The sequence below is a fragment of the Hemibagrus wyckioides genome, linkage group LG10 (assembly GCF_019097595.1).
Source record: "Hemibagrus wyckioides isolate EC202008001 linkage group LG10, SWU_Hwy_1.0, whole genome shotgun sequence".
Taxonomy (NCBI): Eukaryota; Metazoa; Chordata; class Actinopteri; order Siluriformes; family Bagridae; genus Hemibagrus; species Hemibagrus wyckioides.
Genome location: NC_080719.1, coordinates 15,910,492 through 16,155,745, shown reverse-complemented (window position 1 = coordinate 16,155,745; position 245,254 = coordinate 15,910,492). Strand labels below are relative to the sequence as shown.

General features: G+C 38.8%; 10 protein-coding genes across 16 annotated transcripts; 4 read left to right on the top strand and 6 right to left on the bottom strand.

Annotated features, from left to right (window-relative positions):
- Positions 1–6,440: 6,440 nt before the first annotated feature.
- Positions 6,441–9,631, bottom strand: LOC131360686 (protein kinase C epsilon type-like). Its single transcript, XM_058401335.1, has 3 exons — positions 9,593–9,631; positions 9,338–9,396; positions 6,441–7,650 (listed from the first exon to the last, which is right to left on the bottom strand). Exons 1-3 carry the CDS (start codon positions 9,629–9,631, stop codon positions 6,441–6,443), a joined length of 1,308 nt encoding a protein of 435 aa, XP_058257318.1.
- Positions 9,632–23,295: 13,664 nt separating this feature from the next.
- Positions 23,296–26,733, top strand: LOC131360536 (zinc finger protein 239-like). 2 transcript variants are annotated; one of them, XM_058401108.1, is made up of 5 exons: positions 23,296–23,421; positions 23,846–23,910; positions 24,215–24,344; positions 24,686–24,942; positions 25,356–26,733. In XM_058401108.1, exons 2-5 carry the CDS (start codon positions 23,866–23,868, stop codon positions 25,983–25,985), a joined length of 1,062 nt encoding a protein of 353 aa, XP_058257091.1. In that variant the 5' UTR covers positions 23,296–23,421; positions 23,846–23,865; the 3' UTR covers positions 25,986–26,733. The 2 variants fall into 2 exon arrangements, with proteins under 2 accessions (XP_058257091.1, XP_058257090.1); XM_058401107.1 differs by lacking the exon at positions 23,296–23,421 and having other exon boundaries at positions 23,621–23,910.
- A 21,814-nt stretch (positions 26,734–48,547) lies between these two features.
- On the bottom strand, positions 48,548–62,604 carry LOC131360538 (zinc finger protein 239-like). The gene is made up of 5 exons (XM_058401109.1): positions 62,443–62,604; positions 50,807–50,871; positions 50,368–50,497; positions 49,693–49,949; positions 48,548–49,235 (listed from the first exon to the last, which is right to left on the bottom strand). Exons 2-5 carry the CDS (start codon positions 50,849–50,851, stop codon positions 48,579–48,581), a joined length of 1,089 nt encoding a protein of 362 aa, XP_058257092.1. The 5' UTR covers positions 50,852–50,871; positions 62,443–62,604; the 3' UTR covers positions 48,548–48,578.
- A 2,157-nt stretch (positions 62,605–64,761) lies between these two features.
- On the top strand, positions 64,762–72,142 carry LOC131360535 (zinc finger protein 239-like). Of its 4 annotated transcripts, XM_058401104.1 has the most exons (7): positions 64,762–66,773; positions 67,140–67,194; positions 67,645–67,693; positions 68,709–68,773; positions 69,083–69,212; positions 69,631–69,887; positions 70,334–72,142. In XM_058401104.1, exons 4-7 carry the CDS (start codon positions 68,729–68,731, stop codon positions 70,994–70,996), a joined length of 1,095 nt encoding a protein of 364 aa, XP_058257087.1. In that variant the 5' UTR covers positions 64,762–66,773; positions 67,140–67,194; positions 67,645–67,693; positions 68,709–68,728; the 3' UTR covers positions 70,997–72,142. The 4 variants fall into 4 exon arrangements, with proteins under 4 accessions (XP_058257087.1, XP_058257088.1, XP_058257086.1 ...); XM_058401103.1 differs by lacking the exon at positions 67,645–67,693 and having other exon boundaries at positions 64,767–66,773; XM_058401105.1 differs by lacking the exons at positions 67,140–67,194; positions 67,645–67,693 and having other exon boundaries at positions 64,764–66,773.
- A 9,857-nt stretch (positions 72,143–81,999) lies between these two features.
- Positions 82,000–85,672, top strand: LOC131360684 (protein kinase C epsilon type-like). The gene is made up of 3 exons (XM_058401334.1): positions 82,000–82,038; positions 82,235–82,293; positions 83,896–85,672. The coding sequence occupies exons 1-3, from the start codon at positions 82,000–82,002 to the stop codon at positions 85,103–85,105; spliced, it is 1,308 nt and encodes a 435-aa protein (XP_058257317.1). The 3' UTR covers positions 85,106–85,672.
- A 10,873-nt stretch (positions 85,673–96,545) lies between these two features.
- fgf22 (fibroblast growth factor 22) lies at positions 96,546–122,865 on the bottom strand. Its single transcript, XM_058400453.1, has 3 exons — positions 121,884–122,865; positions 99,829–99,932; positions 96,546–98,595 (listed from the first exon to the last, which is right to left on the bottom strand). Exons 1-3 carry the CDS (start codon positions 122,242–122,244, stop codon positions 98,401–98,403), a joined length of 660 nt encoding a protein of 219 aa, XP_058256436.1. The 5' UTR covers positions 122,245–122,865; the 3' UTR covers positions 96,546–98,400.
- A 6,859-nt stretch (positions 122,866–129,724) lies between these two features.
- polrmt (polymerase (RNA) mitochondrial (DNA directed)) lies at positions 129,725–172,492 on the top strand. Its single transcript, XM_058401243.1, has 21 exons — positions 129,725–129,927; positions 130,587–130,685; positions 131,562–132,322; positions 132,470–132,603; positions 139,705–139,891; positions 142,188–142,337; positions 143,608–143,775; positions 144,418–144,588; positions 144,878–145,117; positions 147,179–147,970; positions 148,347–148,469; positions 149,259–149,381; positions 150,363–150,542; positions 151,906–151,992; positions 153,793–153,906; positions 163,360–163,412; positions 166,935–167,033; positions 167,125–167,197; positions 170,083–170,174; positions 171,049–171,122; positions 171,577–172,492. Exons 1-21 carry the CDS (start codon positions 129,786–129,788, stop codon positions 171,624–171,626), a joined length of 3,912 nt encoding a protein of 1,303 aa, XP_058257226.1. The 5' UTR covers positions 129,725–129,785; the 3' UTR covers positions 171,627–172,492.
- An 873-nt stretch (positions 172,493–173,365) lies between these two features.
- hcn2b (hyperpolarization activated cyclic nucleotide-gated potassium channel 2b) lies at positions 173,366–209,701 on the bottom strand. Its single transcript, XM_058401244.1, has 8 exons — positions 208,698–209,701; positions 204,439–204,862; positions 200,150–200,311; positions 191,701–191,919; positions 184,152–184,298; positions 183,792–184,032; positions 179,873–180,037; positions 173,366–176,280 (listed from the first exon to the last, which is right to left on the bottom strand). The coding sequence occupies exons 1-8, from the start codon at positions 209,495–209,497 to the stop codon at positions 175,391–175,393; spliced, it is 3,048 nt and encodes a 1,015-aa protein (XP_058257227.1). The 5' UTR covers positions 209,498–209,701; the 3' UTR covers positions 173,366–175,390.
- A 2,136-nt stretch (positions 209,702–211,837) lies between these two features.
- On the bottom strand, positions 211,838–220,463 carry bsg (basigin). Of its 2 annotated transcripts, XM_058401246.1 has the most exons (9): positions 220,246–220,463; positions 216,872–217,222; positions 215,834–216,002; positions 215,200–215,288; positions 214,916–215,055; positions 214,513–214,783; positions 213,410–213,434; positions 213,230–213,303; positions 211,838–213,119 (listed from the first exon to the last, which is right to left on the bottom strand). In XM_058401246.1, the coding sequence occupies exons 1-8, from the start codon at positions 220,307–220,309 to the stop codon at positions 213,243–213,245; spliced, it is 1,170 nt and encodes a 389-aa protein (XP_058257229.1). In that variant the 5' UTR covers positions 220,310–220,463; the 3' UTR covers positions 211,838–213,119; positions 213,230–213,242. The 2 variants fall into 2 exon arrangements, with proteins under 2 accessions (XP_058257229.1, XP_058257228.1); XM_058401245.1 differs by lacking the exon at positions 216,872–217,222 and having other exon boundaries at positions 220,246–220,461.
- Positions 220,464–232,073: 11,610 nt separating this feature from the next.
- fstl3 (follistatin-like 3 (secreted glycoprotein)) lies at positions 232,074–237,892 on the bottom strand. Of its 2 annotated transcripts, none has more exons than XM_058401112.1 (5): positions 237,698–237,892; positions 236,386–236,571; positions 234,039–234,254; positions 233,676–233,945; positions 232,074–233,317 (listed from the first exon to the last, which is right to left on the bottom strand). In XM_058401112.1, exons 1-4 carry the CDS (start codon positions 237,771–237,773, stop codon positions 233,707–233,709), a joined length of 717 nt encoding a protein of 238 aa, XP_058257095.1. In that variant the 5' UTR covers positions 237,774–237,892; the 3' UTR covers positions 232,074–233,317; positions 233,676–233,706. The 2 variants fall into 2 exon arrangements, with proteins under 2 accessions (XP_058257095.1, XP_058257094.1); XM_058401111.1 differs by having other exon boundaries at positions 233,718–233,945; positions 237,698–237,890.
- Positions 237,893–245,254: the final 7,362 nt, after the last annotated feature.

Genomic DNA, 245,254 nt, shown 5'->3' with positions numbered 1-245,254 from the left:
CTTCTAACACATCAACTTTGAGGACAAAATGTTCACTTGCTGCCTAATATATCCCACCCACTAACAGATGCCATGATGAGGAGATAATCGGTGTTATTCACTCCACCTGCAGTTTATAATGTATAGTGACTTTTGCAGTGTTAACAACATCTAAATAAAAAAATATTTTCTGTAACTTGTAACTATTTAGGTTAAAGGCATGCACAGATTAAGCATGCAAATACTGAAAAGCAAAGCTAGACATACCTTAAGAGATACTGTAAGGAATCCAATAACAACTTGCCTTGCGATAATTTATTCATCTCAATGCAGTGTACAAAAATCTGTCATTTCTCAACATTCATAATATGTACTTCACAAACAAAACAATAAAGAGGAAGTGACCTTAGTGATCTTACTGGAACTGAAAGACAAAAGATGGAGGGAAGGTGATGGAATGAAATAAAGATGAGAGAAAGAAAGAATAAAAAAGAGAAAGAGAGGGCAAGAAAGAAGAAAAGACTTTTAAAATGGTTAAAAACAATTTTGAGGTTTTTATGAATGAAAGTAAGAATTTTAACACCCGTTAAGGATTATTGGGTTTCCTTATGAGAATGAATACAACAGATGTACCAATATTTATGAACAACCTCTTTAAATTGAGATACAGGAATGGAAATCAGAAAATACAAGAACAATACAACTTATATGTCATGTACAAATTCATCTGCAACTATATAGTTTAAAACATGTGCTTTGCTTCATACTCGCAAGAGCTGAGTATATGAGCTGAAACAAACCTTCAAGCTGAAAGTGTGACATCATTACATGTCAGAAATCTTACTGACTCCAGTCCATATTCAGACATCATGTCACTCATGATCTGAAAGTTCCTGAATCAAGGTAAGGACTCTTGGGTTCACATGAAGACGTGATGTTTTTGTCGTCTCCACTTTAGTCCCCTTTTCTGGGTTGATGGAGAAAAAATACCTTGGGAAATAGAAAAAACAAAATGCATAATTCATTCATTATTAATTCATTATTTAAAGTGTAAAATAAAAAGGTTAATGTCTCCAAATAGACAGAAAAAGAGAGAAATGAAGGTAACAAAACAGATATACAAGAGAACATGAAAGAAAGACCAAGAAAGAAAAATGAAATGTAACTTACCACACACAACAATAGTGTGAAATGAACTTGGTCCACCTGTACTTCCCAGACCAGGCATGTGTCCTCCACATAGCAGAACATTGCATCTTTCTTCTCACTGAAGTAAGACACCAAAAGCAGCAACATCTTTTTGATGACTTCAGAGCAACCTCTCAGCCATGCCCTCGTCATTTTATACTTTGTTTCAGCCTGGAAGAACTTTTTATTCTTGTTAACACCAACAGTATTTAAGTAGTTCAAAAGCCGTTTCCCCTTCAGACTCACATTCCATGTGAAAGTTTCTGTAAGTCCTATTCCACTAAGTTCCTTGAAGTGGACTGCCATAGCATTCAAGTTCATTGAACCAAGATGGCCACTCTTTTAAGAGGCATTTTATATTTTTCCCCTGGCAGACTTGTTTACATTGTATGTAGAAAGTCAGCTTTATCAGATATTTGACCTTGTCTAGATTTGCATCAGTTTGCTGAGACATCGTCTTCAGTTTTTCTTTCTTCTGCTCTTGGCTCTCTGGGGTCTTTCCAAGGGGCAGGAATATTAAATCCCAGTTAATGCACCCATAACTGTCCTGGATTGCTGCTCCCAGCAACTAGCAACTATTAAAGCACCATCTATCAGAGCACACATACACTATATTGCCAAAAGTATTCGCTCACCCAGCCAAATAATCAGAATCAGGTGTTCCAATCACTTCCATGGCCACAGCTGTATAAAATCAAGCACCTAGGCATGCAGACTGTTTTTACAAACATTTGTGAAAGAATGGGTCGCTCTCAGGAGCTCAGTGAATTCCAGCGTGGAACTGTGATAGGATGCCACCTGTGCAACAAATCCAGTCGTGAAATTTCCTCGCTCCTAAATATTCCACAGTCAACTGTCAGCTGTATTATAAGAACGTGGAAGTGTTTGGGAACGACAGCAACTCAGCCACGAAGTGGTAGGCCACGTAAACTGACGGAGCGGGGTCAGCGGATGCTGAGGCGCATAGTGCGAAGAGGTCGCCAACTTTCTGCAGAGTCAATCGCTACAGACCTCCAAACTTCATGTGGCCTTCAGATTAGCTCAAGAACAGTGCGCAGAGAGCTTCATGGAATGGGATTCCATGGCCGAGCAGCTGCATCCAAGCCATACATCACCAAGTGCAATGCAAAGCGTCGGATGCAGTGGTGTAAAGCACGCCGCCACTGGACTCTAGAGCAGTGGAGACGCGTTCTCTGGAGTGACGAATCGCGCTTCTCCATCTGGCAATCTGATGGACGAGTCTGGGTGTGGTGGTTGCCAGGAGAACGGTACTTGTCTGACTGCATTGTGCCAAGTGTAAAGTTTGGTGGAGGGGGGATTATGGTGTGGGGTTGTTTTTCAGGAGCTGGGCTTGGCTCCTTAGTTCCAGTGAAAGGAACTCTGAATGCTTCAGCATACCAAGACATTTTGGACAATTCCATGCTCCCAACTTTGTGGGAACAGTTTGGAGCTGGCCCCTTCCTCTTCCAACATGACTGTGCACCAGTGCACAAAGCAAGGTCCATAAAGACATGGATGACAGAGTCTGGTGTGGAGGAACTTGACTGGCCTGCACAGAGTCCTGACCTCAACCCGATAGAACACCTTTGGGATGAATTAGAGCGGAGACTGAGAGCCAGGCCTTCTCGTCCAACATCAGTGTGTGACCTCACAAATGCGCTTCTGGAAGAATGGTCAAAAATTCCCATAAACACACTCCTAAACCTTGTGGACAGCCTTCCCAGAAGAGTTGAAGCTGTTATAGCTGCAAAGGGTGGACCGACGTCATATTGAACCCTATGGATTAGGAATGGGATGTCACTTAAGTTCATATGCGAGTCAAGGCAGGTGAGCGAATACTTTTGGCAATATAGTGTATGTACCATGATGTCTGTAATCACCTACTGGCCACACTGCTGCATTTAGATTTTAAGTGTATTTTATTCTTATTCATTTAGTTGTATTTACTAATACTCTTATGCCAAAATATTCTCATTTTAGATATATTCACTCACTTATTTGTGGTTTTATATGAAACATGCAGTCACAACATAGCCCAGTCCAGTTCCATTGTTTGTGGATCTGAATAACATTCAAAAAATGTATAGATTAAATAAAGGCCACAGTATGTGACAAATCAGCAATGCGCATCAAGTGTGAGTGTTCCTGGTAAAGCAGATGACACCTTTTGTGACTATTTGCCAGCATGTTGGACATAGGTAGTCTGTGATCTTGATCATAAGATGATGGTCTTAGATGATGGTCTGGGAAAGACAGCAACACACTAGATTTCCAGACAGGAGGGTTCATTGTTTTTGTAATAAACACTGGATCACCAAGGACCTGTAGGAACTACTGAACAAAAAGAAACCAACTTTCAGGCAGAAGGAGAGGGAAGAGATGAAGAGGGTGCAGAAAGATTTCAAGCTAAGACTGAGGAGAACAAAAAGAAGAAGAAAACTGGAGGGTCGAATTTTAATGCAATGTTCTGGGTAGTATAGAACTGGAGCACAAGAATGTCATTGCTTACGATACTTAAATGTACTCTATGCTCATGAAAATACATTTAAATTAAAGTATTCCTGTTTTAGAGTGATACCCTCCAAGCTATCTCAGTTAGAGTGCCACCAAATAATTGTCTTCTGGCCACTGAAACTGTCCAACTCAGGGTTTTAAATGTTAATCAACAGGAGTGTGCTCATCACAAGCAGCTATAGATCGAGGTAGTGTTAGTAACTTTAGTATTTTAATCTACAATCAAAAGCAATCACAAATACTTCTTGGGCTATGCTGTTTGTGACGCTATTTAAGAGTTCATTTGCAAGTAGTGTGAGCTGACAGCTAATATTAGAGTAACAAAGATACAGGTTTAACCAAGTAATCAATTATATAATCTATTAATACTGCTGTAAACTGATGAAAGTATAGATTGCGAACTTTTTACTTTTCCACTTTACACACTAAAGCACCTCATGCATCCCAAGAGGCACAAAGAGAATAAGTTCCATTGAGTGATCATTTATTAATTTGTTTATTTATTAGTAGTATTTATCTAATATAGAATTGTAGCTAATAGGCTGCCATATAATTTTACAATTGTAGACAATAGTAGTAACCACCATTGCATAATTCTCCATATTCATATACACTTTTTCCTGTTTTGATGGTCTTTTTGCTGTTCTCAGCACTTTTTGTGGTTAAGAGCTGGGCTCAGCAGAGCGGCATTGTGTTTAGAGACACACGCAACCAGCTGTTAGTGCTCTCCAATAAAACGCTTCTTCCCAGAGACAGACTCCACAGACAGAGAACTCAACACCCGTTCTTTTAATTTTAATAAAATTCAGGAAATGAATTTTGAGCCGAATCCAGATGTATCTAATACAGCAAATGAATAGTTCCATTCGACTCTGTCAAATGCTTTCTGTGAGCCTAGTGAAATAATCACTCTGAAGAGTGATTGCAGAAGAATGCACAACATTAAGTTTCTGAATATTAATGAAGGAATGGTGCCCCTTTATGAAGCCTGTCTGGTCTTGTGAAATAACATCTGGTATTATATACTCTACTCTACAGGCCAGTACTTTAGATAAAATGTTAACGTCTACATTTAGTAAGGAAATAGGTCTATAAGAACTACAATCAAGGGCATCTTTATATGGCTTCAGGAGAACTGTGATATGGGCCTGTGTAAGACTTGATGATAGTTTTGAAGCTTCAATATTTTTAATTTGATGTGGGCAGCTACAGGAAGCCAGTGGAGGGAGTATAGCAATGGGGTGGTGTTGGTGAACTTGAAACCAATCACACAGCTGTATGGATCTGGATCAGTTGCAGAGGCTGAATGGTGCTCAGAAGCAGATCTGCAGAGTTGCAGTAGTCCAGTCTCAAAATGAAAAGGAATTAAACAAGCACCTGAGTGTCCTGTGTGGTTAGAAATGAAAGAATTCTTCAGATATCGTGAAGCGGAAATCGATATGAGCGGGTCAGCTTAGGAACGTGAGAAGAGAAGGACAGTTGGTTGTCCACGGTTACCCCTGTAGGTTACATGCAGGTTAAATCAGCGTGGACATCATGCTTGATTTATTAGATTTGTTATAATATAAATACAATGCCTGTGTATTCATTTTCATTTTTATTTATTTTGCATATGGCTTGTTTGTTTTTTTGCTTTTTTTTATAAAGAAATGAAAACCATTAATTTACATCCCTATTTTATGAGGTTATTTTTAATTGAAGTGTACGAGTTAAATTAGGTAGATTGTTGGTAAAAGGTGGAAGTAATATGTTTCTTACAGGTTTGACCAGATGGGAGGCAGAGAAGAGAAGATGGGAGGCAGCCTTGAGACAACTCAAAAAGGGGTTATTTTCCTTTTCTTTCTCTTTTTGAGTGATTTCATCTGTGCTGCTCTGCTTTCTGTCTCTCTCATGGTCCTCACCATGCCTCACCTCCACGGCTAGATCTAATGCCATTGTAGCAAATTGCTGTTAATTTGATGAAAATACTTTTACAGGGCATTTCATAGTAAAATCTATGTACCATGCTAATATAATGTAAAAAGGATAAACTACACTGTAAAATAATCTTTAATATACAGAAATGTCATGTGTTTAACAGTAAGAATGTAAAAGCAAAAAGACAGTTTGTTGTTAATTTTTCAATTTATAATACTGCAATTATTATTTTTTGTACATAACTGCTCTATCACAATAAACAGTACTACCAAACTTACCGTAAATAGAGCAGCAGACTCTATTTATTTTTTTACAATTTGCAATGATTAAAATGATCATTCAGAAAATATAAAAATCTGCAAAAGGTCATGGTTGATTAGTAAGTATTGTAGAAAGGAAATGCAAACTGGTTAATCAAACACTCCTGTCTGCCTGACCACAGCATTTTACTATCTTTTCCTCCATATTCAGAGTTGGCGCAGTTTGGCAATCAGTCATGAGAATGAACATAAGAATAAAATCACACACTGAGATTCACATGTTATCAGTTTATTTGGCATTGCATTAATTCTATACACCAGATTATTAGTTCAGACTATTGGCTAGAGTGTATTTACTTGTGAGAGGAAAACAGTGTCAATACTTCTGTACACCAGAGTTTCAACTGAAAGTATATTGTAGGTAAGACCAATGAGAAATGCTTATAATATATAATATAAGAAAGAGACACTTGAGACACATGAGTTTCACTTTCTAAGTTGTTTATTTTAATTAAACATAATCAATGAAAAACTTAATGCTCAAATAAGAAAAACATTTTCTGTGCTAGTGTAAAGTTAAGCTTAACAATCAATATTGGGGTTACAGTAGTAAAAGTCATCAAAGAACTTCTGATAAAATGGCTTAATTTTTGAATCATCAGTGGGGGTAAGCTTGAGCTTCTGACGAGTGAAGCGTGCTTTAAAGTAATTGGTATCTCTTTTGGTTGTAATTTTTGGTTTAAAAGGGGGCGTAATCTTCCTCTGTTCCAAAAGCTCCCAGTCAATTTTCTTAAAGAATGGATGAATTTTGATGGCTTCCTCCTGGCCCTGAGACACCACACAGCCAAGCCGATTCTCAGGACTCTTCACCAGGAATGCCTTGAGAATTCTTTTCGACTCTCTGCTCAGCCAAAATGGATAAAGTGGATTATTCTGAAGGATGGACTTGTACAGCCTCGCCTCATTTCTAGCAACAAACGGACGATAGCCCACCATCATCTCATACATGATGACACCCAGAGACCACCAGTCTACTGATGCACCGTATTTACATTCTAACAGTATCTCAGGTGCTATGTACAGAGGTGTACCACATAATGTATCGGTTTTCTTGCCATCTAGGATGCCCCCTTTGCACATGCCAAAGTCAGCTAACTTGCAATGGCCATCGGCATCTAACAGGATATTGCTGGGTTTGAGATCTCTATGAATGATGCCGTTACGGTGGAGGAACATGAGAGCAGAGGCTATCTCGGCAGCATAAATGCGGGAGCGCGATACGGTAAATCGAAACGATCGTGCAATGTGGTATTGAAGATCACCTCCATTCATGTACTCCATGGCAAAGTACAAGCGGTCATTAGTCTGGAAGCAGCAGGAGACCTGGGTGAGGAAGGGGTGTTCTGTAGCCAGAACCAGGGCACGTCTCTCCATCAGAGTTTGGTACAAATTTTGATAACTCTGAAGCTCGTCTTTCTTCAGAATCTTTACTGCAAACACCTTATCAGTGCCTCTGAGTTCAGCCAGAACAACCTTGCCAAATCCACCCCTTCCAAGAACTTTGAGGAACTCGAAATCCTCTAGGCTCTTATTTCTAGGCTGCACCTCTACATTGCTCTCATTTAAACCATCCTCACTCAGGTATGGACTTGGTTCTACTTGTTGCACTTCCTCGATATGATCAGCAGACGGTGGTGTTATGTCTCTGTCACGTGTGCCCGACCCCAGATGATCCTCCTCTGGTTGTATCAGACTTTCTGCAAATCTGCAAGTCGTTTTCTGTCTCTTTTTACTGCAATGAAGAAACAAACACAACAGATTTTTCACTTCTATAAATTAGAACAGTATTTCTAAAAAATTTTTCTTTTTTTCTGTCCGAGATTATACTGGTGGTGGTGTGTTTTGAACCCGATACTGTCCAGCAATTGCACAATTAGGAACAAATGGACATACTTGCACTTGCTTGGACTGGACCACATACTAATTATTCTCCATTTGAGGCATGGGGTTTTCAGTTAGGATATGATATAAAAGCTGTAGCTAAGACGTGATGTAGAAGGTATTTCTGAGTTTGAACCCCCTGAAATATGTTATGGTGGTAAATGCTTAATTTTGGAGGTTAATATGTCGTATACAGGGCAGTTAATTCTAATCATTTCAGAGAGCATGTACATGTTTGCACAGTAATTACATAAATAAATCAGCTGCTGCTGCAGCATCAAGTGCACATTTCCCTTTGTTTAATCGCCTTATTTTGTCTACCAGCTTGCAGATTTTAGAGCTATTAAAAAAACAGTTTTTTAAGGATTTCAAATTGTAAATATAAACTATTCTATAGTTAAGGAAATACATTCTTATGTGCTTTCCCTTATTTTCACTTTGCTCAGAGATTTCATAAAACCAAGTGTCACCTTACATGACTTCATAGTCAGTTATCTCTGGTAACAGTAAATTAATAAAGTAGTAAATTAAAGGTTAAAGAAAGTCATAGTATGTGGATATCATGTCATGAGAGTGAACACATTTCCAGCCTTCTTATCTATAAACTTAAACTAAGCGCATGTACATTTATTTAGTGAGCATTTCAGGGGATAAATTAATTCAACAGTCTGCCTTCATCCCTCCCTCCATTGTCTATATCCGCTTTATTCCTAATTAGGGTGACGGGGATCTGCTGGAGTCTATCCCAGCACACACTGGGCGAAAGTCTGCCTTCATTCCCCTCGATATTCTAACCCTTATGTTAGCATTAGCATAGTCAGGGAACGTTACCTTACCAGCTATCAGCTACATCGGTGCAGCACTGGCTACAGATTAGCGGCTAGCTATCTGGCTAACGGGCTTATTTCAGCTCCATATGAGGAGACGGAGAGATTTTACTTTCCATTCAAGAGACTGTTTCCAAAATGTTTTAGTTCTGACAAAAAGAGGCAGTTTTGTCGTCTTTTTTCGGGACAATGATACCCGAGCAAATCTCGGGTACGGAAAATCCCGGAAAATGAATCCAGGAAACTTTTTCATGGGAGAATAAAGCATCGGACTCGCTTAGCTTCATACTGCTGTTTCTCCGACATTTTGCTGCCAAAATCATCAAATCGACCGAGTGGGAAAATTATTCTTCATCTAACTGTGCTTTCACTTGCCCCGGCGTTCAACCAGTCAACAATAATTACTGTTAAAGCTTGGATCCTTTCTGTCGGACTTTTTTCAATAACATTTGAGTTCATTCTGATAAATTTAGATAGTGATTTGAGTAACATAACTGTAATGAGTTTCAGTAAAAAACGCTACAATCTGCAGCCTACTTCCAAAGCAGCATTTTGTGGACAAATGGCAACCGTGCTAATGCTATGCTTTCCCAAGGAGACAAAACTCTGATAGTGTGGGGCAATTAGCACCTGAACGATACATGAAACTTCCATATTTAACATTTACAGGCTCATTTATTTATTGATGTGTTTATTTATGTATTTATTTACCTTTCTGTATCATAGGACTTGACTTCATCATGTCCCTTCTTCACTTTGTTCTTCTTTTTCTGCTCACAAATAAAACAATGTTCAGTTTTATACACATAAACACAAGTTATGGTATATTACTACATTTCAGAAACACTGCAGAGCTATATTGTCTTCTCTTTATCCAAGTTTTTCAGTGAGACCAAAAAATACAGACATTTCTCCAAAACCTTCCATCATATTATTTGTAAATCATTATCTATGATCCATACTTACCCTCCTCATACCCTGAAACAAGTTCAATGAATTTCCCATTGCGAAACAATCTTATAATCTGAACGCAGATCAACACAAATGTGACGCTAAATGCACACAATTCACAGCTTCAGTCTGTACACACAAACTAGAGAGTCACAGAATCTGAATGGAATTAGAATCTGTGATGTCACAGGGTAGCGTCTCCTAGTTACCTCTCCTAGCTGGACTATTAACAGCAATCATTTTCTTCAGGAAACTTTTGAATGTCTTTAAAGTAATTCATTTACTTCACTTATTTGTTATTGTTTTATATAAAATACAACCCAATGTGTAATACAGTTACAGTTACAATCATCATCATCATCACAATCTTTATATAGCACTTTTTTAACAGAGTTTAAAAGCCATGTAGGAAAAACATCTGCCACGGAGTTGTTACTGATTCTCAGGAGTTAAAATACTCAGGATGGAGAAAACTAAAACAGCACAAAAATATAAGCCAGTCTTTGGTCATCTTTATCCTTCCAAACCCACTTCTGACATGAAGAATTTCATTAATATCAGAGTTCTGCATTGTTTAGGCTGATAGTTTGATTCAGAGTTTTCAAGAATTTAAAAAATGGTTCAATTCAACCTTAAAATGATTCAATTTTCACTTCCCCATGCGACCTTATGCCTGGCAACCTGACCAAGGCCTGACTAAGCTGTTTCAGGCCCTTAATCTCACCACCTCGTCTCCAGCCCGTTCTGTCCCCCTGTTAGTTTGCACAGTCGCGTACAACTTCTAGTCACAAACAACCTCTAGTCATGTACACAGAAGGTCAGAACTACTCCTTTTAAAATTTTCCATCACGATCCGCTCTTTTTGTCTTTAGGACAACACACAATGTTTTGAAAGATTATTGTCGTACACATAATCAACCAAGAATATGAGTAGATTCATAAGGCTAAGCTTGATCAATTATGGTCTCACCTCAGTGATTTTCCCCTTACAGAGTTTCAATGAACACTTTTTTCTGTTTTTGTGGGGACAGAGCCCATGCACATAAAATGCAAATGAAAAAGCAAAGGCAGGTCTGATTATGACTTATGACAAGTCACATGAGGTGTCGACAGAATGCTGTTTGACGCTACTTGTCTGTATTTACTTCACTGGAGTGTCTGGTTCTAAGCCAGTCTGAATCTGAGGGTCTGGTGGCCAATCAGGGAATGTCATCTTCAAACAGAGGAGTCCAGTCACTGTCAGTGTCATATAATTTCAAGAGTTTGTTGGTCGCTAAATTGGACATTATAATCTTTTGCAAGCATTTGAATGTGCATGGCCCAAACAAGCACAACATGATTAACACTACACATCCCAGAATTATCATTACTAGATAAAGTCCACTGTCCAAACAGCACTGTTTTTACAAAAAAAAATGTGCCAGCTGTAGTTGCCAGAATAATTCTGTAAAAAATACATAATAAACGTAAACAACTTTGCAGTTTTAAATGGAACATCTTATTATAAAAGTCATAAGTCTGAAGTCAGAAAGAACTTTATTACCAATTATGCTTACACACACAAGGAATGTGACTGGGAATGCGACAGGAGCTCTAGCCATCACAATTTGGCCCTTCGTCAAACTCGCTCAAATCCTTACACTTGTCCATTTTTCCTGCTTCTAACACATCAACTTTGAGGACAAAATGTTCACTTGCTGCCTAATATATCCCACCCACTAACAGATGCCATGATGAGGAGATAATCGGTGTTATTCACTCCACCTGCAGTTTATAATGTATAGTGACTTTTGCAGTGTTAACAACATCTAAATAAAAAAATATTTTCTGTAACTTGTAACTATTTAGGTTAAAGGCATGCACAGATTAAGCATGCAAATACTGAAAAGCAAAGCTAGACATACCTTAAGAGATACTGTAAGGAATCCAATAACAACTTGCCTTGCGATAATTTATTCATCTCAATGCAGTGTACAAAAATCTGTCATTTCTCAACATTCATAATATGTACTTCACAAACAAAACAATAAAGAGGAAGTGACCTTAGTGATCTTACTGGAACTGAAAGACAAAAGATGGAGGGAAGGTGATGGAATGAAATAAAGATGAGAGAAAGAAAGAATAAAAAAGAGAAAGAGAGGGCAAGAAAGAAGAAAAGACTTTTAAAATGGTTAAAAACAATTTTGAGGTTTTTATGAATGAAAGTAAGAATTTTAACACCCGTTAAGGATTATTGGGTTTCCTTATGAGAATGAATACAACAGATGTACCAATATTTATGAACAACCTCTTTAAATTGAGATACAGGAATGGAAATCAGAAAATACAAGAACAATACAACTTATATGTCATGTACAAATTCATCTGCAACTATATAGTTTAAAACATGTGCTTTGCTTCATACTCGCAAGAGCTGAGTATATGAGCTGAAACAAACCTTCAAGCTGAAAGTGTGACATCATTACATGTCAGAAATCTTACTGACTCCAGTCCATATTCAGACATCATGTCACTCATGATCTGAAAGTTCCTGAATCAAGGTAAGGACTCTTGGGTTCACATGAAGACGTGATGTTTTTGTCGTCTCCACTTTAGTCCCCTTTTCTGGGTTGATGGAGAAAAAATACCTTGGGAAATAGAAAAAACAAAATGCATAATTCATTCATTATTAATTCATTATTTAAAGTGTAAAATAAAAAGGTTAATGTCTCCAAATAGACAGAAAAAGAGAGAAATGAAGGTAACAAAACAGATATACAAGAGAACATGAAAGAAAGACCAAGAAAGAAAAATGAAATGTAACTTACCACACACAACAATAGTGTGAAATGAACTTGGTCCACCTGTACTTCCCAGACCAGGCATGTGTCCTCCACATAGCAGAACATTGCATCTTTCTTCTCACTGAAGTAAGACACCAAAAGCAGCAACATCTTTTTGATGACTTCAGAGCAACCTCTCAGCCATGCCCTCGTCATTTTATACTTTGTTTCAGCCTGGAAGAACTTTTTATTCTTGTTAACACCAACAGTATTTAAGTAGTTCAAAAGCCGTTTCCCCTTCAGACTCACATTCCATGTGAAAGTTTCTGTAAGTCCTATTCCACTAAGTTCCTTGAAGTGGACTGCCATAGCATTCAAGTTCATTGAACCAAGATGGCCACTCTTTTAAGAGGCATTTTATATTTTTCCCCTGGCAGACTTGTTTACATTGTATGTAGAAAGTCAGCTTTATCAGATATTTGACCTTGTCTAGATTTGCATCAGTTTGCTGAGACATCGTCTTCAGTTTTTCTTTCTTCTGCTCTTGGCTCTCTGGGGTCTTTCCAAGGGGCAGGAATATTAAATCCCAGTTAATGCACCCATAACTGTCCTGGATTGCTGCTCCCAGCAACTAGCAACTATTAAAGCACCATCTATCAGAGCACACATACACTATATTGCCAAAAGTATTCGCTCACCCAGCCAAATAATCAGAATCAGGTGTTCCAATCACTTCCATGGCCACAGCTGTATAAAATCAAGCACCTAGGCATGCAGACTGTTTTTACAAACATTTGTGAAAGAATGGGTCGCTCTCAGGAGCTCAGTGAATTCCAGCGTGGAACTGTGATAGGATGCCACCTGTGCAACAAATCCAGTCGTGAAATTTCCTCGCTCCTAAATATTCCACAGTCAACTGTCAGCTGTATTATAAGAACGTGGAAGTGTTTGGGAACGACAGCAACTCAGCCACGAAGTGGTAGGCCACGTAAACTGACGGAGCGGGGTCAGCGGATGCTGAGGCGCATAGTGCGAAGAGGTCGCCAACTTTCTGCAGAGTCAATCGCTACAGACCTCCAAACTTCATGTGGCCTTCAGATTAGCTCAAGAACAGTGCGCAGAGAGCTTCATGGAATGGGATTCCATGGCCGAGCAGCTGCATCCAAGCCATACATCACCAAGTGCAATGCAAAGCGTCGGATGCAGTGGTGTAAAGCACGCCGCCACTGGACTCTAGAGCAGTGGAGACGCGTTCTCTGGAGTGACGAATCGCGCTTCTCCATCTGGCAATCTGATGGACGAGTCTGGGTGTGGTGGTTGCCAGGAGAACGGTACTTGTCTGACTGCATTGTGCCAAGTGTAAAGTTTGGTGGAGGGGGGATTATGGTGTGGGGTTGTTTTTCAGGAGCTGGGCTTGGCCCCTTAGTTCCAGTGAAAGGAACTCTGAATGCTTCAGCATACCAAGACATTTTGGACAATTCCATGCTCCCAACTTTGTGGGAACAGTTTGGAGCTGGCCCCTTCCTCTTCCAACATGACTGTGCACCAGTGCACAAAGCAAGGTCCATAAAGACATGGATGACAGAGTCTGGTGTGGAGGAACTTGACTGGCCTGCACAGAGTCCTGACCTCAACCCGATAGAACACCTTTGGGATGAATTAGAGCGGAGACTGAGAGCCAGGCCTTCTCGTCCAACATCAGTGTGTGACCTCACAAATGCGCTTCTGGAAGAATGGTCAAAAATTCCCATAAACACACTCCTAAACCTTGTGGACAGCCTTCCCAGAAGAGTTGAAGCTGTTATAGCTGCAAAGGGTGGACCGACGTCATATTGAACCCTATGGATTAGGAATGGGATGTCACTTAAGTTCATATGCGAGTCAAGGCAGGTGAGCGAATACTTTTGGCAATATAGTGTATGTACCATGATGTCTGTAATCACCTACTGGCCACACTGCTGCATTTAGATTTTAAGTGTATTTTATTCTTATTCATTTAGTTGTATTTACTAATACTCTTATGCCAAAATATTCTCATTTTAGATATATTCACTCACTTATTTGTGGTTTTATATGAAACATGCAGTCACAACATAGCCCAGTCCAGTTCCATTGTTTGTGGATCTGAATAACATTCAAAAAATGTATAGATTAAATAAAGGCCACAGTATGTGACAAATCAGCAATGCGCATCAAGTGTGAGTGTTCCTGGTAAAGCAGATGACACCTTTTGTGACTATTTGCCAGCATGTTGGACATAGGTAGTCTGTGATCTTGATCATAAGATGATGGTCTTAGATGATGGTCTGGGAAAGACAGCAACACACTAGATTTCCAGACAGGAGGGTTCATTGTTTTTGTAATAAACACTGGATCACCAAGGACCTGTAGGAACTACTGAACAAAAAGAAACCAACTTTCAGGCAGAAGGAGAGGGAAGAGATGAAGAGGGTGCAGAAAGATTTCAAGCTAAGACTGAGGAGAACAAAAAGAAGAAGAAAACTGGAGGGTCAAATTTTAATGCAATGTTCTGGGTAGTATAGAACTGGAGCACAAGAATGTCATTGCATATCGATACTTAAATGTACTCTATGCTCATGAAAATACATTTAAATTAAAGTATTCCTGTTTTAGAGTGATACCCTCCAAGCTATCTCAGTTAGAGTGCCACCAAATAATTGTCTTCTGGCCACTGAAACTGTCCAACTCAGGGTTTTAAATGTTAATCAACAGGAGTGTGCTCATCACAAGCAGCTATAGATCGAGGTAGTGTTAGTAACTTTAGTATTTTAATCTACAATCAAAAGCAATCACAAATACTTCTTGGGCTATGCTGTTTGTGACGCTATTTAAGAGTTCATTTGCAAGTAGTGTGAGCTGACAGCTAATATTAGAGTAACAAAGATACAGGTTTAACCAAGTAATCAATTATATAATCTATTAATACTGCTGTAAACTGATGAAAGTATAGATTGCGAACTTTTTACTTTTCCACTTTACACACTAAAGCACCTCATGCATCCCAAGAGGCACAAAGAGAATAAGTTCCATTGAGTGATCATTTATTAATTTGTTTATTTATTAGTAGTATTTATCTAATATAGAATTGTAGCTAATAGGCTGCCATATAATTTTACAATTGTAGACAATAGTAGTAACCACCATTGCATAATTCTCCATATTCATATACACTTTTTCCTGTTTTGATGGTCTTTTTGCTGTTCTCAGCACTTTTTGTGGTTAAGAGCTGGGCTCAGCAGAGTGGCATTGTGTTTAGAGACACACGCAACCAGCTGTTAGTGCTCTCCAATAAAACGCTTCTTCCCAGAGACAGACTCCACAGACAGAGAACTCAACACCCGTTCTTTTAATTTTAATAAAATTCAGGAAATGAATTTTGAGCCGAATCCAGATGTATCTAATACAGCAAATGAATAGTTCCATTCGACTCTGTCAAATGCTTTCTGTGAGCCTAGTGAAATAATCACTCTGAAGAGTGATTGCAGAAGAATGCACAACATTAAGTTTCTGAATATTAATGAAGGAATGGTGCCCCTTTATGAAGCCTGTCTGGTCTTGTGAAATAACATCTGGTATTATATACTCTACTCTACAGGCCAGTACTTTAGATAAAATGTTAACGTCTACATTTAGTAAGGAAATAGGTCTATAAGAACTACAATCAAGGGCATCTTTATATGGCTTCAGGAGAACTGTGATATGGGCCTGTGTAAGACTTGATGATAGTTTTGAAGCTTCAATATTTTTAATTTGATGTGGGCAGCTACAGGAAGCCAGTGGAGGGAGTATAGCAATGGGGTGGTGTTGGTGAACTTGAAACCAATCACACAGCTGTATGGATCTGGATCAGTTGCAGAGGCTGAATGGTGCTCAGAAGCAGATCTGCAGAGTTGCAGTAGTCCAGTCTCAAAATGAAAAGGAATTAAACAAGCACCTGAGTGTCCTGTGTGGTTAGAAATGAAAGAATTCTTCAGATATCGTGAAGCGGAAATCGATATGAGCGGGTCAGCTTAGGAACGTGAGAAGAGACGGACAGTTGGTTGTCCACGGTTACCCCTGTAGGTTACATGCAGGTTAAATCAGCGTGGACATCATGCTTGATTTATTAGATTTGTTATAATATAAATACAATGCCTGTGTATTCATTTTCATTTTTATTTATTTTGCATATGGCTTGTTTGTTTTTTTGCTTTTTTTTTATAAAGAAATGAAAACCATTAATTTACATCCCTATTTTATGAGGTTATTTTTAATTGAAGTGTATGAGTTAAATTAGGTAGATTGTTGGTAAAAGGTGGAAGTAATATGTTTCTTACAGGTTTGACCAGATGGGAGGCAGAGAAGAGAAGATGGGAGGCAGCCTTGAGACAACTCAAAAAGGGGTTATTTTCCTTTTCTTTCTCTTTTTGAGTGATTTTATCTGTGCTGCTCTGCTTTCTGTCTCTCTCATGGTCCTCACCATGCCTCACCTTCACAGCTAGATCTAATGCCATTGTAGCAAATTGCAGTTAATTTGATGAAAATACTTTTACAGGGCATTTCATAGTAAAATCTTTGTACTATGCTAATATAATGTAAAAAGGATAAACTACACTGTAAAATAATCTTTAATATACAGAAATGTCATGTGTTTAACAGTAAGAATGTAAAAGCAAATAGACAGTTTGTGGTTAATTTGTTCATTTAAAAGGGTTGTTAATTTTTCAATTTATAATACTGCAATTATTATTTTTTGTACATAACTGCTGTATCACAATAAACAGTACTACCAAACTTACCGTAAATAGAGCACAGTAAATATTTTTACTGTAAAGTATTTTTGTTTACAATTTGCAATCTGAAACGATCATTCAGAATATATAAAAATCTGCAAAAGGTCATGGTTGATTAGTAAGTATTGTAGAAATGAAATGGAAACTGGTTAATCAAACACTCCTGTCTACCTGACCACAGCATTTTACTATCTTTTCCTCCATATTCAGAGTTGACGCAGTTTGGCAATCAGTCATGAGAATGAACATAAGAGTAAAATCACACACTGAGATTCACATGTTATCAGTTTATTTGGCATTGCATTAATTCTATACACCAGATTATTATTAGTTCAGACTATTGGCTAGAGTGTATTTACTTGTGAGAGGAAAGCAGTGTCATTACTTCTGTACACCAGAGTTTCAACTGAAAGTATATTTCTACACTGTAATTGTAGGTAAGACCAATGAGAAATGCTTATAATATATAATATAAGAAAGAAACACTTGAGACACAGGAGTGGTGAACAAAAATAAAGACTTTTATAGATCATTTAGAATAATAAACTGTACATTAAAGACGTCTTAGTATGTTTTATACTACAACGAATAATCAAATTACAAAGTGTGCATGATCTATATACATTTTAGTATAATTATTGTAGTATTTTAGTAGCATGAGTAATTCCTAATAATAAACCGATTAAAAACAGAAAGTTATTCTTATAAAGGTTGATGTGATTTTTAAGGACATGCTAATTTATCATTAATGTTAATACATGACACATTGTTATTGTTGAGAAATCGTTGTGGTATAAGCTAATTAACACACTCTTAACTAATGTGTGTGTGTGTGTGGGGGGGGGGGTTAGAGTTAGAAGCAGGGTAGTAGTAATGCACTACTGTTGTTAATCTTAAAAGCTTATTATGTGCATATTTACATTACATAAATATTCGCACCAATATACTTAACAATAAAAATGCATAGCCTACATATTTTATAAATAGAAATTTGATTTATATAAATTATATACACTACATTTCCTTAATATACAACATCCTACTGTAAAAAGTCTATATATTTAACACTAACTAGATGTACACAAACAAACAGACTGTTTTTAAAAATAACTGCTATACCTACATTGAGCTATTTTTTAATGATTAACAACAATTATATTAAAATCATAATCATAAAAATGCTGTCCTAAAAGTGACCATATTAATTAGTCTGGCAGTGACATAAGCTTGTAAAGGGGGCTCTGTTTAAGAACAAGTACAAGTGTGAGATCCCATGCTGGGCTATTTGATCTATTGCCAATTTTTCACACTTCATAAATACTTGATTTTTTCTGAAATATTGTTAATCTTCATAACTCAAAATTTAAAGGAATATTAGTTATGGATATACCACTGTTCTACTAGCATGTTTTATAAAAAATATCATGGCACTTTATCAATAACCTTTATGTTGTGGAAAACACAGTCATCAGAAGTGAAAGAAGATTATAATTAAGATCAAAATGAATCTTCTTTTGTGCTACAATGCTTACTGTTCTCTGATTTTCATCACTGTGCACAACTAATATTCCCTCACATTTTGAGATTTACAATATTTCAGAAAAAATAAAGTGTTTAGAAATTCTCTCATTTGAGATCTAACATCTATAAGGCGAGATAGACGAAGGGGAGCAATGATTTTGTGACAAGAGAACTGATGAGAAGAGAAAGATATGGTTGGTGTATTCCATCAAATTGTCTGGACAATTTGAACTCAGATCAAACTCAGCCAATCAGAACTGTCCACGTCACAAGGTCCTGCCCCGTTTTCATCCAATCAGATTTGTCTACATCACAATCAGATGGTTTTATTTTCAGAAATCCCCCCGGCCCCCTTTAATCCAATGAGGATGGTTGATCTCCTGAAGGTGTCACGCACACACACACACACACACATATACTTAACCACTTGTATATGGTTAATGTTTCTATTGATAAAACATAAAAGTTGTAAGTTATCTCCTGAAGGTCTCACACAGTCACACCTCTGAATTCCTATGGAAGTTTTGTCCTTGAAGGGGGTCGTAAACCATTAACAACCCCGCAATCACCCACACACACACACAATCACACACACACACACACACACATATATACAAACCCCTGCACGTGACACAATCACCCACCCACGAACGCACGCACGCACACACACACACACACACACACAAATATGTACTTAACCATTTGTATATGGTTAATGTTTCTATTGATAAAACATAGAAGTTTATCTCTTGAAGGGGGTCATAAACCATCAGCAACCCCACAATCACACCTGACACATACATATGCCCCCAACCCCACCCCCCAAACATGATACATATATAAGCACATTTTAGGAGTCTACTAATTGACTTCACATCTTTGGAAATCCATCAGAGTGTACAGAACTTCTATGTTCTCCGTTCGAACTTTAAGAGACCATGGACTTTTCCAAAGGTGAGAACTTAACACATTAACACAAATTTATTAATTTATATGTATTAGATTGAATGTCATTAATATTATTCTATATGGGTTTTTAAATATTTAGAAGAATGCCTTGTTCTATTTACTTATAGATGGAAACAGACATAAAGTTTAATTTCGAAATATTTTTATTACAGAACAAGGACAGACTACGCTTATCTGACACTAGTGTGTAGGAAATCGAAACAATCCTCCTAGGTAATTTCATTCTGTCTCTTATAACAATGATTTGAGATGAAAGGTATAACTCATAATACCAAGAGAATCAGTTTTTTCCTGTTTTGTTTTAGACAACGATGTAGTGATTATTTCCGACGACGAGTTTCCTGAAACATCCACGCAAGGCCTAAGAACGACAGAACGTTCGGATTATGTCCAAAGCCCAATTGCTTTAGTACAAACGTGGCCTAGATCAAACCATCAAACTGACGGTGAGTCATAACATAAAATATGAATACTGAAAATTCTAACAATTTACTAACCCTTACACTCTCCATTTTACTCTCCCTTACATTTTCATTGTTTTCTGTTCTATTTTAGAAGTGAGTGATACCAATGAAGAACAAGAGGACGTAGACGACTTTGAAGGAGAAAAAGATAACGACGATCAAGTGGGTAATGATCTAGAGGAGTTCATCAACGCATTGACTGGTTTCTTTCTACTAAGGGACAGAATATTGGAAAACTTTGATCATCTGTATAATGCACTTGAAAACACTACAGGTCCAGAATATCTACTAACTCTGTATGATACTCTCGAATGTTTGAATAGATGTGTTACGGTGAATATAGATTTGTTAAGAAGATTTCACAATAGACATGGCGCAGAAGCGGTTGAACCTCACTACAGCTTCAGAAGCTAAAAAAACTTGAAATGAAAATAATTCATCGCCTCGTGATTTCAGCTTTGATGAAAACTTGACTTTTTCAAGTAGTCTGTTACAACACGACTCGTGCAGAACTCTGAACCCCTATTTAACTGATGTTATCAACCGACTAAACGAGAGTTTAGGACCGTCACATCAGCTTGTTAGTCAGAGCCCTAATACAGAATATAGTGTAATCATTACACCGGAGACTCACCATGACATAATTTACGAGATAAATCAGAGTCTGTTAGCGTTACAGAATAGTCTAAATGAACAAGGTCATTCCATGCAGTTAAACCCGGCATTAATAGATGCAGTGAATCAGTTGAACGAAAATCTAAGAAGTCTGGATACTCATTTTGAACATTCCAGTCATAATTCCAATCAAAATGTATCAAACACACCAAAGATTCCATGCGACATATTCAGTGAACTAAATCAGAGTCTGTTAGCATTACAGAATAGTCTAAATGAACAAGGTCATTCTACGCAGTTAAATCCTGCTTTATTAGATGCAGTGAATCAGCTGAATGATTGTTTGGCCTTATCTACTGAACAAAACGTCAATGACGTTTCTACTTCAGAAAGCGAACATCATCATCATAGACCGTTATCTCCTCAAGATTTGTTTCATGATCTTAATCAAAGCCTTATTATGTTAAATGCTGGTTTTGTAAAATTTTTCAATACCATTGCTTCACAAAACACTGAAACTGAAAATGAGTGCATCCCTGAAATGGTAAATGTTCAACCTCCTAATGTAGAAAACGTGCAAATAGATAATGTTGTGTATACACACCCTCTTAACATAGAAAACGTGGTTATGTGTATGTGTCAGGTGTGGGGTGTGTGTGTGTGTGTGTGTGTGTGTGTGTGTGTGTGTGTGTGATTGTGGGGTGTTTGGCTGTGTGAGACCCCTTCAGGAGATAAACTTCCACCCACAGGAAGCTACTCTTAACTTCTGTGTTTTATCGTTAGAAACATTATCTATATGGTTATGTGTACGTGGGGGTGGGGTTTGTGTGTGTGTGTCTGTGTGTGTGTGTGTGTGCATGTTTTTGGGTGCCGGTGCTGGTGGGGGTGTGTGGCTGTGACCCCTTCAGGAGATAAACTTCCACAAGAAGCCAAGGGTGTGGCTGTTTTATCATTAGAAACATTATTCATATCCATATGGTTATGTGTGTGTGTGTGTCAGGTGTGGGGTGTGTGTGTGTGCATGCATGTTTTTGGGTGCTGGTGGCAGGGCCGGATTAACATAAGGACTAGGTGGGGCTGAAGCCCCATGGCCCACAGAAGGAGGGGGCCCGTGATTGGCTGGAGGAAATTGATTGACAATTTATATAGGCGCCGGCATTTGATTTGTGTCTGATTATAAAATAACAAGAAATTATTGGAAAATGTTCCTGAGTGATATAATTCACTGTCCAATCAAAATCACTTTACAATTTGCGCCATGATGTTGGGAAATGCCTCTTTGTGTTACGCTTTCGCTTGTGTTGAGAATCTGAAATATTCCACTCGCTGGTGTTCAAAATGTTTAAAAAAAAGTTATAGTGGTGCGCAAATAAGGAGAAATAAAGTTGAAAAGGAGACACAGGAGGCTAATCTTAAAGCAAAAATTCCCAAACTAACAAACTACTTCGGTTCACTTTCGGACAGTGTGTAGTGAGAGTCTGTAGGGAGAGTGCAGTGTAAATACACATTCAGCATCACCCACTGTCACAAATCCATGTGCTTTACACATTGAAGGTGAGCAGCAGCAGCAGTAAGTTATTGTTCTTGTAACATGTTAGAAAGCAAGGGTTTTTATGGATGTTTACTTTGCCCCTTTAGATAAAAACGACAGTAGAACAGTGCACAATGAAATATTGGCGCCGGCGCCACTGCCACCGCCTGCTCTTAAATCAGACGACATAACAAATGCGTCAGGAGAGCGCTCCTTCTCAAAATTATCTTTCATTAAGTCTCGTTTTGCGGTCATCAATGGCACAAGAAAGACTGAACCATTTAACACAGATGCCCCTGGAATGCGACATGATTAGAAGCATGGATTTTAACAATATCATTAAGGATTTCTGCTCAGCTAAAGTTCGAAAAAAGAGCTTTTAATGGTAAGACCCTATTTAAAGTATTTATTGTAAAAGTACTAATTAAGGATGTATGATTGCAAATGTTTTTGCTAATTTTGACAACCTGTTTGTTTGGAGTTCATATCTTCAGTTAAATGCATTTATGTTATTAATGTCTTTAATAACCTGGACTATTTAGAATTCGAACTTGTGCTTATATAAAATAGAAATTAAATAAAATGATCAAATATACAATTAAATGAAAATAATGGAAAATTTGAAAAATTAATATAATAATTAAAAATAAAATTAAAATAGTAGAAAATCAGATAAAATAAATAATTAGAAATTTAAATATAATAAAAAAATAATCATTCTTGTTGTAGGAGACACTGTAGTGTGGCAATAAAATGAAGGTGGGCCCTTGGGTTTGCTATAGCCCCAGGGCCCAATGTGTTCTTAATCCGGCCCTGGTGGGGGTTTGGGGGGTGTGGCTGTGTGAGACCCCATCGGGAGATAAACTTCAACCATCCCCATTGGATGAAGGGACGGGACTTTCAGAAAAATACACCAATCTCCTTGACTTGACAATCTGACTGAATGGAAAAAGAGGCAGGACCATGTGTCATAGACGAATCTGATTGGATGACCATTTAAGCCCCTCCCTCTCCTCTCACCAGTCACTCTACAGTGTAATTCACACTACCACTTATTACTGCAGGGAGAGCTCAGGATTCTGCACAGCTAACTTGCATATCTACCCTGTAAAAAAAAACCCACTTTTGGGAAATATATATATTTCTTTTCAGATTTTTGGTGTGGATTACTATATATTTTAAATTAAAGGTAAGTTAAACTGAACTCAAGGGCTGAGTTAGGGTTAATGGAACTTTTATTGTTCTCCATTGTATATAAGATGTGAAGTCCCTTGGGGTCCCCTTTTTGAAATGTTACAGTATGTAGTATAGTTACATAATGCCTACAAACAGCATGTGTCTGTTGTTTCATGTTTTGTTTTTTTTGCTTCAGATGATCCCAAAAAATATGTAAATAATTATTATCATTTTTGTGTCTTTCTGAACTTAATCTTTGTGGCTTGTATTTTAATTTATTTGAGATTCTTGAATAATGGCGTTGTGCATTTTGTGGTTATTTGTTTATGTGGTGTTAAGTACACTGCCTTGTAACTTAATGATTTGCCTGTGAGTGTTAAATTTACTGAAGATTTTGGAGTTGGTTGGGCATGAATAATTTCTTTTTCTTTTGTCAGAACAATTTAGACCTCTTACAATGAACTCAGACTCTTCACAGACTCCTCCAGCTGCCTGCTCACAGGTAAACCTTGGTTAAAAAAACTTTTTCATAATGTTTAGAATAGTATGAAATTTAACATTTATATATTGGAGAGGAGTAGTTAAGAAATGTTTTTATATTTTACATTTTTAGATTCCGCATATTTTACATTTTTATATTCCTTAGACCTTAACAACAAAACTAGCTTGCTGGTTTCCTATAGTATCTACTTACGAGTAAAACAAACCTCCAACTGATAACAAACTGAGAAATTAAAATTTCTGAACTTAAAAATAGATTAAAACATCTTTTACTAAATCAGTTGATTTTTTTCTCTGGTCATTAGCATTTGGGAATTGTTCAGGCAAACACGTCTACCACTTTAAGTGAAGGGCCATCCATCTTTGTGGACCAACAAATTGGAACAATGCTGGAGAAACATCTAACAGAAGAAGTACCTAAAGAAAACCCCCTAGGTAAGAGATTATTGCTGTGGTGGTTTTAATTTGCAGGAGATACGTTTTAGGTGTTTTTGTTGTTAATCAGATATTCTTGGTATAATAATAAAATGGATATTACACCAAACAAAGATCAGTATCAGTCAGTGCTGTAGTAGTGCATTTTTTAGCCTTTGCAGCCATATTAGTAATGGGCGAAAAGTATAACACGCCTTTAATTAACTGCAGCAGTCAGTATAAAAATAGCGACAACAAAGCAAATACAAAAGTAGCATTTTAAAAGTAGGCTCTTTCATAGCTGTACATTAAATTTATTAGCATTTATTAGTTATTTTCTCCATGTTATCCTCTCATTTCAGGCAGTCTTGTGAACTTTTGCAGATCCTTCTTCATCAACAGACGCAAGATGGGGTCATCCCCAGGTGGCATCATTCCTGATAGCTCAGCCAGACTAATCTGTTTACCAGGGATAGACGTTACGGATCCTGGTATTCCTGATGCAGACCTGGGAATGTGTAATGAAGGAGAGACTCTTCCAGCTGATGCACACTTAGAGCCCTACCTGGGAGGCTTAGCAGACACAGAGGAAACTATGACGAGTCTCTTCTCTTGGGTGGTTAGTTTGTTTATTTTTAATAATTTTGAATTTATTGATAAAATAAATGATAACCATAAATGATGATCATTGGGGTCCAGGTTGTGTTATTTTTAAATTTTAAAATTGTAAATGATGAGCAATTCTAGGAAGGGTTTTTTATGATAAGTCTTTTACAGTGAGAATTATTGCCTATTAATTTTGCCTGCCATGTTTGTTAGCATGTTCAAGAAAATGTTAGACAATGCTGAAATATCAACATATTAAGTGATATGGTGTCCCTAAAAAAGCAATAGTGAAATCACTGGACATCTGGAGTGTAAAATATTACATTTCTGTGTTGATTTACTTGTTTGTTTGTTTTTAGGTATATTAAGGTATAAATGAATGTATAAGCATAACATATTAAAGTGTCATGTTGTTTTACCCAATAGAGTCAAGTCAAAGTACAAAAGCAGCTGTTTCACTGCCTCCGGTGTGGGAAGAGGTTTAAGCAACAAAGAACTCTCAAACGACACAAGTGCATTCCCACAGGAGAGAAGCCATATTACTGCTCACTGTGTGGGACAAGTTTTAAGCAACAAAGTACTCTCAAACGACACCAGCTTATTCACACAGGAGAGAAGCCATATCACTGCTCAGAATGTGGGAAGAGCTTTGCTTCTCCGATTGGTTTCAAAGAACATAAGCGTGTTCACACAGGAGAGAAGCCATATCACTGCTCAGAATGTGGGAAGAGTTTTGCTTCTATTAGTGTTTTCAAAAGCCATAAGCGTGTTCACACAGGAGAGAAGCCATATCACTGCTCAAAGTGCGGGAAGAGTTTTGCCCAGCTGGGTTCTTTAACAGTACATCAGCGATATCACACAGGAGTGATGCCTTATCACTGCTCAGAATGCGGGAAGAGTTTTGCAAGTGTGGGTAATTTACAAAGACACCAGCATGTTCACACAGGACAAAAGCCATATTACTGTTCACAGTGTGGGAAGTCTTTTACCCAGTCAAGTGCTCTCAAAACACACCAGCGCATTCACACCCGGGAGAAGCGTGGACAAGATGCCTGAGAAAGACAAATGCACAAAGTCATCAGCTTCTGTAGTATGAATTTCCTCTGGATCCACTGTGACATTTTGGTTCATAATAAATTGTTATGTTCATAAATTTGATGCGGAGTAGATTTTTTACAGAAAAAATGAAAAAGTGTATCACTGAAGGATTTTAGTTTCAAGCTGGCTTTACCATCAAGAAAAGGCAAGCATTTCATACATAGGCCTATGTAAAGGGTTAATGGGACCACTTGGTTGTCAGCAGTAAAAATCACAAATTTTACCTTATTTAACAGGGAAAAGCACAAACAATCAAGAATGCATGATCATATAGTGTCATGGCTGTGCAGTCAAAAAATGTCATTATGGGGCAAAAACATCCATGAACAGTAAATGAGTGAGAAAAAAATTAAATTTGATGCTGCAAAAAAACTAACGATGCTCAGCCTCTGACTGGAGATCGGTCTGCTGTTCTGTAAGAGGCAGCTTCCGGCGTGCGTCGCTATAATTATCTATAAGAGACAATCCAAAAATTAAAACAATCCACTGCTTGTTTACCATTTAACCTTTTAAATTAAGGATAGTATATGGAAAGGATTTCTACATCCTTGTAGTATACATAATTTTAACTTTATATGCAGACCAAGACTCCTGGGGTTGCTCCAAACACTTAGTTGCCCTCTGAATCCCTTCACCCTTGTATGGAGGCCATAAACACACACCATTCTTCACCCAGACTGCAGGCACAACCTCCACTTCTTCAGTGTCAACAAAGCTGACAATGTGGTACATTATTTCTGCCAGCAAAACACAAATATTTTACAAAGATAATATAAAGTCAAATAGAGAAAAATCAATTAAAGTGTAGCACAAAAACTCCAATTACAATTCTGAAAGAAATAATATAATAAAAAAAAACTACAAACATTTTATTTTAAATGAAGAAGGGGGAAAACAGCAAACCTGCCCTTTCCCTCAAGCGGCAACCTCACATACTTGTGTATATTTGGTCTAAGCCTAGCACATTTCAGCTCCAATGACAGATTTGAAACAACAAAAATTCCCAATTCCTGAGAACATATTGGGTAGTCAAACAAGCTTTCTTTCTTGGAATACTCCCTATAAACAACAAACTCACAACCTTTAAACAAAATAATGTTTTGTACCAGAACAACAACATTGTTAACCTCAATGCAATTATCACCATCTAAAGTTTTAATGACAACACCATCCTTACTCAATTCTCTGAACTGCCCAACAGTTCCAGCAAACATCTGTGGAACTGGCCCGTCTGTGTGCCTGAATTTTCTGTGTTTTCAAAGCCTGTACTTCACTGCTGCTTTTTGGGTGGACAGCTTGCATTTCAGACAGCCTTCGAATTACCTGAGCCAAGGGTCTATGTGGTTTCCTGATCTTTTTTTTTTTTTTAATTTCTGCAAGTAATTTTCAAAAAGGAAAGCCAGATATTAGGTCCATGATGAATGACCATGAAGTCGGACATCACCGCTAAGGTGAATCAATCCGTGTATATTGTACACTACAAATTCAGGGCCATACAACTTACTGAAATGTTCAACAAATGAGACAAGCAATGTGTTTCCACTTTAACCTTTCTTCCAGACTCCTTGGTTTTCTGGCAAATTCACCCGGGAACAAAATCTTTATATGACTTAATCTCTCCGAGATAGATTTTACCTGACGCCCAGAAAGACGACATTGTAGAGGCCCAATACTGCTTATCCACAAATGCAGCAGAATGTCTTTAGAAGACAGATATCTAATCTAATAACAACAGACATACAACATGCACAGTTTATTAACAATATAGAAGTTGATTAAACTAAACTAAAGTTGTTCATGTTAATTTCAGCTAAAGTCATAAATCTGTCTCATCGACACTACTTAAAAAGGCTATTAAAAGGACAAAAGAAAATCCACTCAGACTCAGTAGCCATTCAGTCACTAGCTCTAGTGTCTTAATGGTGCTGCAGACTGAACCATTAGTTTCTTTGTCTTGGATCATTTTGCCAACATTTTTTTAATTCCACACATTCACACCTCTTGTCTGCCTCAATTGCCCATCAAAATAATCTTGTTAATGATTGTTTTCTTTTCTTCAGATTTACTTCATTTATATTCACTTAAATCACTGCCCACTTATCAGTAATTCCTTGTATAGCTATAACACACATTTTCAGTTTTTTATTCTTTTTGACAAAATTAACTTTATAAATATGTTTAAAATAAATATAAACCACTAAACATCTTACAAGGATACTGTAAAGTACATTCATGTCAAAGACCTTTTACTCTTCGGCTAACCAAATCCCACCCAGATCTCAGCCTGTAACATCACACCCAGATCCAGAACACCAGAGGGAGCCCTCGCCCGAGTATTAGCACTCTCGTACTCACTTCCTGGTTTGTTTTAGCATTTAAGCAGCATGCTCCCTTTGTTCATTGTGAAGTATCGTTCCTTCGTGACATACTAAGCCTTGCCATAGTTCTGCTCTCAGATTGTTTCTTGTGTATGATCCTTGCCTTCGTCTTCGACTTCGAGTTTCGGTTTTGTGTTTCAGTATTGATTTTCTAGTGTTTGATTTCCGACTTTTGAACTTGGCTTCGTCTATACGGTTTATGATTCCTGCCTGTGTGAGTTTAAATAAAGATCTGCACATGGATTCAAACACTCCTGTCTCCGACAAGTCGTTACAGGATACTTCACCAACTACGAATCCAGCGGATCTACAAGCAACTTTGTGGCGTCAGGGAGTTCTTATCAGGGCTTACCAAGCGAAGGTGGATTCTCTGAAAGCGGCTAATCTACAGCTGCAGCAACAAGCTCAGAGCTCGGCAGCCGCCCCAGCACCCACGCCACCGTCAAGTAGTGAGTTTCCCAGTTTTGCTCTTCCCGAGAAGTTTGATGGGTCCGCCGACCATTGCAGAGGTTTTCTACGTCAGTGTGATAACTTCTTTGCACAACAACCAGAGGCCTATGACAACGAAACTACCAGGTGCGCGTTCATGTTATCCTTGCTAACTGGTAAAGCACTAGACTGGGCCTCAGCAGTTTGGGACTCGGATCCCCAAGTAAGGAGCTCTGTTAACTACTTCACTGAACTTATTCGGGAGGTGTTTGAATACCCAGCGGGAGGGAAAGACATTTCTGTGCAGCTGCTCGAACTACGCCAGGGTTCTGAGTCGGCGGCTGAGTATGAAATCAAATTTCGTACGTTGGCGGCTCAGTCAGGCAGGAATGCACCAGCACTCATGGCAGTGTTCCGCGAGGGTCTCAATCCGTCCCTGAAGGCTGAGATGGTGTGTCGAGACACAAACATCACTCTTTCTCAGTACATCTCCACAGCTGTCAGACTGGATAATCTGTGCCGCCAATACAATGCTCATGCATCCGCCACATGTTCACTACCTCACCCCATATCAGAGGGTTGCTACTCGGAATCCATGCAGGTGGGGAGAGCTCGTGTTTCTGAGGAGGAGCGTCAGCGTCGCACTCAACAGCAGCTGTGTTTCTACTGCGGGAAGCCAGGCCATCGAGTTTATCACTGCCCAGAGAAACCTACCACATCTCAAGTGGGAAAAGCTAACATGGTGTCTAAGCTTACCCTCCCTGCCTTTCTACTCAATGGTAATGAACGTTTTCATGTCACAGCGTTGATTGACTCGGGCTCGGCAGTCAACCTGATAGAACGTGACCTGGTGCTCAAACTCAAGCTGCCTGCTATCCCTTGTACCCCACCTCTGAGAGTGACTGCTATCAACGATCAGCCCGTAGGAGAAGGGCTTCTCACTCATCAGACACCCGTAATGGACTTACAAATTGGATTATTTCACCACGAGAGACTATCATTTTTTATTTTTTCCTCCCCCTCCAATCCCATCGTCCTGGGCCTCCCGTGGCTACGGCTTCATGATCCGCACATTTCATGGAAGGAGGGAGAACTCAAGAACTGGTCCAGAACCTGTCTGGCAAACTGTTTCGCTGATCCCACGCCCATGCCTCTCTACTTCTGTCGAAAGCCCTGAGTCCTCATCCCCAGTCACACTCCCCAATGAATACCGTGACCTCTGGGATGTTTTCAGTAAAGAAAAAGCAACCAAATTACCACCACACCGGTCCTGGGATTGTGCTATTGACCTCCTCCCGAATGCCATGCCTCCCAAAAATCGTGTTTATCCTCTCTCTCTTCCAGAAAAAAGAGCTATGGAGGAGTATATCGAAGAAGCCCTTGCTGCAGGGTATATCCGACCATCTACATCTCTGGCTGCGGCAGGGTTCTTCTTCGTGGAAAAGAAGGATGGAGGCCTACGACCCTGCATTGATTATAGAGGTTTGAACGCCATAACCATTCCTTATCCCTATCCTCTTCCACTAGTCCCCGCAGCGCTTGAACAGTTACAGGGGGCTAAAATATTCACCAAGCTGGATCTCCGCAGTGCTTATAACCTCATCAGGATAAGAGAGGGTGACGAATGGAAAACTGCATTCCATACAACACAAGGACATTATGAATATCTAGTCATGCCTTATGGACTTACTAACGCCCCTGCTGTCTTCCAGTCTCTCATCAATGAGGTATTTAGAGACATGCTCAACAAACACGTCATAGCATATATAGATGATATACTGATTTACTCTCCCAACCATGAGGAACATGTTAAACATGTGCGGGCAGTCCTCAAGCGACTTGCTGAGCATCACCTCTATGTCAAGCTCGAAAAGTGTGAATTCCACCGCCCCTCCATGTCCTTCCTAGGCTACATGCTCTCACCTGAGGGGGTAGAGATGGACCAATCCAAGGTGTCTACGGTCACAGCCTGGCCCGAACCCACTATGATCAAAGAACTTCAACGCTTTCTGGGCTTCGCCAACTTTTACCGTCGCTTCATCCGTCACTACAGCACCATAGCTGGACCACTCACCTCACTACTCAGAGGCAAGCCCAAAAAATTGTCATGGACTGACCAAGCCCGGGCAGCTTTTGAGAAGCTAAAGCGAAGTTTCACCTCAGCACCTATATTACGTCATCCTGACCCCAGTCTGCCCTTTGTAGTAGAGGTCGATGCTTCCAACAGCGGAATTCGGGCAGTACTTTCACAACGCCAACCGGATTCTGGGAAGTTGCATCCCTGTGCTTTCTTTTCACGCGAGCTCACGGCAGCCGAGATGAATTATGATGTGGGAAATCGGGAGCTTTTATCCATGAAGGCTGCTCTTGAGGAATGGAGACATTGGCTTGAAGGCTCCCAACACCCTTTCCTAGTCCTAACAGACCACAGAAATCTGGAATACCTACGTGAGGCCAAACGAATGAATCCTCGCCAAGCCAGGTGGGCCCTCTTCTTCACCAGGTTCAAATTCTCAGTCACCTATTGACCAGGTTCCAAGAATGGGAAAGCGGATGCCCTGTCCAGAATCCACGAAACTCTCGAGTCACCAACTCTCCCTGAACCCATTCTCCCTCGGTCTGTTCTCATAACCCCAGTACAGTGGAGCATTGTGGAGGAGATCGAGCGGGCCCACACCACTGAACCCCCTCCGCCAACCTGTCCACCTTCCAAGTTATATATACCTACCTCCATGCATCAACGAGTTATGCAGTGGACCCACGAAAGCCCAAGCTCGGGTCACCCCGGCATTCAGTGTACCACCCAACTCCTACGTCATAGATTTTGGTGGCCATCACTTAAAGCCGACGTGGAAAAATATGTCAAATCCTGTCCCATGTGTGCCCAATCTCGTACGAGCAATCTACTTCCAGCTGGATTATTGGAGCCGCTGCCTACTCCACGACGACCATGGTCTCACATTTCCACAGACTTTCTCACAGATCTACCCGAGTCTCAGGGGTTCACCACTGTAATGGTGGTTATTGATCGGTTCTCCAAGGCCTGTAAGCTTATTCCCATGAAAGGGTTACCGACAGACATGGAAACCGCCCAAGCCTTGTTCCACAATGTGTTCTGTAATTATGGCCTTCCAGAAGACGTCGTCTCAGATAGGGGCCCACAGTTCACGTCACGGGTTTGGAAGGAATTCTGTAAACAGTTGGGGATCAACGTCAGTCTAAGTTCTGGATACCATCCCCAATCTAATGGCCAAGCTGAACGCCTGAACCAAGAGTTGGGAAGATTCCTGAGGGCATACTGCAGTAGAGTATGCACAGAATTCTGTAACCCACTCTTCCACAGGCCTCACCCCATTCCATTGTGTCCTCGGCTACCAACCACCATTGTTTCCATGGTCAGGAGAACCCTCGGATGTCCCTGCAGTAGATGATTGGTCCAGGCGGAGTCAGGAGGTTTGGGAGCGAGCCCATGTATGCCTTCAAAGGGCAGTCCGCAGGCAGGAGATCCAAGCAAACCGCCATCGACGCCCCCACCCTGCCTACCGGGTGGGCCAAAAGGTCTGGCTCTCCACGCGGAATCTAAAATTGCGTCTCCCTTGCCGTAAGCTCAGCCCAAAGTTTATCGGACCATTCCAGATCATTCGCCAGGTTAACCCAGTCTCTTATCGTCTAGAATTACCCAGGGCATATCGTATTTCCCCTACCTTCCATGTGTCTCTTCTTAAGCCCTTTCACGAACCACAGTCAACCAACCCCACCTCCAGTGAACCACCTCCACCCCTAGACGTTGACGGTTCCCTCGCTTATCAGGTACATGCCATCCTTAACTCCCGTCATCTAGGAGGCCGTCTTCAATACTTAGTGGACTGGGAGGGGTATGGCCCAGAGGAACGCTGCTGGGTAAACGCTGCAGATATTCTGGACCCGTCACTCACGGAGGAGTTTCACCGTGCCTTCCCCAACCGACCCGCACCTCGGCCTCGGGGACGTTCCACGTCGTCGAACACCTGGAGGTGTTCCTAGAGGGGGGGGTTCTGTAACATCACACCCAGATCTTTACACAGCCGAATATTTTTCTTTTTCTGGTGGACCAAACTCAAGCCAGGGCTCAGCCAGACACATACAATTTGCTTTTGGTGGACCAGACTCCAGCCAGAGCCCTGCATAATGCTGTTTGACACAAGGGTTTGAAAAAGACTGCGCCAGCAGCAATCCAGAAGTGCCGAATGTAAGCCAGACTCGACCCAAACTCTGTTGCTATCTGGGATGTGACAAATCAGCAATGCGCATGAAGTGTGTGTGTTCCTGGTGTGTTCCTTTTTGTGACTATTTGCCAGCATGTTGGCCATAGGTAGTCTGTGATCTTGATCATAAGATGTTGGTCCCAAGAGGCTTTGCAGATCTGCTTTGAGACCACATACTGAGAAGTGTTGTGAACCAGCTGAGGACAGCAACACACTAGATTTCCAGACAGGAGGGTTCATTGTTTTTGTAATAAACACTGGATCAGCAAGGACCTGAAGGAACTACTGAACAAAAAGAAACAAGCTTTCAGGCAGGAGGAGATGGAAGAGATGAAGAGGGTGCAGAAAGATTACAAGCTAAGACTGAGGAGAACAAAGAACTCTACAGAAGAAATCTGGAGAGAGGGTAGGCTTCAACAGAGCAACACAAAGGAAGTTTCAGATGTCCTGGAGTAATGCAATGTTCTGAGTAGTATAAAACTGGAATTTTATTGGATATTGATACTTAAATGTTTTGTATGCTCATGAAAATACACTTAAATTTAAAATATTCCTGTTTTAGAGTGATACCCTCCGAGTTAGAGTCCCACCAATTACTTGTCAGAGAGAGGGATGGGTGGTATATTTCATTATTTCAATTTTGACAGGTCTGACAGCCAATCAGAATCGTCCACGTCACAATGTCCCGCCTCTTTTCAACCAATCAGAAAAACGTATCCATCACATTATCCCGCCTCCTTTTCAACCAATCAGAAAAACGTATCCGTCACAATATCCCGCCCCCCTTTCAACCGATGAGGATGATTGATGGGGAGGTTACATAATCCTACATCATCAGACCCTTAATCACAAACACACACACACACGCACAAACCCCCTGTACGTGACACACCTACGTACATAAGCATGTGTTTTCTACTGATATGACATATTGTATAAGTTTATGTACAGAATATGACATATTCCCTTAGTCATCATTGGGTCTCCCTGAACATGACACACACACGTGCACAAACCCTCTGTACGTGACACACCTACGTACATAAGCATGTGTTTTCTACTGATATGGTACATACTGAATGTTCAGAATATGACATACCCCTTAGTCATCGTTGGGTCTCCCAAGTGGTTTCACAACTTAGAGGATCTGACAGAGGGTACAGAACGTCTACGCTCTCCAATCTAACTTTTAGAGGTGAAAAATGCTGGATAGTCAGTCAGAATAATCTACATTCTGGATAACAATAATTAGAAAACAAAACCAAACCAAAAAATTAATAGCTAACATCTATTCAAGGTCAATATGGTTTTTTTATTATGTAGGGTTCGGTTAAGTGTGTGACTAATTCAGACAGGAGAATTTATTTTAGCGCTGGAACCCAGTTAGTTGTTGAAACAAGTAAGCCTTTTATGTACATTATGAAAAGTTTTTTTTTTAAACTGTAAAGCTAATCTTTGTAATGCAAATCTAAAAATACATAAAATCATATTGACTGTCTATATTTTATTCTACATGTGTAATGTAAAATTATTCAACTAGAAACAAGTAGAAATTCCACTAAAATATAATATATATATATTATGATAAAGTAAGGTAAACTGCTGAAGTGGAACAATAATTACTGCTAAAATTCAGTTCTTATTTCAAAAAGTTTTTGCTGCATGTTCTCATAATGTGTGAATGTTGGAGCTGGAAATAAGATCCTCTTTGGCACTGGCATAGTGCTGACAGTAAATACAAGTAAGTTACTGACATTAAATTGTTAGTAGTGAACAAATTTTAACTTTTAACTTTGCACAAAAACACATAATTTATACTGTTCATTACTTAGTGCACTACCTCTACCTGTCATCTGCTGCTATAGTTATATTTGTTTATTCTATTTGCACTACCTCAACCGCTGCTGTGTATTTTTGCACAATATTTTTGCACAATACTTTTTTTTTTTTTTTTACATCATTTCACTTTATCTATTTTATTTCACTTACATTCCAGTACACATTCTTTTATTTCTTTTCAGCGCTAAGTGTCCTGTGTTCTTTTGTGTTGTCTTTATTGTATTTATTGTCTTTTTTGCACTGTCTTGTCTATGCTCTGTTTGCACCTAGCTGCACACTGTGCACTTTACGTGGCTAAGGCAAACTTCTGTCCTAGCTCTGTGGTGTTGTTTGTTGTTTTGTATTGAACTTGTTGTTGTATGTTTATGTAGCACCAGGTCCTGGAGAAACGTTGTTTCATTTCACTATGTACTGCGCCAGCTGTATGTGGTTGAAATGACAATAAAAGCTTCTTGAATCTTGAGCTGCATTATAATATTTGCTTTGTATATCAAGAGCTTAGTGAGACTGAGACTGAGGCATCACATTATAAAGTTTCTAAGAAACTGGACTGAGTAGAAGTCCTAGAAATAGTATTGGTACCCAATATTGTAACGTTAATATCTGCATATTGTAATGTGCAAAAATGCCTGGTAAAAGATTTATACTATACAGTCATTGTTCAAAATAAGATATGATAATATATGGCACCAAAATAGCTTAAAACCAGAAAATTATTGCACAGGAAAATAACAATGTGTGACTACTGGAGTCCGGAGAGTGTACTTTGGTTCTGGAATCAAACTTATTGTTGAGACAAGTACAGGGGTTGGACAATGAAACTGAAACACTGGCCAATTTAGAGTTGGAGGTTTCATGGCTAAATTTGACCAGCCTGGTGGCCAATCTTCATTGATTGCACATTCCACCAGTAAGAGCAGAGCATGAAGGTTTAATTAGCAGAGTAATAGCACAGTTTTGCTTAAAATATTGTAATGCACACAACATTATGGGTGACATATCAGAGTTCAAAAGAGAACAAATTGTTGGTGCACGTCTCGCTGGCGCATCTGTGACTAAGACAGCAAGTCTTTGTGATGTATCAAGAGCCACGGTATCCAGGGTAATGTCAGCATGCCACCAAGAAGGACGAACCACATCCAACAGGAGTAACTGTGGAGGCAAGAGGAAGCTGTCTGAAAGGGATGTCCGGGTGCTAACCCGGATTGTATCCAAAAAACATAAAACCACAGCTGCCCAACTCACTGCAGAATTAAATGTGCACCTCAACTCTCCCGTTTCCACCAAAACTGTCCGTCGGGAGCTCCACAGGGTCGATGTACATGGCCGGGCTGCTATAGCCAAACCTTTGGTCACTCGTGCCAATGCCAAACGTCGGTTTCAATGGTGCCAGCAGCGAAAATCTTGGGCTGTGGACAATGTGAAACATGTATTGTTCTCTGATGAGTCCACCTTCACTGTCTTTCCCACATCCGGGAGAGTTACGGTGTGGAGAAGCCCCAAAGAAGCGTACCACCCAGACTGTTGCATGCCCAGAGTGAAGCATGGGGGTGCATCAGTGATGGTTTGGGCTGCAATATCATGGCATTCCCTAAGCCCAATACTTGTGCTAGATGGGTGCGTCACTGCCAAGGACTACCGAACCATTCTGGAGGACCATGTGCACCCAATGGTTCAAACATTGTATCCTGAAGGTGGTGCCGTGTATCAGGATGATAATGCACCAATACACACAGTAAGACTGGTGACAGAGTGGTTTGATGAACATGAAAGTGAAGTTGAACATCTCCCATGGCCTGCACAGTCACCAGATCTAAATTACTGAGACATTTTGGGGTGTTTTGGAGGAGCGAGTCAGGAAACGTTTTCCTCCACCAGCATCACGTAGTGACCTGGCCACTATTCTGCAAAAAGAATGGCTCAAAATCCCTCTGGCCACTGTGCAGGACTTGAATCTGTCATTCCCAAGACGAATTGATGCTGTATTGGCCGCAAAAGGAGGCCCTACACCATACTAATGAATTATTGTGGTCTAAAACCAGGCGTTTCAGTTTCATTGTCCAACCCCTGTAAGTGGCTAACAAATATTAGGAAAAATATTTAGCATTTTTAAAGATGTACTTTGACCTCCAGTTTTAACAATAATGTTAAAAACTCTAAAACTAGTCTTTCAAATTGGGATTCATATATTGTTGTTCACAATACTGACAAAAATCTAGCTGCTAGATGTTGCACATAAAATTACACAAAAATGTAAGAGTATATAATGTAAAGGTAAGGCAAAATGCTGAAATGGATCAATAATAATGACTTCATATCACACTGACATTTGTTAGCATTATAGCTACCGCTATTCCCCTGTTTTGCCCGACTACTACCTTCTCCTCCTTTTTCTCCTCCACGATCGCTTCTCTTCCCAACTCCACTCACCTCCGTGCACGGCATCATCTCCCTCCAGCTCCGGCTCATAGTCTCCTCCTCCTGAGTATTCTCCACTCTCCCTCTTTCCACCCACTTTCAGTCCCCAGTTCTCAATAAAAACATACCCATTCTGGGGTTTAAATACTCCATTGCCTGTTCTTCTCTGGTGTTTTGTGACAGTAAGTATACTCCAAAAAGTTCTTGTACATGACAGGTCTATAAAAAAAATACTTAATGTTTAATTATTATTATTATTATTTTGTATTATGATATTAGATATGCTGGCCAACATTTATGACAATGATCTGAAATGTGCTAAAAATTTGTAAAATTCATTTGTAGAAGTTCTAGAAGAACGCTTGAAGATATTGTTTGGTAATGGTCATTGTTTATATACCATTACACAATTAAATTGAGAAATGTAATCTTTGGGGAAAAAATTGTTTAAGTTAATGGTAATCGTTTTAATGGAATTTATGTATAATGATGCAATGCTTAACAAGACATCACTAGAGTACCTAAATAACTTAGTTTGCACTGATTTTATAAAACTGGATACCATTTAAATGTGAGCTTGTTAATAGTAGAAAATTGTTTAACAGTTTTTATGATCATGTTTTTGTTGTCCCAATTTTATTTTACACACTATGCTTTGCTTTTTCCTTTTGAACATCTAAAATAGTTTCAAACTTTCATCAGTTTCCTAATAAATTAAATCATTCCTTACTCGATTTTGTGTAGTACTGTTCCTTTTACAAACAATTTGTCGCCCACTAGTGAAGCCTCCAACAAAAATATACTTCTGCTGCATGGACTGAATTCTATTAAGCAATCACAGGCAGTACAAAGCCTTGATGTTTATAGTTATTGAACTTTCTTTTTATGTCTATTAAATGGACATTACCTTCCCTCAAACCTAAATATACCATTACTCACATCAAGACAAGAATTATCCAAGGTCTTTAGAATATTTAAGCATTTTACAATAAATGTACTGAATACATTTAATAAAAAGATACTACATAACTAGTAAAGTAATACTGCAAACATCCTTGAGTTACCATCTTGGTACCTTTGCCAAAGACGAGCTTATATCCACCTCCAGTAGTCATACATTGTGAAATTATCTAACAAAAAACTTCTACCTCACACAATGTATCAAATAAATGCTGGCTCAAATTGTACAATGAATGTTGTCTCTCTGTATAATAGACAAGGTTACTTATCTAAAATAAGTAATACAATTAAAACATTACCTGATAGTGCTGTGAGCTTTATTGCTTTCCCAAATAATAGCTTGTGTGTGTTAGTCACACACTCTTATACAGCCACACAAAAACATGCAGGCTACTAACAGTTACATACAGCCTTATGCAAAAGTTTAGGCACCCCTTGATAAATAACAGATTTTGGTGATTTTTTAATTGAAAAGATGTTAACACAGTCTCTCATGGAAATGGAAAAAATGCACAATATTTTCAGCAAACATTGATGCATAGTTACTTCTTATGCCATAAATTGAACAAAAATAAAAAATAAAAACATTATTATGGCACTGTGCAAAAGTTTGGGCACTCTAAGAGTTCCAGAGTCTCAGATTCTTTTTACAAGGTTTCACACCTTAATCAGCTCGTTAGATCTGATGCATGGCAACAGCTGTCATTAGTAAATGCCAATTTCAAAGCTTTACAAATACTTTGACTCTTCAAACCTTGTGCACACACTTGTGGACACTCGACAACCATGGGTTCCTCTAAGCAGCTGTGTAAGACTCTGAAAATGAAAGTTATTGATGCCCACAATGCAGGAGAAGGCTACAAGAAGATAGCAAAGCGTTGTCAGCTTGCAGTTTCCACAGTGAGAAATGTAATTAAGAGATGGCAGTTCAAGGGAACTGTGGAGGTCAAGATGAGATCTGGAAGACCAAGAAAACTCTCGGAGAGAACTGCTCGTATGCTGGTCAGAAAGACAAATCAAAACCTCCATTTGACTGCAAAAAACCTGCAGGAAGATTTAGCAGACTCAGGAGTGGTGGTGCACCATTCCACTGTGCAGCGATGCTTGTACAGACAAGACCTTCAGGGAAGAGTCAGCAGAAGAAAACCTTACCTGCGTCCCCATCATAAAATCCAACGTCAGAAGTATGCAACAGAACATCTACAGAAGCCTGATGCATTTTGGAAACAAGTGCTGTGGACTGATGAAGTTAAAATAGAACTCTTTGGCCACAATCAGCAAAGGCATGTTTGAAGAAAAAAAGGAGCAGCATTTCATGAAAAGAACACCTTGCCAACTATTAAGCATGGGGGTGGATCTATCATGCTTTGGGGTTGTGTTGCAGCCAGTGGCACAGGAAACATTGCACGGGTGGAGGGAAGAATGGATTCCACTAAATACCAGCAAATTCTGGAAGCAAACATCACACCATCTGTAAAAAAGCTGAAGCTGAAAAGAGGATGGCTTCTACAACAGGACAATGATCCTAAACATACCTTGAAATCCACTATGGAATACCTAAAGAGACGCAAGCTGAAGGTTTTGGAATGGCCATCACAGTCCCCTGATTTAAACATCATTGAAAATTTGTGGGTAGATCTTAAAAGAGCTGTGCATGCAAGACGACCAAAGAATATTACAGAACTAGAAGCCTTTTGCAAGGAAGAATGGGAGAAAATCCCAAGTACAAGAACTGAAAGACTTTTAGCTGGCTATAAAAAACGTTTGCAAGCTGTGATATCTGCCAGAGGAGGTGTTACTAAGTACTGATTATGTAGGGTGCCCAAACATTTGCACAGTGCCACAATAATGTTTTTATTTTTTATCTTTGTTCAATTTATGGCATAAGAAGTAACTATGCATCAATGTTTGCTGAAAATATTGTGCATTTTTTCCATTTCCAAGAGAGACTGTGTTAACATCTTTTCAATTAAAAAATCACCAAAATCTGTTATTTATCAAGGGGTGCCTAAACTTTTGCATAAGACTGTACACTAGTTTGATGTTTTTATCCATTCAACTGCTTTAAACTTGTCAGCATCATGGAAAACTGGAATACACCTTGGATGGGATGTCAGGTTATCCACAACAGGACATCATGCACAAACACCATTTCTCTAACGATAACCCGAGGCCAATGGTAATGCTACACTTCAGTGTTTTCAAAAGATTGACCTTGAATAGATGTTAACTATTAATTTTTTTATTTTGTTTTCTAATTATTGTTATCCAGAATGTAGATTATTCTGACTGAATATCCAGCATTTTTCACCAAAAGATATATTCTTATTGCATCATACAGTTTATCATACTAGATTTAATTTGTCAGTACCATTGGTAATTTTTATTTTGTTAATCTCCTTTAGTGACCACAAATAAAATGTTATAAATTTGGGGTAGCTACCATACACACTTCACAATTTAAAAAATTAACTTAATTTTTACACTCTCTTCCTAATTTGTAAAGAAAAATGTGAACGACTTACTTGATTCTGTGCTTAATTTGATTCCAAGAGAGTCTGTGGGGTGACTATGGAACCTGCAGGAGATAAACTTATAAATTCTATACTTTATCAATAGAAACATACTTGTCCATATGCTTGTGTGTGTCGAGGTAAGGGTTAAGGGGTTGTATTTGTGTGGGTGATTGTGGGGTGACTATGGAATACATAACCTTCAGGAGATAAACTTCTAACTTCTATGTTTTATCAATAGAAACATACTTGTCCATATGATTGCGGGGGTAATAAAGGTTTACGAACACTTTCTGGAGATAAACTTTGTGTGTGTGTGTCAAGATATGGGTTAAGGGGTGTATGTGTGTCACGTACAGGGTGTGTGTGTGTGTGTGTGTGTGTGTGACATTGTGGGTGTTGATGGTTTATGACCCCTTCAAAGAGTTTGATATAAACACAGTTTTTCAGCTCAGTTGAGCTCACATTTAAATGGTATCCAGTTTTATAAAATCAGTGCAAACTAAGTTATTTAGGTACTCTAGTGATGTCTTGTTAAGCATTGCATCATTATACATAAATTCCATTAAAACGATTACCATTAACTTACACAATTTTTTCCCCAAAGATTACAATTCTCAATTTAATTGTGTAATGGTATATAAACAATGACCATTACCAAACAATATCTTCTAGCGTTCTTCTAGAACTTCTACAAATGAATTTTACAAATTTTTAGCACATTTCAGATCATTTTGTCATAAATGTTGGCCAGCATATCTAATATCATAACACAAAATAATAATAATAATAATAATTAAACATTTTAAGTATTTTTTTATAGACCTGTCACATACAAGAACTTTTTGGAGTTTACTTACTGTCACAAAACACTAGAGAAGAACAGGCAATGGAGTATTTAAACCCCAGAAGGGGTATGTTTATTGAGAACTGAGAACTGAAAGCGGGTGGAAAGAGGGAGAGTGGAGAATACTCAGGAGGAGGAGACTATGAGCCGGAGCTGGAGGGAGATGATGCCGTGCACGGAGGTGAGTGGAGTTGGGAAGAGAAGCGATCGTGGAGGAGAAAAAGGAGGAGAAGGTAGTAGTCGGGCAAAACAGGGGAATAGCGGTAGCTATAATGCTAACAAATGTCAGTGTGATATGAAGTCATTATTATTGATCCATTTCAGCATTTTGCCTTACCTTTACATTATATACTCTTACATTTTTGTGTAATTTTATGTGCAACATCTAGCAGCTAGATTTTTGTCAGTATTGTGAACAACAATATATGAATCCCAATTTGAAAGACTAGTTTTAGAGTTTTTAACATTATTGTTAAAACTGGAGGTCAATGTACATCTTTAAAAATGCTAAATATTTTTCCTAATATTTGTTAGCCACTTACAGGGGTTGGACAATGAAACTGAAACGCCTGGTTTTAGACCACAATAATTCATTAGTATGGTGTAGGGCCTCCTTTTGCGGCCAATACAGCATCAATTCGTCTTGGGAATGACAGATTCAAGTCCTGCACAGTGGCCAGAGGGATTTTGAGCCATTCTTTTTGCAGAATAGTGGGCAGGTCACTACGTGATGCTGGTGGAGGAAAACGTTTCCTGACTCGCTCCTCCAAAACACCCCAAAGTGGCTCAGTAATTTAGATCTGGTGACTGTGCAGGCCATGGGAGATGTTCAACTTCACTTTCATGTTCATCAAACCACTCTGTCACCAGTCTTACTGTGTGTATTGGTGCATTATCATCCTGATACACGGCACCACCTTCAGGATACAATGTTTGAACCATTGGGTGCACATGGTCCTCCAGAATGGTTCGGTAGTCCTTGGCAGTGACGCACCCATCTAGCACAAGTATTGGGCCTAGGGAATGCCATGATATTGCAGCCCAAACCATCACTGATGCACCCCCATGCTTCACTCTGGGCATGCAACAGTCTGGGTGGTACGCTTCTTTGGGGCTTCTCCACACCGTAACTCTCCCGGATGTGGGAAAGACAGTGAAGGTGGACTCATCAGAGAACAATACATGTTTCACATTGTCCACAGCCCAAGATTTTCGCTGCTGGCACCATTGAAACCGACGTTTGGCATTGGCACGAGTGACCAAAGGTTTGGCTATAGCAGCCCGGCCATGTACATTGACCCTGTGACGCTCCCGACGGACAGTTTTGGTGGAAACGGGAGAGTTGAGGTGCACATTTAATTCTGCAGTGAGTTGGGCAGCTGTGGTTTTATGTTTTTTGGATACAATCCGGGTTAGCACCCGGACATCCCTTTCAGACAGCTTCCTCTTGCCTCCACAGTTACTCCTGTTGTATGTGGTTTGTCCTTCTTGGTGGCATGCTGACATTACCCTGGATACCGTGGCTCTTGATACATCACAAAGACTTGCTGTCTTAGTCACAGATGCGCCAGCGAGACGTGCACCAACAATTTGTTCTCTTTTGAACTCTGATATGTCACCCATAATGTTGTGTGCATTACAATATTTTAAGCAAAACTGTGCTATTACTCTGCTAATTAAACCTTCATGCTCTGCTCTTACTGGTGGAATGTGCAATCAATGAAGATTGGCCACCAGGCTGGTCAAATTTAGCCATGAAACCTCCAACTCTAAATTGGCCAGTGTTTCAGTTTCATTGTCCAATCCCTGTACTTGTCTCAACAATAAGTTTGATTCCAGAACCAAAGTACACTCTCCGGACTCCAGTAGTCACACATTGTTATTTTCCTGTGCAATAATTTTCTGGTTTTAAGCTGTTTTGGTGCCATATATTATCATATCTTATTTTGAACAATGACTGTATAGTATAAATCTTTTACCAGGCATTTTTGCACATTACAATATGCAGATATTAACATTACAATATTGGGTACCAATACTATTTCTAGGACTTCTACTCAGTCCAGTTTCTTAGAAACTTTATAATGTGATGCCTCAGTCTCAGTCTCACTAAGCTCTTGATATACAAAGCAAATATTATGACACAGCATTTGTGCAAAGTTAAAATTTGTTAACTACTAACAATTTAATGTCAGTAACTTACTTGTATTTACTGTCAGCACTATGCCAGTGCCAAAGAGGATCTTATTTCCAGCTCCAACATTCACACATTATGAGAACATGCAGCAAAAACTTTTTTAAATAAGAACTGAATTTTAGCAGTAATTATTGTTCCACTTCAGCAGTTTACCTTACTTTATCATAATATATATATTTTATTTTAGTGGAATTTCTACTTGTTTCTAGTTGAATAATTTTACATTACACATGTAGAATAAAATAGACAGTCAATATGATTTTATGTATTTTAAAATTTGCATTACAAAGATTAGCTTTACAGTTAAAAAAAAAAAAAACTTTTCATAATGTACATAAAAGGCTTACTTGTTTCAACAACTAACTGGGTTCCAGCGCTAAAATAAATTCTCCTGTCTGAATTAGTCACACACTTAACCGAACCCTACATAATAAAAAAACCATATTGACCTTGAATAGATGTTAGCTATTACTTTTTTGGTTTGGTTTTGTTTTCTAATTATTGTTATCCAGAATGTAGATTATTCTGACTGAATATCCAGTATTTTTCACCTCTAAAAGTTAGATTGGAGAGCGTAGACGTTCTGTACTCTCTGTCAGATCCTCTAAGTTGTGAAACCACTTGGGAGACCCAACGATGACTAAGGGGTATGTCATATTCTGGACATTCAGTGTATGTACCATATCAGTTCGAAACACATGCTTATGTACGTAGGTGTGTCATGTACAGAGGGTTTGTGCATGTGTGTGTGTCATGTTCAGGGAGACCCAACGATGACTAAGGGAATATGTCATTCTGTACATAAACTTATACAATATGTCATATCAGTAGAAAACACATGCTTATGTACGTAGGTGTGTCACGTACAGGGGGTTTGTGCGTGTATGTTTGTGATTAAGGATCTGATGATGTAGGTGTAACGTCTGGGACCCCCGCCCTATGCGGGGCTCGACCCCAGATGCCCCTGGTGTGTGTGCGCACGCCAACACACGGTGTAATGAGACCCATGCGCAGGATTCAGCGAAGCACTGCTTTTATTACATTTAAGACGCGACATAGGGAAACATACGTAACACTAGATATGGCGTGGTTAACTAAACAAAACCTAGACCTTAGCTTGGACATGGAACCTAGCAAACAAAACCCCAACAGAAACCACAGTACAGATAACAATCATGGACAAGGACACAAACACAAGGCTCCCTATTTATAGGGGTAGACATTAGGGCTAATGGGATACAGGTGACACAATCAGGATAGGAACAATAGGAAGGGCGTAACAAAAGACACACAAAGAAGCAGGCTTCCAAGGTTCACCTGCCAGCGCCCTCTCTGGGCCTGGCAGGGAACTGTCCAGCTGTTCCTGACAGTAGGATTATGTAACCTCCCCATCAATCGTCCTCATCGGTTGAAAGGGGGGCGGGATATTGTGACGAATACGTTTTTCTGATTGGTTGAAAAGGAGGCGGGATAATGTGACGGATACGTTTTTCTGATTGGTTGAAAAGGGGCGGGACGTTGTGACGTGGACGATTCTGATTGGCTGTCAGACCTGTCAAAATTGAAATAATGAAATGTACCACCCATCCCTCTCTCTCTGACAAGTAATTGATGGGACTCTAACTCGGAGGGTATCACTCTAAAACAGGAATATTTTAAATTTAAGTGTATTTTCATGAGCATACAAAACATTTAAGTATCAATATCCAATGAAATTCCAGTTTTATACTACTCAGAACATTGCATTACTCCAGGACATCTGAAACTTCCTTTGTGTTGCTCTGTTGAAGCCTACCCTCTCTCCAGATTTCTTCTGTAGAGTTCTTTGTTCTCCTCAGTCTTAGCTTGTAATCTTTCTGCACCCTCTTCATCTCTTCCATCTCCTTCTGCCTGAAAGCTTGTTTCTTTTTGTTCAGTAGTTCCTTCAGGTCCTTGCTGATCCAGTGTTTATTACAAAAACAATGAACCCTCCTGTCTGGAAATCTAGTGTGTTGCTGTCCTCAGGTGGTTCACAACACTTCTCAGTATGTGGTCTCAAAGCAGATCTGCAAAGCCTCTTGGGACCAACATCTTATGATCAAGATCACAGACTACCTATGGCCAACATGCTGGCAAATAGTCACAAAAAGGAACACACTAGGAACACACACACTTTATGCGCATTGCTGATTTGTCACATCCCAGATAGCAACAGAGTTTGGGTCGAGTCTGGCTTACATTCGGCACTTCTGGCTTGTTGCTGGCGCTGTCTTTTTCAAACCCTTGTGTCAAACAGCATTATGCAGGGCTCTGGCTGGAGTCTGGTCCACCAAAAGCAAATTGTATGTGTCTGGCTGAGCCCTGGCTTGAGTTTGGTCCACCAGAAAAAGAAAAATATTCCGCTGAGATCTGGGTGGGATTTGGTTAGCCGAAGAGTAAAAGGTCTTTGACATGAATGTGCTTTACAGTATCCTTGTAAGATGTTTAGTGGTTTATATTTATTTTAAACATATTTATAAAGTTAATTTTGTCAAAAAGAATAAAAAACTGAAAATGTGTTATAGTTAAAAATTCTTTAACATCAAATAGCAGACCTTTTCATCAAAATTGATTTAAAAACAAGCTATACAAGGAATTACTGATAAGTGGGCAGTGATTTAAGTGAATATAAATGAAGTAAATCTGAAGAAAAGAAAACAATCATTGACAAGATTATTTTGATGGGCAATTGAAGCAGACAAGAGGTGTGAATGTGTGGAATTAAAAAAATGTTGGCAAAATGATCCAAGACAAAGAAACTAATGGTTCAGTCTGCAGCACCATTAAGACACTAGAGCTAGTGACTGAATGGCTACTGAGTCTGAGTGGATTTTCTTTTGTCCTTTTAATAGCCTTTTTAAGTAGTGTCGATGAGACAGATTTATGACTTTAGCTGAAATTAACATGAACAACTTTAGTTTAGTTTAATCAACTTCTATATTGTTAATAAACTGTGCATGTTGTATGTCTGTTGTTATTAGATTAGATATCTGTCTTCTAAAGACATTCTGCTGCATTTGTGGATAAGCAGTATTGGGCCTCTACAATGTCGTCTTTCTGGGCGTCAGGTAAAATCTATCTCGGAGAGATTAAGTCATATAAAGATTATGTTCCCGGGTGAATTTGCCAGAAAACCAAGGAGTCTGGAAGAAAGGTTAAAGTGGAAACACATTGCTTGTCTCATTTGTTGAACATTTCAGTAAGTTGTATGGCCCTGAATTTGTAGTGTACAATATACACGGATTGATTCACCTTAGCGGTGATGTCCGACTTCATGGTCATTCATCATGGACCTAATATCTGGCTTTCCTTTTTGAAAATTACTTGCAGAAATTAAAAAAAAAAAAAAAAAGATCAGGAAACCACATAGACCCTTGGCTCAGGTAATTCGAAGGCTGTCTGAAATGCAAGCTGTCCACCCAAAAAGCAGCAGTGAAGTACAGGCTTTGAAAACACAGAAAATTCAGGCACACAGACGGGCCAGTTCCACAGATGTTTGCTGGAACTGTTGGGCAGTTCAGAGAATTGAGTAAGGATGGTGTTGTCATTAAAACTTCAGATGGTGATAATTGCATTGAGGTTAACAATGTTGTTGTTCTGGTACAAAACATTATTTTGTTTAAAGGTTGTGAGTTTGTTGTTTATAGGGAGTATTCCAAGAAAGAAAGCTTGTTTGACTACCCAATATGTTCTCAGGAATTGGGAATTTTTGTTGTTTCAAATCTGTCATTGGAGCTGAAATGTGCTAGGCTTAGACCAAATATACACAAGTATGTGAGGTTGCCGCTTGAGGGAAAGGGCAGGTTTGCTGTTTTCCCCCTTCTTCATTTAAAATAAAATGTTTGTAGTTTTTTTTTTATTATATTATTTCTTTCAGAATTGTAATTGGAGTTTTTGTGCTACACTTTAATTGATTTTTCTCTATTTGACTTTATATTATCTTTGTAAAATATTTGTGTTTTGCTGGCAGAAATAATGTACCACATTGTCAGCTTTGTTGACACTGAAGAAGTGGAGGTTGTGCCTGCAGTCTGGGTGAAGAATGGTGTGTGTTTATGGCCTCCATACAAGGGTGAAGGGATTCAGAGGGCAACTAAGTGTTTGGAGCAACCCCAGGAGTCTTGGTCTGCATATAAAGTTAAAATTATGTATACTACAAGGATGTAGAAATCCTTTCCATATACTATCCTTAATTTAAAAGGTTAAATGGTAAACAAGCAGTGGATTGTTTTAATTTTTGGATTGTCTCTTATAGATAATTATAGCGACGCACACCGGAAGCTGCCTCTTACAGAACAGCAGACCGATCTCCAGTCAGAGGCTGAGCATCGTTAGTTTTTTTGCAGCATCAAATTTAATTTTTTTCTCACTCATTTACTGTTCATGGATGTTTTTGCCCCATAATGACATTTTTTGACTGCACAGTCATGACACTATATGATCATGCATTCTTGATTGTGCTTTTCCCTGTTGGGAAGAGGTAAAATTTGTGATTTTTACTGCTGACAACCAAGTGGTCCCATTAACCCTTTACATAGGCCTATGTATGAAATGCTTGTCTTTTCCTGATGGTAAAGCCAGCTTGAAACTAAAATCCTTCAGTGATACACTTTTTCATTTTTTCTGTAAAAAATCTACTCCACATCAAATTCATGAACATAATTTATTATGAACCAAAATGTCACAGTGGATCCAGAGGAAATTCATACTACAGAAGCTGATGTGCATTTGTCTTTCTCAGGCATCTTGTCCACGCTTCTCCCGTGTGAATGCGCTGGTGTGTTTTGACAGCACTTGACTGGGTAAAAGACTTCCCACACTGTGAACAGTAATATGGCTTTTGTCCTGTGTGAACATGCTGGTGTCTTTGTAAATTACCCACACTTGCAAAACTCTTCCCGCATTCTGAGCAGTGATAAGGCATCACTCCTGTGTGATACCGCTGATGTACTGTTAAAGAACCCAGCTGGGCAAAACTCTTCCCGCACTTTGAGCAGTGATGAGGCTTCTCTCCTGTGTGATACCGCTGATGTACTGTTAAAGAACCCAGCTGGGCAAAACTCTTCCCGCATTCTGAGCAGTGATGTGGCTTTTCTCCTGTGTGAATGACCTGATGTTGTTTGAGAGCACTTTGTTGCTTAAAACTCTTCCCACACTGTGAGCAGTGATATGGCTTCTCTCCTGTGTGAATAAGCTGGTGTCGTTTGAGAGCACTTTGTTGCTTAAAACTTGTCCCACACAGTGAGCAGTAATATGGCTTCTCTCCTGTGGGAATGCACTTGTGTCGTTTGAGAGTTCTTTGTTGCTTAAACCTCTTCCCACACCGGAGGCAGTGAAACAGCTGCTTTTGTACTTTGACTTGACTCTATTGGGTAAAACAACATGACACTTTAATATGTGATGCTTATACATTCATTTATATCTTATTATACCTAAACAAAACCAAGTAAATCAACACAGAAATGTAATATTTTACACTCCAGATGTCCAGTGATTTCACTATTGCTTTTTTAAGCTTTTTTTAGGGACACCATATCACTTAATATGTTGATATTTCAGCATTGTCTATTTTAGCCCAACATTTTCTTGAACATGCTAACAAACATGGCAGGCAAAATTAATAGGCAATAATTCCCTCTGTAAAAGACTTTAAAAAAAAACGTTCTTAGAATTGCTCATCATTTACAATTTTAAATAATTTTAAAATTTAAAAATAACACAACCTGGACCCCAATGATCACCATTTATGGTTATTATTTATTTTATCAATAAATTTACAATTATTAAAAATAAACAACAAACCAAAAATTAAACAAACTAACCACCCAAGAGAAGAGACTCGTCATAGTTTCCTCTGTGTCTGCTGAGCCTCCCAGGTAGGGCTCTAAGTGTGCATCAGCTGGAAGAGTCTCTCCCTCGTTACACATTCCCAGGTCTGCATCAGGAATACCAGGATCCGTAACGTCTAGCCCTGGTAAACAGGACTGTCTGGCTGAGCTATCAGGAATGATGCCACCTGGGGATGACCCCATCTTGCGTCTGTTGATGAAGAAGGATCTGCAAAAGTTCACAAGACTGCCTGAAACGAGAGGATAACATGGAGAAAATAACTAATAAATGCTAATAAATTTAATGTACAGCTATGAAAGAGCCTACTTTTAAAATGCTACTTTTGTATTCGCTTTGTTGTGGCTATTTTTATACTGACTGCTGCAGTTAATTAAAGGCGTGTTATACTTTTCGCCCATTACTAATATGGCTGCAAAGGCTAAAAAATGCAAATGCAGACTTGATAATAATTGATATTATAGTACAATGGTCAGGAGTCAGTGTGAGGAAGTTGGGTTATTAGACTCTAGATTACAGCACTGACTGATACTGATCTTTGTTTGGTGTAATATCCATTTTATTATTATACCAAGAATATCTGATTAACAACAAAAACACCTAAAACGTATCTCCTGCAAATTAAAACCACCACACCAATAATCTCTTACCTAGGGGGTTTTCTTTAGGTACTTCTTCTGTTAGATGTTTCTCCAGCATTGCTCCAATTTGTTGGTCCACAAAGATGGATGGCCCTTCACTTAAAGTGGTAGACGTGCTTGCCTGCACATTTCCCAAATGCTAATGACCAGAGAAAAAAAGTCAATTGATGCTCATTTAGTAAAAGATGTTTTAATCTATTTTTAAGTTCAGAAATTTTAATTTCTCAGTTTGTTATCAGTTGGAGGTTTGTTTTACTCATACGTAGATACTACAGGAAACTAGCAAGCTAGTTTTGTTGTTAAGGTCTAAGGAATCTAAAAATATAAAATATAAAAACATTTCTTGGCTATTCCTCTCCAATATATAAAATGTTAAATGTGGTGCACATACCATTCTAAACATTATGAAAAAGTATCTTTCTAAAAAGTTTTTTTAACCAAGGTTTACCTGTGAGCAGGCAGCTGGAGGAGTCTGTGAAGAGTCTGAGTTCATTGTAAGAGGTCTAAATTGTTCTGACAAAAGAAAAAGAAATTATTCATGCCCAACCAACTCCAAAATCTTCAGTAAATTTAACACTCACAGGCAAATCATTAAGTTACAAGGCAGTGTACTTAACACCACATAAACAAATAACCACAAAATGCACAACGCCATTATTCAAGAATCTCAAATAAATTAAAATACAAGCCACAAAGATTAAGTTCAGAAAGACACAAAAATGATAATAATTATTTACATATTTTTCGGGATCATCTGAAGCAAAAAAAAAAAAAATATGAAGCAACAGACACATGCTGTTTGTAGGCATTATGTAACCAGGGGCGTCACTAGGGCTGATCTTAATCTAAATTTTAATCTAGCCCTGAATGTTTTATTTCGAATTTTGCCACCGGAGTGTAGAGGAATTAAGTAAATGTTGATGGGTTTAGTTGAGCACTGTTGCCTTTTACTGTACGCAATTTGGCTGACATCTCCGCACGTGCGCTCGCCAAAATACCGCGAGAGTGTGCGCTCGAATATGCTCTAGAACCGCCCTCGCGATACTTTAATGTCATATACCTATCGGTCTGCACAGCGCCGTTTAAAGTCGAACACACCTATGCATGCTCACACACCACGTGACTAAAATACACACCTATACACACACACCACGTGACTAAAATACCTTACAGCCCTTGAGCGTGACAGCAATAAATAAAAACTTTCAGAAAACACAACAAACGTATTCAGATAATAGTCTAATTTCTAACATTTAATGTTAACACAGTTGATTAAAGTCGGCTAATAAATGTATGTTGTGTCAAAAGGTTGTGGGCCTCCACAGTCTTTGATTCTGAAAACCCCTGACATATAGGACCTTTTTGAATGTTATTCCATACATAAGATGTACAAAAGCCTTAAATTAAATAAGCCTAAACATAGATCTAAATAAAATATAAACTGTTAAAGCGCTAAGACATTACAGTCTAAACATCATGACTTTCTATTATTCAACTAATGCAGTATTTAAGTTAAAATACAGACATGACTTAGGGGAACAATGGACCAGAACAGACTCCATCATTCAGCTGTTCTGTCGATAAATATAATTAAATATTATATTTGGTGGGTGTGTGTGTGATGGGGGGGGTGTGCGTGACACCTTCAGTAGATGTGTGCGTGACACCTTCAGGAGATAAATATTATTAAAATATAAATACTATTATGGTAAAATAACCGTTTTGCTCAAGTCAAGTCTCTGAGATACTCTCTGACGATTCCACCCTCAAAGAAATAGGATAGAAAAGTCACCAAGAGCATGAAGTAGACAAGATACAAGCAGCAAGACAGATGAGAGAATGAGAGATGAGAGAACAATGAGAAGAGAAGAGAAGAGAAGAGAAGAGAAGAGAAGAGAAGAGAAGAGAAGAGAAGAGAAGAGAAGAGAAGAAAGGCTGTAAAAAAAAGCAAAAGAAACAAGAATAATACATACAGTAGTGCCAGCATAAATGAGGAATGAAATAAGAGGTGCAAGTATAATATAGATTAATGTAAAATAATAATAATAAAAAAGGATCTACAAGACACTGCTTCACACACAAGCTGTAACAGAGATAATGTTGCATACCTGTGTGAGAGAAAATGTACTCAATTTAATGAGCTCCTTTTTTAGTAGCAAGACTCTGAAATGATGGGAGGAGTCAGAAAAAAGATTGAATGAAATTTTTTAAAGTTGCATACTGTTTATTTGTGTTTATTATTAAACAATATTACATAAAAATGCTCTTTCAAAACATGTTATTCTTGCTTAGCCTTTCTTCCTGATTAGCCCCTGATCTTTCGGGCTCAGCCCCTGATGTTTTCAAATCCTAGAAACGCCCCTGTATGTAACTATACTACATAATGTAACATTTCATTAAAAGTGAATCCCAAGGGACTTCACATCTTATATACAATAGAGAAGACTGAAAATTTCATTAACCCTAACTTAGCCCTTAGGCTACAGAGGAAGTAGAGATCCATGTGGAATTCAGTTATGTTTAACATACCTTTTAATTTAAAATATAATATAGTAATCCACACCAAAATCTGAAAAGAAATATGTATATATTTCCAAAAAGCTTTTTTTTTAAAGGGTAGATATGCAAGTTAGCTGTGCAGAATCCTGAGTTCTCCCTACAGTAATAACTGGTAGTGTGAATTCCACTGTAGAATAAATGGTGAGAGGAGAGGGAGGAGATTGGTTTACTTTTCGGAAAGTCCCGCCCCCTTCATCCAATGCAGATGGTTGAAGTTTATCTCCTGAACGGTCCTCACAAAACCACAATCACTCACACACACACACACATCCCTTTTATAGCTCATTTATAACAGCACCCCCTAGTTATATCTGCTAAATCCCTCCAAAAATGCATGAGGTCAAACCCACTGCATCATGACTGATATCTGAATAACTGTATTATGCTCATAAAATGAATCTGTGCTGTTATCATAAAGGGCTCTGTGGAAGTGTATTCACATGGCTGCAAAAAGTTTAAGAACTCCTGAGCTAAACAATATTCCTAACAATATAAGCATTGACTCTATAAATAATTATTTTAATGTGTTGCAATAATAAGAAGAAAAACTTCTGGACGGCACTCGTCAGACATTTAATGGGAATCTGGCAGTATCAAAGCTTGAGATAAGAGAGAAAGCCTGCCCTAATCTATACAGCCATCAATTATAGTATTAGAGGGCATTCACAGGGATGTCTACACATCAGATCTGGTTGAAAATTAGGAATTAGCTTTTATATTAACAGGGCTTAATTTGGCTAATAACGCTTTACTGCACAGTAAATACTATAGCAATAGCAAACATGGCATCAAACACCAAAACATTCACAATAAAATACAAGAAGAATAAATATTTATGGTCTTAGGGGTTAACACATTTCCTTAACATATTGCTTTTTTATTATTATTTTATTATTTATCTCTCTCTCTCTCTCTCACACACACACACACACACACACACACACACTACCCCCACATACACATAACCATATGAATAATGTTGAATATGAATAATGTTTCTAATTATAAAACACAGACGTTAAGAGTGGCTTCCTGTGGGTGGAAGTTTATCTCCTGAAGGGGTCTCACACAGCCACACACCCCACAATCACACAATCTCTCACACACAGACACACACACACCCCACACCTGACCAGAACGTTCAGATTATGTCCAAAGACCAAGAGCTTTAGTAGCACCATGGCCTAGATCAAACCATCAAACTGAGGGTAAGTAATTTTCATTGTTTTCTGTTTTATTTTAGATGTGAGTGATATCGATGAAGAACAAGACAACGTCGACGACTTTCAAGGAGAAGAAAATAACGTTGATCAAGTGGCTAATGATCTAGAGGAGCTCGCCAAGGCATTGAATGGATTCTTCCTGCTAAGGGACAGAATATTGGAAAACGTTGAACATCTATATAATACACTTGAAAACACTTCAGGTACAGAATATCTACTAACTTTGTACAATAGTATCGAATGTTTGAATAGTTGTCTTACGGTGAATATAGAATTGTTAAGAAGATTTCACAATAGGCGCAGAAGCATTTGAATCTCACGTCAGCTTTAGAAGCTAAAAAATACGTATTGAAAATAATCCTCACTTCATGATTTCAGCTTTGATGAAGACCTGACTTTTTCAAGTAGTCTGTTACATCATGACTTGTTCACAACTCTGAACCCATATGCTATCAACTGACTGAATGAGAGTTTAGGACCGTCACATCAGCTTGTTAGTCATATCCCTAATATGGATTAATTAGGAGAAATTATGAGAAGAGTCATTTTTTCCTTGATCGCTAATGCAGACAGCTTTGCGGGGTTGTTGATGGTTTACGACCCCCTTCAAGAACAAAACTTCCATAAGAATTCAGAGGTGTGACTGTATGACACCTTCAGGAGATAAACATCAACCATCCTCATTGGATTAAAGGGGGGGGGGTTCCATCTGATTGTGACAAATCTGATTAGATGAAAAGGGGGGTAGGACCATGTGACGTACATGAATCTGATTGGATGAAAAGGGGAGGGACCTTGTGACGTGGACAATTCTGATTGGCTGTCCAGACCTGTCAAAACTAGTTTGATGGAATATACCAACCATATCTCATATCTCCCGCTCATATCGATTTAAACTTCGCAATATCTGAAGAATTCTTTCATTTCTAACCACACAGGACACTCAGGTGCTTGTTTAATTCCTTTTCATTTTGAGACTGGACTACTGCAACTCTGCAGATCTGCTTCTGAGCACCATTCAGCCTCTGCAACTGATCCAGATCTACACTCCCTCCACTGGCTTCCTGTAGCTGCACACATCAAATTAAAAATATTGAAGCTTCAAAACTATCATCAAGTCTTACACAGGCCCATATCACAGTAGCACAGTAGTATCTAAAGTACTGACCTGTAGAGTAGAGTATATAATACCAGATGTTCACAAGACCAGACAGGCTTCATAAAGGGGCGCCAATCCTTCATTAATATTCGGAAACTTAATGTTGTGCATTCTTCTGCGTCAGAGAGTAAACCTGAAGTGATTATTTCACTAGACTCACAGAAAGCATTTGACAGAGTCGAATGGAACTATTCATTTGCTGTATTAGATACATTTGGATTCGGCTCAAAATTAAAGAAATTAATAATAATAAATAAAAGACACAAAAAAACACAGGAGCTGCTGTAACAGGCTGCTGCTCTCTTAGAGGTCAGAGATTATGCATAATGGAGAATTATGCAATGGTGGTTACTAATACTGTCTACAATTGTAAAATTATATGGGAGCCTATTAGCTACAATTCTAAATTAGATAAATACTACTAATAAATAAACAAACTAATAAATGATCACTCAATGGAACTTATTCTCTTTGTGCCTCTTGGGATGCATGAGGTGCTTTAGTGTGTAAAGTGGAAAAGTAAAAAGTTCGCAATCTATACTTTCATCAGTTTACAGCAGTATTAATAGATTATATAATTGATTACTTGGTTAAACCTGTATCTTTGTTACCCTAATATTAGCTGTCAGCTCACACTACTTGCAAATGAACTCTTACATAGCGTCACAAACAGCATAGCCCAAGAAGTATTTGTGATTGCTTTTGATTGTAGATTAAAAAAACTTAAAAATTTTTTTAAAAAGTTACTAACACTACCTCGATCTATAGCTGCTTGTGATGAGCGCACTCCTGTTGATTAACATTTAAAACCTTGAGTTGTCCAGAAGACAAGAGAGAGAGGGATGGGTGGTATATTTAATTATTTCAATTTTGACAGGTCTGACAGCCAATCAGAATCATCCACCCGCCCCTTTGCAAACAATCAGAAAAACATATCCGTCACATTATCCCGCCTCCTTTTCAACCAATCAGAAAAACGTTTCTGTCACAATATCCCGCCCCCCTTTCAACCGATGAGGATGATTGATGGGGAGGTTACATAATCCTACCTCATCAGACCCTTAATCACAAACACACACACACACACACACACACAACACCCCTGTGCGTGACACACACACACACACACACGTGCACAAACCCTTTGTACGTGACACACCTACGTACATAAGCATGTGTTTTCTACTGATATGGTACATACACTGAATGTTCAGAATATGACATACCCCTTAGTCATCGTTGGGTCTCCCAAGTGGTTTCACAACTTAGAGGATCTGACAGAGAGTACAGAACGTCTACGCTCTCCAATCTAACTTTTAGAGGTGAAAAATGCTGGATATTCAGTCAGAATAGTCTACATTCTGGATAACAATAATTAGAAAACAAAACCAAACCAAAAAAGTAATAGCTAACATCTATTCAAGGACAATATGGTTTTTTTATTATGTAGGGTTCGGTTAAGTGTGTGACTAATTCAGACAGGAGAATTTATTTTAGCGCTGGAACCCAGTTAGTTGTTGAAACAAGTAAGCCTTTTATGTACATTATGAAAAGTTTTTTTTTTTTTTAAAACTGTAAAGCTAATCTTTGTAATGCAAATCTTAAAATACATAAAATCATATCGACTGTCTATATTTTATTCTACATGTGTAATGTAAAATTATTCAACTAGAAACAAGTAGAAATTCCACTAAAATAAAATATATATATTATGATAAAGTAAGGTAAACTGCTGAAGTGGAACAATAATTACTGCTAAAATTCAGTTCTTATTTCAAAAAGTTTTTGCTGCATGTTCTCATAATGTGTGAATGTTGGAGCTGGAAATAAGATCCTCTTTGGCACTGGCATAGTGCTGACAGTAAATACAAGTAAGTTACTGACATTAAATTGTTAGTAGTGAACAAATTTTAACTTTGCACAAAAGCTGCATCATAATATTTGCTTTGTATATCAAGAGCTTAGTGAGACTGAGACTGAAGCATCACATTATAAAGTTTCTAAGAAACTGGACTGAGTAGAAGTCCTAGAAATAGTACTGGTACCCAATATTGTAACGTTAATATCTGCATATTGTAATGTGCAAAAATGCCTGGTAAAAGATTTATACTATACAGTCATTGTTCAAAATAAGATATGATAATATCCGGAGTCCGGAGAGTGTACTTTGGTTCTGGAATCAAACTTATTGTTGAGACAAGTAAGTGGCTAACAAATTTTGAGAGAAACATATTCTTACATGCAGGTATGTGCAAGTGCTGACATTGAACAAATTATAAATATATATATTCAGTTTGAATTTTCCCTAAAGCATCACCACACAAAGATTATAGTTGGCAGAAAAACATTATATCAAACAATGTCTATCAATTTAGATAATCTTTCTAAACCTTCTGATGTTTTTGTGAAATTTGACTGTGTTTATGTTAGTTAGCTAGTACTGGCATGTAACACTGGCATATTGTCATGCTCAAAAATACATACAGTAAAATAATACAACTTTTACTTACAGTTCCATGAAGCAATCAGTATTACAAAATAAAATAAAAAAATAGATGAATATTGCTTTACAAGAGAGAATTTTTGCTTAGGAAAATAACAGTGTGTGACTGAAGGGGCCAGGAGAATCTACTTCAGCTCTGGAATCAAACTTATTGTTGAGACAAGTGGCTAACAAATATTAGGAAAAATATTTAGCATTTTTAAGATGTACATTGACCTCCAGTTTTAACAATAATGTTAAAAACTCTAAAACTAGTCTTTCAAATTGGGGTTCATATATTGTTGTTCACAATACCTACATAAAAATCTAGCTGCTAGATGTTACACATAAAATTACACAAAAATGTAAGAGTATATAATGTAAAGGTAAGGCAAAATGCTGAAGTGGATCAATAATAATAATTTTAAAAGATAAATTTATGTAAGACTGTTTTGCTCCTGGTCCATATAATGTGTGACTGCCGGATATAAGATATTTGGCAAAACACACTACTGACAGTTAAAACAAGTAAGTTACTGAAATTAAATATTGTATAGTTTACAGTTAGATCTTACTTAAAACTTATTACAAATGATTCAAAAAGAAAAAATATCAATTCCACTGAATCTGATGTCTCTCAAAATTCAATTAATTAATTCTTAAAATGCCTTTAAAATGATTTATTCTGCTAAAACACACAACAAGAATTTAGGAATTATTGGAAATATTTGAGATCACACTTCTTGCTCTGGGTTTGTACAGTGTGTGTGTGACTAGCTTTGATAATTGGAAAATATATTTTGGTTCTGGAACAAAATTGATTGTTAAAACAGGTGAGTGTCACAGGCACGCCGGACCCAACCCCTCGCCAGCGCACTCACTCTCCCGAGTACTGATCTAGTTTACCTCCACTCCCCTATTTAAGAGCACTCTCTCCACTGCTTCCCTGTCTGGTCTCGTTTAGACACCGACTTCATATCGCACTGACATTTGTTAGCATTATAGCTACCGCTATTCCCCTGTTTTGCCCGACTACTACCTTCTCCTCCTTTTTCTCCTCCACGATCGCTTCTCTTCCCAACTCCACTCACCTCCGTGCACGGCATCATCTCCCTCCAGCTCCGGCTCATAGTCTCCTCCAAAAAGCTGAGTATTCTCCACTCTCCCTCTTTCCACCCGCTTTCAGTTCTCAGTTCTCAATAAACATACCCCTTCTGGGGTTTAAATACTCCATTGCCTGTTCTTCTCTAGTGTTTTGTGACAGTAAGTAAACTCCAAAAAGTTCTTGTATGTGACAGGTCTATAAAAAAATACTTAAAATGTTTAATTATTATTATTATTATTATTATTATTATTATTATTATTATTATTATTATTATTATTTTGTGTTATGATATTAGATATGCTGGCCAACATTTATGACAAAATGATCTGAAATGTGCTAAAAATTTGTAAAATTCATTTGTAGAAGTTCTAGAAGAACGCTAGAAGATATTGTTTGGTAATGGTCATTGTTTATATACCATTACACAATTAAATTGAGAATTGTAATCTTTGGGGAAAAAATTGTGTAAGTTAATGGTAATCGTTTTAATGGAATTTATGTATAATGATGCAATGCTTAACAAGACATCACTAGAGTACCTAAATAACTTAGTTTGCACTGATTTTATAAAACTGGATACCATTTAAATGTGAGCTCAACTTTGAAAAACTGTTTATATCAAACTCTTTGAAGGGATCGTAAACCATCAACACCCACAATCTCACACACACACACACACACCCGACACCCCTGTACGTGACACACATACACCCCTTAACCCATATCTTGACACACACACACACACACACAAAGTTTATCTCCAGAAAGTGTTCGTAAACCTTTATTACCCCCGCAATCATATGGACAAGTATGTTTCTATTGATAAAACATAGAAGTTAGAAGTTTATCTCCTGAAGGTTATGTATTCCATAGTCACCCCACAATCACCCACACACATACAACCCCTTAACCCTTACCTCGACACACACAAGCATATGGACAAGTATGTTTCTATTGATAAAGCATAGAATTTATAAGTTTATCTCCTGCAGGTTCCATAGTCACCCCACAGACTCTCTTGGAATCAAATTAAGCACAGAATCAAGTAAGTCGTTCACATTTTTCTTTCACAAATTAGGAAGAGAGTGTAAAAATGAAGTTAATTTTTTAAATTTGTTTAAATTGCTACCCCAAATTTGTAACATTTTATTTGTGGTCACTAAAGGAGATTAACAAAATAAAAATTACCAATGGTACTGACAAATTAAATCTAGTATGATATAAACTGTATGATGCAATAAGAATATCTTTTGGTGAAAAATGCTGGATATTCAGTGAGAATAATCTACATTCTGGTTAACAATAATTAGAAAACAAAACAAAAAAATTAATAGCTAACATCTATTCAAGGTCAATCTTTTGAAAACACTGAAGTGTAGCATTACCATTGGCCTCGGGTTATCGTTAGAGAAATGGTGTTTGTGCATGATGTCCTGTTGTGGATAACCTGACATCCCATCCAAGGTGTATTCCAGTTTTCCATGATGCTGACCAGTTTAAAGCAGTTGAATGGATAAAAACATCAAACTAGTGTATGTAACTGTTAGTAGCCTGCATGTTTTTGTGTGGCTGTATAAGAGTGTGTGACTAACACACACAAGCTATTATTTGGGAAAGCAATAAAGCTCACAGCACTATCAGGTAATGTTTTAATTGTATTACTTATTTTAGATAAGTAACCTTGTCTATTATACAGAGAGACATAAATAGACAAATAATAGACATAAAAAGACAAAGTTCAATTGTGATTGCTTATTAGAATTCAGTCCATGCAGCAGAAGTATATTTTTGTTGGAGGCTTCACTAGTGTGTGAATAATGGGTGACAAATTATGTTTGGAAAAGGAACAAAGCTGATAGTAAATTCAGGTAGTATGGTTTAATTTATTTTAAATTGATTGTCATACTTTTCTTTACATACTAATGTATTTGTAAAATTATCAGACCTGACCTCGTTTATCATCTAGTTGTAAAACACTAAATACGTCAAAACACAACTGAACATTTGACACAACACCAAGTACTAAAATAATCTAACCTAACTCAAAATACTATAACCTCACACAAAATCCTACAACCTCTTGTAGTTGTAAAATAATTGACTAGGCTGATATCAGTTTGTGTCGTACTCCAACAAGATTGTTTTCGGTAAAGGAACCAAGGTTACTGTTTATTCAAGTAAGTTCAAGTTTAAAAATCCAATTCATGAAATTGAGTTGAACTGTAATGCTTGTGTCTCTTCACATTTCTATAAATTTTGAGATCATGGGCTGTATTTTCTGTTCACTGAAATGGATTTTAGACATAGAATTGACTTGCAATTGATCACACCTCAACAAATTGGTTGCATTTGTAGTCTATACACCAAAATCTTAAAAGAAATAAAAAATTAGCTCCTCCGAGAAGTGTGTGTGACTATCACTGAGTGTGACTAATTCAGGAGTGGAAGGATGGAAAATAGTATTTGGACAAGGAACTAAGCTTACTGTATATTCAGGTAATTTTTCCTGCATTAATATCATTTTAAAATTTAAACTGTTTCAGTAAGTTGTAAAAATTCATCACAGATGTTTTAAATGTATTTTAATTTGTTTAAATGCATGTCTTCAGGTTCAAAAATACAATCAAAACATCTGTGATGAATGGCAGTGAATTATCTTATTTATCTTATTTTTTGCACATTACAATATGCAGATATTAACGTTACAATATTGGGTACCAGTACTATTTCTAGGACTTCTACTCAGTCCAGTTTCTTAGAAACTTTATAATGTGATGCCTCAGTCTCAGTCTCACTAAGCTCTTGATATACAAAGCAAATATTATGACGCAGCTTTTGTGCAAAGTTAACATTTGTTAACTACTAACAATTTAATGTCAGTAACTTACTTGTATTTACTGTCAGCACTATGCCAGTGCCAAAGAGGATCTTATTTCCAGCTCCAACATTCACACATTATGAGAACATGCAGCAAAAACTTTTTGAAATAAGAACTGAATTTTAGCAGTAATTATTGTTCCACTTCAGCAGTTTACCTTACTTTATCATAATATATATATATTTTATTTTAGTGGAATTTCTACTTGTTTCTAGTTGAATAATTTACATTGCACATGTAGAATAAAATATAGACAGTCAATATGATTTTAAGATTTGTATTACAAAGATTAGCTTTACAGTTTTAAAAAAACTTTTCATAATGTGCATAAAAGGCTTACTTGTTTCAACAACTAACTGGATTAATTTATGTCAGTACCATTGGTAATTGTTATCTCCTTTAGTGACCACATAAATAAAATGTTATAAATTTGGGGTAGCTACCATACACATTTTCACACTTTTCCTAATTTGTGAAAGAAAAATGTGAAAGACTTACTTGATTCTCTGCTTAATTTGATTCCAAGAGAGTCTGTGGGGTGACTATGGAACCTTCAGGAGATAAACTTATAAATTCTATGCTTTATCAATAGAAACATACTTGTCCATATGAGTTTTTACAATCCTTGAATGGGTTGGTTACATTTTTAGAATATTCACATCTTATGTTATGACTTACCCGCAATTTGAGGAATTGGTTTAGGCCACAGATGTACTAAAGCGGTAGGCCTTTGGTCGGAGTCAGATCGTTCTGTTGTTCTTAAGCCTTGCGCCGATGTTTCAAGACACTTGTCATCTGAAATAATCACTATGCTGTTGTCTAAGACATCATAGGAAAAAGATTCTATTAGTATTCTGAGTTATACATTTCATCTTAAAACAATGTTCTGTGAGACATAATGAAATTACCTAATGCTGATTGATCTCGATTTCCTAGACACTACTGCCAGATATGTATAGTCTGACCTTGTTCTGTAATTAAATGTATCAAATTAAACTTTATATATCTGTTTCCATCTATAAGTAAATAGAGCAAGATATTCTTTCTAATTATATTATTCTAATATTAATATTATTAATGACATTCAATCTAATACACATAAATGAAATGATTCAAGTTAGTGAAAATGTGTTCTCACCTGCAGAAAGGTCCGTGATCTCTAAAAATTAGACTGGAGAGCGTAAAAGTTCTGTACCCTCTGTCAGATCCTCTAAGTTGTGAAACCACTTGGGAGACCCAACGATTTATAAAAGATTTTTTTTTAAATAATAATTTCAAATAATCAATAGACTAAAAACAAATTAAACTTTATTTATAAACATTTTTTAAAATAATCAATAGACTAAAAACAAATTAAACTTTATTTTTATAAAACATTTTTTAAAATAATAATTTCAAATAATCAATAGACTAAAACAAATTAAACTTTATTTTTTATAAACATTGGGTTTGTGCACGTGTGTGTGTGTGTGTGGGTGATTGTGGGGTGACTATGGAATACGTAACCTTCAGGAGATAAACTTATAACGTCTATGTTTTATCAGTAGAAACATACTTGTCCATGTGTTTATGTACGTAGGTGTGTCACGTACTGACGGTTTGTGCACATGTGTGTATGTGTGTGTGTGTGATTAAGGTTCTGATGACTAAGGGAATATGTAACCCCACCCCATCAATCATTCTAATCGGTTGAAAGGGGGGCGGGATATTGTGACGGATACGTTTTTCTGATTGGTTGAAAAGGAGGCGGGATAATGTGACGGGTACGTTTTTCTGATTGGTTGAAAAGGGGCGGGACATTGTGACGTGGATGATTCTGATTGGCTGTCAGATCTGTTAAAATCGGTTTGATGAAATATACTACCCATTTCTCTCTCTTCTGACCTCTAAGAGAGCAGCAGCCTGTTACAGCAGCTCCTGTGTTTTTTTGTGTCTTTTATTTATTATTATTATTTTCTTTGATTGTTTTTGTTTTAGAAGCCACTCATCATGGTTCATATACAATTTTTCCTGTTTTGATGGTCTTTTTGCTGTTCTCAGCACTTTTTTTTTCTCTAGACAAGGAAAATACTATGATGCTATCTTATTTGTGACTACAGCTGTCTTTGGTTGATGATGCAGGTGAATCCAGGAAATGAATTTGAGCCGAATCCAAATGTATCTAATACAACAAATGAATAGTTCCTTTCGAATCTCTATCAAATGCTTTCTGTGAGTCTAGTGAAATAATCACTTCAGGTTTACTCTCTGACGCAGAAGAATGCACAACATTAAGTTTCCGAATATTAATGAAGGATTGGCGCCCCTTTATGAAGCCTGTCTGGTCTTGTGAACATCTGGTATTATATACTCTACTCTACAGGTCAGTACTTTAGATACTACTGTGCTACTGTGATATGGGCCTGTGTAAGACTTGATGATAGTTTTGAAGCTTCAATATTTTTAATTTGATGTGTGCAGCTACAGGAAGCCAGTGGAGGGAGAGTAGCAATGGGGTGGTGTTGGTGAACTTGAAACCAATCACACAGCTGTATGGATCTGGATCAGTTGCAGAGGCTGAATGGTGCTCAGAAGCAGATCTGCAGAGTTGCAGTAGTCCAGTATCAAAATGAAAAGGAATTAAACAAGCACCTGAGTGTCCTGTGTGGTTAGAAATGAAAGAATTCTTCAGATATTGCGAAGTGGAAATCGATATGAGCGGGAGATATGAGATATGGTTGGTATATTCCATCAAACTAGTTTTGACAGGTCTGGACAGCCAATCAGAATTGTCCACGTCACAAGGTCCCTGCCCTTTTCATGCCATCAGATTCATGTACGTCACATGGTCCAGCCCCCTTTTCATCCAATCAGATTTGTCTATGTCACAAGGTCCTACCCCCCTTTTCATCTAATCAGATTTGTCTACATCACAATCAGATGGAACCCCCCCCCTTTAATCCAATGAGGATGGTTGATGAAGGTGTCTCGCACACATCTACTGAAGGTGTCACGCACCCCCCCCCCCAATCACACACACACACACAGAAACACACACACAGACACATACACATATACTTAACCATTTCTATATGGTTAATGTTTCTATTGATAAAACATAGAAGTTGTAAGTTTATCTCCTGAAGGTCTCACACAGTCACACCTCTGAATTCTTATGGAAGTTTTGTTCTTGAAGGGGGTCGTAAACCATCAACAACCCCGCAAAGCTGTCTGCATTAGTGATCAAGGAAAAAATGACTCTTCTCATAATTTCTCCTAATTAATCCATATTAGGGATATGACTAACAAGCTAATGTGATGGTCCTAAACTCTCATTCAGTCAGTTGATAGCATATGGGTTCAGAGTTGTGAACAAGTCATGATGTAACAGACTACTTGAAAAAGTCAGGTCTTCATCAAAGCTGAAATCATGAAGTGAGGATTATTTTCAATACATATTTTTTAGCTTCTAAAGCTGACGTGAGATTCAAATGCTTCTGCGCCTATTGTGAAATCTTCTTAACAATTCTATATTCACCGTAAGACAACTATTCAAACATTCGATAGTATTGTACAAAGTTAGTAGATATTCTGTACCTGAAGTGTTTTCAAGTGTATTATATAGATGTTCAACGTTTTCCAATATTCTGTCCCTTAGCAGGAAGAATCCATTCAATGCCTTGGCGAGCTCCTCTAGATCATTATCCACTTGATCAATGTTATTTTCTTCTCCTTGAAAGTCGTCGACGTTGTCTTGTTCTTCATCGATATCACTCACATCTAAAATAAAACAGAAAACAATGAAAATTACTTACCCTCAGTTTGATGGTTTGATCTAGGCCATGGTGCTACTAAAGCTATTGGTCTTTGGACATAATCTGAACGTTCTGGTCAGGTGTGGGGTGTGTGTGTGTCTGTGTGTGAGAGATTGTGTGATTGTGGGGTGTGTGGCTGTGTGAGACCCCTTCAGGAGATAAACTTCCACCCACAGGAAGCCACTCTTAACGTCTGTGTTTTATAATTAGAAACATTATTCATATGGTTATGTGTATGTGGGGGTAGTGTGTGTGTGAGTGTGTGTGTGTGAGAGAGAGAGATAAATAATAAAATAATAATAAAAAAAGCAATACGTTAAGGAAATGTGTTAACCCCTAAGCCCATAAATATTTATTCTTCTTGTATTTTATTGTGAATGTTTTGGTGTTTGATGCCATGTTTGCTATTGCTATAGTATTTACTGTGCAGTAAAGCGTTATTAGCCAAATTAAGCCCTGTTAATATAAAAGCTAATTCCTAATTTTCAACCAGATCTGATGTGTAGACATCCCTGTGAATGCCCTCTAATACTATAATTGATGGCTGTATAGATTAGGGCAGGCTTTCTCTCTTATCTCAAGCTTTGATACTGCCAGATTCCCATTAAATGTCTGACGAGTGCCGTCCACTCATGTTTTGCTTCTTGTTATTGCAACACATTAAAATAATTATTTATAGAGTCAGTGCTTATATTATTAGGAATATTGTTTAGCTCAGGAGTTCTTAAACGTTTTGCAGCCATGTGAATACACTTCCACAGAGCCCTTTATGATAACAGCACAGATTCATTTTATGAGCATAATACAGTTATTCAGATATCAGTCATGATGCAGTGGGTTTGACCTCATGCATTTTTGGAGGGATTTAGCAGATATAACTAGGGGGTGCTGTTATAAATGAGCTATAAAAGGGATGTGTGTGTGTGTGTGTGTGTGACTGTGGTTTTGTGAGGACCGTTCAGGAGATAAACTTCAACCATCTGCATTGGATGAAGGGGGCGGGACTTTCCGAAAAGTAAACCAATCTCCTCCCTCTCCTCTCACCATTTATTCTACAGTGGAATTCACACTACCAGTTATTACTGCAGGGAGAACTCAGGATTCTGCACAGCTAACTTGCATATCTACCCTTTAAAAAAAAAGCTTTTTGGAAATATATACATATTTCTTTTCAGATTTTGGTGTGGATTACTATATTATATTTTAAATTAAAAGGTAAGTTAAACATAACTGAATTCCACATGGATCTCTACTTCCTCTGTAGCCTAAGGGCTAAGTTAGGGTTAATGAAATTTTCAGTCTTCTCTATTGTATATAAGATGTGAAGTCCCTTGGGATTCACTTTTAATGAAATGTTACATTATGTAGTATAGTTACATACAGGGGCGTTTCTAGGATTTGAAAACATCAGGGGCTGAGCCCGAAAGATCAGGGGCTAATCAGGAAGAAAGGCTAAGCAAGAATAACATGTTTTGAAAGAGCATTTTTATGTAGTATTGTTTAATAATAAACACAAATAAACAGTATGCAACTTAAAAAAATTTCATTCAATCTTTTTTCTGACTCCTCCCATCATTTCAGAGTCTTGCTACTAAAAAAGGAGCTCATTAAATTGAGTACATTTTCTCTCACACAGGTATGCAACATTATCTCTGTTACAGCTTGTGTGTGAAGCAGTGTCTTGTAGATCCTTTTTTATTATTATTATTTTACATTAATCTATATTATACTTGCACCTCTTATTTCATTCCTCATTTATGCTGGCACTACTGTATGTATTATTCTTGTTTCTTTTGCTTTTTTTTTACAGCCTTTCTTCTCTTCTCTTCTCTTCTCTTCTCTTCTCTTCTCTTCTCTTCTCTTCTCTTCTCATTGTTCTCTCATCTCTCATTCTCTCATCTCTCATTCTCTCATCTGTCTTGCTGCTTGTATCTTGTCTACTTCATGCTCTTGGTGACTTTTCTATCCTATTTCTTTGAGGGTGGAATCGTCAGAGAGTATCTCAGAGACTTGACTTGAGCAAAATGGTTATTTTACCATAATAGTATTTATATTTTAATAATATTTATCCTTTTTCAATCGACAGAACAGCCGAATGATGGAGTCTGTTCTGGTCCATTGTTCCCCTAAGTCATGTCTGTATTTTAACTTAAATACTGCATTAGTTGAATAATAGAAAGTCATGATGTTTAGACTGTAATGTCTTAGCACTTTAACAGTTTATATTTTATTTAGATCTATGTTTAGGCTTATTTAATTTAAGGCTTTTGTACATCTTATGTATGGAATAATATTCAGAAAGGTCCTATATGTCAGGGGTTTTCAGAATCAAAGACTGTGGAGGCCCACAACCTTTTGACACAACATACATTTATTAGCCGACTTTAATCAACTGTGTTAACATTAAATGTTAGAAATTAGACTATTATCTGAATACGTTTGTTGTGTTTTCTGAAAGTTTTTATTTATTGCTGTCACGCTCAAGGGCTGTAAGGTATTTTAGTCACGTGGTGTGTGTGTATAGGTGTGTATTTTAGTCACGTGGTGTGTGAGCATGCATAGGTGTGTTCGACTTTAAACGGCGCTGTGCAGACCGATAGGTGTATGACATTAAAGTATCGCGAGGGCGGTTCTAGAGCATATTCGAGCGCACACTCTCGCGGTATTTTGGCTCGCACACGTGCGGAGAAGATGTCAGCCAAATTGCGTACAGTAAAAGGCAACAGTGCTCAACTAAACCCATCAACATTTACTTAATTCCTCTACACTCCGGTGGCAAAATTCGAAATAAAACATTCAGGGCTAGATTAAAATTTAGATTAAGATCAGCCCTAGTGACGCCCCTGGTTACATAATGCCTACAAACACCATGTGTCTGTTGCTTCATAGTTTTTTTTTTTTTGCTTCAGATGATCCCGAAAAATATGTAAATAATTATTATCATTTTTGTGTCTTTCTGAACTTAATCTTTGTGGCTTGTATTTTAATTTATTTGAGATTCTTGAATAATGGCGTTGTGCATTTTGTGGTTATTTGTTTATGTGGTGTTAAGTACACTGCCTTGTAACTTAATGATTTGCCTGTGAGTGTTAAATTTACTGAAGATTTTGGAGTTGGTTGGGCATGAATAATTTCTTTTTCTTTTGTCAGAACAATTTAGACCTCTTACAATGAACTCAGACTCTTCACAGACTCCTCCAGCTGCCTGCTCACAGGTAAACCTTGGTTAAAAAAACTTTTTAGAAAGATACTTTTTCATAATGTTTAGAATGGTATGTGCACCACATTTAACATTTTATATATTGGAGAGGAATAGCCAAGAAATGTTTTTATATTTTATATTTTTAGATTCCTTAGACCTTAACAACAAAACTAGCTTGCTAGTTTCCTATAGTATCTACGTATGAGTAAAACAAACCTCCAACTGATAACAAACTGAGAAATTAAAATTTCTGAACTTAAAAATAGATTAAAACATCTTTTACTAAATGAGCATCAATTGACTTTTTTTCTCTGGTCATTAGCATTTGGGAAATGTGCAGGCAAGCACGTCTACCACTTTAAGTGAAGGGCCATCCATCTTTGTGGACCAACAAATTGGAGCAATGCTGGAGAAACATCTAACAGAAGAAGTACCTAAAGAAAACCCCCTAGGTAAGAGATTATTGGTGTGGTGGTTTTAATTTGCAGGAGATACGTTTTAGGTGTTTTTGTTGTTAATCAGATATTCTTGGTATAATAATAAAATGGATATTACACCAAACAAAGATCAGTATCAGTCAGTGCTGTAATCTAGAGTCTAATAACTCAACTTCCTCACACTGACTCCTGACCATTGTACTATAATATCAATTATTATCAAGTCTGCATTTACATTTTTTAGCCTTTGCAGCCATATTAGTAATGGGCGAAAAGTATAACACGCCTTTAATTAACTGCAGCAGTCAGTATAAAAATAGCCACAACAAAGCAAATACAAAAGTTGCATTTTAAAAGTAGGCTCTTTCATAGCTGTACATTAAATTTATTAGCATTTATTAGTTATTTTCTCCATGTTATCCTCTCGTTTTAGGCAGTCTTGTGAACTTTTGCAGATCCTTCTTCATCAACAGACGCAAGATGGGGTCATCCCCAGGTGGCATCATTCCTGATAGCTCAGCCAGACAGTCCTGTTTACCAGGGCTAGACGTTACGGATCCTGGTATTCCTGATGCAGACCTGGGAATGTGTAACGAGGGAGAGACTCTTCCAGCTGATGCACACTTAGAGCCCTACCTGGGAGGCTCAGCAGACACAGAGGAAACTATGACGAGTCTCTTCTCTTGGGTGGTTAGTTTGTTTAATTTTTGGTTTGTTGTTTATTTTTAATAATTGTAAATTTATTGATAAAATAAATAACCATAAATGGTGATCATTGGGGTCCAGGTTGTGTTATTTTTAAATTTTTAAATTATTTAAAATTGTAAATAATGAGAAATTCTAAGAATGGTTTTTTATGATAAGTCTTTTACAGAGGGAATTATTGCCTATTAATTTTGCCTGCCATGTTTGTTAGCATGTTCAAGAAAATGTTAGACAATGCTGAAATATCAACATATTAAGTGATATGGTGTCCCCAAAAAAGCTTTAAAAAAGCAATAGTGAAATCACTGGACATCTGGAGTGCAAAATATTACATTTCTGTGTTGATTTACTTTGTTTTGTTTAGGTATAATAAGGTATAAATGAATGTATAAGCATCACATATTAAAGTGTCATGTTGTTTTACCCAATAGAGTCAAGTCAAAGTACAAAAGCAGCTGTTTCACTGCCTCCGGTGTGGGAAGAGGTTTAAGCAACAAAGAACTCTCAAACAACACAAGTGCATTCCCACAGGAGAGAAGCCATATTACTGCTCACTGTGTGGGACAAGTTTTAAGCAACAAAGTGCTCTCAAACGACACCAGCTTATTCACACAGGAGAGAAGCCATATCACTGCTCACAGTGTGGGACAAGTTTTAAGCAACAAAGTGCTCTCAAACGACACCAGCTTATTCACACAGGAGAGAAGCCACATCACTGCTCACAGTGCGGGAAGAGTTTTGCCCAGCTGGGTTATTTAAAAGTACATCAGCGATTTCACACAGGAGAGAAGCCTCATCACTGCTCAAAGTGCGGGAAGAGTTTTGCCCAGCTGAGTTCTTTAACAGTACATCAGCGATATCACACAGGAGTGATGCCTTATCACTGCTCAGAATGCGGGAAGAGTTTTGCAAGTGTGGGTAATTTACAAAGACACCAGCATGTTCACACAGGACAAAAGCCATATTACTGTTCACAGTGTGGGAAGTCTTTTACCCAGTCAAGTGCTCTCAAAACACACCAGCGCATTCACACGGGAGAAGCATGGACAAGATGCCTGAGAAAGACAAATGCACAAAGTCATCAGCTTCTGTAGTATGAATTTCCTCTGGATCCACTGTGACATTTTAGTTCGTAATAAATTGTTATGTTCATAAATTTGATGTGGAGTAGATTTTTTACAGAAAAAATGAAAAAGTGTATCACTGAAGGATTTAAGTTTCAAGCTGGCTTTACCATCAGGAAAAGACAAGCATTTCATACATAGGCCTATGTAAAGGGTTAATGGGGCCACTTGGTTGTCAGCAGTAAAAATCACAAATTTTACCTCTTCCCAACAGGGAAAAGCACAATCAAGAATGCATGAGTGAACAGTAAATGAGTGAGAAAAAATTAAAATTTGATGCTGCAAAAAAACTAACGATGCATCAAAGTCAATGTCCAGTCCATAATCACTTTTTATATTGAAAATAAGTCATTTTGTGTGTCTTTTTCCCAAATCAGTGACATCACTCATTAAATTGGCATTGAAAGAGTAAAAATCCTGAACTGATGTTGATTAACAGATTTAAGCAAAAAAAAAGGTGAAAACTTTTTTTTTTATCTGATATATTTTTACTGCAGATTAATTTAGTGGATGTTTTCATCCCGACCAGAACATAAAGGGATGAAATGGATTTGCCCACAGTGTATTATTGACGTGTTGAAATTTTTTAATAATATTTTCAAAATATGTCAAATTTGGTTTGGTTTTCACTAAAAATCATTCCATTTGGTGAAATACAGTAAAAGTTATGGCAAAATTAAGAGTAAAAAATTATCCCTGGTGAATGAAAACATTCCTAACAGTACATAAGGGTTAAGCAGCTGGACATTGGTTCCTTTTAAAATTTGGTACAAAGAATGCAAAACTCTGATACTGGCAAGACAAGCACATGGCTGTTAAGATGATTGGCATATGATAGACTTCGAACCTGCACAGGTGGATGTACGGTTTAAACAATGGACATGGAACGGCATTACATCATCATTTAAGATGCCTTCAATACCCCTTTTTTTTATCTTAGCATTTGTCCAGCACAATGGCAGGGTCCGTTGTTTTTAGTGGATCATTTGATCTGTATGATTTGGCATAGGTTTTACACTGGATGCCTTTCCTGTCGCAACCCTCCCATTTCTATAGATATTTACAGCTCAGGAATCATTTTAATAAAAACATTAAAAATTAGGGAATTAAATTGTCTTTTTTCAACATTTCTGCTGATGCATATAAAGGTGGTATTCACAAGAAACAGGTATCAGGTATTGTATAGGATATGTTTGATATGGAGAAAATATGGTGTCAAATCCACGCCATAAGTATCGTATTCGTAAAAAAAATAAAACTCGTGAATCACAAGGATGCTAGTGTTTGTTATTCCAAAAATTATGCGTAGAGTTTTATGCAGATTACGGGGCGGGATAAAAGTCCCCATTGGTCCACTGCTTCTCAACCTACTTCCCTTCTCTAGCCAATCAGTAAAGTGACGTCACTGATGCGCGACTCTACCGATTAGTGTTTGAACCTGACTTAAGTAAGTGAGAAGATGGGCAATTACGTACTTTCTGTGTAAGTGTAATTACTGTGTGTGTGTGTGTGTGGTGGGGGGGGGTTGTTATTTAAAGAGTAAACCCTTTCATGAAAATAACTGTATAGGAAGGATGTAAAAACTGTATGTGTGTAACGTCCCGTCAGACGTAGGGGTATTAGAATCCATACGCGGATGAGGTAAAGGGCCAAAGGCTAAGATCTTGGTCGAGGTCACGGAAAAGATAGAGTCGAAAACCAGAAAGCAATGAAGAGAAAGTCAAAACCAAAACGCTAGTCCAAGAAACGGAGTCAGAAGAAAAACGAGCAAGGTCATACACGAGGAAACGAGACTATAGATAAATCAAGGCTTGGCAGGTAACACAAAGGAAACAATGCTTCGCAATGAAACTAGGATAGCGTGCGGTTTATATAGGTCATAGAACCGGAAGTGAACAGAAACAGTTAATATTCGGGCGACGGCTCCCTCTGGCGTTCAGGCCTCGTGACAGAACCCCCCTGTCTAAGAACACCTCCAGGTGTTCGGTGTCGAGGGCGTCCCCTCGGGCGAGGGGCGGGTCTGTGGGGAAAGTTCTGGTGGAATTCGTCTATGAGAGCGGGGTCCAGGATATCGTTTGCATTGACCCAGCATCGCTCCTCCGGGCCATATCCCTCCCAGTCCACCAGGTATTGGAGGCGGCGGCCCTGACGACGCGAGTTAAGAATGGTGTGGACCCGATAGGCGAGGGAACCGTCAATGTCCAGGGGAGGGGGTGGCTCATGGGCAGAGGGGTCCGCAGTCTGTGGCTCGTGATAGGGCTTGAGCAGGGATACATGAAAAGTGGGTGCGAGGCGGTAGGAGGCGGGCAGCTCGAGGCGAAACGAGACGGGATTAACCTGGCGGATGATCTTGAAGGGGCCGATGAACCTGGGGCTGAGCTTACGACATGGCAGCTTGAGTTTCAGGTTGCACGTGGATAACCAAACCTTTTGACCCACTTGGTAGGTAGGGTGGGGTTGGCGTCGGCGGTTGGCTTGCATCGCCTGTCTACGTATAGCCCGATGAAGGCGAACATGGGCTCGTTCCCAGATCTCCTGGCTTCGCCTGGACCATTCGTCCACCGCGGGGACATCAGAGGGCTCCCCGGACCATGGGAACAGGGGTGGTTGATAGCCAAAAACACATTGGAAGGGTGTCAGCCCCGTAGAGGAATGGGTGAGGGAGTTCTGAGCGTATTCGGCCCATGGGAGGAATTCACTCCATCGATGCTGTTCCTTGCTGCAGTAAGCCCTCAAGAACCTTCCTAGTTCTTGGTTCAGACGTTCGGCCTGCCCGTTAGATTGGGGGTGGTATCCTGAGCACAGACTGACCTTGATTCTTAGTTGCTTGCAGAACTCCTGCCAGACCCTGGAGGTAAACTGTGGCCCCCGATCCGATACAATGTCCTCGGGGAGCCCAAAATTCTGGAAGACGTTGTGGAAAATGGCCACGGCGGTCTCCATGGAAGTAGGTAATCCCTTCATGGGAACTAATTTGCATGCCTTGGAAAATCGGTCAATGATAACCATGATGGTTGTGAAGCCCTGTGAGTCGGGGAGGTCAGTGAGAAAATCAATAGAAATGTGAGACCAGGGACGGCGTGGGACGGGTAGGGGCTCCAACAGGCCTTCAGGCAGATGGCGATCGGTTTGGGACTGGGCACAGATGGAGCATGAGCGTACAAACCTTTCCACATCCTGGTGAAGAGAAGGCCACCAAAAGGTGCGACGCAGCAATTGGGCCGTACGATGGATGCCGGGGTGGCCGGAGCTGGGGCATTCGTGCGTCCACCTGATCAGTCTTAGACGGTACATGGTGGGAACATAACGTTTGGAGGGGGGACAATTTGGGGGGGGAGCCTCGGAGGTGTAAGCCCTTTCGATTTCTCCTATGAAATCCCAACGAATGGGGGCTACTAAAACGGATGGTGGGAGTATACTACTGGGGTGTGAGGGTGATTCGCTGACCTCGTGGATTCTGGAGAGAGCGTCAGCTTTCCCGTTCTTTGTGCCGGGACGATAGGTGACCGTGAACTTGAACCGTGAGAACAATAAGGCCCACCTGGCTTGGCGTGGGTTGAGGCGCTTAGCTTCACGGAGGTACACCAGGTTACGGTGATCTGTGAGTATGAGGAACGGGTGAGCTGCCCCCTCCAACCAATGTCTCCATTCCTCGAGGGCAACCTTCATAGCTAGAAGTTCCTTATTGCCCACGTCGTAATTCAATTCCGCCGGTGTTAGTTTCCGAGAGTAGAAGGCACAGGGATGTAGTTTGCCGGACTCTGGTTGGTGTTGAGAAAGTACTGCTCCCACCCCGCTGTTCGAGGCGTCCACTTCTACTGTAAAAGGTAAGTCGGGTCGTGGATGTCGGAGTATAGGGGCGGAGGAGAAGCTGTGCTTAAGCTTATCGAAGGCAGTTCGGGCTTGATCAGTCCATTTTAGTTTCTGTGGTTTCCCCTTTAATAACGAGGTCAGGGGACTGGCTATGGTGCTATAGTTCCGGATGAAATGGCGATAAAAGTTAGCAAACCCCAGGAATCGTTGGAGGCCTTTAATATTGGTGGGCTCAGGCCAGGACATGATCGCGGATACTTTTGACTGGTCCATCTCCACCCCCGTTTGTGAAATCACGTAACCGAGAATCGTGATGGAGGAACGGTGGAACTCACACTTCTCCAACTTCACGAAGAGGTTATGGGTTGCCAGGCGGTGGAGGACTGCTCGAACGTGGGAAACATGTAGTTTCAAGTCTGTTGAGTAGATCAAAATGTCATCAATGTAGGCTATTACGTGGCTGTGGAGCATGTCCCTGAATATCTCATTTATCATGGATTGAAACACTGCCGGGGCGTTGGTGAGCCCGTAAGGCATGACTAGGTACTCGTAGTGTCCATTAGTGGTGTGGAAAGCAGTCTTCCATTCGTCCCCTTCTCTTATCCTGATCAGGTTGTAGGCACTGCGTAGGTCGAGTTTGGTGAACACCTTGGCCCCTTGTAGTTGTTCAAGGGCGGTTGGAACTAAGGGGAGAGGATAAGGGTAGGGCACGGTGATAGCGTTCAAACCGCGATAGTCAATGCATGGGCGGAGCCCTCAATCCTTCTTTTCCACAAAGAAGAAACCCGCCGCCGCCGGAGATGTAGAGGGCCGTATATAACCCACTGCAAGGGCTTCTTCGATGTAGTCCTCCATAGCTTTCTTTTCTGGGATGGAGAGAGGGTAAACTCGGTTCTTGGGAGGGACGGCATTGGGGAGGAGTTCAATGGTGCAGTCCCATGGTCTGTGTGGTGGGAGCCTGGCTGCTTTTTCCTTACTAAACACTTCACGTAGTTCGTAGTATTCAGGAGGGAGCAAAGTGGGGCTGGACGAAGCTGGGCTTTCAATGGAAGTAGCGAGGCATGGACGTGGAGTGCGGTTCAAAAAACAGTTCTTTATGCAAAAAGGGGCCCACTTTCGGAGGTCACTGTCCTTCCAGGAGATGTCTGGGTCGTGAAGCTGTAGCCATGGAAGGCCCAGCACTATGGGGTTGGACGGGGAGGAGATGACAAAGAACGATAAACGCTCATGATGGAATAATCCAAGTTGGAGGTTGATAGGTTGGGTTTGCCGAGAAATGAGGCCCCCTCCGATGGGCTGATCGTCAATGGCAGTCACTCTGAGCGGGGGAATGCATGGGACTGTGGGGATGTGTAGATCGCGCACCAGCATCTCGTCCATGAGATTGACCGCCGAGCCCGAGTCAATTAGTGCTGTGACAAAAAACTGAGAATGAGCAAGGAGAAGATATGCCGGAAGAGAAACTTTGGACAAGTGAACTATGTTTTCTACCTGTGGCATAGATGATTTTTCAGGACATCGGAGCACTCTATGACCGGGTTTTCCGCAGTAGAAGCAGAGGTTGAGTTTAATACGCCGTTCACGCTCCTCTGCTGTGACTCGTGCCCTTCCCAGCTGCATGGGTTCAGAATAATTCTCTGTGTGCGGTCACTCCTCCATTTTGTAACGCGGCAGGGGGCGTGAGGCGGTGGCTGTAGGGCGGTGCTGGCGACGCAGGTTATCCAGACGGATGGCAGTGGAAATATATTGGGACAACGTGACGTTCGTGTCGCGGCATGCCATTTCAGCTTGTAACTCCGGGCTGAGCCCCTCGTGGAAGACCGCCATGAGTGCAGTGTCATTCCATCCCGACTGCGCTGCCAACGTGCGGAATTTTATAGCATAATCCGCGGCGGCGTCCCTCCCCTGGCGTAATTCCAGCAGCTGAACGGAAACATCCTTGCCGCCCGCTGGGTATTCGAACACTTCCCTTATAAAATTAGCTAAATAATCGGCGGATGATTTAACTTGGGGGTCAGAATCCCAAACTGCTGCTGCCCAATCTAGCGCTCTACCAGTTAGTAAGGATAATATGAACGCGCACCTGGTTCTTTCGTCACGGTAAGCTTCAGGTTGGTGAGCGAAATAGTTATCACACTGACGAAGAAAACCTCGGCAACGATCGGCGGATCCGTCAAACTTCTCAGGAAGGGCAAAACGAGGAAGTTCGCGGTGGGTGTCATGCGCTGGCGCGGCAGCGGCTGCCTGATCCAGTGGCTGCTGCTGGAGCTGGTGGTTAGCTGCCCTCAGCACGTCGACCTCCGCCTGGTAAGCTTGAATAAGGACGCTCTGCCGCCACAGTGCCGCTTGCATATCCGCTGGACTCATTTCTGGCGAAGCATTCTGTAACGTCCCGTCAGACGTAGGGGTATTAGAATCCATACGCGGATGAGGTAAAGGGCCAAAGGCTAAGATCTTGGTCGAGGTCACGGAAAAGATAGAGTCGAAAACCAGAAAGCAATGAAGAGAAAGTCAAAACCAAAACGCTAGTCCAAGAAACGAAGTCAGAAGAAAAACGAGCAAGGTCATACACGAGGAAACGAGACTATAGATAAATCAAGGCTTGGCAGGTAACACAAAGGAAACAATGCTTCGCAATGAAACTAGGATAGCGTGCGGTTTATATAGGTCATAGAACTGGAAGTGAACAGAAACAGTTAATATTCGGGCGACGGCTCCCTCTGGCGTTCAGGCCTCGTGACAATGTGAAGCGTCTGGTGACCTGTCAGTTCTTTCTTTCTTTTCTCCTTTTTGTATTTCAGAAATGAAATACAATAGAAAAGTTAAAAAAAACAAACAAACAAACAGAATTTAGCTGTGTCTTAACATTAATGACGTGGTAGATTTTTATCCTTAACCATCATACATTCTTAAGTCATTCCACTGAAACACTGTGTACTTTCTAAATAAATATGGTCTAATATACTAAAAAAAATGCTCAGATATGCTTAGTAAAAATTATAAAATACTTTTTGAAATATGAAAGCAGCAGCAGTTTTTTTTAGATGTGCAAAAATAAAAATCTACACTAAGAGGCTCCGATTATATGTACAGTGTTACTTCTAAATGTCTAATTACTACTTTCTTGATTCCAGAAACGACTGACTTGGAATTTTTTTTTACACTTCTACATCACTGAGGTCTTGTCTGACCTTCCAGAGATGACAAAAAATATTTTAGAAGAGATCTTGCAATCTGTTGGTGTGGTGAACTTTGATGATTTTAAAATGATGAAGCCGATATGCTACCAGTGTTGAGGCCAGTTCAAGCCAGATAAATCCTTGCGGCTTGGAAGCTGAGAGGTAAGACATGATACTGCAGTACGAAATACAACCAGTACCCAAAACAGCTGACCTAAACAATCGGAAACATTGAAACATTCATGTTCTTGTTAGTTCTTTGTGTATGTGTGTGTGTGTGTGCGCACGCATATGTGTTTTGTAGGGCAAACTCCTGAAACTATTAGCTCATCTGTTGGTGTCTTGCCAGAACCTCGTCCTATACCAGTTTGTTGTACCAAGAAGTTTTCCAACAGCTTCCAAAGCCCTGATATAGACTGGGTGAGTTGCTTTCTGATACCACTGGGTAAGTTCCCAGAGGAACTGATACAGTCAATAGAGAGAGGAAATGATGCTCTGGATTGTGGTTTCTGGATGAGATGATGTGAAAAAGTTCTTGTCCAAGTAGAAGGAATTCTACTTTGCCAAAAAATAGTGGCAAAATATTCGAAATCTCTGCCAGACGTAATAAAGAGAGACGTGATCGAGCAGGAGTATCACTCTTTAGTTAAGCAACTGCAATGTAGGATTGAAAATGTAAAGCGATCTATGACACCAAAAACACAAGAACAAAAGCATCCCATTGATGAGTCTGGCACAGAAGAAGTCCCTCCAGAACAGAGAGCAGCAATCCAGAACAGTTATGTTAGGTGCATTAACTAAGATTTAATATTCCTGTCCCTTGGAAAGACCCCAGAGAGCCAAGAGCAGAAGAAAGAAAAACTGAAAACGATGTCTCAGAAGGTCAAACATCTGATGAAGCTGCCTTTCTACAAGATTGCAGATGAATTTGTACATGACATATAAGTTGAATTGTTCTTGTATTTTCTGATTTCCATTCCTGTACCTCAATTTAAAGAGGTTGTTCATAAATATTGGTACATCTGTTGTATTCATTCTCATAAGGAAAACCAATAATCCTTAAAGGGTGTTAAAATTCTTACTTTTTTTCATAAAAACCTCAAAATTGTTTTTAACCATTTTAAAGTCTTTTCTTCTTTCTTGCTCTTTCTTTCTCTCTTTGTCTTTTTCAATCACCTTCCCTCCATCTATTCTCTTTCAGTTCCAGTAAGATCACTAAGGTTTGCATTGAGATGAATAAATTATCGCAAGGCAAGTTGTTATTGGATTTCTTACAGTACACTATCTCTTAAGGTATGTCTAGCTTTGCTTTTCAGTATTTGCATGCTTAATCTGTGCGTGCCTTTAACCTCTAAATAGTTACAAGTTACAGAAAATATTTTTTTATTTAGATGTTGTTAACACTGCAAAAGTCACTATACATTATAAACTGCAGGTGAAGTGACTAAGACTGATTATCTCCTCATCATGGCACCTGTTAGTGGGTGGGATATATTAGGCAGCAAGTGAACATTTTGTCCTCAAAGTTGATGTCTTAGAAGCAGGAAAAATGGACAAGTGTAAGGATTTGAGCGAGTTTGACAAGGACCAGATTGTGATGGCTAGAAGATCAGAGCATCTCCAAAACTGCAGCTCTTGTGGGGTGTTCCCGGTCTGCAGTGGTCAGTATCTATCAAAAGTGGTCCAAGGAAGGAACAGTGGTGAACTGGCGACAGGGTCATGGGCGGCCAAGGCTCATTGATGCACATGGGGAGTGAAGACTGGCCTGTGTGTGCTGATCCAACAGACGAGCTACTGTTGCTCAAATTGCTGAAGAAGTTAATGCTGGTTCTGATGGAAAGGTGTCAGAATACACAGTGCATGGCAGTTAGTTGTGTTTTGGTAGCAAAAGGGGGACCAACACGATATTAGGCAGGTGGTCATAATGTTATGCCAGATAGGATGATCATGTTAATTCAGCAGTAAATTACAACCGTCTTCCCTGTGTTCATCTATAAATGTCTGGTTTGGTTCAGCTACCAAATCAGACATCAAGTGACGATAATGGACAGTCAGGACTGCCGAGAGGATTACTGGTGCTCTCCTGCCAAACCAAGATCCTTACACCTCCAGAGTGAGAAAAAGGGCTAAGAAAATCACTTTGGACCACTCACACCCAGCCCACTCTCTCTTTAAACTGTTGCCTTCTGGTCGGCGCTACAGGGCATTGATCACCAAAACAGCCAGGCACAAAAACAGTTTTTTCCCACAGGCTATATTCAGCCTGAACAGTTCAAACATTCATAAATATACATTGTCCATCTCATCTGACTCATTTATACATAGAATCCAGAACTGTACATTTGTAAACTACACACTTGTAAATAACATATCTGTACAGTCATTTAAACCATTTATATTTCTATTGCTGCATATATTGCATTAGTGTCATATTCCATCTCTGCTGTGTAATTCCTATGTCCATACTGTCTTTTGCACTGGAGCTCCTGTCGCATTCAAAGTCACATTCCTTGTGTGTGTAAACATAATTGGTAATAAAGTTCTTTCTGACGTCTGACTTCAGACTTATGACTTTTATAATAAGATGTTCAGTTTAAAACTGTAAAGTTGTTTGCATTCTTTATGTATTTTTTACAGAATTATTCTGGCAACTACAGCTGGCCTTTTTTTCGTAAAAACAACAGTGAGGGATTATAGCTGGGGACTATGATACATGGTGACTGGACAGTAGACTCTATCTATTAACACATTCAAATGCTTGAAAAAGATTATAATGTCAAATTTAGCAACCAACAAACTCTTGAAATTATATGACACGACTCCAGTGACTGGACTCCTCTGTTTGAAGATGACCTTCCCTGATTGGCCACCAGACCTCAGGTTAAGACTGGCTTAGAACCAGAGAAGTAAATACAGACAAGTAGAGTCCAACAGCATTCTGTCGACACCACATGTGACTTGTCATAAGTCATAATCAGACCTGCCTTTGCTTTTTCATTTGCATTTTATGTGCATGGGCTCTGTCCCCACAAAAACAGAAAAAAGTGTTCATTGAAACTCTTGGAACTCTGGGAAAAAATCACTGAGGTGAGACTGTAATTGATCAAGCTTAGCCTTATGAATGTACTCATATTCTTGGTTGATTATGTGTACGACAATAATCTTTCAAAACATTGTGTGTTGTCCTAAAGACAAAAAGAGCGGATCGTGATGGAAAATTTTAAAAGGAGTAGTTCTGACCTTCTGTGTACATGACTAGAGGTTGTTTGTGACTAGAAGTTGTACGCGACTGTGCAAACTAACAGAGGGACAGAACGGGCTGGAGACGAGGTGGTGAGATTAAGGGCCTGAAACAGCTTAGTCAGGCCTTGGTCAGGTTGCCAGGCATAAGGTTGCATGGGGAAGTGAAAACTGAATCGTTTTAGGGTAAAATTCTTGAAAACTCTGAATCAAACTATCAGCCTAAACAATGCAGAACTCTGATATTAATGAAATTCTTCATGTCAGAAGTGGGTTTGGAAGGATAAAGATGACCAAAGACTGGCTTATATTTTTGTGCTGTTTTAGTTTTCTCCATCCTGAGTATTTTAACTCCTGAGAATCAGTAACAACTCCGTGGCAGATGTTTTTTCCTACATGGCTTTTAAACTCTGTTAAAAAAGTGCTATATAAAGATTGTGATGATGATTGTAACTGTAACTGTATTACACATTGGGTTGTATTTTATATAAAACAATACCAAATAAGTGAAGTAAATGAATTACTTTAAAGACATTCAAAAGTTTCCTGAAGAAAATGATTGCTGTTAATAGTCCAGCTAGGAGAGGTAACTAGGAGACGCTACCCTGTGACATCACAGATTCTAATTCCATTCAGATTCTGTGACTCTCTAGTTTGTGTGTACAGTCTGAAGCTGTGAATTGTGTGCATTTAGCGTCGCATTTGTGTTGATCTGCGTTCAGATTATAAGATTGTTTCGCAATGGGAAATTCATTGAACTTGTTTCAGGGTATGAGGAGGGTAAGTATGGATCATAGATAATGATTTACAAATAATATGATGGAAGGTTTTGGAGAAATGTCTGAATTTTTTGGTCTCACTGAAAAACTTGGATAAAGAGAAGACAATATAGCTCTGCAGTGTTTCTGAAATGTAGTAATATACCATAACTTGTGTTTATGTGTATAAAACTGAACATTGTTTTATTTGTGAGCAGAAAAAGAAGAACAAAGTGAAGAAGGGACATGATGAAGTCAAGTCCTATGATACAGAAAGGTAAATAAATACATAAATAAACACATCAATAAATAAATGAGCCTGTAAATGTTAAATATGGAAGTTTCATGTATCGTTCAGGTGCTAATTGCCCCACACTATCAGAGTTTTGCCTCCTTGGGAAAGCATAGCATTAGCACGGTTGCCATTTGTCCACAAAATGCTGCTTTGGAAGTAGGCTGCAGATTGTAGCGTTTTTTACTGAAACTCATTACAGTTATGTTACTCAAATCACTATCTAAATTTATCAGAATGAACTCAAATGTTATTGAAAAAAGTCCGACAGAAAGGATCCAAGCTTTAACAGTAATTATTGTTGACTGGTTGAACGCCGGGGCAAGTGAAAGCACAGTTAGATGAAGAATAATTTTCCCACTCGGTCGATTTGATGATTTTGGCAGCAAAATGTCGGAGAAACAGCAGTATGAAGCTAAGCGAGTCCGATGCTTTATTCTCCCATGAAAAAGTTTCCTGGATTCATTTTCCGGGATTTTCCGTACCCGAGATTTGCTCAGGTATCATTGTCCCGAAAAAAGACGACAAAACTGCCTCTTTTTGTCAGAACTAAAACATTTTGGAAACAGTCTCTTGAATGGAAAGTAAAATCTCTCCGTCTCCTCATATGGAGCTGAAATAAGCCCGTTAGCCAGATAGCTAGCCGCTAATCTGTAGCCAGTGCTGCACCGATGTAGCTGATAGCTGGTAAGGTAACATTCCCTGACTATGCTAATGCTAACATAAGGGTTAGAATATCGAGGGGAATGAAGGCAGACTTTCGCCCAGTGTGTGCTGGGATAGACTCCAGCAGATCCCCGTCACCCTAATTAGGAATAAAGCGGATATAGACAATGGAGGGAGGGATGAAGGCAGACTGTTGAATTAATTTATCCCCTGAAATGCTCACTAAATAAATGTACATGCGCTTAGTTTAAGTTTATAGATTTATAGTAACAAGGAAATTTGTTCACTCTCATGACATGATATCCACATACTATGACTTTCTTTAACCTTTAATTTACTACTTTATTAATTTACTGTTACCAGAGATAACTGACTATGAAGTCATGTAAGGTGACACTTGGTTTTATGAAATCTCTGAGCAAAGTGAAAATAAGGGAAAGTACATAAGAATGTATTTCCTTAACTATAGAATAGTTTATATTTACACTTTGAAATCCTTAAAAAAACCCTGCAAGTTTGTTATGAAGTTAATACATGTGCAAACCCATGCTCTCTGAAATGATTAGAATTAACTGCCCTGTATACGACATATTAACCTTCAAAATTAAGCATTTACCACCATAACATATTTCAGGGGGTTCAAACTCAGAAATACCTTCTACATCACGTCTTAGCTACAGCTTTTATATCATATCCTAACTGAAAACCCCATGCCTCAAATGGAGAATAATTAGTATATGGTCCAGTCCAAGCAAGTGCAAGTATGTCCATTTGTTCCTAATTGTGCAATTGCTGGACAGTATCGGGTTCAAAACACACCACCACCAGTATAATCTCAGACAGAAAAAAAGAAAAAATTTTAGAAATACTGTTCTAATTTATAGAAGTGAAAAATCTGTTGTGTTTGTTTCTTCATTGCAGTAAAAAGAGACAGAAAACGACTTGCAGATTTGAAGAAAGTCTGATACAACCAGAGGAGGATCATCTGGGGTCGGGCACACGTGACAGAGACATAACACCACCGTCTGCTGATCATATCGAGGAAGTGCAACAAGTAGAACCAAGTCCATACCTGAGTGAGGATGGTTTAAATGAGAGCAGTGTAGAGGTGCAGCCTAGAAATAAGAGCCTAGAGGATTTCGAGTTCCTCAAAGTTCTTGGAAGGGGTTCATATGGCAAGGTTGTTCTGGCTGAACTCAGAGGCACTGATAAGGTGTTTGCAGTAAAGATGCTGAAGAAAGAATCGATTCAGAATTATAGAGAGGTGCTCCAAACTCTGATGGAGAGACGTGCCCTGGTTCTGGCTGCAGAACACCCCTTCCTCACCCAGGTCTGCTGCTGCTTCCAGACTAAGGACCGCTTGTACTTTGCTATGGAGTACATGAATGGAGGTGATCTTCAATACCACCTTTCACGGTCATTTCGATTTACCAAATCACGCTCCCGTTTTTATGCTGCTGAGATAGTCTCTGCTCTCATCTTCCTCCACCGTAACGGCATCATTCATAGAGATCTCAAACCCAGCAATATCCTGTTAGATGCCGATGGCCATTGCAAGTTAGCTGACTTTGGTGTATGCAAAGGGGGCATCCTAGATGGCAACACTACCAACACTCTCTGTGGTACACCTCTGTACGTAGCACCTGAGATACTGTTAGAATGTAAATATGGTGCATCAGTGGACTGGTGGTCTCTAGGTGTCATCATGTATGAGATGATGGTGGGCTATCCTCCGTTTGTTGCTAGAAATAAGTCGAGGCTGTACAAGTCCATCCTTCAGGATACTCCACTTTATCCATTTTGGCTGAGCAGAGAGTCGAAAAGAATTCTCAGGGCATTCCTGGTGAAGAGACCTAAGAATCGGCTTGGCTGTGTGGTGTCCCTGGGCCAGGAGGAAGCCATCAAAATGCATCCATTCTTTAAGAAAATTGACTGGCAGCTTTTGGAACAGAGGAAGATTACGCCCCCTTTTAAACCAAAAATTACAGCCAAAAAGAATACCAATTACTTTAAAGCACGTTTCATTCGTCAGAAGCTCAAGCTTACCCCCACTGATGATTCAAAATTTCTGTCATGTTATCAGAGCTTATTCGATGACTTTTACTACTGTAACCCCAATGTTGATTGTTAAGCTTAACTTTACACTGGCACAGAAAATGTTTTTCTTACTTGAGCATTAAGTTTTCCCTTGATTATGTTTCATAAAAATAAACAACTTAGAAAGTGTGAAAGCCACCTCCTCAGTACCAGCCCACAGCATTTCCTCAGCCCAGATGTAAGAAGAGCACACCTTTTGCTGGCGAGAGACAAGACACTTTCCATGTGGACTAAATGCAATTACACAAGTCCTACAAAGTTACATTACACTAGATGTCGTATTGTGTATGGTCATGTTTGTGTGAAATGAAATTTGAATGTAACATTGTTCATGTCTTCATTAAACTGGCTTTGTGCACTAGACTATTGTCACTGTAACAGGTTTAGGTTTCTTGGTTCCAGTGGAGGGAAATTGTAACCACAGCTTAAATACATGAATTTGCATTTCCTCTTTCGTGTTGAGGAATGTAAACCACATTTTTTTCACATTTTATAAATGTTTTTAAATTATTTGTTAATCTCTTGGAACAAACCTAAAAACAAAAAGGTCTAAAAACATCTGAAAGCACTGAAATTTGGTGTAATTTTTTTTTTTTCTAATTTTATTGTGATAACATGAATATGTAATACCCCTTGTTCTTGTGGCATTGAATAAAGTATATTTTAAAAAGGGGAAAAAAATCCTTCTACTTCTATTGCTGGTAACACTCTTGAAATGTGTCGTGGACTGAACTGTACTACGCATGCGCAGTGCATATCAGGCATTGATGCAGATCCGAGAGATACGATAAAATGCCGACCTTGAATTAGTCTTCTGCGCATGTGCGAAATGTAATGTATTGATTGTACCAGAGGATGGAGCCACAGAGCTGGTGAAGAATGCCTTACTATTTAACGGTGAGTGAAATTGCATGTCAACATGGAATCAGATTAAAGCAGTAAAACACCTTGTGAAATTTGAGAACAACACTTTTTGTTGAATATTTAATGGTTAAAAACCTTTCTTGGCATTTAATAATAAAAAAAGCAATATGTTAAGGAAACGTGTTAACCACTAAGCCCATAAATATTTATTCTTCTTGTATTTTATTGTGAATGTTTTGGTTTTTGATGCCATGTTTGCTATTGCTATAGTATTTACTGTGCAGTAAAGTGTTATAGGCCAAATAAAGCCTAAAAAGTTTATATAAAAGCTAATTCCTAATTTTCAACCAGATCTGATGTTTAGACATCCCTGTGATGTAAGAAAATTCATTCAAAGTCTCATATTTATTGAATCGTCTGTGCATAGGCATATGTGTGTGTGTGTGTGTGTGTGAGAGAGAGAGAGAGCATACATGGAACAAAGACTTGAAGTTAGCGGGGCAGTTCAGCAGCACAGAAGTACCTCCTGTCCTTTCTCTCCTTTCATTTCATACACGGGCACAGGTTCTCTCTCTCTCTCTCTCTCTCTCTCTCTCTGATCTCCAAACCCTTTCCATGCAAATAGAAGGCCCTCTAATACTATAATTGGATGGCTGTATAGATTAGGGCAGGCTTTCTCTCTTATCTCAAGCTTTGATACTGCCAGAATCCCATTAAATGTCTGACGAGTGCCGTCCACTCATGTTTTGCTTCTTGTTACTGCAGCACATTAAATTAGAGTCAATAGAGTCAATGCTTATATTGTTGGGAATATTGTCTAGCTCAGGAGTTCTTAAACTTTTTGCAGCCATGTGAATACACTTCCACAGAACCCTTTATGATAACAGCACAGATTCATTTTATGAGCATAATACAGTTATTCAGATATCAGTCATGATGCAGTGGGTTTGACCTCATGCATTTTTGGAGGGATTTAGCAGATATAACTAGGGGGTGCTGTTATAAATGAGCTTTAAAAGGGATAAGATGTCTTTCAAAGATAAAATAAAAATATTAATATCAATTCTCATTTTTAGCATCCACATCAGAATATTTGCTGTTAATAAAAGTTTCAAGGATTATTTTAGACTTTTGTAGAAGAGTGCAACAGCACCCCCAAAAGTCATAAGTCAAATACACAGAATGCTCTAAAGAAGCAAGACTGGGTCTGATTTCTTTCTAGCCCAGAGTGTAGATACATGTAGCCTATCAGTGACAGTTATGACAGGTGATTAAACAGACTGCAACACACCTAGATCTGATCTCCATAACCTCATCATCAGTAATGGGTGAGATATTGCACATGAAATACAATCACAGTTGTAATGACCGTAAACTAGATATTAGATTATTTACTCTATCATCCAAAATTTCCTTTCAAAGTATGAATTACATGCTAGCTATTTTTATTCTGCTAGCAAGAAAGGGTTACAACTATTCTGTGTATCATATTTGGTATTTGGAGGAAACAGTAGAGTGTTTTGAACTTGGAGCACATTGCATGTGTAATAGTTTATCTATCATTCTTTTTTATGTTTTTTTATGAGACCTTTTGATATGATGCATTGCTCAACCCTAATAGATTCACTGACAAGTTATTTATAGATAGATTTTAGTGTTCCCATCTAATATCACTATCACAAAATATTTAAAAAATTTGAACATATTAAAATTTACGTATACTAGTGATATGGTGCTACGACGTTGAATTTGTGTGTATGAAGTGTCAGTTTTTGTGCAGTATAGCCTAATGGGTGTAACTTGACAGTTGGACATCTGTGTGTAATATACATAGACACTATGCAATCAACTGCTGAATGTGTCAATCTAGACAAGACACACACACACACACACAGAATTTAAAGATGCCAATCAGCCTAAAATGTATGTCTTTGGTCTTGCAGAGGATGCTCTGTGGTTAAGCCTACTTAAAAATATTTTAGCTGTATTGTGGAATTGAAAAAATACCAGAGCGTTCTTTAAGCTGCAAAGAGTGTGCTGCAGCTCTAGGAAAATATCACAGCCAATACAATGATAAAAGACAGATACCACATATCTTTGGACAAATCTGCACCTGCACACACACACACACACACACACTATTTTTGATGTACATTGTAGACAAGGGTTTGGCATAGCTCTGGCTTTGCCTGAACCCATCCTGACTTATACCTTTTCCAGTCCCCCAATAGCCAAAGACAACCTTGTGATGTTGACTGGGACAGCAGCCAAAATCAAGGCTGCTTCAGCTGGCCAAAGCTGTCTAGCAGAGAGTGAAAGGCACTCAGGCTCCTCTCTACACTCAGCACATCCGCCATCATTTGACTCAGCCGCAGGCATGCAGGGAATGGCAGCTCGGGGCCGAAGGCTAAGGGGACTTTACAGTGGCGGCACATACCTCAGCAGGGGCACGCCGGGGTTTTAAATGGGCATGGAGAGCGTGTGCCTCGAAGGCCGCTGCTTCTCATCTGCCTCCAGTCGCTTCAGACAACACACACTAATCCACAATGCGATGAAAAGGGCTGTTGTGACAGATATGCTTGTGTCTGCCAAAATGGACAAGAGAGCAGGACATTCTGGAGCATGAGAACTGGGGGATGTCTCATTATAACTGAAATTCTTTTATTATGGAGGAGTAGAATTTGAATACTGGCCTCTCCTGGTACAAAAATTATAAGCATCATGTGAAGCCCACACAGTTATATAATGAACACAGATTTAGGGACTTTGAAGTGCTGGAATGAACACATATTTGAAGACTTTACAATGATAACAAATATGAGGATTTAACAGTGATATCATAAACATAAATCCAGGGACATAATGACATGTGACATAATGTCCACAAATATGTGGACCCTTAGTGGTGTAATGAACACACATACAGATATCCAACATCCTCATAAACAAAAATTCAAGGACTTCTCAGTAGGAAATACATAGACTAGTTGTGGTGATGAAAAAAACAAAGGTAAAACAATACAGGCTAATGCACTTTGTTTATTCTAGACTAGATGAAGCTAATTGTGTAGAAATATTTAAAAAATATCTTTCAACAAGACTACACATGAAAAAGTCAGTTTATGATTTTTGTATAAGTTTGCGTGAAGTGGAGAGCTGTGTGCTTATTCTCACACCCTGCACTCGCAAAAAACATTTCTCAAACAATAAAAAAAATGTCCTTCAAAACAAAATAACATTAGCAGAATTAGCAGTGCATACCAGCTCAGATACTGATCCAGACTCATATGGGGCTGGAGTTGAACCTGGCAGGAAAACCTCCATGACGCTGCTGTAGACATCATATCTGCCATCCAGCATTAAGCTGTAAGGAGATTTCATGCCATGTTGCACATTATCAGCAGAGCCATCACATCACACCTGTCCACACAAGTACAATTTAAAAATGTATACATACTAATGTAGTGTAATGTGCAGTTTATGATCAAATTTGGTTTTGTCATTAATAATGCAACACTGAAGCTGGAAATTTGTGTCCGTGAATATGAATAGGGTTTGCTTTATGAAACATATTACTAGTTGACTACTTTTTTAAATGCTTATTGACTAGGACAAATCAGTAGTCCTGCTACTTTGTAGAACTGGACTACATGGACACAAATATGCAAAAAGTTCGCCCTTTTGGCCATTTTGTGTAGTCGGCACATTAGAACCCTGCATTTGGGGTCAAGTTTTCCACTAAAACATCTAAGCATTTAAGACAAGCAATAAAAGACAAAACACACAACCGGGAAAATATTCACAGGATCCTTAATTCTTGCTTTTAACTTTGTGATACAAAACAAGTAAGGTAAAATTAGTCTGCTTTTTCTGGCAGGACTAGACAACTTGATCAAACAAACGTCCCTGAACAGCAGGATTCACAGCACTAAACTTTTGTTGAGATGCTACAGGTGTGAATCATGCAGCATTAAATAACAGGGATTTCCCTGTCATCAGTAGGGCGACAGCAAGACGTCTTCATGAGTGAATAACAACTGTTTTGATATCTGACTGAGTGTCCTGTTTAATCTAATGTGTATTTAAGCATACAAGTTAAATCTATTTAAAAATAATTTAAATATTAAGACAAAGCACTAAATATAATCTTCACAATAGTTCTTTAATGTAAATTTATGGTGACAAAATGCATTCCAGACATAATTAATGAGATGTAACTTTAAAAATCACACATAGGGGAATTGAAGCTAAACATATATGCTAAACAACTAAGAAAATAAGGGTAAAAATGACCCGTGACTGTGTCACAATGAACCAATTTTTGGGTAATTACAGCAACACACCACATTGTATCCTACACGTAACCAAACTATGTGTGGTCAAATCAGCTCAACATGTCTTCTATTATATATTGCTCAAGCACCGTTACAGAATTGACTCCAATTGTGCTACATTTAATCAAGCTAATCCAGCTTGTAAACAAATGTAGAGGCCTTTGCAGTTTGATATTGAACATGGATGTCAGGGCATTTCCTTTGTCTTAATGAGTGCTGCTCAAACACACAGAAAAGGAGAAGAAAAAGAAGTAGAAGAGATGCTTAAAGGAAAAATATTAACACGTGCATTACATGTGGACAAATTAACATAAGCGTGTAAGAATTTTGAAAATAACTGAATCTTGTGAAACACTGCAAAAAAGGTGAAAAATGAAAGCACATGACTTCAAGAAGATAAAGGAAAAGAAAGAATTGAGGTGAGAAGAAAAGAGGCAAGAAGAGAAGAAAGAATGTAATTAGAAAAGCAGAGAAGAGAAGAAAAGAAGAGATGAGATAGGATAAGAGGTAAAGAGAAGAGACAAGACTAGAAGAAACAAGAAGAGAAGAGACAAGACAATAAGAGAAAAGAAGAGTTTGCTGAACGCTAGATTTCTCTGATTTTGCAGCAAAACACAACTAAAGGACACACGTAAATTCAGCAAAGGTCATTTGTGGCTTCTCGAGTAGTCCAACATTTGCTAATCACCATCCATTTATAATTTCCATCTACAAACCAGGGATAACGTCCCTTCATATCTCACACAGTAACAGTACTTCAAGTGCCTGTACAACTACCAGCCTTACTTTAAAATCCAACACGTGAGTTCTATGTACTAACACGCTACTGTACCGCTGGCAGAGAACATCTTGTAGAACTGCCCATGCACTTCTGTACTGCTCTCTTTAAAGCATTCCACCTTGATTTTCCATGCAGAAGCTGATGATCAAAGGTCTGCCGCTTTGATCTTTCGCCCCAGCACTGCCAAGAGATCACTCTGGTCTCTCTGGCGAGGGAACTGACAGGACAGTAGCGCAACAATGATAATTACAGGCTCCTCGTTTTGTTTCTGTGCGTCTGGAGCAAAGGACTGGCATGAACAGATGGCCTTACCTTAAAGCCAAGAAGAAGGGAGAAAGACACAGGACCTGAATTCCTTGACTGTCACAAGGGATGAAGAGAGAGGGGTTACAAGTCATTTACGCTAGATGATAAAGATGTGGAGAATAGGATTAATAGAGAATTGCATGACCTTTCTATAGTCTTTATTTCCTCAGTGGTTCAGCTTTCAGAACAAGGGGAATTCCATCACATCAGACACTAATAAAAGTAACTTTTTCTTACCATCAGCTCTTGGGCAGAGATGTAAAACTTTATAATAACCTTACATGAATAATCATGCACTAATACCTGAATTAATCCTTACTTAAATATGAACTAATGATGAGTTAAGGCATGTACAAGCTTTACTTTAATGACAACATGAGTCTTTGGAATTCATGCATGAATAACAACCTAAAGTTAGTATATTTGTTTGTTAGTGTGTTAATTAACTAATTATTTCTTATAAAGCATCTTTTTAATAGTTTATCCCATGTTTTAATTTATGCATTAACTACTAACAGTAGTAGCACTGACATGTATTTAAGGTGGCAGTTATTCACACTTGAATTCATAGAACTCAAGTCGTAGGTTAGATCTTCATTAATTCGAACATTAGTTCATATTTAAGTAAGTATTACTTTAGGTATTAGTGCATGATTATTCATGTACTGTTATTTGTAAAGGGCCCTGCAATGGACTGGCGATCTGTCCAAGGTGTACCCCTGCCTTTCGCCCTATGTGCACTGGGATAGGCTCCAGCAGACCCCCGTGACCCTAATTAGGAATAAGCGGGTATAGACTGAATGAATGAATGTTATTTGTAAAGTGTTCTCATTATTATTTTTAGTGCAGTCACCAATCATTGATATGATGCGAAACTGAACAACTTGCAAAATTTCTCAGTGTGCTTGAATAATAACAGAAGCTGCTCTACTAATTAGTCAGAAATTTGAACATTTATTTTTAATATTGTCCCATGGTGAGGATTGTCAACGAGTATATTGTTGTCAAAGAACCAACGGCTTTAGCTAACTAACAGAAACAAACCATTCTCTGGCCTCATTCGCCACAACAAATAAAAATGTGAGCAAACCTTGGTTAATTTTTTTTTCGACATTAACCTTAATTATTATTGAGAAGTTTCGGATTTCTATAATTTGTTATTAGAAATGGATGTAACAATATGGCAATTTGGGTTGTGCATCGAATTAAAAGGTAACACGAATAAATTATGGAAAACCTGGTGTGTTAAAAAAAAGTGTTCCGTGATTTAATTGGCAGTCTAAGTCATTTAATTTGTCTTTGTGTACATCATCATTGTTAGTGAATTAAGAGCAGGACCTACCCCAGGTTCTGGTCAGGTGTTTATCGGAGGCTACTAAATCAAAACAGTATACAATACCAAAGCAGTAACAATACCAAAGCAGTTTGGTATCTTCAGATATTGAATCATATTCAAATTATTCTGTAAGATTTTGTTACGTTTACGTCCCTTATTATTAGCTACCATTAGCTAGAGATATGCTGGCATACTTCATAATCCTAACATTATATTAGCTATAATTTTATTTTTTTCTTAATTGCTTTGCTTACTTACTTGCCACAAAAAAATATACACCTCGGGTTGGCCAGATTATGTAATTTTTATGGTGTTAGTATTTTGCCCCACTACCCCAACACAGGGTCTAATCTGGCCACCCTGATGCAAACAATCTGGCTATGCCTCTGCCTCGGTTGAGATCCAGAAATCATGTTTGGATCATATGAACAAAATCTGTTGGGCTTCCAAACCTGAATTAAATGCATTTCAGTCTGCACCAGCTTACCACAGCAGGTCTAATAAGCAGGCTGGATCTTCTCCTCTACATGCAGCCTTTTGATTTCTCCTCCTCCTCCTCTGATTCAGCTGTGATCTTAAAGGTCTGCTGCCCCCCCATGCTGCGAGACCTGGTGTTTGAATAGCACTCCTGTGGTGCTCTTTCAGCTCAGAAGTAGCGGCTCTTTACAGTGTCTGGGAGGTCTATTATATCAAACACCTTATAACTGCTTATAGTCATACCACACAGTTACCATTGTCTGTATTCTACTTTGCATTGTATTTGTAGATGTAAGAAGTTAGCATTAATGGAAGCACCACTTTTATGTCATTAGCTATGCAGCAGTATAGAACTTTAATTACTACTGTAAAAAACAACCTTTTGAGAAGCCCTTTTGTTCTTTTGTTACCTTTGATAACCTCTGTTCAGTTTCAAGAACTTATAGATCAGAGAGCTTGTACATGAACAGGAATAAGAACATTTATCTAAGATCAGGTCCCAATTTTGGAATCCTACTGAATACTTGTTAATGTTTCTATATATGAGACAATTCTAGAACCTTAGTAAAAGAACTGTTTATGGAAACTGAATGTTTGCATTGTTTTAAGACACATTTTGCTAAAGTATTCATTATAGCTGCTGGACTCAAGTCCAGTCTCAAGACTTTTATTGACCAGAATTGACGCTGACATAGTGGCATTTGGATTTTAGTCTTGCTAAATCTGGTCTTGGTCTTTAGAAGAGCTTAGAAATAATAATGTTTGGGTTGTCTTTTATTTGTCTTCCTACACAATTATATGCTTAATTTATTCATTTCCAGAATGATTCTGCAGCATTTTAGGTCATTCTCCAGAAAAGTTTGTTCTAGCATTCATGAGATTAATTTAAAGACTTGGCCTCGAGAAGAATTTGATTTCCGGTCTTGATTTTGACTCACTTTCACCTGGACTTGTCACTGCCCACTTGGATTCATTTTTTGCAACTGTTGCAACACTAGCGTAACAACACTATAAACAAAACAAACATCTAAAAAAAACAGCATTGGGTGCATGGAGGTAAAAGAGGCGACATTTGGCAGAGAGGTACTGGCTGTATTGTTGATTTATTTATTAAAGAAGGAACAGAAAACAGAAAAATTGTGGTTGTTCTTGTCAACATATTGGGCTTTCTGCTTTCACAGCTGTGAGTAAACACCCAGACTCAGGACTCATACTGCTCAAATTTGCTGCAACATTGAAGTGATGTAATCAACCATGTGATATCTGGACCAATTACAGACATGGAGGTCATTTTTATTCTTTGGTATCTGCAACCATCTTAAGAAGTTCTCTCATCTCATCTGATTACACAGTGGCCCTCAAACGGGTCGAAGGAAAACAGATACAAATTCCATCCTTTGTTTCGGCTCAACAATCATACTTCATATGAGTATAGACTGAAGTCACGGTCAGGACTAACTAAAATAGATTTATGCCATGGCCTTTTTGTTGAATTCTCAATATTATTTTGTTTGGTCAGAATGTGTTTATTTTCTACAACAGGAAGGCTATTATCAGTGTGCTTATTTTAATATGTTCAATATTAATGATGTACACAGGGACTAGTACTATATGGCAGATGCTTTATATACAATGTGTTTAATTGTTTGTTTTTTTAATGTTTACTCTTTAGTGTAACAGTCAGATGTAACTCTTTAAGTTTAAAATGAAAGATTTTAACCATAGGAAAGTCTTCAGAACAGCGGAAGTTTCCAGAGTTTACATTACAGGACAACTTGTATTTTGATTGATTAAACTCCAGACACATTTTCTTGAGAAGTTATAGCTGTTATATTGTAATTGACAACAGGATCTTACTTTTTCACTGGATGTTCTACAACATTAAATGTACTGTAATTAGATAACAAGTACTACACATGATTCTTTAATTAAGAGCAAAGTATAATCATTGGCAAATTGCTGTAAATTGGTGTAAGTGGAATAAAACACTTTAGGATGTGCAGTTATTGAAAAATAATCAACTTTAAATGTTGGCTGCATCACATCAGCCTGTCATTACTTATGTTCCTACATCAGTGCATCCCAAAGTCATTACATCTGGAACCAATACAAATACAAATGACTGATATAAACTATTTGCCTTGCATACCTATGTAGTTTCACGCCAGATCTGCAGGTACACGCGTGATACCAGTGAATAGATGCATATTCCTATTCACCTGACATCTACTAAGTGCACTTGATGGAGCATGGAGATGTATCAGTGAACGGAATCATACAAAAGAAAATATTAGTGTAATATATGTCTTCCTTTGTCAAAATGTAGGTTGGATTTTATTATTATTACTATTAATCGAGAATTCCGATTTTTTTTTTGTTTTGTTTGTTTTTTACCATTAAACAAGCACACCTCTCTAAGGCCTTTCAAAGAAGCCAGGTAACATAACAGCTGTGAGCAGGGTTCTGTTTGCACTCCAGCATATAAATACTTTATTAGCACAGCTAGAATTCAGCCAGTGGCCAGTGGCTTTAGATTTCCACTTTCTGCCAGCCACACAATGTTCAGCATTAGCTGTCAGATCAGCACCTTGTGGTTTACGGCATGAAGACAGTAATTCATGGACCAGACCAGCAGTTTGGAAAGACAAACGATTGACAGGAAAACCACCTCTAAACTCAAAAATGTAAAAGGTTGAAATATATGAAATGCTGCATTTGCAGCAGGTTGTGGAGGTTGTGTTAGTGTGATGGTAAACATGGTTAATACACGCTGTCGTTTAGAGAAATAGTCCAGTACACAAGCTGTCGATCCAGTCCACTGTTTGAAGAGATGATCCATTGTGTGTGGAGATTTGAAACAGTGTTTGGGTTTGACCTCTATCATTCCAGCAAGCGTCCTTTGAGAAAAGTTAACAGTGAGTATAATACACTACTGATTAGTGTTTTTCCTGTTCCTAAAACACCTGCTCTAGCTCAGTATCTCATTATCAAACCAGATCAGGTGAATAAGGTGTGTTACAGAAAGAAAACTCGACATTACAGAGTTATAAACTTGATCTAGACAATCTATGTATGTGTTTTGTGGTTAGTCCTGATATCACAGGGTTTTTGTTCGGATGGTTAAAAGTTAAAAGCATTCTATCTAAAAGGATTCTTAAAAACATGGAGCTTGTATATTTGAAGAGAAAGTTTGTATTTTTGAAATATAAACACATCACATTAAATAAAAAAAACAAAAATTTCATTGTGTACTTAAGAGATTTACCAAAGTTAACTAAGATTTGCCCTGTAAAAGCATATCATTTGAAATTATGGGTTATGTATTTCATAAGATTTTTCGAACCATAATACAAAATTCCTAAAAAAAAAATAAAAAATTGAGTTTATATAAATTGGACCAAATATAAATCATTCAGAGAACAGTAAATGTTTTATTAAAGAGAAAGGTTTTACATCCTAGTAAAATAGTTATTTTTCTACAGTGATGTTAAACACTTGATGCTTAACAAAGCAGCTAATGGTCTTGTCTATGCTCATCTACAATTTCTAAAATGAGCTGCTTAACAGGCATTCAGCTATTATTGTAGAATATAAAGAATTTGTTAGATGTACTTGGTCTTGGTGGAAATATGATTGGCTAAATGCTGAGTTTGACCACTACACTTTGGGAATGTAGGATGCTTCACCTGCATTTCTGTGATTTGCTTTTATGTAATTTTTCTCAAAAAATGGTTTGTTTGTTGTTGTTTTTTTCAAAATCAACCTGTAGTTTTGAATTATACGCTTGTAAGGTAAATCTTACACTTAACCAGCTCAAAGAAAAGAAATAACAGTACATGAATAATCCTGCACTAACACATGAATTAATACTTAGGTAAAAATGTACTAATCACAAACTAATGAAGAGCTAACCTTAACGTCTTGGTGAGGATTAAGAGTTCATGTGGGAAAGATGAAATAATGACACCAATAATTTCATCTCAGCCCATCCATTTGCCCATCCATTGCAGCATTCCTTCATTTAGCAGACACTGCTATAAAGGAGCAAAACCCTGGGCTTGAGCCACTGAGATATCATATATCAGATATATATCAGGTCCAGTATATCTATCAGGTGTGATTTGAAGAGAAATGGAAGGGAAACAACGTAAAAATTAGTTGAGATTCAATTTTCAGTGTTTAATATTGGTGTATCTTTTTTGATCAATAAGGAGGATCCATGTAAATTATGAAAGTAATCCTCTGCCAACCAATGGTTTTTCTATGCAGCTAAATTTCAGAAAATTATCTAAACAATTTGAAATGATACATGCATAATTCATGATCTTTCTTATAAGTTAAAGAAGTATACAAATATAGAAGGCATTAATTAACAAACATGTACTAACATGTACTTACACATGAATTCATAAGGCTCATGTCATAGTTAAGTTTAACTCTTCATTAGTTCGTGATTAGTACATGCCTTTAAGTATTTATTCCGGTATTAGTGCAAGATCATGTCCTGGTACTATAAAGTGTTTTTAAGCAAATTTTAAATATATTACATACTACAGGGAAGGTGGAATTTAATTTAATGTGATGTGAATATCATTCAAATATACAAAATTTATATTCAAATACTTGTGACAGCTGAAAGGGAAACCCTAATTTTAGGGTTCTACATATAACGGTTAAGGATTCCCTCAGAGAGACAAGGGTTCTATGTAACTGATTAATCTAAATGTAGTTTGATTGTAGCAAAGATGTTAGAAGCACTTCCACTCATATTTACACACCTGGCATAAAAATACACATCTGAACAAACACAAAAAGCTTGAAAAATGTTTTTCTCAAAACTGAAGACACAATTGTTATAACACAAATAGCTTTCCATTATATTTCCATTATATGTGACTGGGGAAGTTTTGTTTCTGAAATCTTATCTACTAGTCTATTGCTGTTTATGTAAATGTGATAATGTATTTTACAGCAGCTGCTTAGAGATGTTGTAAATGCTTAGTTTCTCCAGCAGAAACATAAATATGGCAGGTAATTGTGTATGCATAATATTAAACACCTTACAAAAGCTTTATTAGGCTTTAAGCTAACAGGGATGGAGGAATAAGTTAATATACTATGTGACAATGCAAAAAAAATGATGTAGAAAGAATCCTCTGCAAACATACATATACAGCTATATATGCGTATGACATTAATAATAATAAAAAAAGGCTAATTAGAGACTGCAGCTATGTCGGGAGCATTGGGAGGAAGTGAGTGGAAGGGTGTCTCCGGCGAGCTTTATGGCCCCTCCGCGGCTTCCCTCGACCATTCAGCGACACAAACATCTGTCTCCCGCCGTGTTTCCAGCGCAGAGATGCGTATGTGTTGTAGCCGTTCTCCTCAATACGCTCCTTAAACTTACAGCTTGGGTTATATCTTACCTAGAAGAAAGACGAGAGAAATAACAACTACGTTCATTTTCAGACTCCTGAGAATTCAACTTAAGTTCAACAAAAACCATTGTATGATTACAATAAACCAAATATAAGTGTAATAATCTTACTTCTAGATATTTTTAATAATTTCATGGCTTATTATATTTGCTGATCGTCCTTCTTTTTAGGAATAAATGCTTAAAATTAGGAAAATTATGTGACAATATGAGCAAGACTGAACCGAGAAGAGCATATAAACATGAACAATTGTCACTGCATTCATCCTTAGTAACTGCCTGATCAGTGTCACAGGAGGTTAAATTAGGCAAAAACTGTGTGACAAAAAAGTAAATAAATACATAAATAAAAAGTACACAATTATCTGTTGTGATGTAGCTGAGGTGGAGGAAGTGTAAGAGCAAGAATTCACAGAGCGCAATCAGCGCTGTCATTTCCAAATCTGAATACAGACACACTAAACAACTACAGATAGTGGTATTGCGTTACACCCCTACTACAGTGATATTTTGCTCCTCTGCTACGGCTGGATAGAGCTCTTATCTCGAGAAGAGATGGCACAATGACAATGTGGTTCAGGTTTCCGCTCAGGGGATGTTATCAGCGCCGTCCCGCTGCCTGCACTTAGATAAGATCAGCTCCTGAGTGAGTATTGTGATTAATAGTCATTAGGCTGAGATTCAAACAGGGATGAAATCAGACGTTTTCGTGCTACATGGATTGATTGTTTGTTTGTTTGTTTTTGGACTAGATATGTCTGAAAGGCCGGCTTATCCTCGCTGGGTGACTGATTGTCATGCTGAGATGGTCTCATAGAGCGCTTAAAGTGCTCAGGCACCACACGCTCATTAAACGAGGCACAAACAACTGTCTGATGGCACGCACACGATTCACAGGAACAGGAGTGTGAGCAGCAGGAGCCCTCAAGGAGTTCTCGTAAACCTCAGGCAGCTCAGTGAGCTCAGTTAAATAGGATTTAGGTCAGTGTGCTTATTTTCTGGCAAGTTCAGCAGCATTTCAGTGACAGTGTCTGCTAGGTTCATTTTTCTTTTGGGCTAGGACAGAAATCAACCACATCCAGGTGTGGATGAAGGTAAATATTATTTTCACTTCAAGCAATAGGAAGTTCCAAGTACACCATATACCATTGCTCTAAATATTTTGTTAGTTCGCACGCAGCCCTTACAGAATGTCTTGTAAAACGATTGAAGATGTACCTACCGATCCAAAGAGTGTGCCTTTTTTGGACATAGCTAAGTACAGGCCGGTGCTGACAGATTTGATGGCGACAACTCCCACACTAACAGATCGGATTTCCATCAGACCTGGAGAAGAAAACAGAAAAGAGAAGCCTGGGTTAGAGGAGGGGGAGTTTCCCCATCAAAACATACTCTATCATTAGCGATTAGAAAAACAGCCATCCGTGTGTGCTAGGAATATTTCTTTGCCCAGGAGTAGAAAAAAACATGACAAGAAACAATAGCTCTTTTTGAATTATTTCAGGTACATGTCTTCTTGTGTACCTGCAGCTGAGAGCCACTGTTATCCTTATAGTTATAATGACATGTATAGTTTCACTGATATGTGGGAATAAATAAAAACCTTTTTAAATGCTGCTGGCAATTCTGCTGGGTTTCACTCTTGTATTTCATCATTTATCAGATCACTCTGCCCATGTCCTTTAGTGATCTGATTTTATTTTAAAACTGGAAGCCAGATCACGACGATAAAGCAGATGGCCACTACAAACCTCAGTGTTTGTCCATCAACATCTGAATGGGATCTGATTGGTGTACGGGAGGCTCTCTTCTCAACATTATTTCAAGGTTTCACCTACCAAGGAACCCTGATGCATAATGCTATCTGTCTGGATAATCCATGTTCCCGAAAGGCTGTGTTACTTAGCTCAAAGAGCCAAAAAAAAAAAATGCACACACCCTAGGAAACATTCAGTCTCTGCTGAGGGTTGTGAGAGGAAATGACACAGACAAATCAGCTGCTGGCACTGGACTGTAAACACAGAATCACATCAAGGTGCTGAATGAGATGTTGACCCAGTGCCAGTAAGGAAATGCAGGCAGCAAATGCAGGAACTGACCCAGAAGCAACTTCAAGGCTTTAGAGTCTGAGCCCTGGTTGAAGACATTAAGTCATTAGATTATACATGTTACACTAAAACTTTTGGGCCAAACATAGTCTGCTATATTAATATTGAAACACAGGTTAATACCACCTATTCAATATGTTCACACTTTAGCATCTCACAGTGCTAAAACTCCTCTTAAGATCAAAGTCTCTCTGCTGGATTGGATGCAAATCAGATCCAAATAAAAATAAAGCTTCAGAGCCTTGTTTGGTGTTGGACTTTATTGCGATTCAATGATTCAGTGAACCTGTACACCTGTGCTATGTCCAAATATGCTTACTATCTATGGGTATTACTACCTATGAAACAGTAGGTGAAATGCTTTATGCCAAAGGAGCATGTCTGAATTCTCAGTGTTCATAAAACAGTAGGTGAGAAATCCCTGGATGACCTACTGCTTCTGATTCTGCCGTATTGAACTAATGCACATTGAACTAGTGCAATCCCAGAAGGCTGGTTATTTGTGGTTAAATCGTACTTGTTTAACGACACTTGGAGGGGGGAAAAGGAAGTTTTTGTGGTTATTATGATGTTGTAGTTGTTATGACAGTGCCATCATGGTGTATGTAGTATTTCCTGATTTTATTCATATTACACACATACTGTATATTGATCAGTATGTAATGTATCAACTGCCAAGCAGTAGCTACAGAATTGAATGTGGTAGTACTGTCAAAATATGCAATTTTGCATTTGCGTTCATGCAGTTAAACATGTGGGAGACACACAATACATAAAATCATGCAGGTACAGGTCAAGAGCTTCAGTTAATATTCAAATCAAACATTAAAATGGGGGGAAATGTGATCTCAGTGACTGTGGCCATGTCAATATTTTGCTTTCAGACATTTTGAACCTAATTATTTAATAAAACTGCTAATCTCCTGGGAATTTTATACATAACCGCTGACACAGAATAGTGCAGAAAACAAAAACATCCACTGCAGGCACAGATGCCTTGTGGATGAAAGAGTTCTTTACAGGTGAAGTGCAGTTGGAAAAGATGGTGGAGCATAACATGGTGAAGGCATAATTGAGAGACTTAAATAGAAATATATGTATATTTTTTATATTCGGGAAGTATATTTAAAACATTTAAAATAATTATTACTAATTTGTATGCTTCAGTTACCCATAAAATATTTTTAAGCATCAAGGAAGCTGTTGAAGAATTAGATTTTTTGGAAACCAAATTTTGGAAACCTGATCAGTTCATCTGCTGGTTACAAAGATGCATCCATATAAATCTCACAAACATTCAAGCATTCCTAGTTGAAATCTTGTGTTAAGGTGAATGTCTACGTTTAATCATGCCTAAGTTCATACAGCTGAATAGTTTGTTAGACAATCTTTTTCCTTGAAACACCTATAATCAAGTTATGTGTGTTAATAAGATAATATATATAATAATGTCACAAAATGAATAGCTTTATGTTGTCAAAGGCTCACAAAATGCTGATAGGGTTCCAGGCAGAATCTGAGTTTTATACCAGACATTAGACTGTACAAACTTTCACAGGCCAATTGATATCTGGTTGTTAATCTCACATTTGAATGTCACATCAAATTCTTACAAGCATAGTTTTTTTTCTCTAGCAATGAGTGTTAGTATTGATAGTCAACCCAAAGTAAAAATTACACTCTTAATATAAAAGTTTATCAATTAAAGTGTCTTTGGTACAATCCTTCTTTACTCCCATTACACAAGCTCTATTTACTAACTCTATTTTTGATACAAAAAAAAACACTTAACTTTCCAAAGAATCTCCAAACAACCTGCGATTCAACTTCAATAAAAGTAATTTTCCAAACAGAATATTAGCCAAAGGATTATGCTGAAAGCTTTTTATGGGACATGGCACACTCTGTATATCCAAAGAAATCATTTCACCAGCTCAAAGATCTAGCATAGAGGACCAGCTTAAACTGTTGAAGAGCAAAGTAAGTAATGTTTCTTTTAAAAGTTCCACAACATTAGCTATAATTGTATGAAATGTACGATGTGTCATACTTTAATAAATAAAAATGGTAATCATTGGCAAATTGCTGTCTAAGAGGAACAACTGTAGGATGTGTTGTTATTGGAAAATTATTTTCTTATAGCAACACACCCTGTCATGTTTTTTTTTTCTATGCTTTATTGTTGTGTACTGTATCACCTAGAACCCTTAATCTTAGATGGTGACTGGCTTCATTTGCGGTAATGAACTCTCAACACAGCAAAAGAAACACAGTCAAGTGTCCTGTGTATGCATGCCAGTTAAAGACATCACCCTCTTCAGGTGAAGAAAGAAAGTAAATAAACAAATCGAGCGGCTTTCTTCTTTGACATGCGGGCGAAGGAAACCCAGTCGCAGCTTGAAGCCAGACTGGCAGGTCATACAGGTAGCTTCCACCAGCTGCAGAGCCAACTCATCATCTCCATTAGAAATGCCCATGCTTTGAAGACCCGTGTGTGTTTTTTCCTGTTTATGTTTCCGTAGGGTGTTGCAAACATCATGTGGTAGAAGTATGTGTACAGCTTGTAATCGTCTCTGACAACGTCCCAGATGACTAGGGTTCACAACAAGTTTACAAGGACTGAGCCAGTCAAATGAAAAGTATTGGTGCCTGAAAGTGTTGCTATTCCTAATGTCTGTAATTAGGTACGAGCCCCGGGAGTCAAGACCTCTCCTCATCGCCGTTTAATCAACCTCTTATGGATTAGATTTAGGATGCTTCACAAGAAATGAGTCATACTCTGGGATTCTCGAAGACAAAACAAAAATAGGGGAACAATCTGTAAAAGCACAATAGTTTAATTAACTATTAATTGCCTTCAAAGTTAAATTTAAATGCACTCAAGGCAATTATACTAGATATACGGTTAAAGTTCAAGATATGTCTATTACAGCCGCAGTCACACCATGCTTATACAACATGCAACTCAGAGAATTCACATATCTACTGGATTATTTTTGATTTTCATTTACATTGTACCACTTATGTATTAGTACCATCTTATGGAAAAGGATGGAAAGCAGGATTAAACAAACATTACCGACCTCAGCCAGCTTTATTTAGTCTTAAATTTGTAGAACTTTCTACATTTTTAAACATTTTTTAGGTAACAGTTCAAACTTTTTGCAGCCAAGAACTCCTTTAACTGTAAAATAAACCATTAGAGCCGCAGAGCGTTTTACTCCAGAACTTTCCACCAACAGAACATTTGGTCTAAGTGACATTAGCTTCTTGTTTTTTAGTTCTTTGGCTTTGGATTAAACCCATTCTGTTTAAATGTCAGTCAAAACAGCTAAAACTATACAAACTTAGCAATAAATATATGAACTAGATAACGTTTCATTAAATTTAAAAAAAATGCTTAACAGACTTCTGAGTATTTGCTGCTTTGGTGTTCTTCTGTCTCTAAACAGGTGCTAATGTATTACCTTAAGGATTCCCCTAAAGGGATAGATGGAAAAAACCTTTTTATGGTGCCAGATGGAACCTTTATTCTTAAACATGTACATCTTTAATCTCAGTCCTGGCCCACATAATCCATCTTAAATTAAACTGCATTATAAGCAGGGGGAAAAAAGCATTGTAACCTATACCGCAAGTTTGCAATGCCAAAGATCGTTCAAAAAGGTCATTTTGTGTGTCTGTGCTCTCTTAACCTTTTAGCCAAAACTGTCAATTAAGCAAATCCTCGCATCTGCTTAGTCAACTGTGGACCAGACATTTTCTGATCTTGCATGGGATTTCTCAAAGCATGGAACAAGTCCTGTGCTTAGTCTTCTTTATTCGTTTTGTCTTCGCATTCAGTCTTCTCTTTCAGCCCCCCAGTCTGTAGAGTTTTTTGGAAGTGAGCCCATCTTCAGATCATTGGGTCTTTTTTTGACCTTGAAAATAGGTAGAAAGAGAAGCGGGGGAGAAAAGAGAATTCTCACTGGGTTTCTTTTGTCAAATTTATAGTTGAATAAGGAGAAGGGGAGGGCTAAGAGTTGTACATAGTAGTAAGAAGGTCTTGGTGGTGGTAGTAGGGGGGTTACAGGGGTCAGGGGGGTCATAAAATTATGTTTCCTTCAACTGGCCCTTTGCTCCGAATAGGTCTTTGTTACCTACCTGAGATCTGGAAGCCGACAAGGACTTATTAATGACCCGGCTTTTGTTGCCAAGACCAAGGTTCCTCCCACCTCAATTAAAAGGGAAGGAGGGGGTAGGCCGGGTGAAAGATTGGGCAGAGTTTCTCTAGCTTTTCCCAACTTGCCTGGAGGTCTTTAATTTCGCAGGTCGCCCCCTTCAGCATCTCTCCCTGGCCTGTCGCCCCCTCTAAAAAAGCCTGGGAATCTCTCGGTTCCAACGGTACGCTTGCCCTTGATTGACGTACCTTTTCAATTATTTCACAGTTTGCTAAGAGAGGGCACTGTTGTTTTTTTCTCTGCTCCTTCTCTTTCTCTTCTTTGCTTCCCTTTCAAAACACAGGCTTTTCATGTCGGGTTCCTCTCTGCTGGCCCTAATGGCCATGACCAGGACCTTTGATCTGATCTGCCTCCGCGGATGTGCTCTCGAGCCGGCTCCTGTCTCAGCCTGTGTGTGGTGAGATCTCACACCATAAAAAGGCCACACCAGTTACTGCTAGGAACAGCTTGGTGCCGACTCAGGAGAGTTACTGTTTCAGGGTTCTTGGGGGATTGAGCCTCATTTAACAAGAACAAATTTCTTCATATAAAATCAAGAAATGTAATGTTCATGAAAATCTGTAGCTAGCCTGTAAAAATGTCCATGTCCTACAACACTTTTGTCAAAATTCATGTATAAGGAGAAATGCTTCAACTAATCCAAATCATATAATCAGCATTATATGGAACTCAAGCTTACATAAGGTAACACTATCAAGTTACATAGTTTATTTAATTCAAATAAACTCACAAATTTAACTTTTCATTTCAACAAAGTCATTTCATGTTAATGACTTTGGAAGAAAGCAATATAAAATAAATCTATAATATAAATAAATATATTGAGAGAGCTAAGCTGCTTTACTGGAACATGTTTCGGACATGCCCTTTCACTGTTAATCTTTTTACGTCGTTTTGTAATTCACTGGGTGTCAATGCTATCAATGTGCTTAGCAAGTGCTTTACTGAAATATTTGTAAATCTAGTGCAATTTTTTTGTTTGGTTTGCTTCATGAAAACATTTATACAAATTAAAAGATTAACAATATTACTTCAATCCTACTTGTTTCTTTTCACTGAAAAGACATGATTAATTTCTATACAACCTCTTATTCATGTGATACTCCATTCGATGGACCCTACTACTTTGTTGTCATTTCTATTAGAAAAATCTATTGTTAAATTTTTAATCTTCATAAATTAAAGAATTCAAGAATTATTGCAAAGTAAACAACTGACAAATAATAAACTAAGCATGAATCCTCCAAATGGTTGCTCCTACTGCTGATACTCATTCTTACAGATAACCTAGATGTGTAATTTAGCCATGATGCTACAGTAGCAGTTGGAATCTCCTCTTGTCTTATTTCAAAAAGAGGAATAATGTATAAATGTATTTGGCCAAACTGCCAAATTGCTATAACTCTCTCTAGGTGATGCACCGTATCATGACAGCTTTCCTGTATCAAAATCTGACATATCAGGTCCATAATGGCAACATTCCTACTGCTGAGGTGCTGAGAAACACTTGGTATTCAAGCTTGTGAACCTGCAACATGATAGCGTGATCTGTGTGAATGAGCTGGGAGCTGTTTGCGCTGACATCATCATGGACGGTGACAATGAGCCGGTGAATGGCGTCGTTGTTAAGTGAAACTTGCTCTGTCCTGCCAGGGAGCAGAGATAAAAAAAAGATGTTCTGTAATGTCATCACCTGGTTTGTCAGGGTTAACACACAAACTCAGAGGTAATATTTGCAGAAACCTTTCTAGCTTTTGGTTCTTCAACTCTGTTTGACATCATTTAAATAACGGATTGACTAGCTATGTGTTAATTTTATTTTAGATCTGAGTAGAGTATATTTCTGCCAGGGATGCGTCAGTACCAATACTGGTATCAGGTATCAGTATAATGCTATGTTGTGCTAATAACATTGCTGTGATACACTGAACAATGGATATGATATGATGAATGATCGATGATGCTGTGTTACGTAAGTCTAGTGTAAGTTGTCACCCTAATGAACAGATGACAGAAAATGACAACCATCTATATTGTAATAGTATTTCACCAATCATGCTCAGCATTTATAAGGTCGAACACTTTCTAGAAGCTTTATTATGGGCTTATGTCCATTCAGTATTTGAATTCACACTATTCTTGCAGACTTGCAGTTTTTCTAGCACCAGCACTACCTTCTCAAAGATAAATCATGTTATTTACATGTGAAATGTGTTTTTTAGACTCTTTTTTTCCACACATATGTGATTTTTCCATCAAGGGGTTTGCTGAAGTTACGAAACTCCTCAAAAACGGTTCTTATGAGTAGCTCGGAGTTTTCCGCAGAGACGTTAGACAGGGTGAGTTGTGAGGAAAAAACTCGCATTTCTGAACAGGCATCATGCTCTAAGCCTCTGTAGTCGAGTGAGATTCATTTATCCCACCCAACAGGCTATGAGACATGTCTCACTAAACACACACACACACACACACACACAAACACATTTACTATCCTTTTGAGGACCTTCCATTGACATCATTATTAATGCAGCTACACTTAAATCTGACTGTAACCTTAGTAACCATTAGAAAACCTTTTGGCTTGCATATTTATTTATTTATTTATTTATTTATTTATTTATTTATTTATTTATTTATTTATTTATTTATTTATATTTTTAAATCTGCTTGGGGACCATATATTCATATATTCAGTCATATATTCCTACATCCCACACCACATACATCCGTGTACATTTTTGTTTTTACTCCAATAAGAACATCAAGATATGACCTTTTCACCCATCCTGGTTTACGTAAACACAATATTGACTGTATTGCAGTTGCCATGGGTTTGTCTCACATTCAATTCCTCAAATGAGGTAATTCTTCACAACTTACAATGATTACAATGAAAGCTTATGACACCCCACAGCACTAATAAACACAACTTCTCATAATTAATGATGCTCTAATTTGTACTGTTTACAGAAGCCAACCAAGAATAATGTTAGTGGAAGGAAAGGTGAGAGGAAGTGAACTCGTGTGTGAGTGTGTGGCTCATGTAGAAAGGGAATGTAGGCATTTTACGTAAGTGAAAGCAAAATACGTTTCTCAGTGGTTCTTAAGGGTAGTTAAGGGTTCATTGCTTCCTAAAGGACAAGTTCTATGTTTAAACCTTTTTTTCTCCTCCTAATTTTGTAATGCACTGCTATTTCTACTATTAAAATATACAATAGGTTCCCAAAGTATACAAACTGTTTAATTCACCCAAAAATAAGCAAACTGTAAAACTGTAATTACAAAAAAAGTTTATTTTATGTCTTAAGCAAGATGTATTTCTTCAGTAATGTCAAAAACATTTGTTGTTTTTGTTTCAAGGATTTAGAATTCTCAAACCATTTTTCAAACACGAGTACTGAATACTCATAAAACTGATAAAACTGTTTCAGCACAGTAAACAGATGCAGGATAACTTTCGTGTTAAAACGAATGAATTTCCTGGTTACACAGTTGTTACTTTTTGACCATATAGTACACAGTTATAGAAGCGAGACTATTTTATAATCCTGCTGAGTGATGCTCAGATGGCTAACCTTTTGACTCTTGTTCCTCTCGGGCATTCTTCCTTGATCCCATCTCAATGATTTTCCTTTGCCAATGTCGCCTCTAGCTTGCTTATTACGAATACATTTAAAATATAATATATATTTTAACTATATATATATATATATATATATAATTGATATTTCTCTTGCTTTGTGACAATATCTAAAATTAATGTTTTTAAAAAAATGTATTGAATTGGAGGAGAAAAAATCCTTTCAGCTCAATATGACATATTGAAAAATGGAAATATTAAATTCTTTTCTGATCTGGATATTAATGATCTGATAATAGTCTTTTCAGATCCTACTATGAGAAAAACACAACGATTCTGTCCTGGGCTTCAGAAAAGGAAAGAGTGAAAGACAAAAAAGTAAGGAGAAAAAAAAGGAGTTCAGTGACTGTGTGCCTGTTTTCTTCTCTCTGTCCCAAATACTTGTTGTCTCATGGGGGAAATAAACAGTGCTGACACTGATAACACCCTGTAAACCTGTTCACCTGCACAAGAGACTAGAGTGACTTCAGTTATACTTATACCACTGCACTGTTAGGTTCTTTTGATTTTTGGTCAGATTCTATAACATTAATTTTCTATAACAGCAGCTCAGGCAGCTATAACAGTAGTCATGGCTGTAAGGTTTAACACACGCTCTCTCAAACAAACATTATTATTATTATTATTATTATTAGTTCTATAACAGCACATTCTCAGAGACTTAAAAACTGTAAGTTTTCCACAGTCTCCACAACAGAAGGTTTATGGTTTCTGCACTTTTTTTTGCTTTATTAACAAAAAAAAAGGGAACAACTAGAGCTCTAATGTAATATTAAATGTAACATAAAAACATGGCATGCTCTTTAATTAATCTTTGGCAAATCGCTGTGGTATGATAAAAAAGATATTGATAAATAACCAGCTTTGGTGTGGTAACAGTAACTCCACCTCACTGTTGATTTCTTTCCTACAACGGCATACCCAGTCATGTTTTATTCTGTACTTAAACGAAATAATATTCACTTAGGGCATCTTAAGGAGATTAAGTTATTTAAGTTCACTGCTAGACTATGTCAGATATAATAATGTATATTTGTTCAACATCCAGTCTAGTTGTAGAATAAAACCAATGATCCAACTTTTATCTTGTGGAATTTACAGCCTATGGTGATTTGATTTTTTTTTTTTTAAAGCAAACCTTTTGGACAGTGTCACAAATTTGAACAGCTTTGCAGAGCATTCTGTCCTAACTAATAAATGTCCTCGGGCTATAATATGGAACACCTGTCTGAGACTCAGTTTCTATTTCTTTTTTTGTCCTTCATCATGTTACAATATATTAAAACATTTGTCACATTCACTAAATCTGTCATGACAGTGAAAGGAATAGTGAGTGCACCAAAGAGTTCCGGTTTGGAAACTGCTTTTAATGCTGACACTGTCAAATTTTCCCTTTACATGTCTATCACTGTGTTCTCTACCTGAACTTATTACAGGCCCCAGTAAGGTAGCGATCACTGAGATTTTCTGCTGCATATTCGGAAAATGATTAGTAGAGGTCATCAGATTTGCTTAGAAAATGGTACATTTCAAATGATGTTTTGTATAAATTAGGCGAGTAATTAGGGCAGCGTGACCTGGCACCGCTGGCAGCGGGACTCTTTTGGTCCTTTCTCACACTACTGCACACTTGGGTGACGTTCCTGCTCACACAATCCGCTGCTTGTACGGTTTCAGGGGCCTGCCCTGATCCCCGTTCCCCCTTTATGCCTCGCTGAATGCAGGCTCTGGGGATTAGCCAGGTCCTTCAAAAGGCCATTAGTGGCAGTGACAGGTATCCCGTTACCCCCTGCACACACATATACGCACACATACACGCACACTCAGATAGGCCAGGTGAGAGGCACAGAGGCAGGGGTCAGATGAGGACAAAGAGGCAGAAACACCGAAAAACCAAGGACTACCTCACCTTCATCCCTTACTCTTTTCACTGTCTTATCTGGTCACGTCTCAGGGACTAAGAATACCATTAAGTTAAAGGTTAATACAACATGAAAGAAAAGACACAGGTTAAAAGATTTATTTATTCATTCTTTGATTGAAGTTTTATGTCAAGTGCATGGTGAAGAGGTAGTTTTTTTTGTCTTCGTTTGAAGATCATTAGTGACTCAGCTGTTCCGACAGCCAGGAGAAGTTGATTCTACTACCTGTTTGCCAGGACAGAGAAGAGTCTTGATCCATGCTCCACTCCTTTTATCCTTAAGGATAGTGGGTCTAGTCGAGCTGTGCTAGAAATGAGCAGTGCACAGAGAGAGGTATGATAAGAGATTTTAAGGTTGGTGGGTGTTGGTCCATTTTTGGCTTTGTAGGCAAGCATCTGTGTTTTAAATCTGAAGTGGGCAGGTTTAGGAAGACAGTGCAGGTGGTGTGGGAGACCTTGAGGAGGTTAAAAACAAGTAGTGCATTGGCATGGTGGATGGATCGACCCGTATATGCATGGGGTCATATAGAAGACCGGCCAGACACAAGTTGCCGTTATCCAATCTTGAGATGACAATAAATGAAAAAGCACCTGAGTGGCCTCTATGGACAGGAAACAGTGGATCTCCTTGATTTTGGAAAGGAGAAACCTGCATGACCGAATCAGGTTATCAATGTGGGTCAAAATGAATCATTAGTTTTTCAGAATTCCATGCAACAGCGGCTGCATGAGGTACCTTTATTAGAGAATGCTCTGAAAGAAGCACCTTCATCAACAAGACAATACAAACATGCATATTTGCATTTGAGAGTAGTCATAGAGCTGGAGTGGGAAGATTTAGGGTTAAAATCATGTAATGTGCACTAAACTTAACATGGACATGCTGCATTTAGTGCAACATTAGTAACTACTTACATGTTTTTTGGGAAATAGAACCAACTAAACTTGTTAGACAATATCACAGCCGGATACGAATATCATAACAGCACAAGCAGGACTGATTCCCACACGCACTGTTACTACCCTATAATCTAAATGTAATTAATGAATTAAAGAAACTCTTCTCAGCAAACCTTTTCTAAAAACAGAAAAACTGAAAACCAGCCCACCATACCTCCTGTTGTGGCTATGGATTATGGGGACACTCAGAGAGCAGAGGAAGTCTTTCATTACTCAATTACCTAGCCGGATAAATAGGCCACTTCCACAGTCAGTGGTTCCCAGGGTCAGAGGTCATCATTTCCTCAGATGAGCACAGTCGGCCAGATTTATACACTCTTAGAATTACACTCTTACAATTAGTCTGCATTCATCCAGGGACTTCCTGAACTACAGATGAAAGACGGATTTGTAATGCTCTGGAGGTGATCTTAAGGGAATCTGATCTGCACTGTGTGTATCAGTGTTGTGAAAAATGCTTCATAACAGTTACGATGGCTGTGGTTACTCTGGATGAATGATATATAAGCCTGAGCAGGGTGGAGAGCTGGGTCTATGTTTGCATCCATAAACAATGTGTGTCACCTTACTTGAGTTGCCTCTCAGTAAATGTACCCTACTTGAATTCTACTCGACTCTTTGAGCAGAGCTCGGTCATTAATCACTGCAAAATCTGTCGTAAAATAATGACCAAAAATCAATTGCCTTCCAACCCCAACCTTTGAAGTACTGGAGGTCTAGGGGAGGTTCTCACTTGAGGTGAAAGAGGTTAAAGAACCTGTGGTCTAGTTTGCCTGCTCCTGTGTGGCAATGAATGATTGGTGGTGGACAGAAATCAGGCCCAAGAAAGAACTTTTCTTTAATCAAGGAGTGAGCGGCCTTGCATCAAAAGGCCTGCTCTGACATTTACAGACAGATTTGATGAGATTTGCTTGTTTCCAGCAGCTCTCAAAAGGGCCAGACTCAGGGGGAGCTCATTGCTCAGGAGCACTTAATTGCACCAATTTGCTTCTGCAGCTGCTTGGCCTGTCCACAAATGGATTTGGGGAACACATTGTTGCTCCTTTGTCATTGTTGCAGTGCCCAGATGGCATAGCATGACATGCTAATTCGAAACTGGTCATGTTTGAAGCGACAAACCAGATTATCATAAATTACATCACTCTTTCTTCCTTTATTATTCCAAAACCTTAAAACCTAAAAAAAACTGCTCCAGACATATGAGAAGGGAAGGGCAGTAGAGCAGGGTCTAGGATGTTACACTCGGCTGATCAGACACAGGACGGCCTCTATTCTGCAGTACTTAAATGAGACAAACTAGACAGGGAGGTGACAGATAACACAACAGTACCATCAGCCACCTGTCAGACCCGTCAAATGTCTTCAGCAGTGACACAGGCCTTGACCTTAACCCTATACTCTACAGAGGGTGACTGAGAGCTGCTCAGCCAACCAGTGAAGTCAAGTGAGGACTCTTTGCTGTAGAAAACTGCAGACTGTGTTTTAATCTGTGTTACTTTTCTAGATGGAATTATTGGCTGTTGGCAAATGGTTTGATATAAGACAAAGAAAAAACTTTGGGACTTCTTTCACATTCAAGGTCCTTTATTGTTAGAGCATATTTAATCTTATTTAATGTTTATAGTTTTCTCAGTATGTCATTTCATGTACAAGATAAAACTCAGGAAAAAGCTAGTGAAGTGTGTCGAACAATACCAAATATTATTAAAAACAGGTTTTGTGGCATTCAATAAATTATACAGAACTGGTATATACCTTTTGTCACTGAGCAAGTGAACAATCCTTTTACCTTAGTTGCAAATGATGAAGTCACTGTATCAAGTGTCAAAGTATTAAGTGTCATTTAGACTGAGAAGTTGCTAGTTCTGAGAATCAATTACTGTTCTATTGTAGTCTCATTCAGGTACGCAAGCAACTTAATAGATTCCTTGAAGGCAAACTCTGTTAATTGCACATTTTATCAGGGTAGCAGATAGCTATGTTACATTCCTGTTTACTGTTGTATGCAAAACTAGGTTTTAGGATCATTAAGAGATTAGACTTTATCAAACAAGATAATACTAATATACAACCTGCAGATCAGTTTCAAACAGGTCGTGATTACAAGCTTCACCAGCCCTGTGCGTACTAGCACCTGATGAAGCTATAAAGAAGTTATATTGCATATTCTGGAAGATTTTATAACCTCCCTACATACTATTTATGAACATGGATAAGTGGGTGAGACAGCTGGGCAAAGATCCTTATGTATTGCTGTGGTAAACAGGCCTGTCTCTTCCCTTGGATACAGTTTTATTTTGAGAGGAAAAAATGTGTCATTCTTGATTCTTTATTAGTAGTTATGTTCATCTGGGTTTGCTTTCAATGTGAATTAAATGCATAGATTTTTTCAAATTCAGGTGTAAATTTTAGACAAAAATATACTAAGTCTTTAGACATGGGACATGGATCACTGTATATATTTTCTGAAGTATATACTGATTGTTTAGTTCTTATTCTGAGCCCTGAATTTTCTATTATGTGGCTTTGGAGATATTTTTATATATGCCTATGACTCATTCTTTTTTTTTTTTTATAGTTGCCTTCTGTGCCCTTTTACAGCTTAATCAGCTAAATGTCCGTGCAATCCTGGCTGAAATGTGAACGCCTGAGCCATGGGTGTGCCACCCTCTTATTATCATTTGGCCATCTGAGATCTATAATGTCATATTTGTTCTTAGTCAGCAATGAATCAGTGGCTTGGTTTCAATGGCACCATTTTACCTGATCGGATAGACCATGAGTTATAGAGCCTGGGATAAGTCTCTCAACCCCTGAAATGCTTTACTTCCTACAGTATATCGAGGAAAAGTGTGACAAACATGCCTCATGCATGCCATTTCATGCATGTTATAGCTCAAGATTTATGGGTGTAATAAACCTCTACACTTTCAGCACTCTTCTCCTGGAAGCATACAGTGAATCACTGGTTCACACTATCTTCTCAGTTTGGCTCAGTTTGTTCAGTAGGTCTGAGAACCTGCAACTCAGAAATCTCATAAGCAAATACAAGGGAATCCCCAGTAGTCCTGAGAAATCAGCTTCCAAAAAATACTGTAGTGTCTGGGTTAATGCACGTCTTAATCAAAAGATCAATTCAGAGCTCCTAAAATTCCCACAGAGCGTTCTAAAGAGATGCTGCCAGTACCTCGGTCTTGACACAGTGAGGCTGAGACTGTCAGCGCCTGTCTGCTCTCGCTCATTTAGCCTCAGCAAGCAGAAAGAACGACAATGTTTCCTTTGGCAGATGTTAGTCAGCATATGGTGCTGCATGAGTAAGCCTAGCCGTAGATTCCCAACTGATCTAATTAATCGTTGTTTTACATCCTGCATAAAAACATTAGAATAACAGTGCTAATGACTTTTCATTGAGGGGAAAAAAATGGGTCTTGGATCAGTTTTCATTAAACGTCACCTTTTAGTTGCTTTAGCACATTGTTGGTGTAGTGGAGCAATACCCATTCTACTGTAACGTTACTTCAGTGATTGTGTACATGTTCATAAAATATATTTATTTGGGCAGCATTTAGGTATATGAATTTTGCACGTTCACACTTTAAACAGCGCCAGTCAGAAGGCAGCAACCCTCTTAGGTACTTTTCTTTACAAATTAGAGTTCAGCATTCCAAGTATCCATCTCATTGCTGGAAATCCCACAATTCTTTTACCTGGATCAGTGGTTTAACAAACATGCTGGCCTTCAGATCCAGGAGTCATAACAAATATGTGAATTGCTTGTATTGATAGCTATTGCTAGGCGAAGCTCTGTGATTAACTAGCTAAAGGAGGTTAGCTAGCTAGTTTGTGTACAGCTAGTTTATTCATTGGATGTTAAACACTGATTCAATAGGCATATACAAGCTACAGCTCTGTGCATGACCCCAAGTGTTCTCAAATACAGGACCTCGAAAATATCTGACCCAAAAATTGTGTTCCCTCATGGACAGAAGTGTGATTCAAAAAGGTAGACCCCACAGTTCAGAAGAAAAGCAAATCACATGTGCTTTCAAATTCAGAAGAAGGATGTCAGTTTTCTGTCCTTAGGCAAAAACCCAATTTTGGTCATATTACCCAATTTTCTAAACCAACCAAATATCCCTTGGTGTTTTAAAGTCTAAAGGCAAACACATAGAAATGACACTCTGATGCATGAATTATGGTTCTATTTAGACAGAACAGCACCCCCTGGGACCTGGATGTCATTACTAAGGTCTATAGGTGGGCTGGATGCTCAGACCCTCTATGAGGATGGTTTTCCTCCTTGTGCAATACTTAGTTCAGGAATCAGGAGTTAATACCAGTTCAGGAATTCTACACTGCTGCTATTAGTCCATTGCAGTACACCTTCCTCGGGTCCTTCGAGGTTAATTTCATCATCTCAAAAAACTATTCCACAGAATCTTAAGGTGAGTCGTTTGCTTAATGAGGCATGTGCTATCCAAGTGATTCTCCCAACCCATGGCAGATCAGTTGGGTGAAAAAGAATGTGAGTTACATATGTAAATGTGATAACTGTCTGTTTTTTATTATTATTATTATTATTATTATTATTATTATTATTATTATTATTATTATATAGAATCATCACAGATTCTGCCAAAGTTTAGTCAAACAGTTCTAGAAAAGATAGCTGCATGCCAGCAGTATTTATTGCAAATAATGTACCATATGTCACTTTCTGCAAACAGTCGACTTTCTTGGCTAGTCTTGCTATGTGTGCGTATGTGCACAAGAAGGTATCCAGGTTATTCTTACCAACTCTGTCAGATATGTGGGACACAGAAACACAAAACACAACTATATATAATTAATGAATTTGTAGCTGATTAAAATGCCAAAGCTGATTAAAACACCAAAGCTAAAATGGCTTGCCTGGCCTTTTAAACATGTACATTTTTCTGACCTTATTCACAAACCTTTAATATCTAGTGCACAGCGTGCTCTGATGTTGTATGTGATATTTCAGTCATTACTGGTAGAGACAGCTCTGTGTTTTAAGCACCCAGTATATTAAGCAGAAAAGAAAGCCATGTGGACTCAAAGTCAGATTCAATAAATATATTGATGAACCTAGTAAAACTGAGAATGCAGCCAAAGGCAGACTGCAAATTGGGAAAAAATGCTAATTGTGACTTTTTGTGTCCGTTCATGGTATCAAACTTATCTATTGGTTAGCAGAAGTTATATTAATTCAAATATCCTGTCACACTTTTCCTACATGGTGTGTGTGTGTCTTTCATGTTTTTCCCTTGTCCCTGTTCAGTGCCAAGAACAACTGGCAAGAGATGAACTTTGTGCATTTTCCCACTATAGTTGGACCCAATATCCCTGTTTGAAAGGATTAAATGGGCAGTTTTCTCCATCTCGTTGGCACCACATGCCCCTGGAACTCTCTTTAGACTTAAAGTAAGCAACATTCTATGATTTCAGAGAAGTGGTTGGAATCACCTGGCATACTGCTTAATCAGGACCACAATCTCTAGTAGACTCTCAGTGTGAGTTTTTGTTTAAATGCCCATTAGTTTTGACTTTTACACATTTTGCATAGGAGCTCCACAATTTAAAACTGACATGACAAATAAACTGGCACATGACAAATAAACGTGAAACTAAATATCAGAGCCATATTTTTCTTCTCTGTCAAATTGAACACTTCATTTTAATCATTTTAAAAGCTATTTTAATGCTATTTATTAAATACTTCAACTTAGCATTAGTGCAGAATAGCCAAAAAAAAAAAAAAACCTGACCAGATTTTATCATTATTGCTGCTGGTAAAATGATCTAGATTGCAAAGTTAGTAGTATTGTTACACCTTGTCTGCTGTCCATAAACCTGAAATGGTAGAAAATCTGTTTTTTCCGGTCCTTATAAGCCGATTGGTTCATTATAGCAAAATCACTTATTTTTCAACTTGTAATTCAGCAGTAGTGGTGTTGTAAGCGATAAATTGCAAGTTATAACGCCATATCGACAAGAGAAATGTGTGAAAAAACATGGCTGCCACCATGAAAGTGTGGCTTTTGTTTGTGCTGACAGCACATAGAGCTCATAAAAAACACAGACAGGTGTGGCTACTGATACTGTACACATACGATACTGATACTGCAGCATTTGGACTGAAATTGCAGTACAGCAGCAACAGCACTAGACACTAGTGAATAGCTTAGCAACATTGAGCCAGCTAAGATAACTAATGCTTATGATTTCCTTCTCAAAACTATGATTAATCTAGTCAATTTTAAAGATAAACGTACTGTGCCTGTTTCTTTACAGATCTTAAACCAAGTATTGCTATAAAGTAATTTAGAAAAATGTAAAAAAAAAAAATAATAATAATTTCATGGTGGAATTTCAGTGGATTTTACTGGCTATAGGTGAGGAATTACAGTTTGCAAACTTCACCGTAAACACAGCATAAGAAAATCAGTTGTGCACATGTCTAGTCTGGGCTCAAATTTGTGGTACAAGGTCCACACATTAGACTGACTAGCTTGTTCAAGAATTATTTGAATGGCATGTGGAAAATGGCTACCTGCTTCACTATATTAAGGTTATTACTTACATCTCATGCAGAGGTCATAATAGTGCTAAGTAGAAATGCTATTTTTTCTCAGGCTCTTGGCATTGGTGTGAAATAGCAAGACCAGGCTGTAAGAGAGCTGTTCCAAAATCAACGTGTCAACAAATAATGTTGTGCTGCTATATGGCGGTATGAAGTTACAATACCAATATCGACTTCTCTGATTGAATCAATGGCAAGTTGTATAAAATCCTCGCATATGCCTATATGTAGCCTCAATCCTGTCCATCAAAATGGACAGGACCTGACCACTAAATTACTATTGAAATATTTCCCATCATTACTGTCATTTCTGCGTTGAATTCGTGGGTCTGTGAATCTGAGACACACTTTGTTATTGGACACGAGTAATTTAATGCATATTAAAACACATTCTTCCAGAAAATAAGATTCATCTGACATGTTTGAGCCAAAATAATGAATATAACTGCAATATACATTCCTTTTCACCTCTGGTGACTGCTAAAGTTCCTACAGTATATGCCAGCATTAGCAGTGTACAATCTCCCTTCTGTGGCTTGTCTGTGCCTCAGTAGACTGACAGTCCTGCTTCTTGAAATATGTTTTAAATAATTCCACAATATATTCAGAACGGGTGGATGATTTTCTTCCTGTGACTTGGGGCCAAGCGCAACACGCCTATGAAATCACAGCAAAGGAAAAGAGCAGCATGTAAAGGGAGATGCAGAACTACGACGGGGAAACTTGGTAAACATGACACAAGCCCCTGGAAATACAGCTGAAACAGAGGAGAGAGAGAGAGAGAGGGTACAGGGCCTGGCACACAGCAAACTGAGCATATTTTAACACAAGTGACTTTTCTGATTATGCCGGTTACATGACTTTATTTCCACAGGGCTAAGCGCAGTGTCACCACCTGGACCCGAATCAAACATTTCATGTCTTTAGCCACACACACCCAAGACTTTAACAGTGTGTCCTTTTAAAGTCCAATTTAAGAGGAAAAAAAAGATCGTGCAAGCTGGCACTGCGTACCACCAATATTTCATAAGTACCTGTGACATGAATAATGAAAAGGAAAACAACTTTGGCTAAACAAATTCTTCCAAATGGACTGCTGTTGGAGAAAATAATTGTGGATAAGGGGCGTGTGTGTGTTTTTCCCCCTTTCAGCAGAGCTAAACCATCTGTAACACAACATTTAAACAAAGATAATGCTTTTTAGCTGTTTGATCCCTTGATCTCTGAGAGGACAGAAGATAGCTTATGATCAATGTTGCTCAGAAATCTGGCTTAGTGAACAACAACTTAAACTACCAAACAACCAAAAACCACTTCATCATGAAATCCTTCTCTGATTCGTTCAAATTGTCCATCAACCTTGTAATTGCTTGATCTCAACCATTCACTGCTTAACCAATTTGTACTCCACTACTTCAACTTCTGGCTAGAATTATAGCCGGAACAAGGTGTTCAAAAGCACGGAATTGAATTTCCTTGTGTAAGTGAAATTATTTGTTTCCCAGAGTCAGTGTTCTGCCTTTATACTGGCTAAACTAGAACTTTCCTAAAATAGGCACGCCAACAAACAAGTGCTAAAACCAGAACATTTGAAAAAAAGAAAAAGAAAAAAAAGTGTTTGCTTTAACTCATGGCCAGGTTTTAATTCAGCTCAGACTGCCAGTGCTAGTCAAGATGGGTACTGTTCCATTCACCAAAACAGTTCTCTGACACAAAAGAAGCCCTGGCTTACTATCATTCCCACACAAAACCTCCCTCTCTCCTGTCTCCTCTTTCATTCTACCTTTTCTATATTTTAAACCTGAGTTCCTCTTGCTGTCTGTCTCACTCTTTCTGTTTCTCTCTCTTGGTTTCCCTTCTTTGAATTCATGGCTCTGCATCTTCCCCTCTGCTGTTCCACTCCACTGGGATTGATACAATATTTTCCAACCTCAATTAGCCGAGGTCTCGTTGACTAATTCCGACTGTTTTTGCACCTGAGCAGTCAGGAGCGTGGGCTGGAAAAAGGGAAAAAGTGAGTAGGGCCAGGGGTGGGCACGAATGTCCCCTGTTTGGGCTATGGCAGCGTGTTGACAGATCATGGGGGCTATGCCGAGGACGAAGGTGGATGGCATGAAGGTGGATAACACTGTTAGCAGCGCAGTCCACCCATGAGTACAGCACTAGTGCATTTGTGAGAAATAAAATAGGATCTGTAAATGAGAATACATGTACATAATGGCTCTTGTATGAAGGTATTTTGCTGCATTTTATTAATACAGATCAGATATGCCCAGATTTATATTTAGGTACATTCTGCCCAATAGCTCCATTTGATTTTATTCAATATTAATCTGATTGATCGACCTTGCCTGACATTCTTAGCAAAATTCCCAATATAGTTCAGGCATTTTGCTAGGCAGTGTCCCGAGGAATATTTATAGTGTTTTTTTTCCGCTAGCACCAATGAGAACAATTCATGAATTACGCAAGATCTATTATATCATGGCAAAGGAGGCCCTTGCTACTCAAGGGGCACTTTTGAAATTTAGGTGCAGGAAATGAGTGTATAGTTAGTAAATGAACATGGAAATTGCATTGGAGGGCTGTACTATTTCACCTCACCAAACCCATGTGCAACATCTAAGCAGACCTGACAGAGCCCTGGAAACTAAAAACTGAGAAAATCCACAATTTTGGAAAGCAACTGTTGGTGACAGGCATTCCTTCGGGTCTATAACAAAACATTACTGGCTGCAGAAATGACCAGACACGATTAAAAAATTCCAAAAGCTAGAATTTTATGATATTAACTCAGATGTATGTCCACATGGCTTTCCTGAACCTAATCCTGAATTCGGAAGTCCATCATACTGCTTGTCACGTGTAGCCTCATTGTTCCACACCTAGTATCATGCAATGAGAGTCACTTGCAATTCTGTGTAATTCTATTGAATCTGGACAGCTGCACACCAACAGAGAAAAGCTGTGCTCCCAGCTGGAGTGACTGGTCTGGAAGAGATGATTCACACTGTTTGCAAAAAGGGTACTCAGCAACACATATAAACACACAAAGTAAGACTTTGGTCAAACTAAGGTCAGACCCCCAAACCACTACAATGTGTTAGTCTCATGACCGTTAAGTCTTCTTGACATGATCTCATATTGTCAAATCTCTGGTTGCTGAGAAATAAATGTGGTAAATCCTGCATGGCTATGAGTAGCTAAAAGCATGCAAGCCCAGTAACAACACTGTGGGAAATTTGTGGGCAAAACTTGGGCAATTTGTCCCAGTAAATGTTGTGGAAAATGAATAAAATGTTGCACCTGCAATTGAAAAATCTTATGGGAAAGTTATATCTATGAAATATAGGTAAAACATTAGAGTAATAAATAATACTATTTATTTATTTATAGTGTATTGTAAAATTTATAATATTCTTACCATTTACTATCATATCATCATTTATAAAATTATAAAATGCATATAATTTATTGTGGCCAAATTTCTAACAAATATTCTCAGAAGAAATTCTCTTACTCCCTGCTCTCGTATTCTTGTCCAGCCACCACACATCTTTTAGAATTCAAAAGGTTATTCTGTTGTAACATGGCCATGCCTTTTCAATTCCAAAGAATATCTAGCAAAGCCTTGCACCTTGCATTAGCTCATGACCCTGAAGGAACTGAAGGTAAAATCTGTCAACCCAAGCAAAGGCAGAGGAATCCCGTGTGATAAAAAAGCCATAAAAAAGCATGCATGCAATAAAAGTGAAGGTTGATACATAATAAGCCCACACCCTTTGTAGTAGGCTAAGAGGGAAAAGACGCTACTGCGTACTCACTGTCTGGATAGTTTTTGCGCCGTGTGCCGTCCACCTTGCCGGTCTTGTCGATGCAGAGGAAGAACTTGTTGGCGGAATACAGGCGGCGTAGCCGAACGTCACCCTCCAGGTGGTTGTAACTGCGTGTGTGGCGTTCCAGAGTCCATGAGCAGTTTGTGCCTCGCGCCAGCACGTGCAGTGGGTCATGACCCAATCCGGCCGGGCATCCTGCAAGAGCTGCACTGGCCAGAAAGAGGAGAAAGGAGAGGCATGCAAGGCGCACAGGGAGAGCACCGGGCAGAAGAGGTAGCCCGATATGGGCTGGGCCGATAGAGGTGAGGTCGGCGCAGTGAGCAGCAACGGCCGCCGTCCATTTGCACATGGTGGGTCACACTCCCAAGGTGCACCTTGCACAAATAGCTGGCATGATGGTGCTCCCCATTCGCCACCCCACTGCGTACAGTCTCTGTGAGCAGCAGCTGCTTTCACCAGGAACCATTCAGGAAGAGCATGGCAAACCGAACTGATGTGAGTCACAATTTGATGGTCTTGAGTCTGTGTGTCTGGTTGTCCTGCTCCTTCACTGCAGAGGTGATGTAGCGCTTTGTAATTCCATCTCCTAAGAAGGTTCTAGCTCTTCTCAAGTTTCCCTGGAGCGCTCAGGTCTCTTGACTTAACGTTACCCGGCTGTGAAACCACTGCGGCACTATGGCTGCACCTTGCAGAGGCTCCCTCTTCTTTCAACCAGGGGCAGAGCAAGGTGAAACGTGAGGCCGCCTGACCCGTGTCTGTGAATGAGTTGAGCAAATTGTGTGTCTACTTGTGTGTGTGCGTGTGTGTGTGTGTGTGTGTGTGTGAGTGTGTGTGTGTGTCAAAGAGAGGGAGTGAGAGTGGAGCAGGAGAGAGAGAGAGAGAGAGAACAAGCAGTGAGAGCACGTCTGTGTGACTGAGAGAGGCTGTATAGCCGTAGCTGGGTGTCCACGCTCTTTCTGTTTGCCCTGCTGTCTGCTGTTTGGTGGGGTGGTTCACTCTTCCCTCGCATTTTATCCTGGGCTGGGCTTGTATCAGGGCAACTAATGGAGATGGGTGGGTCCAGGTTTATTCATAATCACTGCACAAGTATAACTCTCTGAATCATTTATCACCTTTTTTCCGGCACTGCCAGGATAATCATCATCTGGCAAGAGCAGCGTGTGTTATATTAATTGCTCCAACCCACAGAGTTGTTTCATGTTATTATTTTAACCCCATGTCATTTCTCTTATAATGATACTTCACAAATAAAAGATGACCATTAATAATGTGACTGTTTATCAGGTATGTATTTGATGTCTTCATGATTCATGCCTCAATGTTACAAAATCTGAATGAGAGTTGTAGTAATACATATACAAAATCAGCCCAAGGATATTGCTCTTCATCGTAAGACATCATGTCTTATGATGTATATAATGATCTATACTCACTTTGACGTATCCTGTTGTACCTGTAAAACCATCAGCATAACAAAAGATGCATGATTTATAACCAAAGCTTTAGATAAACATGCAAATCACTTCAGTTCCGCTTTGAGTTGATATTATATTTGATACAAATTTAACTTTAAGTTTTGTGCTCTGGTGTTTGTTACTTCACTTCAATTCTTCCTTCCTTTTCAGGAACCACCTTATGCTTGTCGAAATCACAGTGTATCCAGATTTTATCCTGGGAATACTGGGTAATATACCACAGATGAAATGTCACAGGGCACCACACACACACACACACACACACACACACATACAAACACACACACTTATTCACACCTAGGGGAAATTTAACATAGTCATTCCACCCACAAGCATTTTTAGGAGGTGGGAAGAAACTGGTAATCATTTGTTTAACCTTTTTAATAAAAAGGTTTTTTATTTCTTTGGTTGTCTACTTGTTTGTTCACTTATTACTACTCATTCACCACTTAATTACAGAACAATTTGTTGCATGCTTCAGCAGTAGTGCTTAATGAAGGCACTGCTCACTGGAAGTGTGTCATGCATTTAAAAGGTTCCAGTGATCTGTACAGCACTGAGGATGAAGAGGAAACGGAGTGGAAAAGTGTGCTTGAGGGAGAGAGGGGCCACAGTCACTTCACACTTACTCAACATCATGTTGTTAACAAATACCATGAAGAAACATTGAAGTTCACGCTTCACTCATAAAACCTGGTGGAGACAGCAGTCTGGAGAATTTGAGCTCAGCCCCTCACTCATTCCTGTTCACTTGCGTTGGTTGGCCTTTAGGGTTCTGGGTGTTGGGCATCAAAGGTTCTCTTTAGCGCCACTCCAATTTATCAGCTTGAGGTGTCATAAAAAAATTCACAGTCCTTTATCCCCAATTAAACCTCACCACAGTGTTCCCTGAGTGCTCTCGGCATCCACAAGTGTATTCTGTCCTCACAAAAAACAGCAGGACAGAGTGATAGTAATTGCCACGCTTCACGCTAGTTTCTTGTTGCGCAAGGAACACGACAACAATTACGTAGGACTGACTCTGGTTTGGTTGCACCAGCGCTAAATTTACCATCTGTTTAAAAAAAAAAAATTAATGACTTGAAGTTGTGTTTGGGATAGCTGAGTGATTACAGGCTGTCTGTGTAATTGTTGAAGGATGTTCAGGTCTTGTTATCAGGTCCAGGGGATGGAACTTGTTCTCTCTGTTCCTTAAAGGTGACAAAAGCCATCAAGAAGTTTGTTTATTGCCGTGAGTCCAAATGTTTGGATGTAAGCAAGTACTCCTGCATAGACTTGTAGGTGATTCCTTTTTATTGTGCACTCTTGAGAAATGAAATGTCCTTCTTTCCACAAGCCTATGAGCAGATGTCTCTGTTTTCAGCCATCCCAGATGAGCAGGAAACCCTTTCATGCAGGCAATCTCAGCCCCTCCGGAACACTAAACCACCCCGGAAGTCTCTGTGCCCCTTTCCTTTTGGAAATTAATGGTAATTAAAATCATTCTGGGCACTGTAAGATGTTTCGCTTTAAAGCCTGTGTGCCCTTGGGGTCAAGAACAAAGTCTCGTCGTCCATCTGAATGTCAGATGTGGCTGGAGATATCCGCACATTCAGCCTGGTCACTGCTCTGAGAAACATGATGCACACAAGGACACTTTGTTTCATTTAGCATACTACTGTATGGTGAGATCCCTGAGATTTAGTGAAAGGACCCCACTTTTTTTTTGCATAATATCATTTTAAAATATAAGTGATTATGCCTTGTATTGGCATGTGAGTCTCGTGTTTGATTCAGAATTCAGAGAGATTTTGTCATATTAACTGTTTTGTGGAGGATCACCATTTCACACCCACAAGTCCTAAATAAACACATATTACGCTATTAGGGCTTAAACAGCTCCGTGTGCAACATCGATGTTTGAGAATATCTGGGTGTGCCCCAAGTTTAGAAAACCTCCGCAGCTGGGAAGGATGTTCACAAGCGAAAGCAACCTAATCTTTCCCAGCAGGGCTCCGAGCGGCTCTGGAAGTGTATGAATGGAGATAATATCTCAGTAATGAGGCCTGTTTTGTATCATCGAAGTCCTCAAAAAGAGCCTGAAATCCGACCTCCCTCTTAGTACCGACAATATCCCTGAAACAGCTTGCATTATTGTTTTCCCTCTCTCCTGTGAACTCACCGGTTCAATCCTAGAACTCCCGGGACTCGCTCTTCAACTCTGTCTCTCCTTTCTATTTCTCACCTCTGCTGCTAGTTTTTTTTTTGTTGAAATCTATCTTGCTATGTCTTCCTTCACAGCCAAATAGCTGAGACAGTTTTTCTGCGCGCAACACTAAGCACACCACCCTGTCATCTTGTCTGGCTGTGTATTTTAAAACCCTTTTAATACTAACGTTTCCTTAATAAAATTATTCAAGGTGTCTTATGTCCATTGTTGACTTCCTGGCTTTCCTTCAAAGCAGGTGTCTAAGATAAGTGCCATGGCACACTGCAGAATTGCCTGGATAAACATCTGTTTCTAATTCTGGAGCTGACCGCTACTGCCATCACTAGACACCATTTGCATTTCCTGCTCATGACCATAATCTATTGTCTGTGCTATCAGTGATAAGGGCAATCTGTCTGATCAGCAGCATGCTTCTTCCCTTCAATGAATAGAGATTTCAGATTGAGAAATTTTTTGAAGAGAAAAGCGTGCGCGTGGCTTATCTGATATGCTGTGGTGATAATAGATGGTAAAGGATAAAAAATCTTTCAATAACATGTTATGTCTCACGGTCATAAAATAAATGGCTATAATTTAAATTAAATAAAACTTGAATAATAAATAAAATATTGGCATAGATGATAGCATAAGTACCTCAGACTGCCAGGTTTGATTGCCACCACTGCCTTGTGTGTGTTTACTGTCTTGTGAGTATATCTTGCATGGTCTCCTTGTCATTCCTCCGTGTAATCTGGTTTCCTTTCTCAGTCCAGGGCAGTGATTGTGCCCTATAATGGGTTGGCACCACATCCCGGTTATCTCCTGCCTTGTGTCCCTTGGAATCGCCTCCAAGTTCCCTGCAACTGTGTGTTGGATACAGAAAATGGATGGATCATCATCATCATCAATTCAAATCCCAGCACCACCAGTCTGCCACCACTGGGCCCCTTGAGCAAAGCCCTCGACTGCTCAAATGTGTAATATAAATGAGATAAATCATCTGTCATTTGCTCTGTGCATTGCAAATATGTAAAAATGTAAATTAAACTGGGGCAAATTATTACACACACATGCGCACACACACACACACACACAGAAGAGTCAAGTTGGCCAGTGCAGTCCAGGTTTGCACACAGATACATTTGAAGATGATGAGTTGATGAAGAAAACTGGACCCTAAACTGAAAGGATGTGATGCTGAACTGAGACTGTTGAGATTTTGAGGCATCAGGTATTTGTCCTAAATAACTATGTAAAGATTAAGAAAAAAATTAATTTAAGTAAATTAGTAATATTCCAAAATAATACTAAAATATAATAACAAAGTACAAGTACTCAATTATCTAAAAAGAATTTTTAATTCAGTCCGCTGTATGGAAAAAGCTATCATATATAATGTTATGCTAAATGAGACTGAATGTTACATCAGTGATCTTAATAGATATATTGTGCAGGTAGCATCTTTGATTACACAACATGTGAAGTATATTTTTATTTAAGTTTTAGAGATGTCTACAAAGAGCTATTACAGTATCCAAAGCTCCCTTTTCCCTCTTCCACAAAAAAGGGTCACAAATGTCAAAAGCATTTTCTAACAACAGCCAACCACAAAGTCTCATCTGTCCAGCTGAATGTCTCCTAACCTGCAAAACAAATAAATAGTTCCCACATAGGTGTGCATGCAGGTCCTGTGATCAAAGTCCATGAGAATGGTGGACCTGCCTTTGGTCGAGCTATTATTACAGGATTGAATGCCTGTCTTCTCTTCTTTTGTTGACAGTCTCTCCCCGGGCCATGACTGTCACACCGGCGCTAAGTGGCAGCCGCCGACAAGGCCCAGAAAACATCAAACAGATCCAGCAGAAAAAGCGGCAAAGCTCATGAACCGTGACACCAAACACCCTTGGATTGCCACCTACAATCACACACACATACACACACACTTTCTGATCACCATTACTGACAGTTTGAGCTGTCACAGTGTGAGGTATGCTTATAACACTTAAATGTGACTTGCAGTAACAGTTGTGCTGAGACTGTATGTCACACTAGGGTTAAGGAGTGTTTTCACATGCGTCTAAAATGTAACGCTTTGTTGAAAAGCCTCTTTAGAGAGCTCATGAAAAACCGTATTGTTTTATACAGTAAGTTGAAGCTGAAGTTACTCAGTGTTTCTTTTCTTTCTGGTCACCACAGAAGACATTCATTACATATTTAATAAGCCATAGATCTATATTACTTTAACTAAAAAACCAATGTGGTCCATCTGATCTGACACACAGGCATAGACGTAATTATATTTGCGGAAACTTGTCCCGAAATCCATCTTCAATATAAAACTCCAAAATATGGCCCTTTCAACAAAACATCATGTGCTAAAGGGTTTGTAACATTAACATCAACAAAAAGTAAGACATTTGTCTTCACTAAGTCAAAATAGGGACTTGCTTATTTGAATAGGTCCCAGCTTGCTAACAGGCTAGCAGGTAGGCATAGCTCTTGAATTTGTTTAAAATACAGACTGACTTTCAGTTTCCTGTTTGGAACTGAGTGTTTGGAATGTTTGTGGTGGTGTATTGAGCCATGCTGTGATGTTGTTGTGAGAGTTCTCACTGTTCCTGTGTAGCATGTGTATGTGGATAGAGTGACTTAGATGAATGGGATTTGATGAATAATTGGCTTGAAATAAATGTGTAGCTCTATTGTTTTCAGTTTTCAGTTTTAACCTCAGTAGTCCTTACACTTAAAGACTTTGATGGTCTTATATAATTACATGTATTGTCAATAATTGTATAATATTTCATTCATTTTAAGATATTGGCATATTACCTACACATCAATGTTTCAAACTTCCTGGTATAAATGGGATTTATGTGCATGAAAATGTGAACATAAAGATTGCTACCACTTTTTTATAGGGTTGCTCTTGTGTGCATTAATCAACTCATAGCAATCTAAGTTGGATGAATAGTGTTATGTACACTCTATGTAGGACGCTGTATGTGAAAAAGTAGATGAACCGTGATTTAACCTGGCCAACAATTAGATCCCATTTATGATATTCACCAGAGTGAGTTTTGATTTATCAACTATGATAGCGTTAGCTATAATATGTTTCCTTTTATTAATTTAAGGGGAAAAAAGTTATTTGTGATGATAAATGTATCAGGGCACCTTTGGTGGTAGTAATTTTTACACTCAGTGTAATCGAGCAGTGTTTATTGATGCAGCTGCCAGTATATTTATACAGCTATACAGGTTCAAATGGTGAACATAAAGAATCCAAAAGATTGCTACCACTTTTTTTATAGGGTTCATTGCTCTTGTGTGCATCAGTCAAATCCTAGCAATCTAGGTTGGATGTAGTTAAGAGGACATCTCTTGACTTTAATAAACCGAAGTGTGATGCACAAGTCCTCTCTTTAAACATGTACAAAAATCTTACAGTCAGTGATTCATAAAAGTATTGTTGAGTGTATAATTAAAAATAACCCTCTATGCTCCCCCCCTGTTTAATATAAAATAATTAAACATCATATATGATAAATGTTTTGGCATTCTAATGTATTTTGAAATTGATTTGCTAGAATAGTTTGGACTGTGCACTTATTTGCAGTTGATCTATGCTCATTACCTACTATTTATTTTTAAATTATAGGCCTATAATTTCTACTAAATGCCTCTATAGGAATGCCTTGCCTAGGAAGCAATGCAAATTTGGGGTCCTTAAAATGTGGTCACTGGCCAAAAAATAAGATGCTAGTTCACTGTAATTGCTACACTATAATCATAAGCTTGTATATGTGTGTAATACAGCTTCTTTGTTTGACTTGAGGAAAATTTAATAAATGTCAAACAACCAGCTGCCTTTGAACTTCCAAGGCTGGACAAACATCTAAAGGCATACTAGGGAAGACTGCCACCTAGGGGTATACAAGTAATCTACAAGTTTTATTTCTAAAAAACCTAAACGAAGAATTCAAAAGAATATGCAAACAATTCTTTTCTCAAAAATGTTTCAATGATTGTGAAAGTACCCTAGCTTTTAATATTAAGTGCAGCTAAAAACCAAAGCATTAAAAAAAAAAATGGCTGGAACTCGATATCTCTGTGATCATTTAGTTATTCTGAACGCCGACCATCGACAGTCTTCTGATCGAGTCTGAATCAAAATGGACGCCTGCTGAGCGAGTAATGCGGCTGTTGTGAACTCTTTAACATGCCGAAATGTCACTTTTAAGACTGTGCGCTTTTCCGAAACACTTGAGCAGTAGATTAATGGTCGAAAGAAGCGCTCGATCTACAATAAATGTCAACCATTGCCAACTCTGCCTCAGACTCCGGAGTAACTCCGAGAGAGGAACCAGAGGTAATTAACGTACTATTAATATTAACCTGTACGCATGACACGTGCTCCGGTACTGTATATTGTTCTCCCAGGTGGGAAATCCACACAGTCTTAGCTTAAATTTATTACCCTCAGCCTGGGTGTCCTTCAGTCCCAGTGACTTTGTAGTCACGTTATAAAAGCAATAAACGATCCACTGAATAGTGTTATGTACATTCTATACAGGATGCTGTATGTGAAAATGTAGACAAACCGTGATTTAACTAATATTTACATGGCTAACAGTTAGACCGACCCATTTATTATATTCACCAGAGTGAGTTTCGACTTATCAACTATGATAGCGTTAGCTATGATATGTTATGTATCTGTGATGAGAAATGTATCAGGGCACCTTTGGTAGTTACATTTTTACACTCCGTGTAATCCAGCAGTGTTTACTGGTGCAGCTGCCAATATATTTATACAGCTATACAGGTTCAAGTGGTCTTGGATTTGGTTCAGTAGTTTCTATTAGTTTCCTTTAGGTGTTTATTAAAGGTTTTCTGATGACCTCTAAACACCAGCAGAACACATTATGGCTGAAACATCCCTTCTACTGGCTCCTAATACCTTGTCACAATTTTTTTGGTCATATACCTTCCTGTCATTTAGTTCATCCTAATTGTCTGTTTTCTCAGATAACCCATGGACAACACTACAGCAAAGGCATTACTCCACTATTCCAAAGAAGGAAGATGGGAAAAGACGAGTGTGGGAACAGTCTCATTTGTTGGACGGTAATTATTCTCTCCCCTCTTAGCCTAATAATCAGAAAGTGTAGCTCTGACGGTAGAAGATCTGTCATCTATTTTTGCTACTATAATTGTAAATGCTCAGTTAGGACTTATTTACTGTCATAAGTTTGCACTGTTTTGACCTGGATGTTCCAGGCTAGGTCTTATTTGCTAATATATTAGTATATTAGCAAATATTATATTAAGTCTAATATACTAATATATATAAGTCGAGGTCTTATTTGCTAATATATTTCCACACACGAGCCTAAAGATGCACCTTTTGTAAACACCCTCATTTGCTATTGCTATTTGAAATGATGAAACAGGTTTTTGAAGACTGGGTTATCTACAGGTATTTAGGAAGAGAGTTTTTCCATAGCATTTGCTGGAGAGCCTGGTACACTGCTTCAATAAACCTGGCCACAAAACCTTTACTTTCTCAAGTGGAGGCAGTTTGACTGACACTGCCACCGTGCCTTAGTGTTAATCACGTTAGCCTTGAACCTCCAAGGTTAGGTGTTTGATTCCCATCTCCACCCTCTGTTTGTGGAGTTTACTTGTTCCCCTTTCCTTCTGAGACTTCCTTTAGGTTCTTCTAATGTATTTTTTGCTGTTAATTTAAATGCATAATTATAGAAGCAATTAATGGATTTTTTTTTCACTTATCAGTTATGATATTACTGCAAAGTTCTAGATAGCTGCTTGTCCCATGGGCTGTAAATAATAATAATGATAATAATAATAAGAAGAATAAAACCATGTAACATTGTTTATAACAAAACTCTTATATACCTATATTGTATTCATATATTGAAATATTGACGTGTTTCGAGTTTGAGGGGTTAGATTAACCGTGTTGATTGTTTATATTTGCAGTGCTTGAGGCTCGGATGCAACAGTTGCAGTCTGATGTTCTACAAGTAAAACATTTGAAGGTTGAATTTATGTCTCATCGGGAAAAAGGTGGCACTCCATTGAGGACTCAAAAGACAGAGGCAGAAACTCCTAAAACTCTTCAGTCCACTAAAAAAGGTGCCATTAAAGATAATCTGCCGTCCAAAACACATGCGAGCCGCTGGATTGAGAAACTTAAGCTCGAGAAGTCAAACAAGACTAAAAAACAGTCGTCTCTACAGCAGAAACTCGGAGACAAAACAGCAGCAGCCGGAGCATCAAAAATCAGTAAAGGGAATCTTATGGGTCCTGGAACGTCCAAGAAAACAATATCTACTTCCAAAAGTAGCAAACAACCCAAACCCGAGTCCACAACGAGTCCAAAGCCTAGTCCACATCGAGTCCAACACTTAAAAATGTCTAAACATAGTACAAGTTTGGCCTCGCTGAAGGAAGATCCTGAAGAACTTTCCAGAGCTGCAGAGCTGGCTGAAGTTGAAGAGCTTGAAGAGGCGATCGGTGACTGGGCTCCGTCGAATGCAGAGAAACTTCTGGAAGATAAAGATGGGAACCATTATGGTGACTTGCAGCTAAACTTGCGCTGCTACCTTGAGGCGTGTGTTTTTACAGGGGACGTGGAACGAGCGCAGCGCTGTTTGTTTTTCCACCACAGACACCTAAGCAGACGCAAATCACTGTCCATCACCGCCTACAACATCATGATAAGGATGTGGGCAAAGAAGGTGAGAGCTTATATGTAGATGCTCTGTACTATTATAATGAATATCCTGAATCAACAGAAATATTCATCTGGTTATACTGACAGTGCAGAAGTTGACTACTGCAATCATATTTTGTGCTTAAATATTTTATTGGGCGGGTTGTTCTAGGGATCCGTGAATCACATTGGTCGATTATTCGTTATGGTGGAGGAAGCAGGCCTGAAGCCCAACATAGCATCATACTGCGCAGCTCTGGAGTGCATGGGCCGCAATCCTGAAACCTCTACACGCACCATTAACAGGTAAACATTCTCAGACCCGAGTTAGATGACATTGGTGAACAGGAATGATGTTAATGACTTTTGAATTAAGGGCAGTTCTTGTCTTGATCAAACTCATTAGTGATTAGTTTAATATTCATGGAAAAAAAATGAATGAAAAAGATTATTTGATTTGTAACATTTTGGGTATGGAATAAATCCTGATGAGGTTATAGAAAAATAGTGTGATACAACCTGACATGTCCTGTAGTTACTACCTTAAAGTGAAGTATTTCATATAGCAGTATGTCCTGTCATACTTGTTAGGTTTAAAAGAATTTCATTTCTGCCATCACAGTATATTGCTGCTATAGCTCTTGCCTCACCAGACTCTCTTTTTCCTTCTCTGGAGGTTAGTAAGACAAAAACAACAAACAAACCTATTACTCACTAATCATGTGCTACTGCTACATGATTGGCTGATTGGATAACTGCACAAATGAACTAATAAAGTGGCCTGTGAGTGTATATTTCATGAAGTGTTCTGTGTTGATGCTTATACCCTCCAGGGGTCAGTGTTTCTCTTTGCATATTCCCAAATCTTTGCAACAAGTTTAGAAAACCATATAATGTAGACAAAAAAAATCCATCCTCCTGTCTCCTGAGAGAACCCACCCTGCATGGGTGTGTAAGCATTTTTTTTTTAACACTCTTGCAAACTGGAACAGTGAGTTGTTCCAGGCATGAAGGTGTTTGACAGATGATTTTGAGCAGACCCTGACAATGCCCAAAAATAGAAATGGCAATTGTTATGGATCAGGAGAGTGTGTGCTCAGGGTGTGTATGTCTTTCATTCTGGTCTGTGGTTTGTTTTATGCTATGCTCTCCACTGCAGGCAGAGGCATGGGTGGTTGAATTTTTGCTGTTTATGTCAAGTCCACTAGCTACAGCTGTAGCTACAGGATGTATCATATCATATAGGAGATGAAAGAGAAGCAGTGTGTGTTCTCTATGGTCATGGCTCACCTGCACTACTGTATTCACTCCCATTGGTAGTTGCTACACCAGGTCGCTCCGTATTTGCATAAAGTTAAACATTGTTGAACTTTATCAGGCCACTAGATACACCCCAACATCTCGTCCCTAGCTCCTTTTTATTTTGCCGTGTAAAGAGCATGTGCTAAAGCCGGACAGCTCATATTTTTTTGTAGCCATATGAACATAACTGAACATAATCCATCTATACACATACTAGACTTACTTTTTAAATGTTTACAATAATATTGTGGCTATTTATTGGAGCCATTATTCTGGAACTTTCCACTGGTGTAACATCTATTAGGTTAAAGTGACACTGTTTATAGACTGTCTAGATTTATTGAGGTTTGGATTAAACTCATTCAATTCATCTGACCAGACAAACAGGCTGATAACTATATGAACCGAATAATAAATATAATGAGTTAAAGTTTGTTGTGATTTGCACCACTGTAACCAAAAACCCCACAGATATTCGATGGATAGAGCAGCTCTCATTCCTCATTTGTCCCAGCAGATGCGAAGGTGACTGCAAGCATTCAGTCCAATGACAGGAGTGTGTGTGTGTGTGTGTGTGTGTGTATGTGTATGTGTATGGGGCAGGTGGTGCTGCTTAGCCGATCGATCTCTGTAAGGCAATAGTAATGACATTGTGCTCCTGCAGTTCAGCTGCCTTTACTTCAGTATTCCTCCCAGTTCCCAGTCTCTCTGTCCGTGTCATCCATTCCACTCATCTGTGCATTTTGCATTTTTCTTTAAACATTTTTAACAGATTTCTTCAACTGACTTTCATGTCTGCTACCTGCCTCGTGATTTCTCAGTACACAAAGGCAACACCTTCAACAGACAGAGGGGTTGTGTGTGTGTGTGTGTGTGTGTATGTACACTATATTGCCAAAAGTATTCGCTCACCCATCCAAATAATCAGAATCAGGTGTTCCAATCACTTCCATGGCCACAGGTGTATAAAATCAAGCACCTAGGCATGCAGACTGTTTTTACAAACATTTGTGAAAGAATGGGTCGCTCTCAGGAGCTCAGTGAATTCCAGCGTGGAACTGTGATAGGATGCCACCTGTGCAACAAATCCAGTCGTGAAATTTCCTCGCTCCTAAATATTCCACAGTCAACTGTCAGCTGTATTATAAGAACGTGGAAGTGTTTGGGAACGACAGCAACTCAGCCACGAAGTGGTAGGCCACGTAAACTGACGGAGCGGGGTCAGCGGATGCTGAGGTGCATAGTGCGAAGAGGTCGCCAACTTTCTGCAGAGTCAATCGCTACAGACCTCCAAACTTCATGTGGCCTTCAGATTAGCTCAAGAACAGTGCGCAGAGAGCTTGAGAGAATGGGTTTCCATGGCCGAGCAGCTGCATCCAAGCCATACATCACCAAGTGCAATGCAAAGCGTCGGATGCAGTGGTGTAAAGCACAACGCCACTGGACTCTAGAGCAGTGGAGACGCGTTCTCTGGAGTGACGAATCGCGCTTCTCCATCTGGCAATCTGATGGACGAGTCTGGGTTTGGCGGTTGCCAGGAGAACGGTACTTGTCTGACTGCATTGTGCCAAGTGTAAAGTTTGGTGGAGGGGGGATTATGGTGTGGGGTTGTTTTTCAGGAGCTGGGCTTGGCCCCTTAGTTCCAGTGAAAGGAACTCTGAATGCTTCAGCATACCAAGACATTTTGGACAATTCCATGCTCCCAACTTTGTGGGAACAGTTTGGAGCTGGCCCCTTCCTCTTCCAACATGACTGTGCACCAGTGCACAAAGCAAGGTCCATAAAGACATGGATGACAGAGTCTGGTGTGGATGAACTTGACTGGCCTGCACAGAGTCCTGACCTCAACCCGATAGAACACCTTTGGGATGAATTAGAGCGGAGACTGAGAGCCAGGCCTTCTCGTCCAACATCAGTGTGTGACCTCACAAATGCGCCTCTGGAAGAATGGCCAAAAATTCCCATAAACACACTCCTAAACCTTGTGGACAGCCTTCCCAGAAGAGTTGAAGCTGTTATAGCTGCAAAGGGTGGACCGACGTCATATTGAACCCTATGGATTAGGAATGGGATGTCACTTAAGTTCATATGTGAGTCAAGGCAGGTGAGCGAATACTTTTGGCAATATAGTGTATGTGCAGCTCTGGAAAAAAAATAAGAGACCACTGCCCAATCTCCAGATTTGAACCCTATTGAAAACCTCTGGAATGTCATCAAGAGGAAGATGGATGGTCACAAACCAAAAAGCAAAGCTGAGCTGCTTTTTTGCGAAAAGAGTGGTATAAAGTTACCCAACAGCAATGTGAGAAACTGGTGGAGATCATGGAACCAAAACGCATGCAAATCAGAGTTATTCCACCAAATACTGATTTCTTAATGTTATTTAGCCAAAGCATTAAAACAATTTGTTTACAAATTATTTGCATTTTGTTTTATTTGAGTTATTAAAGCTCTGCAGATACTGCATGATATTGGGTTATTTTGATGTGTTGCCATTTCCTTTAAATATACGCTCTAAATAACAATAGCTATATTTTGAATTTAGGAGAAATATTGTCAGCAGTTCACAAAAAATGAAACAAAACTGTTCATCTCACCAATACAAGAAAGAAGAAAATAAGAAATAAGAAAAAAAACATAAGAAACTGATTATTTTGCAGTGGTCTCTTATTTTTTTCCAGAGCTGTATGTGCCTGTGCATGTATGTGTGTCAGCCATTCATTAAATGAAAATGACACACACAATGTTCCAAAATGGCACGGCCTGACATTTGTAGTAACTGTTCTTGGCTTTAGTCATCTCTATTTTTTTTTTTTTTGGCCACGTAGCAAAGTAGACAAAGAAATGTACCAAAGTTGCATTGATTATGCCATAGGGGAAAGTTAATAACTGTGTGCGTCATAATGAGCTTGTGTATGAAAGGCCAAGGAGCTAGTGATGTGATTGTTACTGAGTCACAGACGGACGGAATGGTCCATCAGCTTTTCATGACCAGCCCCTCCCATGCGTCTGCTCCAGCCCTTCACTTAAAGCCCACAAGAGGGAGTGCATGTTCTGTTCTGTTCCACCTAAAACGAGTCTTTTTTAAAATTTAGAAACGTGCTTCTGCATGGCCCAGCATCTCCCTTTGTCTAGGTTAAGATGGCATTAGATTACAGGCTTGAATCAGTTTTGCATGGCTTTCTTGTTTCCTCATTGTCTTCTCTACCCTGAAGATGTCCTCAAAAAACTGTCCAGGGTCTTGTGCCTTATGGTTTTCATGACATTATGGGTGTGACTCGTGTGAAAGGCCATCACTAGTTATTATAATAAATATCACAACGGTGGCATTAGGTGTTATCCATAGTTTTAGAACACTGAGAAATATTAGAGGAGTTATATTTGGATGATGGGATTTTAAAATCGGTCGTAAAAAACCTGCTTTCCCTCCAGTTTGACTAAGTGCATTATGGGTATTCTCTGCGCTCTATGATACATCATTTGGTCATGAAGCTGTTGCAGTACATTGCAGGCTTTTACAAGCACAGTGAATATTAAGATAATATCAAAATGGTGCACTATTAAGTGAATAGGGTGCAGCTTTGGAGCATGTGCTTTTAACCGTTATACCTTGTTGAAAGCATATTTTCATGAATGTTAAAAATGTCTGAATATTTTTTAATATTTATTTTTTTATTAAACTACTCTTAGGAAAAATAAACATGATGCATTCGTGAGGAAGAGAATGTCTCAAGCTTAGAGAAATGTTCTGCTAACACAAATAAGCACTCTTTACAACCCTGGTGAGCAGAAAAGCATCTCTGAATGCACAACAGCCAATTCCAGTCCTTGAGGTGGATGAGGTACACAGCACGCTGCCAGATCAGGTTGCATTACTGTCAGCCAAGAACAGAAATCTGAGGCTACGGTGTTCTTAATGAAACTGGACGTAAAAAGGTCACTCGGGCAGTTATATGCATTCAATTACTACTACTAGTCGATTCAACATGAGCTGTATGAGCACATGCCTTCGTAGACATCTATTACAAGGGAATATCAGGTAAATGATTTCTGAATCTTCAGTAGTTCCATCCCCTCCGTCGTCTTCCTATATGAGAGCTCCACATCTGCAAGCCAGCTGAAGCTCCACTCTGCCCTGTATTCACCTGTGAGTGAATTGCAAATGACTCCAGTCTAGATTCCTCCTGCTAAGTTATATCATTAAGAATTCCGCCCGCGGCCACATCAAGCAAATCCGCTCTCAGCAGACGTGGAGCCCTCGGGTTGTTTTCGTTTGAACAACGATACTCATGCATTTTCTTGGCCATATGGCGGCATCTTCTTAGATGAGAACACATAGCTCTGTCCCAAGACTCAACGCAGGTATTTGATATTCTGATGTCGTGAGTCGCTGTTGCTGTCAGAATTGATGCATTAAGGCACGATTTGGAATTCAAGACGCCAAGGTTTTGCAAGAGCATGCGAGCAAGAGTTCCTGGACTGTCACAAAAAATAAGGGGAAGATTCAAATTGTCTACAGCACGCTTTTCATCCTTGTGCTACTCGAATAAATTTGCATGAACCGGAGGTCAGGGATGTATAGCATTTTTCACTTTTGTTGCAAACATTCTGCTGCTGCTGTCACTGAGGGTCACTTTAATGGAAGTGTGTGACTGTTATTCTTAATCATAACATGACCTACTGTAGCATTAACAGAGCATCCAGCTTTGCTTTTCAGGGCAGAGTTTCTCCTTTATTTCATTTACAGCTCTAGAGTCTATATACAGACCACGCCTGTGAGTCTGTCAAGTCATACATAAGGTCTGTTTCCTCCAAAAATGATCCCAATACCAAAGTATAGAAAAAACTGCTCTCCTGAGTTAGCACCCTTATTAGAAATAAGCAAAAAACTAGCTAATACCTGCCTAATATTTAGTCTTCAGACCAGACTTCATCTTGCATCTTGCCAAGAACTGCTTACTTGCATAGAAAGATGTAATAACTAACTTGATTAACTAGAATCACTCAGTAACATTAGCAGGACTAACAGAGCATCCTGCTTTGCTTTTCAGGGCAGAGTTTCTCCTTTATTTCATTTACAGCTCTAGAGTCTATATACAGACCACGCCTATGAGTCTGTCAAGTCATACATAAGGTCTGTTTCCTCCAAAAACGATTCCAATACCAAAGTATAGAAAAAACTGCTCTCCTGAGTTAGCACCCTTATTAGAAATAAGCAAAAAATTGTGTGTGTGTGTGAGAGAGAGACAGAGAGAGTTTTCTTTTTAAAGACTATTTGTGTAGTGCAATTTATTTTACAAAGCACTGGTTGCTAAATTATTTTCTCCCGTACAATAAATAGTTTGGGATGCTTCCCTGTAAAGAATAAAATTCTCTTTCTGAAATATCTATCAAGTTTAGAGGTACTTGTAAAGGGATCTTAGTCTCCTCCATATTTTCTTCACTTAAATTATCTCGGTCCACTGATTGATGCATTTACATTTTTACATTTATGGCATTTCGCACTTAGATTTATACAATTTATACAATATTTGCACAACTGAGCAATTGATGGTTAAGGGCCTTGCCTAAGGGCCCAGCAGGGACAGTTTGATGGCTTGGGATTTGAACTTTGAAGAGCCGTCTAATTTAGTAGTCCAACACCTTAACCACTGAGAATTAACACTCCCTTTAAAGTGTTGCCTTTACTTTAACAAATCGAGTGATTTAGAAGTATATGGCTGGCTTGTCATCTTGATGAAACCTTTGTCTCTGGATATGTCTTAACCTCCTGGAAAGGGGCAAGCATCTCCCTCTTTTGCCAGAAGTTTATATGTCAGGAAAGAACAAGTAATTCCCTAATAACTTTAGCTAATACCTGCCTAATATTTAGTCTTCAGACCAGACTTCATCTTGCATCATGCCAAGAACTGCTTACTTACATAGAAAGATGTAATAACTAACTTAATTAACTAGCATCACTCAGTAACATTAGCAAGACGATTACAACTACGTAGCTTACATAGTAGCCAAAGAATCCAGAAAGCAATAATGAACTTGAAACTTTGACCAGTGTATATAGAAGGTGCTCACATTCCCATTTCCTCACTGTGTGTATGTATGTAGGTGTCTGCAGCAGATGTCTGAAAGTGGCCTGCATTTGGATGACATGTTCAGGCAGTGTGTCTTCAAACAGGATGAGAGAGACATGGTAATGAAGGCCATCCGGACTGTACAACCTGATTACGAGCCACAAACCTCTTCTGAACGGCCGCACTGCTCATTACCACTGGTGGAGGACTTTTATACACAGGTATCCAGTCTCTGCCATTCTTTCATCCCTCATTCATTCATCTTCAGTACTTTATCTTGGTAATGATCATGGTGGATCCGGAGACTTTTCCTGGATCACGCAGCACAGGGCTGGAATACAGCCTGGGTGGGATGCCAGCCTGTGCCCACACACACACAGACAGACAAGGGGAGAGCTTGTAAAAAAAAAAAAAAGACATGATAATGCAAATTATCCACACTGTCTCTCTGACAGATTGCAGCAAAAGGCAGATGCGTCATACGGCTGCTGTTTGTTTCATACCAGCAGCCTTGTGCTTGGGAGGGCAGATCTGGTTTATAAAAATGCCTAAACAGGCCTTGGCTTTTATGAATGAATGCTCGCAACACAGGCTATTTTTAACCTGAGGAGATGTTGCCATCAGGACTCAGTGGCCTGCTTTTCCTCCTCAATGATTCATTGCTGTGGTCCACTTCGGCCCATTTATCGTCCATCATGCCACACGCTGCATTCCTGTTGCTGTAGCAGACAGCAGGAACAAATCTGTCACTAGTAACAAGCGTGTCTGAGAGCTCCGTCTGCACCACTACAGGTTTTTCTTTCTGCTGAAAAAGTCAGAAACTGGAGCAAAAGGCAGTTGTACTTGATTAAGCTGAATTTATCACTGCTGCTCTCAGCACACTGGGTGAAGTTGTGGTTTCTGCACAAATTGGACTAGACTAGTGATTTTTTGAAACCAAGTACATGTGTTTTTGGTAGTTGTTAAAACAGATACTGATATAAAAATGAGTAAGGCTCTCCAGGATTTTGCTATTTTGTGATTTTGTGTGAAATCTGCCATATTGTGAGACGCTTGCAAGTTTTTCAAATTTCTGCAGATTTTTCTTTCTATCCTAAAAACAAATGAAATATGTGTCTTCACTGGTAGTAGTTTAAAAGAAGAATCCCGTACTTGGAGTTTCACCAGGTCAAGTAGTTTTCTCGAAGGAAAAAAACACTGCAGAAAATTCAAGCATTTTTGGCTGGAACAATTGCAAAAACATTTTTGAAAAAAAAAAAAAATGGAGGCAATCGGGTGCATCCTGGACTATTTTATTGAGCTCTGTTTGTGTTGGTTTCTGCCGTGTGCAAAGGGTGATTTGAATTGCTCTTTGACTTGCACTATAGCTTGAAGTGTAGAACTAAAGCATGCATCTTTTAGTGCTCTCTCTCCCTGACTGTTTCTCTGCAAGCTCACAACACTGCTTCATACTTTTGTGTGCATGCAATTTGTATTTATTATTATTATTATTATTATTAATGACCAATCTGCTACTTACATGTTAGTGAAAGTGATTTTTTAAAAATGTATATGTTTGTTTTTCTGAATTGATATGGAGCACTTTAAAAATAGAGAACTCTGAGAAATGTCTCAGCTGCACATTTCCTACAGGGATGAACACACACACACACACACAACCACTAAAAAGCCAGTAAGTAAAAGCAGTCTCCATCAGTAAAGAATGTTTGGAGAGATGTAATCCTTGCTAAGAGAATGTACAGGAGGAATAAAAGTTCCATAAGCACTTTGTATGCGCAGATAATGCCGGACTTGCCTCAAAAGCTTACTGTTTCTACATAATGTGTACTATTATGACACATTTCTATCGCATGTTCTTATAAACATGTCCACCTTCATCACTAAGCATTCATTTTTAATATTGCAAACTGGCAGCATGTTGCTTCTATGCACTCAGGACTCTGGAGTGTTTTGGTCATATAGTGTAGCTTCCATTTTTGCTCTATTTATATATACACTGATCAGCCATAACATTAAAAAGTGAGGAACTGAGTCAGAGCATCTAAAAGGTGGTCCAAGGAAGGATAACCAGTGTACAAGGTCATGGGCACCACAAGCTCACTGGTGAACGTGCATTAATTAAATGACCGTGCATTAATCAGATCATCACTTGAGGCCTGTTTACTGTTTCAGCAGGTCACGTTGTTAGAGTACCATTGATATAAACAGATTGACTGGTCAGCTTTGACGCTTATTCATTATGTATAAATAACTCAGACTTGATGTACACAAGGGGCTGCACTTGAATGCAGATTTGATTTCATTCAAATGGATAGAAGTTCTGTTCAACCTGTCTTCAGTTGATTTGATTCTGTTCTGACTGAATTGTATATAATGCTGAGCCATCAGTGATCTTATTAGTGTATTATTAGTCTGCATGTAAATGTAGCTTATGTATACACAGATTACATAATGTAATTAATCACGATGAACCACTGAGTCCACCAATTCGTTGCTGTTCTATTTACTTTGTTTCAGAGGGAAAACACCAGCTATCCTAAGCTAGACTTCACCGTGGCTGAGCTGCAGCGGCGCTTCAGGCATCAGCTGGCAATGGAGCAAGCCAACACTATCACCATCAACTCTGTGGAAGCCATGAAACCTGTCACTGAACACATGGCTAGGATGGTGTGTGGCTCCTTCTCTTTCATCCATATGCACACTAACTAGTCTCAGGGGAGTCCAACCCTGCTTCTACACGTCAGCCTTAACTCCTAACACACTTTAGATGGTTAAGGTTTTAATGTAAGTGGATGGGTGCACTTTTAGGAGCAGGTTTGGCTTTCTTCGAATGACTGCTAATGATACAGTTTACTATAACCCCAAAACACTGACCATGGAGTCAGTATAATAAAAAGAAGTTATGCAAGCAATGAAAGAGGAGCGCAGATTTTACACTGTAACACTGTCATGGTTATGTTCTTGTAACACTGAGGGTTTTATTCCTTTCTTAAAACTGCCTTCGTGTGATATCAGAATTATTGCAATCATGAGCTCCATAACTAATGGTTGCATATGGAGTCACTAATGAAACATCGTTTTGTTTAAGAGTCAAATCATTCATGAATTTTCCATGCATTTTAATGTTAGTTAATGCCTAGTAATTCTTTGTTTTCGTAGCAAAAAGTAAGCAAAAAGTGTCACCTCATACCTCCGAGTATGACAGTGTTATTTGAGATTCACTGATATTTTCTATAGTGGCATTTACTTGCTCAGTTTCTCCTGCTTGTGGTCTCAGATCGGAGAGGTCAGGGGTTCCCTGGTGGTCCAGCAGCATTTACTACAGTGCTGAATAGAATACTAATGCCGTATAATCTGCCCCCATGTTTGGGCGTGGAGGCCAACCTATCAGTGCTGTGTCATCTGCTCACTCTGCTGGGTCGAGGGAAGGAGTAACCCTGCTGATTGTCTAACCCACTTTCACACAGAGTGTGTTGGAACCATGCTGTAGTTAACACAACTCCAGACAGTATGAAGAAATTTGGAGTTTTTAGTTTTGTGGTGTATTTTTGTGTGACGCTGGTAACCACAACAAAAGTAACAATGATGGTTACAAAAACAGCACCAATAATAGTAAAAGTAACAATAATCATAACAGTAAGATCTATAATAGTAGCAATTGGACAACAAGGGTAACATTTTGTAGTAAAAACAGTAACAAATAATAGCAGCAACCATAATAGCAATAGTAAGAGCAATTGTAACGACAGTAGCAACAATATTAGTAATGATAATAACAGTCATAGTAATCAAACAAATAACAGTAGCAACTGTAATAACAATAATAATAATAATTAGTGAGGGATTTGTATTTAGAAATTATGGCAGGCTCTGAAATATTTCACACCACGTCTTTCCTTTGCTCTGAACATTCACTCTGCACTCTGATGTGTTCCAGAGGAAGCTGTTAGCCGAGCAGCGCTCTCACTGGCACAAAGCTCTGCTACAGGCTCTGAGAGAGAGCCGGATGGTTTTAGGCAACAGCAACCAGAGGAACTGGAAGATCAACGTCTACCCTTTCCTGCGCATCCTTCGTGATGAGGATTACGTCAAAATCATGCTGCAGGTATACACCTCTCTGTTTGTTTATCCCTGTGAGATCTTCAGCTGGTGCTTTGACTACGCTGTCGGCAATGACACTAATAGAAAGACAATAACTGTCTATATAAAACTCATTTAGCTACCACTGAAGCTTCACTCTTAATATTTAAGGCTTGTAGCCAAACAACACTTAATAGAAATATAAGAAGCGTGTAGATTAGAAATGTTTATTAGATGATGTCAGATAATGTTTTGGTTGTATATGATTAGAAATTTGAAAGTGTGAGTTCACTTCTACTTACCCTTAAGCCAAACTTTCTTGTTTGGCATCTCCAGACTTATTTTCTTGTTAGAGCTGTGTCTGGCCATGCGAGACTATACCAATAGCAATGCCCAATAAGACAAGCTCCACTCAGATATTTCCTAGTCTGTCATGATGTAGCTAACATGAAACTGAGATGGTTCCCTGAGGTATAACTCAACCTTGTTTCTCCTGTTCATTGTGCCTAAAAATCCTGCATTTCTGGAAACATTTGTGGCTCCCTTAAAAGTTTCTGCCTGGAAAAGTAAAGGTGCCTTTACTTCTTTAAAATGTTCCTTAACCTTGCTGAAAATGCCCTGTGTTCATTTACCTGTTAACCTTCTGTGTTGCACTCATGATGCTTAGGGATTGGCCAACCTGCCACCCAGCGGAGAGTCTCTGCTATTCCTGGCTAAGGAACTGGGCAACAGGGTCCACAATATGTACTGCATCCAACAGAAGAGTCACAGCCAGATAGTGAATAAAATGGGCAACATCTACAACTCGTATGTGAAACTGCTCGGAAAAGACACAGAGGTAGGTATCGAATCTGCCTTTTGCAAAAAGGGCACAATCAGCACCTTGATTTTTCTGATTTAAGATCAAAACATTGACCCTGGAATAGTGTAGTAGTGATGTCATTTTAATTTGTCATGGTGTGATTTGAAAAAATCAGTAGAAAATTAACTGTCCAATCCTTCTCCATAGCACTGTATGTATGCTAAACCCTTTTTTTTAGTAACACTATTAACAAGTGTCAATAATATCTTCAGTGTCTAAATTCTAAAGTCTGCATGTAATCATGTCCTGTTCTGTGCGATCCCAGCCCAGCAGTGTGCTGCCGCGGGAGCATTGGAGCACTTTGGAGGCAGAGCAAGCCTCCGGCCCTTCCCTCCTGAGTGATGACACGCCCTGGCCACACATGTTGGTCATTCAGCTGGGCATCTTTCTTGTGGATCTGATGGTGCGCGAGCTTAAAATCCCGAACAACATCCTGAACCCGGCCCAGGAGAACAAGCTCATCCCTGTGCTGTATCACATGTACACGTTCCGCAGCAATCGGCAGGTGAGTCTCGTATCTCAGACACTAAACGAAGCAAAAGTAAAAGTGCAGATGTGGTATAGATAGTGGTAACAAATAGTAAAAAGAAAGTAATGTAAGTGAATAAATAAAGGAGTGGAAAAAGCTGCAGGCAGTATTGATGATGAGATTAGGTTACTGTCTGCGTGGAGTTTCCTGTTCAGCTCGTATCTGTTCCCTCCAGGTTCTCTGGTTTTCTACCACCTCTCAAAAACACGGTGGCTTCCTTAAATTACCCCATCCATGTGTGTTTGTGAAACCGTGCCATGAAATGGAATAGTACAATCTTCTCTTCCGTTTCTTTTTGCATCCTGTTTTTGGCGCACTGAGCTCCAGCAGGCTGCATCGTAATTGCTTGTGTGATGAGGCCAGTCCTTAATGAGATGGACTAATGAAATTTGCATTTCAAATCTTTTCATTCCAGGCTTTCCTTCTTTCCCTTCTTCTTCCCTTTGTTCTACAGGTTTATATCATTTATCCAGCTACCAGCTGCATATGCTGGTATGATTTATGGAACCATTTTTCTTGCTAGAATGGACACAGGGCAGGCGAAGAAGACCGATCACTCTGAAACTAATTCCTTTTTTACCGAGCTCTTAATTGGCCGTGTGATTTACAGACTTACACGTGTGTCTGTGTGTGTGGGGGGGTGGGAGTTAGAAGGAGGATGACAGATTAGAGGTTGGATATCTCCGTGTGCTGGCCTGAACAGCAGGAAGGAGATCTTGACTCAGGCTGGCTCGCGCTGATACAATGTAGGTCATCGGTTCAGAAATCTGGGCCTCTCTACTTTTTGTTGCAGTTTTTTGAATGAGGAGTAATGACTGGAGCTGTATGGTTACACTGCTATTTTTAGATGGAGTACATGTCATGTTGCTTTGTCGAGTGCTTTTTCCACTGATTTTTGACAGTCTTCATAAGGGCTTGTATTTCCTGAAGTACCCTCATTTTTCTTGTTTTATATCCAAAAACCAGAACCCGGTGCTCAAAATGATAACAGGATGTACTACAGATGTGCTTATGTTGAACATTACTTTAAAAAAATTAACAAAAAAGTAAAGCAAAGTTTGTTTTAAACATCACTTGATTATTTAAACAACAACAAAAAAAGGCATCACAAAGCTGACACTATTTTTATTTTTATTAAATGCAGGATGTGATATTCCTCATGTTCCATTCAAAATACTAATATAACTTTTGTACTGATTATATTTAGGGAGGCATCAAAACCCATAGTGGGATCAGTCAAATACCATACTAATTTACACATACTCCACTATCAACATTCGGTAGCATGTGATACTATTTGACGTACATTGTTGTGCAGTTGAACATATAAGATACAAAATGATGGCAATCCGGAAGTATTTTACGATTAATGATCAAAACAAAGCAGACTTCAAACTGCGCTCTGTGCAAATTTCAAGACTGCTACACTGTCACCATTAAACATTTTAGGGCTGTGAAACAGAATATTTAATAGAGAGCATATGGGTGGCCGACCTGAGCGCTCAGAACAGCAAGTATCAGCACGTTCATTAAAAATGAGAATGGCATGCTGGGAAGTGCAGAAATCCTGCCACATGTGAGAATACTTCAGTTCTGTGAGCAAGACATTTTCTTTTGCCAGGGTCTACATGCTCACAAGTCAAGGTGCAGTTCATATCACCTTGGGCTCATTTTAATGACCACGCTTGCTGATACGGCTTTGTCCGCTCGGGTTGGTAACATATTGCATAGAATCATGGCAGCACTGCTTGGGAAGTATGCTATGTGGAGCATGCAGGTAAGATTATTGATTGCAGTAGGAAGGTGATTTGTATGAGTTAATGGTTCCAAGACAATAAAGCAAGAGAAACCACAGCAGGGGTAATCTTGCTTTGGCATTCTGTATCAGGATCTAAATTAATTCTTGGCACCAAACAACTGTATGCCAAATGTTGCCTTTTGGCTTGTCAAGGCATATATGTCAGGTGTTTGTCAGGTTAATGAACTAGAAATGATTGTCTGCTTTAATCTCCTTTGCTGTTCTCATTGGTTCTCTAGATTGGTTTTATCAAACCACACCCAATCCTGACCCAAATACAGTCAGAAGCCATGGAGACCAAGCTGACCTTTGACTCGTATGTGATTCCCATGCTGTGCCCACCAGTGCCCTGGACATCAGCCAAGAGTGGGGCTTACCTGCTGACTCCCACCAAGCTGATGCGCTCAGTTGAGGGTGCCATCCAGCACCAGCTGCTGCTGGAGAAATGCCAGGATGAGGAGCTGTATGCTGTGCTGGACTCCCTCAGCCAGCTGGGCAACTGTGCCTGGAGGATCAACAAACCTCTGTTGGACATAATCATCTCCATCTTTAATGATAAGGGCAGTGAGAAGCTGGACGTGCCCCCACCTGTTACCGAGGCGCCCGAAATTCCTCGCTTCAACCCTCATGACCCGACATACACGCCCGCCGAGAAGGCCCACCTTAAGCGTGAGGCCACAAGGGCCAAGAAGAAGGTGGCTGAGATGCACAGTCTGCGCATGGATGCACTCTACAAGCTGTCCATTGCCAACCACATGAGGGATGAGATCTTCTGGTTCCCTCACAACATGGATTTCCGTGGGCGAACTTACCCGTGCCCACCCTACTTTAACCATCTGGGAAGTGATGTAACCAGAGCCGTCTTGCTGTTTGCTGAAGGGAAGCCGTTGGGTCCTAAAGGCCTGGACTGGTTAAAGATCCACCTGGTGAACCTTACAGGTCTGAAGAAGCGAAGTTCACTGGCTGGGAGACTGGAATATGCCAACACCATCATGGATGACATCCTGGACTCAGCCGACAACCCTTTAACGGTGGGTGGTAACTGTAATTTTCTGTTTTATACAAAATTAATCCTAAAGAAGCCCTAATTGTTATGCCTGATCATAATGTTATGCAAATATTTGCCTAGCTATTTGCCATTGCAGGTTTGATTATTTTTGTAACTGTTTAATGTCACTAGTCAATGACAGAATAAACTTTTCTATCTTATTGCATGTAAACAGAATTACAACCCTGACAGCTTGGTTGTTGCTATAAGTACCCTATAGTGAAAATGTGCTGTGTTACCTTCTGTAACCAATGTTGGCATTATGCATTTTTCCTCTTCAGGGTTGGCAGGTCTGATAACGTTATGTGGATGTGTGTCATGTTTCTAGAGTGACAGAACTGCCTTGCATTGTTTTTTAGGGCAGGAAGTGGTGGATGAATGCTGATGAGCCATGGCAGACTCTGGCATGCTGCATGGAAATAGCAAATGCCTCCAGATCACATGACCCCACACAGTTCATCTCCTATTTCCCTGTACATCAGGTACAGAATATTGTTCATCTGTATGTTTGTTTCTGAGGGTGGCTATGAACTGGAAACTGAGCTTTGTTTTCTTTTTAAGACGAGGGCTGACCTTTTCTCTAAACCAACACACTTTGTTTCGCTTTAATTTGGATCTGACATCTCATTAAAACTTGCTGATGCTCATGGCTTTTATTATAGTGTCCAGCTGATGCACAGCACAGTGACAGGAAGTGTTCTTTCAGGAAATGCTAATTCATGTAAATTGCAGTTTAAAAAATCATTATAGATAACCGGTCCCATTTCCTTGTTCTACAGTAAATAGACTGAGTAACTTATTCCAATTTACTAATTTACACATATATAATACACCAGCTTAAAAATGTCAAAACTCAACGCACCCCATCGTTTGGCTATAATAAAATCTAACTTCTATGAGACACCAACCACTCAGGGATGCAAAGGTTTATTTATGCTGTTAGTGTCAAAGACTTGCATTGCATCCCAAACAGCATACTACTATAGTATACATCTGCTTGTATATGAATACTATTTATGTGTCCTACTAGTGTGCTTTGTGTGATTTGGGATGCAGCACTGAATTCTCTCTATATGTGTTTGGATGCAATGGAGAAGGTTGCAGCACAGCCAAAGTAGTTTGCATCATTCTTCCATCGGTTTATTTGCTTTTGATTTTTTGTTGTTTATTACAATAGCATGATCACTTGGATTATTAAAAATGTTTCTGTTGTGACCTGTTCCTCTTTATAAATGACTGTCATTTTCCTTTGCTTTTTGTATTGCACTCAGGACGGCTCCTGTAATGGCCTCCAGCACTACGCTGCACTTGGTCGTGATGTGATTGGTGCCATGTCTGTAAACTTAATGCCCTGTGAAGAACCACAGGATGTCTACAGTAGTGTGGCTCAGCAGGTCAGTGAGAATAAACCATCTACAAACTTCCAGAGCCGGATCCAAGCTCTGCTCTTCCTTCCTGTCTTCCGATCGTCACATCAGCCGACACCAAGTGCTAAGAGCCCTTGTTTATGCATGCTGTTTAGTAGCTTTGAAGCATCTTTGAGCTCTCATTTTAATGAGAGATGCTGAGGCCTGAGTTTCAGAAAACAACAAAGGAGTGAGAGACTAAACAAAAGGCTTATGTTCCAACAAGACTGCAAAGTTTTAATGGCCTGCCTTATTGATTTCATCTCCACTGGGACTGCAAGTGTGAATGCTAAGTAAAGCTTCCTCCATTTCTGGCCAGAAACATCAAGCCACACAGCAGATTTAAACATGATGGCTGGGCGTCAAAGGGGGAAAAGTCTCAAGTCAGGGTTTGGAACCCAATCTCATTGTGTCTGGACTCGTTTAAAGGAGCAGATTGTAATTTTAGAGATTTCTACTGCAATAAAATACAGGCAAACCTTTCTTTTAACCTGATCCATTCTCTTCTGTTAAAACTATGCAAGTTGCCTTTAAAGGAAAAGAAGTAGCTTTTATTTCAGCTACGGGCAGAGTACATTTCAGGGCCAGAAATGGGTTAAAAAAAGCTTTAAATTACATAAGTCATTATTGTGAAACACTGATTCTCAAATTTTTTTAGAATCAAAGATTTAGGTCTACAAATTACTATATAATTTGTAATAAAATATTTCAAATATAATAATTAATATTAATGATTTTTTTTCCCTTCAAATTATTTTTGGTTAGGTTAAAAATTATTTTGATTACTGGCTCCATGATGAATGAAATAATCATGTTGAGCTGATTGATGTTCATCATTGATTCTTGATAAGGATGAAAGCATTGGCTGTGGAGCGTAAAGGTGGCAGGAGATGATGTTTTCTGTCATCTAATTGATTGTCTATCAGATGAAGCAGGGCACTGAGTCCGATCCCCTGCTGTGTGTTCCAGGTGGAGGAGTTCCGAGCCCGAGACGCTGCAAAAGGCATAAAGATCGCACAGGTGCTGGAGGGTTTCATCAGCAGGAAGGTGGTGAAGCAGACGGTGATGACTGTGGTCTACGGGGTCACGCGCTATGGTGGCCGACTGCAGATCGAAAAGCGCCTTAAGGAGATCGATGACTTTCCCAAGGTAGGCTGGGGTGTGTGGGAGTGTGATGGTCAGAAAGGTAGTTGACGAGACGAGTAGCAGGTGGTTAAAAAGGCAGGGCTGGTGATGGAGAATAATTTACTAAAAATTCTCCTCATTCTTTGGCCGTGGTGAACATAGCATTTTCTTTTACTGCAACTTTCTCCCTTTCAGAGCAGTGCACAAAATATTACCTTTAAATGTGGTCTTAAATCTATTCTTTTTTGATGGGGTCTGTCTGAACACTGTTAATGAGCACAGTGTATGTGTAGAGGAGTTTTATGGCAATAAACCACACGTGTTGTTTGCCGATTTATTAATTCTTCAGCAGATTTTTGATTCTTTTTATGTTCACCAAAATGTGGCCACACATTTTGAGTAATTTGTGCATTTGAAGAAGTTTGCCCATGATTTAATGGATGCACTAAATAATCACTTTTTTTTTTTAAAGAAGTATTGCTTCATTGTGGTGCATTAGAGATACATTACATGGTGTTATTCGAAAAAGACTGAGTGATTTCTGTAGATGAAAGCACAAATAAAGCAAACAAGTATATTTAATGATTTGAGAACTCAAAACAGCAACATTAAAAACACAAGTACAGCACAAAACAAGTGCACCTATGCCAGAGGCTGCAAGCTTGTTGAGTCTATTTGCCAACCAGGCAGCTAAAAGGGGAAGGAAAAAAACTGATGTCATATTGTTGTTCTGGATGCCCGAGATAGCGATTTGTCCTCCCTTGCAACATGTCATGTGATATCTTTGTAGTAAAGCTTACAAAAGCCAGTCTCAGGTCAGGTTTTTTTCTCAGTGCATCATTGGTGGTGTGTAATGTGGTCACTGGTGTATGTACACTGGAGAACCTTATAGAGGCTGCTTACCACACTTTCATTCTAGCATGCTATGCTTTTTCCCAATTCTTCTTTCAGTTCAGTGACTTATTAATTCACAGAGTGCAACCTGTGCATGTCTGCATGTGTGAGAAATGGTTTAATTCATTTTTGTTTCTCAGCCCTCTTTTCCCAATTGTTTTCTTCTGTGGACAAACAAGCAAGTAACTCGAGATCAGCAGCAAAGTAGCATGTAATTATCACCTTGAGGGAGTCAGCGAGAAAGGTGTGTATGTGATTAGAGTGTTTATGTATGCAGGTGTGTGTATGAAAGGAACCAGACTCACTGGATCAGCACCTTTGTTGGTTGCCAGCAGGTGCCGGGTAGCAGCGGATCCTCTTGGTGTTAATGTGTACTCTAGGGGAGGGACAGTGTTCCTGAAGCCCTAATCTAAATCCCAGCACTCTAAAATAGCTAAGCGCACCTGTCTTAATTATATTGACTATTCACCTATCTGGTTTGTTTGGTCTGCAGGAATATATTTGGGACGCCTCACACTACCTTGTGCATCAGGTCTTCAGCAGCTTGAAGGAAATGTTCACTGGGACAAGAGAGATTCAGGTACACCACGATTACTCAATGCACTTCACACTAACAAGCCTGAAGTCGATCGATTTGACTCTAATCAGTGTGATGCAACCAATACTGTGTCTTGTGTGTGGACAGTTTAGAGGATTCTAAAATTTTCTAATCAAGCAAACTATATTAGCTACATACTCTGACCAGTGATGCCAAACATTTGTACTGCCACAAAAGCATTATTTTTCTACACATTAAATATGCACATAAGTATTCATATACTCATATCCATATACACCGGATAATATGAAACCACAGTCTTTTGTTTTTCTTTCATTTTTCAGCATCAAACAATAGGATCTAAAGTTCTGAGTGGGAAACTGAACCTCAGAAAGGATCGGTCTGTGGAATCATTCAAGCAAATTGTTTGGGAAAATTTCAATTCACATGTCAGTTGTTGCTCTGTTCTGAAATTGCAACTGTGTGTTGCTTAGAAAATGAATGGACACCTGTTATTTTGTTGCTTGCTGGTGTGAACGAGTTACATTTGCTCATTTCTACATCCCAGGTGCAATATAATCTACAACACCTGCTTTTAGCTTTTTTTTCCTTTCTATGAATGAGCTAGATTCATTCATATATTTTCCTAATGCAATAGCACTGCACAGGTTGTGCACCTGCATGTGTCTTACGGTTAAGCGACCACAGGAATGGATACTTCTTGCAAATCTTGTGGGAGAAACCCAGACAGGCCCAGACGCTTTGAAAAATACCCCACCTTGCATTCAGACGCTTCTATCTCCTGTAAATAGGTCAGGCCCTGAAAAAAGCGAGGGGGAAAAAAGGAGAAGTAGTGAGGTAGTTCATCTTCCTGCTAATATCCAACACCTGGCTGTGTTGGGGAAAGGAGGGAAAATAACTGGGCCAGGAAGGAGGGGAGGTGTCTGATAGATGGGCCAGCATGGGGCCTGAACTGCTTTTATGCATGGAGAAAGGAGGAATTTATATCTTCCTAGTCCTCTGGAGGAAAGCCTTTTGGGAAAAATGCTGCGAGTCAGACATGCTGGGAAGCTAGCGCTCCTGCTCTGAATCAGCAGGTTTATTAAATGGGGCTTAGCAACAGCTGGCCACCTGTTTTAGCACTATTCCTCAGCCCTAGTTAGAAAGACAGTTGTGCAAAAAGAAGACCTTTGGTTGGGTAAGCTTTGTTGTCTTGCTGAGGTTGTTGATCCAAGTAAATAGAACTCGGTTGTGTTCTAAATTGGGATTGCCTTATGGACAATTTGTACTCCTTTGAAGATGCACATAAACGGATGTGCTCTATAGCTTCCAGAGGGAAGACATGCACGCTGCAGTTTTCACACAGTGTGCTGAAACCAGAGTTGCTTATTCACTCGAACTCATTTTCTAATATTCACTGTGCAATACCTGTTATTTTCAACAAACAGAGCAATGAGGCAAAGATGAAATACTAAGCTACTTTATTGTAGTCACAATCTCTTCTTTCTGTAAAAATTAAACTTGGATGATGTAAACAATTTAAATATTCACTAGCAGCACAAGCTGAACGTCCTGACCGTGATCACACAATTCTCATTATTATGGTAATGACTTCATTCAGATTGGTGGAAATATTTTCAGGGGTTAGGGGTTCGGGGTTCAGAGGGTTAGAAGGGGGCATGAATTTCTGACCTCATTTACTCAAACATACAACTAGACAATCGAAATAGACTGAATCATAAACATTTCTGTAGCGCTTGTTTATTTTTGGTTGTTTGTTTTGACTGGGCCTGTTATTTTGACTGTGCCCGAGGAAACAACTGTACATCTGTCTATTTGCAGGACTGGCTAACTGAGAGTGCTAGGCTAATCGCTAAGTCCGGCAGCACGGTGCAGTGGGTGACCCCTCTGGGACTGCCCATCGTCCAACCCTACCACCGCACCAGGAACCACGTGGTGAGTGTTGTAACGTCTTTCTCACTATACAGGCCTGTCGATTATTGATTTGTCCGTTTTTGTTTCAAATTAACCTTCTGGACCTTTTAAAGTTAAAGATCAAAAGGGGTCTGACCTGGAAGTGAATTGACCTTCCCCCAGACACTAATAAATTCCCAGGAGTGAGTCTGTTTCTCCACAGGCAATTCAGTACTGCTAAATGATATTGCTCTTGATTGTACTGTCACTGTTTGTAGGATGAAAGATGGATTTCTGATATCATGAAGAAAAATTACAGCAGCAGGATTGTAAAGGCGGTTTCAGGATATTTCTTTCAACCCGGAGTGTCTTATCCAACGTTATTTACTTTTCATTCATATAAAACATATTAGTTAAGCAATGAAGCAAGCTGAGGGAGAAGATTCTTAAATATCAGAATCCAAACACAGATAGAAGACAAGAGAGAAAACAAAACTAAAACAGAAAAAATAATTAAATAATTACAAGCTTTTATGAATAAGCCTTCTGTTTTTAGTTTAATATGTTAGCATTTGAAGTGATATAGCCATGAACCAGTTCTTGGGTATGCCTTTTCACAGCTGGGAGTAATATAGGAGCCTGTGGTTTTGGCAGTTTTGCACAAGGCAAACTCTGCACTGCTGTCAAAGGGTGTTGGTAACATTAGTGGAGCATCAGCAGAGGCACAGAGGTGGCCTGTAGAGCATGGGGAAGATCCAGCACTCCAGTGTTCTCTCCTACAGAGAGCATCTGGCAACCCGTCTGTTTGATCCTCACCAGGGTGCCTACTGCTGTAGTAGGTGGGATTGGAAGGAAGGCCAGCAAAGCCTTTGGTTTTGGGGTTTTGAAAGAAGTTTGTTTCCATGCTGTTGTGTATTGCATCTAACCCTCTGGCTAAGTGCTTTTGTTACTCTGTCTAGTGTGAATGGAGTATGCAAACAAAGGCTGATTGTGCCTCAGGAAGTCAGAATGGAACATAATGTTTATAGATGGCTTATTTCTAGCTTACTGTCCTATAAATTTACAGTTTGAACAGGGGGAGTGAATGTGTTTTAACATTTGTGAATGTAGAAGCAGAGCAGCTGCCAGGATTCTAAAAAGTGGTGAGAAGCTACTAGGTTGTGTGTTGTATGTGTGTGTGAATGTTTGTGAGTGCATGCTACATGTCTCGCTATGAACCTCGTGTTCTGGATAAACTCTTGGATGTGACTCCAAGATTCACTGAAGATGTATAAAGGAATAATACTGTGAGTGTTCAGAGGTAAATGTTCAACATCAGGACCAATTCATGACCAATTCAACAAATTTTAACAAACTATTTTTTTTCCTTGACTTATTTCAGTTTATAATAAAATTGTAAGACCTTTAGACTTGTGTACACTTTATTATAAACTATATCAATGCTGTGATGGTGGAGGTGGCCTGATTTAGAGACACATGTATTACATATGTATTTTATTCACTCTGAATGAGTTCTGACCAATCCCACCCTCTCCCGAAGGAATTCTGTCCAATCCCACCCACTCCCATAGGACCAATTCTTTGTTTCATTAGCTTAATATCTGCCTACAAGGTAAAAATGCATTCTGCAACTGTTTTGTTTATGCCACTGGATCCCAGACCCAGTATATACAACTAGCCTGTTGTTTCAGAGTATGAAAATGATACGATATTATGCCAAATCACAAATATGCTGTTTATTTGTCCATATTTTAACAGAAGTTGTATGCATTGAGGGCCATCCAGATTATCCCCTTCCTGTATGCGCCATACATAATTTTATGTGCTCTATAAAAAAAAAAAAAAAAGTTAAACTATCTGATGATTTTTGTTGTAAGAGATCACTGATGAGCAGTGTGGATCTGCCATGTAGGTTACACATCTGGTGAGAACTGTAGATAAGGTCAGCGGTGACGTTTTGATAATACGAAAACACTGGCGTGTTGAGATCATTCTAGCACATCTCGTCATATTGTGTGCGTCTCTGACCTGATTCTTTTCGTCATTTCTAACAACTGCCCTCCGAATTTCATTTTGTGCTGTGCCGCAAGGATTTTCACAGCTCCCTACCTTTCAGCTTTTCCTAGACAGGGAGTAGATGTGATGTGGAACTGCTCCCTAATGGCCCCTGTTAAGCTCATCGGCACCATGAAAAGGAGGTGAGAGTTGCCTCTTCTGCAGAAACGGGCAATGTGTCTAGATGTCATCTTTGTCCAGCAAGTTACTGTATCTGTTTATGTGAGGAGCACCTGTGCCTTTTTCTGCTTAGTGACTTTTATCAAATAGTCTGGGAGTGATGGCAAAGGCAATTGCAGGCCTCGTTTCCTCCAATATACCGCCCCTGGCCAAATATCATAACTCGGCTCTGATTTCAGGTCATTACTTTTTATTGGACTTTTATGGAATTTCTGATGAAGGCCATCATTACCTGGTGAGCAGTGCGCCTTCACAAATTATTCACCACTTAATTGCCTTTAATCATGTACTCAAGCAGTCCAACCCGGCAAAGAGCCACAGAACAGGCACCAGACACTAGCTTTTACTTTTACATTTAAAATTAGGATGTTTGCTATCATTGTTTTTTTAGAATGGACTTCAGAAAGTTCCTAATTTCAGAGTATGTGCTCAAATCTGTTCATGGGATCTAAAATTCAGCAGAGATGTTTATACACACTAAACCTTATATCATTACCTAGTTAGGGTAATAGAAGTCATGGCGTGGTGTGATACGTTGTTGTGGGTGTGTAGTTTTTAAATAAATACAAATTAAGCTTAGGCTCATTTTGCTCCTGTTTAAGTGTAATGTATATGTATACTACTACGTCGTTCACACTGAGAATTTCACTTGGCAGGTTTTCTATAATGAGGCCATTATTCTCATTATATAATTTATCTCTGATCACATTGTATCCCAATGCATGCCTCTCAGTATTGGTTGCTGTGTATTAGAACAATAGTCATCCTGTTAACCCCATCATTCTAACCCCTGCTTATTCTAAGTGGGTGGCCTGTGGGGTCAAAGGTGAAGGCTCCAATTGTAAAACATCTCTCCTCAATTTCAGGTGTCAGCTGTACTCCACATGTCACCTTTTTTTAATTCCCTGGATGGTGGAGGGACCTTTCCTGGGCTCATTGGGGTTCTGCAGTGTGTCACGCTAACTAGATTAATGTAGCAACCCTAGGACTCTCATTAATCACCACAGGGCCCCAATTCCATGTCTGCCTCCTGCTCTGCTTCCATCTGTGTGCCCTCACTATCCCACTGTGAAGGTTGGACCATCCCACAGTTTATACCTGCTTCTTCTATGTTAGTTTTACACCAGCATTATTTTTTTTGCATAATATATTTATTGATCATATGTAAATATACGGCAGATGCCAATAACTTGGAGGCATGAATGTGATTGAATGCATCAATGCAGATATTTGATGTGGGGCTGCATAGCTAGGCCACATCTAAGATTCTGAAATATTCCCCCATTTAGAAGGCAGAATAAGTGCAGATGACTTCTAAAATATTTTTTTTAATTTAGAAAGTTCTTTATTTTATGTGTGCTTGCTAGTGAAGGCTATCATGTAATTCTCTTCATGAAGTTCCATGGAGGTTTGAAAAATATGGCAGGCTGAACCCCCTATGTTGGAACATGCAGGTAATCAAGCAATAATACCAGATTGCTGTTGAATGCTCGATTCTGATTGGTCTGAAGGTTAATCAAGTTTCTTTACAGGACATCTTTCATTTCATTAGTACCTTGCACAGACTTGGAGACTTGTATTTGTGAAAATGTGTGTAACTGTAGACATTATGAAGTTTTTGGAAGGGGTCATTTCCAAAGTGTCATGTCTGCTTCAAGTTTTCCAACACAGAAAAGTCTTCAGGATATTTGTAGGATATGACATTATATGATTTGTAGTTTGTCAGATTTGACATTATATGATTTGTAGTTTGTCAGAAACATGGACAACACAAGAGACTGTTCATCACTGCTATAATGTAAGTTATGACAGGATCAGACTTGCTTCATGGACAGTTTGCAACATTAAGTATAGCTCTAAATGGAGATGATATACAACATATTGCCTCTTAATAAATTAAAATATTTCATTGTCATATTGGTGGGTGTAAAAGGAATAATACACTTCAGGATGCAGAAAAATATTTCTTTGTGGTAACAGCCTGGAGTTGGCATAGAACAAGAGGATTAGTTATGTCCAACCAATATGATATAAAATCAGCATCCCAATAGTGGAAACAGTGTTTATGTTCAATTACGTTGGTCTTTGTGGTAGCAGATGCACAACGGAGGCCTCTGTACTTCCTGCCGCATGGATGGATGGTGCACTATATGCACTCCAGGATGCAGCTCTAATTTCTTAAAAACCACATGGAATATTGATGCGAATAACAGAACCTGCATTAATAATAGAAATGTATGAAATGCCTTCGATGTAAACAGCAGTCACAATTTAAATGTAATCCTCAAAATGGCTCACCATACAAGAACGGGGGCCACCTTAGTTTCATTCCTCCTCTCTTATCCCATCCACCCTTGACTCTTCTTTCCATGGGTAGTTCAGTGTTAATTAGATGATGGGGAGAATGGGAGGATAAAAACTTCAAGTCAATACAGTATAAAAACAGATTAATCTGGGGTGAGATCGCCAATGCTTAATCACATCCGGGTTGTCATGTCCCTGCTGGTAGGGAAGAGGAAATTGCTCAGGGGATGTTTCAGGCAAAGACAATACATCAGTAGGCCCACTAATGTAATTAAGCATTGTTAATCAGTTTGCAGGTCACTTTTTGTAGTGGTTTTATAGGGTTTTATTTATTTTTTGTATAATTACTCTGTAAAGCTGGCCTATTTGCAAGAAGGTGTTACAAAATCCATTTGCTCTTTTGTTTTTGTGCTCCCAAACGTGTCCTCTGGAAAAGTAAATGTGATTACCCTAGAGGGCTGTGCTGTATCTTCAGGTCACACAGCAAGGACACACACTTACTAATGTTCTTAAGAGACAGACTGTTCTTTGACTTCAACAGCCAAATTAACTTTTAGCTGACTCTTGTCAGCATTCGTATCAGTGTCCATATTGCTTTGAGTTGATCTGTGACCCAAGAAAATGCTATAGAAGAGGTCTGTACTTGTGTCTCCCTGGGGGTTGTTGGAAGACTTAAGCAATATTGCACCTGATCTCCTGAGGATATATCACCAAAGAGCCAGCTTAGTGCTTTCATGAGGCAAGTGGGCATTCTGGTGCTTATTAGCAGGAAAGCTTGTTGCAGAATTTGATAGAAATTCTCTCTGGGGGTAGTGGTAGTGAATGGCTCAGCTCTGGGTTACTGAAGGTCATGAGTTTAAGCCCCAGAAACACCAAGCTGTCACTGTTGAACTTTTGAGTAATATTCTTAAGCCACTCTGCTCCAGGGTCACTGTATCATGGCTGACCATATGTTCTGATCCCAACTTCCTCTGATGCTGTGATACTAAGAAAATTAAATTTCACTGTACTGTATGTGTAGATGTCGCAAAGGCTTTCTTCTTTTTCTGTAGCATGTGCGATTACCACAGACAGGAATTTCCACAAGAGAAAAACATTTGCTTAATTGTCACGAGAACACAAATTAATGACCACAACCCTCATGGCCAGAACTCAACAACAGTAAAACTGGCTGTGTGCTTTGTGTAGAAGAGAGGGATTTCACTAACTGAGACTTGAGTGCATAAAGTTTGTGTCTTTTACCATCTTAAAACTGTTATAGCAATGGTGGTCTTAAGCCAAAATAATAAAACCGTTCTTATTAATTGCAGTCCAAAGCCGTCTTTATGGTTTCAATTTGTACTATCCACAGTAATCTGATGTATCTTTACTCTTCATGTTCGCGATGACCTGCTGCAGTTATATGCCAAGTCGATTGACTCACCTTGTGTGTACTGTGTCTGTGGGAGCTGCCTGGGATTTATAGTTTTATGTTTCTATTTAAAGGCGCTTTTGTGATCATTTTTTTCCCCCTTTTAACAAATTTTTGTGACCTTCAGCCTGACACATTCAAAGTAGAGAGCCTGCGATATTCACATTGCCATGACACTAATTACAGCTTTTCTGGTTTTCCTGAGGCAGCACATTTTTTAAAAAAGGTCCTGTTATACAGACATTTCTTCAAGTGGAAAATTAGTCATATTCAGTGTTTAATTATATGAACCTGTAATTGTAATTGAATGGATTTGAGAGCTTCATTTGGTGAAAAAAAAAAAAATGAACATTTAAGTTTTGGTTTGTTCCACTTTCAGAAAATCTTCCATGTAGAACGAAAGAACTGTTAACAACCAATGTATTTAAGCTACATTTGGACTATATTAGCAGGCCTACTCATTTTTACACATTTTATGCAAGTTTTCTTTCAAAATTAAGGCAAAAAAATGCACCCAATAAAAATATCAGGATGAGCCAATCGACATATGAATCATTGACAATTGTGCAGATGTTTTGTCTTCTCTGATATTGACTGACCCCTGCAAGCCCTGCCACCTTTCTCCATTTCACCTTTAGCAATCGAAGGACGCTTAACTAAACAAAAGCACATTCATTCATTATTAAGAATAAACCGCAGTGACTGATCAAAATCAAATTACGATTTCATTTGTCACACAACCGTACACAGTACAACCTGCAGTGAAATGCGTGTCATAAAAGTAGAATAGAAATAAAAAAAAAAGTTCCAATAAAAATAGAGATGGAAATACTAGTAAAATAAAATGGTACTCCCTGTATAAATAAAATGATATTACCTGTACTAACAGATCCTGGGAATTTATGAGATTAATGATGAAGCCCACAGAGAATACTTCAGGAACCAGGTTAAAAGAAGAGGGGTAAAAAAAACTATTCAGAAGAGAACAATCATGTAGGCTATTTAAATGGGTTGTATATAACCAACAGCCACAGGGATAAATAATCTCTTTATATTCAAGTGTTAAGTGGGAATAATCTCTAATGTGATCATATTGCTGCAAGGCTCTTGCCTGACACTAATATCTGGGTAGGAAATTGCAAATTGATGTAGACTTTTATGACTTAAGGGACTTTCAAATATTTTATGAGGCCTCACCCAGAGAAACTAATACCATCTTAGATAATGTACCATTTTTATTTCAGACCATTTTTATGTCCAAACGATGCTGATGATTGGGAAAATGGTTTTCAGTAAAGAAAAGCAAGTGCTGCTAAGGCGGGCTGTAAAACATTAAGATATACTGTAGGAAAGGAGCAAGAGAAAGAGAACCTGCTCTCCAACTCGGAGCTTATAAACTTTTAAGTATTGAGTATTTCAGAGTGCAGGCATAATGCCAGTATGAAATCCTGAAAGAATCTTGTTGCTCCTGTGTGGCTGCTCCTGTTCAATCTGAATTTAAAAAAATGCCCGACACTGAATCTACTGTATTAAAATGAACGCATGTAATATGTGCTACTGCTGGGATTGATCTTATGAATGGGATGATATGGGATGCAATATAGGGTCTTGTTAGAGCCAGAAGACTTGGCTGTCCAGCAGTCCGGTCTTCCCCCATTTGCTACTCAACACTTTTCTGTGCATTAGGTTGTTCACCAATTAACTTAGCTAATAGAGCCATATATCACTGTGATTGATTAACACTTAGCCTCCTGTGGATGTTCTCTTTGCCATGCACTTGAAACCCCTTTACACTCCATTCACTGCTTCGAGAAAGCCATCTATTTAATAGCTCTTCCTTAATAAGGAAAGCCACAAGCAAAGTCTCAGGTTTTCAAATAGTGCTAGGTTAAATTGTGAAACGAATTTTGAGTGGAAAAAAAAAAAATCATTAGCTTAAAGCACTTTTATGAGGCAATGCATAGAAGTTCGAGAAACTCATTCAGCAGATGTCTTCAGTCATTAAGGTCATTAGAAATATCTACTTGAAGCCATTGTATTTGGACTTGTGGCATCTGAAGTTGAAGTTTATTAGAATTGCTGAAGGATCTCAATTGACAAAGTAGGATGAGTATATAACAATTTTCTACAGTTTTTCTACTCCGGATATGCAGTTTCTTCTTGATCATCTCAGGCTTGTATTTCACCCGATTCTGGTGCTGGTTTCCTGGTTGATGCTGAAATAAGCAAATTCACCATAAGTGATAATGCTCAGGTTTCCCTGTTGGCTCCTAAAGCAACTGCACAATCACTCTTTTCTAGCTCATCACTTCTCAGTGCTATTCAATATCATATTAATGAGTGAGAAGAGTGCAAACTACAAACTTGTGACCGAAATGCAAGAATGTTTCAGAAAGAAATTCAGCTATATGATGTTACAGCATGCTTTTTTTAAAGTGAGAAATTGAGTGAGCTGGACAGACTAAAGCACTGCTGCATCACTGTCTTTTAAGTAATGATGAAGCAAGGGCTAAAGCTCCACTATGATCAGGTAGTCAAAAGGCATTGTGGGTAGTATAGGGGACCCATTAACCAAAGTGAAAATATATTAATATTGACGTTTGAACAAAAAAAAATCAACTCAATTTCATTACAGACTAAATCATGGGTGTCAATGGAGTTTACATGTTAATTATTAAAACAACTTTTCCAAATCCTTCCTTATGATTTTTTTTTCCTCTAAGATAGGTTTAGAGAACATCCTGGTTTGGCTAGTTATGTCATACAGACAAATATGATACTAAGATATATATCACTGGTTGATAGGTTTATTTATAAACCTGTGCTATGTCTTTGAAGAGTTCTGAGATCAATACTGGAGCACTCCAAGTGCAGTCTGGACCATTAAGGCTAAGCATGAGATTGACTTTGAGTTCAGGTAATCAATTTTAGATAGGAGCTTAGACGGAGACTCAGGTTAAGTAAGAAGATAAATAGAACGTTGTTCTTGTTAACCCGATTACTGCAAAAGATTATGAGACTTTATAACATCTACGACTTGTTCTGAGATTGTGAGGCTCAGACAGGACATGAGTCAAAAACATACAGTCATGCAGATTCCTGGACATGCAGCTTATTTTCACCTGGCAAATTCCAAGCAACATTCAGTGCACACGTGTTTGCAGGTCAGGAGAGAGGGTCTGGTCAGCAGGAGTATGTGGGTCTGGAGCAGAGATGTGATTTTTATTTAATAGTTTAAAAGCATCCAGGGTGTGTTCCTGCGATTAGGATCTGGATTCACCACAACCCTGACCAAGATGAATTTCTTAAGATGATTTACTAAAGGAAGCTAGCTAATCTAACCAACTTACTTTCTTCCCCCCATGTTGTTACTATAGCAACCAGTATCTGAGCAAATGTACAAAATGAACTTGATCTCTTGTAATTTGCAATAAAAAAAACAGATTTACAAGATCAACCATGTGTTCCATTTTGTTATTGCATCTCTTCGATTTGAGATTTAATTTGATTTCTTTCTCTTTTTTTTTTTTTTTTTTTTTCTACAGCTGAAGAGCAACATTCAGTTTCTGAGTCTCCAGATAAACCATGATGTCTATGAGTGAGTACCACATCTTTGACCTACGCCTTTTCAACTTGCATGCTATTTTCTATACACCCACTAGCTGATTTCTTATTCTGTCTCAAGGGCATCTTCTTCATGCCCCTCGAATGTTGTTAGGAACGTTGGTATAGTCTGTACATGTTGCCCTTTGCTGGTGTAGCGGCAAACGTTCGAGAAAGACGAACCTGCTCCTGTGTTGGGTGGTGTGGGGGAATGTGAACAAAGTAAATGCAAAGAGAGAAAGTATCGAAAGCTAAGAGAGTAAAAGAACCGCTGTTTGTTAGAACAGCAGTGGAAACAGAGGCAGCACAAGGTCCCTCAGAGAAGGAGGATGGCATTTATGCTGAAATGTCACTGCAGAATATCATGCATACCATTTACCCAATGGAGTATCATCTAGAATGGACATTGGCTTGCTGACTCACTGACTGGGATATGATGTTCCTATTAGAAATATGACGGTGTGGTGGTGTTTTTTTCTCAGTACGTTATTCGTTAGTACTCATCAATATTGATCTTTATAATGATAATGAAACTAATAGCCTCTTAGTTTTTATCAATATGGGGTGTCATGGAGCATTTTAATTAGCTAGTTGGTTGCTGCTGTATGGTATCAGATGTCTGCTTTTTTCTGGCTAATGCAAATAAATAAGCATGGTATTGAACCAATAGTTTTTGTATTAATATGTACATAGTTCTAATTTGTAAATTAACCGGCATCCTACATTTTAGTTTGTTAATAGAGTTAATAGAATGGTGATGCACTTAACACTGTTGTTTTTTTTTGTTTTGTTTTTTTTTTTGGGGGGGGGTGTCTTTTGTTTGTTTGTTTTTTTTGTTATTATTAACCCTGTGTATTACCTATTTATTACCATGTTGTTCTCAGCTCAACCAATTTCTGTGGTCATGAACACTTGATTTAAAAAAAAAAAGGTCTGAGGCTGGGTCTCTGGGGGTGATATAAGATGGCTCTGTAGTCACTGATTGCCATCTACCTCTGCCTTTGATAGACAGCTGCCTTTGCTGAGACAGCTCAGGCTGGGATCACATTATCGGGGGCTAGAGTGGAGACAGAGAGGCACGTCAGAAACTACCTCGACTGACAGCCACCACAATCTTGGTGACAATCCTCTCCAGTTTGTCATGACAGGAAGTGTAAAGAGAGTGTAAAGTCAAACCTGCTCCTCAGTGTGGGAAGTTGTTCAGCTGAAGATGGAAAATATATACATTCAGGACCTCCCGTTCAACATAATGGTTCATTTAATCTGCTAGTCACGCTTCATTGTTTCCTTTCTGTGCATCTAGGACAAAAGCTCCCTGTAAGGATAGGAGGAAAGATGCAAGATGAGATGGAATAGATGCAAAGACAGAGGCATCAGTATCTAAGCTATAGGAGAAAATATCCATGCTTAGTTTAGGCTCAGTGCCTTATATGTATCTGTATATGTCTGTCTCTTGCTTTTGATTCCAATTAGAAAAATTGAACATGCCAGAGTGGAAAAATTATTCTCTATTGTCCATTAAAAGAAGTTTATCAAAGTTAGCAGAACCTCCTCTGAAGTGTCCTGCCAATAGACGTCTATGGTGAAGCTTCACTCTTTCATGCCAGTTCTAAGGAAGATGAAGGAGAAATGACTAGTAGTTTAACTTCCATTCCAGTCTCTAAAAGCTCACAGCATGCCTCAACACGATCACTGTGTGCCTTGGACTGGATTAGCACAAAATGCACTTCAGTTCATTCTAAACCTCCTTTTGAATGGAGCTTAATTTGATTTGTTGTATTGTTCTATCAGGCATAATAGATCTCACTGTACTCAGTCATTTAAAATCTACAATCTATAAACAGTCATTTGAAAGGTAAATTGAGCCTATATAATATTCTATTGTCTTAAATTGCTTGTTTTATAGGAATTCATGTACATTTGATCCAAAGCTTTCTTTTGTATCCATTATCATTATTTCATTAGCATTATACATTTTGTATTGGTCTTATTATTGTATTTTTTTTATCTTCAACATCAAGTATGATGTGAAAGTGTCAGGAAATCACTTATTGAGCATTTACAAATCTAGCTGTAGTCCCACCCCAGCATGCTAGATGTTAATTCTAACAGTCACGAAGAAATTATGACTTAGTGTAAATACTTGTTCAAATGAAATGTTCCTGTTCCTCGTACACCACGTATAATCACCAACTTCCTGGATAGAGGTTTGAAGGACTCAAAGATCCTTTACGTGTGATGATTACAGTCTGAAAAGGGCTTCATTAGTGTTGCGACCTGAATTAATGATGAGTTTAAGAGGCTGGCAGCAGCTCTCTGGTGACTGAGGACCAAAAGTGGTTACACCACTCTGTCAGAGGGAATACAGGTTAGGAAGCAGCCCTTATTCCATGGCTATGTACATTTCACCAGTGTGCATGGGCATCCGTCAAATTTGTCACTTTAATGACAGCCTGAAATCAAACGTGACCTATTTTATTTTACCTAATGTCCTTACTAGACCTGTGATTAAAATGATTTGCTAGGCCTGCCACAGTGTCCTCGGATTCTGGAGTGACACTGCAGCAAAGACAACTATTATTAAATATTACTCAAAAAAAAAGTAGTCTATTAAGTAATTATCTAATTAATTTGATCTGGCCCTGTCTTCTTGGTGCTCAGGTGATTTGTTTGTGCATTCTTTTTTGCAAAGCTTTGTTTACTTTTATCATTGCTGGACCAACAAATTAATGAGTTTGATTTTGGTTAATTACGTGTACCAAAAAACAAATTCATACCAAGCAGTAAACCTACCCTAAAGCATCCACTTCACTCTGATTCAGACTTTTCCACATTGGATTTATACGTATATCCTGAATCCAAGAGGCCAAGAGTAAAATAATGCTACCACCACCGTGCTTCACATGGATGATTACTTTTGCAGTCAAAAATTTTTTTGTTTGTATATGATTTCACAAACTATGATGTTGTTTTTACACCCCTTCAGTATTATGGGCCATTTTGTGTAGATTGATGAGTAATAATTCCAATTAGGAGCAATTCAGTTTCAGATTGTATCTCTTGTGTACTTATGCAAGGCTCTGTCTTCAGCTTATATTTACACGTGTAATTAGTTTATATTTAAGCCTGTCCAACACAAAGTTAGGTCCTAATATAGAGTATATCATAATGCCATTGTAGAACCTGCACACACCACACTATGTATGCATTTTGAGTTTTATGCAGAACTAACATTGTACATCTCTTTGTATTTAAATATGAAATAGATGCATAATGTTTTATTAATTTATATAGAATTTATGTTTGACACTATTGACAGTTTATTCGAAGCCAAAGTGATCCAGTTATTATTAAGCAAGCTTAAATATTGGAGTAAAATTTCTCTCAGCCCTCAAACAGAGCTCAGATTTATCTTAGACCTGTATGTCTGGTGTAGCATGAAGCTATAATGCTAAGAATGCCAGAAAAACTGAAGCGTCTAGCTCTTACATGTATTGTTGTTATTAACTGTCTCTAGGAGGCCGGATACTGTAAAGCAAAAGAATGCATTTCCTCCAAACTTCATCCACTCTCTGGACTCCACACACATGATGCTGACTGCACTCAACTGTTACAGGTAACATGCTTTCCATGTAATTTTTTCTCTCTTTAAAATTTCTGATTAAAGTGTATGTTGAAGTATATAAGCTGGTGTTCTGTGTTTTCAGTGCTGGTTTGACATTCGTATCGGTGCATGACTGCTACTGGACCCACGCTCTTACAGTAGATATCATGAACAAGGTATGTCCAAAACAAGGTTCCTTCTTGTTCTCTGCCATGCTGTGTAGAAGCCTGTGCTTGTTAGGCTCCTGAGCTTCTCCTGACCCTCGCGTGAACCCTGCACCTCTGTCTCAACAAGCAGCTGTTAAATTGGTGACTGTACCATCTGCTGTGCAGCAGCTCCGCACAGTTGTAATTGGCTTCTGGTGGCCTTGAGTAGATGTTTGACATTCTTCACACACATTGGTTTTTAAACCATATAAAATGCCTGATTCCATTAAACACCAGTTGGGACTGTCTCTCAGGACCTTGGATTGAATCAGTAATGTCCTACAGCATGGAGCTTTAGTTGTGTTCAATCTAAAATAGAATTCTTCCTGAATTATAAAAGTGTATATTAAAATGAAAAGCACATATAACATGGCTGACTGTGATTGGTATGTGAGGGATAAAACACAAGGCATGCTGTTTCTGGAAAATAGTCAATGGCAGTGGGTGATAACTGGAAATTGCTTGTTTTGTGCACATCAAACATAAATATACATAGATAAATATCATGACGTGTTTTATTACAGAAACAGATAAAAGGCATAATGTTTTATGGGGTTTTTTTGTTGTGATTTTTGCCAAATTTATTTGATTTAAAAGGAAAAAAAAATTCCTTTTAAATCAATTTGAGGGTATGTTATAGGAGAATAATTAACACCAAGGTCGTTTGTTGACGCAAAATTATTGTTTTGCTGTATTAAAATAGACACATCATGCATTTTAGCCATTTTAGTTACATGTAGATGTCGGAGTTGTAGTTACTTGTGTTATTGTCCTCTTTTTTCTTCTTTCATGATGTTAGCAAAGCAAATGTAGCTTGTGGTGTTACTGAAAACCCAGAAAGTGTTAAAGCATCCCTGAAGACTTTCCCATGCTTGATACATGTAACTGGTACAAAACCCGGACAATGGTGATACCTTCCAAAATAAATGCAACATCTTGCAGAAAACGCTATCACCACCAATCTCACACTTTTTTTTTTTATTTATTCATTCATTTATTTATTTATTTGGGGAGGGTGTTTGTTAGTTAATGTGGAATTATGTATGCTGCCATTCAAGTCTTTGTATAAGGTTGTATAAATTACTACAGAAATGATAACTTGTGATAAAAAAGATAAAAGAATGATAAAATGATTAAAGAAGCACTTGTAGCACAGTCTTAAAAAAAATAAAACATCTTACTGATCAGAATTAAGAATTTAACAGTATTATAAAAAGTCCTTTAAATATGAATGTTCAATATTAAATATAGGTCCCAGAATGTGATTTGAAGCACAGTTTTTGTTCATTCCTCATTAAACAGGAGGTTGACCTGGATGGAACAGGAAGACATACTGTTCCTTTGGACAAACACATAGACATTTGGATAAAATCTTGTGTAAGCTGTTGCAGAGTAATTTATACACTATATTGCCAAAAGTATTCGCTCACCCATCCAAATAATCAGAATCAGGTGTTCCAATCACTTCCATGGCCACAGGTGTATAAAATCAAGCACCTAGGCATGCAGACTGTTTTTACAAACATTTGTGAAAGAATGGGTCGCTCTCAGGAGCTCAGTGAATTCCAGCGTGGAACTGTGATAGGATGCCACCTGTGCAACAAATCCAGTCGTGAAATTTCCTCGCTCCTAAATATTCCACAGTCAACTGTCAGCTGTATTATAAGAACGTGGAAGTGTTTGGGAACGACAGCAACTCAGCCACGAAGTGGTAGGCCATGTAAACTGACGGAGCGGGGTCAGCGGATGCTGAGGCGCATAGTGCGAAGAGGTCGCCAACTTTCTGCAGAGTCAATCGCTACAGACCTCCAAACTTCATGTGGCCTTCAGATTAGCTCAAGAACAGTGCGCAGAGAGCTTCATGGAATGGGTTTCCATGGCCGAGCAGCTGCATCCAAGCCATACATCACCAAGTGCAATGCAAAGCGTCGGATGCAGTGGTGTAAAGCACGCCGCCACTGTACTCTAGAGCAGTGGAGACGCGTTCTCTGGAGTGACGAATCGCGCTTCTCCATCTGGCAATCTGATGGACGAGTCTGGGTTTGGCGGTTGCCAGGAGAACGGTACTTGTCTGACTGCATTGTGCCAAGTGTAAAGTTTGGTGGAGGGGGGATTATGGTGTGGGGTTGTTTTTCAGGAGCTGGGCTTGGCCCCTTAGTTCCAGTGAAAGGAACTCTGAATGCTTCAGCATACCAAGACATTTTGGACAATTCCATGCTCCCAACTTTGTGGGAACAGTTTGGAGCTGGCCCCTTCCTCTTCCAACATGACTGTGCACCAGTGCACAAAGCAAGGTCCATAAAGACATGGATGACAGAGTCTGGTGTGGATGAACTTGACTGGCCTGCACAGAGTGCTGACCTCAACCCGATAGAACACCTTTGGGATGAATTAGAGCGGAGGCTGAGAGCCAGGCCTTCTCGTCCAACATCAGTGTGTGACCTCACAATTGCGCTTCTGGAAGAATGGTCAAAAATTCCCATAAACACACTCCTAAACCTTGTGGACAGCCTTCCCAGAAGAGTTGAAGCTGTTATAGCTGCAAAGGGTGGACCGACGTCATATTGAACCCTATGGATTAGGAATGGGATGTCACTTAAGTTCATATGCGAGTCAAGGCAGGTGAGCGAATACTTTTGGCAGTATAGTGTATGTCTCCAGGCAAGCATAAAATTGGTTCAGAGAAGGAGAGATCCTCTGTGTGTGTGTACAGCCTTTGTCCTGCTGAATTAGGATCTTCACTGTTTTCTGTTGTTTCCGATTCTTTCTGCTTAAACACATGAAGGAAAATGTGTGTGTGTGCACGTGCTTGTGTGTATATATCCACTAAGTAAATGTTTTCTGTTTCCCCTCAGATGTGTCGTGAGCAGTTTGTGGCTCTGCACAGTCAGCCCATTCTACAGGACCTCTCCAAGTTCCTGCTGCAAAAGTATTGCTCCGGACCACCGTAAGCTTCAACACACACACCACAATGATGTATGCAGAAACACACACAGTGAGACGCATGTATGCAAAAACACAGAGACACACACAGTGTGGCACATGCAGGCACACACACAGTGAGACGCATGTATGCAAAAACACAGACACACACACAGTGTGGCACATGCACACACACACAGTGTGGCACATGCACACACACACAGTGTGGCACATGCACACACACACAGTGTGGCACATGCACACACACACAGTGTGGCACATGCACACACACACAGTGTGGCACATGCACACACACACAGTGTGGCACATGCACACACACACAGTGAGACGCATGTATGCAAAAACACAGACACACACACACAGTGAGACACGTATGCAAAAACACACAGTGTGGCACATGTGTGCGCACACATATGCAGAAACACAGAGACACACACTGTGTGGCACATGTACACACACACATACAGTGAGACGCATGTAGGCAAAAACATACACACATCATGTGGCACACACACCGATGCATGTACGCACAATACACAATGAGATGCACACACATGCAGACCCACAGCCCCATAGCCACACAAAGAAACACATGCATGCAGACAGATACACATACACAAGTCTCTGTTGCATGCATGACTATGCACTGTTGTGTTTTTTTTTCTTTTAGTTTAGTTATTATTCCTAAAATTGATGGATACTGTAAAACATCTGTGTGATGTCAGGTTCATTTTTAAATGTATTTGTATTGCATTTATTTCAGTTTGCTGTTGTAGGATATGTATAGAGTAGAGATGTTGCAGGTAGCACTATAAGATCAGTCAGTTGTCACTTTTCTTTACCTGAACAACTGCAAATGTACGTCTGTCTGCTTCCAGGGGTAACACCAAGAGCAAGAAGTTTCTGGAATACTGGAAAATGTCTCAGCTGCTGGGGAAGGTTCCAGAAACAGGTGTGTGCAGTTTGATTGACAGCTTAGGTGTTTGCCTCCACTAGCTAATGGAGGAGGATTAAAAAGAGAGGCTGGTGAAGGAACGAATGTCTGCTATAATATAAGCAGTAACAATTACATTTCCTCACCAGTATTCTTAGCATTAAAACATTAAGCAGTTCAAATTTGAGATCGTGATTCATTAGTAAAATATAAATGTGTTATTGTTGGTGAATTGCTGTGTTCTGAGAGGAATAACTCTGTGAGGTACTTCACATTACATCATTTCACCACACCTTGATATGGATTACTTTTTATATATAATCCTTTATGATTAATTTCTTACATGTATGTGTAAATAGATCATCTGCACCCAGATATTGCCTAGTTACTCAAGACTCATGGAATTTATTTCTTTAAACCAAAACACACTCTGTTATCACTGCCTAAGAATATTTTGGGTTCTCTCTGCCAGGTGATTTTGATCTGCAGAGAGTGAAGGAATCCACGTATTTCTTCAGTTGATGTAGACGAAGAACCTTCGTAGGTTGAACCGAAGAGGAAATGCTGCTTTGCCCCTCGGAGTGTCTCCACAGTGGGCACAGGGACTGAGAGTCTGACTTTAACGCTGCTGCACACATGGCATCTACACACGCTGTGATCATTTCAGGGACTGGGACTGGGATAGAGAAGGAATGTTTGAGCCCCCGAAGATTGGTGAGGTGTCTAGGTGTGTGAGTGCAGGTAGATAATGTGTCTTCTATTAATAAAGACGATTGCAGAGTCGTGGAAACGAGCCAGCATGGAGGCAATGTGCTTTTGTGGTCTCGGTAGTGCTGCTCAGTAGCGCTTTCCTCCACTCCGCTAGGCTGATTAAATACACAGCCTACATAGCCTCTCATTGATATCAGAGCTCACACACTAAACAGGCCACTCTGCCATTTCTACACTGTTCTCATTTAGCATCTCGCCTGCTGCTGTTCGACTCAGAGCAGGGAACAGCAAGCAGGGAGAAGGGATATCCCCTAAAGAATGCTGTGAACACAGTTCAGGACTTAACAGGCACATAATGGAATTTTATAAACCTTTTCTGCAAAATGTATAAATATTGATCAATGTCTAATAAAAAAGGTATTATTATGCTGTTGAGACTATTTTCCATGTTTTTGACACATTTTATGTAGAAACTCTATACCAATATATCATCGAGACTTGAACATTTGCATAGCTGATATGTACTTAAAATAAGCTGTCATCCTGGAAGCCCCTCCCCTTCCTTATCTCACAAGAAGATAATCGTCTTGTCTCTTCTTGCTTGAAAGATTTGGCCCTGCTTTCAAAGTGAGAATATTGTCATTAATGTGAAATAAGATTTAGCAGTGGAGACGAGGCTGACATTAGTCATTACGACTAATTTTGGCTGAGAAATAAAAGGAAAGACGTTCATTTGTATATGTGTGTTCTTAACGTATCATTATTAATTGCTTGTATTATTAATTGTGCAACATACCTATTTCCTAGAACTTGTATATTTTTCTAATTTCTGCATGGAAACATTTCCACTGGCTACATCTTATACTAAAACAGGAGTAGCAGCTTTTTCTTCACAAACACCTGGCACTTACCATATAACCCTGTCTATATATGCCTAGTACAAGTGAATTGTGAAAGGTCTGTATCGAACATGTACTACTCCACACCCCACCCACTGCACCATCCCGCGTGCAGCCATCACGCTGTGAATCTCAATCGCTGCTGTTCGTCCATATGCGCTAGCCTTGAGTAAACTCAACAGGTCACAAGTTCATCAAAACAGAAGACGAGAAGGTTTTATGAATCTATTCAGTGCGATCACTCGTGCATCATAAGCAGCTGTATAGCTTTGTATTGCTGGTTTTCTGCTATATTGTTCTGGGATTAAGAATGTAGAGGTTGTTCTGAAACTGAATAATTTACTGCAGTACGGATTGGAATATGATCCTGGCATTCAATCAAGCTTACTATAAAAGCTGCCGTCTTGTTAATTGATGAAGTGGTAACAATTCCATGCTCCTATATTTTGGCGTTATTTTCACTGTCAAGTGATTCAAAGTAGCTTCCCCAAGTTAATTAGCGTGAAATAAGATGAGTGCTGAAATGAGGTATACAGGTGGAGTTAGAAAAAGTTCGGTTCTATAAAACTGAAATGCTCTACATCCTCAGTTCCGAAGCCATAATTATTTTTATTTATTTATTTTTTTAAATCTACTGTTATTTAATGGGGAAAAAAAATTACAAAAAAGAAACATTAAGGTCAAACCAAACTCTTCCTCTCTTTATTGAAAGATGAACTTAAACCACAGAACAGAAGTCATCCCCAGCCTGAATGCATAGCAAAACCTGTGGCATGTTTTCATTTCAATGGTGAACAGCAATCAGTCTACCTTCCGTGCTTCTTTTGGTCAAACATGGAAAGATTTTTATTGCTTTTAATTTTTTTTTTTTCTTTAATTTGGTGAACAGTATAGACTAGTTGGGAGATTGTCGAATGTCTGAAGAAAGAAGAATGTTCTCTTGCAGTGCTATTGGGTTGTAAGTATTTTTAGGTGGTAGCATACCAGCCAGCAGGTTTAACCGTTTTACACTTTAACCTTCATACACAAGGGGCACATGGGGATGTTTTTAACAGATTTATCTTACAGGGCCAGAATATTAAAATCAAACTGTAAAAAAAAAAAGGGATTTGAAACTATATTTTAATCCATGTATTCAGACATTAGCCGCTTTCAAAGGTCATGAGCAAGACAATGCTGGCTTATATTACCCTCAAACAGGAAGCCTTCACACGACATGAGTATTACATGTAACAGGCCTTGAGCAGTGACATTACTAAAGCAACAGGAATGGGAGAGCCACAGGGGAGATTACAGCCAGCCATCTTCAAACAGTGCAGTGATGAAAAGAAACACATTTGAATCATTAACAGTGAGAGAATGGAAATTACGCAGTCGGTTATTTTGTGAAGCTGAAAAATGGGTAGCGCATGAGCACAGAACGACTCATTGTTGCATAAAGTGTGCTAACATGTTTCACTGGATATAATCACTAAAGAACTAGCAGCATGTATTTCACACTCGGTTCACATTACATTGTCTCTCCTTCTGCAATGCTAAGGAGCATTTTATAAATACTAGCCCATAAGACTTTTCTCTGTTGACTTATACAGAGTGACTGTGCATGTTGAATGCTGCTACATCCTTTACATTAGAGTGCAAAATATCTAACTCGGTCTAATCTTTCCAGAATCGTTGATTAATTTCCACTGATATTCACAAGTGAGGTTAAATTTGGCACCTAACTCGGGTGCAGCGCTGTAAAAGCCACCAATATGGGAAAAAATGTATTTACAGTATTGTGTGTCTCTCCATCTACATTTCCTGTTTCCATTGTAATTAAATCCATCGATATTTTAGGGGTTTTCCTTTCATTTTTATATTTAATAATAATTTTAATGTAGAATGTTGCCATAGGCTATAAATATGAACAAATAACTGCTTGAATATTTAAAATACACACATACACACACACACACACACACACAGGCCTGGACAAAATATGGCTTCTAAGTGAAAATCAAGGCAATGAAATTATGTTCCCCTCTTTTCATTTCAGTTGTTCAAACACTTAACATTTTTTTCTGTGAACTTTGGTCCAGAAAGGAGGAAATTAAATCCATTTCTGTACCAGTGCTTTCAAATTGAATAACGTTCAAATACACCCTTGGTCAAATACACCTTTCTTGCATTTTCTATAGCCATTTTAATATTGCTCAGTCATAAGTAAAAACACTAAAAACACTAACCACTCCAAGTATGTTGGAGGAGACTTGCAAAAACACTTTTGTAAAGAGTTACATAGTAATCAGAGACATGTTACCTTTGTTCCTTGTTGCATTCCACTCTACACTGTATTATTTGAACTACCGTGTACAGTAGGGAACTGATTCTTGCAATGTTTGTATACAACCACAATAAAAGTAAGCAATTATGAAGAGGCAAAGTGTGTGGGAAGAAGCTACATTGATATTTATGTTGGTGGGTACAACAGAAACATCTCTGTGATATTTAAATCTTCAGTTTTTACAGACTTTGTATGGTTAATAGTATGCTGTCAAGTCTGGCAGTTCTAGTCACCCCCCTTGTCACAATATGAACCATGTACATTCTTAAAGTAAGATCCAGGGCATGACAAGGGGTTGAGAAATGTACTTGCTGAAGGAAGAGATACGTACACACCCAGCTCCATCAAGGTCACAAATTGGAAGATAATCTAGATCTAACATGATGCTCTGTCTCTGGAAGGCTGACTACTGAATCTTTCTTGGGCAGTCCCGAGTCCTGGCTTGGCCTCATTTGTGGTAGGGAGGCAGGTGGGAATGCTCCCACAGACATCTGGTGCTGAAGTGTCATCCTGGGAGGAATGGCAGCCCTGAAGCCTGTGGGCCCTGGGAGATTATGACCTGGTCCAATTGAGGTGGAGGAAACTCTTGTAGACTGGGGTGGGCTTGGGGCAGCTGGTTGCATGGCATCATGGGGCAAAGATGGTTGGGAGGCTGAGAGGGCCCTGGCATCCTGGGTCATCGCGCTCCTGGGAACTGTTGCTCGGTGTGTGGGACTGGAGATGTGCTGCTGTACCAGGGAGAGCTGGGAGCCTGATGGAGCACCCATGGGACTGGAGCTGTACTGGAATGTTCGACCGCCGGTAGCCAATGGACTCTGGACAGGCGTGCCGGTGAGGGCAGAGGGCAGAGCAGTGATGGAGAACTGTGAACCTGGTGGAGTCTGCTGTGTCCCAGGGCTAGAGAGGCTTTGGACTACCTGGAAACGACGCACCATGCGAGGGGACTGGAGAGCCCCATGGGTTGCCAGGGGGTTGGCCATCTGGGGACAAAAACTCATGGCTACAGCCTGCTGCAGGGTGGCAATGGCTGAGCCTGTTGGAGGCTGATTGGCAGAAGGAAACATGGTCCCATGAGTGGACTGAGTGGCTGACATGGCCCTTGGTCTTTGCAGATCCACTAGTTTCACCATTTCCCGGTCATACTTCACAATCTCCTGAATTAGCTCATTCTCGCGGTTGTTGAAAACTCCAGAGTTTAGGTCATGTTGAACTTTGTGCATCAGGAGGGAGTTCTTTTTGCCTGGAAATAAAGAGGAAACCATGTTCAGTTTTACTTTAGTTTTATTTTACTCTCAGTTGCCAGTTTAGTCTCAGATGCCCATTCCACTGGAAAGGAGCCACAATAGGATCACCACTGCTCAGATATTATTCTCAAAAACATTTTAATGGGCTGTTACATGTGGTTCACTTCTATTTATTCATGCCCCATTCCTGTTTGGAAGTTGGTAGACCAGCAAAGACAGTTCAAGCTGATACATTTGTGCTAGGTCAAGGTAGGTGTATTATGTAGGTAATAATGTAGCACCATAGTATATATTACTATATACAATATATGGCTCTGAAAAACTGGTGTCATAGCATCATCCTTTATCAGTCTGCAGAACTATTCTCCATTGTCAAAGCTATTTGTAAGTGATTGCCAACTTTACACCACCATTATTGCATTGTAATAGTGCTGTTCCATTGCAGTGCTTAAAACAAATTGCTTTGTTTAGTGGTGCAGTTCTAGTTAAAATATCTAATCCAGAACCTGACACACAACCCTTTTAATTACAAAAACTGTAAGACTTGTCTTTACAATAATTACTCTTAAATTGAGAGAATTTTAAAGACTCACCTGTCCAGTAACTACACAGATTTATGCAAATAACTTCTCTTCAGTTTTGATCTAATAGCCCAAACTTACACTGGAAGTTTTGCACCAGTGGTGGCCCCACCCATTGCAGCAGCCAGAGTAGTCTGGTATTTTCTGCTGAGTCACTGTGCTTCTTGTACTAACATGATATGGAGCATGTGGCCGTAGCCCTATCCAATCACCCCTACTGCTGAGAGAAAGCAATTCTCCAGGTGAAATGACCTACCTCCCACAGACATTGCCTGACCATCTCTCTCTAGTATGCTCATACGCCAACCCTTTTCCATCTCAGCATAACCTGCAGTGCTGACTCTCACCTCCCCAGGGGGTCTAGTCCCTCCATACCCACCTTGCTGCCCTTCTAATGTAAACACTGAAACAGCTAGGGGCATGTTCTCATTTGTGTGAGCACATGCATTCAGGAGCATTTTAAAAGCTTCTAAAATAAGCAAGCTTATTTTGTATACAACTATTTTTTTTAATCTGAATTGTAGCTATATCTGAAGCACCAATGGCACATCATATTTGTTTGAAAACCATACATTTCCCAAAACCACATAACCATTCATTTAGTTAATTTTATTCCAGTCTCTCTAATGCTTAATGTCCAGACGTCCAAACACAAGGCTGGCATGGCAGCATGAGCTGTCATTGTGTCTAGAATCCAAACTCATTTGCTAGCAGAACTGATCTCAAATGGAATGTGGATACCATGGCAACAGCAGGGCGGGAAGTGGCCATGTAGGCGCTTTGTAAACAGCTGAGGTGGTCATGTGACATACAGTGACATCAGCAGCACACCGACCTTGGAAAAGGAGTATGGGATGTAGGGAGGAGGGGCGTCGTTTAGCAGATTGCATGTTTACATACTGTTGCTGGATGTCCATTGTAAAAAATAATAATAATGAAAGGCTAAACAGACTTGACTCTGGTCCTCTGACCTTTCATTGTGCAATGGACAAGAGACATATACAAACAAATACACATAGATAAACCACTCATATAATACAGACAGATACTGACACTAGAAACGCTAGGTTGGTAGGTTGAGATAGATATGTATATATATATATATATATATATATATATATATATATATATATATATCCTCCTACAACCTGGTGTCCACATACATGGACATCACATTTTTGGTTGTGTGCACCAAAATGCTTAATTCTTTGTAACTGGAACCTGTTGTACACAAAAGAAATGGATTATATAGAACTGGTTATTATATTTATTGGTTCCTCCTAACCCCAAATAGGTAGAAGAAATCTAAAATGCAAGCTCAGGTCTTAGGAGGATATATATATTTTTATATATATTTATTTATATTTATGATTACTGGATTGAGCGTAATGGGCTGGTTTGTTGTTTTTTCCCAGTGTTGTGGAAAAAACAACAAACCAGCCCATTACGCTCAATCCAGTAATCATAAATATTTATGAATAAATAGTTATTGGGTAAGCAATTTAGATATGAGTGCTTATCTTATGTCTTCCACACCAAGTGTGTCAATCTAATTGCAGGAAATATCAGAAAGCTGCTACTGAAAAACTGTCATGCTTTAAAGTGTTTTAATAAGAGCTTTTAAATACATAAATAATAATTTTAGATACTTAAATAATTATATATCTGATTATTAATGTGTACCTGTTCTGTTGCTCATTAGCTAAACTGCCTAAGATACTGAGCTAGATGGCAGAGTAATTGAACAAGCTGATAGATAAGTTAGCTTCAATGTTTTGTTGTTGTTGTATGTGGTTGTGGTATCGCCTCAATTTGGTTTTATACCATTCTTGGAACATTGGACATGGAACACTGACCTGCATCTATGTTACCCAGCTACTATGAGGACATAAAATATTATTTAATAATATTTTAAATATGAAAGTTTATTTAATGCTCATTCATGCCTTAGGAGAATTGACAGTTAGTTCTTCGACCATACTGAAACAGTATTTGGCTTTCTGGCAATCCTTTGGGTGATGCTTGTATCCCATTTACTTCCAATTTAAATGGACCTAGATTTGTAATCTTCCATGTTAAGCATAGTATTAGCAAGTTATAATGATCTTCTTGATTTGTACCATTTGTATGTATGCAGTTTCTTTTATATATTTTTTGTATTTCCACAGAATTCTCCAGAATGTCTTTATATGTTGTAGCATTACGATTTCTGTTCATTGGAACTAAATGCCCAAATCTGTTCACTGGAACACTGCCCCTGTGCATAAAGTGAGGTCTATAAAAATGATTTGCCAAGATTGGAGTGAAAGAACTCGAGTGACCTGCACAGAGCATCAACCTCACTGAACAGCTTTGGGATGAACTTGACAGCTGACTACGTGCCAGGCTTCCTCTCTGTACATCAGTGCCTGAACTCACTAAGGCTTTAAAGTGGCTAAATCCTCACAACCACATTTCAAAATCTAGTGGAAAGCCGCCTCCGAAAATTGAAGGCTGTTATAACAGTTAAGGAGAAAAAAAACTCTGTAATTGGGTGTTGAACAAGCACATATGAATGTGATGGTCAGGTGTTCACATAGATTTGACTATACAGTATATCTTTTATCTAGAAATATAGTGTATATTTGAAGCTTTACCAGATGAGGTATTTATGTTTTTTTTTCTCTATTTGTAATGGTATGTTATATCCACTTTCCAGGCAAACAAATGACATGTCATAGGTATAAATATTACATATAGAGAGCCAAGAAACAGTGAGGCAGCTAATAACCCTTAACTAGGGTTAATGCTTTAACAAAGTGACACAGCTGCATTTTTTTTTAATTCAAGTTTAAAAGGTTTGAAAAACAAATAACATTTTTCTGCTGGTTTTCAAAAGGTGTAATTACGCTGACTGTGTTGCAGCCATACAAGCTCTCTGTCAGTTTTACCTTAAAATGCTGAGTTCAATCAACAACCAATGTGTTGATCGATGGCCGATTAGATCAACAGAGAAACAAATCCTTACCTATCCGATCTAGTCTGTCGATGGCCACGGTTTCAAAGGCTCTCCTCATCATTGGATATTCCTCCAAAACTTCATTAAAGTTGTCCACAGAGAGCGAGTAGAGGCGGCAGTATGTGTCTGCACGAACGTTGGCCGTGCGTCTCCCCCGAGTCAGCAGGCAAATCTCTGAGAGTCACGGACACAAAGTCATCATCATGCTACCTGAATTACAATATAACAACCGCTAGAAATCTATGAACCATGGCTCATGAAAAGCACCAGGTTGGTAGAAATATACTGTTCATCCTTTACATTAATATTATGGTATAATATACACTTACCCGGTGTTATAACTACCCAGGCTTAACTTAGACAGAAAACTTTAATGAAAAGAGGGAGTTAAATAATAATATTCATAAAAGACCCATCACTAACCAACACACACAGTGTAATTTCAGTCCAGACAGATTGTAATGTGCACAGATGAATAAATATATAATAAACAAACTAGAATAAACTAAATTTTACAACTCTTAATTGACAAAAGTTGAAATATATATATGTGTGTGTGTGTGTGCATATTCTTTACACCAGTTTTTGTAATTCTGTATCTCTTATGCACATCATATTAACACCACAATAATATTTCCTGCATGTTATGAATCAGGCATTCAATTCTGTTCTATCTCTGGTAATTAAGATGTTCTTAATGCGAAGCTCTTGTTCAGAAATAGGCTACAGAACATTCTCAAAATGCCCTCTGATTGGCTTTTAACAGGCTGTGCATTAATTAATACATCTAATTATATTTAGCACCACATTAGCTGGGCTCTGAAGGGGTCAGGACCTGTATCCCTCGTGTTTCTGGGCATGCTGTTCTTCCTCAAGGTCAAGAGCCAACACCACAGGGGCTGGGAAGCACCAGCCCAATTATCACTCAGTCAAGAAAACACTTTACAAGCGGGAGTCGTACGGCTGAAAACATGGCCGTCCTTCAGAATGAGCGAGTGCACTTTCACTGCAGCTGAATTACACTTGATTCTGAAATTATATCTTAATTAGAGCTTCTTATGGTTTATATATTAATTTTCTATAGCAGCGTGGCTTTGACAGTAATTCTAGGTGTCACATGTAAATGATAGGTTTATACTAATATGGGCATGCTAATATGTTGTTTCTATAGTAACATAATTAGAATTAAAGTAATTTCTTTTTAGTTTAGTTTTATAGTAAACAAAGTCAATTATTATTCTGTAATATTAAACAATTACAAAAATGTGTGATTTAACAAAGAAAAAGCATTCAAACATTGATAGGTGGTGATGGTTTTCAGTTGTTTTATTTCCTCCACATAGGCTGGTGACGGAGCAGCTGTTTATAGCTGGTATTACATAAATATCTGGAACTAAACTCTCATGGATGTTCCACAACTTTTAATGCAAATCGAAGCAGTTAAAAAGCATATTTTGTTTTAAAAAATTGTAATCTTTGGCAAACTACTGTGGAGGAATAACACACTTAAAGATGCGCTGTTGTAGGATAAAAATCCACTCCGCCTCACTTTAGGCCATATTGCACCACTCCAGCACGGATTATTATCTTTTACAGCATTGCCTTTTTTATGGACTGTTCCAGAATGTGACTATACTGATATTACACAAGTACATAGCCTGGAAAATCAACATCCAGTTTTGCCAGAAAAAAGAAAGAACCCAGCTTGTGATAGGAGACAGGTTGATGACCTGAAGCATGCCATCTCTGGAACAACTGTTCTACATGAAATTTTAATGAAACAGCTACCATCTGTGGAATTATAGGAATAAAATATAATATTGATTAAAGACATTATGCTAACTAAACTGCTACAGTTAGAATCCAGATTTGCCCAAACTGGAAAAAAAAAAAGTTTTAAATGTTAATTGATCAATTTTCCTAGTAATATATTGTCACATCAAAGAGACTTGAAGTTCTTAAGGTCGCATAGCATCACATAGTGTTTTATTCCTGCACAGGTAAGCAGAGAGGGAGATAAAATGCTTTATATTGCTTCATTATTCTTTCATTCTTTAGCAAGAGAAAGGGGGACATTAGCATATGACCTTGACCATCTGTATGAGTCATGCATATGTGAGTGTGTAAGTGTGTGTGTGTGTGTGTCAGTCTGTCAGACGTGATATTCACAGCTCAGGGGAGATTAATGATTTTTCCTGCACAGGGAATGAGAACCGGTGTGTATGACTGACTAAAGCATCCGAACTTACGCTCGCCTCACATTTCCCCTTAAATAGTGCACACTTAAGTAAGGCTCAACTAAAAAAGAGACATGTGCATGTTCCTGAGAAGAAATTCATGCCATAGTCACCCACTGTAACATACTACATATAAGTTTCTGACCATTTTGGCTTTAAAGACAAGATACAAGAATTATTTCCATGTAGTTAAAGAGAAACTTGGGCATATTAGTTCAAATCATATTTTTCAGCTTTTTCATACTTGGCAAACCAATGAGCTTTTTTGGGGGGTGGGTAATCTTCAAGGTTGACGTTACAAATTACTCTGTCATTATTGTTTGGCACTGCTAATTAGATGTAATTAATTGGACTTGGGTTTTTTTTAATCCTTGACTTGCTTTGGTTCTTCGATTTCCTGGCACATTCCCAGCTGAAGTGAAATTCTAGGACTATCAGCCAAAGATGTAGAAAAGAGGCTGTATTATTACTTATGTAAGTAAGTATCATCAAATGGACTTGAATGTTTTTTTTTTAAAACTGGAACAAAGTAATTATATTCAAATGTCAGCATTGATCTTTCTGTCTTTCTCCTCATATAATAATATTGATGTGTTTGAGAGTTTCTAAGACAATGGAGGTGGACAGCAAGCAATTAAATAATATGTGAAATATGTGCAGCCATTTGAGGTTTAAAGCAATCATTAGAAAGATTACGCTGTGTCATGACAGCTGATTTATTAGGGTTTATTTTAACTGAATGAGATAAGCCCAATAAAATCTTAGCCAAATATAAAAGACTGGGTAATGATTATCAGACAAAAGATATTTGATTAAAGAAAGTGACTACATTCTGCTTACATCTTCAATCAATGCGATCAGGTGCTTGCAGAAAATTGTGATCACTTAAACAGAAACATTTTTTCACAGTGAGCTGGAAGTAAGACACTTTTTATTCTGTCCAATAGATTTTTTCTTTTACCTGTTATCATGGTCACCATTTGTAGCTGTCCTCTGAGTTTCATGTTATGCTTTCTTTCTTTCAGTGGCTTTTAAAAGAGTGTCTGGTTGCCAGAACTTTCTTGTCAGCCATCTTTAGTTGCAACAACACTAAATAATTCATCACTAATCATTTGTATAAATGTGTATAATTAAGAGGTATTTAAATATGTGGCTATTTTTCCAAAATCATATAGTCTGGCTATAGACAAGTGGCAAATTAATTAAATCTAACATAAAGTGTGTTAGTAAGGTGTTGGGCCAATGCAAGCTGCAGTACAGATGTAATGCTGCTTGGCATAGATTCTACAAGTCTCAGGAAGTGCACTGGACACATGAACACTGATCTGTATTCCCTCAGTTGGTGTTTTGATGATGATGGTGGTATTGATCACTGTCTAGGTTCACATCACTCCAAAATTAACATTAGGTGTTCATTTGGGTTAAGATCTGGTGACTGAAGACTATAGACTATAAATGACACCATTTTATACTCATCAAACAAATCACTGGGCCCTCATCAGAAGCTAAGTAATTTGTAATAAACCCACCTCATTGTATAGGCAGAAAAATAATTGTTTTTTTTAATTTACTTTTACTTTGACACCCAACAGTATTTAATTCTAATTTCAGTTCAGTCAAAAGTGTATTACTGCTTAAAAGTCCAGAATGTGATTTACATTAAGTCTTGGCCTACAGTGTATGGTCTTTACCTCCAAAATAAGAGCCATCAGAGAGCTTCATGCCTATGTTGCCTTTGGTAAGGACACTCACGACCCCATGCTGGATGAAATACATCTTCTTGCCGATGGTCCCCTCACGAATGATGTAGTCCCCCGGCTGAAAGACCTCAAATCTGAGTTTGGTCAGCATGGCTGTCACAAAGTTGGGATCAGCGTTTGCAAAAAGTGGCATGGAGGCCACCAGCTTGCGGCAGTTGAAGTTGACAATTTCCTGGAAATGAAAGTCATGATGAGCAAAATGTACTGGTTGAGGCTGAGCATTAGATTAAAAATGTAATTCATAGTTATTATGCTCCCTGATTAGTTTATTTTGATTAATGTAGGACTCACCTCTCTCAGTGGCTCATTTAGCTCCTCTAAAATACTCTCTTCGTCGAACATCTTGCCTTGGTATCTGTGTTCATAGTAATCGTGGATCTTCTGCCGGAAATCAGCAGGAAGTTTGTGGAAGGACATGTACTGCTCCACTTGTTTGTACTGAAGAGAACAGAACAATAAAAGACAGACGCGTTCGGTTATGTGTGTCAGAGCAACAGCTTGTTCATTTCCATCTCCCAATTTCCATCCATCTCATTTATTTACTTGAGCAACAACCGAGCTGGTGATGATCCTTACATACAGATAAGGCTGCATAATTAGAAAGACAGCATGGCTTTCCTGTTTGGGCTTTGTTACTATGTTAGGAGACATCAGACTGGGTTATTTATGGGGGATGTGATAGACTCAGGAGCATGTGAGATTGTGACAGTAGTGAGGCACCAGTGAAACAGTGCTCTTCTATTTCTCTTGCTACCCTGATAAACTGCTAGTGTATTGTGAGATGCAGTAAAACATAATATAGTACACAGGCAACCATTAAAACACCAAATGTTGAGGTTTTTTGTACAATCACATAAGGCCATGAACCCTGAGCTGCCAAACCACCCATCAAAAATGAAATAACAAACTGTACTTAAAACCTGAATTTCCGCAGTAATGAACAGGTAGGCTACTCAATTTCTGCCTTTGGTGCCAAAACCATGGCATGGTGCAGGATTCGTTCTCAAGGTGAAAAAGAAGGAAGGAAGGATGGAAGGAAGGAAGGACAATGGGAGGGAAGGAAGAGCAGATGTATAACAAGAAGGAAAGGGAGTTGTGGCAGTGAGGGAGGGATGGAGGGAGGGAGGAAGGGAGGACGGATGGACGTACAGAAGGAAGGAAGGTAGAAGATGGATGGATGGATGGATGGATGAAAAGTTCAGAAATCACTGCAGCAGGAATGACAAAACAAAGAATGAAAGAAGGAAAATACTCTGCTACTTATAGGCTACTTTAGGGCTGAGATTAAACAGTGTTTGCATTTCAGTGTGACACGAGAGACAAAAGTGATGCAGGAAATAACATTCACTTCTGATACAAGTTCAGTATTTAATTCTTATTTTATTTCATGTTTTTCAGTATAACTGTTTTAGTATAAATTTTTAGTTTTGCCTGCTCGCTACGCATTATATCTGATTCTCAATGTTTCTTAATAACTTAAAGAAGCACATATCTGGGAAATTCAATTCAATTCACTAAAATTCAATTTTATATCTGTAGAGCTTTTAACAATTGGCATTGTCTCAAAGCAGCTTTACAGAACATAAGAAATATAGAACAAAAAGTTCAAGATTAATATGCATTGATTAATATGGAAATGCATTTAGCTCTCCCTTTAAACACTCATTTGCATTAAACAAATACTCATGAAGTGTGCACTATATACACACACACACACACACACTCTTATACACACAGTATTGCTCATCATCCCTCCTGCAGAGAGAGCTGATGTCAGGAGGTGAAATGCTGGAAATCCCTAATTACAAAACAATTTCACAAAACCTTTTGTTTCAGTAATCCGCATCCAATCCTAATCTAATTAAATCTCAATTCATTACAGCAGGATAAGAGTGAAATAAGCTAAGAGGCTTCCAAAATGCCCTTCCTCTTTATCCACTCGTCCTTTTGCTCTGCACGCCTGTTAATCCCACAGCTGAACTTAGAAAACACACAAAAAAAGTTAGAATCTGTTTTCTGCAACATAAAAATGTGTCAGATGAGGTTTAAGTGTCTTAAATAAGCTCTGGCTAATGAAAGGAGACACCTTGCAGCAGTCACAGCCAATCTTTATTTGAGCACAGCCAGGTTTTTCATCAAGCTGGACAAAGTCTCTGTAATTTACTGTTTGTCACTCGCAATCAGATCAGCATATGTTTCACTCTTGTGTGATTCATTCAATCAGGCCTTAATACAATTACATCACATCCTCCCTTCTCCTCTCTCATCAATCCTCTTCTCTCCAGTGGGAGATTTCTCACAGAACTACATTGTTATATATCCTACAATTATTAGAAAGAAAGAAAGAAAGAAAGAAAGGAACGAAGGAAGGAAGGAAGTGAGAAAAAGGTAAGAGTGAGAAAGAAAGAAAGAAAGAAAGAAAGAAAGAAAGGAAGAGGTAAGAGTGAGGGATGGAGAAAGAAAGAAAGTAAATAAATTAAAAACCCTCACAGGATTCAGTAGCAGTAGTCTTCTCCAAACAAATCTTAATTCCATGTTATTGTCACAATGAGCCCCACCATCTAATCCAAGTCCTTCTAACTCAACTAAACTCCAACAAAACCAATCCAATAGATTTAATCTCCACACTCTCTGTGCTCTGTGAGCTTTAGTTATTTCAGTTGGATTTGCTATTCTGAGTATTTTAGCTGAGTTTAGCTTCTCTGGCTCTGACCTTTTTCTCTTTCTCAGTTTCTGATCCTGGTTTTGCTTTTTATTGTGTCTGTACAATCTCCTGACCTTTCCGCCTGTTTGACTACAACGCCTGCCTTTTCATTTGGATTCTTATTAAAGAATGAAGTTATTTATTTGTGTCAGTTATTTATTCATTTCAATGTTAGTTAGTTGTGTGATATTGAAATCACTAGTCTAGTATAATATGGGCCCTAGTAATAACATTATTTATGCGTGTCGGCATGGTTACAATTAAACAGGCCTGTCATTGAATAAGAAAGGAGTATTTTTTCTTGTCTATGGCAAATATAAGCTTCAGATCTCCACCATGTAATTTGCTTTTTAGCCCTGACCGCTCTTACTAACTCAGGATATGAATGTTTTCACACCAGCCTTCTGAGAGTGCTGCACTGTGCTGTGCTACCATCCAACTCTTATTATGCAATAGGTTAAAAGCTTACTCGCTGCAATTATTACAGACATGTTACAGATTACCTGCTTTATCCTTCCAACAAAAACATCTTTACAGTAAATCCATCTGCCCAAACCCTTCAGCTGTATCACAGCAATGCAACTGCCTACATATCAGAGCATGCAACATTATGAGCTAAATGAATTTTACACCATGTTTATGAGATATATGGCTGAGCTTTGGCAGGAATGATGGACAGATGCATGTAACGATAGTTTGTCATTCAAGAACAGGAAATGAAATTGTTCTGCATTCAGTTCATTTAAATTTCATTTACATAGCACTTTTAACAATGGACATTGTCTCAAAGCAGGCGCATGGGAGGTAACTCATCGTGTTATTGGCACTTATAGAAAACATCTGGCTCACAAAATAGCATGATATATTTCACCCCTGCTCAGGGCTGCTGGTTCTGTCTTATTCTGTAGTATTATCCTGAGGGTGTTACAGGGTGCACATACTTTATTCTATGGTCTTTATATGGCTATTAAAAATTAGCTTAATAATAATTAAATTCACTATATATTGAAAGGAAGATTTTGTCTGGAAGATCAGGTGAATCGTAATCCCTATTGGCCGTCACAGCTGAGTAGGAAAGAAAAGGTACAGTTCATTTGTAGAACTACTGATTGTTTAACATGTTTATGTTTCATGGCTGATCATGATAGATCACTGTAGCAGCAGCAGTTCAGCGGTTACACTGTGAGTCATGTTCTGACCACACTTTATCTTGACCTTTCACAATGGAACCATTTAAAACATGAAGGACAGAGTTGTATGAGAAAAATTGTGTGTTTTTACTGGACAATGTAGATCCATTTGGTTTAACAGTCTGGACAAATTTTAAAATAACTTTTTGATTGATCTGTCAGATTAAGACCTTGTAGAACACATTTTCTTTACATGGATTTTATTTATTTATTTTAAATATATTTTATTGGTATTTATTTGTTTGTGTGTATGTATGTATGTATTCTAAGAACCAGTATCTGAAAGCCGCCTGTTAATAAGTCCTATTAGTGTAAAATGTAATAAATTACGTAATGAAACACTTCAGGTGTGCTAAAAGTAATTCAGGATGCAGTGGTCTAATGCAGCATGATGTGAAATTGTTTTTCATTCACAGCACAACCTGCAGTGCTTTATTCTGCTTATACTGAAGCCAACAAATACAACGTATTAATGTATTAATGAATGACATGTCAGACCTTTTATCAGGCCTTTACTGTATACTTGTTGCTGTATAACAACGAATTCCTGATACCACTTATATTTGTGCAGCTATAAACATATGTTTCTACAGTCTTCTTTCTCTTTATGGTAATAAAACCAAACAAAAACACAGCTTGTCGTGTTGGAGAGAAACTGCAAAGTCTCCTCGTTTTAACACTCCTTTTCAGGTTAATCAAGAGATCAGGTCAAGGCTTTGTAACGGCTACTCCAATACTTTTACTTTGTTGTCTTTTACTTATTTTGTTGCAACTTAGGTCCATTGTCCTGCTGGAAAGCCTGCTTTGAATTAAGATTTAACTTTCTGGATGGTGTGACATGATAACATCTATTTCTGAAAAGTCCCTTTTCCAGGAAAAACGTCACCACAACACCATGATGCGGCCACCACCATGCTTCACAGCTCTATGAATTAAAACCCTCATCATTTGTTTTCCATACACAAGGCTGATAATTATGGCCTGACAGTTAAATTGTCATTTCATCTGAAGCACAGAACACTCCTCTAATAGGTGGTGATCACCTGAAATCTTCAGTCTGGCATTTTTATGCCAGTCTTGAAATATTCTTCCTTGCATAACAGGTGTTTAAGCTTAATGCATAATGCATTTTGCTTCCTGATGGCCAGTTTAGTGCCACAGCAACCAAAAACAGCTAACAACAAAATTCTGGCAGTGTGAGACAATTCTCAGATCTCAGATTAAAATCTCAGAGGAATATTGCTGCTACAACACTTGTCAAGCAGCCACCAGTAAGAGGAAGGCATAGGATTACACTCACAGAACGACTATAAATACAGGATTTAAAAGAAGTGTATCTTGGAAAGATATAAAGGATGAATTACACATTTCAGGGATGTGGCTAGCTAATTAACATGTAAACACTCTGTTCATTGAGTTTATTTACTAATATGATAACATGAAACTATTTCAAGCTTTTCAGTTGAACTACAAACTCGAAGCTTTAACAATTCACTGCATCAATTTTCTTAAATCTTCCAGACTGTTTAAAGAGACAGTCTACTTAATGTATGTAAATGTTTGATATATAGTGAAATAAAGTGTGGTAGCTCAGTGGTTAATATGTTGGCCTACTGACTGGAAGGTCATGAGTTCAAATCTCAGCACTGCCAAGCTGCCACTGTTGGGCCCTTGAGCAAGGTCCTTAACCCTCAGTTGTATAAATGAGATAAATGTAAGTCACTGTGGATAAAGTCATCTGCCAAATACCTTAAATGTAAATGTTAAAGCTGAAAATAAAGATCTGAGGCAGGCTGGGTTACTTTCTAGACATGTTTGCTATAAGCATTGTGAACAGAACAATGCTTAGCAGCAGTCTGAGGAGAGAGTAATGATGTTACATAACATTTAGTGTTCTACCCTGTACTACTGGGAATCAGGGAAACACTCTGTACAAAACATCGTAGGACTGATTGGGCAACAAGGGACATTCGGATCATAAGTGTAAAAACAGGGACCACAGAGGATCTCTCGTAATCCCTCATACGCACACATATATATACACACACACACCCAGTGATGAAGTGGAAACTAGCACCTTCAGGTCACTTCAGGTTATAGATAAACCATAGCTATTTATATCTATTTGTATGTGTGAGTGTATATGAAAATGTGTGTGCATGTATGTGTGAGAGTGTGTAGAACCTACTGACACTCACACACTCCAAGCTGAGATGCACAAGCCATGAACCTGTTTGTTAGCCAACTCCCAAAAATTAGCATCAACCAAACGCAACTGATGATTAACACACGCTGTCCAATCAGTAACAAGTATGATGTTCAGTAAGGACCTCTTCTTTCTGTTTTCAGTTAATGTTGATGTCAGGTTTCTGGTTTCGCTGCTCCATTTTTGGTTAGTTAACGTATTTTACATTATGAGCCACTGTAGAGCTTTCATAACCATCAAGGCTAAAACTAATTCCATCAACACCAACGTCTACCAGCTCTGTTCATTCCCTACACAGGAATCATCAACATCTGTTTGCTGTGTGCAATGGAAATAAAGCTGATAGCTTTCCCTTATATACATGTTATCTTGTTCAAAGAATGTTTCCTGTCAGGCCCTTAAGTGTGTTCCATGACTGTGTTGCCATAACTGTCTACGCATGAGACAGCTCTCTGGCTGGCTGTGTGCTGCTTGGTAGAGATGCAGAATAACGATTAATAAAGAGGAATGCCTGCTGCCTGTGGGGTGATCTGACAAGCCTCTTTGCCTTGCTATGTCACAATGTTCTTTCAGATGCTATCGAAACATCACTTGGGTGAGATTTCAGGGAAACTTACTCTCATGATATTGTGGTTAAAGAAGACTTGATGGTGCAGATAAAATCCAAACTAACAATAAAAAAATAATTGCAATTTAGAGGGCAGCATGGTAGCGTCGCTGCCTCACAGGTAGTTTGATCCTGAGCTCAGGTTATTGTCTGTGCAAAGAACTTTACTCTAAAGCACCATAATACGTTCTAAGCACAAGTATAACCTTTATACATGTTACTTTGCACAGCCGCATACTCTACAACAAAAGCTTTTATAGTCTGGAAATATTGAGTTTTATGAGCAGACGCACATCATGAAGACACAGATCGCTTATCCCACACACATCCTACATAAACAATACAGAATTTGTCCAGTAATATTACTTATAATACATGTATGTCCAGAAATTTATCTTGCTTGAATATTACCTGTTCATATGTAAACATTATATCAGATTTTTTTCACTTCCTGGTTAAATCCTAGCTGAAACTAATGCAGAGGCTAATGGAAATACCTCAGCTTTCTCTGAAAGTTTTCTGAATGAACTTGCATGCCCTATATCCTTAGGTAGTGAAGCATTAGAAGAACCTAATGTCTGTTTTATATGTTGTCCTCATCACTGTCATCGTCTTTGATATAAATTGATTCCTGGCCTAAAGAACTAGCCATTAATATCCAAACACTCCCTCTATACATCATTGACTCGCTAGAAAATGGAATTTGTTTCTCTTTTAGGTCACAGTGTGATCCAGAAAACATTGATTCTCTGTTTAAGAAAAGAAGAGAGAAAAAATTCCAGGTTTGGAAAAGACAAGGATCAAAACAAACCACGGTGAGATCTGATAGGACGCCAAATGGTTGGTGACATGAGGAGATGAGCTGCAAAGCAGGGACACTGCAGTAAACAAACCACCAGATGCCACTATGAGAATCAAAGCGCTACCCATTACTGTGGCGGGTGGATCAGACGGCAGGGATGCCAGATCGAGAATACCCAGAGTCCTGTATTGCATCAGTGGTCAATCGGAGCAGACCCGTTCTCGCTAAACATGCGATAGCTGCTGACTTTGATCTGCCGAGATCAAACAATAGATGGCACATAAAACAGTCGCCTGCAGGTGTGTGTTGTGCAAGGAAAATGATTACGTACCTTTTCTTGGTACTGACGGCGTGACGAGTCCAGTGACTGGATGAGCGCAGTGGCATGGCCGATGAACATGGCGTAACAGGTGGCTCCCACAATCATGCTCAGCATGGTGAGCCAGATATCAGACATGCTCTCCGGGGCCTGGCGTCCATAGCCAATACACAGCATATGGCTCATGGCCTTGAACAGGGCAAAGGAGTACAGCTCGCTCCATGAGTCGTTCTGCACAGAGAACAAACAAATAAAGTGGTTATTAGTTCTCATTAGGCATTTATCACTGAACCTTATCTAACTCTGTGCAGCATGTTTGCTATAAATCTGCTCCAGTGACTAAAAGTATTGCTCTGTTGTCTGTGTGCAGTTCCAGTGTAAAAGATTCATTATCTATGTTCTCTTTTTCAGCCTTAAAAAGGCAACCAAGCAGAATAGCACTGTTTATCTTTTCAACCAGGCTTATGCCCTGGCCTGCACCTCTCTCGAGCGCTTTTACTCTTTTATCTGCAGGAGACTCGTTGCTTCTTGAATCTGTTATACTCCCCATTACCCAGATGTAATTTCTCTAGGACTGACCTGATGGATTCTACACAATTCTGCATTTGCATTTAGTCTGAATGAGAGCAGGTTGGCTGAGGGCATGAGAACACTGTAGAGAGAGCGGAATTGCTTTTAAATGAGGAGAAATTCTGAGGAGGGGTGAAGAACACTGGGAAAAGGGCAGATAATCAGAGGATTGGGCAGGGAAGATTGGGTTTGATGAGATATTCAGACTTCAGAAAAATGTTCTTTGGTTGATTGCTGGTTTCTGTTTGGAATCCTTACAAATAAAACACTACAAATTGTCCAAAAAAAGGAGAATGGGACTGGGGAAGTTTGAAAAAATCTAAGCTAAAACAGCGAAACATGTTGACCACCTCCTCAATGCTTGGCTAGATGTATAAATGATGAATAAAACATGGTGAAGCAGGCTGTAAGCTGTTATCATAAAAAATAATGATTTGTCTCATGTACTCTCCCCAATTTTTTAAAAATATAAAATATTGTTCTAGTTAAATTTAATGTTGAACGTCTGTGAGACTGTTTAAGACAAATTAAATCATTTGCTATGTTGATGTGAAAGTTAATGTGAAAAAAATAATAAAATAAAACACCAAAAAAGCACCATCTGTCCTGAAGACTTTCTCATGGTGGTAAACTTGGCCTGTTACAAAACTGACACTGGAGACTTCTTTCATAAATGTTAAATCCACATTATGAACATTATGTACACATTATGAACAATGATACATTTTACTTTGCTAAATGTGCATGGTGTAAAGGCAAGATGAACACAATTGAAATGAAGTTATACAAATACACAGTGTTAGGTGTTACTACAGTTAAGACTGTTATTAATTTAACTACTTTGTTCACTACTTAGTTGATAACATCATAAACCCAATAAGTGAGTTTGTTTAGTGGTGTAGCATTAAGAAATACTGCATACTGCAAGTGAATTTTCTTATCTTAGACTAGAAAATGTGTATTTTAATCAGTTTATTAAGTTATTGACACCTATTTTGGTCATTTGAGGAGTTTTCATAGAGTAACATCTATTTTTAAGCCATCTTGTCCTCACACTACAAAGAAGCTGTGACTGTATCATCTTCTTCAAAAGAGGTGACATCTGAAATCCAGGGCTAAAGTTTACACCTTTATCTAAAACTGCCGCTTGGTTACTACTCCATCCTCTTGTGTGATAGGCAGCCTGCAAATATCCACGATCCTCTTACTGCTCTGAAAAATGCTGAAAAGTCCAGCCTTTTAATCATTTGTTCCAGGTCATTCAGAGAAGCTCTTATAATGGAATAAGAACCAGGATTGATCATGTCAGGATGATAAATCCCCTCCTAGGGAAGAGCATGTCCACCATCCACTGAATGCAGAGAGCCAACTTATGAGGTCCGGTAATACAAAAGACACCCATGCAATCTCCAATCCTGAATCTCTGATCCTGTTCACGTAGTCTAGATGGCTGCTGGATGGATTGTGTTTTCACAAATGTAGCATTGAATCCTGTTTTCCTGCCTGCTGTGGTCCCTAAGGCAGATGAGAACCCAGCAATCACACTCGGTTAAGGACAAAAATGGCTAGTCAATGTAGCATTGTTCTGCTTGTAATCGAATCTGCAACAGGAAAGTGATTCAATTCTGAACTAACACAGCAACAGATGAATCATACATGTCATGTACTACAGGTAGTGTGCAGCATTTGTGTAAATTTTCTAGCTGATACACTGAGCTACAAATGCAAGCCGATCCAAATGAGAGAGGAGCAGCATTGTAGAAATGTGAGAGATAGAAAAATAAACCTTTTCTATGATACACAAACATTATAAACTAGTTGTTTTATAATTATTTGATCATGTATATAGTGTCCCTTGTTGTTAGATTGTTTTTTACGTTGTTAATTATTTAATCATTTAGATTGTGAAACAAAAATTAATTTAAAAATTAAAAATTCCTGCGATGTTTCCAGAGTTTTCTCTGTGTGTGTGTGTGTGTGTTTTCCTGGAGATGGAAGAATAAACAGAACATCGAAATCTAAATACTGCCTGGACAGTGAAGTGTCTGTGAGGTTCACCAGGCATGTGCAAACAAACCTGGACTAACTGACATGAAGCCTCATTTGTTTGTTCACATTCTGTAACTGATCTAGCACATGCAGTTGAGATCCATTCACTTCATCCCTGGACCAGATCAATTAGATTGATACTGTTTCACGAAGTCATGCAGGAGACATCGATCAGTTTGCCACAAGGCCACAGTGCACAATGTGGTTCTTCAGTAAACAGCTAAAAAAAGCCTCAGGGAGGCACAGGGACAGTGACATGCTAATGCCTGCATTTAGTCAGCTCACATGATTGCGCTCTTTTCCCCTGAAAACATTCACTTTTTTAATGTATGTTTTATTTCAAACGTTTTCATCTACTGCCAAGATTTTCTTCTAACAGGGAATAAGCACACACACTTGAAATAAGAAAAATAGTAACTAGATAAATGGTTTAAACAGGATGATACCTTGAAGAACTAGCAGGCTGTACAAACTTATCTTGATGCTAAATGAAGCATTAGCAGAAATCGTAAACCCTGAAATATGAGCTGAACAAGTCAAAGTGTTTAAAAAATCTAAGCTGTTATTTGGATGGCTAGTACATCCCCCACCACTACTGGGTGGATTACAGTTTAGTGTTTAAGGTGTTGGATTACTGATTGGAAGGTTGTAATGTTTGAATCCCAGGTCCACCAGTCTGCCACTGCTGGGCCCCTGAGCAAGGCCCTTAACCCTCAATTGCTCAGTATTTCAAAAATGAGATAAATTGTAAGTCGTGTTTGCCAAATACCAAAAATGTAAATTACTGATATAGCTGTTAGCAACAATTAGCTACAAGATAGTTTACATCCTTAAAGGTCTGGTAAAAGTGTTAAAAGCTTCTGCAGAAGACTGAAAGACAGAAGAAAACGAGCACTGTCCATGTGTCTTTCATGTTGTGGTGGCTCAGCAAGGCACTGCATGGTAATTGAATAAATAAAGGGGCCTAATTAGCTGTAATGCATGAGGGCTCTTCTGTGGTGTTTTTTTTTTTTTTGCTTGCTGGATTGTGAGTGTGGGAGCTGTGAGGAAGCAGCTACTTTTGGAATATATGTGTGAAAGGTACCAATAATTAGCTGATATATTGTCAGAAAAAGGTACTGTATAGTGAGAGTGTAATGTAATGCTATTATTGTATATGTTTAGTGCTCCACATATTCATCTCTGTATCTGTATTGTGTATAAACCTGGATTTAAAGCGGGTGTGACCTAAGCCACAAGGAGGTTTAACCTCATTTAATCCACTGCGACCCAAACCAAGCGGTTACTAAGGATGAATGAATGAATGTTAATGATCGTGGCCTTTTTTTTTGCTCCACGAGCTTGATATCTGACTGCTTACTCACATCCGCATGAATGTAAACACCTCCCACACACGTGGCGTCTCAGGCTTGATGCACATTTCTAGTCTCAACCAGAAGCTCTGTGAACCATTCATTCCATTCAACTCCTATTCATATCTGTGTTTGTATCTGTTTAGAGCACATTATTTGTCCTTTCTGAAATAATGCGCTATTTCTGTTCACCGAAAGTACATAGTCCTTCTGGCTAATTTCCTTTATCCTATGATGAAACATTTTGATCCAATGAGGAATGGTCTTCCAGGATGACTCCACCCCCACTAACTCCGACAAAATGGTTTGAATCTAATGTAAATAATATGCTATGGCCTTCACAGTCACCAGATCTCAACTCAAAAAAAAAAGACTTCTTACGCTCTTATCATCATCAAAACAGGCAATATCTCTTAAAGAATGATGTTTATCGCTCCTGTGCGGTTCCAGAGACGTAATGCACCTTAGCTGAGGCAAGCTTTAAAATTTGGTGTTCAAATCTTCACTAATACACTTTACAGTATGTTGTTTTTTTTAATGGAGCATGTTAGATTTTGCTCATGTGTGCTGGGCATTCAATCAATATGACACAATATATTAGCGTCACATGGCTCTTCCTGATACTAGATGCTTTATTCTGGATTCTGAGCAGGGATTAGAGAAAGCCGGGTCACAGATCACGCAGTACAGATGGATCAAAGAGGATGAAATGGTTGCATTGACCTGTCAGACTGGAAATAAGGTCCTGCAGGAATTACATCCAAACCATCTGGATATTATTTATTTCAGACTAAATGAAATTCTAATATGATTAGCTTGCTAGTACAGTTATGACCTCTGTCCAAAGTGTACAATGTCAAACTCCTCCATTTTTCGGAATTATATTCATAGATATGGGTCTTCATGTTTTCAATAATTTAATGAACAAAGCCATTTGTATTCTATCTTCATGTCTGTTTTCATGACTGTGCATATTGTATACGGGATAATTATTGTGTTCCTGTGTGTTTAAGTGTGTAATAAGCCTCAGTGCTGGGTAGAAGGAACAAAATGGCAAAATGATCCTTTGTGACTGTAATTCCTTTGTGATTCTAATATGTGAGTTTTCTGTTATTTTGTATACTGTTTTATGTTACATTAGGAATTGCTTAAGTGTAAACTTGAGAGTAATGATTTTGGACATGTTCTCTCGCAAGACAGATTCCATTACTTGGATATTTTTCTGAGTCTGATACTTTGCCATTAGTAAACATGACTAAGAGCCACACAGGAAGGCTGACATTGCATAATGTTTCAGACATCAAGCCACTGTTTCAGAAAAATACCTTTTAAAATTGATATTTTTAATTTGTCCATCTAATTTGGCTAGCCAATCAGATTATTCAAGATTCAGATTATTCAGATTAACCAGAATGTCCAAGATAAATAAACATTTGGTCAGCGAAATTTATAAAACCTATCAGATGTTGCATGAGTCATAAGTCAAGACTGAACCAAAATTGTCTCTGACCCAATAATCATGATAAAAAATGATTTAGATACTAAATAATCTTTACTTTTGTCACGAGTTTAGTGCATGTGAATATACATAGACAGATATTGTACATCTGTACTGTAGTTTCTTTTTAACAAGTCAGCAATTAACATGATCAGCCAGACAGCCACTCAAGCCCCTTGTCATTTTTAAGCCAATAACAATCTCGTATGTTAATGTGAATGAACGTTAAATCCTGTAGCTTAAAGAACCTGAGAGCAACAAGGCACTTGAAGTGAAGAAGTGTGGAGAGGCCTTGGTTCATCAGACAGATCATTCAACACTGAGTCATTTGTTTAAAGCTGTTCTCTTCCTCAGAGCTGCTGAAGCTGATTGCTAGCTGATTGAAGTGATGCTGAAGACTAACATGGCTGTACTATCAAACGAATGAAAGCAGTACGTTTGGCGGAGAGTTTATTAGGAATAAATTTTGCAGACCTAGCAACAGTGCTTGGAAATCTGAACTAAGTCACAATTTTATAGAATTTTTATTAACATTTTTATAGTTCTACAGTTTAATACAGCAATCCGCATAGTGAAAATAGGAAAATATGTAAAGGACTAGGTGATTATACTGTATTAAAGAAACTTGTTGCATATGTACTGTAATGTTGCTGGCATTATTGTACAGAAAACAAGGCAACAAAACCACTGAAGCAGCAGTGGGGATGTTGTAGTTTAATGGTTAAGGTGTTGGCCTACTGATTGGACGGTTATGGGTTCAAATCTTAAGTCCACTAAGCTGTCACTGCTGCCCTGAGCAAGGCCCTTAACCCTCAGTTGCTCAGTTGAATAAAATGAGATAAAACTATATGTCGCTCTGGATAAGGGCGCCTGCCAAATGCCAGAAATGCTTTTGTAAATGTAAAATGCAAGCAGCAAAAGATGCTAGTTCCCATGCTAGTTCAAACATGTAATCCATACAGCTAGTGACAATTACTTAAACATAAATTCTAATTAGAAGTTATATAAAAAAAAAACGTTTTCACAGATTCTTCATAGATGGATGCAAGTCAGCTCTTCTTCAACCCTGATATGAAAGAGGGAGAAATAGCATTTTCCTCAGAGTGTGTTATGTGGTATCTGGATTCATTTGTGGTAGCTGGATTCATTTCTGTTTATTTATTTATTTATTTATTTATTTATTTATTTATTTATTTATTTATTTATTTATTTAACAAGCCAAGTTGTAACTTCACTAATCAATCCAGAGAGTTTAAAAAGAAGATTAAAAACTCCATGCAGATCAACAGAAGCAACAGGGGATCTGCTGCAGAAGCCAAGATAGTTCATACTGGGAAAAATAGAATTACTATAAACTGTTTTTTTTCACACAGTGATCAGTTCTGCTACAGTATTGTTTGAGTACTTGGTTCGGTTTGCTGAAATGCATCCAGATTACGGCCCACCTGTTGACAATGCCGATATAGATGTGATCACAGCTCTATTATATATACATATTCTGGGCAGTTCTCAAATGGGCTCTTTTTAAAATTGAGTGACAGAAGGATGGCTAGACATGTTTTTCTTCTTATTATGGAAATGACATGTTTTTTTGTTTTTTTTTTTAGTTGATGCCAAATAAAATTCTCATCCTCCAGTGTCCTCACATCAGCAGGTGGGCATCAGCAGCTGTTCCAAATTTCAAGCAAAACAAGCACAATACAGGAGAAGACTGAAACATGCACACACACACACACACCTCTGCCTTTCAACATCTCACAGTGTGACAGCAGCTTTGAGGTAAGTTTTACTCAGAGTTTTCTTTGACTGAGTCTCAACTTATTTTCATCCGTCAGAAGATAGTGACTAATCTAAGCGTGGGTGTGGAATCATAAACCATCCTCGAGTGTCTGTAATGCTACTCAAGCAGAAGTGCATGTCCTATTCACTATAGCTAGAGTAAAGGTGAAACATGAACCATCAACAGAATTATAGCATTACTCTATTGCTCATTCAGACATATCAATGTCTAAACTGAAGTGTTGCTATTCTTGTGAAAGCTCATTATTTAAATTTTAACAGTAAAATATGATAGACAAATAAGGCACTAAAGAAAAGCAATTTTCTGGTCAATAAGCCATCATGTGTTGCTATTAAATAAAATATAAAAACTCCATATTGTCAATTTGTCAAAATATTTTTTTCAGGCTCCCACGTACCGCAACAGTCTAATGATTTGTCTTGGAAGAAGCATATTTTAGTGTTCGACCTTGGCAGGGTGAATAGCTAGCTTGTTTGAACCTCCCTGTTTTTCTTTTTTTTTGTTTTGTTTTTGGCCCCCAATTGAGATTATTTGCTCTCAAAGTGGATTATTTTGAGCTGTTGGGCAACCAGGTATAACAGCACCAACAAAGGTCATAGGAAATATATAGAGAATGGTATGAGGAAGTGAAACTGGGGCTGAATTCTTCTATCCCAGACTGTAGATTTGTGTAGCATGTCAGTGACAGTCCTGCCAGGTTATTACACAGAGTGAAACATATTACACATATATTTTATCTCCAACTAGGACAGTGTAGAGCCAGGAGTTCAAAAATATATGAAATAAAATCATCAGGATGATTTGTGCAACTATACTGATAAGCCTGACCTACTCAAGCATTTGAGTGGATGTCCAGCAGTAGAAGATAAGGTAAATGCAATCATTGCTGATATATCTGATGCTCTGTGATTCATTTCTCCAGAAAATGTTTTGAAACTAAAGGTATATATAGTCTTATCAAAGTACAGAACAAAATGACAGACTGTACTGGTGACAGTGACTAATGACAGTAAATATGAATTTAAACTTCTGCCATTTCTCACATCATTTTAGTGCAAGGACTATTCAGCCATGGTGGAAAACCTGGCATAATACATTATTAACACCTTATTCTCACATCAACTCATTCAAGAAAATAAAAATGATATAAATTATGCACACATGACGAATCGATTTAGGAGCCAAACTTACCACCATCTTGTTGAGGGAAACCCAGCAGTCAGAGGGAAAATCCTGCAGCATCGGCACCAGAAACTGCAGGCATCCGTCCCAGTGACACAGCAGCAGCATCATCCCTATCAGGTTAAAGATCCTCATGACAGCACTCGCAAGGTCATAAGTCATGTGAAAGATCTGATAGAGAAAGAGAGTGAGCAATGTCAGTGTGAGAGTTCAGAGAGAAATTCATTCATAGATAGATAGATAGATAGATAGATAGATAGATAGATAGATAGATAGATAGATAGATAGATAGATAGATAGATAGATAGATAGATAGATAGATAGACAGTAAAATGATATGTTTAGAGCTGAAGGAACCTGAAGAAGGTGTGTTAGGAGAAGTGAAGAAGCCTACAATCTCTGGCTCAAACCCAGGATCTTGTCTTGTGTGGGTTTAAAGATTGATGCACACTGATGAGGAGTCAACACTGATGTTAAACGCTAAGCAAACTCTCTTTATGCTTTCAGCTAACAACCTGAATGTTCTCACAATTACAGCAGCATAGTAACACACAGACTTTCTTTATTTATAAGGGCATTCCCCCACAGCACGTTTACAGCCCATCATTAACAGCCTTCATGTGGGCTGTGTATTGCGTGACTTCAGTGGTCTCAGTTCTGTAGAGCTTCCTAAAGGCCTCATCAGTCTGACAACTCTGTGGAAACCTTTCTGGCCTCCTAAAAAGCCACTGAAACCATTTTCAGGACTAATGAGCCATAGAAACACTGACCGTGAACATCTATTACAGCTCAGTGTCAAACATAGCACCTGCAGATCACAATCACTGCCCAGTGCCTCTGGATTGAAAGTAAATCTCTGACAGTCCAATAACGTTCCAACAAGGAACTGAAAGCCAAGGAATAAATTGTCTTAAAAGCAGCAGAGTAGAGAGAAGCCAGGGTACTAGGTGGGATACATAATTAAGTTAATAATTAATGCACATGACAGGCTGCCACTGGTATTAGAAGAACCAAGTCAGCACGATCAGATCCTGTACTAATGTCTAACATTAATTATGACCATCTTATGATAACAAATTGATGCTGCGTAAGTACCAAATATGGTCCAGTCAATTTTCAGCTTTGGTGCTTTTTATTTTTAACTATTTCAAGATATGCTGGTGGTAAAGCAGCAGTGTCTAAGTGGTTAAGGCTCTGGGTTACTGGTCAGGGATTCAAGCCCCAGCACTGCCACTATTGGGCCCTTGAGCAAGTCCCTTAACCCTCTCTGCTCCAGGAGTGCTGTATCATAACCCCAGCTTCCTAACAAGGTGGGATATGGATAGAAAACAATGCTGTAATGTATATGTGGCAAATAAAGGCTTCGTCTTCTTCAAATTGACCCTGATTACTTACCTAAGCTTCCAATACTCCAGATATTACAGAAGTCCAGACTGTTGAATGCAATTACTGATCAAATATCCTCTCCTGAGAGGAAGCTCTGGGTATCATGGAGAGTGTTTTCATTAATCAACTGTTTAAAGCATAGTGCATTCTTTGATTTTGCCACAGAGGGCGCTTAACAAAACAGAAAAGAAATGGCAGGGCAATTTATGTTACTGCAGCTGCAGAGAACCTCAAATGATAATTGAGTAGTTTCTGGCTGGATGGTCATCGTGGGAAAAAAACAGTTCTGTTTTTATTATTTTCTGTTGTATTTTATTTCTTCAGCTTTTAAGGGTTTTTATAGCTAAAGAAATATACAGTAGCACAAGAGGTTTTGTGCTTGTATGTGTTCATTATTTGTCAGATGTATAACAGGTCTTCAGATTTCAAACAAAACCCATTGACCGGTTATATGGGTAGTTATTAGTTCCCCAGACCATTCCTAAACCTGGTTAATCTGCATCATCCCACAAAAACTAATATCTATTTGAAATGATCACAATCCTGACTATTAATAATAGTCTTATAATACTTTGCTGTGAAAAGTTGTACTTTTATATGCATTTATTCCTAAAGCACCTCCCATTTCAGAGCTTATTAAACATTACTGTTCTAACTGCATGCAAAGTGAATGTCTGCTTCTAAAGGGGACATGCCTATCACAAAAGCCCTGGGGGCATTAGCACATGACCTTTCTTGCTCATTTGAGACTAGCACTGTGGGTTCTCTTGATATGTAAAGCAAAGGGGGTACAATAGGCAGACTTTTCCATCACAGCAGCTCTGTAGAATGTTCTGTGGTGGCAGGAGGTGAGGGCTTATGAATGAGACAAATGCATTTCTTTCCTCCCATGCTGTTAGCACTTGGATGATTGACAGATTTAGGATTTATTTTATAGATAAAGGAAGGTCAAAGGAGTTGGCAGTTCAGCCATTTTGTTCATGTGGTCACTCTGAATGGATGTTACTGTGAACTGAAAGAGCAATACTTATGTGGCATAGCCTAAAAATGAGCAGATCAAGGACAGAAACAGTAGGACATTCTCTGTCCCACAGAGGACAGTAGAGAAGTGAACTTAATTTGGTCCTAATTTTCTGTATCTAAATATATGGAAACTATGCCTAGTGATAAGTTCATTGGTTAGTTTTATAGGCATGTCATGGAAGCAGCCATGTGAAATGGAGGAATCCCCACTGCTTTAGTGCATTCATTAGATATTAGATACTAAAACATGAGGACTAAAGCCTTTTTTTTGTAAAACATTGAAGTCGAGCAACTCACATTTCAGTGCACAGTTGCTTAAAGGGAAGTTTGACATCACTGTCAAATTAATTAATTACAGTCAAATACTATTAACTAGTGTGCTTATGGTGAATTTAATAATAAACTGTGAAAGATAAGAACAATTTCTTCTTCTGAAACTTCTCTTCAGGTTTATGTTAAGTAAGCTAACCCACTTTACAAATAACTATTAAATGCCCCACTTTACCCCAAAGCAGACCCTCCAAGAGTTTTTTGTGATTGCTGCATAAAATATACTTCATTTTCAATTTGTTTTTCATTCGCAAAATGTTTTGTACTTTCTTTGCAAACTGGTGCAATTGCAAGCAAATTTTAAATATTACAGACTCATCCAAATACTGTATCATAGAATTTGCTTGATTTCGCACTAATTTCTGCAAATGTGAATCTGGAAGGGAATGCTAAAACACAGAAACTAAAGGGACATCTATCCTGCTTACTCAGCATCCTTACTCACAGACCCACCTCATTAGCTCTGATTAGCTGAGGAGAAGCAAACAAGGCCACCCTGCCCTAAATGTTAGTCCTAGCTATTGTTTAATCCTAAATATTAAGTGTACAAAGAGTTACTAGAAAAGAGGATGTCATAAACTGGTGCATCTGTAGTTTGCTTACGTGAAGGAGTAATATAAATAGCTTGCTGTCTAAGAGGTAGTTAGTGTCTTAACACTTTATATAAATCACCACATTCGTCTGGGCCTCACAGAGAGCATGGAGAAACTAAACAGACCTGCTGCTCACCACCATTGCATACTTCACAGCATTATGAGTAATATACACATGAGACCTTTGTTTTTTTGGCTGGAAGAGTTAAAAATAATGATATACCATCTGAATATCTTGGTCACTATGCTGACTATGAATACTTATTTAATATTTTTCATCCTTTTTAAGGGAATATCCTTCTGAAAAGACTGATATATTGATAAGAAATGTTATGTAGTTAGTTTGTAGTTTTTCAATTTCAACATTTTCAACAAATCAGGTGTTAAATAATGAATGCATTTAAGTAATCATTTTCAAATACACAAAAGGCAAATCAATTATTGAATTTAGTACCAATGCAAAAAAAAATACTACTATTAAATAAAATAAATAAATAAATAAATAATAATAATAATAATAATAATAATAATAATAATATTTTAGCATTATTCAAAATGAATATCAGATTCAGACAAGAATTTTTCTGAAGCTTTTCTGAAACATTTGGTGCATCATGACCATCAAAAGGTTTTGCTTTTCACATTCCACAATGTAAGAGTTTTATCCTAGTCAGAGTTTATCACTGGACATGAGGTAGGAAATAACCCTGGGATGGAATACCAGTCCATTCACACAGACGGACAGTTTAGAGTAGTAATAATCAGTAGTAATAGTGGCTTGTTATTGGAAGGAAGGAGGTGGTGAGATGAAAGTGGAGAACTCACACAGACATGTGGAGTACATGCAAAATTATCCCAACAATAACCCAAGATCAGGAGTGAACTGGTGTGACCCACATGACAAATGAAATGTGAAAATCTTATTACTGCTTTAGACGCTTCCAGTTTTAGTACAATTGCTCTTACCTCCTCCCACTGGTGGATGTAACGGATAAGTCTGGAAAGTCTCAGAAGCCGCAACAGACTAAGGATTTTGGTGAAGCGCACGATCCGCAAAGCCCTCGCTGTCTTATAAACCTCAGAGTCCATGCCTTTCTCCACAATGAGAAAAATATAATCCACAGGAATAGATGAGATGAAGTCCACTACAAACCAAGTCCGCAAGTACTTTTGCTTGATCTTTTTAGGGTCCAGAATGATCTCTGTGTTGTCCTCAAAGACGATGCCCGTTCGGAAGTTGAGCACCAGGTCCATGAGGAAGAAAGTGTCTGAGACTACGTTGAAGATAATCCAGGGGGTGGTGGTTTCGTCTTTGAAGAAGGTGATGCCAACTGGAATGATGATTAAGTTGCCCACCATAAACATCAGCATTGTGAAGTCCCAATAGAACCTACAGGGCACAAAGAGAAAAACACCGGTCTGTGTGGTACTGAAACAAGTGCTTTTATAATTTCCTGACAATCGCAGGAAGAAGTCAAACGCAATACATGGTTGAAAACAGGTTACGCTTGGAATAGCTGGTTGTGCACTCATGATCTTCAGTTGTGCCAAGTAATAGAAACAGCAAAAAAATAGTGTAAAGACAAATTATGACAAAATGATTCCAATGTGAAAAATGCTCAAGCTGAAAGTTGAAGCTCATTGAGCAGACTCACTGAAATGATGAATCAGTGAGTGACTCAAATTACAGGTTTATTTATAACAGCATACCAGGAAGGAGCAGACTGACTCGCAGGATACAGACCTTATCACTTATTAAATACATCCTTATTACTAATACACTGCAGCCATGCACTACATGCTGTGGTAATTATTCTGCCAAAACCCTGTACACCCTGTACATGACACGTCATGAAAAGATGAGAGTTGAATGGACGCACAGAATACATATAGAGAGACACTGTTTCCACTAATAGCAGTACTGAAACCTGCAGTCATACACTTAGTGCTGTAATGATAGCATACTTTGCATTTAAATGATTTGCAATCAAATATTAGCAATCTCTTCTTCTTTAACATATTACATTTCTGATCTAATGTGCACATAAGGGGAATAAGCTTTACACTCTTTAAATAGCTCATAAACTGGGACAAATCTGTAAAGCCCATAAACTGTTTAATTCTTTTCATACAATCAGAGAGAAGGCTTAGAACTGCACATTACTTTCATTGTTATTGATTATTGCAATATTTGCCTTTGCAATACTGATACACTATATTGCCAAAAGTATTCGCTCACCCATCCAAATAATCAGAATCAGGTGTTCCAATCACTTCCATGGCCACAGGTGTATAAAATCAAGCACCTAGGCATGCAGACTGTTTTTACAAACATTTGTGAAAGAATGGGTCGCTCTCAGGAGCTCAGTGAATTCCAGCGTGGAACTGTGATAGGATGCCACCTGTGCAACAAATCCAGTCGTGAAATTTCCTCGCTCCTAAATATTCCACAGTCAACTGTCAGCTGTATTATAAGAATGTGGAAGTGTTTGGGAACGACAGCAACTCAGCCACGAAGTGGTAGGCCACGTAAACTGACGGAGCGGGGTCAGCGGATGCTGAGGCGCATAGTGCGAAGAGGTCACCAACTTTCTGCAGAGTCAATCGCTACAGACCTCCAAACTTCATGTGGCCTTCAGATTAGCTCAAGAACAGTGCGCAGAGAGCTTCATGGAATGGGTTTCCATGGCCGAACAGCTGCATCCAAGCCATACATCACCAAGTGCAATGCAAAGCGTCGGATGCAGTGGTGTAAAGCACGCTGCCACTGGACTCTAGAGCAGTGGAGACGCGTTCTCTGGAGTGACCAATCGCGCTTCTCCATCTGGCAATCTGATGGACGAGTCTGGGTTTGGTGGTTGCCAGGAGAACGGTACTTGTCTGACTGCATTGTGCCAAGTGTAAAGTTTGGTGGAGGGGGGATTATGGTGTGGGGTTGTTTTTCAGGAGCTGGGCTTGGCCCCTTAGTTCCAGTGAAAGGAACTCTGAATGCTTCAGCATACCAAGACATTTTGGACAATTCCATGCTCCCAACTTTGTGGGAACAGTTTGGAGCTGGCCCCTTCCTCTTCCAACATGACTGTGCACCAGTGACCAAAGCAAGGTCCATAAAGACATGGATGACAGAGTCTGGTGTGGATGAACTTGACTGGCCTGCACAGAGTCCTGACCTCAACCCGATAGAACACCTTTGGGATGAATTAGAGCGGAGACTGAGAGCCAGGCCTTCTCGTCCAACATCAGTGTGTGACCTCACAAATGCGCTTCTGGAAGAATGGTCAAAAATTCCCATAAACACACTCCTAAACCTTGTGGACAGCCTTCCCAGAAGAGTTGAAGCTGTTATAGCTGCAAAGGGTGGACCGACGTCATATTGAACCCTATGGATTAGGAATGGGATGTCACTTAAGTTCATATGCGAGTCAAGGCAGGTGAGCGAATACTTTTGGCAATATAGTGTATGTCAGAAGGCTAAAACATTCATATAACCCCTCCAATTAATCCGTAATTGTTTTATTGGGTGCTGTGATCATGCGGTATGTCTGTTGTATCCAATTTGTATGAATCACAGCTTTTGCATGATCCAACAAGTGGGGATTGTTTTTCTGAAGATGGCCGATCTCTAAAGTAGAGGCTTATGGTTTTACAGAATGAAAATATTTCCTCCTAATCAACCACATTCACTTCTTTTGAGATTATGTATGCCCCATGAATTACTTTTACCCCCCTAAAAACCTCAGGACCTTTCAGTGGATTTAAGAGTTACATGCCTTAGTTTGTTCGTTTTCTGTGTGTTTTTGACTTAAATTGCTAAAAAAAAAAAATGCACAAGAGGTACGACTAATTTTAGACACTAGGATGCTTTAAGTAATGTAAGGGGATTAAAGAAAAGGGCCAGAGCTAAACATTGCTTTAACTTGTGATAACTGCTATTTGACAAAACAAATTGTCTACAGTATTGCTGAAATGAAGATTATTTCATTGTAAAGAAATAAACATGAAAGCTTCACTATCAGGGTTTAAGTATTTTGCAATATTCTGTGAAAGCATATTCAATTTAAAATATGTAACACATTAATCACCAAATGGTACAAATGAGCTGTCTTATGCACTAACATATAGACGCTGAGTTAGACGTGGCACATGTCATACAATTTTAATGTTATATTGCCTGCATATATCTCTCATATGGTCTCCAAAAATCTTCTCCCTTACCAAGGTCGTCACAAGGACATATACAGTAAAGGTAAGGCGATGGAGACACCAACACATATCCATCCTTTCTAAATAGGAATTTATTTCATATTGATGAGCAATGGCGGAGATGGCGCTGTCCCTGGTGCTGAAATTGTCCCTTTACACTCACCATGATCGCGCTTTAATTAACGATCGCTCCCTAAATCAGGCATGGGCTGCGTCCCAAACCGCACGCTAAATACTATGTCAAAATACAACACCACCCCAGGTTTCCATAGTTACCATAGATGGCGTACTATTTTCAGAGTCTATTTAGTATGCGAATGAATACCAGTAGCCCATCCCTGTAGGAATCTCATCACTTTCTGCTCACTATTAATGTAATCTCAATATCCTAATATATACTACTGGAAGAAATCGCCTTTCTGCATTTAGGCTCCCAAATAGGACATGGTGTAGAAGCCTTTTTAATATATATATATACATATATATATATATATATATACATGAGAGGGGGTATCGAGTCATTTGAATTTCAGACAAACACTAGTATTTAATAAAGAGAGCACAAGAGAGCGTCTGATGTTTAACTTAAACCTGATTACCTCCTCCAAAGCAAAGCATCCAAAGGGGAAATGAGTAACACAAGCACCTGGATTGTTTGCAATGAGAAATGCGCCAAGACACCGAATCAGAAAAACAATGAAATATTAACAAGGCGCAAAAATCAGGGCAGTGATGTATTCTAGCACACATTCATCAAACTTTTACCGTTTGCGATCATGACTATTTTTTCAGGTTTATTTTATTCATACTTGCATCCAGTGCAATTATTCTTGTGGCACGGATTAAAAAGTTTAACTCATGTAAACAGCGCATAGTTTTTGCTTGTATTGTGAATTTCCAAAGAAGGCATTTGACTTGCAATAATTAGCACTAAATACCAATATATTGTTTACAAAGTAATTTTGAAGTTATGTTGAAGTTTCTTTGTAAATACACAGTTATGATGTTCACGCTCAAAATACCTGAAGTCACTGTACGGGTGGATGATCCAGTTCCCAGCAGATTTGACCCGCTCTTGTTCTTTCTCCACCGCCTTCTGGCTGCCGAACATGCGCAGGGAGAATTTATTCACTCCGGGCTGCAGCATAGAGCTGAACTGCCGTTGCATGTAGGTCTGACTGTCCCTGACTTCTCCATCCTCCGTTGTCATCTGCCCGTCCTCAGCTTTGGAGAGCGTGGCGGTCTGCGCGGGATTTGAGCTCGAAAACGCCACCCGAGGGTCCTTCTTCTCCGTCTCGGCGGCTCCGGTGCCGACGGGCGTAATCGAACCGTCCATGGTGGCGGAAGGGCATGCGCTTCCCGCTCTTCTCTCCTCGGGTGTGACCGAGCCACCTGTCTGCTTCTCCTGTTTGGAGAGGAGTGAAGGCGAGCTCGTGTCTCTCCTGCAGTCTCCGTTCACGGCGCGTCTCATGCCGACGTCCTCCTCCACCTCCTCCTCCTCCTCCTCTTCCTCGCCTCCGTCTTCTTGCTCCACATCAACACTAGTGGCCGAGGTCCTCGTGTCGTCGTCGTTGCTCGTGAAACTGAATCCAAAGCCGAAGCCGCACGCGTCGCCCTGGCACAGAGAGACGGGCGCACGGTCCGTCTCGCGCGACGCACGGAGCTCGTTTGGTCCGCCGCCGCTGTTAGACGTCTGGCTCGGTGCTGCTCCACCGCCTGGCATTAAACACCTAGACCTGGAAGGGTCAGCTAACACTCCGCTGTCGAGCTTCGGAAGCCGCTCACGTCCGCAGTCCTCGTCGCCCTCCTCCGCTTCGTCCATGGTGGTGAAACGGCTCTTCTACCGGGCGGAGATCAGAGTGTGAAGGCGGAGACGCGGCGGCGCGGATTTACTTCTTCCCGACGACACCAATCGTGGCGGAGAGACCGCGCGCGCGGCGCGTTGCTATGGCTACAGTGGCATCCGTGAGCTGCCTGCACAGCCCGGAGCGCCTTCAAACCAAAAACCGTGTTGCTCATCTAAATATATATTTATTTTAGATTAAGTAAGAGAATTGAAGAGAGAGAGAGAGAGAGCAACTGGTGGTAGTTGCATGGCATAACAACAATCATCATCATGATTATCATCATCCTAATCATCATCAACAAAGATAACAATAATAGACTTAATAATTTTATTAAATTCTAGGATCGAGAGAGCATCAGCTGTTACTAGTAATGCCCTACATGATACGTCAATAAATAATAGCCTAATTAAAATCACAATAGTAATAAACTGTAACATCAAATAAGTCACTATATCCAAAATCATGTCGTTTATTTATTTATTTGGCTGGTACGTTTCACAACGTTATTTATTTGGTCTAGAAGATCTGGTGGTCTAGTGCGCTGAGCCATAGTCACTGGTACAGGGAGAAGAAACTCATCAGTAAATCAAAGGCGCCATCTGGTGCTGAGTAAAATAACTGCAGATTTAATAAGCATGGCTGCCTTTACTATTATGTATTTACGGCATTTGATAGATTCCCCAGAGCGACTAACATTTATCTCTTTTACACATCTGAACAATCTGGGGTAAAGGACCTTGCTCAAGGGCCCAACAGTGGTAGTGTGGTGGCCTTTGCATTTGAACTCACAACCTTCTGCTCAGTAAGCTAACATCTTAACCACTGAGCTATCACTGCCATGGCAGTCTACTGAAAACAGGACATGTTTATAGTATGTGAATTTTAGAATCTGTGGGTATCACAGCTAAAAATTTCGTGTTATTTTAACCAAAATCATTTATTTGTTTTGAGCATGTAGTTACTATGTTTTGTGAGTATAGGCAAAAGTGGAGCATCTATGTAAAGCTAAACACATCAGAGGATGAAGTCCACTGTGTCCATGAATGGAAGATAGACCATCATTAATCCAGATATTATTTTAGTGGTAGCCCACACAAGTGTATAAAAGTTAGATACATCAAAGGCTCATCAAAACAAGACATGTGATCACAGTTGTCCTGTTCCTGGCTGACTGGAGCGGATCTCACTGGGGCATTCTGCTAACCATCTGCCAGTCTGCCCATTCTCCTTAGACCTCTTCTCATCAACAAGGGTTTTCCACCTGCAAAACTGTATCATACTGGCTGGGGTTTTTTGTTTGTTTGTTTGTCTGGGCACCATTTAAAGAAAACCCTAGATCGTTGTTTTTCTAATAAAAGTTTACAGCCAAAATGGGAACTAAATAGGAGAACCTTTCAAACTATTGCTTTGTAGTAGTAAAATAGACATCAAGAATAGCTGAAGACACAGTACCTCTGCAAATCCTATACTGTTAAACTGACATCATATACACAACAATCAGCCATAACATTTTGACCACCTGCCTAATATTGTGTCGGTCCCCATTTTGCTGCCAAAATAGCCCTGAACCAACAAGGCATGTACTCCAGAAGATCCTTGAAGGTGTGTTGTGGTATCTGGAACCAAGATTTTAGCAGCAGATCCTTTGAGTCCTGTAAGTTGTGAGGTGGAGGATGGGGTCAGCATGGGCACCCTGATTGGTCTGCAGCTATGCAGCCCCATACGCAACAAACTGCAATGCACTGTGTATTCTGACACCATTCTATCAGAACCAGCATTAACTTTTTTTTTCCAATTTGAGCAACAGTAGCTCGTCTATTAGATTGGATCACACGGGCCAGCCTGTCGCTGGTTCACCACTGTTCCTTCCTTGGACCACTTTTGATAGATACTGACCACTGCAGCCCGGGAACACCCCACAAGAGCTGCAGTTTTGGAGATGCTCTGATCCAGTCGTCTAGCCATCACAATTTGGCCCTTGTCAAACTCGCTCAAATCCATACGCTTGCCCATTTTTCCTGCTTCTAACACATCAACTTTGAGGACAAAATGTTCACTTGCTGCCTGATATATCCCACCCACTAACAGGTGCCATGATGAGTTTATCAGTGCTATTCACTTCACCTGTCAGTGCTCATAATGTTATGGCTGACCAGTGTGTGGGTGTGTGCGTGTTGCTAAGTTCATCTGCTTGTGTACACTATATTCCTCTAACAAGGTGACGAAAGTGTCTAATTTTGGTGAACTTTTGTTTAAAAAAAAAAAAAAAAAAAAAAAAAAGTAGTATTTGATCAAATAAACAGACCAGTCTGATGTTAAAATCAAACCAAATAACTTTATTCAGAGTGTGCAAGTCATTAAAGCTGACATTTCTTAAGATTTCATGTGTCTAAGGCAAAATAATTTACATCAGCTCAATAAGTTCTCAATATTCAACATGCCTTTTAAAGAAGTGGCATAGATTCGGTCATAATTTTGTATCTAGAATTGCTTCTGAATTGCTTATAGGGAGGATGAATACTCAGGAAGAATACTTCAACTAAATGGCACATTTACTTCAATAATTACAGATCTAAAATTAGCATTAGTCTGGATTAGTACTGGATTATCATTAAAGTAGTGAATGGCACAAACTGTTCATGCTTGGTCCTCTTCAATGCATGTGTACTGTTTTTATTACAAAAACCAACATTACCCTTACTTAAAAAGTTTTTATTCCTAAAACAAATTTGTGTCTTAAACCAAAACATTAGTCTGGAACTAAGAATTAAGCAAAGAAAAGTGGCATTCTGTAGTTAACTATAACAGTGCAATTTGATATACTGCAATAACAGCAGGTGGTTGGATGTGCGCTGCAATAATAGTTATTTCTCCATGACTAAAAAGTAAGCATATCCAACAAAAGGAAGAAAAAAAGATCAACATTAAGGCTTACAGAAAAAAAGTCGACTGCCAAAAAGTAACTAAGTAGAAGAATCTTTCAAACAATTGCTTTGTAGTAGTAATATAGACATCAAGAATAGATGAAGAAATCCCATACTGTCAAAGGGACACACATATAATATATATATATATATATTTTAGAATGGATGAAGAATTATAATAGCCAAAGTATCAGATTGTTAACAAGCAAGGTTCAAACAAGCTGGGTGAAGCAGATTGTATTAAAATTGCCACCCAAAAAATTTTAATTGTAAAAGGGAGCAATCAGAATCGAAAAATTGATTTCAGAGGCAGGGTGTAGCTGAACACACTGCTAGTAGTTTGGTTTCCAAGCTAAAGTTGTGCGGCACAGTAGAGCAAGCAGACAGAAGAAAAACCATCAATTGTTCATTCCCATGTGAAAAGGGTTTCACTACAACACTTCTACAGCAAGAGTACAATCATGCATGTCCCCACCCCCCACCCCAAAGCCCACTTTTTAAGAACACGTTTGCTGGCAGCACAATATAGAGAGGAATACTGGGAAAGAATGAAAACAAAGCAATCGATATCTCAAGACATTTACACTCAAGCAGAAAACGATTATTCGATCTTAAGGAGCCACACAGCAACTTCATGCTTTTCTTGTATCTTGACTAGTAGTCATCAGGACGCCTACAAACAGAGTGCAAAGAAAACGTGTCTTTGTACGTGATGTGCTTTGAAACATACCAAAAAGATCTTTACAGAACAGTATGTACTATTTTGCTTTGAATGAAACTTACTTCAACTCATATCTCAGTTGGAGTTCCTTTGTCGCACATTCTTGTCTTTGTGGTTTGCAGCGGAGTTGCTCTTCCTGAAACACAGAACATAAGCAATGTGTTTCCTCAGCTTCCTCTTTAATTCACCGGTGAAGCAAGTACGCAAAACTTTTTAATAGAGGAAAGTAATGAAAGACTTACAGTGGGGCTGATCCCGAATCATCATCTGAAGTCAGCAGGAAAGTACATAGAGGAGAAAAACATACACAACCTTGTCAGATTTTGGCAAGCAAGTGAAAATATTAGATAAGGTTTTAGATCTATAAATGTCAAGTTATCAAAAGCCTGGAGTTGTTATATGGAAGTCAGCACACAGTTTAATGTACGTCTACCATCTTAAGTGAGCCTAGACCAAAAAAAACAAAACAAAACATTACTAACCTGCCCAACAACAATTAAAAGAATTATTTGCGTGATGTGTGTGGTATAACTTAAACACTATTAATAGTTCATGCACAATGCAGTTACTCATGCATCATAACTAAACAAATATGAAAAGTTTAACCCAGTGTAATTTTTCCATGCAACCTCGAAACCCAAGACAGCCGTCCACATGATTGTCATCGGCCCTTATTTTACTTAGACGCTGTTGTTCAATTCTGTCTAAGGGCAGCGAGAAAGACTGCAATTCACCAGCGTAACCCATGCAATGAGAGTTGATGCAGAAGGCATGCACAATGATGCTGCTAAACCTCTCCTGAGCCCTGAAATATTACATGTTATTTTTCCAAAAACGTGGATAGAGAATTGAACAAATCTGACCCGGGTCAGGTCAGACTTTTTCAGCCCTTTCATTGGACATGGTTGACACCACAATTAGAGAGAATCATTTGAGCACAAATTTGCTCTTTAAAAATCAAGAACCAATGAAAGAGCTGTTCCCTCTTCACCGTTTCTAGCAGCGGATACTCTAAGCAAGAAGCGAATCTGGACTTCAGATTCAAAAACTGGTCCTTGTTCCTAGTCTCAGAAAAACCACTTCAGCCTGACATGCAGTTTTGAACACTTACCACAACGTAAAAGCAGCAGCGAACAGAGAAAAACAACGTAAATAAAACACAGACCGAACTAAATCACTGCAAGTACTTTTCCAAGAGATAAAAATATATACAAGAATGCAAAAAAACGTGATGAAACAAAATCAGGCATCCTAAAAATAATTCTGATCACAGATAACACATACATTCATTGTACATTCAGTGGGCTGCAAGCAAAGTCAGGTAAACCAGGTGAGCGACACATACCGTCGTTAATCTCATCGGGCTTTCTCCGTTTCTCGTAGATGAAGATGATGGTGACGAGGATGATGACCTCGGCCACAATACCAAGGAATGGCCAGAGAGCAGCTAAGCGGCTACGCACACGTAGTTGGATCTTATCTGAAGAGTGTCCCAGATCGTTCTGCCCAATGCACTCATAGACAGCTGCATCGTCGTTATTCAGGTCCTCGATGGTCAGTGTAGAATTGTATGGAGTGTGTTTGATTAAATACCTCTCAGTACCATTGGTGATGCTCTGAATAACATTAAAGATCAGAAAAACATCAGTTTAGATTAGATGAAAACGTATACATATGTACGCGTGCATGTATGGGTACATTTCTCAATCTAAACAAAAATCTCAATCTAAAAATTGCACACGTCGTACCGTCTCCTCGCCCGTCTCAAGAATTTTAACCCAATTCCAGTCAGTTGCCAGGGGGTAGCTATGGCACTCGCACACCAGCACTGCCTTGTCATTCTCATTAGCATTCTCGGAGTGCTTGTGTGCCACAATATGAGGAGGACCTGCAGAAAGGAACATTAAATCATTTATTTTTCACAAACTCAAACATATGGCCATGAATTTAAGTGTACTTAAAATGTCAAATTTACACATAAAACATGTGCTGCTTCTGAAGGTACTTGGGAAAACAAGTTAAACATTCTCACGTTTTACTTCAATGTTTGCTTCAGCAGCAATGTCCTGTGACTGAAAGACGCAAGTATATTTTCCAGAGTTGGTCTCAATCTTCGAAATGCTGGCAACAGAGAAAAGAAAACAATAAATGTTTCTAGTTCCTGGGCATTCCTAATTTTTTTGCATAGACAGAGAAGGGCCAAAATTCAGTCCTGAAATGCCTGAAGTGCCTACCTAGATAATCTAAAAACAATAATTAGTCAACAAGTTTCAATATTCTCTCTGATTAGGGTTGGATCAGACACAGGAAGGTAACCCTCTGTCTGAAATAAATGCCTTCCATTTGGCAAGTCGCCATCACATCCCCATAGCTACAACATTCCTAGGTCTATTATGCACCAATGAAAGAATTATAGTCAGTGCTGGGGTGATTTAACCCTGCCAGGTTGGAGCTATATGAGAATAAGCACTCCAGCACTCTCTCTACCTCAGTGGGAATTAACTGGGCTGTGTTTTTACAATATAATGTACTGAAGCCTTCTCACTCTTTGGTCAAAGGTTACAATCAGATCTTGCATTGTATTTTTATTAATAATATTCCAGTGTAGTAACACGAAATAGCCTAATCTTACAGCAGTGTGATTAGTGAGCAGAATGAGAACATACGTGTACTCAATGAAGACCTTTTCTCCATCCTTCTTGGTGCTCTCGATATCCTTGCCATTTTTTTTCCAAAAGGTGCGTGTGACTGGAGACGCTGGGTTGGTGTAATTGCAGCTGAGCGTGGCAGAGGTCTGGTTGTTCAGGTCTTTTGGACTGACCACAATCAAAGGCACTGCAAATGAACAAGTTTTTAAAAAAAAATATTTGCATTAATTGGACATTTAAATGAACCTGCTAGGAGGGAATTTAATAGGCCAGACTAATCAGTGGATAATATTAATAAGAATGAAAACGTGAATGGTCTACCCTGCAAGAGACACGTTCTTTAAGATCTGATAAATCTCATTAAAATTAAACTCTAGAAAATTATACAGATTCAGAAATATTACAATGTGTAGTAAACATAACTAGTTGTATTATTTCAGACTATTAAAAGGCACAAAGTTTTCAAATGTTCAGAGGTTAAAAGGGGCACTGAAGAGAAGGGGCACTCAAAGCTTCTAAAGGTCAGAAAGGGAAGCTATATTAGGACTGCGAGTTAGAAGGAAACAAAAAGGCATGCTAACAAATGCAGGTGATGATGGGGGTGAGGGGCTTCAACCAACCAAGAAGTGGACTGGAATTCAGGTAATGCGTAAAAGATTGATGTTAAATAAACTAAAATACAAACAGAAACCAAAAAAAAGTGAAGCAAACAATTTGAGCCATTTTCATATACTTTAATGGCACAATTTGATTTCAAAAGAAACAGCATTGCTAGCACTGTTAAGTTTAAAAATGAAAGTAATAGGCAGCCCTGAACACCAGCCACATAACCAGTGTTGGCAAAATGCAAATCTTACTCAATTCCAGTAGCAGCTGCACCTTCTTTAAAAAAGAAATTTAAAAATTTTAGTTTGCTAACTCAGATACAATGACTTCGATGGGCTGGTCTGTGGTTGAAGGGAAGACACAGGAGGAGCATTACATGGGTATGAACTGGAAATCTAAGGGCTTCACGTCCTCTACACATGGGCTGCTCCTCTACACCTCACCACTCACTTTCAAACACAATAACATTGGCCTGAGAGCGGATCCACTTGACTTTGGGCAGTGTCCTCAGGGCGTTGCGGTCTGGGTCGTTGGAAGCGCGGCACTCGTAAACACCAGTGTCGTTGAATGTGAGATTGAAGAGAAGCAGGATACTGGCACCATGTTGGATGTAGGTGGTGTTGATGTGCACACGGTCATGCTGAGCTCCTTCAAAGAGCTGAGAGGCCGTCTCATTGGGTTCATCCCCTTCTATAAACCACCATTGCACCTCTGGGATGGGGTTCCCTATCACCTCACAGTGCAGAACCGCACTGTCACCTAACAGTCTTGTCTGAGACATGGGGGACCTTATGAAGCCCGCTGTCCATAAAAGATGTTAAGCGGAAAGGATTGATTTTGGAAGTTGAGTGAAGTGATTAATAAGTGATGGTAATGTTGAGTTATTGTGATTTTAGGTAACAAACAAAATAAAACAAAGAAGAAAAAAAAAGAAGAAAAGATTGTTAGAACAAAGAAGGTAATGCAAGCATAAATTAATGCTTCCTAGATTCCGGGCATTATTACGCAAGAACAAATGCTCGCTTGAACGAATGTAGATACTGCACAATATAAAAAGTCACGCAATAACTACATTGTTTCAGTTTTACGGAAGTTCGGCACTCTTCCGATGATTCTTGAAGGCTCTGGTTTGTTTTAGAAAAAGCCAACAGACACAAGGTAGGCTTGGTTTAAACCCCTATGGAGATAGTTCAATGGAACTACTCAGAAAAAAAATATACAGAATGGACAACATGGGAGAACAGGCGTGTCCAATTAATAAACAAACCTCAACATCAATCCTGAGAACATGTGTTCTTAACAAAATGTATTTTGTCTTAGCAACTGAATATTTTCTCAAGATTGTGGAGACCACTTATGGCCTCCAATATATTTCACAGAGGAAATAGGTTCAGCTGTATGACCCGAGGAATGGTAGTCACTTTTATTCTGCATGCTCCAACCAGTAAACTCAGAAGCAGCCAGTGTATGTGATTGAATATCACTTGGCCTTTAAAGTGGAATAGACTGAATCTGTATGACCACTACTAAATGTTATCTTTAAAGCATTAATAGCATAAGACTATGATTTAAAACTCACTAAATCATGAGCATCAAAACAATAAAAAGACTATTTTTTTCCTGTTGAAAAGTTAACTGTTCAAATGATCGATATATTTTTCTACCTGCTTGTCTCATGAACCAGTTGAACTACTGTTGAACAAGGGAACACAGAATACCCCGCTAGTGACTACCTGGAGGCATCTGTGTGCTTCTATATAACTTTTCACATCAAGCTCAGCTCTATTGAGTGACAGCGAGTGAATTTTTGAGTGAGGAACAGGCTGAAGAACAAATAAAGATTTGATAAAATTCACAGAACACAGCTGGAGTTCTGAGAAAAATTTCTATACCAACAAATTTAGGGCAGTGAAACTACTGTTTGTGTATAGATTTACTGTAGATAGTCTGTTAATATTTCCCACATTATCTTTCCATCATGTAAAAAAAAAAAAAGGGAGTCTACAATACACACACACCTAAATATGTCATGATTACAGTGTCTTTGACTAAACCTAAACGAAATGTAGTCTATTGCTTATGAAGTTATGAAGTACAGGGTGTTCCTGATCATGTTGTAAAACAATGTTGTGTAAATCTGCTCTACAGTGAGAAACAGTTCCTGTGAACAAAATGGCAGTCTAGTCAGTCAGCCATCATGCTGACACAATAGCAGATCCATTCAGCATTGGATAAATACCTGCACGGTCTTGTTAACCCAATTTTCCAGGCTGCACCGAGCAGAAGACAGAAGGCTCGAGGGAAAAATCTAATTTTAATCCTGAGTTAGAGCTGCTACAGCACAAGTCCTCTCAGATAGCAATGTTGGTTCCACTGCCTCCTGATGACCTCAACCTTTACCTGTTGCCATTCTGCTAGCTCAAAGATGGTCTTAACATGACAGATGGAAAAAAACTGACTGATGCCAAAAACAAAAGTGGGTGGCAGTTCACAGCAGCATGTAGGTTTAAGTACAGCCGCCACTGCCGTGCCAAAGCTCTATTTCTAACAGTAAGGCTGATTAAGTGGGGGATTAGCAGACACCAACATTCATTTAGCTGTTCTTTCAAGTGGGAAAAACAAGTGAATTAAATGAATAAAAATAGTACATATACACATTTTGGTTCAGGAACAAATTACTAGTGACCAAGTCACCAGCATTCAAGCATCATGTTTCTGCTACTCCTCTGTTTAGCTGCATGCTGGAATGCATTTCTGCACCATGGTCATTCACTGTTCTGTAAAGTTATAATGAGCTTACACTTAATCCTCTAAAGACTGAGGCCTGACTGAAAAGTACATTGTCCATCTGATTGGTCATTAGATTACTGTATTGTTTTAAGCCAGTTTTTTTTCAGTGCCTAGCTAATAAGAACAATGTGAATAAAGACAAAAGCATAAAATCTACAGGTTTTATATTTAATCCAATAGTGAAGATTTCCAGATGCCTATAAGAGATGTAGGCGGATAGAAAACTGGTCTAAACCTGTTTAACCAAGCATGCAATTACCGGCTAGATGCTATTATCCAAATATAATGTGATATTATTAAGGGATTTAACGTAAGCAGCCAAAAAGGAGTGCTAAATCAAAAAAAAAACAACACAAAACAAAAAAACAGCATCCTGACTGTACCACATTTACACAAACTAGCCTGATCATTTGCGCAAAACTGACCGATTTCAAAATGTAACGTGATGACTTGCGATCTCATTTACCTAAATCCACTGAAGAGCATAAAGGCTCTCCACAGCTCCAACATGGAGGCCATCGGCTAGACTAGTTAGCAACCGGGAGTTAATAGAGACAGACGGGTGGGTTATCTAAATATTCTTAACTAGCATAACGGTTAGGTAAAGGCTCGACTAGCTCAATCGGTCGCTTTAGTAAATGCGTAGGCGATTAATATTAATCAATATCAGATGTAATGTTCGAACGACGCATACAGTTAAAAAAAAGATGTACAATATATAATTATGTTTAACAAAAAACAAAAACAATGAAACTTGCTAACCAAGTTGCTAGCTAGCAAACAGCCTAGCTAGCTCACGCGACCGAGTTTGTTGTTGAGAAAATCTTTTTCTAAACATCGGGAAATCTTTAAAGCGCCATCACAGAGTCATATATAATGCAATACACCACATGCAATTCATATACAATGAAATGACTCGTTGCCATGTTCATTTAATATCAATTTAAAGATCTAACAGCTCGAAGCAAACAGGCTAATGTGTAGCATTCAGAGATGGCTGATAAGCGCGACGCGCTGAAAGACGTCGGTCTTACCTGTCGCAGCAAAGGCCTGCTGAAAACTAAATAAAACAGCACAAAGCGCCCACAACAGCCTCATGTTGGCTCCTCACGCTTGTTAGCTCTTTGTCTCGAACGAAATACTGTACTATGACTTGTGCCGTAAATTTACAAGACAAGAGCGACGATGCGACCGCCCGATGCTTTCTGACTAGCCGTCCGCTCGTCGTCCTCTATTTGATCCTGACGCGCACGAGAACGCGCACGTAGACACAAAAAAGGCGTGTTTACGTCACGTTGCTGGATACGTGCGTCGCAAACCTGAGTTATGTAAACAGTTCAGCGCTGTAGACGCGTCTAAATCCGCACAACATAAAGGGTTTAAAAGTATATATATATATATATATTTTTTTTTTTCACGTGTATGCAGGATGTGGATCGCAAAAGTTATTTTCATGCTCTTTCTCAATGGCCTGATAGTATTTCTTCTTTATGCACAAACACAGACTGCACTTTGATACCTGGGACTGTTGCACAAGCTTTTTACAGAACATTAACAAACTTTAGGCGTTAGTACGCCATCATATAACGTAATCAGACTTTATTATACCGCTTTATACTTTAAAGCAATAAAACCCTTTAAAATGAAATTAGGGCTGTTCTTGAGAGGGAATCTGAGGCGAATATTACTTTTCCACGGTTATTGTTACAGATTTCCTGTGACCCACCCGTTGTTTAAACAAATTGAATCGACTCTTTTCAGCAAGGTTTGAAATCCCATTTAGACCACTACAAAGCAGTCAAAATTACCCTTGCCAAATGAGCCTAAGGCTATTTTCCAGCCCAGCTTAAAAGAAAAAAAAAGAAAGAAAAACAACAATGGTGCCCCCTAGTGGTAAAATCCATTATCAGCATATACAGGGTTTTTTTTTACAATAGCATTTTATTTTATTAACCAAATAAATCAATATTTGATTATAATATATTCACGTTAATCCAAATTCTAAAGACTAATTTTAAAGATTTTAAAAATGTTAAAGACAATTTTTTTTGGGACTCTGCATCAATGGACAAACTCAGGATTAAGCACATTTTCCCTCTGGTTCTACACCTACACTTTACAGCCTTGTAGCATGTCTCACCTGTTGAGCTATATGTTGTTGTTTTATCCTTTTTAACGGTCATGACTGCTAAATGAAAAATAAGATGATGTAAGGGGAATTTATTTTGCAGTCTTTTGAGTGTGGCAGTAATGTATTAACTATTTAGTACTGTAGTTATCTAAGTTATCATCATTGAAGCTTGTCCCTTAAAACAGACATCCATACTTGTCTATGTAAATGTTTGGTATCATGGTTTTGTGCCAGGTTTGTGTCTGAAATATTATGCAACAAAACAATCAGTTGACTGTAGTAGGTCAGTAGTTGTGCTAAGGATGTGAATGCTGTGAGGTCAAATCTCAGAACTGCCTTCCAGCCACTATTATGCTTTTTAGAGTTAAGGGTTCTTAGTCTCAATATTTCTGCTTCTCAGATAGAAAGAAGCTTTTGGGATTTTCTATAAGGACAACAAAAGAAACATTAAGGGTTGTATTTAAAAAAAAAAGTTTTAAAGAGTGTAGTCCACCCTCTTTGCACAGTCAGTGTTTAAAAGGTTTGTATTGATATACACTAGGTAGAGTGTCCCTGTGAAACAAGATCGAACTGTTTTCAAGCATCACTCCAGGGAACATGACCTCTCTCTCTCTCTCTCTCTCTCTCTCTCTCTTTCACATCTAGTATAAATTTCAAGTTTCCAGCATGAGGCCAGCATGAGACAAAAAAAAAGAGAAAAACTTTGCAAGAGAAAAATTCCAGAAACTTAAGGCTATTGTGTTGTGTAAAAAACACACAAGGTAGAGAGGTCATGTGTGTAGATTTTGCTCCATTCATTTCTGAAACAGGAAGCAAATCTTGAGTCTCACACTCTTAGAAAGCAAGTGACAAACTTTTATGATTCCCACGTGAAATTTCCTTGGAACCACTGGCCAATCTTATTTGAAAGCGTTCCACTTACCAGTGTTTAGGAACTTTATAATTTTCAGACAGCTATTAAATATTGTAGATCCATTTATCCAGTGTAACTGAAAAGTGACAGAGAATTTAATCCATCCCATAGCTGAGCTGTTGAGAGGGTAGGATATTGCTCAAACACTCTACACTGGCTCAGGAGCTGTCCTGGGATTTGAGCAAGCCATGTTTTGGTTAATATAACACAACTTGAACTTCTGCCTATATTCTATGTTTATAAAATAAGGATCTATGTTCCAGGAAACAGACAGATACACTGCAATTCTATCAGATTATTCCAATATCTTGTAAATATCGTAATGCATATTCTTGGGTAGACTCCAGATCCACTTTGACCCTGACCAGGATAAAGTGGATACTGAGGATGAATGAACAAATGATTGCCTAATGAACTCTTTGATTTATGATAAGCTGAGTTTTTGTGAAACCTGGTGTTGTACTTAAGAGGAGAGAACATCTGATTAGACTCAATTAGAAAACAAAGGCTGTCATCCTACATGATATACTATGTGATCTTCACAGGCTTATAATGAACATCTCCCATCGTCTTGATTAACTGTCTTCACACCCTAAGAGTAATGCAATCAGTTTAAACAGCTCACACAATAATAACATCCAAATATTGGAGCAGGAAAAAATGTGAACTTCTGGATTAAACCAATCATTTATAATTGTAATATTGGAAAGCATGACCACAAGGTGGTGCTTATGCTTACTGCTTTGAAAACACAGTACTGTTTTTTGTTCTGGACCTCCATCTTACTTAGTAATGCTCTTTTACCTGATGTGGCACTCCTTCTTACCTGTTTAATTTACACTGATATGTGTAAGTTCATCTATGCTAATTTCATTCCATCCTTTTGAAAGTTGGAGTGACACCTTAAAATTTGATATATGACATTTTTTTTTTATCATATGCTGTTTGTAGTAGATGTCCTTAAAAGGCAGTGAAGAGGAAAATAACCAAAATGTGCTGGACTCTGTCCTTCCTGGATTAGAGTTGAGTGTCCCTGATTTATTGATATCTGTTTATTAGGTGTAATAGACAAGTGCCTTAAAAAATCTACAATAAACTATTCAAGAACAGTTAAATTTAGAAGCCTTTTGTGGGACATGGGTAATAAAACATGCGGTCTTCCATTCAGTTAGTTAGCTTAAGCCCTTGCTGAATCGGTGATTTAAGACTGCGGAGACATATTTGTAAGAAATCCATCCAGACTCAGAGTACACTGTGTTTCTGCTTCCTTCTGAAACACACGCTAGATGGCAAGTAGGAGGTTCTGCATGACTTTCCATTAGCCAATCACATCTTTCCTGTCAGCTCACCCGAGCTCAGTTTCACATATCTTTAAAAAAAAAAGAAGTTTTGACCTAGAAAAGCACTGGCAGAGGTAAAACAACAGATCCACACTCTGTAAAATGTTATAATTTCATCAGGAACTTCAGACATCCACTGTGGAATAACTCTATAAACACGCTCCTTCAGAATATGAGGTTAATTGACCATAACGGCTTGTTAAATTCAACAAAAATGTACCAGGATCCAATTAGTTATATCCACAGAACAATGGACAATACCCTGCAGAAATAGTAATATAAAACAGACGAAAGATGTTTATGATGTTGGACAGTTTTAACATGCTATGCTCATAAAAAAAAAAAAAAAAAAAAATTGGCACATGCACTTTATTTGTACACACCAAGGAACAACACACAGGACAGGCTTTTAGCTTCGGCCTGGGATTTAATCATTTACTGCTTATAAGGCAACACTAATGGACTGAAAATATGCATTGCCAATTGGAGGCAGTTATAGACTGGTTCAGGCCTTACGTGGGAGCAGCTCTGCTCTCCTGTACACTTTGATTAGGAGACTTTGATAGTGGAGGGTTGCTGTGTCTGTGAGAATGAAGAAGGTTATTGTATTCTCAGTTCTAAATGCGTCACTACGTGAGCCACTTCACAGTTCTCTGTTGTGTCTGGAGAGAGGCTCAGACTCGTGGGTTAGAACCAGGTCATGTGGTTACAGCAGCTATGCAAGCCTAGAATTTCTCTTTCAGACTCCTCATTTTAAGAGTCTTTTTTTACACATGATGGTGCTTGCATAATTTTTTTTCATACTGTTGCCACCCAGCAATAAATAATGCGGCAATGATGACAGTACAGCCAAAGCAAGAACTGAATCTGGAAACAGTGTGCAAAGAGCACATCATGTTTCACTGATGATACAGAATGAAAGACCAAAGCAGAGACATCATTATGTGTGCAATAACATCAGGGAAAAAACAGCAGACATATCTAAGAATTTTATTTTCAGACTGAATACAAGTAAGCAGTTTTGGTGCTCTTTTACATAGATATTCATTTACTGATATTGATACTGTGTCAGTATATTAATCCATCCATTCACCTTCCATTTATTCTACATGGAAAACCTGGAGCCCATCCTAGGGGATGTGGGAATAAGGTGTACAAGGTGTGGAAGGCTCAGGGTGGAGCACCAAACCACAATCACACACACACACACACTCACCCACCCATTCACATACTACAGACCATTCAGAGATGCCAATCAGGGAGGAAACTGGAGTGCCCAGAGGAAACATGTAAACGAAGGGCATAGAGGGCAGAGAAGGGAATCAAGCCCCCAACCTTGAAGGACATGCTAAAACATCATAACCACTAAGCCATAGTCAGCTCTGATGTATTAATGATTGCCATCGATGAATTAGGATCACCATGGTGCATATTTTTTTTTTAGCCTGGTTTAAGTAGTGACCATGAAAAGCTAACACTTGAATGTTTATCTACTTAAACAGCAGGTTTTATTTCACTTCAGAAAATCACTTCTGCATAGCTGGAAGATGTAAAGTAATGTTTTTTCATTATTTTATTAAATCTAAATCCCTTTTTATCAATGGGCAATAATTGCAGATCTTCAAAAACATTAACAATTGATATTAAAGTTGGAAATTTATGTATTATAGGAAAAGCTATAGCATCTCCTCATTATGCAGTGTGTAGAGCACAGTTTGCAATCATTATTTGTGAAATACAACCAGATTGTAACATCTATTCATGTCAGCAGTGTGCACTAGGTTTACAACATATGGTACAGGATATTCCTATCTGAGTATTTTTTTCAGAATAAGAGTAAATGAGCACAATATTAGACCAATGAGTATCAGTATGCATCCCTAGTGTTTTCCCTCCCCTACCTCACCAAGGTTAACCCAGTTCAAGCTTTTTTAATTAGCAGACGAATTAATCTGTTGAGATAGGAGCAAGGAAATACCAGGATTATACTCCAGGACCAGGATTGAGAAATTCTGGCCTAGACCATCTTGTGTGATTCACCAAATGGTTCCCATCACAAACACTTACTCTGCCTACAGTCATGCGTCAGGCCAAACTTCGAAACGTCCTGGGTGTGAGCCAGAGAGAGTTTTAACACCAGCTGAGAGCGTTGTTTCACACATGTGAGGAAACACACTGTGTTCATTAATTCTGGGTGCAATTATGTGCACGTTATTTGTGCTGCCAGTTATCCTGTTTGGCGGGAAGTCCATTACAAATGTCACATGATCTCATCATCATAGATTCCGTCATGTCACACATTGATTAAATACACATGATAACACCATCCATACAGAACTCACTGGAGGTTGTAAAAGTCGTAAAACTGTTTACTTGTGTAAACTATTCAACCTCGTTTCAAAGTTAAAGTACAGATTTAAATGGTGACTTGAATTATAGAGATAAAATACAAGAAAGATTCATGATATAAAAAGACATCTACCTCATGATTTTATTTTTTGATGATAAATTATCGCTCCTTTCACCAAGAAACCAACAAATGTCATACAATTAGCTAATGCTACCTTTCAAGCAAGGGTGCAATGTAATAAACTATATATTCTCTCATTACAGTGCTTGATTACATGGTTCAGTATACTCGGTGGTACTTTCAAGTTATAAGAGTAAAAAAATATACACTCAACATAGGAAACCAATTAATTAAATAAATTTGAAATAATTTCAAAACCCAATCAAAATAAAGCTGCTGAAAGTCTACATTTCCAGTACCAATGCTTTAGTCCGTATCTGATGTGTCTGAGACACTGGAGCCAGGTAAACATTCCTGGCTCAACTTGCCAGGTGTCTTTTAGTCATTTGCAGCGATTAAATTTCAATCTTGCTAACACCTCTATTTAGATGTTTAGTTTAGACTATTTTTTAGAACCTTAAGTCTCCTTTAAGTTGCTTGATGCTAAATGTTTTGCACATATTATTATAGAGAAATGATGTATATTGTGATGCATATAGTTTATGATGTATATCAAGAATTGGGTGTATTTTCATTTGAAATATAGTAAATAAAAGTCGTAAGTAATCACAAATACCCCAAACCCACCCTATTCAATTCAAGGTAAAGCTCTGTATAGGGTTTGTAGTTCTCCATCTTAACTGCTGATCTCAGATAAATCTATTGAATAGCAAGCCACAGATTAGGTAATGTTATCAGGTAAACTCCTAATATCACATAATATATACCATTATATCACTTAATGTGCAATCATTCGTTATTAGCCGTTTCACTTAATTGCACATTAAGTGAACCAAGGTTTGGAGTATTCACTGTTACGTTGACTTGTGCTGGGCTGCTGGACTTCCATCGACATTCCTATAACTAGTGTTTACTTCTGTGCTCCTGGAAATATTCCATTTAAGCTATTATAAGGGATGGCGGCATGATGCCATGCCCGATTTAGGTCCTTATCGTCTGCTGGAAGATATTAACAGGAGCAGATGTGTCAAATGGATTCGGTCAAGGACCAGTGCACTGAAAACAATATGGCTACCCTAGTCCTGCCATGCCGTAGATAGCATAGATAAGAGGAGATGCGTTGAACTGCTTGGGTGGCACTCATGTGTGTCTAATGACCATATCAGGTCTGAGGTCTGTCCTCCAGACGGGATCTAGGACTGCGAGCTCTGTTGATGTGTAGATTTCTAAGGAAATGGACTCCATATGGTCAAATGAGATCACCAGGAACAGTATTTCCTCTATCACGTTTGAACTTTCATAATTTTAGATTGGAGACCAGTTCATCCAAATAGACAGTAATTTAATACAGGCATTAAGCTGAACTGTTGAACAACAACTCATTTCAGTATGTGGGTTTGGAGTGGACGTGTTATATCCTGAGTCTTTGAAAAATGACCTCTATTTTTTACTAGAACAACATGTATTCCCTAAATAGGGACTTTAATCTGTCAGTAGTGTGGCTTGTCTTGAGGAAATCTGCCTTCAAATATCCGCTGTCCTGCAAAGCAGAATTCCAATCAAAAGCTGACGTTTACTGCACAATTTGTCATCTGTAATGGATTGAACCCAAGGAGCAAATCAGTAAGCGATGTGGAAGCAGACCACACAGACGGAGTGTCCCAGTAGAGCAGCCTGGAGATAACATCTCAGCCTGACTTTCGGTACTTAATTGGAACAATTAGAGGTTGCTTAACTTCCGAAGTCTGTTTTTCTCCTCGTAACAAGGAAGCTCAATCCATTTCCTTCATAGAAAACATGGCTGTTTATTATCTTGAGAATGTTTCTGGTAGATTAGATGGCTGTTTTCCAGGATGACTTCTAGAAGATGCACCTTATTTCAAGCCTTTTTGGTTTAACATTATGTGATAGACATTAAAAGATAGTTCTTTAGATGTCTCAGATAGTAAGAGTGCTAAATTAGTTATTTCTGTTTACTCGCATAAACTCTTTTAGACGCATATAGAGAAAGAGTTTTGCTACTATTTTGTTATTCTGACAGCTGTAAGTGCTACATGATCACAGTGATGGCTGAAGCATGTTGTGACACACCAAATTTCTGAATCTTACGTCAGTCGCGATCGAAAGAAAACAACCCCACAATGTCAGTCGAATACACTAAACAAAATCACTTTTGTTTGCATTTTTTGAAATCTAAAAATGACGTCATTCATATAAACCACATCTGTCTTAGTTCATGCAGGTCTGGAGCTGCTCCAGTTGAGGATGAAACAGCAGAAGGAAGAGTGGGTGGTCTCCTAGAGCCTCAAATTGTTGTTGTCAACTGAAAGTTCCTGGCAGCGTATACTCGTCTCAGTGGGTAGCAATAATGCAGACCTACAGTTACGTAGGTTTATTGACAAAATACATGTCAGAACAACACAATGAGTGGTTTAACTTTTATTTCATTTTTATTAAGGATATTCTGAAATTATTTACTTAGCTGTGTGAATGTCTGTTGGCGTAACTGCCAATAGGGTACATGAGGTTCCGTGTCACTCGAGGCTTACCGGGGCGAGTTGGCACATTTCATCAACTTCTTCTCCCTCAGTGCCTTAATCAGTTTCAGAAGAATTTCACTGCATGTTGAAAACAAGCAGCACTGCACTACAGGGTTTAGCAGTCGAACTCATGCTAAACATAATTACGATTGTTTGGACAAGAATCCTTTTGCCATTCTGAGGCCTTACCTCTTCTGAAGATTCAAAAAATATGCAGGTATCTACTGAGAACCACATTAGAATATTAAAAGCAGGTTGGGAGACTTCACATTTAATTGAATTCTCAAGCTGTAATTCAACTGAAAGGTTTATATTAATGTACTCTAATAGGTCATGATTAGACGAACTATACAAATAAACAAATAATAGACAGAATTAAACAACATAACTGTTGTTATTTAGCGAAGACATTTGTCTAACTGTTGATATGGTCACTGTTAATGAGGCTATACTTATTTAACAACATTGATGGAAGTCTTCAGCATCAGTGCTTTGGAAATATCTGTAAAAAAAAAATGTATCACAGGAAAGTGTTCAGGACAGAGAAAAACAGGAACTAACTTGTCTTGACATTCCACACCATAAAATGTAACTGTAAATGTTAAAATGCACAATAAAAATTGTAATCAATGAATAAAACATTTTGGGGCATGGTGTTGTAAATTAATTCATATTTTAATTATTTTATTATTGCATTTTTGTCATTTAATTTAACCATGTAATTAATTTAGATGCCTAATTAACTGATTAACTGAGCATAGCTAGTGTGCTTACTAGCTTACTAACTTACTGCTCTGCAAATACACACAGCTCATAGTTAGCTTGTGGCAGTACTGAGTACTGTCTTGTCACTGCGTGTCTGTGTGCCACGTCTACCCATAATCTCCCTCTTTGCATCGTGATGCAAATACACATAGTGCAAATATCTGTAAACGCAAACGCATAAACCAGACTTAAGATGATGGGCCACACAACCTGCCAAAACAGCATCATTGTTGCATTGCATTGAGAGCTTGTGAATGTGACGTTCATAGCATATAATTTACATCATTTGTACTCATCAAAGAATTCAGTGACCCCTCACTCCCTATAGATGAGGGCATTGTCATTACTTTAGCAATATACGAACTATGAGTTGTAGTGCTTTTGATAGCCATAGCCAGTGCAGCAATGTTTTTGAAGGGAGGCTGGACGTGAGCCGAGACGCACAAGAGATGGATTGGAAAAGTAATAAGTGCATCAGACCATCAGAGTCATCAGATTTTTGAACTATTTTCCCAGAAATGACAAACAGTACAATTAAAAGCAAGAATATCTACAAAATATCTTTTGTCATTTTTTCCATGTATGCTGGTTTAGAACCAAGATACAAAAATGCTGATCATTAATAGTGATTCAATTACATTCAGTGATCAGTTATTATTCAACACTTTAGTCTGAAGGAATTGATGAAAATATTGAAATATGATGGAGCCACTTCATAGCTCCATCATAGGTCTTCAACTTCATAGCACATGGCTTGTCCTTTTCTGAGATTTATGCATACTTGTATGATATTAGCCTTACTGTACTAGCTTAGTAGAGAAAACTAAAAAATTCCAAACAAACCAAGGTTATGCCCAAGTCTCGCCCTTTCTTCAGTCGATAATCTCACCTGGATATGGTTATCTTGTACCCAAGAACTGCTGCTGTAATCATAGAAACTGTAACGCTTATACTGAATATCCTTTTAACACGCTTATTTTTTTTTACATTATAGTATACTATTTGTTGAAGAATAATGATTTATAATCCTACTGTCTGGTACCACCCAGACAGTTCCCTTTTGAGTCTGGCTGCTCTCAAGGTTTATTCCTAAAGTGGTCATGGATTTTGCTCTGCCACTGTAGTCTCTGGCTAGCTCATTAGGGATCTAAATATAAACCTACATCCAGATTTCTGTAAAGCTGCTTTGTGACATTGTCCGCTGTTTAAAGTACAATTGAACCCAGTGTCTCCATTCTTTCTACAGTGATACTCAAAGCACTTGACAGTTAAGCACCTTGCTCAGAGGTTTAAACTCTAAGATGTTGTCTTTATATTTTTCCATTGGTATTTATTACTTAAACATCTACTAAAGTTCTTACTATGTTCTGAATTAACGTTTTCAGGTATTCTAATAAAAGCCCTCTTTAAAATTTCAGGTAACATACTTCAACTGTCTGCGAAAAGAATGCTTACTGAATGACTAGACGCAAATGTGAAAAATGCAAATGTCATTAATTACAGACTAAACATATTCTAGAGCTGTAAAATTGAGTAAAAGGAAAAATGAGTAGAGCCTGGGAGGCAATTAAAACCATTAGGGCTTGATGAGGGAAAAAATGTAATAGAAAGCACTAATACAATCCCCAATCGGATATGAAATAATATTTAATAATAAAGTTTTAATCATTTATCCATGTCTCCATAAGCTTGAACAGATGAAGTTAACTAACCCTAGATCTACTGTCATGGAAACTGGATTCTTCTTGAAAAGAAGCCATTTTACATGAATTGAATGATAGATGGACAATATGTCATCCTTGAGAGATCTTCTTTGGAAGGTTCATGAACTGAGACCAAATCTAAAACCCATTGTGTCAGATTACAATATAATCTCATTTACACGTTACTATTTTGGCGTATTGATGCTTGAATACAAGGGTTTGAGTTCAATCAGCAAACTCTTAGTGCCACTCAGACAAAGAGCTTAAAGCAGTCGTGAGAACTCCAGAGGAAAGCAACAGACCCACAAAACAACAGGGAGGCACTACAGAAAACAACTTTTTTTTTTTGGTACGGAATTGTTATGGTCTGTTTGAGCAAACATTTAATTCTAGTCCCACCGTTATAAAATGATGCTTGGATTGGAATATAAACATCTTCCAAAGTTAAACCAGATGCGGCATGCAGCCGGGAGTGCCTTTTTCCTCTCTGGGCTGAGGGATTTAAAAAATAAATAAATAAAAAAAATAACAAGTGAACTATTTCATACAGGAAAATGAGTCAGTGGTCCTTTGGTGTCTCACCTCACCCACAGGAAAGGGTCATGGCATTGTACTGCACTGTCACTGGACTGCGTATAGCATCACTGGATTCCATTTGGTCAGAACTAAGGCTCTGAAAGTCCTTAAGCCAAAACCTCAGGGGAAATCTCTGCGGTTCGCCTTTGTTGATGCTGAAAGCTGTAAACGATGCATTAACTCCCAGCTGGAACACTGTGGCTTTCTGAGAGCAATGGACAGCAGTGGATCATGCCATGAAAACATTTCATTAGCAGTCGCTGTTATGTTGGAGTGCCATTTGTTTTCTGTGTCTATCAGTAGGAAAACTGAAAATTGGCTGTAGTCACGTAAAAGTTCCATTGTATAGACTTGATGTCATACGAACCTTTCTTAAATGTCACTGACATTTCATCATGAGGAGAGATTACACATAACAAGAGAATCAAGAAGTCTCTTTTAATCAGAGTTAAAATGTCAGTTTTATAATACAAAAATAAGTCGATACATTAAGAAATCTCACAGTAGATACACAAAGATTGCAAAAAGAAAAATATTTACAAGGTTATATAAATGTGTGGTTCATAAAAATATCATTTTAATGAGTAGGCCTACATCACTGTCCTGTCACTTATTTCCAAAACATAACAGATTACCAAAGTACTTATGTGGAGGTTCACTACATATCATTGTTCAGAAAGATAGATTGGTTTGCATTACTGCACTCAAGTACTTCACAAATGTGCACACTCACGCAACAATAACGGCAGATCCATAAAACAGTACAACTGACTGAACATTTTTTGGACTGACCCAGCCTGCTCATTAAAAAAAAACAAAAAAAACAATGCCATTAGACTGTAGCTGGTAATTTCACTGCTCAGCAGGCAGCTTGTTTCAGGTTTCATGCCAATATAGCGTTCGTGCAAGTGGCACAGCATCAGGCCTGGAAGCTCTGGTTCTATGTCTGCAAACTCTTTAACCTCCAGACATGAGGGAGCAGAACTCGAACAGCACACAATCCCCTTTGGCTTAATTTCCATAATAAATAGTCTCCAGAGTGTGTAATAATGCCGCCTCTCCTGGTGCATGGATTTCTGAAAGAAGTGCATTTGGGGACATTTCTCTGCGACATTTAGGGCTTTGTAATAGGAATTTTAAACAATGCTATAATGTCATTTATCTTTGGAGTTAGTCGCATAGCAAAGCATGGCATTTCATTGTTTTAAAGTGTGACCTAAATTTTACATGAGCTAGTATTATACTCTAACTGGTCTGTACATGAAAACACAATAAATATCAATTTGAAAGCAGTCGATCTGGGAATATGCAGCTCAAACGAAAGGAACTATAAATAAAAAAACAAACGTTTGGAGAAGCCGTTCCAGTCTCCAATAAATAAGTGCAGTAATGTATTTACAATATGCACATTGTCAGGTCCAAATCGAACAACAGTTTATCTCTTCAAATTTTTCATTCGTTATAATACCATACCAGAGAGCAAGAGAGGTGCACATTTCTCTTGAAATATGTACTGCATGCATCTAGCGCTTCATTTAACAGAACGGATGACTCTGCCGGGAGGTTACAACTCGTTCGCATAAACTGTGCTGTCATCGGATGTACAAGCTGGTCTCATGCAAAGCCAAGATCCCTAAAAGAGCGAATTCTCCTCACTACCTTCTTTACCTGAAAGACAACAAAAAAGAATGGAACACTGATTATTACGGTAATGCCAATTGATGAATTAAAACCATACACAGAAGAAAGAGCTACTCTTTCTCAAGCTGCTCTGTTTCTGATGTAGACTTAAGACCCAGAGGTTGAGGAGTATGACAAATTTGTGTACAATCCAAGTATGAATTTATTTGTTTAGGAAAATGTCTAGAATTTTTTTTTGACATTAGGGCATTGGTCTTAGGCTCCAGTAGTTTCTCCAATAAAAAAACAACAAAACAAAACAAATTTGTTTCCTCTGAATTTTACTCTTTGTATGTATAAAACCTTGATTTAAATATCTTTGCACCCCCAATATGATCTGCTCTACCATATATGGAAGGTGTTTAATCCACAGGTGTTTAGTCCTTACTCCTGCAGTGGCCGTAATGGCGCACTCCTATGGAGCGGCCGAAGAAACAGGTGGCACGGCGTAAATGGCAGGCACTTGCGTAGGTGATGTTATCGTTGCCGCAGATAGTCTGACCACTGAGTACGGGCATCGGGCACTGAGCCGTGCGGCACATCACACAGTGGGCACTGTTGGTCTGGTCCGTCACGCAGGTGTGGGTGCCAGGACATACAACATTGGAGCACGACTCTGAAAACAAATGTGAGGTGTCCTGAATTTAGTCTCGTACAGACAATTCATTCTTGACTCCATAACCTGTGGGAAATGTTTAAAACAACTCACTTTTGCACTCTCCTTGGTACATGATCTCGAGGTCAGGGTGGCCTCTGCAGCGGGCCATCAAGAGGGCACATTCATCTCTATATGTGGTGCCGTCACTCCCACAGATGGCATGCTTTCTGGAGATGTTGGAACAGTCTGGCGAGCAGATGCACTGAGGACGGCCACCCTTCATCCTACACACCTTCCCCAAGCCGCACTTCACCCCTTCGCAAGTCTCTGTGAGAAACGGGGCATTAAAGTAGGTGTTTAACAAATCCTTCCTTAGCATTTCCTACAACATTAAAGCACCCACAACTCAAAAACATCATGATTATTGTGATGTAGTAGTGCTATAGATAATCCCACATGGACGCCATAAATATTTGCAATTCCCCAGAACAATGTGTGCCCCTTGTCTGAATGGACTTCAGCTGGATCCTGTAGATCTGTATCTAAGACATGCTTCTGTAATCATAAAGACTCATCTTACAACATGCTCGCTCATACTCTCAACACATTGCTGTTTGTCTTTACTCTTCTTCACTTGTGCATTGAGAGAAATGCAAACAATATAAAGTCAGTCAATTTCTTATTCATGCTGCTGGATTGCTTATTAGTGATCCAAATCCACATCCAGATTTCTGGAAAGCTACGTTGTGACAATGTCTATTTGTCTAAAGGTCTATTGTTAAAACTACTATACAACTAAAATAAACCATTCCCCCTGATCACATCACATAGTCTTAATTTTAATCTTGTCACAGTTAATGTCACTGTAGTGCATATAGCTGGGAACACATAAAGCTCCAATATAGCAACAGCTCAACATCTAATAATCTCACTCATGTCCTCTGTGAAATGAATATTGATGCATACCAAGGTCAGGAAATGCCTGGTCATAAAAAAAACCCTCTTTAATATCTTCTCTAGTGAGGAGCCACTAAATCATATACAGCAAGACCAGATACAGCTGCCTACTCTGGAAATCCCAACATTCCTTCTCTGCTTTGTTTAAGGCATGATTTCAGTTAGGTTAGGCAACCATTCAGGAACTGGATGCTCCAATGATCACCTCTAACACTGCAATGTAAGGAAAAGTACAAATTAAGTTAGACAGAAAGTATGAGCTGGACCATCTGGAATAGATAGAAGAAAAGGTCCAGTAGTCCATACACTTTTATGGGAATGGAAGGGAAGAATTCTGGAACAGATAATAAAATCAACTTTTTTTTTCCCTTTGCTTTTTCTTTGGACGTATCTAATGGCACTGATTGTGTTCTAGGCTTATGAGGACCAGACCTCATGAGCATGTGGCAGCCATTTCTCTCTGCGGTGAGCTGGAATTCGGTCATTTCTGCGGAAGGAAGGCAAAACAAGCCTGCCTTCCAATAAGCACTCGGAAAGAGTGAAAAAGAAGAGGGAAAGGTCGAAGAAGAGAACCTTTATTGTATCGAATGCTTTCCATTTATCTCATGCGCAGTACATGTACAGCTGCAGTTTGACACCTGTTGATTTTTAGCATTGGCTAGAAAGCAAGGTACATGATATCAAAAACTTTTCTAATTTTCTAACATTTCTAATTTTCTGATTTTTTAAAGATTTATACCTAGGATGAAACTGCAGACCATCTTGGTGTCTTGACAATCAGTGAAGCAATCTATTTACTTAAAATGTCTTGAGTAACCTGCATACCTGGCAAAGGCTTACAATAGTGGACTGTACTCAAACAGCTGGATGGAGTTAGACAAAACATCTGGCTTAAAACCATATGAAGCTTTTTAAAAAATATGAGCAGGAACAAAATTTAAAGAGCCCAGTCATCAGGCCTAGATTTGCGTGTCTGAGGATGAAATGCAATCCTCTTTCCTATTTCCTCTTTTTGCCTTCACTAGAGCACCTTGATCCATGATGACCTTACTGTTTCTTTACAGAGGCACACATACACAATGTTCCAGCCTTTCTCAGAAACTTTTCATGGTATTAGGTTGGATGAAAAAACAATTTCCCTTGTTGCAGTTCATAGTTGGTATGCAATGCCCAGTGAAAAGTCTGGCCCAACTATTATAGCAAAGCTTATTGAAAATTATAAGAGGTTTAGCTGCTGCCTTTAATTGAAAATATATATCGCTCTTTAGTCACAGAAGTGTTACAGGTTCTGTGCTTCTGACTTTCACAAAACACTGCAATGATCAGCCACTTATCTATATTGAATTCTCTCTCATGTTTAAGTGTCTTTGGATTAAAAAATGTCTACCAATTGAATCAATGTAAATTTAGACAGCAGGTGAGAAATCAGAGCACACAAGATCACATTCTCACAAGAGAAACAAACATTTCATGAATTTGCATGAAAAGCTTTAGGGCCTACCTTTGCAGGGTTTGCAGGACACAATGCCCAGGAAGCCCAGCAGACTGACTTCGTTGATGGGCAGGCTGGTGTTGGACCAGGCTGTGTCCAGACGGCCTCCAGCACAGCATTCCTCCTTGCTCACACCACGCATCAGCACCATGTCACAGCGCTGCTCTTGACCCTGCTGCAGCCAGCACATGCCCGCTGTACGCAGGCACATAGAGAGAGAGAGAGACAGAGAGAGAGAGAGAGAGAGAGAGACAGAGAGAGAGAAATTTATATTGTTATTCCATGCTGCTACACACTGCTTACTTCCAGATATGCAGTTAATTCATTATTGCCAATATTACAATATATACAACACAATCCACAGTGCTGGTCTGAATGAGAAAAAAAGTTTACATAACCTTATGACAAAATGTAAGACAAGTAATAAAAATGGTCAAACCAGTATCAGGTAACAGGTCAGATGTTTGCATTTCCCATTCTGAATGTGACATAAATATTCTCTAATAAGTTGTATGTGCATATGTTAGCCTTCATGAATGCTTCCTACATCTTTTGTATCCTTTAAACAGCACTTTCGATTGCAATAACTGAAATATCTGTGTGAATGCATTCTTTGCCTGTTCTTTCTGATAATAACTCTGCCTTCTACAAATCAGCTCTGGAGAGCTGAAGGGTCTTGGCAAACATCTTCTAAAACGGTTTTCTACTGTGTTTGCCAAATATTTTAGAGAGTTGTCTTCTTTAAACGTGTGTAGAATCATACAGCATGCAAAATAATAGTACTAATACTAATACTAATGCTAGTACTTGTACTAATACTAGTATAACACCGCAACACATATCCAAGTCATGTCCTACAAATAATTCATTTGGATTTATAATAGATTATGAAATATTCTGTCATTTAGAAAAGTGTACTTGCTCAGAATTAGGGTTTCTTATGTATTAACGTTATAATTATAGGGGTTATAGTAAGAATATCAACACACCAGATATAATCCAGTAACCTTTATACAACTAAACAAAACATTTAAAAAACTAATAAAGAGTCACATTTTATAAAAAGCACAAACAACCATCCTTCTGGACACATAATACACTGTAAATCCCATATCAACACCTACACAGTATTTTGCAGTAAACTGTAAGCATAACAGTTTTTTTCCCTTGCACCTGATGGCATGTCTATCTTACAGTACATTATATTTTCAATGCTCTTTCAATGAGTCTTTTATCAATCTAAGGCAAATTACCTGAGTTTGCTTACGTTATTCCTGACAGAAACGTTCTTGTCGATAAAAAAAAAGTCTCCCAGACTTACCGTTAACTTTGTGCTTTGCAAGAGTTCCACACAGTGAGATGAGCAGCACACAGTGGAGCGCTGAAAACAAGTTCATGATGATGAGAAGTTACCTCAAACACTTCACACACAGATGTTTCGAGCAATGAGACTCCGTCTCAAATATTTACACAGATAAAGGGGGGTCTGGTAGAAGCACTGCCCCCGTTTACGTGAATGGTTTGGGCTGGGAGTGAGTGACTGATACCGACCCGCCTCCACATAAATACTTTAGCTTTGAGTGAGTAAGACAGGACGGGGCGACGGTTGTTCCAGGGTTTCTGTATTTTTTTTTTTGTTACCTCACTGTTCGTGTAACTTCTCGGATATGAGGCAGAAAACTCCCACTCACTGAATCTCATTCACGCCGAAGTTAATGAAAACAGTATGTTCGATGATAAAAGTGGTTTTGAAAATATAATGCAGAAAAAAAAAAACGGCTGGAGTTTAGTCTAAAGCTACATGGTCTGAATTCCGCAACTCCCACGGTGTAAACATTCACCTCAGCTGCTGAAACCGGACAAAAGTATGGCCCAGCCAAGAGGCTCATTCTCATGTGATTAACTTAGGCTCCATCCTTATCCAATAAACCTTTAAACGAGTGCCTGGCAAAACAGTTCACAACTCTCTTGACAGCTTTTTGTGCTTTGTGGTTACAATGATGAAGCAGTGTAGTTCACCTTCAGACAGAATTAGGGATTATATAGTCTGTAACCTACATAGTATGGTTTATTTCGGTTGCCTCAGGTTGCTGTGTCTGGGTGTAATTATATTCCCAGTCTCCTGCGGTCACCAGCAATTTGCTTCTTAAACTTCTTCACACCACATCTATGTTCAGTGACTAGTATCTAGAGCAGATGCTCCCACCTCTTTACAAGTCATAGCCCACACAGCTACCCACAAAGTGACTGTAGTTCTTTCTATAATGGTAATTTGATGGATGGCTTGGGGTGCCTAGCAGCAAAAGTAAAGAAAACAAAAGACGTTGCCTTGGAATATTGTAATCACATTGCAGTGATATGTGATAAACTTCCATCCATCCATCCATCCATCCATTCACAGGAACGCTGGGCACAAACCTGTAGCATTCCCACCTTACAGTCTCAGGGCATTAGTTCCTTTCTGTGCTGGGACTGCTGGCTTTATGGGGTGTTACTTTTTGTCCATGTGTTTGAGTGTGTTTCCTCTGGGTACTGTGGGAATGCCTGTGTGCTTTGTGCAGTATGAGGGTCTGGAGTTCCGTCTGGGGTTAATTCTTCCATCCAGTGTTCCTGTAATCTGATTTCACCTTGACCTGGATGGAGTGGTTTTTAAAACAAATAAATGAATGGATAAAAAAGTAACATTCACTGATTCTTTAAACTGTAGCAGTTTGGTGAGCAGATGCAGATGCACATGTGTAATGATGATGTTTTTACTAAGTACACAATTTTTGGTCTGCTGATTCAATTGCTCAGTTGAATGACCAAATAATGAGCGCAGATTTGCTGTATTAAATGTGTAAAAATGTCAGAAACTGAATATTTATGCTAACTCAACTATATATATATACACTATATTGCCAAAAGTATTCGCTCACCTGCCTTGACTCGCATATGAACTTAAGTGACATCCCATTCCTAATCCATAGGGTTCAATATGACGTCAGTCCACCCTTTGCAGCTATAACAGCTTCAACTCTTCTGGGAAGGCTGTCCACAAGGTTTAGGAGTGTGTTTATGGGAATTTTTGACCATTCTTCCAGAAGCGCATTTGTGAGGTCACACACTGATGTTGGACGAGAAGGCCTGGCTCTCAGTCTCCGCTCTAATTCATCCCAAAGGTGTTCTATCGGGTTGAGGTCAGGACTCTGTGCAGGCCAGTCAAGTTCATCCACACCAGACTCTGTCATCCATGTCTTTATGGACCTTGCTTTGTGCACTGGTGCACAGTCATGTTGGAAGAGGAAGGGGCCAGCTCCAAACTGTTCCCACAAAGTTGGGAGCATGGAATTGTCCAAAATGTCTTGGTATGCTGAAGCATTCAGAGTTCCTTTCACTGGAACTCCTGAAAAACAACCCCACACCATAATCCCCCCTCCACCAAACTTTACACTTGGCACAATGCAGTCAGACAAGTACCGTTCTCCTGGCAACCGCCAAACCCAGACTCGTCCATCAGATTGCCAGATGGAGAAGCGCGATTCGTCACTCCAGAGAACGTGTCTCCACTGCTCTAGAGTCCAGTGGCGGCGTGCTTTACACCACTGCATCCGACGCTTTGCATTGCACTTGGTGATGTATGGCTCGGATGCAGCTGCTCGGCCATGGAAACCCATTCCATGAAGCTCTCTGCGCACTGTTCTTGAGCTAATCTGAAGGCCACGTGAAGTTTGGAGGTCTGTAGCGATTGACTCTGCAGAAAGTTGGCGACCTCTTCGCACTATGCGCCTCAGCATCCGCTGACCCCGCTCCGTCAGTTTACGTGGCCTACCACTTCGTGGCTGAGTTGCTGTCGTTCCCAAACACTTCCACGTTCTTATAATACAGCTGACAGTTGACTGTGGAATATTTAGGAGCGAGGAAATTTCACGACTGGATTTGTTGCACAGGTGGCATCCTATCACAGTTCCACGCTGGAATTCACTGAGCTCCTGAGAGCGACCCATTCTTTCACAAATGTTTGTAAAAACAGTCTGCATGCCTAGGTGCTTGATTTTATACACCTGTGGCCATGGAAGTGATTGGAACACCTGATTCTGATTATTTGGATGGGTGAGCGAATACTTTTGGCAATATAGTGTATATATATATATATATATATATGTATATGTGTGTGTGCGCGTGCGCGTGTGTTGGACCACTGCTGGGCCCCTGAGCAAGGCCAATTTATACAACTTCTCAGTTGTATAAATGAGGTAAAAGTAAGCCGCTTTGGAAAGGGCATCTGCCAAATCCCCTTTGTTATTGCTAATGTAAATGTAGAATTTTACCTAGGACATTTCAATATTAGTAAACACTCAATGTGGTACAAAATAATTTGACTAAACTATATAATTTTAGTGACTATTTTACAGCTTAAATAATATTATGAATACCAAGAGTAACATCACTGAATTGAAAACAACTTGTCAGGTCTGCAAACCCCAACTCTGCGAACACACTGCAGCCTGTAAACCTGGCCGCATCAGACTCCATTATCCACAGCACACCTGCTCTCCCACGCTCACAGTCACTTTCCTTCTAATCAAATATACGTGTTTACAATTACGCAGTAATCACAGCCATAGCTTTCACCCAGTTCACCGTCAAGTATACGCTCAGTGTTACCATTTGTTCCTGACCTTACCGAGCCTTTTCCTTGTGTCTGTTTATCTGGTTTTTGACTTTGCTTATTTCTTTGACTCACATGTTTTTGTTTAGCTCTAGTTATTGCTGTTCGCCGATCGCCCAACCATTGCCTATTTTTTAACATTTGCCTCACGTTTTGGAGCTGTTTGCTATTTTCTTCATTAAAGCTGCCGTGCCTGCAACTGTGTCCTCTCAGCCACCCGTTACCTGATGCTACAATAGACTATAAGCAATAAAAGCAATGCAAATTATACAAGTATTAGAAGTAATAATAATTGTATTGTACATAATCATATATTATAGTACACCTACATATTCATACAGTTATTTAATCAACCAGTCATGTGGCAGCAGTACAACACAAAAGTGAATGCAGGTACAGGTCAATTGCTTCAGGTAATGTTCATATTAAACATCAGAATAAAGAAATGTGATCTTTGTGACTCTGATGGGTGTCTGTACCAGAAGGGCTGGTTCCTGGTTGCCGATCTCCTGAGATTCTAGATTTTATGCAAAATAGTGCACAAACAAAAAATGTCCTGTTAGCAGAGGGTCTGTAGGGTGAAACACCTTGTTGATGAGAGAGATCAGAGGAGAATGACCAGACTGACTTCACTCATGTCAAGCAGGAAGAATCTGAGCATATCATGGGCACAGACTCACCAAATGGGGCAGCTGAAAATCACCTAGTCGTTTTCCAGTTTTCAACTGTCCAGTTTTGCCATCTGTGACTAAGCTGAGCAGACATTATAAAATAACTATAATAAGCAGGAGCATATGAGGGTGTAGCAGCATAAAGGATATAACATCTGGAAACAGTGTCTGTAAACTCACGGTCATGAGTCACAAAACTCTGTCAAAACAAGTATACATCTGTGACTAAGAGACATTTTGAATGTATTGTGATCTGGACCAAGGGAATTGGACATCTCATCTTTTTATAATGTTATTGAACACAGAAAATAGATTTAAGCCATGTCACAGGCCAGTTAATAGCTACATTCCCACAGTGACTCTAAGGTATTCAGTGTCATTTCCACAACCACACTGCTTACTCAGGGCTGAAAACTCAAGCTCCATCAATAGTTGTGGTTTTTATCTGGTCATACATGGCTGAAGGAAAGAGGTTGGACTAAAGGTGGATAAAGTAGGAGACTCAATATAGCAAACCATGACGAATGACTTAAATATGTAAGGAATAAAACATTATGTGGTTGCCACCCTAAAACTGTGCATTTTCCAATAATTAAAGAACCACAGTGTGTAATATTTAATTGTTTAATTCTTCCTATTGCCACTTATAGTGGCTATATATTTCTGCACCCGTTAACTCACCAGCCTCTCTTTTTTCTATGTTATAAATAATAATAAAATTGCAGTTTGTCGATCAAGTGGTACAACAAGAAAGTGTTCACCCTAGCATGAGGAGATTGCTTGTTTGAAGCCTGATGATGCTACAGTCACATGTGTCATATAAGTCAATGAAGTAAAACTGATGGGTTCTGTGAGAGGGAGGCATGGCCTACTCACTTGTCTCTGTCAGTTGTAGTGGCACTAGCCAGTCATGGCCATCTGTCAAATCACATATGAGGAAGAGGGCAGATAGCACTTTCCTCTGAATGTGTACCATTGCCCTGTGAGGCAGTAAGAGCAGCACTTTGAAAAGAAACAGAGAAAGCATGTCATACTGGGTGATAGTCATATGATAAGGAAGAGATGGCTGGTGGGTGTAAACTGGCAGGTGATCAAGTTGGAGAGAAAAAGAGGAAAAATCCAAAAGATAAAATACAGCTAATCGTGTTACTAAGAAACCGTAAAGTGCAATGTCCTCCATAAATGTTGTGTAACAGATAACATTTACATACAGCTTTGCCATATCAATAATTAAATATTATATCTGTTAAATAACATATTTAAAAAATCACTTTACTATATATTTTTGTATTTTTCATATGCTTTACAAATATATTTGATTACACTGACACAAGCTAGTGTGTAAGTTGTACTAACATTTCAATTATTGCATTAACATCTTGTGATCTGCTATCAGACCTGCTGTAATAGAAAAGTAATCAACACATCTGTCTGTGGAAAAGTGAACACAACCGCTGTTGTTTCTGAAAGGCCTGAATCAGCCTGACACCAACAGTCACTGCCAACAGAACAACTGCAAATGTGAGCCATAGTGTGACTCAGCCATGTTATACAGTTTATAAGCTCACTTGTGATATAGTAGCAGTTCAGTCATTTTAACTGAGAATGTGTGAGGATTGTCAAAAACCATTGTTGATCCAGAAAGCAAGCTCGGTTCTGTGCTTGGATTGGATTCTGCTTCACTTGCAAGTCACTTGGAATAAAACTGTCCAGCAAATGAATAAATAAAAATGTTTTACAGATGCAGCTAAGAGGTTGCAGCCCTGTGCAAAGAATTCATCTTTTGTTTTTAAATCAAAGAAACAGCAGACTTTAAATTGTTTTATACCACAGTGCTATTGAATTATTGAAACTGACTGGTCAGAAGGTGTTGATTAATTTTTCATAACTGCTCTGACAGTAGTTTCAGCTGCAATGCAAAATCACTGGTTTATATTAACGCTCATATTTTGATACCTTAACATTTCTTAGTAACAACTAGCACAGGGACATCTATGGTGGACGCTCCACTATACAAGCTGTAGCAAATTGCTAAAGGGTTCGGTGAGGAGACTTTTATTTTGCCTTTATGAAAGGAGTCTCAGTGTCAGTGCATTGGTAACAGTCAAGGTTAAAGCTATAACTGCATTGGCTGGTGAGAGTAAGGGTTTTATCTGCTATGAAGTGATAACAGGATAGGCAGTGCATCATGCACATTCCACAACATTAACTGTAACTACAAATCATACACTCAAAGGAGAATTTAGAGATTTATTAATGTTGGCGGCATATTGCTGAGGGGAATGAACCTCTGCTTCATGTCTGGCCACATCACACCTCACCACTTATTATTTGTCTATAACACCATATCAAAAAGGAAAAAGCTTTAGTTGCCATCTGCTTTTTTAAAAACATAAAATAGATTTTGATTATGTTTGAAAAGGATATATGGTGGGGGGCAATATTATGGTGGCTTACTTGCCTTTGTATCTCTGGGACTGGACATTCGATTCTCTAGGCACTATGGTTTCCTCACCCAGTCTAAAGACAAGTGTAGTAGGCCGAATGCCATCTCTAAATTGTCTGTAGTTTGTGAGTGTGTGTATGCTTGTGCCCTGCGATACCCTCACAACCTTATTTAGGATAATCAGCACAGAAAATGGAGGGATTAAAAACACATATTATTAAAATATTCTATAAATGTATAAATCCTTTACTATAGAGGGGAAAAGTGTCTAAGAGGCGCCCTGATCTTTGGTGTTTCTTGGTTTGGGTTCAAGATTTTGTTGTTGCTTTTTTTTATCATGGATATTTTTTCCTCATCAAGCTATATTTTGATGAAACCAATTCCAATAACACCACAGTTTTGCAGCTATAAATGTGTAAATTAGTAGGGTTTTTTTTTTTTTTTTTACATTTTCCTTTACTTATGCACAAAATAGATTGACCCCATAATATTCTAGAATTCCTGTAATTCCTAGAGCATTTAAGGTCTGCTGAGCAACACTCTGCACTCTGAGCTCTGAATAAAAACTTGTGTGCACATATTGCCAATTCCTTTTCTGAAGAAAGTTCCTGAAGGATTCAATATCTTCCAGCAGCTTTCCCTCTTTTCCCCTGCCTCAACTTTGCTCCGGTATGATATTGCATGCCAGCTAATATTTTGTCTGCGTTCCCATCTGTCTCTGGCCTCGCCAAAGGCTCTTTGATCATGAGGGTGGGTAGGATGGCCTGAGTGGGTTGGGTGCTTTCTGGGGTGAAGGAAACACATGTTGTTTCTCTGTGAGTTGTTATGAAAGTGTGTGTAGGGGGGTGCTGTTGATGTACATCAATCCACATGACAGTGGTGGAATGCTGACCTTGTGCGGGGCGCTGGCTGTGGGTGGGCCGACGATGGAGGCACTTGCTCAATCATACAGCTCACATGGTTTGGATCACTGGGCCTCATCACTGAGGATGGAGGATAAAAAAGCACAGGGTCCACACTTATCCTAGTAATGCTCTTCTTGATCCGTATGATTAGGTGACACTGACACCTAACTGATGAAATTGAAAATGATGAAATTGATCCCTATAT

What these genes read in the sequence shown, in the direction of transcription:
- LOC131360686 (XM_058401335.1), bottom strand. Translation starts at nt 9,631, where the DNA reads ATGGGAAATTCATTGAACTTGTTTCAGGGTATGAGGAGG. An exon ending in TGTTTCAGGGTATGAGGAGG is followed by an intron (nt 9,397 to 9,592) that starts GTAAGTATGGAT and finishes ATTTGTGAGCAG; the next exon opens with AAAAAGAAGAACAAAGTGAA. An exon ending in AAGTCCTATGATACAGAAAG is followed by an intron (nt 7,651 to 9,337) that starts GTAAATAAATAC and finishes TCTTCATTGCAG; the next exon opens with TAAAAAGAGACAGAAAACGA.
- LOC131360536 (XM_058401108.1), top strand. Translation starts at nt 23,866, where the DNA reads ATGAACTCAGACTCTTCACAGACTCCTCCAGCTGCCTGCTCACAG. An exon ending in CTCCAGCTGCCTGCTCACAG is followed by an intron (nt 23,911 to 24,214) that starts GTAAACCTTGGT and finishes TCTGGTCATTAG; the next exon opens with CATTTGGGAATTGTTCAGGC. An exon ending in ACCTAAAGAAAACCCCCTAG is followed by an intron (nt 24,345 to 24,685) that starts GTAAGAGATTAT and finishes CTCTCATTTCAG; the next exon opens with GCAGTCTTGTGAACTTTTGC.
- LOC131360538 (XM_058401109.1), bottom strand. Translation starts at nt 50,851, where the DNA reads ATGAACTCAGACTCTTCACAGACTCCTCCAGCTGCCTGCTCACAG. An exon ending in CTCCAGCTGCCTGCTCACAG is followed by an intron (nt 50,498 to 50,806) that starts GTAAACCTTGGT and finishes TCTGGTCATTAG; the next exon opens with CATTTGGGAAATGTGCAGGC. An exon ending in CGAGTCTCTTCTCTTGGGTG is followed by an intron (nt 49,236 to 49,692) that starts GTTAGTTTGTTT and finishes TTTACCCAATAG; the next exon opens with AGTCAAGTCAAAGTACAAAA.
- LOC131360535 (XM_058401104.1), top strand. Translation starts at nt 68,729, where the DNA reads ATGAACTCAGACTCTTCACAGACTCCTCCAGCTGCCTGCTCACAG. An exon ending in CTCCAGCTGCCTGCTCACAG is followed by an intron (nt 68,774 to 69,082) that starts GTAAACCTTGGT and finishes TCTGGTCATTAG; the next exon opens with CATTTGGGAAATGTGCAGGC. An exon ending in ACCTAAAGAAAACCCCCTAG is followed by an intron (nt 69,213 to 69,630) that starts GTAAGAGATTAT and finishes CTCTCGTTTTAG; the next exon opens with GCAGTCTTGTGAACTTTTGC.
- LOC131360684 (XM_058401334.1), top strand. Translation starts at nt 82,000, where the DNA reads ATGGGAAATTCATTGAACTTGTTTCAGGGTATGAGGAGG. An exon ending in TGTTTCAGGGTATGAGGAGG is followed by an intron (nt 82,039 to 82,234) that starts GTAAGTATGGAT and finishes ATTTGTGAGCAG; the next exon opens with AAAAAGAAGAACAAAGTGAA. An exon ending in AAGTCCTATGATACAGAAAG is followed by an intron (nt 82,294 to 83,895) that starts GTAAATAAATAC and finishes TCTTCATTGCAG; the next exon opens with TAAAAAGAGACAGAAAACGA.
- fgf22 (XM_058400453.1), bottom strand. Translation starts at nt 122,244, where the DNA reads ATGTGCAAATGGACGGCGGCCGTTGCTGCTCACTGCGCCGACCTCACC. An exon ending in GCGCAAAAACTATCCAGACA is followed by an intron (nt 99,933 to 121,883) that starts GTGAGTACGCAG and finishes TTTCTTCTCCAG; the next exon opens with GTCTGATGGAAATCCGATCT. An exon ending in AAGGCACACTCTTTGGATCG is followed by an intron (nt 98,596 to 99,828) that starts GTAGGTACATCT and finishes TCTTTCTTCTAG; the next exon opens with GTAAGATATAACCCAAGCTG.
- polrmt (XM_058401243.1), top strand. Translation starts at nt 129,786, where the DNA reads ATGTCACTTTTAAGACTGTGCGCTTTTCCGAAACACTTGAGCAGTAGA. An exon ending in TGGAGGACTTTTATACACAG is followed by an intron (nt 139,892 to 142,187) that starts GTATCCAGTCTC and finishes ACTTTGTTTCAG; the next exon opens with AGGGAAAACACCAGCTATCC. An exon ending in ACGTCAAAATCATGCTGCAG is followed by an intron (nt 143,776 to 144,417) that starts GTATACACCTCT and finishes CATGATGCTTAG; the next exon opens with GGATTGGCCAACCTGCCACC.
- hcn2b (XM_058401244.1), bottom strand. Translation starts at nt 209,497, where the DNA reads ATGGACGAAGCGGAGGAGGGCGACGAGGACTGCGGACGTGAGCGGCTT. An exon ending in CACCCGTACAGTGACTTCAG is followed by an intron (nt 204,863 to 208,697) that starts GTATTTTGAGCG and finishes TGTGCCCTGTAG; the next exon opens with GTTCTATTGGGACTTCACAA. An exon ending in ACATCCACCAGTGGGAGGAG is followed by an intron (nt 200,312 to 204,438) that starts GTAAGAGCAATT and finishes TTTCTCTATCAG; the next exon opens with ATCTTTCACATGACTTATGA.
- bsg (XM_058401246.1), bottom strand. Translation starts at nt 220,309, where the DNA reads ATGAGGCTGTTGTGGGCGCTTTGTGCTGTTTTATTTAGTTTTCAGCAG. An exon ending in CAATGTTATTGTGTTTGAAA is followed by an intron (nt 216,003 to 216,871) that starts GTGAGTGGTGAG and finishes GTTCATTTGCAG; the next exon opens with TGCCTTTGATTGTGGTCAGT. An exon ending in AAGGTCTTCATTGAGTACAC is followed by an intron (nt 215,289 to 215,833) that starts GTATGTTCTCAT and finishes CTCTGTTGCCAG; the next exon opens with CATTTCGAAGATTGAGACCA.
- fstl3 (XM_058401111.1), bottom strand. Translation starts at nt 237,773, where the DNA reads ATGAACTTGTTTTCAGCGCTCCACTGTGTGCTGCTCATCTCACTGTGT. An exon ending in TGCAAAGCACAAAGTTAACG is followed by an intron (nt 236,572 to 237,697) that starts GTAAGTCTGGGA and finishes GCCTGCGTACAG; the next exon opens with CGGGCATGTGCTGGCTGCAG. An exon ending in GTACCAAGGAGAGTGCAAAA is followed by an intron (nt 233,946 to 234,038) that starts GTGAGTTGTTTT and finishes ATTTGTTTTCAG; the next exon opens with AGTCGTGCTCCAATGTTGTA.